General features: G+C 37.1%; 2 protein-coding genes across 4 annotated transcripts; one reads left to right on the top strand and one right to left on the bottom strand.

Annotated features, from left to right (window-relative positions):
* Window positions 1–74,186: 74,186 nt before the first annotated feature.
* HMGCLL1 (3-hydroxy-3-methylglutaryl-CoA lyase like 1) lies at window positions 74,187–210,274 on the top strand. Of its 3 annotated transcripts, none has more exons than XM_081140142.1 (9): window positions 74,187–74,622; window positions 115,349–115,429; window positions 115,663–115,770; window positions 135,691–135,786; window positions 137,742–137,890; window positions 149,996–150,059; window positions 153,622–153,810; window positions 204,073–204,198; window positions 205,824–210,274. In XM_081140142.1, the coding sequence occupies exons 1-9, from the start codon at window positions 74,515–74,517 to the stop codon at window positions 205,923–205,925; spliced, it is 1,023 nt and encodes a 340-aa protein (XP_080996268.1). In that variant the 5' UTR covers window positions 74,187–74,514; the 3' UTR covers window positions 205,926–210,274. The 3 variants fall into 3 exon arrangements, with proteins under 3 accessions (XP_080996268.1, XP_080996269.1, XP_080996270.1); XM_081140143.1 differs by having other exon boundaries at window positions 74,439–74,622; window positions 206,620–210,274; XM_081140144.1 differs by having other exon boundaries at window positions 74,488–75,023.
* A 20,677-nt stretch (window positions 210,275–230,951) lies between these two features.
* GFRAL (GDNF family receptor alpha like) lies at window positions 230,952–278,969 on the bottom strand (the record flags this gene model as incomplete). Its single annotated transcript, XM_081140615.1, has 9 exons — window positions 230,952–231,045; window positions 233,385–233,457; window positions 233,544–233,639; window positions 259,636–259,886; window positions 267,175–267,505; window positions 268,340–268,396; window positions 272,480–272,632; window positions 274,890–275,024; window positions 278,948–278,969. 9 exons carry the CDS (start codon window positions 278,967–278,969, stop codon window positions 230,952–230,954), a joined length of 1,212 nt encoding a protein of 403 aa, XP_080996741.1.
* Between the last annotated feature and the right edge of the window lie 9,389 nt (window positions 278,970–288,358).

Below are 288,358 nucleotides of genomic sequence, written 5' to 3'. Positions count from 1 at the left end.
AGGGGCGCTATCTTGTGCAATGTAGGATATTTGGCTGCATCCCTGGTCTACTGACTCCATGCCGGTAGGACATTGCCAAGTTGCCCAGAAAGGTAGAAGAATTTACTTTCCTATAGAGAGAGTTACACTGATCAAATGTCTTCAATGTTTCCTTTGCTGTGACTGTAAAAATTCTGATTTCACAAATTGGAATTCCTACTAGATTTGATGCCATTCTCTCTGAACCCTGTGATTACTAACAAAAGTCCATTTTTTTGACTCTCAAAACTGAGGGCCAGAACCTAGAAATGGTGAACACATCCCTGTATGATGACCCTTTCAAACCCCGCCTATATGACTGGCCGATCTTTCTGGAAAACTCTCTGTGTCATAGTTCTTGTAACTGCAACAGCAGCCAGGAATATTTTGATACACTCAGTCCTTTCCAGGAATCTATTATCAGGAAAAGAGAAATTAGGACAAAGATTTATGTATGGAGGCTTCATTGTGGTCTAATTCATAATAGTGGTTGTATTAATCTTTTTATAACACTGATTCAAATGATTAAAAACTCAGTTAAATCTACATAAGGAAAAATAAAAGAAAACAAACAAAAAACAAAGTAATAGTAACGTGTGCGAAGGACAATAGGGAGCTGGATTTATGTACTGCTGGATCCAGAAACCCCAATGAAGTCAGAATTCCCTTGTTCTAACTTTGTATCTCACCCTTTCTTCTATGTTAACTTCTCTCAAACTGTAGCTGAGCATTCCCTTATGAGGTGGAACATGAATACTATTAAAATTATTTTGAAGTCATCTAGCATCCAAAGATAAGCACTACTAACAGTTTTCCTTCCATGCCTTATGTATGTAATTATGTAATTGTGCACATAATAACACTTCCTAAGAGTACACACACTCCACAAGAGTACATGATTTGGGGAGCAAACTGGGTATGTATAATTTTGTAGCCTACTTTTTTGTTGTTTAGCACTTTTTTAGTAACAGTTTCCTTGTTCTATATTTCATTTGAAAATGATGTTCAAAGATTGCCCAGGGTTTTATTCTATCTTTAAATAACCATTCTTGCAAGGTGTTTCCAACGTTTAAGATTATTTCAATTTTTCGCTAAATAAATGCCGAAATAGAAATGATCAGACATGCACATTTCTGATTGTGCCCTACTACAAATTCCTAGTTACAGAATAGGGACCCAAAAGATACATATATTTTTGAGGATCTTAAAAATAATTGCCAAAGTGACTTTGAGAATGTTGTTCTGATTTAAACATTCACCAGCATTGTATGAGAATGATTTTATTACTATAAATCTGCTAACATTGGGTGTTATAATTTACAAATACTTTTGCCAGTTTGACAGATGCTTTAATTTGTTTGACTAGCTCTTCATGCATTTATTATTAATTTGCACATCTTATTTTGAGAATTGCCTAAATCTGTGTTTGCCAATTTTATATTGGGATGCTTTTCTCTTCCTCATTTATTTAAAATACATATTCATTTGTAATTTATTAAGACTTTATCATATATAATACAAACATTTTTAGTGTGTCCTTTGCATTATAATTCTGTACTTTTTATGTATAACTTTAGATTCACATGTAGTCAGATTGTCTTTTTTTTCCTTTCCATTTACCAGAGTCACCAACACCCATTGTTACATTTAAGCATTATTTTTGTATCTGCACAAACCTAACTTCAAACATGCTTCCCCTTTCAGCTTTCTAGCCCACTCCCTCTAATACTCCAACTCTGTAAGTCTCCTTCCCTCCAGGGCTTTTGATCCATCAACTCCCATTATCTTTCACTCTCTTTCAAGCCCTGATTTCCCTCTTTACCCAGAAAATAAATCCCATCAAGACAATAGATTTGTAGAATACATCCTAAACTCTGTTAATCCTTTTAGCCTACTTTTTGCATATTCAACAAAAACCCAATCCCGCTTGCAGTTAACTCTAGACTGTTTGCTACGTGACAATGTGGATGGGAAAATATGCAGCCCCGTTAACTACTTTCCCACTAAATCAATGACCAACAACCCCACCTGAGCCCCTTTGCTGCATCCACCCTACAGTTCCTCATTTTCCCTCCAAACTTTCAGCTGATGGTCTTGCTTCCTATGTCACTACGGAAATAGAAGTAATCAACAGAGGAGCCTCATTCCTTAACTACCACACCTGTCAGTCTGTGTGTGTCTGTGTGTGTGTGTGTGTGTAAGGAACACTGCCAGACCTCTGCTCCTCATGGATATCCTGTCCTTGTTCTGTGAAAAGTGTGGCATTTACTCACCAACCATAGCCCCTCTTCTCTGATCATTACTTAATTCTAGAAATGGCTCCCTCTCTGTGCTGCGTTCTCATGTATCTAAGTGGTCCTTGTCCAGGGACTGGATCAGACCCGTGAATCTGCAGCAGAAACCAGCATGGATTCAGAGGTACTGTGTGGCCACAAGGCTGGCTGCTTCATTATATTGAGATGACCTAAGTCCCTCGGTCTTTCTGTAGATTCAGATAAAATACTAGAGAGAAGTCAGGGATGGGAGAGCATACTTGAAAGACTGCCTTTCCCCCCAAATAGTCTGAGTTGTCCATGAAAAGCCATACATGAACCAGAAGATAATACCTTTCTTAAAAGCTGGAGTCAGATTTTCTCTATTCTCTTCTAGTTAGCTTGGTGGACACATTTTTGTTCGCACTTTTGGAGAGTATAATTTTCAACATACAAAATGAAATATGAAGTTCAAAATGTAGTCTAGTGCCAACCCTCTGATTCTGTCTGAGCAGTATTAATATGACCCGGTAAATAAAATGATGTAGGTTCCAACTTTCAGTGAATGGAAGTAAAGAAATCCCACCAGTACTTTCAATTAATTAGAAAATATTTCATAAGAAATATTGGATTCTAAAATAGAAACTTTATTTCTATAATATAAATTTGTGGATATTTATTGCCGTACTTACTCAAAACAGAATCTGTTACACATATTCTTTAATACTCTTAATGAATATCCTCTTCCAGAAGTACATGACCTACCAATCATGGGTAATGTGGAAGTTAAACAGAATCGCTTGTGCTAGTAAGTATGAAAGACAAGCAGAGAGGCATCAAATATTATATGTGTTTAGTATATAATATCCTTGAATATGAATTTCTAAAGCATACGCATTTGAGCATTGGAACACATTTTTCGTGAAACTATAAATTCACAAATGCCCATTCATTCTCCAGCAGTTTTGACTAACTTTCCTAAGTTTTTCTTTGCTATTTGTTAGTAATCACATGAACATATATGAAATTCTTCAAATTCTTAACAGACCAACACGTTCTCATTAAGCCTCTTTGCTTGTAGCCATTTGAATTTAAAGTTTTAAACATGGTCCTAATCTTTGTTAGATATGAGAATAGTCTAGCTTGTTTACAGTGCCTGTGTTTTACTATAATGGATCTTTCATTCTCCTTTTTCTGATTTATTTCCTCCTCACGTCAATCTGTTGCAGTTGGCAAGGTATTATTATGTTTCTAATTAGCAAACAAAGAGACAGAAAAGGAAATTTTGCTTGAGGTAAATTAGATTAACCAGTCATCTGCCTCTCTCTCTCCCTTCTAGGCTGTGTTTGGGAGGGATGGGGGCTGAGAGGGCTGATTCCTGTCTCCCCTGAGTGGTGTAGTGTGAAGCCACTCCTCGCTCTCATAGGCCCGTCCGTGCTGCTTTCAGATGTGTCATGAAAAACTCTTCACTTTATTACTGGTCACTCATTGGGGTTCAGACCCAGTTCCCTAAAAAGGTGCTATCCCAGGAAATCCAGCAAAGACTTTGCTGTGGGGAATGGTGCCTTCAGCTTGCTGTCTTGTCCCTTCACATCACTGCCACTCAACCTATAATTTTATCAGACTTTTCTCAAAATTTGGTGGTAATTAGAGAATCAAAACTTAGGAGAAGAAGAAAGCATAGGAGACTTTAACTTTATTATTAAATTACACTTCCCCATACACCAATGAGCCTACGTTTGGGGGCACCAGCACCCAGTTTTTAAAGGCAGCTTTCTCCGTTGCCAACCCCCTGCCCAACCCTGCCCAGTGTTGCTTTCCTTCTAACCTCTCTCCTGCCAGAATCCACTGCCTTTCAGGGCGCCCCACGGTCTATGCCCAGGATTTATCATCATTTCACCGCCAGACCAATCCATCTAGAGATGAATGGTTCCCAGGTTCCATGTGCTTGGTCAGTAAAAGCCCAAGTCCTCCTGAATGGTGCTGGGCACGCAGTCCTTTGTCCTTCTAGGTCTCCCCAGGAAGCCGGGACATAGTTCGGATGTCACATTCTTACCACCAGTGTGATTTTTAGATACCGCGTATTCCCCTCATAGTCTAGAAAATAATTGTAGACACTTGCCTCTTCTAAAGATAAGTATTAATTCTCCAAGCAGAGTTTAAATTCCAAAATGGAGAAAAAAAAGGATCTCTCTAGCTGTGTCCTAATTTTTTTTGCTGTTGTTAATCATCACCCAAAGATATTCTTTTCCATTGATTTTTCAGAGAGAGTGAAGTGGGAGAGAGAAAGAGCAGAGAGAGGGGAACATCAATGTGAGAGAGACACATTGGTTGCCTCTAGCACGCCCCCAACCGGGGCTGGGGGTTGAACCTGCAACCCAGGCATGTGCCCTTGACCGGGAATCAAACCCATAACCCTTTGGTGTCAGGCCAATGCTCTAACTGCTGAGCCACACAAGCCAGGGCAGATTCCTAATTTTTAAAGTATCTCCCTCACAGTAGTTTATGCACCTGGAGGAATGGGTGATGGTGAACGATGATAAATTTTTAATTTAAGCCTTTGAAAAATTATTCCTTTATAAAAGACACATTTATTAAGCACTAATTATCTACAAACACTGTGATTTAAAGGTGAAGACTTCTTGGTTAGATGCTATACTCCTGTGTACCCATAGCCTCCTGAACTTCTCAGTACGGCACTTAGAATGCCACATTGTAATTGCCAGCTTACTTGCATGAATCATCCTCAGATTGTATGTATCATGAGGGTCGTGATTTACAGGTTGCTTTTTCTCTTATCACCAGCATTTAGCACAGTGTACATTATATGTACAGCATTAGCACATTCAGAATAGTTGCTGAATATGTATTTTTAAATGAATGAGTTATAGATCTCATAACAAGATCATTGATATTCTAGGGAAAAATCGACATTTCTTTAACTGGTTAAAAATCCTGTGGTGGGATAATTTATTGTGAGATCAATTTGTGGTTTATTTTTGTTGCTATGGAAACAAACCATGAGAGGTACATTTTGCCTCCTTGAAACAGCCCAAAAGTGTATATATATAAACCTATGTTCTGAATTCTAGGCTCCTTGTTAGTGGGGTAGGGAATAAAAATCCCGTTGTGTTTCTTGGGACTTCTTGATAATATTCCCATAATGGGTTGTATCTTGGAGGTTGAAGCCCACTGAGAATCTCATTCTGGGAATGGATTAAATGGAAGGTACTTAATCCAGGAGGGCAAGACCTGGGTTCCTCCCTCTCAGGGCTTTGCAGGGATAGCTGTGCACTGTGCCTAGAGGTAGAGAGCTCAAGACTTCACCTGGTGTGGAAGGAGAAGAGCCATTTGCATGGTCCTGAAGGCTGAGATGGTCTCATTGAAGACAGCATGGGCCTTTTTGCCCAGTCTAAATCCCTACAAATCCTTTATAACCTTAGCAGTTCTCTAGTAATGGTTTATAAAGGGATCTCCTGGCACCTGAGGGCTTGGAACCAAATTTAATGTGCTGCAAAGTTTTCTGGAGTAACATAATCTCATTAATTATAAATGAAGTGATTTGGGAGAAGGCAGAGAACAATTAATTTTTTCCAGGACTTTAATGTCGGAGAGAGGGATGTAAAACTTGGAATCTTTAAGTGTTGATTAGAAATAGAGCAACTGAGGGAGAATGAAGAAAGGGCATAAGCAAGTGTGCGGAGTTAAGAAAGTGTATGTTGGAAGAAAAGTATTTAGTTTGATATGACTTAAGCTGTGCTTATCAATATTTACTGGGTGTGAGAATATAATGCAATATTTTCATATATTGTATGTATACCAGGGACCTAACTGGGATAGTCTGAATCAGTAGGTGTGGAATGGGGTTCTCTTCTGAGGATGTTGAAGTTCTACAGGTGTGTAATGCACTCAAAAGGTGAAAAACATAGGGATAGAAGGGTAACTTAACCAGAAAGAACAATGCGACTTTTGTTAAGATCTAGGTAGAACTTGATTTTTTTAAATGTTGAATAACTTGCTCAAAAGTTTGGACTTTGAATAGAGGGAATTTCGTATTTCTTTGTGTATTATAGCTTTACATTTTATTATATGGTTACATGCGATTATTGTATTATATTGTTACTCAGGTTTATCACTTATCAAAAATGTTTTCACACCCTCATTCCTTGTTCTTATTCATTTATTTAACAAGCACATATTGAGCACCTATCGTGTTAGACACAGATATATGGATATAGATATAAAAGATTTAAGCTGATTACAAGTTCTTAGTAATGGTTCTCCTAATACTTTACTAGAGACTCTGTAAAAATTTTACCATTGGTTAACAATTTAGAATTTATATTAACGCGTTACCTGTGTAGAGCAGCTTAACCTGTTTCCAACAACAACTACAAAAAAACCCATATTTTCTCAGAAAGTCATTGAGCATTTTTACCACTGAAAGCAAAATGCTGCTCTTTAAAAAAGATCTAAAGGAAAAAAAATTTGCTAACCTAATTAAATAATATCATCGTAATGAAGTTTGTTTTGTTTTAAATTTATCTCTGTTGTTTAAAGTATTACAGATGTCCCCTCCATCCCACACTTGCACCCCCTCAGGCCTTCACTGCACTATTGTTTGTGTCCATGTGTCATGCATATATGAATGGAAGTTCTTTGGTTAATTGCCCTCCCTCCTCCCCATTCCCTCTGAGATTCTTCATTCTGTTCCATGTTCCCATGTCTCTATGATGATGATTTAAAGGAACCTTCTGAAACCCTTACTATCCTGGTTGGCTTTTGTAATTTAGAGATTTACTATACATGAGAAGTAGCTTTAAGAAATACCACTGCTAATGGGCTTTTAAAGAGTGGTGGCTGAAGTCCTTTTTGACAGTAACTTGTTCTACATAACCTGATGTATTCAGTGTGTGTGGGTGATGTGTGCGCGTGTGTGTATAGACACATTCAGGCAGAATTACAGTTACAAATGGCTTTGGCTTCAGAATCAGACCTCAGAAAATGACTTAATTCCACACCCTGCCACTTTCCACTGTTACAGGTTAGTCTTCTGTAAACTCAGTTTGAAAAGATGTGTTATGGTTATTCTAAAACTCCTTAAAGTAGAAATATTTCAAAAGTATAAGATGTTAATCATAAGAGAACTAAAAGAACACATTTCTTTCCTCATGAAAATTTTGGTCAGTCATGAAAAAGCCAAATAAATAGATTCCATAAAATGCTGCAATAATGTATGGAAAATCTGTGAAACTAAAACCACCACACAATCTAAGTCAAATGCCCATATTTATTTATATAATGAGAGTGACCCTCGGTGTATAGAAGATACCTCTTTTTTTTTTTTTTTTTTACTGTGGTTTTCTTGTCTGAAGGAACACTATGTGGTCTATATTCTACTTAATTAAAAGCAATAGAGGGCCTTCCAAGATGTTCAAGGGGCCTGAGCTGAACAGAGTGTTGACATTAGATGAATGGGCAAGGCCACCTGCTAGCTCCACTCTTGGCTTTGTGGATGATTTGCATTCCTGTGGCCTGTTGCTCGGCATGACCACTCTCAGCACTTCACAGCCCAATGGCCTGTTTAATATCATGGATGCCTTCCAGTCATGAAGTCTCTCTTCTGCATTAACATCAGCACACAATAGCAAGAGGCTTGTCCCATGATTTCTCTATTTAGAGTATGATGTTTTTACTTAATTTAGGCCACATAAAAGAAAAGGAAATGCCTTTCTGCAGGCTGGGTTAAGATTAAATAAATTTATTCTTGCCTAAAATCTTTACCAGATTGTTTTTTTCTTTCATGAAGATAATGTTCTGCATTTTAATTGGAAAATAGTGTAAGTTAGACCAAAAATATAAATCTTGACATTATTAATACCCACAGAGTGTTCCTATTTTGTTTCTTTAATTTTTTTGTCAACAGAGTAAGTCACTTGAGTGTGTTGAGATGAGGCTGCAGAGGCTATGGTGGTATTAGCCTATAAACCTAAGATATTTCATGTTTCGCAGAAGAGAAACCATAGGTGGCAACAGAAGTGAAGGAAATGATTCATAACACTGCAATCAAGAATATATTAAGAAAACAAAGAGAAAGAAAGGATATTATCAAATGAACTTGCCAAGTTGTTGATTTTAAATTATTTTAAGAACAGTAACATTAATGGGAATGTATGTATGTAGGTAGATATGGTACATTGTCCATGAGAAATTGAAATAACAGATTAAACCAAGCACTAGTAGAGATACTGACATTTGGCATAGACTGCTTCTTTGCTGTTTTTCTTAAATAGTTAAGGCTTCATGTTAAAATGGATAATTTATTTTTAACTCTCTACTTAACATGTTAAAATAAAATATGATTGATTAATAAAATACTTGCACCATATATATGCATAACAAATTTTTACTCCCAGCCAAGATGGAGTAACAGAGACCAGTTTTATTCTCCAACCTAAAATAGCCAAAAATTGACGAAACAAATTAGAAAATATTTTTCAATACAGCAAACATCAGTCAAAGAAGCAGTGTGATCCCTGAGATATAAGGCAAACATGAGGTAAACCCTGCATTTCCCTAGGATACTGCCCTGAGAGATATTCCAAATTACAGTGCTATGGGTAGGAACCTAGAAATTTATATCCAGCTAAAATATCTTTTTAAAATATGTGAAATGAAGACTCTTTTGGAATCCAAAAGCTAGAAGAATTCATCACCAGCAGGTTCACATTACAAGAAATGTTAAAGGAAATTCTCCAGATGGGATAAAAATGTCCAAAGGTGAAAATACATATCTACCCGAAGCAATGAAAGTAACCAGACATGGTAACCGTGTGGATAAATAGACAAGGTTGAAACATCTCTTTAAAGATAATTGACTATTTAACAGAAGTAATAGCAGTATGAAATGGAGTTATAACAAATGAATAGGTAAAATGCATGAAACAAAATAAGTACTATAATTTTAAAGCAACCATTGAAATAATAGAATAATAACAAGTCAATAAAGGAGATGCACTGGAATTATAAAAACTGTTCAACTAATCCAAGGAAGGCAGAAAAAAGAGAACAAAGAACAGAACAGAAAGAAAATGGCCAGATGGTAGACTCACACCTGACCGGCTGAGTGACCACATTAACACCGGTTAAAAGATAGACTTCATCGGATTGGAAAAAATGCAAGACCCAACTACATGCTTCTACAAGAAATAATCTATAATCATAAAGAGAGAAACGAGTGAAAAGTAAGAGGTTGGGGAAAAATGTACTGCGTTAATGCTAGTAAAAAATCAAGCTGGAGTAGGCATAATATTAAATAAAGTCGATTTTAGAACAGACAGTATTTCAGAGATAAAGGGAGTCATCTTATAACAATAAAGAGATCGATCCACAAAGAGAATGTAATAATCCTAAAGCTTATACTAACAGAATGGCAACAAGTAAAAGAAGAATTCACAGTCATTGTTGGAGATCTCACTGTTCCTCCTCAATAATCGATAGAATAAATAGAATCAGCAAGGTTATAGGAACCTGAGTAACACCATAACCAACTTGACTTAGTTGGCATTTTGTAGAGCACTTCCCCTAACAACAGAATACACGTTAAAGATAGACCGCATCTGGACAAAAATTCTCAAGTACAAAAATATTAAAGTGATACAAAGTATGTATCACTAAAGTGGAATTAAATTAGAAGTAAGTTAGGATAAATTGAATTAGAAAGACATCTTGAAAATCTCCAGATATGAGGAAATTAACACACTTATAAATAATTGTTATGTCAAAGAAAAAATGGAAAAAAATAGAAATTATTTTAACTAAAAAATGAAAACACAAGATGTCAACATTTGTGGAATTCTGCTACAAAACTGGAAGTGATACAAACAAGGAAATTTATAGAACTAAAGTTTTAAAATTAATGACTTCAGTATCCACCTGAAAATATAAGCAGGCAAGGAGTAAGAAAGGAAATAATAGAGACTATAGCCGGTATCAATGCAATAGGAAAAAAACCCCACAATAGAGTAAGTCAGTGATACCTGGAACTGGTTATATGAGAATATCATTAGAATTAGTGAATTCCTAGCCAGGCAAATTAGGGAAGAGAGAGAGGGAGGAGGGAGGGAGGGAAGGAAGAAAGGGGTGTGTGTGTGTGTGTGTGTGTGTGTGTGTGTGTGTGAGAGAGAGAGGAGAGAGAGAGAGAGACAGAATTATCAGTATCTGGAATGGAGAGGAAGCAAACTAGACAGTCTACACGTAAGAGCAGTAAGGAAATATGAACAGCTTAATGCCAATGGGTTTGTCAAATTAAATGATCTAGACAATATTTGAATGACATAAACAATCAGTGTTTATAAAAAATAGGTAACTTGAATAGTACTGTCTATTAAAACATTAATTTTCACAGAAAAACTTCAAGCCAGGGTGGCTTCAGAGTGAATTCTACCAAACATTTAAGTACAAAATAATACCAATTCCACACAGATGTTTCAAGACTTTTGACTCATTCAGTAAGACTAGCATTACCCTAATAGCAAAACATAGCAAAAGCATTTAAAGAAAGCCAACTTGCAGTGGGATAAACTACTATTTCTCATGAAATAGAATAACAAATTCTAAGCAAAATTATAGCGAAGTTAAACAATATATAACATAGAGAATGGCATACAACCAATGGAGTTTTATCCCAGGAATGGAGAGTTGGTTTAACATTGCAAACTCAGTATAATTTACAGGGTCAACAAACTAACAGAAAGGAAATGTAGGATCATCTCAATAGAATCATCAAAAGTATTTGACAAAACTCATCTCCCATTCCTGAGCATTTTGGGATATTGACATAAAAACAAACAACACGTCATTTGAAAATATGAAATACTTAGGGACAAGTATGGCAAAACACAAGATCTGAAAACTGCAAAGCATTGTTTAGAGAAACTTAAAAATACATATGAAATGCTATACCTTGTTCGGTGGCTTGGAAGACTCAATATTGTTGAAATGCCAGTTCTTCCCACTTTAATATATTGATCCAATACAATCGCTATCAAAATTTTTGAAGTCATTTAGTTAGTAATAGGCAAGTTGACTCCAAAATTCGTATAGAAATATAAAGGTGTAAAATAACAAAAACCACTCTGAAAAAGAACAAAGTTCAGTGGTTCACATTTTCTGATTTTAAGACCTATAAGGCTAGAGTGACTAAGTAGTACTGGAATTGACATAGACAAATGGATCAATGGAACAGAAGAGAGTCCAGAAATAGATCCATACGTATCTAGACAATCGATTTTTGGACTTGCAGGGGAAATTCCGTGAAGAACTGATAGTCTCTTCAACAAATTAACAGTTGTACACACATAGGCCAAAAAAATCTATAAACTTAAATAAAAAACCTAAAATATAAATTTATAAGATGAAAATATTTGTGACCTTGGATTAGGCAAATGTTTCTTAAATATGATACCAACAGTGTGATACCCAAAAGAAAGAAAATTGATAAGTTGTACTTCATTAAAATTTAAAACTTTTACTCTTCCAAAGATACTCTTAGGAGAATAAAAAGACTTGCTGTAAATGGAGAAAGTATCTGACAAAGGACTTATGTCTAGATATATAAGCTCAATAATAAGAAAACATCCCACAGTACAGTCACTCCAGTCCCAGGTATTTCCTAAGCATAAAGTATACAACGACTTGTTCCCAGCAGCATTATTGGTAATAGGCATAAATTGGAAGCAACCTACAGGTTCAGCAGCAGGTGACTGGATAAACAAGTTGTGGTATGTCAGATGATATATGGTATATCATACTACTAAGCAATAAAAGGGGATAAACTCTTGAAGTATTTAAGCAATAATGATGAATCTCAAAGTAACTATACTGAGTGAAAGAATCCAGACAGAAAAGAATACATAGCATATCACTAAATTTGTATAAAATTATACAACGTTCAAACCTAAGATAAAACAAATTAGTGAGTGACTGTTTAGGGGTTGTTGGGACGCACTGGAGGGAGTTATGATAAAGGGGGAAGAAGGTATTTTGTGGGTGATAGATATGTTCATTATTTGATTGTGATGATGTTTTCAGGGGTGTATGCATATGTCAGGACTTACTAAATTGTACACTCTAAATGTGTGCTGCTTATTACATGTCAATCTTACTTTAAGCTATTAAAAAAAAACAACCTAAAAAATAACCATACAGTGAGATACCATTGCACACAAATAGACACACATCTACACATATCAAATTGTATACATGTAGTATGTCATTTATATATCAAAAAGCTTATAGAAATATCCCTAGCTAAATTCACAAGGAAAGAAGGTAAGTGTCTGCATGCCAAAAGTGCAGAGAAATTGAAGCGTGAGTGGCTAGGGAGAACTGCCAGAATGTAGCAGCTCCTCATAGTTTCAGGTCAGCTAAGGCCCCTGGGCCCTGGCCTTCTGTGGCCATGCCAGGATGGGACACTTGCTGTGGACCTTCCTGTGCTGAGGAATTATGGCCACATGCTAGAGAAAAGTGGGAAAGCAAACTCGGGACTTTGGTAGTTGAAGTGTCATCTGTAAGAAATCAACTCATAGATAGGGAGCAGGTTGACAGCTGTCAGGGGTGGGGTTTGAGGGACTGGGAGGGTGGGGGAACTGAGAAAAAAAATAAAAAAGAGAGAGACTTGACTTTGCATGATCAGGGCACGATGCAGTATGTGGATGATTTGTTGAGTTTTACACTTAAAACCTGTATGGTTTTATTAACCAGTGTCATCCCAATAAAATCAATTAAAAAAAAGCTTGCACACCAAAGCAGAAGTAACCAATGGGGAAATAAAAGAAATAGAAATTACCATCTGTGCTATATGAAACTGTACAGTCTGACATTATTCAACTTCATGGACTTAAAACAATACGAATTTACTATAAAATTTCTTTCTGTACTGCAGACATACTTGCAGCTTTTGTTAAATAATTCTTTAGTGAGACTTTTACAGTCCAGAGCACAACATTATTTTGTGATATCTTCAAATTTAAAAGGAAGAAAACCAGGCATTCTAGAAGTCTAAACCTAGTTAAGCTATCATTCAAAAGTGAGTGTGAAGTAAAGGCATTTTCAGATAAAAATGTGCGAAGCTGCCACTCCCAGGTCATCACTGAGAGAATGACCGAAGTAGTGCTTTGAAAGAGAATTGTACCCAGAAGGAAGGACTAGAAAAAAGCAAGAACAAGTTGCAAATATAAAATAAACATTGATTATGTATATTAAAAATAATAATTCTCTGAGGGTAATAAGGTGAAACTAAAGCATCAGGATATTGCAGTTAAATCTTTTTAAGGACCTTGTATTCAGAAGAAGGACAGAGATAGTGCTTAATTTTTGGCTTTCTTAATTTTTTTTTAAAAGGATACATTTTTCGTGCAGTTACTGAAAGAATAGAAATGTAATGCAGAATATATAAAACATGGAAAGACCTGAAAAATTTCACCCAATAAAAGGCAGAGAAGGGGAAAACTAGGGGGAAAAAACAGGCATAAATAGTTCACATATTTATCAATTGGAAAAAAGGAACTAGAACATAGATAATTATTAAAATATGCCTTCTAAAAAAAAAATGGGTTGGGATACAGATGTAAAAAAAATAACCAATTGTTGATATGACTATCAGAAGCTAGGTGATGCATAAATGAGGGCTAATTATATTTTCTCTTTAAATTTGTATGTGTTTGAAATTTCCCCAAATAATAATAAAAAATAAAAAAAATTTCTATTACATATTTTGCCATGAACTTTAAAAAGCAACAAAACAATAAATAGATTGGCTCTTAAAAACTCTTGTTAACTCGGACACAAACACCAGTATGAAGGTTAGCAGTCACACAATGCAATATACAGATGATGTATTATAGAATTATACACTTGAAACTTATACAAGCTCATTAACCAATGTCACTGCAATAAATTTAATAAACAAACCCAAAAACTAATAAGTAAAACAACCTAAAAATAAAATCTCTTGTTCTATTTTTTTAGAAGAACCTCCAGAAAGTGCTTAACAGTTTGTAATTAAGAGAAAGAAAAAAAATACCAACCAAAGATTGTGGAAAAATTATTTGACAAAAATGATTATAAATTTATTTTTCAAGTTTTCAGGTAGTTACTACTTAATGAGTAACAAAAATTTAATAGGAAAATAAATTTCATTTGTGAAATTACCTCACAGCAATGCCTTTACTTAGAAAATAAAATGATTAAAGGCATGAAAAGGGTCTTGGTCTGCATTTTTATGATAAAAACATTCTAACAATAACACTTAATTTTATTATTTCCTCGATCTTCATGGCCACTTGAATATTTACTGAGCCTATGCATGGGAGAAACATAAAACCATACTTAAATATAACTAAGGTGAAATAATGGTTATAGATGATAGGTTTCCTTAGAGTTTAGAGGACACACATTATTTTGGTAGGGGCATGAGAGGGACCGGGGGTTAAAAATGAATGAGGCGGAGTGTCACTGCTGTTGCTTGGCTGTGTTCCTGTGATCCGGAGACTCCACTAGGGTGAGATGCAAACTGACACGCTGGCTAAGAGCTGTGCGGGGAGGCAAACCTGGGCTTATATTCTGAGTGGCCCTGTGACCTTAGACATTTACTTAATCTCACTGACCCATAGTTTTAATTTTCTCCTCTGTAAAATCGGGATAATGTATCTGCTTTACAGTGTTGTTGTGGGCACTAAGTAAGAAGACCAGGTGTTTAGCAGACAAGGTGTAATATTTTGTGGGACAGTGAGAGGCTAAGAAGGTAGAGATACGAGCATTGATCCAAGAACTGGTTTTTTATTTTGTTCTCGTTAATTTTTTATTTAAACTATTTTGGGGACACTTATAGGGGAGCCATAAACTAAACACTTTGGGGGAGCTGTTTGTAGTCATAATTTTTTTTAAATATGAATTCCCAAGAGTAGAGAATTGACTAAATAAATTATGGCATAACAGCACAGTGGGATACTTTGCAGGTTCCTTAAATCCCAGTGGTTTCAGATGAAAAATGGGAATAATATCTACCTCTTGAAGTTGTGAGGATTGTATGAGATTATATAAGTATTTAGCACAGTGGCCGGGACAAAGCAATACTCCGTTTTGTAAATTCGTGTGTATATGCATGGAGATAGTTTGGAGGTATATAAAAGTAGGTGTAGGTTATGGTTCACTGTGTAGAAATAACTTTCTAATTTTTTCATATTATTTGTCAATTTGCTTATACTTTTGACAGAACTGTAATATTTTATATTTTTATAATTTCACAACCATGATAGTAATTGAATGGAATCAATAAACCAATTGATAACAAAAACAAAATTAGAGAAAAAGATATGTGATTTGGAAGAATTATCTTACCCAACCCCTCCCTCTATCTTTCCCAATTTTATTTTCAACCTATTGTACCTGCTCTGCTAATGCATTAATATTTTTTAATTTTAATTTTTAAAATTTCCATTCATATTTTATAACTTTTGCATATGACATACATATTGATTTATAAAATAACTTAATCTGACTAATATAAATAGGGGAAAGCAATAATATTTAATAAAAATGAAATCAAGGAAATAGAAAAATATGAAATCCTCAGAGCCAACAAAAAATTCTGAATAAAAAGTCAAAAGAGCCCTAGCCGGGTTGTCTCAGTGGTTAGAGTGTCGGTCTGCTGGATGAAGGGTCTCGGGTTCGATTCCAGTCAAGGGCATGTACCTTGGTTGAAAGCTCCATCCCCGGCCCCCAGTCAGGGTGCATGTGGTGGGCAAGCAGTTGATTTGTCTTTCTCACATCATTGTTTCTCTCTCTTTCTCTCCCCTCCCCCTCTCTTCCCACTTTCCACTCGCTGAAAAGCAATGGAAAAAAATATCCTCGGGTGATGATTAAAAAAAGTCAAAAGAGATTATAAAACTTCAAAGACTTCTTGAAGTGATGCTTCAAAGTAACTAGTTTGTGAGAAAAAAATGTATTAAGGTTAATTTCTTACCAAATAATTACTTTGACCAAAGCCTTCTCTTATTTAACCAGTTTCTTCTCAATTTCTTTCAACCTCATTGTATGTCCTTATTTTGGAGTTGAATCAAATAAAACAGTAGTCAAGAGTTTGTGTCCCAGAGCAAATTAGAATACATGCTTAATTCCAAATCTTGAATGTTATGTTAATAAAAATGTGCTGTTTCCTAAAACAGTAGAAGGCACTGAAGGTTTTATGGGGCAGGAGAGTGACATCAGAAATGTGACATTTAAACAAAATCACGGTTGTTAATGTGGTCAATGAACTGAAAGGGCCAGAGCTAATTGAGCTGAAAACCAGTATTGAAGAGCAAAGACCCATTTTGTGGTTTGTTTTATATTTGAGGCCGTACTCTCAAGTTTGGTTTAAGGCAACAGGACATTTTTCCTGGAAAAGTTGTTTTCATACCAGAGAATTTTCCCGGAGGTACTTACAGGGTTCCTAGCATCATTATACATGGACAGAGCCTGCGAAAGGGATAATCTTTCCCATTTATCTTTTTCATGTATTTAGATTTTGGCTATAGAGAGGGATAAGGGGTTTCACTTGGAAAACAAGACATCTGCTGCTAAAACCTCATTTGAAAAAATTGTACTTTTGGTAGTGTGCAGGTACATAGCTTTCAGTTCCATAATCTCATCACATTTGTTTAAAGAGTCCGTTATGAAACCGCCTTTTATTCTGTTTAATTTCTAACATCAAGGTACTGCAGGACTGCAGCTCATTATAGTTTCGTTCTGGCATCAGTCACTGAAAAGATCTGCTTAGAGTGGGATCTAATTCTTTGAGGATGTAAGTCCTCATTAGAAGCTTAAGAAAACTATTGAACTTCTTTATTATAATTTACTGTGGGAAAGAAAGGTACTATTGAGGCCTTTAGTGAAGCTGATATAGATTCCCTGAGGCAGTGCTGCTCGGAGTGTGGTCCCCATCAGGACCAGCAGCGCGGGCGTCTCCTGACAGCGCCGCCGTCCTGAATGGTAAGCTGCTCGCTGACACGATGCCCGCGAGCTGCTGTTCCCAGTGACGGTTACATGCGTGCTGCGCGGAGGACACACGGGCGCCTGAGACCAGGGAGTCAGATTCACGGACGTGCACTGAGCGTGCTGGCATTAACAGGACACACTACACTGAACTTATTGCTAGAAAGTCCCAATAAATATTTAATAATGCTTACGTGTGGGAGATCAGTCCGCTTTCTTCATTTTCTCTGACCTCCCGCCCCTTACTTGTTTCTAACTGGTTAATAAAGAGAATTCGCTCAGTTCTCGTGTCTTTTCTCAGGCTATGTCTAATGTCAGTAACAAAGTGGAAAGTTAATGAGATGATCACTTTCCTAAATGTTATAAACCTAGTTTTGGTTTTTTTAAAAATCAGGTGACTAAATAAGATGGCATCTCATAGAAACACCTTCTCTTTATGGCTTCTCTTCTTTACGCTCAGTGTCCTTAGATGGATCAGATTGCATGCACTGTACCTGACAACCTGTGCACCGTTTTTACTCTTATATCACTTCTAGTCATCGCACGTAGGCCGGTCTCCTTAAGACTATATGTCAGATTAATTAGTAATGCATTTTTAATGTGTCCCTCTTATTTTCTTTTATTCTACTTGCTGGTTTTTGTGTAAATAATGATGTGCATTGAGACCCTAAAGCTTGCGCTAGTGAACTTCCCCTGTCCCCAGTAGTTTCAGAAGTCTTCGCAGCTATGTCTCCAATTTTAATTCAGGTGAGAAATAATTACAAGGATTTAGAGAAGAAGGCCAAAGATAGACCTGGAGTGATCTTTCCGGAGTACATATATTTGATGGTGCCAAGTATTGAAATCCCTACTGAATGTTACCTCAGCCATAGCTCTGGTTTCTCAAAATGCCAGCTGACCTAGAGTGGTTAAGAATTTGTCATTTGTGGTAGCTTTCTAGCTATTAACATACCCCATAGGTGTTTTCACATGGTATTATGGAAAGAGCCTGGAGGCTGGAGTCCCACCCATGACTCTAGACTGGGAGTGAGTCACCATCCACATCAGTGTCACCATCACTGGCAGACCCATGACGAGGGAATCACTGAGTCAGCCACGACGCAGAAAATATGATGCCTTCAATAGTTACCTCGCTGGATAAATGTGAAAATGAGATGAAATGAATGTAAATGGCCTTTGAATAGAGATCATGTGCTACTGTGATATTGTCATTTGAAGGTTGGAGTTTACTTCACACTTACTCTCAACGAAGTGTTAAGATTGGGCTGTTGATGTGATTAGGTTATTTGGCAAAATAAATACTTCTCTATGTAACCATTTGATAACGGGTGTAGCCTAACCTAGGAATTCTGTGACACGTTTAAAATGTATTTAACTTGAAGAATTACTGTAGTAGAATTTCCACCAGAGATATTCCAAACATTTTTGGCTCTAAAATAGCAGCCCCTCTGTCTAAAGCAGTTTTTAGTATTATAAGAAAAACAATCTTGGATGTTAGAAGTTTGAATTTTAACAGAGTAAATTTGCCCTTACTTTTTACAGCCTGAAATATGTTGTATTATATACGACATCTTTTGTAGAGTCATATCCTTTAACTTCCCTGTTATCCGGGCTTGATGAAGCCTAGAAAATAACAATTATCTGACATTTGCTAGCACTCAGATTATTTCTACCACAATACCACCTCTCGACCATTATAACTATGTGCTAACTGCCATTGCATCCACGTATATGAAGTAATAAATAGGCCCCCAGTGCCAAGCAAATGCAAAAGCAGACAGAGCCTTTCCCCTGCATATGGGAACCATCTCTTACGAACTTAGCTTCTATCAAGATGGGCAGTTTGAATTGTTTCTATATTTCCTTTGTTAAGAAACTATTTTTATTCTTAAAAACTAGCTTTGGTTTGGGTTCTCCTATGAAAACAATAGACAACTAAATCACGTTGCAAACCGGAGAGTTTTGCTTCAAGCGGTTTTGAAAGATAGTATATGGTGATTATTATGACTTTGTATATTTCGAGTGCTGTACAGATTAGTCTCAACATTAGGTCCCATGCTGTCCCTGCACTGACATTATTAAGTTTAGGCAAATATATAATAGTGAGGGAAATGTTTGGAAAGGGGCCATGGAGAAGGGGTGAAGAAAAGGGAGAAATTTAGGCTACACTGTTGCTATCAACACTTCCTCAGTGCGAGGCTATTTAATGAATTTAGTCTTCACAGATTTTTAGCAGTGTTGAAATTTTGGAAGGCTTATGTTTGAATATTCACACTGTTTTGCTGTGCTGTTTCTCGTAAAGGGGTAGAGAGAGAGAAAATTGAAGGAACATTTGCTACACCTCTCTCTATCACCAGTGTGTTGCAGTAGCTGAGATGGAGCACTTTGTTTTTTCTTTATCTTTGTCTGTTTTTATGTTGTACATTAACTGAGCATAAGAATATCTGTTTCTGTGATGTGCAGAATTATACTCTGATGGCCATTAAAAGTTTGGAAATGAGTGGTGTTTGGTATTAACCAGCTGTGGCCTTGAGTGATGAAATTCTAAAAATATGTAGTGAGCCTTCTCAAAAAGCATATGCCTTAAATATGTAGAAGTAATCAAACACATAAGACCAACCTTTAGGCAAAATTGGCTGTAGGTGGTGTAAGCATCTAGTTCTTGATTCCGAGGATTGCATTTTAGGAGCTGGAGACTTTGATATGTAAATTAGAATTATTGCATTACTAACAATTCTAAAATGAGTAATAAAATCAGAAACATTCTTATTTTATTTTATATTCTGATGTAATAAAAATTAGCACATGCACAGACACAGAGAATGACACAATTAGGTTATATCTATTTAAAAAGTCTTGAGGATTTCAGAAAGGGTAATGTATGACAGGAGAGAGAGACAATGACCATCACTATGCATATTTCCTGCCTAAATTTACTTAACTAGTTATTTCATACTGTTGCTCCTTCAAATGCCTTTGGAGCCTAGAATTCCAAGAATCACAATAAGATATCTAGTCATTACAGCCTTTTAAAAAATCTCTTTGATATTTATGCTCATAATTTATTCAAAGAATGAAAACCTTTTTATTGTTATAGTCAGTGTTAGCACACTCAGGAAGGATAAGAGTAGACCAGATAAAAATGTGCGTGTTTCCCTAGCATTTTTTGCCTGTGTACAAACATAAAATTTATTCTTGAAACTCCCTGTAAATATTTTTCACTACATCCTGTGCTAGTTCCAGGGCTTAAATTCTATCCTATGCCTATGTTTACATGAAACTTTTGATTTAAATACTTGGATCAAAAATATTTATGTAGCATACTATCAGGGATGCAACAAAAATACTTCTTAGGCACAAGTAAATGTTTTTGTTTCATTCTTGCAGAATGTATTGCTGTTACTGGATTTTTGTCTTTTATGAAATTGTTTTAATAATATTTTCAAACATTAACTCATGGATCTCTTCTTTTTGATCCACTTACAAAAAATGTGGGGTCATTATGTCAACTCAGCAGATATCAAATCTAAACCTCTCTTGCTATAATTAAAGCCTATCTCCCCTTCTTGGTTCGCTGCAAAAAGAGAACAGCTGTTAGACATCACCCCCTTACAATAATAAGTCCCTTCTTAACTTTCTCTTTTTCAGTTCATTAAAAAACCCCACGCTCTGAATTTTTTCTTGTAGGTCCTATTACCCTAGTTAAAATTGTTGGATGCAGTCTTGTAGTCACATTACCATTGCCCCATATGTGTGGAGCCCCAAATTGGGAAAAACAGTCTCAGAAAGACCACACTTGATCAAAAAAAAGTTAAGGTTGCCTAGCTTTAGCTCATTTGGGTAACATTCCAGGCAGTTTTGATAGCGGACTGAAGGTAAATGCACAGATCCTTTATCATCCTTTCATTGTCTTTCGTGATTTAGTAATTTGTTTAAATTAGCTACTATTTTCTACGGCCTAAATTTAAGTTAAATATTTTTCAAATCATTCATCCTATTTTAAATTAGGTATCTTCATGTGAAGTAGAGGTCAAAATGAATCATGAAACTATCTTGCTTTTTCTTATATATATATATATAATATAATAAATATCCTGACAATTCACTAAAGACCTTGTAGGAGTCAGGATATATAAAAATAATGGCATATGGGGAATTATTTGATAATGGTGACATGTATCTATACCATTTTCATCTGCAAACATTGCAAAATGCTAGTAACTTTTGAACCAGTCTCTTTCTTTCCTCAATCTCATACTTCTAGATCTCACCCTTATTCTAGTTGCATTCATATATGTTAGCACACACACACACTCTTATGTATAATTTACATGTATCTAAGATATGTAGTACATTTATATATACATAAATACATATATATGTATATGTGTATATATGTACATCTGTGTGTGTGTGTGTGTGTGTTTGTAAAGCAGTAGTTAGGAGCATAGGTTTTGAGTTTTACCTTTGGCATTTATTACCTCTCTGATATATAAGAGTTCTGAATATTTTCAAACCTCAGTCTCTTTATCTATGAAATGGCAAAACCAAAACTGACCACAACTTTATAGGTTTGAAATACTTTGTAAAATATCTAATACACAATGAGCACACAATAAAAATTATTACCAGCACTGCAGTTATATTATTATTATCATCACCCCTAAGTGACATCATCACCAAAATAGAGTTTTCCATTACTCGTTACTCATGCTTAACTTTTAGCATATTATCAACCTTAGGACTATTTGAATATGACTGCTTTCCAATTTTATCTTTTAAAAAAATATTTGCTTGTTTAATTCTGTTAATGGTTGTTTACTGTCTTCCACAAGTGGTTTATTTGCACTTACGCAGGCTTAAAACATTATTTCTGGCTCGATTTAACTTTTTTTCTTTTTGGTCACATTGTATCATTCATTTTTTTTAAGTTTTAATATTCATCAAACACAGGGAAAGAACAATCAGCATATAAAACACATACTACACTCCTGATGAAGCTCACAGGCCAAGGCTGGCAGGCAGGATGTACATGTCTCTCCAGAAGACGTCTACCTTGCTCTAGACAATACACTGAGGCTGAAGGTAGCTGGGCTCCCCGCAGAGAGAGGCACCCAGTTTCCTGCCTCTGATATTTGTCCAGAAGTTGTGAGGAGTCAGATCCTTATCCAACAGAGTTGGAAAACTCTGGGCTTTCAAACTGGCTTTCCAATCTGGTTGGCATGAGAAACACTTTATATTTGAACAATGATTCCCTAGGAAGTTTGCATATTAATATTTGTATCAGTGGAGGGCCTCCAACCCACCCTGTTATGCCACCTTTTTCTAGATGTCTTGAGAAAGAGCTGTTTGGGTCACCCAGTGGCTAAATTGAGTACAGCCAGTAATGCTTGCCACCTGGAAAAATTAAAAATCTTAGGACTGCGGAACTTAAAAAAAATTCCAATATTAGTGTGTGTAAATGTTTTCCATGCTAATGTATAATATGCACTTATAATTAAATAGTTTTTGTGGCTAAATCACTTTACATTTACCATGTTAGAAGTACTAATTATTAATAACACAAAATGGAAAATTCAGGTAGGATATCAGGTCCTATAAAGAGCGGGATCTGTAGACTATTAAGATCTATACAAATTCATATAATAGTAATTTTAGTGAGATATAGACATGTTAGTATAGTGCTTCTTGTGTCCAAGGCTGACGTTTAGTAACAAGACACTTAGGTGAAAGTCTTACAAAGAATCTACATTTCAACTTGCCTTGCTGTTCTTTCCCATTATTATAAACTCTTGATCTTTGAAAGAAACGTGGCTTTTCATGAGGAATAAGGTATCTGAGCTCTTTGGTAAGAAAATGCAAGATGTGTTCAAGGAGGAAAATAGTATAGATTAGGAAGGTAGCTTAGGTGTAAATGATATAGAATCTGGAGTGCCAAAACAAGGAATTAAAGTTTACTATTTAGGTTAAGAATTTGAGCATAATAAATATATTTTTGTTTTATAAAATTAATTTGTTCTAGGAAACATTGAAGACAAAAAAGTATATGGAATAAATTTTAACGAATCCGACATTTTAAAAAGCACTGTATTAGTTTGTTTCTCTTTACTCTCTTCTCTATAAATGGATTTTTAAGCCTGTTTGGGAGAATATGGAATTTTTTAACAATTAGGATTAGTTATTGATATTTGAAAAGGTAACACATTATCGAGGTTTAAAATTCCCTCTTAACTCTGTATCCTGGCACCCTGTTCCGTCCTCCAAAGTAATCAGTATTATCAGTTTATGTACCCTTCCAGGATAACACCCATGGACACAGACAATAGTTTGGTGAAAGCCAGGAGAGGGGGGAGGGTGGAAGGGGTCAGTGGTGGGGGAAAAGAAGAATCTGTAACACTTTAACCAGTAAAGGTAAATTAAAAAAAAAAAAAAAGCAAATGCACACTGGAACACCCACACACACACACAAACACATGGCCTGTATGCTAGCATATATTTCACTTTCTTTTGCACCATGTCTTTTTCAACTAACAATGTATCTTAGAGATCATTCCACATCAGTATATAGAGTGCTTTCTCATTTATCTAATGTTCATATGGAATTTTATTACATTAATATTTTGTAATTATATAAACAAGACCTTGTTGATGGACTGTATAGACCAGAAAAACACTATCTGTGGCTGCACTAGGAACAACAAAAATCATTAAGTCTCAGTTGCTTAAATAACAGAAGTTTTTCACTCATGCTAGTTGTCCATTGTTTGTCATCTTGGTAGCTGACTCCATATATTCCTTTCTCAAAAGACTGAGTTGAAAGCCTTCCCATTTAAATATGAATAAATGAAACCTCTCAAAGTGAAGTTTTTCTATTTCTTTGCTGGTTTTCTGTCCACTAGTTCTATCTCTTACTAAGAGAGGAATGTTGAAGTCTTTCAACTGGAGATTAAAATCTCTAATTCTTCCTTTCAATTCTGTCAGTTTTTGCTTTACGTCAAACTCTCTTGTTATCTGCTTGTATTGTCTTGTACTTAGTTTTCTATTGCTGCAGAACGCATTACCAGACATAGTGGCTTAAATCAACTTTCATTTGTTACCTCACAGTCCTGTAGGTTAGGGGTCCAGGAGAAGAGAAGGGATATAATTGAAAATTCACTACAATTGATGTGATCCTTTCGATTCTGGTGCGTTTCCTCTACCCACCGGTTGCTGTCTACTTTTCAGAGTCCTCAGTGTGTCAGTTTCTATCTTTCCAGGTTTTACAGTTGTGTTCAGTGAGAGAAACAGGATGGTATGTGCTTACTCACAATTTATCCCAAACAAGAGCCCCGAACTTGGGGGTTTTTAAACATAAGCCGTAGAAGCTGACTCTGGCTGATAAAGAATAAAGATTATTTTGTTTTTATAAAAGCTACTGCATAACTCACAGAATTGTTGGTGGTTTTGAAGACTCAGGCTAGAGGCCGTGCCTCCGGAGCCGTGCAGGTAATCCTGTCCCAGGGAACCTGCCTGACCAGGGGACAGCCTCCAGAGCCGCAGGAGCAGGCGCTGAGCAGAGACTCAGGCTCGCCAGGACTGCTGCTGCTGTGGGGAGTCAGTCTGCAAACACAACTCAAACCAGTGCTCACACCTTCTTGTTCAAGTTAGTCACTTCTGAAGCCAAGCCTCTCCTAGGTGAATCTAATTTGTGAACATTGTTACGCGTCTCTGTGCAAATTAAGCCAGATGCCTGCAGTTTTAACACTGAGAGGCTTAGCAGTGAGTTCTACAGATTCTGCCTCATGACAGGAAATCCCCTAGGCATTGCCAAGGAATCAGAAGGCTCTGGGCAACCAGAAAAGGGGACAGATGTCTGTTGCATTTGGCGAACGTTGTATAAGACAAAAGAAACTTGGTCCTGCTTTATTTACTAATAATGTGTAATCCATTATGCTACTAAAAGTACTAGTTTGTTTTCTACACTTTGAAGTTTTCATGAAATTAACTGGTATCTTAAGTGCTTTTATTGTGACATTGAATATAGATCTATAAAGAAAACATTAAAACTAGGTGCTGTTTGCTGTGCACATCAAATTCATAATGACATCTGTTTCATTTTTAGAATTATAAACAAACAACAACCAAACACAAACTGGATTCTTGCCCTCTGAATCATTTATGTCTTAACATGTAGTTAAGAATCCAGACTCTGAAGTGAAAAAGCCTGCATTGTCCCCTCTCCTGTTAATACCTGAGTCACCTGGGGCACCCTGCTTAGCTTCTCTGCAACTGTGCTTTGTGTCTATAAAATGAGGGTGAGAATAGCAGTTCCAAGCTCATAGAATTACCAAGAGGACTGACCAAGGTAAATGTAACGCCTGGTACATAGTAAATGCTCAATGCGTTTTAGTTACGCTTAGTAGTATTAATGATTCTTTTCTTTAATGTGTTAGTAAAATACATTCATTTTACCTTCTGAGATACTCAAAAGTATCTTCAATGTTGAGTAAAATGAATACGGTCTGTTTACAACTAGTGAATATTTTCTGATGCACGATGCATGTTTGGTAGTGATTAGTGAATTAAACAGCTTCTCAGTGTTAAATCTGTTCACCTTCTTGTATGTAGTAGTCTTAGAAGGTAACGAGAATCTGGAATATCTCTCCTGGAAGCCCACTTATGCTTATCTCCAAACACAAGTCACAGTGCTCTTCAAAGTTCAGCAGGCAAGGCAGAGGCCAGTGGAAACTCAGCCCGAGATTTTTATAGCCTAGTCTGTGTGAGCACGTAATGTACACAAGTCCAAACTTTTGAAAAAAACTGTGAATGTTTCTTGGCTTCCATGTGTCATGTTATAAAAGAGACTCGCTCGCAGTGTCTTTCGGTCCTCTCCCTGTCTGCTTCAGGGGTGTTCCATGCAGTTTTGGCAAATGATGTTTCCAAAAATTTTGAAATATTTAACTGGTGCAGCTTTCTAAACTGGCTGCTACTCATGCAGTAGGATTTGTTTCCTTTTGGTATAAATCAAACATTTAAGATGATAGCTCAGAGAAAATAATTTGAGTTTTATTGCTTTGGAAAGAATATCTGTGTGAGTCCTTCATGCTCCATTAGTTAGAAAATATTAAAGTAAAATGAATGAGTGCTGCTATGGATCTATGCTCATTTGTGGCCTGGTCTCCCATAATAAAAAAATAAAAACTCTAATCTTTACAAGGCTTTAACATGTAATATTAGATGTAATAACATATATAGTTATTTTTTTTCTTTCACATGGCTAGGAGTGAAAAAAGAAAATGTAACTGCTTTTGCTTAAGGTCTTAGGAAAAGTACCTACCCTGACGAACTCAGCAACTTCCCAAAGTACAATAACTGATTTCTGATACTTTGAGTGGGTAACAATGTGGTTTTCCATGAAGAGGGTTAACTTATTCCTGAGTACCCTGTGGGTTAATTCTTGAAATGGGATCCTATTTCTGGCATATTGTACAGTTTCAGTTAATGCCGTTTTTAGGCCCTATTTGTAAAAATTATTTGCATGGCTAGGTCATGTTGGTTCCATTATTTTTTAGCATACCGCTGGGACTGCAGTCTCAGCATGATTCAGAACCAAAAAAGAGAGTTTATAAAAGTGCATTCCTGTAGGGGGAAAACTTGGGAGCATAAAAGTTATGAGCATAGGGATTCCTTTCCTCTGCCTCTCTCTGTTTCTTTCTCCATTCTCAGAACCTTGCGTTCTAGTGGAGGGAGCAGTAGTTTCTTGTATGGTTATTATGAAGCCGTATGCAGCCCTTCCTGTAGGTTTCCTGTAGTTGTGTCACTAATAAGTTACCAGTTTGTTTAGCTTTGAAGTAGGTATATTATATTATTTTGTCTTTATAATAAAATAACTTAGAGCTCAAGAAGATAAACACATCGATGCATCATTCCATCTATTTACCTTGAGAAATTTTAGACTAGGCTACAATAATTAATTTATGTAACTCAATCAATTATCATGAAGATTTTTTTTTTTTGTATCACAGGCTAGATTTGAGACAGATGACTTTTCAGTAATGTTTTAATTCCAGTCAAAAGCCCAAGAGGATTTCCAAACAAGAATAAAAGGGAAGGTTTGGAGCTGTCCTTGGATTAGGAAGCAACTTCTACAGCTGCAGCAGAGCCACATGGGGGAAGGAGGCAGATACAGTACTAGTGAAATTATCAAGAGAGGGGGCACCACTTGTTTCAGCACTGGAATTTCCTCCTAAATCTTATATTCCCCAGTGAACTATAATCTGACTTACATTTCCCTGCCTAAAACATAAAGGGATATTCTAATTAAGAAAATGTGTGTCCTTAAAAATTATCTGGTGGCTGCTCTGATGAATAAAAACTTATAAATGCCCTGGCCATTGTGACTCAGATGGTTGAAGCATTGTCCTGTGCACCAAAAGGTGGTGGGTTCAATTCCCTGTCAGGCCAGGGCTTGTACTGGAGGCAACTGGTTGATGTTTCTCTCTCACATCCTTGTTTCTCTCTCTCTCTCCCTCCCTCCCTCTCTCCCTCTCCCTTTTCCTTCCTTCACTCCCTCTAAAATCAATTTAAAAAATGGATAGAAGAGTTAAATCTAAGTTGTGAAACCATAAAAATCTTAGAAGAAACCATAGGCAGCAAAATGTTAGACATCTCTCATAGCAATATGTTTGTCAATACTTCTAGTAGGGCAAGGGAAACAAAGGAGAAAATAAACAAATGGGACTGCATCAAAATAAAAAGCTTCAGCACAGCAAAAGAAACCATCAACAAAACGAAAAGGGAGCCCACTGTATGGGAGAACATATTTGCCAACGACACATCTGATAAGGAGTTAATTTCCAAAATATATAAAGAATTCATACACCTTAACAAAAGGAAGACAGTCCAATTAAAAAATGGTCAGAGGACCTAAATGGACGCTTCTCTAAAGAGGACAAACAGATGGCCAAGAGATATGAAAAAATGGCCAATGTCACTAATCATCAGAGAGATAAAAATGAAATCGACAGTGAGGTAGCACCTCACACCTGCCAGAATGGCACCATCAACAAGTGCTGGGAGGGTGTGGAGAAAGGGGAGCCCTGGCACACTGCTGGTGGGAACGCAGACTGGTGCAGCCACTATGGAAAACAGTGTGGAGTTTCCTCAAAAAATTAAAAATGGAGCTGCCATTTGACCCAGTGCCCACTTCTAGGAATAAGAATTGCAAAACACGAATCACAAAGAACTTATGCACCCCTATGTTCATAGCAACTCAATTTACAATATCTAAGATCTGGAAACAGCCTAAGTGCCCATCGGTAGATGAGTGGATAAAAAAAGCTGTGGGACATTTACACCATGGAGTACTATGCAGCTATAAAAAAGGATCTGTTACTCTTTGAGACAACATGGAGGGACCTGGAGAGTGTTATGCTAAGCAAAATAAGCTAGTCAGAGAAAGACACATATCACATGATCTCACTTTTATGTGGAATCTAATGAACAAAATAAACTGATGAACAAAACAGATCCAGAGACATAGAAGCATGGAGCAGACTGATGAAGCTCAGAGGGGACGGGGGAAGGATGGCAGGAAGAGATTAACCAAATAACTTATATGTGTGTATATATATATATATATATATATATAACCCATGGACACAGACAATAATGAGATCAAGGCCTGGGGTGGGGGTGCAGCTTGGAGGGGGCCAATGGGGGGAAAAAGGGACATCTGTAGTACTTTCAACAATAAAGATAACTTTTTTAAAAAAGACATAAATGATTCAACAGGGGATTGTATTCTTACTTTACACTTACATCCTTACTTGGGACAATTCACACTACCTAAATTAATTATCCACCATACTCTTCAAATTCTATGTAAAAGATGCTTGTCTGCTTCCAAAAAATGAAACTAAAAGCATAAAAAAGATTGTCCATGAAGGCAAAATTAAAAATTTCTTGTGTGATTGAGATACATGTCTATCCTTTTAACAAAAGCACTTAAAAATACTTAGGGGCCACCAATAATTCTCATTTTCTTATATTCACAGTCATATAATCCCCTCTCCTTGATTATGGTCTGAACCTTTAAACTCCTAAATAATTGTATATGATAGAAGTGATAGGATGTCACTTGGAAATTTAGCTTCTAATAAGACCATGGCTTTTTCTTGGTGTCTCTCTCTCCCCTCCGTCTACCCCCTTCGCTCTGTCTCTCACTTTCTCCCTCCCCCTGATTGCTTGCCCTGGGAAAGGACGGCTGCCCTGTTGTGAGGCTTTGCCATGCTCCTGGAGGGGGTCCATGTAGCACAGGACTGAGGGCTGCCAGCAGCTACGTGATAAACTTGGAAGTGGATCCACAGCTCAGCGAACAGTTTGAATTTATCTCACGAGAGACCTTGAACCAGTTATTTAACTAAGCCTCATCCAGGTTCCTGACCCACACAAATTGTTAAATGTTTATTATTTTAAGGCCCCATGTTTTGTGATAATTTGTTACATGGCATTAGATAACTATAAAAATACTCAAGTCGATTGTTTGAAAATATAACATTCTGCTTTATAGACAGTTTAAATAATGTGTTCAGTAATGCATATATACATAATTATATGCAATGTATTAATTTATATAACATATAATTGCATTGTTATAATGTACAATATATATTATTTATTTATCTCTGTGTGTATTTGAAAAATAAGTTTTTCCCTCAACCATTCTCCAGTCCCTTTCCCAGAGGGAACCACTGTTACTGTCTCATGTGTCTTTCTAGAGATAGTCAATACATACATACCATGCTTATACATCTTTAAAAAAATACATAGCAACCATCCACATAACTTATACATGTTCCTTTTTAACTTACTGGCATGTTTTCTCTATTCAAGTTATCAGGTGCCTTAGTGCTTTAAATGGCTACATACCACAATTTATTCACCAGTTTCCCTATCTTGAATATTTTGATTTATGGTATTTTGCCATCAAAATAATGCAAAGAAGGAATATCTGGTATCTATGCCTATCAAAATACTTTTTAAAAATGGAATTATTGTGTCCAAATACTTTTTTGAATTAGGTAGATTTTGCTGGTTTGCTCCTACAAATTTTGTTCCAGTTTACACTCCCCCAAACAAGGTAAGACAGCGCTCACTTCCCCACACTTTTATTAACATGGTTCCCAAACCTTTATATCCTTTTGAACCTCAAACTCTAAATAAATAAATGGCTTTTTTTGGCTTTAATGTTTCATAGGTCTAATGTTAATTAGTGGGGTTGACCATTTCCCCAAATATTTAAAAGCCTTAGTATTTCTTTTCCTAGGAACTGAGGTACACGCCCTTGACCGGAATCGAACTCAAGACTCTTCAGTCCACAGACCAGTGCTCTAACCACTGAGCAAGCTGGCTAGGGCCTCTTCTCCTAGGAACTGTATATTCATACTCCTTGCCCTTTTTGTTGTTGTTGGATTACTGTGAATTTCTTTGTGGTTTAGAAAAGCATTTCACATATAAGGAAATTTGCTTCTGTCCATTATATATGTTCAAAAGTTTTGTCCCAGTTAGTCATCTGTGTTTATATTTTATAGACTTGAGGAAATGGAGTCAGTCATCAGAAATGCTTAATGAAAGTTAAGTTGTGCTTAGATGACTTAGAATTTATGAAGCACCACCTACCAAGTCTCAGCAGAAGGAACATAGGGAGGAGTAAGGGTGGCTGGCTTGCCTCTGGCTTTCCTCTGTGAGGGCTGAGGAAAGGCTGTGGGCAGGTGCTGCGGGCCCTGTTGAATCTTACGGAACAGCCACAGGCCCAGCAGTCACAGGTGGTCGGTGGCTAGAGTGAGGAAAGGGAGGCAGCGGAAAAGATGGGTAAATTAAAAAACAGGAAAAAAACAGAAAGCAAAGTGAAAGTACATTTATATACTAGAGTCCTGAGCTGCCTGGTTAATTATGTAACTAAACCTACATAGCTGCTTGCTAAATGGTAACTCCTTGTCAGTCATGCAGGGGTGTCAGGTGCATTAACAGGAATTTGAGGCACTAACCAGTTGTTCAATTGACTTCTTCTGGACCTGCGGGAGAATCTAGCCTGGGTGAAAACACTAAGGGATGCATTTATTTTGGAAGTAAAATGATGCTTCTGTGACTTTGGGGACCATTGTACCCTTTGAAAATAGTGAATTAAATGAAGTACTAATTTGCAGCTCTCTGGCAAGTGGTCAGAGAGTAGTATTTCCCAAATGTAAAGAAAGTTTAGTAACTATTTGATCTTGCTACATTATAAACTGCCGCTTCTAGGGGGAAATGCTTTGGTAACTTTATGTTTACAGGGTATTTAGGGTAATTGAGCTCTCAGCTATACTGAGGACAGAATTATCTAGAGCCCTATATAGCATCCACGAAGAATGAAAATACATGTCTCTGGAACTTCAGGATGATTCACTGTTACACAAAGAAATCGATATCTCAGAAAAGGTGAAAAATTTTAATGTATGAGTAAACCAGTAAACAAATCATACTTCATGCACACCTTGAACAGAAAGGGAAGACTATGATAGGTATCTGTGTCATCTGGCAAAATCACCTACTTCTAATTACATTTCCTTCTCTCTTCAGTTACTTGACAACTACCAATTAAGCAATTATACTAGTTATTTTCCTTAGCATTCATTTGACACCTAAGACATATGTTTCTGATTCTATCTGTGCAGAGTGTATCGCCCCTGCAGAATGAGAGAGAGAGAGAGAGAGACAGACTTTTTGAGAGTTAGGGGCCCTGTCATATAATTCTATTGTATTAGTCATTTAACAAATAATCATTTGCTCTTCCCTGCCCCTACTTCCTATTTTCTTCCTCTGTTCTCTCTCAAGAAATTACATCAGCCAGAAACCTAGAAGTAACACTTCTTACTGTCTTACTGCCCATTTGTGAAATATTACGTCTCCCAAATATCCTCTGCATTTGTCCACTTCTCTCCATTTCCCCCAGAATCGCTCAAAATCAAGTTACCTTCCCCTTCTGCCCTTCTGCTTAGTCCATTGCATGCACATGCACACGCGCACACACACACACATATGCAATGGAATATTACCTATCACATTTTTTAATCCATTCATCTATTGATGGACACAGGTTGTTTCCCTGCCTTGTTTATTGTAAATAATTTTTCAATGACTATCAAAATGCAAATATCTTCTCAAAATTCTGATTTCCTTTCCTTTGTGTGTATACCCAGAAGTGGGATTTCTGGATTATATAGTTCTATTTTTAATTTTTTGAGGAAAATTATACATTTTTTAAATAGTAGCTATACCAATTTACAGTTCCACTGACAATGTACAAGTGTTTTCTTCTCCAGACCCTCACCAACACTTGTTATCTTTTGGGTAATAGTCATTCTAATAGGTGTGATGTGAAATCTCATTGTTTTTGACTTCCATTTTTCTCACCATTAGTCAGTCATGCTGTGTACCTGTTCATATACCCGTTGGCCATTTTTATGTTTTTTTGTTATTTGCTTTTTTGTTTTCTGAGAAATGTCTATTCAAGTAGTTTGCTCATTTTAACCTGGTTATTTTTTGTTGTTTGTCTTGCTGTTAAGTTGTTTAATTTCCCCGTATATTTTGGATATTAACCTCTTACCAGACATATGATTTGGAGTTATTTTCTCCCATTCCATTGGTTGTCCCTTAACTCTGTTGATTGTTTACTTTGCTGTGCAGAAGCTTTTTAGTTTGATGCAATCCCACTTGTCTATTTTTCCTTTCCTTGCCTGTGGTTCTGGGGCCATATCCAAAAACCATTGTGCAGACCAATGTCAAGGAACATTTTCCCTATATTTTCATATTTTTTTATTAGTTTAGGTCTTACATTTAAGTATTTAATTCACTTTGGGTTGATTTTTATAATTGATATGAGATAATGATCCAATTTTATTCTTCTGCATATGGATGGATATCTAGTTTTACCAACACCATTTATTGAACAGACTGTCCTTTCCCCAGTGTGTGTTCTTGGCACCTTTGTTGAATATATCTTGGCTATAAATGCATGGATTGATTTACTTATGGGCTGTCTGTTCTGTTTAATTGCTCTACATGTCTGTTTTCATGCCAGTACCATACTGTTTTCATCACCAGAGCTTTGTAATATATTTTCAAATCACAAAGTGTGTTGACACCAGCTTTGTTCTTCTTGCTCAAGTAGCTTGCTTTAGCTATTTGGAGTCCTTTGGGTTTCCGTATGAATCTAAGGATTGTTATTCTATTTCTGTAAAAAATACCATTCTAATTTTGACAGTGATTGCATTGAATATATAGGTCACTTTGGGTAATATGGACATTTTAATAATATTAATTCTTCCAGTCCATAAATATGTGATATCTTTGAATTTATTTGTGTCTTCTTAGATTTCTTTAATCAATATGTTATAGTTTTTTAGTGTACAGATCTTTCATAACTGTGGTTAAATTTATTCCTAAGTCAAACTGAAGAGTAAAAAGCTGAAAGCTTTTCCTGTAAGATCAGGAACAAGTCAAGGATGCCTATTCTCCCCCCCCCCCCTTCCCCTTTCATAGGTTTATGAATTGTTTGTATCTGGGAAAGACATTCCTAGTACATGGTTATCAGGACTTTTCTGTTCAGGCTTTTGCTGAAATGTATAACCTGGGTTGGTGGACTTACGTGGGTAGCATTCATCCTTTCTAGCTTTTACTCAAATGACTGACCCCAGTCTTGCTATGCTCACCACTAAGGTACTGACCTCTTTCTCCCAGCCGTCAGGATTCTCCATGCCTGCTGCTCATCTGTCAAACTCAACACAATTATTTTGAGATATGAAAAAGTCTCAAATGTTCCATTACAGTAAGTCCCCAGGGAACTCAGAGGGTTGATACAGCAATCCTTGCCTCAATATGCCACTTTCCATTTCTAATCATGTATTTCGGCGCCATGCTGGAAGTAGGAGTTCACGTCTCCCTAAGGGGCCTTTCGGAATACACACTGGGAAGGGCTGCTCTGCTCTAGGTCCCCTTCAGCCAAATCCTGGGTTCCTACTGGTTGTACCTCAATGGCTCTGCCTGTGACAGAGATGAAGCACAGGGTACCTCCTTAGAAGGGTCTTCAACAAAGTTAATATAATTTTAGTTTCATCTTTTCCAACTTTATTCTTTCCCCAAGCTGGATCAGTTTTTGTCCATTTTAGGTATTCTGCATTTTCACAGCCTCTTTTCATTATCTAAATTGGACCTATAGAGAGATCCTTTCAGATTTTCATTATTAGTTGAAGACATGGTTTTTGGTAATAAGAGAAAACATTTTCTGTTCAAGACCTGACTTTTGAAGGTTCAACTCTTTTGGATTTCCAGAATGTTTCTGCTCTGAACTTAATAAAATTTATTTGAGAATTCAATTAGTTTCTTAAAATTCTGTGAGTTCCTTTGTTTGCTTCTGTCCTAGAGTGATGAAGACATTTAGCTCAGGAGCAGATACAGCAAGAAAGATGCAGGGGAGAAAATGGGAGAAAAATATTTGTTATTAGTTAATAAATGTATTTTGCCATAATAAAAAAATAGCTGAATGTCATGAACTTGAGGAAAGCAAAGCTATGGAATAAACTTTGGAAATCAAATTGGATATGAATGTCATTCTTTTCCCTAGGAACGTGGGTTTTCCTCCACAAGAGACGTGTTCGGAAAATGGATATTTCAGAATAAAGCCATTATTATTTAAAGCAAATAAATAAAGAAATAAGAAATATGCTAGTTGTTTCATTAGATGAACTAAACAGATTTGCATGCAGATAAATTTTTAAAAAAGAACTATTTAAAAAGATATAGGAATGTCACAATATCTACTCTTAATTTTTGTCTCCATAGCCATTTGTTTATGAATATTTTCTTGTTTTTAGGATAGTTATACAATTTTTAGAAAGAAAGACAAAGGTATTAGCTGCCTCCTCAAGTACATAGGATTTGTAGAAAAGACATTTGAGTACAATGCCTGCTGGCCATGAGAGTTGCCTGACCATCAGCTCTGTGAGTTCAGTTTCTGTAAGACAGAAATGATGTCAGACAAACTGCAGAGCATGGACAATACCTAACTGTTTGCAGAAACACCTGCAGGACCATTCAAGGATCCCTTCCCACAAACACTGATACCTGTTTTCCATCTGGTGAAAAGCATTCTGTTCTCTATTCTCACAACAGCTTATTCTCTTAAATTGTTTTTTCTTCAAAAATTTTTTCCTGCATCATGCCTGGCAGGCGTGGCTCAGTGGTTGCGCATGGACCCATGAACCAGGAGGTCATGGTTGGATTCCTGGTCAGGGCACATGCCCAGATTTTAGGCTTGATTCCCAGTGGGGGATGTGCAGGAGACAGCTGATCAATGCCTCTCTTTCATTATTGATGTTTCTGTCTCTCTCCCTCTCCCTTCCTCTCTCAATAATAAAAAAATAAAATAAATAAAAACATGACACACACTGGTATAATTGTTTTTTTCCTGTTTCATGAACTGAAGTGTAAGTTGTGTGTAAATCCCAAATTTTCAGATTCAAAGTCAGCTGTCATTTACCTGCAAATGCCTCCAAATTTCTACTGAGTGTTGATAATTATGTACCAATATTGGTATAACAATTCTGAGGGCCTCTTCTCTAAAGTAAATTTCATAAGAGATGAAAGAAAGTCACGAAAAACGAATGTCCTGTTAGGTAGAAGCATAAGAAACCTGGCAGATAAAAAAAATCATTCAGATCGACCTATAATTTTATATTACTTATTGTCAACCAATTTATTAAGAAAAATTTATCTTTTTCTCATTTTGATTAAGATTGCTTTAGAAAGTGATGGCCGAATGTGAAAGTAATTTATTTTTATTACAATAACAAAGAATTGCTTTAGTCATTATAACAGAAATATAATTCCAAGAGAATCAAATTATTTAAAAAACACACAATGGTTTTCTACTTGGTGGGCTTTTAAGTTACAGAATTATACATATGCATAATTTTATAATATACATATATACATATACACTATAATGGGTGAAATTATTCAAAGATGTACAAAAATGAATTGAACCATCTCTTTTCTTCCTAGTCTCTAATCCATTTTCTTAAGGTAACCAATATTAACTACAGAGTATATCCTGTTACCTCTTTTTTCTTGATTAGAAAAGCATATGCATTATGAGTGTGTGAATATATAGTTGATTTTGAAAATGAAATAACAAGGTCTTTAGCTAGACAGAATGAGTTTATTTGGGAATAGCAGAGGAATTGCAATTCAGAAAAGCAAACTGATGAATTTAAGGCAAGTTGGAGGAAACAAAGGGAAGGTCAGCTTTCATAAGGTTGTAGGAGGAAATTGGGGAGGGCTGTGCTGGCTGCTTATTGGCTGCAAGCAGCGGGCAGGTTGTTGTTGCTGGGCCAGGAGGAAATCCTTTCTTCCTGCTGGGTCTGAAAGCTGCGGTGAGCAGTGCAGTAAGCTCTCCCTTCATGGCTTCCTGACTCCTTTATAAATTATATCTCTTTTGTCCATTTCCACAATACATACATTATATGGAATACATATATATTAGGTCTAACACACATATGAAGTATTTTTATCAGTTGTTATTTATAGATATTATCTTTAATGTACCTATGACTATGCCACTTGCTTTTTACTTAGTATGTCGGTCCTCCCTGTATGTCAACAGATTGATCTAACTTTGTTTGGATGCTCTAATTTATTAATTCATATAAACACAAAAATAATTATTCTTAAGTATAATTATACTAGTTAACTTTAAGAACACATTGTCTTTTTCTTTAGTATTTGCTTCTGCTCTTTTCTTTCTCTTTCACAATGAAATAAAATATATACCACTTATAAATGTATAGATTTTGTCACTGTTAACCAAAAGTTTCTATTTTCTCTTTGTCTTTATCTTGGTGTTTTTTCCCCCCCGCTCAATAACATCTTATAAAAGCTCTCCAAATAAATGGGCATAGCTCTATTTTTGATGGCCTTATGATATTTCATGTAGTTATTCTTTAATTCTTTTAACTACTTTATTAATGAAAATTCATTTATTCTTATGTTTTGCTTTATAAACAATGGTATAACTGTACATCTTTAAACGTATCATCACAACTGCACTTTAACCAAAAAATGCTTTAATTTAATCATGACTTTGGATTAGAATTGCCATTAAACAATCAAAAGGTAGACAGAGTTTGTTTCATGGAACTAAAATTTCGAAATCTGTCATAAAGTACTATATACAATATATAATATGAATTATGTGATAGGATATAACATATAAAACATGTAATATTTACATATCATGTGATGAAGGTTTAAAGGGTAATGTTACATGCGCCTCCCATGGCGATGCAAATCACCAATGCACTTGAAGGCGCCTTTCTATCCGTTTTCAATTGTGGTTCCCTCCTTTCTTTTGTTCACCCCCTTACAGTGACAGGCATAGATATAATCTTCACTGAAAAGGTTTCCTGTTCATTAATTAATTTATATATATATATCTTAAATAGAACAAGATTTATAGCTTTATACCAAGTGGTAATAGTGCATCAAACCTCCTGGGCCTTGCTTTTCTGCTGTACGTTACTTTCACACAATTCACTCATGTTAGTAGGCAAGTCTGTCGTTCATTAAGTTTTATTTTTGGCATAGTGTTCTAGGAATAAAGTACAATGAAATTAATCATTGAAATATGATTAAATCCTATGGATTCATAATTATTTTTTTTTGCTACTTATAGACACCGAAGAGTAAATTGCTAGACTCTATACCCTGCGCACCTTCAGCTTTGCGAGATATTTCACAGTCCTTCCTCCTGTCTCCTTCTCTGCCCCCATTGTCATCGTCATTGTCATTGTCTGTCTTTATCTGGTTCATCCAACTGGGGATGGAAACCTGGAAGAGACAGAGAGCAGAGGAACATTACCCGATATCTCCAGCTTCACTAAATTTGTGCGTCACAGTTTCTTTACTGTATTAACCTTAAAACATTTATACCATTTCTAAAAACGAGCCTGGATTCTGTGGTGTTTCTGTGTGGGGAGCAGCAGATGGAGCTTCTATCAGTCCTTAATATGTGTTTTTGCCTGGCGGTAAATCTCAATTTCTGCATCAGTAAACTAGGAAAATATAATTGTGCCTCCCTTCTCCACTAGAATTTTCACTCCAGAAGGACCAGACGTGTGTGTTTTGGGTCATCATTATAAAGGGCGGGGCAAGTGTAGGTTTACAGTTGTGAGTATGTGAAACAGGGTTTTTTCTTTTTCTTCCTTAAATTTATCGTTATTGTTGAAAGTATTACAGATGTCCCCTTTTTTCACCCATTGACCCTTGCACCCATTCCTGCGCCTTAGGTATAAATATCATTATTTTATGACTAAGAAAACTGAAGTGAAAAAAGTTTAATTATTGCTAATTAGAATTTACAGAGTGATTACATATTAACTAAAATTAGTCTATCTTTCAGATGTTATAAATATTATTTCTCAGTCTTTGCTTGGGCTGCTGGGCAACATATATTTAAAATTGAAGCTTACATTTAACCATATTTATCTTATAAATTTAGTGTTTATTATACTCCTAAGTTTACTTCTCTGTCCCTGTCCCTGTATTTCATTTATGCTAATTCCCTAGCCATTTAATTTATGCACATACTTTTGAGAGCTACCAAGCTACCAAAAGCAAAACAAGGTCAGGGATATAACAAAATAAAATTTTCCTTGCACTATTTCCTAGCACTTGTACAAGAACCCTGCAGAGTGTGTGGACAGACTTATCATCTACATTTTACAAATCAAAAAATTGAATTTTTAAGACATAAGTGTTACTTTTACAAAATAAGAAAAGTTGAAAATGAAATATCAGGACTCAATTTAGATTAAACATTTTTTATTTGCTTGACTTTGTTGTTTTGTTTTTTAGGTTTACTTTTCCAGTATTGAACCTCTGTCATTCAGGTTAATTTGGGAAGCCAGACATTGATAAACTATTTTTTAATGGAGAAAAATCTCTGCTCCTAAATTACTTTTTAGTTCTAATTTCTAATATTACTTTGTCCTACTCTGTTGTTTTTGTCTATACTCCTAACAAAAGTGTAGTAAAATTCTCAATATTGCAATAGTGACATAATTGCATCAGTTTTTTTTGAAAAAAAATTATTGAATTTATTGGAGTGACATGGGCTAATAAAATTATATGTAGGTTTCAGGTGTCCAATTCTGTAATCCATCATCTGTATATTGTGTTGACTGTTCACCACCCGAAGTCAGGTCTCCTTCCATCACCCCCCCCCCTTCCCTCTGGTAATCACCATACTGCTGTGAGGTTTTGGTTTTTCTCTGCTAATTGTATCAGCTTTAAACATCGAGTTCTGGAATCAGAGTTCTTTAGAACATGTATAAAGTAAATCTTGTAGTTTCAGTGTTTGTCACCTGTATGGATAAAATAAGTTACGCTTTGCAACCTGAAGCCAACCTAAGCCACTGGGCGCCCTTCCCTGCCTGCCTGCCCGCTGCCCTGGGCGGGCCTCACGGGGCCATTGTCGTGCACACACAGGCACACACGTCAGATCGTAGGACAGAGACCAGGCCAACACCTGTCCTGCTGACGCTCCTCCTGCACATTCGTTATTCTAGGAGGAGAACAGAGGCCCTGTGGTCAGAGTCGCTCTCTGCCCTGAGGGATGTGTGCTCGTTCTTGGCTGAAACATCTAAATGAGTCTTCACAAGGATGTTCAGAGGAGAGAAGACATGTCTTGAATATGTAGATTTATTAAGAGTGCTCAGATTGTTTTCATTTTTCAATTGACATTTTAAGTCGATTTTCAAATGTGTTTTTGTGGGAGAAGTAATTTTATCACACTTACTTCAACTTTGGAGGAGCAGTTGAATCAGGGTTTTAAAAGTTTGTATCACTGCGAGGAGGCTCCTTTCATTTCGCTCCCCCCAGGTGGATCTGTCAGGGGTGAAGGATGATACCAGGAACCTTCTTTTCCACGCACCTTCTTTTATAGAGCCTGTTTCCCTTTATTAAATTTGTTAAACAGTTCATCACTTTGGTCTCTAAATGTTTTTTCTTTGTTATTGTACAGATTTTAAAATGATACTATTTTGTCTATAACTGTAATGAAAAAAAAATACATGACGGACCGTGTGTGAATACAAGGCACCTCCTTTGTTTGACTCTCTAGAGGCATATTACTCATATGTTAGTTTAACACATCCCCACAGGCAACAACTCATTGCTTAACGTTAAGAAATATGAATCCTCGCACTAAGCCATAAGCTATTCAGCTTACCAGCAATTGAATTGAAAAGATTTAGGTTGTGAGTCCAGCTGTAACACTGGAAACAAAGCATGTACAGGAATAATGACATATGGAAACATGAGGGAGCTACCACTGGCATCGCAAGGAAACTTAGACCCTTTGTTCTTGGTGAGAACATGTTGCTGTAGGTTCCTCATTCGTATTAACCTTCAGAGTTCAATTGATATTCCATCCTGCCCTCCATCTAAAAGTTTATGTGTATCCTATGCATGATATTTATAGAATAGCATTGACACAATTACATTTTTTAAATGCTTAAAATGTTTATTCTTCATTTAAAGTATTTTGGATCCGCCCTCAATTATATCCCACTTTGAGATGGTCTCAGTTTTATTACTGTGTGTGATATCCTGAGTCACATTACTGATCAGTTGTGAAAGTGAGAAAAGTGTCCTAAAGGCCAGTGCTATAGTTGATCCTGAGATTCGCAGTTTTAGTGTCTCAAAGCCCAGTCTCATTCTATCCAGGGGTTCACTGCACTGTTAGAGGACTTCTTGCCTCCTATCAGACTGGTGTCTGCGTCAAATAGTAGCTGATGCTAGCACCCAAGCTGGGTTCCCACAGCGGCCTCTGTGATCAGTTCTCTTAGTTGTTACTAATTCCCAGCATTTTAACTTGTTTTCTCTGGTCATAGTCCTTATTAAATATCACAATGTGTCCAGCAATGGCCAGAGTCAGGAAAGGTGAGACAAAGAATTTTCCCGAGCTCCTTCCCTAGCGCTCAAGCTCTCTTTTCCCTTCCTTCACCCCTTCCCTGTAGTGATGTAGTAAAGAAATCCTGCTGTAGATGCCTGGGAAAGGGTTCAAAGCGATGCACCTTCTCCATCAACCGAAGGAAAAGTGAAAAGTGACCCCTTTTAAGGATGACATCTGAGAACTACCATGAATTTTGGGGGGAAATGTACATAGTTTTAGTAACTTGATATGATAATTATTTCAGCCACAGAACATTAAATGTAATATAATGGAATTTAGCTCCTTGTTTTTGGTTACTGTAATGCAATAAAATTAAGGGAGTTTTTCTCACCCAGGACTCTTGGTCAGGCCTCATACCAGTCAGGTATTCATCATATCTGACTTTTGACAGTCTAGTTCTGTGATGTTTCAGACTAAATTGTAGGTTGGCGCTTCACCTTGTCAGTGTTTCCCTTAGCTGTATAATTATGCATAGTTCAAAGCTAGGTCTCAGCTGTCTGTTTACCCTACTGTTAGACATAGATACACTTTACTTGAAAAAAATTCCACGCATACTATAATTTTTCTATTCTCACGGACATATGATTTTCTTAAAAGTTACATTCCATTAGAACCTATTAGAAGAGGACCATTTTGTCTATTCAGATAATACAGTTTTAAGCGTTTTGTCTAGGTCACTTTATTTCCAGTTTGTGGACATCCCACTGTCCCTAGGGAGGTTTTGAATTTTTATATTCAGAGGTTTGTTTACTTGGAGACTCAGGATATCTGTGACTTAACAGATAATAAACTCAGTTATTTTCAGAATATTTAGAAATCCTCCTCTTCAAACTGCCTGTATGGAATGCAATTTTTTACCTTCAAATTAAGCAGTGTTCGATTTTATTCACAGAAGACCCAATTAAGTGGTCAGCAAGGGAAGTAAAAATATTCGAGGGACTAAAATTCTCCTTTAAGGAAACCTCCTTTTCCAGGATATGAATGATGTGCCACATATGGATGAGTGATTGACTCAGTGTGCCATGAGAGTTGTTATTTCAATCAAGTAAGGTTTTAGAATTTGGGAAAGGTATGGACAGATTGATCTACTTGAGAAAAAGATGTGTTTACTTTCACTATTATAGGCATTCATGTTCAAGAATGCTGGAAGAAGCATTTTAGTCATTTTAGAAATGTCATTTATCACTTCTGGCTACATGGATTAAGATGTTCCAAGTCATTTCTCCAATTCCTCTTTGTCTTAAATTCCTGCTGGGTTCACAGTAGTAATCTTGAACAAAGAGTGCTAAATCAAGTAGCCAGAGTTTACTCAGGGATTCTGAAGTTTCAGACGTATAGTTTCTCTTTTATCTCCCTTCCCTTCTCATTTCTTCTGCTACGCTTGCTGGATGTTGTAGCTGAGCAGATGTTTTAGCAAACATTCCACACACACACACACACACACACACACACACACACACACATATTTTCAGTAAAGCCATAAATCTGTACATTTTATTGTCTCTCATCTGGCTAATGTCCTCACTAACCTCAACTGTAGTTGACGCTTTGAATCAAGAACACCATGTTCTATCACTTCTATTCCTTACACATTAACATTGCTTTCAGTCTCTGATGATGGGGCTTCAGTGTCATTTTCAACAAAAATTTCACCTTCTTTCAGCTAAAAAAAAATGATGATAAAAGTACAGGCAAAAATAAATTATAATAAGTGTAAAAGGCTTAAAATATGTGAATACATAATTGATTTGAGTGGAATATTTGCTGAAAGACAGGCTGAAGTAATTCTCAAAGTGAGATTCTCAAATAAATTTATTGCAAATTTATTCAGAAACTATTTCCAACACCCAAGGAAATTGGCTAAAAAAAAAAACAAAACAAAATTTTGGCACTTTTATCTCTGTCCTGTATTGAGGGGAGCTAGTTTTGCTGTTGTTTGTTTTTGCACAATTTAGTTTCTTTATAATTTTCTGACTTTATTTTTCATTTTTTATATACCTAACTTCTACTTGCATTAAATTGGTTTTATTGTTTTGTGAGCACACCATTCTTATTTCAATCTTTATTCTTAAATTATGCTAATTTATGTACTTGAAATTTTCTCTTTGCCTATTCTAACATGCTCTTCTTGTGAGGCTATTCAAAATATAGCTCCCCCATGAACGATTAATGACTATACCAATCCATATTGGCCTACCCAATTTGATTCCTATAACTCTAGGGCACACTTGACCATATATTAGACCATAGGCATTCTCATTTTATGTTAGTGGTTTTGACCTTTGTAAGATCACAAAACTCCATGAAATTTTCCCCTGTAATTTGGTGAGGCATAAATTTGAATCATAGATGCCTTGAGGCTGGTATGGGCTAGTGAGTCACTTACTAGTAAGCAAACTGGCCAATTAGTTCTCTGCTTTATATTCACATTTACAGGTTTTTTTTTTGGTAACAGAATAAAATTTTTATTTCATATGAAAAATAACATCTACCCCAAATGTGAATTTTTGCCAATATGGAGATTCCAACAGGACTCTAGATGATTCTCTCAGAGACATCAAGAGCCTGTGTGCCTCATGTGGTTTCCTCATTGTTTCATGTATAGCTATGCGGTCTCCCTAGCCAGTCAATAAAACTCACAGGAGAATGTACTCTGCACTGAAATTCTCTACCCCAAAAACCTTCTAACAGAGTCCAAGGAGGGATATGATTATGCCTTTAATAAAACAAAGTATATCGATTACCTACCATGCATGGAACCTGTCACTGTAAGTATTTTACTCACCCCCAGGTATACAGATATGTACAAAATATACCATCTCTTAATTAAGGTGATGAATAGGTCTCTTAGAATGATCATTACTTCCAAAAAACTAATATGAATTTTATTATAAAAATATAAAACAAATCTGTACCAGTAGATTGAATCAAAATACACGGCTTGTTCTTTATTTGATATTTTATATATAAAAATAATAAACTTTATTAATAAATTATATATATTAACTTTAAAATTTAAATATGGTAATTATTACTAATTAATTATAAAACCCCTATATAACACAGACATATTGAAATTGTTCATTTAATTAATAAAGATGCCATGACCATGCTCATATTTTTTAATTTATTGTGATTAGCTATAGTTTTTCCACTATCTTCTCCCAATAAAATAATTCTTAGATATAAGTGATTAGAATCTCATTTAATCTTTTTTGAATTTTGATATAATGTATGTTTTAAGGTGAAATGTGTGGCAAGTAGAAGATCTTCTACCTTTATTTAAAAATTTATTTAAGATGATCCGTCCTATTGTAACCTACATCTTGGCTCAAATGTTGTTAGGATTTCACTTCTTTATCTGGGGTCTTCCTGGAGGTAGTGATATATTTCACTGGTGGCTTCAGTTAAAATTTTTTAAAAACAAACAAAACCTCAGTACTGAGGAAACAGGAGTTCATAGAGCCTAATCTCAGCATACCCTCCAGGAGCAGGAGAACATAAGGCTAGTTGAATACCTTTCCTCAAAGAGTTCCGCCCTTTCCCTTCAGGGCTTCTAAACCACACAGTCCCCATCAGACCTGACTTAGCAGGGTGGAGAGTGTACAAATATATAGATATTAAAGTGTATTCATTTATTTATCATGCTGTGCTTAGAACACGAGTCAGTGCCAGAATGAATGGTGGAGGTGGTGCCTAATAATGGTACAGAGGAAATCAAGACATTGTTACATTTCTAAATTTGTAAGAGAATTTTTTAATAACAGTCCCCTTTAGTTCTAGTTTAGAGTTGGGGACTTAATAGGAAGTGGAACTGCAAGGAATCCTGGGTACCAAAACCGGGTGCAGGCTGTTCTTCGGGCAGCACCATTCTGAAAGGCTGTCCCAGCATCTTGGCTGTTTGCAGGTAACCATGATCTTAGTGTCTTTATAACTTTTTTTTTCCCCCTGGGGAAAAGGCTCCTGGTTATAGTGGTGTGAATAAGTCATTATAAAGTATTTGTTAATACCATGTTTTGTAGAGGAATCAAATGCATGACATTGGCTAAATTTAAATATAGTAGCCTATTAAAACCCCCCACTGTTGTAATTTCGGTTTGAATTTGAAATGTGTGGAAAAGCATTAGAGTCAATAGCCTTATAACTGTTGAAATATAATTTTAGTTTGCTAAAAGCAAAATCACAGGTTTTTGGAGAGTATTTTATAGGAAGTTGCATTTAATGAATTTACAGCAAAATTTATACTAAAACATTTGTCACTAAAAGTACTGCATGTATTCAACCTCCTAATATATGAGTGTCTGAAGTCAAACATGAAAGTACTCTTTCATTCCTCCCCTCCCCCCATGTTCCAAATACATTCAGTATTCTATCAGTTTCACCTTTTTTGGACATTCCTCTTGTAGTCCTCCCTCCTCCCGCCCCAGTTGGGTCAGCTTGCTCTGGAGGCCTGCTGATGGTCTTCATCCTGTGTTAGATCCATTGTTTCCTGCGATCCATGTTTCCCCCCTTCGTGTTTTATCTTCTCTTTGGAGAAAACACCTCCTCTGGTAACTTCCTGAGAAAAGTTGCATGGGCAATAAAAACTTTAAAACCGAGCATGCCTGAGAATGTCATTAGCCCCTTCTCACATTTGATAAATGTTCACTGGGTGTATAATTCTGGTTGAGACTTACTTCCCTTCAGCATTTTTAAGGGGTTTAGCTTTCAGTACATTTTAAGTGATCTTTAGCTTTTTAATTTCCAGTAAAAACTAAAAAAGCTACTTTAATTACTAAAAATACTAAAAAGGCAACTAAACAGTTAATTATTTCACAGTCCTGTTGCATTCTTACTCCAGATAATTTGCATATAAACTTTGTTTCCTTTTCTTCTTCTCTCTGTAAGCTTTTAGGATCTCTGTTTCTGAAGTTGTAAGTTTTCAAAATCATATGCCTATGTCAGTCTTTTTAAAACTATTGTGCTATAATCTGGAATAAGATATTTAACTTCTAAAAACATATTAAATTCACCCTTTGATAAATTTCCTCTACTTTTTCTTTATTAAATGTCTATTATTCACGTCCATATATTCATAGTCTTGAACTGATTCTCAAATTTTGCTATCCTTCCCCTTCTCTTTTCTTTCATCTTGTCTTGTTTTTTATTCTGGCGATTTTCTCAATTATATTGTCCAAAGTTTCTATTCGGTTTTCCATTTCTGTTATCATATTTTAAATTTCAAATAGTACTTTTTTCCCTTAAAGATACATATTTATTAACCAAGAGTGTTAACAGCAGCTTTATTTCTAACAACCAAAAACTGGAAACAAATACAAATGTCCATCGACAGGATTATAGATTTTTAAAAAAGTGTATATTTAAACAAAGGAATATTAATCAATAATAAAATGGAGCCCGGCCAGTGTCGCTCAGTGGTTGACCATTGACACATGCATGCAACGAGGTCACTGGTTTGATTCCTGCTCAGGCACATGCCCAGCTTGCAGGCTCGAACCCCAATAGGGGGTGTGCAGGAGGTAGCTAATCGATGTTTTTATCTCTCTCTCCATTCTTCCTCTCTGTAAAATCAATAAAAACATATTTAAAAATAAAATAAAATGGGATGAACTACAAATACAACAATATGGATGAGTTTCTAAAGCATTACACAGAGTAAACAAATCAGACAGAAAAGAATATTTATTGTGTGATCCTATTTATGTGACTTTGAGAACACCCATGAAGACAGAAATTAGCACACACTCGCCTATCAGGAAGGGAGATTAGCTGAAGGAGGACATGAAAGGACTCTTAGGAGTGATGGAAGTAGTTTTACACTTGTTAAAACTCATTAAATTATACACTTAATAGATATTGCATTTCATTGCATGTACATTTTACCTCTATAAGAAGAAATGTCACCATATAATTATCTTAAGCGGGTTAAGAAAGACATATCATTTATGCATCTTTTTCATTTTCCTTCCCCCTGATACCTAGAAGAGTGTTCAGATCACAATGAGTGCTCAGTACATGTTTGAGAAAAGTTGAACAAATGAACACATTGTTTAGGCAGTTTATAGGCATACAATGAGATACTCAGGTACCTTCTTTTAGACATGTGTTTAATTTCCTACCGATAATTCCTTACACAGAGAGGGACTTCCTTCTGTGCTTTTCTTAGATTCTCAATGACTGCTCTAGCTTTGAGCAAGTTAACTCTCTTTGGCAGGCAGTTGCTCATCTCTTTAAAGACATTAAATAAGTTTTCATGATGTTTTATTCTTTTGTCTTTACTGGTTTTGTCTTCTAGCTCTTAATTTTTTAAAAAGAAATTGTTTTGGTGTCAGTTTTCTAATTCAGTGCTCTCATATATGAGATATGACTGTACTAGACTTATTTTTCCCAGTTAAAAATTAGGTCCTGTACAGCTTGCAGTAAGTTCTATGTTCAAAAATCGGTCTTACTCCCATCCAGCTGACATGGCTCAGTGTTTGATGGTTCTGTGGTTGAATGTCAGCCTTTGAACTAGGAGGTCACAGTTCAGTTCCATGGTCAGGGCACATCCCTGGGTTACGGGCTTAATCCCCATTCGGGGGCGTGCAGGAGGCAGCTGATCAGTGTCTCTCATCATTGATGTTTTTCTTTCTCTCTCCCCTCTCCCTTCCTCTCTGAAATCAATAAAAACATTTTATAAAATGGGTCTTATTCCTTAGTGGTTATTACAATAGGTTTTGTCAGCTAGTGTTTCAGTTAGTTTTTGCTGTGAAACAAATCAATCTCAAAATGAGCACCTTAAAATAATAACTGTGTATTTAGCTCATGATTCTGTGGTTTAGGTGGAGTCTGGACTGGCCCAGCTGATGTCTCTGGGCTGGCTCATGCCTTTTGATCAACTGCTATGTTGGCTGGCAGCTCTCACGTGTGATCCAGATCTGTTGGCCGATGCGTCTGTACTCTCTTCCCCTCATTTTCCAGCAGGTGATAATGGACTTGTTCATATGATGGTCTCAGGATTTCAAATGCAAGAGAACACGCCTCAGTGCACAAGTGATTTTGAAGCATCTGTTTTGTATCATGGTTGCTAATGTTCCTTTAGCCGAAGCAAACCACATACCTGACCCCGATTCAAAGGTGGGGAAATTGTCCCCACCTTTTGATGGGAAGATCTGTAATGCCATAGTGCTAGATGCAGGGAAGAGAATCATAAGCGGCTATTTTTATAGCCTTATCTATCACAGGATGGTTCCCAGCTGTTTGGTTGGGTATTTTCAAATGTCAGATTCTATAGTCTTTCAAGAAAATTTTACCCAGAAAAAAATTTCACAGGAATATAAGTCTCCTTGCTTCTGTTCCAAATGAGAGGATGGGATGAAGGGTCTCACCGGTCACCATGCCAATTTTCTCTTAAACGTCTTGCATTCATTGTGATGCCCCACACTCATCTTTGCCTGTTGACCTTGAATCAAGAGGCCCTCTGGCTTATGCTCTCCAAAGAGTAGGGTTCCACTCTTTTGCTATTGTGGTGGAGAAGTTGTCTGGCTGTGAAGACAATAGACAAAGACACAAATGGAAAGGAAAAATGTACCTACGATGCAGTGGTTGCAGTTAACAATGGAGTGGTGTTGAAGCGTGACTGATGCTCTGGTATTATCAGGAAATAGTCTACGGATCAATCTTTCTCTGATGCACAGATTTCAAAGACTGTACATTTCACTCATCAAACCTTAAAGTCAATACATTAAGTCCAAGACATTCCACAAAAGTCTTAACATTGTAAGTACAGGTAATTGAGTTGGGAACTCTTCATAAAAAGATTTATTGCAAACCTCCTGTTTTCCACTCCACCTGTATGCACACTGTTTAGCAGTACCAGATGCCTGCACTCCTTCATCCTTGCTAGTTTTTGCAGTGCTTCTCCCACTGCTAGTTCGCAATTTACTTTTCTCTGGTGCTAGGGGGATATTCCTCAAATGTGTGCTTTCTGGATTTCAACATTTTATTCCCATTGTCTCCTTTAGAGTTTTCCTTCCTTTTGTGGGTTTTAAATATGTCATTTTTTTTTTTTTTTTTTTACAGGAGAGAGTGGAGAAGGTAGACATGCTTCCTTCTTTTCCCCCTTTTTTGCTTTTGCAAACAATGCTGAAATAATCCATTTACATTCACTTGGTGTTAGAAAACTACTGTCTTGTTTACATGAAGAGCCAAACCAGAATGAAATGTGGCTATGGTAAATGGCAGCAAAACATAGTTCATGATTATTATTTCTGTTCATACATTTATTGATTAGAATATAGAATGGGTTTTTCCATCTAACATTTAATAAAGAAGCAGACCATATTTGGGGATATTTGATGCTGTTGCTTAAATGGAATATATGTATTTATTGTAAATATTCTTGATGTTTTATAATTATAATCTTAAGTTTAAATGCAAGAAGATTACATACAGGGTGGGGCAAAAGTAGTTTTATAGTTGTGAGTGCACAAAACAGTGTTTTCTTGTATTATTATTAATTATTGTACTATTTTCCATATGAACAAATGTAAACCTACTTTTGCCCTACCCTGTACTATGATGTAATCTATAGAATTTGAACATAAACACCTTTTTTTTTTTTTTTTTTAGCCAAAATGGGTTAACAGTAATAACCATAATATAAAATTCACACATCTCCAAATGTTGAATTAATCAGAAGAAATAACTTTAAAGGAAAGATTATGTGTGTGCATGTACAGTGGTACTTTGGTTTTCGAACTCTCCATTCACCAACATTTCGGTTTACTAATAGCGTAAACCCAGGAGGAAATGCTTCGGTTTTCGAACACGCCTGGGAAGTCGAACCTGCCCCACGGCTTCTGCTGAGGGCAAGTCCCGAGGCCCAGCTGTCAGCTGTGGATCCCTCGGTTTCTTAATGTTTCGGAACTCGAACGCTCTTCCGGAACAGATTGCATTTGAAAACCGAGGTACTATTGTAGTTAAAATTAGTTTGTATTATAAAAGTATTTTCTAGTATCCTAATCAGCTCACACTGCTATAACAAAATACCATAGACTGGTGGCTTCAACACAGGCATTTATTTCTCATAGTTCTGGAGGCTGGGAAGTCCAAAGTCAAGGGGCCAGCAGATTTGGTGTCTGGCGATGGTCCTTTTCCTGATTTGTAGATAGCTACCTTCTTGCTATTCTATATATATGATGGGGAGGTGCAGATATACTAAGAGAAAGGGAGAGAGCTTGTGTCTCTTCTTATAAGGGCACTAATATCATCATGAGGAATCCACTCTTGTTACCTAATTACCTTCCATCAGTCCCACATCCAATGGAGGTTATGGATACAACATATGAATTTTGGGTGGACACAATTTAGTCCATAGAAAATGGTCATTTTTAATTCAATTCATATAATACATTTACACATTTTCACATATGAGGTCATATCTAATGATAAATAGAAAAATAGTGCCCGGCTGGCATGACTCAGTGGTTGAGCATTGACCTATTGATCAGGAGATCACGGTTTGATTCCCGGTCAGGGCACATGCCCGGGTTTCGGGCTCGATCCCCAGTAGGGGGCGTGCAGGAGGCAGCCGATCAGTGACTCTTTCATCATTGACATTTCTCTCTCTCTCTCCCCCCCTCCATTCCTCTCTCTGAAATCAGTAAAGATATATATATATATATTTTTTAAAATTGCATGGAAGAAATGTAGATACTTTGAAATAATGTGACTTATTAAAGTCATATCAGTATTTAGCGATAACTGCTATTGACTGGAATATTATGTTTTCTTTACTAAAACAGAAATATTAATATCTTTTTTTAAACCCTCACCGGAGGATATGTTTATTGATTGGCGGGGGGAGGGGAGAGGGAAAGAAACATGGACACGAGAGAGAAACATGGTTCAGTTGCCTCCTGTATGTGCCCAACCAAAGGATTGAACCCACAACCTAGGTATGTGCCCTGACCAGAAATAAAACCCACAAATTTTGATGTATGAGATGAGGCTCCAGCCAACTGAGCCACACTCAGCCAGGGCACAATACTTTTCAATATACTTAAATGAAACTTTAAGAATTGTTGTTCAAGCTTATTTATAATACTCTAGGGTTTTCTGAGTGTGAGTTTAAGAAATTATTTTAGTTGAGACTGGAAAGAAAACAATTGTTTTTTCTTCATCTTCACACATGCATTCTATGAAAAAATAGGAAAAGTAGAGTTAACAGGATGAATTGGGATTTATCCCCTTTTTAAAATCAATTTATCTCTATTGTTGAAAGTATTACATACGTCCAACTTTTTTGCCCCATTGACTCCCTCCTTCCCATTCCCGTCCCCTCCCCAGACGTTCACCATGCTGTCTGTGTCCATGGGTTATTCATATATGCATATAAGTTCTTTGGTTAATCTCCCCCCCACCCCCCTTTTCCCTCTGAGAATCATCAGTCTGTTGCATGCTTCCATGTCTCTGGATCTATTTTGTCTGTCAGTTTATTTCGTTCTACATATAAGTGAGAACATGTGATATTTGTCTTTCTCTGACTGGCTTATTTTACTTAGCATAATATTCTCCATGTTGTCTCAAAGGATAAGAGAGCCTTCCTTTTTTACAGCTGCATAGTATTCCATGGTGTACATGTACCACATCTTTTTTTATCCACGCATCTACTGATGGGCACTTGGGCTGTTTCCAGATCTTAGCTATTGTAAATAACGCTGCTATGAACATAGGGGTGCATATATTCTTTCTGATTGGTGTTTCAGGCTTCTTAGGATGTATTCCTAGATGTGGGATCACTGGATCAAGTGGCAGTTCCATTTTTAATTTTTTGAGGAAACTCCATACTGTTTTCTATAGTGGCTGCACCAGTCTGCATTCCCACCCACAGTGTACTAGGGTGTTAATTTTGTATCCTGCTACCTTGCTGAATTCATTTATTAAATCTAGTGGTTTAGTTTTTTGGTGAAGTCTTTAGGGTTTTTTATGTACAATTTCTTCTCATCTGCAAATAACGACAGTTTTACTTCCTCCTTTCCAATTTGGGTGCCTTTTATTTTTTCTTGTCTGATTGCTGTGGCTAGGACTTCCAGTACTATGTTGAATAGTACTGGTGAAAGCGGACATCCCTGTCTTGTTTCTGTTCTTAGGGCAAATGGTTCTAGTTTTTGTCCATTGAGTATGATGTTGGCTGGATGTTTTTTATAATATGGCCTTTATTATGTTGAGGCGTGATCCCTCTATTCCCATTTTGCTGAGAGTTTTTATCAAAAACAGGTGCTGGATTCTTTGGGATGCTTTTTCTGCATCTACTGATATGATCATGTGATTTTTGTCTTTCAGTTTGTTTATGATATATCACTTTTATTGATTGCAAATACTGTACCAGCTTTGCTTCACTGGAATAAATCCCACTTGGTGATATGGTGTATGATCTTTTTAATATATTGCTGGATCTGAATTACTAATATTTTGTTGAGGATTTTAGCATCTATGTTCATCAGGGATATTGGCTTGTAATTCTCTTTCTTTGTAATGTCTTTATCTGGTTTTAGAATTAGGGTAACCCTGGTCTCATAAAAAGAGCTTGGAAGTGTTCCTGCCTCTTGGATTTTTTGGAATAGTTTGAGGAGGACAGATGTTTGCTCTTCTTTGAATGTTTGCTAGAACTCCCTTGTGAAGCCATCAGGGCCAGGGCTTTAGTTTGCTGGGAGTTTTTTGCTTCAATTTCATCAGTTGTTATTGGCCCATTCAGGTTTTCTGATTTTTCCTGATTCTGTTTTGGAAAATTGTATTTTTGTAGGAATTTGTTTCATCCATGTTTTCCAGCTTGTTGGCATATCGTTATTCATAGTATTTTTTTTTTTACAATCCTTTGTTTTTCTGTAGTGTCAGTTGTTACTTTACCTCCTGTGTTCCTGATTTTGTTATTTGGTTCCTTTTTCTTTGTTTCTTGATGAGTATGCCTAGTGGTTCATCAATCTTGTTTATCTTTTCAAAGAACCAGCTCCTGGTTTTATTGATCTTTTGTATTGTTTTTTAGTCTCTATGTCACTTATTTCTGTTCTGATCTTTATTTCCTTCTATCTATTTTGGGCTTTTGTTGTTCTCATTCTAATTCTTTAAATTTTAGGATTAGTTTACTAGAAAATTTTTTTGTTTTTTTGAGGTTGGCCTGTAGTGCTATGAAATTCCCTCTCAGGACTGCTTTTATTGTGCCCCATAGATTTTGGGTTGTTGTGTGTTCATTTTCATTTGTTTCCAGTAAGTTTTCGATTTCTTCTTTGATCTCATTGGCAGCTCATTTATTGTTTAGTAAGGTGCTACTTAGCCTCCATGTGTTTGAATGTTTCTGAGTGTTTTTGTTGTTGATTTCCAGTTTCATGCTATTGTGATCTGAGAAGATGCTTGATATGATTTCAATCTTCTTGAACTTGTAGAAACTTAGTTTGTATCCTAACATGTGGTCTATCTTTGAGAATGACCCGTGTGCACTTACGAAGAATATATATTCTGTAGCTTTGGGTAGAATGTTCTGCAAATGTCAATTTCCCCTTTGTTTTGATGCAATTGCTCCTACTGGCCTTAGCTGTTCTAAAATACACTTTCTTTGGATTTGAGTTAGTTGGTTTTTCTAAATTCTTTGTCTTTCTCAGTTTATTTATCTAATGAATGTATGATTCTCTAGCAAAAATACATAAATGTTGGCAGGGTTGCCTTTCTGCCTGGAGCAGGGTAAGGCAGAAACAAAACTTCTTTGGAGCCACTGACTTACGAGTAAACTGAGAATTTATCTCCAGCAGAGACAAGTGAAAGGTGTTGACTATCTTTAAAGATGACTTATGTAACTGTATATGATGTTTCATGAAGGATATAATAAAAGACTTTTGAGGGAAGGTCAGAAGTTAAGTAGTAGCAGTAGATTCTAGCTGACCATAGAAATGGTTTCAAGTGGAACAAACTCTGTACAATAATTGAGAAAATTGTGGAGAATGCCAAGATTAATATTCTAGATGCTTACTAATAAGAAGTAAGTTAATGTATACCAGAAAGAGAGGAAATGATTTGGTCTAGTATGAAGAGGGACTAGAGTTAGTTGCATTAAAGAACAAAAGTAATTTATTTATTTATGTATTTCTTCTTTATTTTTATTTTAATTTTATTTTTTTTAAATACTGTTTTTCTCATGACAGTAGAAGCCGGAATTGGAGGGACAGAAGGCTGACTTTGTCTTCAACTTACAGATTATTAATGGCAGAACTAGAACTAGATTTCAAAGTATCTTATAGCTTCCAGGTTGGGCTCTAAAAGAAGCAGATTTTTAAAGTGAAGTTAAACTTGTACTGTTTTAGTTAAAGGGAACTCTTGGCATCAACACCCGAGAAAGAGGGGAAGAAAGCCAAAGTGAGTAGATGGAAAAGTCAGGCCTAGTGTCAGCCACAGCTGACCCCACAGGGAGTTTTGGTGTATTGTCTCCAGTGGGGCTGAGATGCCAGCCTGTGTGCTCACCGTTTTATGTAGAAATACAGGTGATTTTTTAATGATCCTTGCTAAAATTTTTTAGAAAGTTTTCTTAATCATTAGTTTATACTGTACAGAAGATCAAATAAAAACTGTGGTTAAGTAGTCCATGAAACACTGGTGGATGGAAGAACACTGGACCAGAATACAAGATAACTTGGGTTCAGATCTTGACTCTGCCACTAACTAATTGTAAAAGCTCATGGATCTTAGTTCCTTTTTGTAAATGTAGGGTGGTCCATTAGAGAGATAAATATAAAAAAAGATTTCTTTTGTTTGAATGGGTTATTTGTCCCAATTATGGAGATATGTGTATGAAATATACAACATTTTTCTAATTGTAATATCCTCTAAGCAAAGCCTTATTCAGAGAGAGGGGCTTCATTCACTACCTTGAATTCCTGTTCCTTGTTTCTCTTACTTCTCTCTTCACCTCCCATGAAGCAGAGGCTTTACAGGGCAAGGAAACATTAGACAGGCAGCAAAAGAAGTACTCAGAAGTGATTTGGATGACTAGCCCTTCAATGACCTGCAGCTTTTCAATCTGCCCAGTAGGAAAATTATAAAGTGAATACCTTACACTGTTTCATCTGTTTTGAAAAAGTGAACAGTGAGAGTTGTGCCTCATTGTTATTTTGCCGGAGGAAAATTGCAAAGCCCATATGATACTGATGAAAGCATAACCTCAAGGTTTATATAACAGGAATGGTTTATGAAAAAAACAATAGTACAACATTTGGAATAGATTTCTAAGTCAGGGGCTTGGGGAGGTGATTCAGAGGATTGCTTGCAGTGGTAATACCGATCTCTCATTGCGAAAACTGGCACCGTAGAGAATAGATAAGGGAGATCATCAATCTTAAAAGTTTTACTGTGAGAGTTGGTGGGTAGACTTACAATTAGAGAGTTATTGTGACTTTTCTAAACCCATGTAGGATGATAAACATTTAGGCTAAGATATGGAATACTAAACTGAAGCAAAATTAGCCATCAAATAAAAAAGTCATTCATTTGAATATGAATTTTTACTGATACCTACAAAAATATGTACAAGGATGTCTATGGAAACATTATATAGTAATTATAAATGTACATAATACACACTAATGTGTTTCATTCTTATGCAGATACAGTGTTCCAGGTTAACATCTCTGAGAAGCAGATTCTGATAAGGAGTTTAGCGTATAAGGTCTCAATATCTGGAATCAATAGCTGTGGAAGGGAAGGGAGCGCAGCAGGAATGGTCATGGGGCAATGTAAGCCTGACAGTGGCCTCTGGAGCTAATACAGCCACCCAGAGTTGGCCCATCTTGGATGAAATGGCCCAGCCTTTCTTCCCCTGCTCCATCGGTCCTTGGAGCTCGGCAGCCCTGGGGAGGGAGGGTGCAGCTGTCTGGAACTGAGGCAACCCCTGCAAGTGCTGCCAGCTGGAGGCTTTATGCTGACAGCATTTCTCACAGTCGGGGCTACAGATTCTTCATTGAGAGAATCTGAATGCAGATCTCCTTGTCTGTCACCTACATAGCATATTATAGATATAAATATCAACACATTACTATAAACTACAGATCTTTGGCTAATTGACCTCCATATACTTTTAGTCTCCTCATTTTTTAGAAATGGTCACTTCACAGGATTTTAAAAAATTAGAAATGAGTACATGCCAAAATGCTTAGAATACTCACAGTAATGCAGTACCCACCATACGAATGTTAGTGATTATAAAATACTAGGATAAACTCCCTGATTTTAGAAAGGAGGAATTCTTTATAACTGGTATCATCCTAATGGTTATTGCACCATAGCTTTAGGTTTTCTGCCAACTGGAATATTTTCAAGAAAAAGATTTCATTTATTATTAACTTAAAAACTGGAAAAGAACCCAAACCCAAACTTCAAGCTTTATATGTCAGTGGCCCTTGATAGTTCCATTGTTTTTCATTATGTTTTAAATATGTCCCCCTAGTATAAGTATCACTGTTTCTACCCTTATATTTTAAAATGTCTTTGTCCTAATCAAAAGCTTTCGGAAACTAAATGCACAATCTTTGAAAATGTAATTTTAGAATTACAGTATATAAACCTAGAAAACTTGAGAAACACAAAAGTTAATTGAAACTAATCTGGAAATATAAATTCAATTGTAAGGCTTAAAATGTAGCTAGTTATGTGTTTGTCCTGTGCTTTGGCAGAGATAGGTGGTGTTTGTTTTGTTTCAAAATAACTGTGGAAGTTAAAGAATGTGTATGATTTTCTTTTCCTCAAACTAATTTATATGTAATATTTGTTTTCTGATGAACTGACTTAAAGGTTCATATTTCAGGGGTTCTTTGTCAATAGGAAACTTGGCAAGAGTTCTGTAGATAAAACATTCATCGGCGGTGGAGCCTGCAGCAACTGGGCCAGCTCCCCGCTGCACTTGACCTTTCTTCTTTAAAACAAGGAAAGGGAAGGGACATTCTGGATGGGACAGTTTTCTGAATGACCTTTCTCCCCATCTAACTCTGTAGACACCCAACAAAGGACTCCTCTATGGTAATTGAAATTGAATCACTGTAACTTTTGTATGTGCTTACAAAGTAAAATCAAGTTACATTTTTTATTGAATGTTTTCACTGAGAAAATAATCTTTCATAGATGATAGGAGCAGGAAGCTCCTTAATACCCCTACTAAGACAAAGTATCACATTCTTGTTGAAGAAATCACGAACCACAAGAGAAATTACTGTCCTTGAAAGTAAATGTTTAGAGAAACATAAACATGCTGTAAAGATTTTGGTCCTGCAAAGTTCAGCAAGCTCAGTGTCCTAATAACTTTCAGACTGGTGGGCTGTGATAAAAAACTAAGGGTGATGATGGGAATAGGGAGGATGCCGCTGCTTTTCTCCGCAAGAAGTCCTTTCATGGTGATACAAAATCAAGGAAGCTGGTGGCATGGACAGTTTGTTGTCTCCCAACTCATGAAGCAAATTAATCAGATACCAAGACCATGGAGAAAAGTTGAGTGCTTGGAACCTGTATGTTCCTGTGTTGAGTGTACACAAGAGATTTGCTAAGATGGAAGCCTCTCACCCTTCTCCCAAATTGAGCCATGAGAACCCCTGATAGGAGTAGATACATATCCTTGTCGTAAAAGTGTTCACAAACATATCCCCATTTTGTGCTTTAAAATGGAATTTATTAACTAGAGATAGAACCTAAAATATATTATAACCTAAAGGAAATTTAAGTAAGACAATTCCAAGTATCTGTAGCTATCAACCAGGCATGAGGTAGAGACATGATATCAACATTCTATATGAGAAAAGTTTTAAACTTCTTTTAGTTATATAATCCACAATTGCAGCATCTGTTTTCAGATTGGCACAAATAGATAACCATTTTTATTAAGATGCCTAGAAGATAAAGCAGCTTATGCAAAGAAGTGGTTGACTGGACACAAGAATGATGAGTGATACAATTTTTATACTTTCTCCATTCCCTCTTGAATCAGCAATGCTGAAAGTTTGGTCCTTGGACCAGGAGCATCACCAATACCTGGGAACTTGTTAAAAATGCAAATTCTCAAGCACCACCCAGACCTACTAAATCAAAAACTCTAGGGTGAGAGCCATCAACCTGTGTTTAACAGGCCCTCCAGGTGATTCTGGTGCAAGCTAAATATTGATACCCATTGTTTTAGAGATAGAAATGTTATTCTGTTAAATTATATACAGATCTCAACTTTCACATGTTTGAATTTCAGATGACATACACTTTAGACATAGCTGACTAGTTGCCAGTTGATTTCATCATATGGTGATGTCAACAATTCATCTTCCTCAGGATTATTTTCTCATCTGTATGTATGGGCTTATTCAATTGTTGAATATGATTATATTTTATTATGTTTAACTTGCTTTGATATGAAAAGAGTGCAAAATAGAAAAATACCAAAGTACTGATACTACGTATTGAAACAATTCTCATAAACTTCATGAGTGAAATAATACCTAAAATTATTAAGTGTTCCAGAAGTTGCAAAGTTTCCCACTTGCATGCTTATGGGACTTAATCTTATTGATCTGGTGTTTAATTGTGGAAGAAAATACAAACAAGTCGATAAAATGTAAGAAATGTAGGAAACATAATCAAAGATTATGATTTAAAGGAAAATATAATTGTATTTTTGGCTCTCTTGGAATGGAAACACTCTGAAAACATGTAGAAAAATCTTATTTTTTCGTATAGTGTTAGTTATCAATCTGTATATGTGTGCATGTGAACAGCATTCAATTGATCTATAAAAAAAGTATGAACTTTCTTTTGGCATCAGAGAGTCTAATATAGAATGCCAGCTCTGTACTACTCATGCTCTATACACTTAGTTTATGCTGCTTATATTATTTTAACAAGGATATTCTTTTATTGAAATATTTGTGTTTTATTTAGCAATATAAGGGTTCTAGAGCCAAGAGAAAATATTTTAGGGAGAAAACATATATATTATTAGTAAAAGATCATTACTTATACTTGTCCTATTTTAAAATGGAGAAACTTTCATGGAAGCTATAAGGAAAAGCCTGTAAGGAAAAATATTAGGATTGAATAAATCACATTTGTCTAGATCGAAGAAGCCTATGTTGTAAATAATTGCTAAACAAGCAAGAAAACATCCTACACTTAAGTCATAATATTTCTGGTTTAAATATTTATATTGTATAGAGAAATGAATATTATAAAACATACTAATTAAGAAATTGGGTTAAAATCAGTGACTAATAGCTAAGTCTATTTTCTTAAGCATCAATTTATATCCAATTCACTTTTATAATAAGGAATATTTTACAACTGGAAAGTATGCCGATTTGCCAAGAAAAAAATTGTTTTTAGAGATAAACTCTTCAATCCCTGCGTGGTAAATTGGTTGTAAAAATGGCAGTTCTCCAGTCATTCCTGCCCTTTGCAGTGTGACTCAGTAGCTTCAAGGAGTAATCTATGTCCTTACTCCTTGAGTTTGGATCAAAGTTGGAACTTGCTTTGGCTAGTGGAATGTAGTGGAACGACAGTGTGCCAGTTAAGAGACCTTGTGCTCTCCCACTGTTTTCCTTTGAAACCTTCCCAGCCATTATGAGAAAAAGCTAAGTGTATTCCACAAAATGATAAAAGTCATATATCCCATTCACTCCAATAGCCTGAGTCAATAAAAGGCAAACAGTCAGACAAATGAGTGAGAAAATCTGACAGCCAGTCTCTAACCTTCCCACCAACTAAATATAAATGCTGGCGAAAGCCCACCTAGGATTAGTCAAGTTTAGCTCAAACTAGGAGTTCCATCCAACTGACCTGCAGACTCCAATTCAAACACAACCCAGATTCACAAGGTTTTTGCTATTTGTGACAATTAGAGTTGCCATGGGCAAAGGGAATTTTTTTTCTGCATTGTAGTTACTCCCATTCGTGGTTTATGCTGTAATAAAGGGAGACATTTACATGATAATCTGTATAATAGTAAACAGAGTTAGTATTTTTTATGTTTTTGAAGATTTTGCCTTGGCACTTGAAAATATGTTTGCAATTTTGGAATAAGAAAATGCTTCTGATAGTATGTTTAGTCATTTGAACTGAAAGACTGATGAAAATATCTATGTGAAAGGCCATTACAACTTGTTTTCTTTATCTGAATTTCCCTTCTTAAAATTTTTATTTATCACTTTCTTCAGTACTAGTTTAAGATCTTAGCTGGAATATGCTGGTTTGTATCTGATTTTCCATAACTTTTAATATTGAATTAACAAATGCATACTGCCCAAACAGCTTCAAGAGTTATTTTTCCTTGTTTAATAAGTGACCACTGTTCAGAAAATTTATTACAAAATGTACCCTTGCATTTTTGGGTGCAAATATATACAAATAAAAAATAGATAATAGCAACCACTATAAGAATTGAAAAGATTTTATTGGGTATCTCACAGCCACACAAGTGCATCTGTTATCTCATGACTGTAAACTCAAAAATAACTGTAATCAGAAGGTTGACACATTGAAAGAACTGCAAACTAATAATAAATGACTGCTATTTAATGGAAAAAAATTATTAGCTTTTTGTTTGCCTGCAATAGAGAGATATATTTTAAGATACAAATTCCAAGCCAAAGCTAGAGTTGATCTTCTCTAAAGTTTTGGAAATCCCAGCTTCTGGGATTGGTGGATTTTCACAAGTGGGCCTGTTTTTGATGGCGTTTCAGCCGTGGTAGTGTGGGTCATGGGAGTAAGGCTGCTGTTAACTGACTTTCAGTGCCACCAGGTTGAGGCACTGGCTGATTGGCTGTTGTCTGGACTCATCACCGATTGACGGATTTTCAAAAGCTTTGGGGTGTCATTCCTTTGCTAACTTTCAGGGGTAAGACTGTTGTTGACTGGTGGGTTCCAGAGCACGTGTACAAATGTGAAGTTATCTGTTTATTGGTGACTACTTATCAGGACTTAGAACTCTAGCCCCAAACAATCTTAACCATCTTTGAATGTAGAAGATAACCACTTTAAATTCTCAGTTACCCCTGTTCTTCCCTCAGTTAAAATGTAGGAGAAACCATACGGGATTGTCCAGAGCTTTATTTGTGATGTTACGGCTTTCAGCTAATGCTATTTAAGTAGTTTAAGGGCCAATTACTGTAGCAGAGAAATAGGTCTGTAATATTTTTGTAATTTTTGACAAAAGCTGAATAAAAGGCATTTATGGTATCCTATCAAAGTTAGTACAGGACACAGAACAAAATCATTAAGTACAGGACATGTTGTATACATACAGGACAGTTGGGAAGCCTGATGACATTAGATAACTCATAGATACTCCTAAAGCAAAAATAGGGGTTTTTTTTGGTTTTTTTTTTGGGGGGGGATAGTTGAACACATTCAGTGACAAGGACTTTATATGTCGTGAATATGTGCAGATTAGTTGACCATGTTCTTATTGTGGGAAACCTCTTCATTGCACTGAACCTTGATTTTTGCCCATGGATCCAAATTCTAATCTTTGTTTTTTCATAAAACCAATCTAATCCTTCTTCCACAATGGATTTCCCTACACATTTCCTTTTAGTTATCATGCTTCTTTCTGAGATTTCCCTTATTAAAAGGTGAAATATCCAAATACTCAACTCTATTTCTTACCAAATTAATAAGTCTGTAAGAAAAAAAAAAGAATATGAGTTTAGTTTAAAATGACTTATTTTTGTGAAGTGGTGCTAGTCGTAATGAATAACATTTCTATTTTCTGTACTTAAAACTGTTCCATTTCAGCTAGTATCATACTTGCAAATATTGTAAGCACTTAGTTTTGAAAACAGTTTCTTCATCTTATCTTTGGCATTAGTGGTTCCTTTCTACTTTTTCTCAAAGATAACAGAAAAAGTGCAGGGATTTATTTATTTTTATTTTTTTGATTTCCATAGAATCCAGACATGTAATTTTCTGGGCCATGAGCCCTGACTCTTTTACAACTTCTTAATATATTGTGTATTTCAGTTCCCTCTTAACAACTTCTGTATTCTTTTCAATCGCAGCTTTGAAAATCTGGGATTAATTCTTATATAAGAATTGTTTTGTTATGAAAGAAGCTATGTCTCCATAGATAAAGCAGCTGTAAAGCATATTTGACCATTTATTTTAATATGCCTTTGGTACTCTTGTGTTGAAAAGGGCTGTCTCATAGAGGCATCATATTTTCAACTTTATGAAATAAAAGTATATATGATTCCAAGATTTTTTTTCAAGATTTCTTTATTAAAGCATTACTGAGTTTATTTACATGGTGTTTGTAATTAAAGCCAAAAATCACAATATTTTTACTTTCTTATGTTAGGTTCCAAGAAATATCTTACATTATTCATAACATCTAAATGCTGCAACTTGACCTTGAAATAAAACCCAAATGAAACGTGGAAAAGCAAATTATACCCACATTTTGTTGGTGATAAAGAATCATTTCATTTCACACATAACATATTACTTTTTATATATAGCATGTTATTTTAATATATTTTTCATTTAGTTGGTAGTATTTAAACATTTTTCCATGTTGATAAGTTAACAACTGGCTTTAGTTATGGGCTCTCTCTGTATTTTAGTATTTTTCATTGATTTTTCAATATCTACGTAGTAAATATAATTGTCACAGCTGTTTTAAATGTAAAATGCTTAACTTGGCAGATGATAGTTTAGTGCAAAATTAAGCTTCTAGTGATATAAACTTCATGAACTAATTGCTGATGGTAGATATGAAAGAAAACAAATTAAAGTGTGTATATTATTTAAATATATGGGGAAATGTACTTGAAAAGATTTTAAAATGCAAATCTATGAAATTCCCAAACTTTTACTACGTTTTTATAGTTTTTCCAGAGTATTTTGGGTTGTGTCTTAGTTTTTTGATCTTAAGATTTTAAACAAAAATTACACATAAGTCCTTAATATGTGTTCTAGCTACAATTACTATGTAGCAAACTACCTTGAAATTAGAGCTATAAGTAATGACCATTTTATTACTCTCACAGATTCTGTGGATTGGGAATTAAGAAAAGGCATAGAGAAGACAAATGTTCCTTGCTCTACAATGTTTTGAGACTCAGCTGGGAATTCTTAGAGATGGCTGTGGCCTTGAACATCTGGGGCTGGGAGATTTATTTCCACTATGGCTTCTTCACTCACATTCTGGCATCTGGGCTGGGTCTGTTGGCTGAAACCCCTATATGTGACCTCTCCATGTGATGTGGATTCCACAGAGCATGGTGGCTGGGTTCTGAAAGGGTGTGTCCCAAAAGAAGCCTTCAAAGAGCAAGTGATAGAAACATTAGGAAAAGTCTGCATAGCCTCAAAAGTCACAACACGTCACTTCTACTGGGTTGGTTAGAAAAGAGTTAACTAAGGTTGGTCCTGAGTCAAGGAGAGGGGATAGATACCACTTCTCAGGGTAGAAGTATCAAGGAACTTGTGGACATATTTTAAAACCATTGCAACCTATAGCACATTCATTTTTTTATACCAGCACATTCTTTTCTTTTTTTGACATTTTGAAATATCTAATATCATCTTTAACACAGACTAATCCTAAGTTGACACCCAGTGATTTTCACCTCCTGGGGTCCACATCTGTGTAATCCCTTCTCTGTGAATATGGGCAGAATCTGTGACTTGCTTCTAATGAATAGGGTAGGGTGATATGGGATGTTATTTCTGTAGTTACATTGCTTCATACGAGATGCTGTCTTAGGAGATTGGAGCTAGAGACTCTTCTCCCGGCTTAATGAAGTCCACGGCTATGTTTCTAGTTTCTGAGGTGGTCTCTAGGATCTGAGGGCAGTCTCTAGCTTCTAGCCAGCAAAAAGTCAGGACTTGTCACCATGTAGCCACAGAGAAGTGGGTTCTACCAACAACCCGAATTAACTTGAAAGTGGATTCTCCCCCTGCTGAACCTCCAGTTGAGAATACAGCCCATTTATGTTGATCACAGCTTTGTGAGACCCTGAGGAGAAGACCTAGTTAAGCTGTGCCCAGACTCCTGACATACTGAGATGTGAGATAATAAATATATGTTCCTTTGAGCTGCTTAGTTGGTGGTAATTTGTTACACAGTAACAGAACGCTAATATAGTCTTATTGCAGGTTTCCACTTAGTTGTGGTGTTAATCATTTTGGGTGACCATATGATTTTATTTTTCAAACAGACCCTTTTGAATTTGAAATTTGCACTGTTATTAACATTTTGTAAATATTGAATATTTATTTAATGATCAGTATATGAGTGTACCTATAAAATAGCTATTTTCAAAAATATGTTCAATTATCTTAAAAAAATATATATAAACCTATATGTAGTAAAGCAAGTAGATTTCATTGTAGTAATTATCTGAATATTAAAAAACTCTCAGAACTCCATATATTCATGAACTTAATTCATTTTAGTCATTTTTTTTCTAATAGCAGATTACTGATATTTTCTAAAATGTGTGTATATGCTTTTTCAATATGGACTTAATATCAAATTTTTCCATAATAGTTCTAATTTCTTTTCCAAAGTTACATATTTTGTTTAATAAAATTGAAAATTTACCTTTTTATTGGACTCTTTTCTATAGATCACAAGTTTTTAATTGAGAAAATATTTTTATACAGTTGCTGAGGTTTCTGGTAAGCTCAGGAAAAAACCTTCTAAACAGAAGGTATTCTAAATTCTTATATTTTATTCAAAATTTAAAATATTTTAACCCAACTAATTATAAAGTATTCTCATTTTAATTGCATTTAGAATGCTTTTGCTTTGACAAAAGATTTGCAAGGTAAACTCATCAAGCAGCTTGTCTTTATAAATATGTTATTGTATTCAAATTCAATATCTATTTCTTTTTAAAAAATTTATTTTTATTGTTGAAAGAATCACAGATGTCCCCCTTTTTCCCCCATTGGCCCCTCCTTCCTCGCACCTACCCCCGCCCCAGGCCTTCACCACACTATTGTCTATGTTCAACATATAAACCTTTCATTTAAATTTTATTCCCATAGAGCATATTAATTTGGTCAAGAAAACATAAGAATTTTTTCAAAATAATGTTTCCAAAATTCAAGATATCACAAGTATGTACTTTTTTTTAAATCCTTACAGTATTCAGAGTGTTCACTACTCTCTGCTCCATAGCAGGCTGCTCAGCCTCCATGCCCCTGTATAATTCATGTATGCCTAGCCTGTCATTTTCAACATCTCCCTGTGTCCCAGGGGATTGGTATTCTGACGGCTTCCTACATCTTACAGGACTAGGGAGGGACATGGGACAACTAACTAGCTGGTGAGATCAAGAGGGCAGCGAGGGCCGCTGGGTAGCTTTCTTTTCCCACCGTCACCACCTGAGACCAGAGAGAATTAGCTGTCCCCTGCTGCTCCTCAGAAAGCACATTTTATTTTCCCAGCTGGCATCCTGCATGCTGTCCCTGAAAGGGAGATAGTAGTTATACGCTGCATCTGGAAAAGATCAAATAAAGAGGCTTGTTGCAGGTCACTCTGCGGATTTAACCACGTGTGAAAGTGAGAACTCCATTCTCAGACCAAATGTCTCCCCCGCTGCAAAATAAGATTGTGGCAGAAGCTGAAGTACAATGTGGAGATCGATTTAACCCATCTTGGCTTATTTTAATATAATTATTAAATAACACTTTGTTAAAAATGAGAAATTCAAGAAATTTTAAATAGTACAAGACAAGTATATCCCAAGACTGAACCAAGCAAACTTGGTTTCACTGATATAGGTGCTGGGAAAAGCATGGGGGACCCAGACATTTAAGCTGATGAGGGGAAGAAGGAATATCAATTAACTGCCTAAGTAGAAATTTAGAGTCATTATATTCAAAGCCATTTTATTTAATTATTAATTCATTTCATCATAAGATAAAATTCTTACCCTCTGCTGCCAAGAATTTCATAGATGGTACAATTTTTAAGAGACTAAGTACATTTTTCCTTCTGTGGCTTTCTAATTTAATTTATAGATAGGTTTTGTAATTTAATTCATCTATCTAACCAGATGATGAACAATATTATATGTGGTGATAAATCTCCCACTTTAAGTGGGCAGTATACATTAAATGATACCATCGTAGTTTTGGTGCCAAACTGCTTAAATTTATAAACCAGCTAAATATTTCCTAGCTATGCGACTTTGGTCAAGTTCTTTCATCTCTCTGTAGTTCTGACTTTTCTCTTTCAAAATGGGGATATTAAAGGTAACTACCGAAAGAGGTGGTTATGAGGATTAAATGAGTTAATATAGGAAGAACTGTTAAGATAGTTCATGACACACAGAAATCAATCAATAAATGTAAGTTAGGCATAGGTTTTTGTGATTATTTTAATCAACTTTCCTAGAAGCTTGAAAGAAATAACACATACCATGTACTTTTATTGTATAAATTAATTGTGCTTGATTAGATATACAACTTTTGTTGTTATACTCTATATATTCCTTTTAACTATTTATAGTCAGTATGAAACTAATTAAAACATGGTTTAAGGACAAGAGAGAAATTGCATTTTCTGTAGACACAGTACTTAAAAGAGTTAAACCTTTATAAATTATGCTGCATGATAGATTTTATTTTGTATGAAAATATTACCTCTGCCTCACACAGTTAAGATAGAGAGGTAGAAAAAGAAATATAATTTTCACTGGCTATTATTGTAAGAAAATAAAAAAATATATTTGAATGGTAAAGGAGGTAGGATAAATCCTGTGAACTTATTTTCTTCTGAACTAATAATAAAAGATCCTCTTAATTTTAAACTGATTTTAAGTAATAAAACTCTTAATTAAGCAGCCTTATGATATTTATGGGCCTCATACCCACAACTATGGTTTTGTCAGGATCACTATGGTGATCCCAGGACTATAACTCCTTGACTTGAGCTTTAAATCTCTGCCTAGGAAATCTGTTCTTTGATGGAATTTCAGCAGCTCAATGAACAGCAGTGGTGGAATAAGGGACTTATCTGGAGAAGTTTTCAATTAGTAGGAACTCTATTTTCCAAGATTTAAGTGTTTGAAATCATGGAAAGAAATTAAACCTAAAATAATCCATGTTTTTTGATGGACTTCTTTCTTCGTGTGATTTCAGCAAAGCAGCTATATATAGCCTTGCAATTAAAAATGTAGGCTCTGAAGTCAGACTGCTTGGGTTTGAATTCCAGCTCTTACTAACTAGCCAGGTGACGCCAAGTGACTCAGTTAACTTCTCTGCACTAAAATCATCTTATCTGTAAAGTGGGAACCACAGAACCTTTCTTATGAATCAAATAATGTGTAAAGTACTTAGAATAAATAATTCTGGCACATGATAAGGTCATTGTTACCATCATTATCAATGTCATCGTTGTTTAAACCAGTGGTTCCCAACCAGTGGTGATTTTTGCCTCCCAGGGGACATTTGGTAATCTCTGGAGATGATTCTGGTTGTTACTAGTTTGGGGAGGCTAATGGTATCTAGTGGGTAGAAGCCAGAGATTCTGCAGAAACTCCTACCATGCACTGGACAGCCCTCACAACAAAGAATTATCAGGCCCAACATCAATAGTGCCGAGCTCGGAAAACACTGATTTAAGTTATTCTGTTGTTGAAGATAATGTTTAAAGGCCAAGAAACATTCCTAAAATATTGCAAGTAATGCTGGTCAATTCTTTAAGCTTCTGTTAAGCAAACTATTAATTACCAAGAATCAGAAATCTCCATACATATCTAACTATTGGGTAAGGAAAAGTTTCTGAAGGAAACTTTAAAAATAAATAAGGTAACAAGTGTCTTCTTATAGAATAGAGTAAGAAAGTAAAATAGAAGACCTTGAAGGAAAACTAATGAGCTGGAATGGAATGGGAAGAGGGAAATCTCAAGAAAATGATTTTTAGGGCTCCTGTTCTACCCACTCCTCCCCCAGGCCTCTGGTGTGAGACTTTTTAGTTAATTTCAAACTTTAAGTGAATGAGTGAAAAGTTATCCAAATATCACATGAGTTTTTGAAAGTTATAAAAATTAATATTGCATTATACAATAACTATATATAATTGCATTAAAAATTCATATGATTCCATATTGATTCATTTCCATTTGTGAATTTCGTGGAGATTTGAGGCTAGAAAAATGTGAGGTGTTGAATAATGTTAGATATTAAAGTACTCTTATGACTTTGTGCCCATATGTGTATATATATACACGTATATATGTATACGTGTATATATATACACACACATATATATATGTATTTTAATATATCTTTATTGATTTCAGAGAGAGGGAGGGAGAGTGAGAGAGAGAGATAGAAGCATCAATGATGAGAGAGTCGTCATTGATCGGCTGCCTTCTGCATGGACCTGACTGGGGATCAAGCTGCAACCCGGGCATGTGCCCTGACCGGGAATCGAACCGCAATCTCCTGGATGCTAGGTCAAGGCTCAGCTGCTGAGCCACGCCCGGCCAGGCTGTGCCTTTATATTTTTTAACTAAAATGTTCTGAGAGCGATGGTATTCTAGTAAGAAAGGGACTCCGTTATCCAATCAATTGTGAATTCTTTAGAGAACATGGGAAAATGTTGGCAAGGCAACTACTTTTTCCATGATGGGAAAACTTTCTTAAGTGATAGAGTATAACTTCCATTAGTTTAGGAAAAAGAAAAATGTGGGGAAAATGTACTAATGAGTATGTCAGGCCATGGGGGTTGGGGACTGATTAGGAAATGAAAAATCATAATTCCTATCAGATACAGTTATTTTGATAAGCTTATAGCCATAATAAATCCATAGCTTGAATGGCTTATAAAAAGAGATATACCACCAGCACCCTTGATTATCAAGATGAACTACTCCTCTGCAAATTTTCTTTGAAGACTTAGACTGAGGCTTAAACTCTCAAGTAAGATAAAGCATACATAGCTGCTAAAGTTCTTTAACCTTATGCTGTTCCCAGGGACAGTGCTTTTAATGTCATCAAACTTGAAAGGTCCTTGGGTTTCATATTTAGGATAATATTGGTTCCTCCCTATATTGTAGAAATCTCCTGGGATGCAGAGTCAGAAGACTGAGTTCAAGTCCTACCTCTAAAGAGCCTCCCTGGGAAACATTTCAATCTCTGAGCAAGGATTTCCTTTTCTACAAGATGTTAGGGGGAAAAAATGACAGTGTGTGTTAACAATGTCCTTTATTATTTATTCCTGAAAATCATGAGATGAAATAGAAAGAGCAAAGGATGTGGCAGACACAAGTTTGAGTCTACCTCTTACACTTCCCTTTTACTTTAGTGTAGTTCAAGGTTTCTGAGTTTCTTCACCTGTTAAGTGGGGATGATGATTCATGGAAATAGTTAAAACACCCAGCAAAATGCTCTATCTCTCCAGTCACTTCATAAAGACAATCTTTCCCCTGCTGCCCACGGAGAACAGGTATGACACACTTTTAAAAACCTGAAGTTCTCTATAAAAGTCTGACTTGCAAAATAAACACTTTAATCTCTTTAGCACCTTTGGTAGCTTGATGTGTTTATGTTCATCTGTGACAAAACTGAAAATGATTAGTTTACCTATAATATCCATAGTGAAATAACCAGGGAGATGAAAGTATCATTAAATCAGGTAATTTTTTGATTTTTATTTGGAAGTTGTTTCTATATCTTGATAGTTGCTGGTAGTAATGCATCCTGTTATCAGTCCATCTTTCTCTCCTCCACCAGCTCCTTCTCTTCATCATAATAGGTTAAGTCTTCCCACACTCTCTCAAATGTGGCCCCCTTCCTGACATCTCTTATTTTCTCAACTGAATGTGGAGTCTACTCCCTTTGCTTCTATGGTTCTCAACTTATATTATCACTTGGCACTCGTCAATGTACTGCTCTGATGTCGATAATTGAGCAGCGGCATATTTCATTACTGACCAGTTTTTTGTGTGTGTTAAAGACTGCCTTGTTCACGATTACTCCCTACATAGTAGTATAGTGTACTATCTAATAATAATTATATGCAATTAATTACTCAATATAGCAACTCCTGCTATGTTTTTTCATCCAGATCGTACAACTTTGGAATTAAATTTCTTACATTTCTCTGATTAAAATGTGTCTGCATCACCTAATATTTCTAACTAGTTTTCATCAGATTTTGCCACTAGAATGTGAGATCTTTAAAGTCAAGAAGGCGTATCTTACGTATCTGTTTATATTTATTTTCCCATTAGCTACTGAGTTTCAAATTTAAAAAAACACGAAAATCTCTTAGTGGATTAAGCTAACGTTCTATAGAAGTAATTAAATTTGGGTTTTACAGATTCCCTTTAACTGGGGCAGTGACACATACATTCTTAACAATGAACTGATATGATTCAATAAGAGGAAACAGAAAGCTAAGATTGATTAAGCACCAACCATGTGCAATACAGAACACTAAGTGCTTTGGGTTTGTAATCAACATTGACTTTTCATACAATGGTACTTGATCCAAATTCAAAGAATGATACTGTCCATGGGTAAGAGTTAATACAATTTACCTGTTAAGGTCACGTTTACTGTAATCCATCAAAATATATCAACTGATTGATAAAAACATTTTCCAAATAGAGTCTGAGTTTGTAGGCAATGGAGTTAAAAGCTACTTTTATATGTATTGGCAAACATTTTGTACACTGCAGCCATCTGATACACTTATAACAGTGATGTCTGTATCCTTTATTATATAATATATTTGGCAAAGCTAATGTTTTTGGAGTCTTCTGAATTAGTAAAAGAATAAACTTTTACATCTGGAGAAATGTGGGCTGCAGCTTTGTTCTGATTTCTATGTCTAGTGCCAGGTATCCATAACCTGGGGTGGGGTGTTACTTTGGTAAAATAGATCATTACTTATTCTCAAAAGAATGCTCTATTTCAGGACAATGCTATTGTTAATGGAAGTTTGATTTTAGTGACCAAATGCCAAGAATGTTTTTAAATGCTCTGTTATCCTTCCCATCAATTTAGATCAACCAGACATAACGTATGTGAGAAGTTTTCTAAATTTTTCAGCCATAAAACTGAGATGATGAAAGCTTTACTTCCCCTTAGATATCATCCAGTATTGGTAACCAAGTTGTTTTTGTTCGCTCTTTTTTATTGTTTAAGGCTGGAGCATATTACTCTTGTGATACTTGCCAAAGATCTATGACATCATTGTTTGAGACTCACCATATGTGTCTTTGATCCCTGCCCAGTAGGTACCTTGGCTACGTGCCAGTTTGGCACTTACTCCCATTACAATTTTGATTTTTTTCATTTGCTTCTGATTCTATCCATGTTGCCATCATACAGACTCTTAAATAATCATCTTTGGGAACAAAGGGACTCACAAGATAAGCTGTTTTAACTGGACCCTTCAGACCAAGGACTTGACACTTGGGATTTATACTGTCAGTCTACCTTGTTTGTGGCTGACTGCTCCCTGAAATATAAAACTTCCCCATTCTGTTTCTGAGAGCCTTCGTTTAGGATATAAGCAAAGCAAAACTCTGTAATTTATTGTTGTCTTTTTATGTGGAAAAGAGAGAGGGAGAATGATGGGAGTGGATATAAAGAATATGTGACTTTAGTTTTCTTGTGGATCAGGATATCAGAACTGTATTGTAAGATCCTCAGGCTCTCTGGGATAAATTTAATGTTCTTAGTTCAGTTCATCATGTCTTGGCTCCTACCTTCACCTTCCTAGAAGGGATAGGAACTCCAGAGTGTATTGAAAAAATATGTGCAAATACAATAACCATAGAAAAATTTACCACACGTTAGAACTGTGGTAAATATTACACCTGAAACCAATACAAAATAATATTGAATGTAAACTGTAATTGAAAAATAAAATTGAAAAGGGCCAGGCTCCCATCCCAGATATCTGAAATCAGCACTGCACTGTGGTGGTGCCTTTCAAAGGGGAAAGAAGTGCAACAGAGAGAGGTCAACAGAAGAACAGAAGCAATGGATGGTTCAAGATGCGCAATGTTTCTGGGTGACAGATTGGATTTGGGGTGGGCAGTTAAGATTAAATTTACCATCAAACTGTACTCTCCAGTAAAAGCACATCTATTTTCATTGCCTTTTATTTCTAAGATTAAACATTCTTAAGATACTTGGTCCTTGTTATTGCTAATGGTTTTGGTATTTACAAGAACTATATTTAAAAAATTTTCGTTTATAGCATTTTTCCATATGAAATGCATTACAATAAAACTGTCAACAAATATTTTTATATTTATAAGGTTGTTTTTTTTTAAAAAAAAAAACTGCTATGCTAAATTAATTGGGATATGGTTTTTGGAAATCTTTCCTATTCAGAGATCTACTAAGCAGTCAAGTTTATTGCTAGGTGTTCTTTTTCTCAGTAGCAGAGGATCATACAACAATTTGGCTTATGTCAAAGGTCATATTCTAAAATTTAGTCTTCAACTTTAATTGGAAAAACATTTTCAAGTTTGGAATGACTGATTCCATTATAGTTACCTTGCTAAATTATGGTCGTTCAAATTGGGTCCTTTTAAATTCTTTCAAATACCGTCTTCCCAGTATAGAATTACTATAGGTGAGAAGCATGTCAGCAGGCATCGATGCAACCTGTTGTGCTGCATTTCAGCTGTGGTGGAAAAATAACAGTTGACCTTTGCTGAAAACAACCTATAATAGAGATTTAGCCCTGTGTGTGTGTGTGTGTGTGTGTGTGTGTGTATATATATATATATATATATATATATATATATATACCTATAAAATAGTCATGTTCAAATAAATGATAATTGGAATTTCTGGTGCTCTAGAGAGTTTTAAAGGCATCTAATAATTGCATGACTTCACTTTGGCAGCTCAGAGCTTGTTCTCCAAGGTGACTGTCTGTGGTCAAAGCTGTGAGAGGTCCAAGATCCCCTCAGTGGTCCTTGACCATTTTAGTTCTGTTCCACAGGCTCTCTCCCATTCTTTGCCTATTTTTGTCCTTAACTCCTGATTTCCGTTGCTAGTGGTAGTCACACCAACCTCACAAGCAGCGATGATGGTGTTTGCTCTGGGTGTTAAATTTCGCCTAAGTGTGTTTATACTACGTTTTACAGAGTAATCTTTGTTCCCTTTCATCTGGTTGTGCAACTGTGTGTGCATCAGTCAGACCCTGATCCATATTTGCCGCAGCGACCCATGGGGCGGCCTGGTGTCCCTAAGCCATGCACAGGTGGCTGCACTGGACTGTCCTGGATGAATCCGTCTGTCCAGTTGCAGGCTGCTGAGCCCAGTGTGAGGAGCTTTTAGAGCGGGTCCCTGTGATGTAAGTGTGCTTGTGAGCCGGGGGAGGCAAGGAGGTGGTCTGCCCCGGGGCCATCTTCCCAAAGCCCCTCCCCACCAAGATCGCTCCTATTCTAACGTCCTAAGACTTCTTTTAGAGTTTTCAGTTCGAATGAATTTAGCCTTTAGAATAATTTTGTGCCCTGCATCTCTTAAGCCACTCCGTTCTATTTCAGTGCTTAACCTGTAGCTCCAACTAACTGACAACTTGCTGACTTACCAAGTTCTCCGTGACATCTCCCCTAGTTTTGTACCTTCACCCTTTTCTCCCTCATTAGACCGTTGTCTCTGTGTGTGTGAGCCTTGCCCACTGCCTCAAAATATTTCAAAATCGAGCTTATTGTCATCAAGCGTAAACTCGAGTGAGGCCGATCCGCCCTGAGCGCGAAGGGCTGCAGCTGGGCGGGAGCAGACTCAGCAGCACAGAGCGCGGGCCGCCTCCAGCAGGCCCCTTGCCCTCCGCAGGGGACCCAGTCAGGCGGAGCCGGCTACGCGGGCGGCGCGGGCGCATCACCCCGCGCGCCAGCCCGGCGCCGCGTGGAAAAGGCGCGGCACCTGGACCTCCGCGGACTCAGTTCCTCCTTCCCTCCCTCCCCTGGTTCCGGGGCTGCGGGCAGCAGCCGCAGGTACCTCCGGCGTCGGCGCGCACACTTCCCGCTCTCCTCCCCCTCGGCGCGCGCGGGGCGCAGCGGGGCTGGTGCCGCGGCGCACGCCGAGGGAAGGGCGCGCTCCCGGCTCCCGAGCGCGCGCGCGCGGCTTCCCCGTCCGCGCCCGCCCGCGTCCCTCTCCTCCCGCCCCCGCCTACCGCAGGCGGCAGTGCGGCCCGCCATGGGGAACGTGCCGTCGGCGGTGAAGCACTGCCTCAGCTACCAGCAGCTTCTCCGGGAGCACCTCTGGATCGCGGACTCAGTGGCAGGGGCGCTCGACCCCGCGCAGGTACCAACCACCGCGCGGCCCGGGCGCGCCCACCCTCTCGCACACCGCCAGCGCCCCTCCCCCATTGTGTCGCCTCTGCACCCAGGCCCTTCCAGGAGCAGTCTGTCCTTAGGCCTCACCCCCTGCAAGGTTCCCGTCGCCTCTGGGCAGTAAACTCGGAGACCCGCCCTGCGGAGCAAACCCAGCGGAACCCCTACCTGTGGCCGTTCGCAGGTCCCCCGGAGGAAACCGCTCCTTCGGTTTTCCCCTTGGAAGGGACGCATTATATAATATCATTTGTGGTTTTAGGCCGTCGGCCAAGGACAGTGTCCTTATTTTCAGTTCCCTTCTTGTACTGCGGAACAGAGAGGACGAATTTGCCAGAATGTGAGGTGGAGAAAGGAGAGAAGCCAGCACAGAAGGTTAGGAAAACATGGCAGGATGCACTTGCCCATCGTATCGTTCGTTATTCCTGGTGTAGTTACGCTTCAGCACACTGGAACAAGCTTGGCAAAAATGGTAGAAAACAGCAATTTCACACCAAAATTTAATCCCATGTGGTTCCCGAAAGCCCATTTTTAGACAAAGGCAACCTAGTAGTATCCACATACATGTGATTTAATGCATCCTCAAGCAGAAATGGCAGGTAAATGTAGAAAATATACGTGAAGAAATTTACTTTGCCCTTCAAATTTAAAATTTCACGAAGTCATAACAGTGATAATTGTTACATGAATGTTAAACTGGAGAGGCACTGAAGGCTTAGTTATTTCTTTTGAATTTTGCTGGGTGCAGAAAAAGTTGATTCCTGATTTATCTTGTGAACAAAATAATATTTTAATAGGCAAGCACAATTTTGCTATGTGGCTTTAAATAAACTATTCTAATGTTGTCAAATTTCCTATTGTTTTATGTAATCAATCAGAAATTCTCAACTTTTGTTCCCTAAGTCTGAGACTTTATATGACTTTTGTTGATGGATTAACATTGTATTTTTCTCTCCCTGGCCATGTTCTGATTTTGTGGGTTTGGGGGACAGTAATCAAAGCTAGGGTGCTACATGAGGGTGTCTACTTTGCCCTGCAAAGATGTGGAAGCTAAGCTAATTGGAAATGACTAGGTTGACTGATCAAGGAATGTGAGGGATAGGATTTTGACATCCATCAGCCTAATAAAGACTTTTTGTCCCTTATTGAGAACTAGCAATTCCTTCTCTAAATACTGTCTTTTTTATCCCTCAACTGCTTTGCCTGGGATGCTCCTATTTCCTCAAACACAGCTTAAATATCACTTCTTTTGACCAACTTTTTTCTACTTTGAGAGTTAATGCCCCATTTCTGGGCTTTTACGGCATTTTATACATAATTCTGTTGTAGTCCCAATCTTATTGAATTGTAATTTTTAATGCCTTGTCTGATTTGAACTCATAAAGCATTGACACCTGCCACTTGACTCTTTGAAATTTATCGCCTTCTGCTTAACAACACCCTTAGTGCTTCAAGCCCCACCTCTCTGCTCCCTCAGTTGGAACCAGACTGGCTCAATGGCCTGTATCTGTCTAAATGTTCAGGTTCTTTATGACTCTTATCTACACAGTTTCAGTTACTATTTGTATATCAGTGTCTTCCAGATTTATATTCCCTTCTCTCTCTTAAGTTCCAGTCCAGATGTTTAGCTACTCACTTGACATCGTCACTTGGATATCTGAAAAGCGATTCAAACTCAGCATTTCCGAAGTTGGATTCATGTTCTTGCCCATTAGAGTCCCAGATCTTCTCTAATATTTTCTATCACAGGGAACACCTTCACAATTCATTCAGTCCCACAAGCCTCAAATCGAAAGTTCCTTATTTTCGTTTCCCTACATCCAAAGTGTCACTAAGTGCTGCAATTTTACCTCTTGAATTTCTCTTACATCTATCTGTTTTTCCAGCTTTACTCCTTCTATCAATTTTAAAATGGGATGATCTTTCATGGATTCCTAGACTATTGCAGTCCTTCAGCTCACTGTCTATATAGCTAGTTGGGAAATGTTCTCTATTTCAAATAGAATCATGTTAGACCTTTTTTCCCCTTTTTAAACAACCTTCTATGAGTCGCCATAGCTTTTAGGAATGAACACCTACACTTTAAATGTGTTCTCTGAAACTTCAAATGGTCTTTTCATTGCATCTCTCTGCAACATCATTGTAAGCTCTTTTGTTCTCACCACAGTGGCCTCTGAGTTCTCTAATATACTTTCCGTTGGCAACACGGTCCTTGCTTGTTTCCCCCTCTGCGAGGAAGATTCTTTCCAGCTAACTAACTTCAGATCCCAACTGAAATGTTCTTTTTCATGAAATCTTTCTGATTCTCAGGGCAAGCAGCCTTGTTATCATATATTGCCCAGTGCACTGATCTTTATATATATATATAATATACGTTACATATTTATTTTGTGATTATTTGATGTTTCATTTCCTGCCAGACTCTAGGCATCATAAAAGTAAAGACAGATTTCACCACAGGATTCTCAGCATCTAACAGAATGCCTGGTTAGTTTTTGATAGCCAATAAATACTAGTTGAATAATAAACGAATGAATGAATGTTTACCCTTCTAGGCCTTAAGCATGACATGCTTACAGGGACAGCGAAATTCTTCTTAGCACATTCAGGGTTCAAAGCAGTGATTGGTGTATTATAGTACAATGATAAATATTTGTTAAATGTATGCTAACGTGATGGAATGAATGCGTGATGTCAGTAAAGTTTGGTCTCAGTGATGGGTGATAAATGTGACTGCTGTTTGTGTCCTGCCTTTTCATCTCATAGAAACTGGTCATACTTTGATGGGGAGAAGAGTTGAAAATGGATTCTGGAGGCTGTGAAAAGACTGCACGATGCTTAATCTGTTGTTCAGCGTAAATCTGTAGAGACAATCCCGAACAGAATCCCTGTGATTTGAAATTATTTGGTTGCAGTTGACACAGACAGACTGTTTTTTGAAAGAATCATGGGCTAGACAGAAGATTGGAAACCTATACCCTTTTCTAGAATGAATTTATTCTAGCATTTTGTACAGGCGATAGCCTGGCTAGATCTTAAAATTTCATTTTACACATTAGAGTTAATAATATATCCCTGATAAATTATTGGTATATAATTAAATAAGGTGTGTCTGTATGTGCAAATACACGTACACATTTGAGATTTAACAATTTATTACCAAATAAAAACTGTGTCACTGAGCATGAAAGGCTTATGCTACCACAGCTCCACTAATTAAATTATTTGAGTCTCTGGTTTTTTGCTAATGACATTGGTTTTGTAAAAGATTTCCTTAATAAACCAAGGGGTTAAAATTAATCATTTTGTGGTTTAAGCTGTCTCTAAGGGCTTGTTTTATATTTTATTTTTGTCCATTTAAAATGGGTATGCTGAACCTGGCTTGATTAGTATATTTTAAAGTTTCGATTACACTTAAGTTTCCTAGTAGAACAATCCCTTTTTGATTTCCAATTGCTGCTTAAGCAGTAGCTAAATTTCTTCATATATTAATACCCCATTGCAATCATAAAATTCCCAAGGACCTAAACTCTCTAACACAAACAGTATTTCAAATGTATTAGATTTATAAAAGCAAAATTGTAGATTATGAGATTAAATTTATAGTTATTTTACACCATATCCTGATCCTTTAAGTTACATTTGCTGTCAGCAAAAATTAGGATTCAAAGTAAAGTATTTGGTGTTTAAAGGGTCTCTTGAATTTACCTAAATGTATTATATTTCTGCTTAAATTAATCAGAGGATAATGTAATTATATACCTTTCGGTTTGCAACTACACTGAACTTAGTACATTTACTAAATACCTGAGAATGACTGGGGAGGAATTTTCAGAAAGGAACCAAAGTGCCATTCCACTGTTTTCTGTTTGTCTCAGGTGTTTTTTGTCCCCCCCCGCCCCTTTTTTCTTTTACTGTTTCTTTTGGAATTATGTATTTTTATTATTTATTTTCCCTCTGCAGTATAGTTCATTAGTTATATACTGTTTTTACTGTATTTTTAGTTGTTATGTCAACACACAACCTTGACTTACTATTATATAAATTAGTACTGTTACAGCTATTAAAATGCAAATATAAGTAACTCCCTTTACTGCTTCTGCTTTTCATATTGTTGTATATATTAATTCTCTATATGGTATATTATATATATATGCATATATATGCCCATACAGTCAATGTATATTTATATTGATGCAAAGCTTGTTTTTTCCTTTGCTCTTCATTCCTTTATTCCCATTCTTTTATATAAAATTATTGTCCTTCAAATAGAAGGACATATATATATATATGTATATATATATATACATATATATATAGAAGGCTTTATATATTATTTAGTAAAAAATTTGCTAATGAATTCTTTGTTTTTCTTTGTTTGAATTTACATTTATTTGAACACACACATATATACATATGCATATATAATTTGCATAAATATAAATGAATATTGACTATAAGTATATAGTACATATAAAGAATTAAAATACATGATAGCTGTAAAAAATGCAGATTTCTTAATGGGTACAATGAAAGCCAGAGACAGTGAACTCAGCTATTAGTCTTATTTTTGGTTCTTTGATAATAATGTATCTCTTGTCCTCTTTTCATTGTCTTTGATTTCCAACAGTATGACTATGATGTGTCTAGATTTATTTTTCTTTGTATCTGCTAACGGTTCATAGCACTTCTTGGATCTATGGCTTGATGATGGCTGGCTTTCATATGTTTTGGAAAATTTTCAATCATTCTCTTCAAGTGTTGCTTCTGCTTTTTCTGACTCTTCCCTTGTGCCTATAGTTTGAAGAATATCTCAACTTTCCCTGGGACCAATTTATTTCTTGCACCCATTGTTTGATATTTCATCCTTTTCTCTCCATCTTCAGTCGAATGTATTTTCTTCTCCCCTGTATTCAATTTCACTAATTCCTTCTTCAGCTTTCTCTAATTTGCTGTTAATCTGATTTATTGGGGTTCTTAATTTTAGTTATATTTTTGAGTTAACATATTTCTATGTGATTTTTAAAACTAGTTTTTAGCTCTCTGCCACAATTCTCCATCTTATCATAAATACTTGAATATTTATCAGAGCTATTTGAAGTTCCATGTCTGATAACTGACTCCAATATTCAGATCTCCTGTGGGTCTGTTTTATGAATCGTTCTTCCTGGAATGCTTATTCATTTTTGAGTTTATTATGACACCTGGTATGAAAAAAATTATAGACATAATTTGAGGCAGTGAGTGATACTGTCCTCCAGCAAGGGTTATTAACCACCACCCCACATTTCACTCACTCCTCAACCCCTGCCTCTGGCAGTTATCATCTGTTCCCTATATCCATGACTGATTTTTTTTCAGATTTCACATATAAGTATGATCATAGAGTATTTGTCTTTCTGTGTTTGATTTACTTCATTAGCATAATGCCCTAAAGGTCCATCTGTCTTGTCGCAAATGACAGAAATTTCTTTTTATGGCTGACTAATATTCAATTTTATACACACACACACACACACACACCACACTTTCCTTATCTGTTGATGGACACTTAGGTTGTTTTCGTGCCTTAGCTTGTAAATGATACTGCAGTGAACATGGGATACAGATATATTTTCAAGATAGCGATTTCATTTCCTTCAGATAAATACCTGAAAGTGGAATGCTGGGCCCATTGATAGTGCTGTTTTTAATTTTTTGAGGATCCTCCGTACTGTTTTTCATAGTGGCTGCACTAATTTATATTCCCACAGTATACAAATGTTCCCTTTTCTCCACATCCTCACGAACACTTCCTGTATTTTTTTATAACGGCCATTCTAACAGGTGTGAGGTACAGGAAGATTATCTTTTGCTTCTAGCAGGCAGTAAACGTAAGGATAGCTTACATTAAGCAGATCGGATTGGATGCTTAGCTGGTTTGAGACTTGACCTCCTTAATTTCTGAGGGCTAGTATTTTTCTCTTCACCCTTAACTTTTATGTTGTAGTTCTTAAGGGATTCTAACTAAAAGGCTTAAGGTACTGCCTAGCAGTGGCTTAGCTGGTTGGAGCATCGTCCTGTACACCAAAAGATTGCTGGTTGCATTACACTCAGGGCACATACCTAGGTTTCGGGTTAGATCCCTTGTCCAGTGCTTATGGGAGACAACCGATAGATGGATGTATCTGTCTGTCTCTCTCTCTCCCTCCCTTCCTTCCTCTCCTTCTGTAATCAATAAAAACATATCCTCAGGTGAGGATTTTTAAAAAAAGAAAAAAGCCTAAGACATTTACTAGGCTGCTTCCTCCTTGTTGGGACCTGAACTCAAAATATTTCCCCCATAGCCTCTAAGGCTCCTGGAAGCTCTGATGATCTTCCCAGCTGCTAATATGGAATTGACAAATGCCTCAAGAGGAAAGTCATGCTGAAGGCTGGTATCACCACAACACACCATGTTCTGCATAATATATTGGCCACTGAAGTACTCACTACCTTGGCAACTCTGAGGCTATCAAACAACTGTTTTTCATTCATTTTTTTGTCCAGATTTTATGGTTTTTCTCAGTAAGCAACTTGTTCCAAGCAAGCTAGTTGAAAGATTAACAGTGTAACAGGGGAATGTGAAAAACACCAATTTTGCAATATAATTTGAATTGTAAAATATATATATTTACCATATTACAAAAAGTTTGAAGTGGCTATAGTCCAGGTAGTATGAAAACTGTTTAGAGTAATTATTTATTTATTTTTACAGCTTTGTTGAAATATAACATTGTGTCACTTTAAGGTCTATAGATTTGATACACTTTTATCTTTCAAAATGATTAGCACCATAGCCTTAGCTAATACTTGAATCACTTCACATAATTACCTTTTTTGTATGTGGCAAGAACATATAAGATCTAGTCTCTTAGCAACTTTCAAGTATATGATGCAGTATTATTGACTATAATTATTATGCTATACATTAGAATCCTAGAATGTATTCATCTGTAGCTAGAAGTTGTGTAGAGTGACAATTTAAAGTTCAAAATTAAAAAAATAAAAAGCTTGGCTGCTTCATAAAAAAAGTGACATTTTATGGAAAAACAGACCATTGCAATGCCCTCCACAATACATATAAATTATGAGAGATGGAGAAGATATTTTTTTAAATAATGTGAAAAGTAGTATTATGCCCAACTTCAGTATCAGGCTTTGGAGAAACAGTATACTATTTCCTCCTCCTTTATGTGTGGATGAATGAATTAATGAATGATTGTAGTTCCTTCATAATATTTTATCTCTATTGGTATTAGTTTACCTCATATCTTTCCATTTTATGGACATGAATTTGTTAACATTTTCTTCTTAACCTTTTCTTGCTTAATCTTATGGTTCATTTCATCCTGCTTCATTCATTCATAATGAATCTGATTCACTCACTCAGTAAGCTTTATTAGAAGCCTACGTATTTTATCAACTTATTCAGAAAGTGCTTTGTAGGTTTGTTGATCCTCTTGTCCAGATGCATATGTTTGTATCTGTGTGTGCATGTGTGTTATGTGCTTTTGATTTCTACTTTTTGAAAAAATAATTTTCTATTTATCTGAATTCTGAATTGGTATTTTAATATTCTTTATTTGAATATTTAGCTCATGTAATTTAGCCTGTTAAAAAGTAAGTGCCTTAAGACAATACGTGTCCATTTCTCTATTATTTTACTTTAAATATGTCTCATAAGCTAGCCTCACCACTTTATCTTTTAGGCTTTTTCTACTTTTTAGTATTCTTATATTTAAATCAGTAGTATTGTTTGAGTCAAGATATTTATTTCAGAGAATGAACTCATCTTGAGAAAAGCCTGTTTTATTATTACTATATTTTGGTTTCTCAAATAGCATGCTACCAGGTATATTGCCATTCTCAAGACTCTCTTTGTTGATATAAAATACCTGACAGATGAAGTAGAAGTAGAGCATTACAAAGACCTATAGTACTGATGAAGCCCAAGATCTTAGAAATGGGCACAATAGAATTAGAAAGTTGAAAATATAGGTGTATGTGGTCAGAGGCTTAAGAAGTGAGCAGTCACAAGCAATAATAAGCCCTTCGTATGACCTTGCAAATTAATGGTGGCTGAAATGGAGTAAAATTCCAGTGACTTGTACTGGAAACCAAATATTGGATAGACAGTTCACCAGGACATTGAATATTCTGCAGAATAGTGTCAAAATTTGGGGTGAAGGGAATGATGAACTAATTTCTTTTTTCTTTTTAAAATATATATTGATTTCAGAGAGAGAAACGGAGAGAGAGAGAGAGATAGAAACATCAATGATGAGGGAGTCATTGATCGGCTGCCTCCTGCACGCCCTCCCCCCACTGGGGATCGAGCCTGCAACCCGGGCATGTGCCCTGACTGGGGATGGACCCTTGATTTCCTGGATCAGTGGTTGATGCTCAACCACTGAGCCACACCCAGCTGAGCTGGCGCACTAATTTCTAATGGTCTCAGTATGTAAGAGATACAGGTCCTCTAGTGGGGTAAAGGAAGGTATTGCCAAATCAAATGGATCTCAGAGTAACAGGAGTTTTTATACAAGTCACAAAGGAGTAACCATTTTCAAGATGTAATGAAAACTAAAGATGCCATCTATGCTCTATTCATTTAGCAAGGCGTAGGAGACTAAGCCGTCTTTACATGAAAGGGTTGCAGATCAGGGTGATCAAGACTTCGTTTAAGGCCAGAAGATGCTGATAATTTTCACTAAATAGGTTGAAAATGTGGTGGAGCTTGTTATGATAGAGCTGAGTTTCCAGGTGGAAAAATAGAGAGACTTGAGTCTTAGCGTAACACAAAAGGCAGAAGAAGTAGATGATTGTTGGAGATAATATATTGCTAAATGGCTGAAGAGAACAGAACTGTGAAATAGGGTGGGGTTTACCAGGTGAAGGATCCTCAACACTCGTGATGGATGTGGGTCTTAGCATCAGCCAAATCCTGGATTTATTATTGCATTCCAAGAGCATGCAGACTCTAGATCTTGGAGTCACCTTTAATTTGAATTGACTTAAGTGTACTTTTGAGAAACAAGATTTTTGTTAAGGCTGTTCACATATTGATATCCAAAGGGAAATGATTGGGTCATGAATGCTGAGACCATGGGCAAAAACTCTGAGGGTTGTGGCTTGGTCTCTGTGCCATTGGGAAGTATGCTCCCTAGTATTTTATAAGAGATGCAGCCTTTTTATATCTTACTCATATTTTGTTTTTAACCAATTAAAATATGTTATTTTGTATGTGTTTTCTATTAAAAAAACCTTTTATATAGCTACCACTGTTGAGTATTCAATATGTACTAGGCACTGCCTAACTGCTTAATATGCAATAACTTATTTAATCCTCACAGCAGTCCTTTTTATAGATTTAGTAATTGAGATGCAGAAAGGTTAAATAACTTAGTCATGGTCAACAGCTAATGAAGAACAGAGCTGGAAGTTGAATTCAGGCAGTTCTGGCTTCAGAGTCCCAGATTTTCGCTACTACACTGGTGCTTCCGAAACTTTCCCAGTGATTGGAATCGCCTGAGATGTTTATGAAATGCACCGGGCATTATGATTCAGTAGTTCTGAGTTGGAGCCCAACTATCATTGTTTATACTTCACGTAATTTTAGAAAACACTGTGCTGGGTGATGGTGCCACCTTCGATCCCTGTATCTGCTGTCAGAGGGCCTGCTGTCATATCTTGTTTCCTCTAAACTGTCTTTCCAGAGCTCCTGGCTCCTGACCATGAAAGACTCCTATGAGTTTCAGCTTCCCCTCTCTCCTCTTTGAGGTTGAGACTAGAGTTCTGCCTGGAATAGAATTGCATTGGATACAAAAGGAAAAACAACTTGGTTTCCAATACATTTCCTGTTCCCTCCAATCTCCAATACTTTCTGTCCTTGGATTTCTGTTGGCTCCCGTATTCCTTGCTTTCTCTTACTCCAGCTGGCTTTCCCATCCTTCCCTCCCCGATCCTGTGTTCTTGTTTTTCCATTAGCTCTGAGTTCCTCCAAGTCTTCTGGCTTTCTTTATGCTTATTCACTCTGTGCTGTAACTTTCCCTGACCCTTTCTTCTCTCCTTGTCGATTCCCTTCCAAGTTTAGCTTTTATTTTCCCTAATCAGCTAAGGGACTAGACTGTGCAGACCCATAACTTTACGGGTCGCTCTCATGTGACAGATGGTATTATAAGAGATAAAACAAAATTGTATATTTGGATATTTTAACAAAATTTCTGATTTGGAAGTGATGGCCTAGCTTGCTTGTAGCCCTGATATCCCTGTTTCCTCCTGCAAGTCTCTATTGTTAGTTTAAGTAGGAGATGCAGATTGGCTGCTGTACAGGTGAGCCAGATTTAACCTCTGGAAATAGGTTTGTTCAAGACTATACTTAAAAATGAAATACAAATGAATTCCTCAAGCAGGACTTGCACTCTTCAGTCGTTCATGTAGCTGCCTCAGGCACCCAGGTTCTCTTCCTGAGCCTATGGATTTTTGATTTTGGGATCCTTGATGGACAGTGACATGGGGATACTTCAGTGAGACCATCCAGGACACTTCTGAACACTGGTATATTTTTCAGCAGTGTAGTGCCTGGTCATGATCATTCAGCAGGCAGGACATTGTCTTTAAAGTACCAGAAGTTTGCCGTCTTCCCTGGACAGTCTCCATTTTCTGAGTGATGAGAATTCATTCCTAAATGAGCACTCAGGTATTTTTTAATTTCTTCTCATTGATCTAACCATCTTGAGGAGCCATTTTTGTTGTTGTTTTCTTACAGAAAATAATATGGATTGACAGATCTTGTTCCCAAAACATTCATTCTAAAATCAGACTTTATATAAAGAGAATTTTATATAAACATGATTTAAAACGTTCATTGAAGTTTATATTTTGAAACTTCTTTTTCATGTAATTGGTATCAGAACCAAGTAATAATTGGAATGGGAAAGCTCTCTAAAAAATGTAAAAAACTAAAGCTGTTGTTTGTAGGCAGTGAGACAGGGACTGCAACTGTGGGTTCCAAACACACTTTAGATAGGTAGAGCCGATATTGCCTTCCCTGGTCTAGAGAGAGGAAGAGCTGTGCCCTGGCTGTCCTGGCACTTTTAAGGTGGTGAGGACCATGGTGGGGCAAGAGGGGCACCGAGTTATGGGAGATAGAACTGCTAGAGCTCCCTGTGCCTGGGGCACTGTCCAGGGCACATTTGCATTTTTCATTGCTGTAATTATCTGAACGGTCATTTCTTCATTCCACTTTTTTTTTGCATCACTTTTTTTTGCTGTCCTTTCTTGCAATTCAGTTAAACACACACACTTGTAATATTGTTCCAATTTGGTGCAGAGGGAGTTAGTGATGGCGATGATCATAGTCTTTGTGTTGGAGGTTCATTTGAGGTCAAATGGAATTTGAATAGATAGAAGCAGTCCTGGTCAGAATAAGTTCGTTGGAGATTTATGGGCAGAATTAATATAGTGAAATTGTGGAGAATTATTTAGTTATAAATATAGATGTGTATGAACATGTATGTTGCAATATACCTTTGTATCTACCTCTATATATACATATCCATCTATATATCATATATCCAATCTATTGTCTCTTACAGAAAAAGTAATTTAAAGACCTTTAATCTTAAAAATTGCTTTTTTTACATTTGATTTGAAGATGGATGCTCGCTCTTTGCAGGTGGTGAAGCTTTTCTTATAAGTGTGTCTCATGTTCTCCACCCTTCCCCCCACCAGCCCCAATTTTTGTGTAGTGGTTAGTGGACCCATGCAGAGTTCCCTACCTAATATGTTTGAATAGATTGAAATATTTCTTTTTTAAACATAATATTTGCAGTGCTAGGTTGAGGTCTTCTCCAGGGGTGAAACTATACTTTATTTACCTTTTTGTTATATAGAATACATAAATACTTCGATGCTATTTCAATGTTTATGGAACTAAATAGTTTGTATATGTTAAGTATAGAAAATATCCATAATATAAATTTTTTAAGTGCCTTTGGCCAAATTAACTGATTCTCTAATTGGCAAAAATATGTATTTAACTTATCAAAGATACTTTTGTAAACTGGAATTAGTAGTTTTAGCTCTTATATATTATTTTTTTTCATCCTGGACTATAATGTGTATTTTAAATCCAGGTGCTCATTTGAAAGATTGAAAACCTTTTTTTTTTTTTCTTGGCTATCATTGTAAAGGTCAGAGAAAGTAGAATCTAGCTTTTTATTCACTTTCCATAAATGTGTTTTTATTGAGTTAATTCACACAGGCTACATGATTACATTTTGCAGAAGTAGTAGAAAAATCTAGGGTATAATGACACCCTCAGGGTGAGGCAGCTTCTCTGTTGCAGTGTCTAATCTATGGTCTCTGGTTTTGAGTTCAGTGTTGGGGCTGAATATCCCACTGATAGCAAGTGCATCAAATGTCACCTTCTGCCTGTAACTTTCCAAGTCACGCTTCCTTGGATTTGTGAAGTAGGGAAATGCAGATGGCAGGAAACTTCAACTGCATAAACATACCTTTAATATAAGTTTCACTCTATGAAATCAGCATTTATAAAGTCCTTTTGGTGAACTTTATTAACAAGCGATGGGGTCTAGGAAGCTTGGCAAACAAGGAGACAGGAAACCCCAAAGAGAACATGTCTGTCAGACATCTTTCCTTCTGGGGTTTCCTTCCAAATGTTTTTGGATCTTGAAGGAAGCGGAGTGGCTTTCTGCCACCACGTTCATACATCTGTAACCCACTGGGTGTACAGAGTCTGGCATTCACTTTTTAAATTCTTTCCTCAATCTGTATTTATTTCACTGTGAAATAGAAGCCGATCATTGGTTAATATTGAAATCCAAATATGAATCTTATTTCAGTTAGACACAATTTCTATTTTTTGAGAATTTTGATTTAAGGGCTGAGAATGCTCTGATTTTTTTTAAATGCTGTGGCACAGTTCAAACCTTGCACTTTACAGAAAGCTGTGGACCTGGTTAAACATAAAAGCTGAGGGCAATTTGGAGCTCTGTTTGCCTAAGTTTTAGGGCCGTACTTAAAAGACATTTTGCAAGACCTGTGGAGAAACAGATGTAGTTATTCAGACTTTCACTCCTGAATGTCTGCTATCACTTAGTCCCCTTTCCCTCATGACAGTTTTTAATATTTAATTCTGCTGAATGTATGCTCTAGAAAATATTGAAAGGAAAGCTTGAGCTAAAGGAGGTGAAATACAAGCTTCATAAATACTCATCTCTAGAGAGCTAGATCTTTTAAATCTCTTTGCTCTTTGAAGAATGTATACAGATGTCGACTTTTTGATGGGAAAGACAGTGATAACTTGTTAACTAAAATGTCAATCATTCATCTTAATAAAAAATTATTTATGGGCATTAATATTATTTTAGCATACCTGCTCTAGATTTGCATGGGACGAATGCATGAATATATGAGATACAAAATGCTACATTAATTGTTAATAGAGTTTTATTAACCAGGGTCTGGGAAATTATACAGTAATGATAATGTCAACCACTCTTTATCAGATAGTGAACTTATTCCAGTTGCTTTGTGGAAGACTATACATAACGACTGAACTCATAGTTCTGCAGAGAAGATCCTATTATTGTCATTTTTAATATGAAGAAAGGAATCTCAGAGTTAATAAAACTCCCTCTAGGCCAAATACCTGGTAGAGGCACTGGACTTGAACCTATGTCAGCTTCCAAAGCCTATATTTCTTCTGCTACATCTATTCAGTCTCTTAACCTGTAGAAACTTCAATTATAAGAAAATTATTTTGTACTCATTTAATATAATTTTTAAAACACATGATAAGGTTCTAGATTAATCTGTCACTTTAAGGAAGCAAACTGTAGTTGCTTACAAATGGTTTAGGATGATATAGCTCAGCTTTCTTCATTAGTACATTTGAGTCCTAACATTTGAATGTCCTCCTGCTTCAGAAACTCTTGAAAATGATTCCATAGTTCTTTGTAACCATTCAAAACTTCTCCTTTCACACACTACCTACCAGCAGCCCTAGTTTTTTGAGCTGTTTACTGAAAAACTAAGGCTGTATAGGATATTTCTGAGACATACATCCTTAGATTCCACTAACTAGTTCAAGCTCAGGGCAAGTACAGTTGACTCAAAGTCTAATCAAAAAGGACAGATTTATATTGAAAGTTCCTAGTTAACTTCTGTTGAAAAAATTGATTTACTTTACTTCAACCATTGCTTCTTCATTTTTTCTAAGTGGCCATCAAAACTATGGTCTGTAGAGTAAAACCACACTATAGTACAGTAAAAGGAATTAAAAACCAAACAAAACACAAAAAACAAACCCAGTGACCTAAAGTCACTGCTGAAGCTCTATTGTGAGGTTAATAAAAAACCTTTATTAATATGACATGGGCTATTTGAAGCACAGAAAACAATAAGTTTCTCTCATTTGTCACTAACAGCATGAAAGTAAAGATAATGGAACCATTTATATAGAATTGATCAGAGAATAAAAAATACAATGGGTGAGAAGGAAGACACAATGACAAGGCAGTTGTTCTAACACCCACAATGTGTGCCTAAGAGGAGAACTTCAGGACACTTCTATTTGAGAAACAAGGAGCTCAGGAACCACAGCCAGTTAGGTTGTGGCTGAACGTTTGAGTTGAATTTGCACTATCACAGATGCAGCTTGATGCGGCTTTGCTGTCCTTCTGTTTCTGCTCAGCATTTCTAAAAACTGTGCTGAAAGTGCATTGTTGAGGTGGCCAGGAGTTCTCCATGGCCTGTGCTAGTAGCTTCTCAGTTTTCCTCCCCATGGCAATTGGCATTGTTCAGAGGGAGCACTGGGCTTTGATGCTGCATTGTCTGCCCACCTCTAAGGAAGCCACAAGCCCATGATTTTAGACACCACCTTTCCCTCTTTTTACTAAAAACAAGATCAAGAAAATGCCACTTCTCAAACTGTTGACAAAAATACAATAATTGTCATTAAATTTGTATGGGCCCAACTTACCTAGTTTTGATGAAACCACACGTAAAACTAGGTAGCAGATTATTTACTCAAACTACATGTAAAAACTTTCTTCCATTTTCAGATTCATAGTGTAGTTGGAGACATTTTCTATTAACCAGTAGGGACAGTAGAAAGTGAGTGCCAAGAAAGAACTCTTTCTGAAAGTTTAAACTACTTAACATGAGCTGAGACATGCTATAAAATGATATCATTAAATTTCAGGAAAGAAAAATAAGTATGACAAACTTAAATTTGTTTCTAATCACTGTTAAATATACGATTCTCATATACCATAGAGATCACAGAAATTGAAAACCAGAAAAGCTGAGCATATTCTTATACAGTTTTGCTATTTGTATTACTGTTGAGGCAGAGCATCATTATATTTGGTCTATATGGTGTGTTTTATTTTTTTACATTTTGGCTTTAACATTCCTGCCAGCATAATACTTTCTTAGAACATTTCTGTGTATTTATTAATCACCAACTAAAAATCTGAATCTTTTGTAAGTGTTGATAAATTTTAGTTGCTCTAATTTTCACAGTGACAAGCATTTATAGCTCATAAACTTGTTCTTTTAAATATATGTTTAGTTACCAACATGTTAATGTATAAATACCCACTGAAAATGACAGCATCCATATCCAGACATGTCTGTGATGTGTGAATGTAAGTCTTCATATAGGTAGGTTTATAACTATGAATATATATAAGTACATACTTATTACTGTTGGGTAAATAATGGTATGTCGAAGCATATTTTTTTGGAGTTAGAATGCTCAGGGGAAAATGATGAGATGGCCAAAGAGAAATTAGGACCTGGAGCAATTGAGGACATTATGTATGAGATTGATGCATTAAGATCTGAGAGGAAGCCCTGGAAATAGGCCTTGTGGGAGAAGGCATTGATTAGGATGGTCTCCACAATGCCTACGCTTTCTGTCCTACCTTACCTTCCTTGTAGTTGATTGCTCAGTGTGTTCTGTCATTTTTGAGTATCCTTGACACTTCGATATATTATCTCAAGTAAGCTTTCAAATGATTATTGTTAAGTTATTAGATTTGTTATGTGATTTTGTGGAGTAAAACCTACTCTGTTGCTAGACGAAGCCTGCGTAGGTTTAGGGACTGATGTCCAACCCCTTTCTTCCACAAGGGAGACCTCTAGAGGGAAGGTGGCCTGGCGGTGGGCAGCAGATCCTGAGGCCTCTCTGAAAAATCGTCTCCCATTCTCTCAAACTATTCACTAAATTAGTGACTGTATGTGCACTTGTGTGTGTGCATGTGTTTCTTTTAGTGCACTCTAATATGCGTAGATGTCCCTAGTATTGGTATTTCTACAATACCACTGGAAATTAAAAAGGGATAAAAGAATGTTTAAATGATTTGTGAAATTTGTAAAGAGATTTTGTAGATTTGTTTGAGTTCCTGGTGTTACTGTTTAAAATTTCATCCATTATTTACTGTAGTGTATTCTGAGAAGACCAGTTTGGATGGTCCAAGTGAGGAAATATAAATCACTTACACTTAGACATAAAATAATGGTATTTGAAAAGAAGGAGTTAGAAAGTGCATTCAATTATATTATAATTCCATAGCTATTAATATAGATATTCCAAAGATATTAATATAAAATTGGAATTTTAATTTTATTATTTTTATATATATGGATAGAGGGATTTTATGGATTTTTGTAGTTGATGGTGATGGACTCTTACTTAAGCACAACCATATAGTTATTTTTAAAGTTGATTTAAGCTAGACTTGTTCTCAAATTGCGTCCTTGGATCAGCAGCATTACCATCATCTATGAACTGGATAGAAATGCAAATTTATGGGCCCAACCTAACCTAATGAATCATAATCTCTGGATATAGTCCTAATAAACTGTTTTATCGGGCTCTACTGGAGATTCATATTCCCATTAAAGTTTAAGAAATACTGATCTATAGTACATGACTAAAGGCCATTATGATCTACACAGGAAACAACTTGGAAAAAGGAGCTTGAGTTTTGTCTTGGTTTTATATTGTAGGGACCTTATTTCTTTTATCTAAAAAAGAAGCTCAATAACTATGATTGTAGAACAAATGCGATCAAAGTTTTAAAAATGACTTTTATGAGATAATGCAGTTATTAGGAGTTTCAGTGAATAATTTTTATAACTATTGAATAATATTAGTTTAGAATAAGCAATTTGTTGGGCTATTTTAGTTTATTGAATGAATTAAATAATGCTGCTGAAATGAACTATACACAGAATAAAATTAAACTTTATTGAGCAACCTGATGAATTTTGTTAGAGGTTAAGTTTCCAAATAGAAGCTTTGTTTGCTTAGCTGGAAGGCATAAAGACTAATTAGTCTTTGCATATAACTGGTTCATTAACTATTCCCAAGGGAAAATTGAAAATCAGCCGCTATGATTTATTTTTTAATAGAAATTTAAAAGAAGAACATTGATTTATTGCCTAAAATGGCCGATAAAGGTTGCATCCAACTTTAGCAGAGCTGTGCAAATTTTTTTCTTTGTTTTGATGTTTCAGTCTGCAGATGTTAGCTGTTTTTGTGAGGAAATAATGGTGTTAGCTATGAGTTTTCTTGGAAAGAAAGAGCTTAAAAGCTTTGGAGTGCCGGACTCATAGTCTGCACAGCCAGATGAACATGGATGGAATGTTAGGTGAAGCCCATGGGGAGTCATTCCACAGCAGCATCTGGAAGGAAACAATAAGTGACTGGAGGGTGTACTTTTCAGGCAAATGATTAAGAGGCGATTAAATGAAGGTGTTAGGATGTGAGGGAGGGAAGGAAGTACTGAAGGTGTATATATAATATGGAACGGAGGGATTATGGAAAAGACTTAACAGAGTGAACCGTAGATCACAGCTGAAGTTATACAAAGCTGGAATTGGAATTTGGACAGAATAGCCTATAGGTATCGTGTGAAATAGAACATAATACAGAGCATACTGGGACATAATTTTTTTGAACAGTATAGGACAGTGATGATGTCCAGCTATACAGAACCACTGGAAATCATCTCTTAGAGTTGGACAGACATCCTGCTATTACACCTTTATGGTCTTACTCTGATTATATTGGCCCTACTTTAAAGCCCTAAGAAAGCTCTATGCTTTGGAAATAGAAATCCAAGCCTTTGATCAAGTGTGTAGTTTTAGTTTAGCAGTTTGATGCTAACTCATTTATAAAGACAGTGTTGCTTTAAATTACTTTACATAATCATATATTCCTGCCCATTTCTGTTGTCTACTGACATTTCCCTACTCCCAATTGTGAATGAATGAATTGGTAAATGAATGAATGAATGAAACTCTGTTTGGCTTAGATAATATGGAATGAAAACTAGTTTATATTTTCCCAAAAGGCTCATGTTTACCCTTAAAAAAATCTAATTTTTTTTCTGAATACAGGTTTTCTTCTTGATGCCAGATATTTGAGCATCTGGCAAAGTGAGAAATTAGAGAGAAAGATAAGGCAGCATTATGGAAACTAATGCCCTACTCTAGCCCCAGGATCCTTCCCAGCAGCACTTAAAGGTCTTTTCATCTTAACGAGTTGAGATTCTGTAAACACAAGGCTAAATCTCTACTCAAGGCTCAGAATCTAACAATTGGATTCTTTTAGCCAATATACTTAAATATTATAACACACAAATTCACATTTTCTATCTCCTAAAATAATCACAGATGATTTCTTGCTCAAGTGCAGTGTGGATGATTTGTTCATTCTGGGATCATGTGGTCATTTAGGGACCCAGATTCTTCCTTGTGACCCTGCCCCCCTGTTGGTTCTTTCCATTTAGCTGGAGGATGGGGAAAGAGAACCTAGGAAAGACACATGTCCTTCTTACCCCTTCACTCCAGAAATGGCATACTTTTGCCTGACTCCATTGTCCAGAACTCACCTGAATTGTCTGACTCAGATGTGACAGTGGCAGAGATGTGTGCATTGCAGCAGTCTCTACCATATAGACTTAACTTTCCTGAAACACCTCTAGGCAACTCTTTTTCTGGATTATAAGAAAGTGTAAAACAAGTTGGGCACATTCAAGGACAAACTAACTGGGCAAATTAAATAGAGGGCTGCGTGTGTCGTATTGCTCCACAATACTCTCTCTGGCCTCCCCTCCTGTCTAGCCTTGGTGCATCTTTGGTTCTTGAGACTGACATTCCCTTAGGATGATCATTTCATCAGATGGCTCCGAGAAGTCAAAAACTAGAATTCCAGGTTGCTAAAATGTGTCTTAGGATTGGTTCCATTGGTAGGTGAAAGAAAAGGGAATGCCTACCTGCCCCAAACTTGTTCTGTCTTACCTCTGGGTAGAGATAGCACCTAGATAACCAGGAGCACAGTCTGACAGGTATGGACAAAATTAAGCAAACGTTGATGAGATTTGGGAAGGAGCAGCAGTTTGGACAATTCCTAGGATGGTGGAACAATTTAGAGATGGAAAATTTTTAAAAACAGTCAGGAAGCAGCTTGAGGGAAGCATGGTTAAAAACAAGGCTCCCTTTTCCACGTTGCCTGGAGCTTACTGTCGTTTCCAGAAAAACGTTCTAGAGAAACATAGAGACTGGAAAAGGCTCAGTCTCCAGAGCGGTCTACATGCTGAGATTGAGGGTTTCTGGGAGGGGTTCCTTTGCTTACTTGGGTCCTTTCTTGGTCACCACAATCACTCAGAGAGACAGTGAGAGTTATATGCAGGGCACAGATAGGAACCTTGTTCTGTCACTGTGAAAGCTCTGCATTGTAGGGTTAGAAGACATATATATTGCAATTAAGTATGTATTGCTTCAAAGTACATTTATGCAGGAAATGTGAGATGATCATATAACTTACGTCCAAACATGGGTACTCTAAGAGTAAAAGTTACCCTGGGACAACAGGTATAAACCAGGACCACCTCAAACAAAAAGGGATGTGTGGCCACTGTACTTTTAAGACAGTGATAGTGTATTCATTTAACAATAACTCTTCAAAGTATTCAATAGCCCTCAATTTAAGAAAAATTCATCCTCATACTCAACCTACCATTTCAGTTAATTCCTGTATTAAATAAAAACCTACAGAAACACTCATCTTTATAGGGTAACCCTTTATATAGTAAGTTATAAAATTGCCTATTAGTTTTCTATACTCAAGGCTAAATATTTTCAGTGCTTGTTACTTCTCTCACCCTTGCTATGAACTGCTCCTTTAATCACTTTGCAGACCTCTTCTAAGTTCTTTGTCTCCTCCCAGGGAGTCTGAAGCAGGACTGTGTTCTCTAGTTAGGTTCCAACCAAATCTTGAGTAAGGCAGGAGTAGTAGTTTAGATTGACACCAACAGGTTAAACTTCTATTGAAGTATCCCGTTGCTCACTTGTTCAGCTTAAGAATAGAAGTTTGTGGAATGAATTAGGCACAGTCTTCAAGTATATGAAGCACTTGTAAGTACAGTATGGGTACCAGCTGTACTCTGTTCAGGCACCACAATTTATTGAGTGACCCCGTACTCCCCAGTATATGGAGAACGTTTATATGGCTAGATTTTGGCTTACATGGAATGAACAAATACACACATGATATGATTTAAGAAGGATCAGAAATTCAGAGGCCCCAGACCACCCCTCACCAGCCTGCTCACATTCCCAGCATTAGAGACACCTCTGGGGCTCGAGATATAGCGCCTCTAAAATGAAATTGGCCACCTGGAAAGGAAAGTATAATAAAGCCAGTAGCCACGTTATCAGCAGGGTTCAGAGCCCTAAGGAAACAAAACATAAGTTTTAATTAGAGTTGAGGCTAGGAGAGGTCATTGTGTTAGAAGCAGAGCCCGGTGAGGAGCCAGTGAGAGAGGAGAGCTGGGGTTGCTAACGGCAAGTACTGGGGAGCTGGGAGGTGCTGCCGGGCAACCTGAAATGTAGTGTTTTGCTGTGGGCTGGCCTGAGGTTAGCTGTCACAGGCAGCAAGACAGACGGAGCAACTGGTCCGGCTCAGGAGCTCATAACCTAAAGTGGGAAACAGGTTAAACACAGCCATATACTTTAAAGCTTAGTAACTGGGAAAAAATAAATCTTCATGTAAGCCTATTTAGTATAAATTAGTATCTGCAGGTGAGGTCTTACTTTGGGTGGCTTGGGAGCAAAACAGAACAAAATATTGGTATCATTAGGGTGATTGACTTTAACTTTATGAAGTGTGAGAAAGCTTCTTGTAGGAAAATATTTAGTAGTATTCTGGGGGAAGGTAGGAAGGAGTTTAATAGTGAAGCAGATTTTGAATACATTTAACAGTTTACTTGCCTTTTTCTTAAATTTGGGACTGTTTCTTTCTCACGAGTATTCTGACTCTGCATTTTACATTGTCAAACTTCTAGGGAAAATATGGACCTAAGGTTGTCATCTGTTGTGCCCATCCCAGGAGTCAGAGACTGATTTTGTCCAGGTGAAAAGTTACTGTACCCTCAGGGTCTCCTCTTACCCTCTCTGTCCATACCGTCCTAATCCATGCCTCCATCATCTGTCACCTGGCTTCTAGCTATAACTTGACTTTCAGCTTCCTTTAGTCTATTCTCAGTACAGCAGCCCACATGAGCCAAGTAAAATATATCTCAGACCATCTCATTCTTTTGCTCCAAAACTCTCCAGACTTCCCACCTGCCTGGGAACAAGTGTTTACCTATGCCTTCTCTGTACCTCTGACCCCTTATATTTTTATTCTACTCATTTTTTTTCTCACTGGCTTTCTGGCCCTTTCTAGAACAGTTAAAACACAAGGCAAATTTCCCCCAGTCAGTCAGTGAACATTGCACAGACCGTTAGGAAGCTCTTTCTCAAGATATCCGTTAGCTCTGCACCCATCCCCAACACCCACTTCCTTCCGTTCTTTTCTCAAACCACACTTTCTTACGTAACATTGCAACATGTCTCCCATCCCCAAATTCCTCTTTACTTTTCTTCCTTGTTTTTTTCTCCTTCATAATACTTATCACTATATGTTGTACTTTTTACCCTCTGTTATTTGTAAGCTCCATTGAAGACAGGGCCTTTTGTCTTTTTCATTCACTGTTATATTCCAGGTCCCATCAAATGAATTCATGATAGAAAGATCAGCTTATCAATTGTCACAGAATTCCATGGGGCCCTTGAAAAGTTGATGCTGATAACAATTATTACAACTCTTCCCCTTCCAATTTAGGGAATCACCCACAGTTCCGGCACAGTAGTAGACATTTGGACCCTCAGAGTGTATTCTACCCCACCCTGCCTGGAGAATCTTTATAACAGAAATAAGTATATTCATTTAGACCACAGGACATTCTGTTCTTAAAAGCAGTGGTCCAGGTGCTCGGCCCTCTTTCCTTTTGTTGATACTTCCTCAACATGTACAGCTCTCATTCCACGTATTTTTGAAGGCTTTCCTTGGACAATCTGTGTGCAAATATGATTCTAATTGTCTTTCTCAGAGTTTCAGGGAACATTACATATAGTGACTTTTTGTTAATTTTCAAAACTATAATGTGAGCATGAACATCCTCCATTATTTGACTAACTCCTGTGAACTCTGATCAGATGAATCACATACATTTATTTATTACATAGTATTTAATGAGCATGATCTATATGCTAGGCTCTGGTTTAAGGGCTGGAATACAGAAGCGAACTTAAGAGTCCATACCCTCAAAGGGTTCTTTGTATAATGGGAAGAGACGGACAATAGACAAATAAACAGATACACATATAACATGCGAGGTGGTAATGAGTGCTAGAATCATAATAAAGATTAAGAGAGATAGAGAGTAGAGTCTTGTTCTTGATTTTTAAATATTATATAGGCTTTTTAGAGAGCATAGATCTAAAGGAAGTGAGTCACAGAGATATATGTGGGGAGAGTAGCCCAGTAATGGGAAATGCAAAATGCCCAGGTTTTCAGTGAACAGCAAGGAATTCAGTGTGACTGGAGCAGGAGTGAAGGATGAATGGGAGAGGAGCTCAGAAATGCGAAAAGGTGCAGTATCTTGAAGGACCTCAGATGCCACGGTAAAGACTTTGGATTTTTCTCTGAGGAAAATGGGAAGTCAAGGAGGCTATTGAACCAGAGGAATGATGTGATTGTGTTTAAAAGTATCACTAAGGCTGTTGCCTTGCAGAGTAGGTGTCAAAAGGGCAAGTAGAGAGACCACTTATAATGCTCTTGCAGTAATCAAGGTGAGAAATAATTGATTTGAAAATACACCATGTCTTATTTTCAGTTTTATGTCCCACATATGGGTGGAAATCATATGGTTCTTGACTTTTTATTTCTGATGTATTTCACTTAGCATCATATTCTCAAGATCCATCCATGTTGTCACAATTGATAGTATTTCATTTTTTCTTATGGCTGAGTAGTATTCCATAGTGTATATGTACTACATCTGCTTTATCCAATCCTCTATCTAAAGACACCGGTTGCTTCCACGTCTTCATCACTGTGAGCAATGAATGTAGGGGTGCATATATCTTTGAGGATAAATGTTTTCAAGTTTTTTGGGTAGATATCCAGGGGAGGGATTGCTGAGTCATATGGTAACTCTATTCTTAATTTTTTGAGGACACTCCATACTGTTTTCCATAGTGGCTGTAGCAGTTTACATCCCCACCATCAGTGAATGAGGGTCCCTTTTCCTTTACAACCTCTCCAAGAAAAACAAGCAAAAACTGATAGACACAGACAACACTATGATGGTTACCAAAGAGAAGGGGGTGTTGGGATAGTAAAGGGTAAAGGAGGTCATATATATAGTGATGAAAGAAGATTTGACTTTGGGGGATGGGCATACAATGCAATATACAGATGCTGTATCATAGAACTGTACACTTGAAACCTATACAACTTTATTAACCAATGCCAGCCCAATAAATTTAATTTAAAAAACAGGAAAATAGAACATGATTTGCTGATAGACTTGATATAGGGTGTAAAAAGAAGGAAAGAGTCAAGGATGAGTCCATATGTAGACTTTAGCAGTTATTTTAGTCTCTTGGGGCTGCTGTAATGGAACACCATAGACTGAGTGGCTTATAAGCCACCGAAATGTATTTCTCCCTGTTCTGGGGGCTCGGAAGTCCAAATCAGGATTAGTTTTCAACATATGAATTGGGTTGGGGGGTGGAAACAAACTTTCAGTCTATAGCAGTAGTATAAAGGAAAAATATGCCACTTGTACTGAGATGAGGAATCCTATAGGTTGTAGAGGAATGAACTAAGTCTCACTTTTACACAGAACCACTCTTGGCCCCAGGTAACAGGGGCCCTGCCCTGAACTTCATGCCTCAAGGGCATGAAGTGAATTGGCGTAACTTTTTCAAAATTGTCTAAGCCACATTCTCCTGCTTCAGTTATTCTCAGTATATTTCATTGGTCTTGTGTCCTGAGTGTCCCAAATGATGTGGTTTGTGAAAATTCCAGTAGATTTGAGGTCAAGAAGCGTTTTCATTCTATTACCTAGAACAGCAATTGGAATAATCAGTGAACTCCAAGAAATGATGACAGAATGAGTAGCGGAGTTACTGTAAAGCAATGTGAAGTCTCTTGTATCTTACGCTCAAGGGTGTAGGTCAGCTTAAGTCTTATGGTGTGGTGTGGATGTTTAACCTTTTATCTACCAGCTTGGTATTCCACAAGATCCATTCCGAAAAACTGTTATATGTAGTTACAGAAAGTCCCGGGGTGGAAGAAGAAATTAAAATCTAGCTTGTGAAGAGGTTACATGGCTTTTTGGATACTCTTGCCTCTGTGCATGTGATGCCAATCAGAATTATTAATGTATTCAATTTGCCTTTCAAATTCATATTTTTCCATAAAAGCATTGCCAACAAGTAAATAGCTGTGACTCCTGTGTTCGCTTATGGCATTATTCAGCCAGGTTTTGAATATGAGCTCTTATTTACCCTCATGATGGAGAGCCCCTCAGTTGCGTTTCAAAGGTTCAAACTGAGGTTGACGTTGCCAAGTGGAACAGGATGGGTGGAGTGGATGGTGTCAGCACTGGAGGTGGGTAAAATTGTTGGCAGTCTCCAGAATGGGATAATGTCTCCAAAGTGTTTTGAGCTCCTTACTGAAAGACCTTGAATAATTTCCATGTATTATTTTGATTGTGGCAAGACTGTGTAAGGTAATCTGCTCTGCTATCAACAATGATTCCTTTCATTGCAATTTTTTAAAAAGTAAGTATATTTTTAAATGATAGATGGAATAATTTTAAGCTGCCCTTCTTTCAAAGTATTATAAAAAAACTTTGCATGTTCAAGTTAGCCTTAAGAAAGGCAAACAGTAAACATTAAGTATTAACTCTTCACCAAGCAGTGTGCTAAATGCTTTATATTCAGTTCCATTAATCTTTACAACAAACTATGGGCCGATGACATTTGGCTTAGAGGAGAATGAAGAAGGGTAATTAAATGTTCTCAGGTTTATTCATCAATACATGGTAGAGACTGGTTTTCCTCCAGTGATTTTCACTACTACGATGGATGGCTTACTATACCATTCTTTTAAAAGAAAATAGTCTTTTATTTTTAATTTATCTTCATTTTTGAAAGTATTACAGATGTCCTCTTTGTTTTCTCCCCATTGACCCTCTCCACCTCGCTCCCGCCCCCTCCCCAGGCCTTCCCAGCACTGTTGTCTGCGTCCATGAGTTATGCATATATGCATATACATTCGTTGGTTCATCTCTTCCCAACCCCACACCCCTCCCTCTGAGATTCATCCATCTGTGGCATGCTTCATTGTCTCTGGACCTTTTTTTGTTCCTCAGTTTATTTTGTTCATTAGATTTCACATATGAGTGAGATCATGTGATACTTGTCTTTCTCTGACTGGCTTATTTCGCTCAGCATAACACTCTCCAGGTCCCTCCATGCTATCCCAAAGGGAAAATAGTCTCTTTTTAAGAGTCTCTAAGAGACTGCTGTTTGCTTCAGTAGTGGTATTAGAAACAAAGCTGCTAGAATAACGAATGCTTTATTTTAGGAATGTTTTGACTGAAGTTACTCTTTTAAAATTGAATCTATACCAAAATAGGCTTTCTTTGACCATCTTCTAGCATAGGTGTCCAGTTAGAATTAAGTAAATGAATGAATGAAAAAAAAATGATTGCCTGTACCTCTTATTTGTCTAATGGCTGTTATATACAGCACTATTCCTGGCTTTGCCACAGCTCTAGCTTTTATGATCTTTATTTTATAGAGGAGTAAATGAGGTACATAGTGGTAAGAACACGTCACTGTACCAGGGATGGCAAATAGATTTTTTTTCTTGGGTGCCATGTTCCATCATTGGTAATAGGGGATCCCTGGAGCTAGACAGTAGTATCTACCTGGTAGTATTTACCTGGATAGTATATCCTGGGGTAGATGGCTGTCCTGCGAAAGGTAGGAGAAACCATACCTGGACTTACTGTGAAGACTGCCATTGTTAATTACTGTTGTCCACCTTGAATCTGAGGAGTGGTTGCATTCATGTTTGACATTTTGGCCAATACAGTGTCCTATAGAGATAGGTTTTCTATTGTATTTATCAGAATATTTGATACTTTGAATTCTGTTCTGGTGTTCATCAATCATTTCTATTTTGTTTTGGTTTTGGATGCCTGCTTTACAAAAAAAAGTCCTCTGCATTAATTCTATAATTTCTTAATGTACTTTAATTGAGTATCCTTTCATACTGTTAGAATTTTAACTATCCATTGATGTAGTGGATCAATGTGATGTTCTGCTGACTGTCCACATGGTTCAGATTCCTTAAAGATGAGAGATGATGGGAGAATTAATATAGCCCTGTGAAAATTCTATAAACATCTAATGTTGTCTGTCCCAAACAGATGAGAATTGTTTATGTTCTCTTTTTCACCAGGTATAGAAAATAATGTGTTCTCCTCATTAGTGGCCACACACACACACACACACACACACACACACACACACACACGAGACAGTGTTAATTATTTTTTGCAAAGTTACCACAACTAGCACAGAAGCACAAATGCTACAGTTAATTGTACAGTTGGGATTGAGGTTGTGGTAGTACATTGTCAACCTTCAAAATTTTAACATCTTCCTGGTTTTTCTGATTGAAGTAGTTTTATCAGAGAGTAGAAAAGTGGTTGCCAGGGGCTATAGAGTGGGATAAATAGGAAGAGGGTCCATACTTTCAGTTATAAGATAAATAAGGCCTGAGGATCTAGTATATAATGTATAAGGTGATTCTAGTTGATAACACTGTAAGAGGGTAGGACTTAATTAGATATTCTTATCAAAAAGAGGGTAAATATGTGAGGTGATGGATGTTAACTGAATGGGAGAATCCTTTCACAGTGTTTATGTGTGTCAAATCATTGCACTGTATGCTTTAAATATTGGACAGTTTTACTTGTTAGTGAAACCTCAGTCCTAAGCTGAAAAATAAAGTGGGTTTATGATGGGCCATCACCCGTATGTCCTTGACTCTAGATACTCAAGGATAGCAGTCATCTCTGCCATTTCTCCCACTTCTCCCAGGATACTTTTTTCTTTTCTCTTGTCCTTTATTTCCTTCCCTCCCTGTCTCTTTTTGCCTCCCTCCCTCCCTTTTTCCCTTGACCCCTTGGCTGAACCAGGAGGAATAAACAGTTCCAGAAGCTTCCACTTGCCCTTCCCTACTCTAATAGCTCTTAAATCATAGGTCAAGGAAAAAATGTGCTATAGAGGCTGTTCCAGCTACCAAATCTGTCTATTCCAATTGTACATTCATAGACTGGGAAATGACCATGGGGAAATAGAGGCACATGACTCCAGTTGTGTGGCCCCCATGCTCCCCATTCTAACAAGGGGGGTATAATGACACTTTGGGTCGCCAAGTATCAATGTCAACTTGGACCTTGTGGCCAAGAGTCTGAAATGTTTGATGTTTTCCTTTGCCCAGTGAACATTTACTCAAATAAATGGCTGCAGGTTCCTTTGGGGAAACATTAGATAAATTACTATTTATAGTTGCCAGAGTATTAGAGGATCTTCCCTATGGCATTCTGGCTTTTTATTCAGGGGGTTGGTTTTTATTTATTCTGTAAACCAGGTAAGGGAATTTTTATTAAGTCAACGAACCTCACCTAACTGATTAACTACATCTTGCATTTATTTCAGTAGATCGGGGTGCCTGAACCTGCACACTGTTGACAGTTTGGGTTGGTAGTTCTTTGTTTGTGACTGCCTGTCTTGTGATTGTAATGTTCAGCAGTATTACTGACCTCTCCCCACGAGGTGCCAGTAGTGCTCATTGTGACAACCAAAAATATCTCTAGACATGGCCAGATGTCCCCTGCAGGGAAGAATACTCTGATAGAGAACTAGTGAATCTTTCAGTAATGACATTACTACATGTTTCCAATGAGTATTAATACCCCACATTTTTCTAAGGATGAAAAATAACCAGGAAGTAATCTTGAAAACGTATTTTAGAGACTTCTTCCTCCACTCACTTCTGGTACCAATTTTCTTAGGCCTGGTTCCCAGGAAACAGATTCTCTTTGTGTGCAGGGAGTTTTTGCTGTTGATTCCATGCCTGTGGGGAAGTGAGGGAAGTAGGACTACGTAGAGGGAGCACAGGAACCGGGATATAGTCACACCAAGAGCCTCCGTCAATCCCACAGGGCTCCCCGGAGCAGGTATGGCTTTCAGGGTTATACTACCTGAGGCAGAGGGGTCGGGCATTTATGTTCCTGCATCAACCACTCATTGGATGGTCACAGGGAGGGGACTTGACTTTGGGTATGGTGGTTTTCTTTTCCTCAAAAGGGCTCAGTGAAATGCCATCAGCTGCCAAAACTCCGGTGTCTGGAAATGTCTCTATCTGAAAGGGATAACAGTGCAGCACACCAAAACATCCACTGTAGTCCATTAATAATAGACATCAAGGTTTCCAGAGATTTCACCTAACTTCACTAGCATAGGGCAGAATTTCTACCCACCTCTGATTCTGCCACCTTTATTATAGCACATTTCATCCCTAAAAAACATCAAAAACTGTTTATATGTCATGCAGTATAAGATATGATAAATTATTAGATTGTCTGTTTTGTTATTTTCGAAGAATCTTTGGTGTATGTCTGTAACCCTGTAAATGCTCAAGCATTTCGACTTATTTTTGCCAATCAGAAAATATATACTACGTAAGGAAGTGTTTTGATGGAAGGACTTTATTAAGATCTGAATAATCTTATTCAAATTTCGAATGGATTCTGTGGATGGCTGAGTGGCCCTACGGTACTTAAAGAGTATTATAAAACAGAAAACTCATGGCCCATCTCTGATATGATTTCCCAGTTTGCCATTGCTATACAACCAACATGGCGTAACTAAGAGTCATGTAAAGCAATGCAAGTACTTTTTGTCCATAATAATAACAACTCAAGTTGAAATAACTATTTAGAACATTGAATAGTTGGCCAAAATAGTAAGCCAAGCTTCCCCAGCGAAAGCACTGCTAGAGCACCTTGGGAGTGTGCACTCTAAAACTCTTACAAAACCATACATGCCAATAGTTTTCTTAAACTTTGCAGCTCTAAGGTCATGCTGCTTGTACAAAAAGCTTAATATACTTAGTTACATTTTCTATTTTAAATCACTGTTTTCAGAAATTTATCATTCTAAAAATATTTTCCTGATGAAATTTGGTATATTAAGTGGTGTATCACATTTTGTCCTGGGAGGTTCAGCTTTTCCAAATATATGTATATTTTCCATCAATTTGACTGCTTCTGTATTTGCAGAAGGCAAAACAATCTTAGTGGTTTCAAAAAATATTATTAGCGAAGACACTAAGGAAAAGGAAACCTTCCATACTTAAAATATTTCAAGTCACACATTTTCTTTTGATTTCTTAATTAATGCTTTTGTTACTATCCAAAACTTTAATTCAGTAGTAATGATAATAATAGTAATGAAAAATCTGTAGATAGTTTTGGCTAATTTCTCATAAGGCTTATTTCATTTTCTTTTTTAAAATTTATTTTTATTTTTTAATTATTTATGATACAACTAAGATTTTTTAGTAATAATAGATAGAAAACAGTTTAATGATTTCTGCTTGCTTTTTCTTCAGTAAAAGCTTCTAATGTTTCTTTTTTTTAACTCTTTATTGTTGATAATATTACAGATGTCCCCTTTTCCCCTCATTGATCCCCCTCCACCCCACCCCCATCCCACCCCCAGGCTTTCTCCAGACCAATGTCTGTGTCCATGGGTTATGCTCATAAACATATAAGTTCTTTGATTAATCTCTCCCCACCCACTCCCCCTCCCTACCTTTCCTCTGAGATCCCTCAGTCTGTTCCATGCTTCTATGTCTCTGGATCCATTTTGTTCATCATCTTATTTTGTTCATTAGATTCCACATGTGAGTGAGATCATGTGGTACTTGTCTTTCTCTGACTGGTTTATTTCACGTAGCATAATACTTTCTAGGTCCCTCCATGCTGTGTCTAAGGGTAAGAGACCCTTCTTTTTTACACCTGCGTAGTACTCCATGGTATAAATGTACCATAGCTTTTTAAAAATTTTTCTTAAGGCTTACTTCATTTTCTTAAATTGCCATGAATGCAAGAATAAATAATTTTGTTTCTTGAAACTAACTAATGGAAATAACAGCCACCATTCAAAGAAGCATAACTGGTATGCAGGGTTTCATGCCCTATGAAGGCATATACATGTTTCTTTTCTGAACTCTTTTAAATTTATTTTAATGTTTTTATTGGATCATTTATTGGATTCTTGCATTAAAAATTATTATTATTGATTTCTTCAATATGTTTCTTCTTACTTGTGCTTCATCTCACTTTTGTTTTGTTTCTATTATTTATTACCATGTTTCATAAACTGTTCACATAATCTGTTTTAACATTTCTATTTTTTTGTCCTCATATACTATTTTATTTATAATACAGTAATGCTTTTGTATTAAAATATTAATTACTGGATGACTGTATGACTATTAAGTACATATGTATGCATTTATTGCTCAAGACACTTTTTGAAACGGAATTTAGCCTGGCCGGGCATGGCTCAGTGGTTGAGCATCGACCTAGGATCCAGGAGATTGGGGTTCGATTCCCGGTCGGGGCACATGCCCGGGTTGCGGGCTAGGCAGCCGATCAATGACTCTCTCATCATTGATGTTTCTATCTCTCTCTCTCCCCCTCCTTTCCTCTCTCTGAAATCAATAAAGATATGTTAAAAAAAAGAAAAGAAAAAAAAAGAAATGGAATTTATATAAGTGGGAAGTAAATTTATGTGGTGCAGATGTTAAGAACCTCATTCTTTTATTCTAATAAATTTAGACTAACTTATATTGTTCATCATTCTGTTAGGTTTCACTTATTATGACAGATGTCCTAATATAATATTCTTATGCCTTTTTTGTACTTCCTCTTCATTTAAGTATTCATAAAATTTACATTTCCAGAAGGAGTTAATTTCATCATGCTGTATATCTACACTGACATCTAGCACTAATTTTCCATCAAATGCCAAGAGCAAGCATTAGTATACATAGTAATGCTCACATTTTTAGAGCTTGTTTTTAATCTCTGTTAAAACTTTGCCCCAAAGCAGTTGGGAACAAAGCACTGCACGTATTTCTCCTTTCCTTCTGTCTGGCCAAAAATTGTTGAGAAGTTAAAAAGTGCCTTCCTTTGCCCTTTGATTTAGTAAATGAAGATGTATTGTTCATGGAGTTTAGGATGACTTAATAGTACATTAAATTTTTTTTTAATTTGGTTATAAATAAATTCTTAAACTGCCAGAGATTGCCCTTGAGTCAATCTTGGGACATGGATCTTCTGAAAGAAAGGTTTCAAATATCAGCATTATTGACTCAGCTCTTCATCCCACAAAGGCGCCCAGGGAGGGAAGTGTCTTTAGGTTGCTCTAGAGGATGCAGGTTCCCGTGGATATCTACTTCATTAGTGATAATGCTTTGTGTGTTTCTGCCTGTGTTTGGTTAAAAGAGAAATTAATATCTAAGAAATAACATATCAGAATGTGGAGGGTTTAACATTACCACAAAATGTACCATGTGCATATTTCAGAGGGGAGGACAAAATTAGATTCTTTTGGAAAAGTGGACACCAAATGCCCCCTTAAAAAGTCCAATTTAATTTCAAAAGAAAAGCATACCATTTCCTAATTCAGACTTCATCTGTATACTGGGAGCATTTGATTTGGCCTTTGATAACAGTTCTCCATGGGGATACTGGCTATATAACAGTGTATTTCAATATCCATACAGACTGTTTATACATAAAATTATTCCTCAAGAAATGGAGTGGAACATGTAACAATCTGTCCAGAAATTTCTAATGTGGATGGTGTTATTTCATAAGGAAAAAAGCAGTAATAGTCTATTGAATAATAAGGAATCCTATCTGTCACCATCAGGAAGGGTTGATTTGTATGTATAGAAGCCAACCATTATGACTGCTGCAAAATTTATATATATATGTGTGTGTGTGTGTGTTATATATAACACACGGTATAATAACATATGTTATATATAAACACACAGAGATACAATTTTAGAGAAATCTCCATCAAAATATGCCTTCCGTTTAATTTTATGTAAGATGGAAAAATATGAGTAAAGCAGCCCATTTATGTTGTACATAAAAGAATGGCTCATTACTATTTTTTCAACCCAAGCTCAATAGTTGGTGATGTATTTAATCTCATCCTAAAGAAAACTAGAATAGGAGCCAGGGAACTTAGTTGGGTAACCTTAGAAAGTCATATAATCTCTCTCTCAGTTCTGCCTACCTCACAGGGTAGCTTCCCAGATGAAATGTGGGTAGAAAAGTCCTTTGGAATAATAAAGCAACATATAAATGCAAGATAGTATTGCTTTTGTCATTACTCTATGAACGTGAACCATTAGAAATCTGATTCCGATGCGGGCATACACTCAGCCATATAACATGGCTTTTTGAAACCCTCATTCTGGATAATACATCTTTTGTTTTTCACTAGTATCGTGCACTATCCCACATTAAACAGGATATACCGAATTCAGTAACATAGGGCTTTTAATGTCGTAAAAATAAATTCAGACCGTAGGCCTGTTTAAGGATGATGTTGCTAACTTCTGCAGATGACGTTTTTAAACTCAATTCCTTGAAACTTATAAGTCATTTATAAACTCTCATATCCTCAGAGTATAAGAAAAGTAACCGTGTATGGGCAGGGGCTTTTGTTTGTTCAGTGCTCTTTCATATATTTAATAGCTGTAATAATGCTGGCGAATGCGTGGTGGCTAAATGAAAGGTCAGCATTGACTTCTAAATTTTAGATGTAAATTCACCCATTCTTTCATTTATTCCTGTAACAAAAAGTTAGCAAATGGTTGGCATGTGTCCATTCTGGTGATTCTGAAGGTTCATAATGAAAAATAGGGAACAGGCAGGCAAAGAAGTAATTACAGATGCATTCTAAAATAGTTCTCCACAAAGTGTTATGGCGTCATATTAACTGAAGTTCTTAATTCCATCTGGGGAGGTCAGAGAAGTTTTTCTTGAGTAGATAATAAATTGAATCTTAGGTAGTGAATATGAGTTTTGGTTGAGGACAATAATTGAGTATTAATTGAGGTAATAATAGTGTTTAGAAACAAATCTTCATGGATCTCTCCTATTTCTGCATGTCTTACCGGCAAGGCACTGATCACCTATCTTTGGAAATACCTTTTCAGGGTGTTTTTCTAGCACACAGCCTTGGGGGATAGAGATAGTGCTCCCTTCTGGAGGAAAGGGCAGTTATGCTTACTGGCCATGATGCAGTAAGTATTCAGGCTCCCCAAGCACAGCTCCTGTGATGCTCTGGGAAGGGGTGCAAGAAAATGGTGCTCAGGCTACTGCTATTAAGGTGAGTAATAGAGCCTTCATCTCTGATTCGGGAGTCATGTTTCTTCTGCCAGCATCCGTAAAACTGTGGCAGGGTTACTTTGCATGTAGAATAAAATCTCAGCCCCTCACAGATTATGACAGTTTTATTGATGAAGATGATGCTAAGGGACACATGACTTTTTGAAAGAGGAAAAATGAGGGATTTTCAGGTGGATTAAAGGGATTTGAGGAAAGTCCTTGGGAATCGCTAACAAACATGTTGACCAGATATCTAATCAATTGAGCAATAAATGTTCCTCTACTGCCTGTTATTGATGAGGAATTGGGACAGTGGTTGCAGTTTGGTTTTTGGGAAGTAGGTTCAAGGGCCAAGTGGTGCCCTGGTCATACTAACTCTCCTTGGGGCAGGGGAACTTCCTTGGCAATCTGGTACCCAGCTGCAGGTCCACCATTGTAACAACTAGCACTAAGATGAGTCCTATGTGGGTTGAAGGTTTCTTCCTCTTTCCATTAACAGTTATTGGGAGCATAGAAGGAAGAAACTTGGCCAACATTAGGGAAAGAAACCAGTTGAATGAATCGTAAGAACTTTGTTTGGGTTGGGTGGTGAGGGGGTGAGGTATGTAATGCTTGCTCAGGAGGAATAGCAACAAGTGGACTTTCTGACAACCTAGCGTGTCCGGCAGTCTGTCGTGCCAAACTTAGGTACAATTGGAGATGGCAACAAGGGTCTCTGAGATGTTTTATTTGTTTATTTGTTTGTTTGCTGTGAGTCCTGGCAGCTGTACAGGAACTTGGGCCCTCTTGGGGAGACTTCATTGGGGTAGACAAACTCCTTTGAGGAACCATAGAGGAATCATTGACTAATATGTGGGTCCTACTGCCCCAGGTTGTGTTTGTAATCCTGAAAGGCAACTCACTGGCAAATGAGAAAGGACCCTAAGAATTGTAGGTAAAATTTATAATCAGCCTTGAAATCTTGCAAAGCTCCCTTAGCCATTATATTGTAACTGGATGGAGATCCAAGAGATGTTCTCTTGGTAATGAGTTATGTGCAAGTTAAACCCCTGTAAGCCAGATGGCACAAACCCCACTATCCTGTTGGAAAACAATGCAACTATAGCTGCTAAGTCCAGGGGTTCCCAAGGTTAAAATAGATGGTGTCATTAATGATGATTATGATGTTCAATAGAGGACTTTGTGTGGAACCGAAACATGCAAGTTCACTTGATTAAACTGGTGAGCAGCTGCTGTGCTGCCTGAAATTGAAACTAAATGTGCATTGCTTTCTAATTTGGAGCTGATGTCTCCCTCTGTCCCCTGATTCCTAACCTTCCTCATTCAGCTGCTTTAAGGAAAATGATTATTGGTTCATCATGATCACTCATCCGAGTATACGGGAGAACTTTAGGGAGAGCAAGGACTCAAACTTTCGTGGCTTTGTTGGATAAAAGCATCCAAGTCATTACCCTACTCAGACCTGTGGGGGGTGGGAGTCCTGATTCAATTGATGGGATTTGGGCAGTGTTCACAGTGGGAAAGGAGAAGCCAAAGTAACCTCCTGGGTGAGGCCTTTGGGGTCAATTCAGTGCACTGTTGTTGCTTCCGCAGCTGAATGTGTAGTAAAAATTGGTATGTGATGTGATTGTAATTTTCTGTCTCATGAGTGCCAGGGGGAGTCATCTCAGTTAGGAAGAGCATACTGTGAAGTGAATCTACCTTTGTGGGTCCCCAAATCCTTCTGACCTCTGACCTACAAGTCTGTGTGACTGGAGATTTTGCAAATTGGATCTTCTGACAAAGTCAGGCAGCTTCCTCCTGGAAGTGCTGCTTGGGGATGTTAATCCCTACTGCCCTGATACAGCTACCAGGTATCTTTTGAAAATCATCTGCTGGCTGGCCATTGAGCTCTTACTCAAACTGGACACTTGACTCATGGAGACCATGTGACTCTCTGGCCTTTATTTCCATTGGGGGAGGGAGGGTCAATTTGAACTCAATGATTAACAACGTAGGACAGTTTCAACAGACCTCACTAATCGAAAGGAAGTTTATATTCAAGAAAGTGGTCAGCCTGTCCCTAATACAATCTCAGCTTTACACAAAAAAAGTAGCAGTTGCCCTGTCCTGCCCACTCCACTACTAGAAACAAAGGAACTGGCTCAGTGGGGTCCTTCTGTTCATGGTGCTTTCCCTAATGCTTGGGCCTGGCTGGCTGATGTTTTGGCTAAGCTGAAACCTGATGATGTCCACTGGGTGGCTGTAGTTGTACCACCTCTGTGGCAGCTGTGCAGAACTGAAACTGTGATCGCTGCGGTCGCTCAGCAGAACTCCAGGCCTTTCCCATATTGTTAATGACTCTTGGGTTGCAGTCAATGGCATAGTTTATGTAGCTGCCGTTTGGAAAACTATAGAGTGACAGTGTAAAGACACTTTTGGTGGGGAGGGCTATGAATTGTGGCAACAATACATGACTGCTGATTCAGTCACCTGAGGCCCATATTCTGATGAGGCCCTACTAGACTCAAACTGCCGATTAAGTCTCCATCATGTGGATGACCGCCATTGCTGCTCAGTAAACTATAGTACTGCTTATGGCAACATATCCACTGTCATAAAATAGGCACAAAGTAATCTTAAGTTTCTGAAGCAGCAGCCACTGCTGCTTATAGGATTTACTCAGCTGCTTGGGTCCAGGACCCTTGGGAGGAGGGGTCGTGGCTAAAGTCAGTACTGAAGGTTGGCCTTATTTTGCTAGTTGGAGTTCTAGTAGCCTTAATTAAATATTTTATGAGATAAGTTGAACAGATTTGTTCCCAGCCTTTGTTCATTAGAGTAGTCAGAAGGGCCAACAGAGTGATTTACTATCAGGAAAATTGGCCATATGCAAAGATGATGTAAAAAGAAGTAGATATTAATGGAAAATATTACTCCTTAGGTGTCTTGAATTTCCGTATGCCTTGCAAGTAGAGGTACGATTGCCTTTCTTCCAGAATACCTTTTCAAGAATTTTTGTATGAGAAACAGCTCTGAATGCTAGAAATATCCCTCTGGAGCAAGGGGTGCCTGTGCTTAAAGCCTTGGATCAAAGAGATAGTGTCTTCCTTTGAATCAAAAGGCAGGTATGCTCATGATTGGGCATAATAAACATAATGTCTACTTCTGTTGCCAAGGGAAGACATTCTTACTGTATATTACTAAAGGTTCAGGTTCTCTGTGCTTGGGGTTCCTTTCCTGTAATGCAACCTATTGCCTGTGCTAGCGTCATATGGTCCACTTTGCTTTTCTCTGTGAGAGTTGGGGCTTGGGGAATCAGCACAAATACTGATCTTCTAGCTGCTGCTGTTTGTTGTGAATAATAAGCTTTTTTTTCTTCTCTGACCCAGGAGTCTATGCCTTCTGTCAGCATCCAGAGCAGGCTCACTGTATGCATGTAGGGCAAAGTTTCAGACTCTTCACTCTTCAGTTAGCTATAAAAGATACACATCTAGCCTGGCCAGCGTGGCTCATCAGTTGAGCACCAACCTATGACCCAGGAGATCTCAGTTTGATTCCGGGTCAGGGCACATGCCCGGGTTTCGGGCTTGATCCCCAGGAGGGGCCCTGCAGGAGGCAGCCGATCAATGACTCATCATTGATGTTTCTGTCTCTTCCTCTCCTTTCCTCTTCCTGAAATCAGTAAAGACATATTAAAAAAATAAGTAAATAAATAAATACACCTATAATCTCTGTGGTCTGAAATAGTTGACATTTATTTTTGTTCATACAAACTACAAAATAATTTTTTTTCTTCTTGGCATGGAATTCTTACTTAAACAGTGATTCAGGATTGTAGGCTCCTTCAGATTTTTTATTTTTGGTCTTCATTAGCTTCCAGTTTTGCCATACTCATCTGCATCAAACTGGCTAAAGGGAAAGGAGCTTGGGGGAATGTGCATAGGATAATTTCATGGGCTAAGCTTAAAAATAGTATGTATCATTCGCCTTTATTTTCATTGACTGGAACTTGTTCAAACATTATTCTTAGATAGGGGAGAAATGTGGTCCTGTCCATTCTCCATGAAAAAGAGAAATGAGTTTGGTGGAAAGTCTTTTTCACAGAAGGTCTTTCCAACCAGCAGACATGAAAGTGAGAAAGACATGTCTTTAGCGTGGCTAAAATCATAGGCTGCGTGAAGTAGAGTGTGGTAGATGATGAGAGGCTAGTCATGAATCATCTTTTACCTTAGCTTGATCTCTCTGAAGATGACTGGCAAATGCTGAAGGATTTTAATCTTGGAATAACAGGATTAAGGGAGAATTCTTATGAAGGTTTAGCAACAGACTGGGTGAGAAAAAATGACAATTTTAATGAAGCCAGTGACGGAAGAGATTCACTAATAACAATAACAACTCATTGTTGAGCACACACTAAATCTCATGCATGGTGATGGGTGCTAGATATTTGCCAAAATAAACCCAGTAGCAAATGGGCCAGCGGTAAGAGAAGGTAAAGAATAGCATGTGGTGGGAGAATGTCTGAGGAGACACACAAGGTGGGAAAATACTGGGGTCAGTTTTGAATCATTGAATTCTATGTGCTTGTACAACATTTGGGTGGATATGCCCCGCAGGCATCGTTTATGTATAGCTGAAGCCACTTAGAAAAGAGTTGGTAATGCCCAGGAAAAGATTACAGGTCATCAAGAGGGAGCTCTCACATCACACATATTCAGCAAGTATTTGTTAATTGACTTATGTGTTATTTATTTATTAATTAGCTGTTAAAAAGGGAACTTGTTATTCTTTGAATTACTGAACACATTCTAACTTGCTTCTGATTTCTTAGGTATTCAGGTAGGGTTAGTATGTACCCATGCCTGAAAGATAGAATAGTAGCATTAGATTCAAGAAGAAATCTAAAATAATATTAAGTGAACACGTATTCTGCTTTGAAACTGCTATCATTGGTGGTGGTTTATAATTTCGTTAGATGCTTATTCTAGCTACAACAGTGATGCATAGGAAAGTCTCAAGCTCTTTAATTGTACTCAGCATATTGTTATCTGCTTAAACATATTTTCCTTTTCTTTTTGGTTAAACTTTGCTATTTTGTAAAGGAATATTCTTCATCCCTGTATGCTCTAAGCAAATTGCTGTTGCAAATGCAATTTGAGGATACAGTCAGCAATAATGAGACCACATGGCTTAAGATTGCCTAGTTTTCTTTTTGTTTTTTTCATTTTTTGTAGTCCTAGGACTGGAGGTTATAAGAAAGAGGAGTGAGCTTTTTACTAACTCCACTTTTCTATGCCATGCCTGTCCTTTATTGCCTGGTTGAAATTATGGCCACTCTGTAAATGAGGCATGATTCATGACTGCCATCCAAAACTGAGCCTAAAGCTCAGGAAGGCCATGCTTCCCCTTTCCACCCTCCACCTTCCCAAGTTAAGTGTGCGCATCACAACCTGCTCAGAAGATGCAGAAACAGAAACGAGAATTTTCTTTTCTTCTGGGTTAATTTTAGCTTATTGAATTGCCCAATTTTATGGAAATGGAGGAGGGTGGTATTTGAACATTGTAACAGGAACCATCTGGGTTCTTCCACTGAGTTAGTTAGTACAGTTAGTACAGTTAGTTAGTACAGTTTATTAGTTAGCTAATAAAACCAAATAACAGCTTTGGACTCTAGAAGAGTCAGTGAGCATTTTTCTATGTCATAGAAACAGGCGGGGTCTTGCATCTAAAACTGCCACTTTACAAGGGTTTGTCTTTGTTACAAGGACAAGGTGAAACGATATAAATTGATTGACCTACATTTATTACTCCTGATGAAAGGCAAGACACAAAACCGTGAAGTACACGTCCTGATGAGCTGTGTTGATTCCATCAGCTATCCATTTGAAGAACTTGAGAATGAGTTACCCAGACTTATCTTGGCTCAGAGATACCAGGAGGTTGTGTTTGTACAGTCTGAAAAGATGTAGCCTACTTCTGATTTTAACTGCAATGTGAAGTTTAGAAAGGCTGTTCCTATTTTTCCTGTTTTAAACTAGTGTCCTAAGTGTGATGTGTCCATACTATTTAGTTTAGGGATACAGGTCCCAGAGTCCAGACCTTCTTTCCATTTCAGATTTGGCAGAAAGGTAGGACAGGGTGTTATGTTGGACTGGAGCTAGGCAGGCTGTTTCCAGTGGGATATTGAAGGTTAGGTCCTACTGGGCTAGGGTTCTGTCCTTCTAGAAGCTCTGCTTAGGTGCTGGTTGTGCTGTGTGATACAGAGAAGAAATAAAAAGGACACCTTCATTTCAAGCCTCAGCTTTTTGAGCATAAGCCAGAAAACCAAATCTACATTCCTCAAATACAGGGTGTAGAGAGAAGCATCTTGTATGGCTGTGCTTGGTAGAAGTCTATTAATACAAACACTAATTTTTAATGAACTCTAACAATGGTTAGTTTGTCATCACATGTAGAATTACTCAACAGACTTACTCTTTAGATCCTGAGCAAATCACCACTTCCAATTATATCTTAGAAATTAAACTGTGAATTTTATCATAATTAGATTGAATATCAGTAAGTTATAAGAAAAAATAATCTCGTGTTGCCAATAATGTAAACTTGGTATTTGGATTATCGTATTATTGCATTGATTTCTTGTAATTGTAACTTTCTGGGGTGAGAATTTCTTTTACAAATTGTAATTGTTTTACTTTCCAATCAACACATTTGATGATCTAATGGTTACCTATTTTCCTTGCCTTGTACTTTCCATTACAGGAAGCATCCCAGTTATCTGGACTCCCCGAGTATGTTAAAATAGTAGAAGTTGGACCTCGGGATGGATTGCAGAATGAAAAGGTATCTTGATATTAGTTTTGCACAGTTTATTTTAAATGCTAAATTAAATGTTAATATTTGTTTACACTCTGAAGACTTAATGGATTTCATATGCTAAACTATTTGTTCTCAATTGCTACTTGAATTTATAAATCTTCACTAGGATTTGCTTTCAGTTAGGAAGTCATTTTCTGTTTATGTTTCAATAGACCCTACACAAATTAGTTATAAAATATCTTTTAATATTTTCCTAGGTTATAGTTCCTACAGATACAAAAATTGAATTTATCAATCAACTTTCCCAAACTGGCTTGTCTGTAATAGAAGTGACCAGCTTTGTGTCGTCCAGATGGGTGCCACAGGTATGTAAATCCTTCATTCCTTATCTGGAGCCTTAATTCAGCTTTGCCAAGATTTAGAACACAATGCGATATGCATTGTGATATAATTACTAATTTGCTATGTTCTTACAAAATTTTAGCCCATGTACTGAGGTAAGATTTTTTTGAAAAATCCCTTTGATGAAATATCTTGTCAGTTAAGTCCTAAAAGGTTATTTAGAATTCCTTCTTCATCCTGCCGGAGTTTATGGTCCAATATAATAAGCAGAGGAGGCGGCTCATCCCCAACATTTTCACAGCCACTAAGTTTAAGGTTCCTCTGAGATCCTGCCTTCAGTCATTTTCTCTGCCTGTGTTCTTTTTGCCTGTTCTTCCAATGTTAATAGTCACTTCTAAGAGGATGACAAATCTGTGTTTCTAGTCATCCCCTCTCTGATAAGCTTCAGGTAGATGTGCCACCAGCACCTCCAATCAGTGGGTTCAAAATCAAACTCATTCTTGTCTATCCTACTTTATGCTAATAGCTCAACTGTTCCCTTGAAATCTTGGACTTGAATGACCAATGGGTTCTCTCCTCTATCTAGTCAGCTACTGACTCATACAGATTCTTTATTCCTCAATACACCATCCATCTCTCTTCTTTTCAGTCTCATTGCTACATTAGTAATGCCCGCCCTTATTGACTAATTATTGTGATAGTGCCTTAAATGATATCCAGAAGCACTGTTTCTCTTTTCCTTATATATTTTCCCACTGCTTCCAAAACCATCTCCCAGAACTACCAGCCTTCTCAGGCTTCTTTAGAGGTTCCCTTCTCTCCATTGAAAAAGTCTGGAAACTTTGGCCTGGCATTCAAGGCTTTCTACACCTGGTCCCTTTTGTTCTTGCCACTCTTACCTCTATTTTCCCGCTTCATTTTGCTGAAACCCGGCTGAGCCAAATTGCTTTTTGTTTTCTATTTGCATGTCCTGCCTCTTTGGCTCTATAGCACTTTATTAATACTTGCTTATGGACATCTCAGTTTCTGCATTGCTCTGATGTTATAATAGGGTGATGTGAAAAGACTTAAAACAATAGAGTCTTTTTAATGGAAAAGCACTGGAAGCAACAGATGATTAATAATATTAGTAATATGTCACTTTTCACAGTATTCAAATATCAGTTACTTTTATTCATTCTCAAAATACACTGTAATTTTTCTTCATTGCAGTTGTCACTGTTTATAATCATATTTTGTAAATATTTTTCAATAATCTGCTTTCTGGACTATAAGCTTTATGGAGGTAGTGACTGTGTCTCTCTTGCCCACTGTATCCCCAGTGCGTGGTGCCTAGTGAGTAGGTGCTCAGTAAATAATTGTGAAACGAATAATGAATCAGCCTGAAAAAATAACACATTACTTTCCATTGTTTGGTTTGGGCAAGTGACCTTTACTTTTGGTCACATGTTTGGTCCTGTCTAATGAAGGTCACAAATGTTTTCCTCAGGAAGACACAAATAGCTTGATGAGACCGTACATACTTCCTTTATATTTTTATTTTGTAAAGTGCTAGCTATTATTATTTCACTTACTGTCATTAATTTTAAGAGAATATGAGACTCCTTTATCACTCTAAGTCTTCATGAAATTGCTTCTGAGTTTGATTGTCAGTGCTCATTTCACAGACTTGGTTATTATTGGAGAGACACTGGAGTCTGGTGTAACTTTAGAGGAAGAGTTAAGAGAGAGACAGTTCATGGTAATATTACCTGATGTCCAATCAAGGTTGTATTTCAGACATTACATTTTACTAGTCATCTTCAAGATACTTTTATTTCAGTTTTATAAACTGCCTACCAAGTAGTCTTTTTTCCTACTATGGTGCTCATGGTCACATTTTTTATTACACAGTACTGGAAATTGATTGATAGGTTACTTTTCAGATTGATCTAGGACACACCCAATGCCATTTAGAAAGAAAAAGATAGAACGCTTTCTAGAGGGCCACCCTTCTTGCAAAACTAGTTAAGAGAAAAGATGGACAAAACAAAAGGGAAGGCAGTCCCTCTGTGAGCAGTAACAGGAAAATGCCTTCTGGCCTCACATTAAGTAGATACATGTGATGGGACCATAAAATAATATGATTTATCCTGGGCTTGGTCCTGCGGTGAATTTGGGACTTAACCTATTGAGATTTAATGAACTCTTCCTAGGCTCAAAGTATTATGGAATAAATGACGTAATTCCCCACATAGCTCTTGAGGACAGCTGCGGGAAGGTACAAGTACCTCTGGTACTATGTTCTTGTCTAAATTCTGCCTTGAGCTTGAGCAAGTGACTTAACCTCTTTGATCCTCAGAAATCCCAGCAGTGATGCCTGCAGTATGGGAGGTTCAGGGCAGAAAGACGTGTGACTGGGTCCCTTTGTGTGACTGCCCAGAGCACCTGACTCCTGAACAGTGTTAGTAGTGAATGCCTGATTGACCTGATTGACGGATGGCCTGACTGACGGATGGACTGACGGACTTGTCCTGGGCTCCGCAGAAGTTAACTTCCTTCTCTTCAATAAACAGCTTTTTTCTTAAAACTTAAAATATGTGTTTAGTTTATATTTGATTGGGTCCAATTTGAATAACTAAAGGTACTTGTCTTTCAAATGCTAAAGAATATGTTATATATTTCACTTTTAATACTCATCTGGTTACATAAACTGTAAACCAAAAAAAGTGTTTTAAATAAGTCATGTATCTATAAAAGACATTATGAGATTCATATTCCAAAATGATACTGGTCACTTACTAACATATCAAGTGTTTGGCAAAGGGCAGCATTGAGAATATTCCATTTTTGCAATTTTATTTTCCATAGTTGTGTCTGTGTTTCATAATTCATTGAGCTTGCCTAAGCAGAGCACTTTTTATTGTTGTAGCTGCAGGTTCTCTCATCATGTAATTCCACTGGTTTCATTGGTTTTGTGCTAACAAAAAAAGGCCTTAAGTCAGCAGAACTAATTCATTTTGTTAATTTCTCTTTTGAAATTTTATATCTCCCATTTTTGAAGAAACTATTATGACATTAGAATCATCTATCTTAAAATTGTGTCTGAGATTTATGATTGAACAACCATAGTAAACAGCTTGTAACTTCTCTTTCTTCTAAGAAGTAAGCGAGGCCCCAGGCCCGTATTCTGTTAACTCTCTGCATCTTCTGTTTCTTCCCGTCGAAGCCAGGTCATGGGAATAGTCCTTTAGTTTGTGTTTAGGTTGCTGCTTGTTCACTTATTTCTTTTTTTAGTATTTTAAAGTTTTTTTACAGTTTCCCTCCTACTATTTTGTTTGGCAGTGACTTTCTAACTAAATCAGCTAAAGAAAAGTTCCATGTAGCAGGGTGCCATATAAAACAGGATCCCACACCTATACTCTAAATGGCCAGAGATGATAAAATACCTGCCATGAAAAAAAATGTTCTTTACAACTTATCTAGAAAAAGGTTTCTTTAGAGTGACTTACAAGAACATTTAAAGTGAGTTCAAATAGCTCCCCACTTCTGTGGGACAAACAATGACAGCAGAAAGAAAACATGTTTATAAAAATAGGTTTACTGCAACTTAGAAATTTAGCTCTTAGTAGTAAACTATTAAAATCATTATAAATTCAATAATTTTTAAAAGTGAACTAGAGCTTTACATTCATCCTTAATTTAGCCATTTGTCTTTAAGCATTTTCATTCACACGAGTGATTAAAGTGAACATCATTTATTTAAAAATAAGACTACATTAAATGTATGCAACACTGTGTTTATGTATGTCATATGCAAAGTTTTATTTCTAAGCATTTGCTCCCTGTTTAATTAATTTTTAACTATTGGAGTGGGTGGGTCACAAATCTTGACGTGTCAGCAAGGGCTGGAAATAGGTTTTCACTGTAAAAGTAAAAGGAAATATACATAAAAGACTTAACAATTATTTACAAATCAGTCTAACACTTAAATATATGGCCCAAGTACAATGTAAACAAGAAGGAATGTGTAAACTTTTCCCTACCCTCCTTTTACTGTGTGTTACAATTAATTCTTTATTGGTAATGAAAACACGTTTACTAGATTGAAGTTTAACATTCAGATTTACATTGATGAGATGCAGGAGGCTGTAGCTTCTGTTACTGAGTTTCCTCCTGGCTTTATTCCTGGCTCTGCTCTTTTTCAGGGGGATGGGTGTGTGGAGAGGAGGCAAGGAAGGGGGTAATTTAGTGGAGATGTTGATTGTGTATGTGGGGGGGAGGGGGAATGAACGAGGGAATGGTCCTGTGCATACAGACACACAGAGCCCCCAAATTCTTTTGCTTATGAGACACAGTTAACTGGCAGAGTAATTTTATCATCTGGGAAGTGTTCCAGTGTGAGCCTCATTCATTATATCCCAGATGAGTTGGCCTCTGCCATCTCCCCAAAGAGGATCCTGGTGAAGTTTACCAAGACCGCAGTTCCCATTTTATAGAGTTACGGGGTTCCTTTCACTGGGCTAGGTCGGGGGGTGGGGTGGAGAATGGGCTGAAAGGGGACCGAGATTTAACCCAAACTCCTTCAGAGGAGGCTGGTTTGGAATGCTCAGTGCTTGTTTTTTTACACTTTTCTACTATACACTAAGATTGACCCTTACTTAATTCCTGTCCTACCTGGTACCCTTATGCCTTCCCCATGTTATTTCTATAATTCCGTTGAATTTGTTTAATTATGACAGTTAGCGTTAGGAACCAGCCAGTTCAAATCATCCAGTCTAGTCATTGGTGAAGTAAGTCTCCATTTCTTTTTCTGTTCTCCTGAATTGGTACCCCAGGAGCACACACACACTAGTGCCGTGTAAAAAAAACAACTTATATTAAAGAGGTTTAGGGGTATGTTTTTGTTAGCTGTAGTTTCTAAATGTTCTAGGCTTGTTTCATATTTCATCTTATTTGAGCATGTTGAATTTCTTACATGTCAAGTAATAATTCCTGTGTGTTCAATATTTGGTCTCAGAGAAGAAATGAAGACATTAAGCTCTTTAGTCAATGACCTTGATGGCTATTGAAAGTTAAATGGGGATAAAATTGTTTTATGAGAACTATATCCTCATAGAAAAAATATATTAGCTCCCCAAAAAATAAAAAAATAAGCATAGTTTCCACCTAATGTTGTTCCCAGCATTTGATGGAATGAACCAAACTCTACAGGGCTTCTGTAAGTCTAATGTTCTTTTTATTGACTATGTAGCTGGTGGAGAATATTGTAGCTGTATTTTTGTGCAAATGCATGTGTGCATGTATATTCAAATAGTGCAATTGTCACATTCTAGAAAGCTAGTAAAATTAATGCTAATTCTTTTGATTATCTGCATAACAAATAACTCCAAATATTAGTGGCTTAATAACGTGTTTGTACTTATGGTTTTTGTGGATCAAGAATTCAGGAATGGCAAAATTGGGTACCTCTGGCTAGACATTTCTCAAAGGTGGTGGTCAGAGCTGGAACAGTAGGCCTAGGAGGCCTGGGAAGCTGAGGGCTGCTGGCTACCTCCTGTGTTCCTCTTTCCTCCTGTGTTCTCAGAGCCTCTCCATGTGGTCTCTCTGTATGGGCGAGTGTGGACTTCCTTACCGCGTGGCAGCTTTAGACAAAAAATAGGACTCAAAACTTCAGAGGTGAGTGTTGCAAGAGGCAGGGAAAAGTAGTATGCCTTTTATAACCAAGCCTTGTAAATTTTATAGCATTACTGTTTTATAATCTATTAGTCAAACTAGTTACAAAAGCACTCAGTTTCAAAGGGAGGGGACAGACACCACCTCTTGACTGGCATTTTAAAAGAGCACATGTGAGGGGAAATATTGGAGCCATTTTTATAATATGACACGTTTTTTAAAATAGTCTAATTCCAAAATTAGACCTCCAGAAATGAAAAGTAGCAATTCAATTTTTGTTGCTTTTCGTTAGCACACAACACCCCGCATTATTTTAAGTTGCTGTATTAACATATTCCTGTAAATTTGCAGTCAGATTTTTCTCCTTTTAAATGAAAATAGCCACATTTAATTAATCTAGTTATATGCTTTTTCTTACTAATCATGAAAGAATAAGTAAGTTGAGAAGCAGCTTCTGCATTCTGAAAACCCCAAGTTCAAAAAAGAAAGAAAGAAATAGATATTTTAGCACTGTCAGGGCTGCTAATCTGATCTCACTCCTACTCCCTCTATAAAATTATTTTGCCTCATGTGGGATTCAGGTTGGTATTTGAGGGAGAGGTGTGTTGCCTGGACAATTTGAGAGGTAAGAGGGCAAAAGCTTCATCCGCAGCCCCCTTCAGACCCTTCTCCCCTCTGGTACCAGCAGAAGCTGGGTAGAAGCAGGTGAAACAATCATAGGCATTTGCTTTCAGAACCATTTCTACTCTTGAGTAAAGCCTGAATACCAACTTGTAGACATGTAGCCCAGATTAGAGAAGATGTCACAGGAGGGGAGAATCACCTCCTGCCAGAAGAAAAAGCCAGAAAGCAAAAAGTCAAAGAGCTTGCAGTCGACCCTCCACCCCCGATTGCCTGCCATCTGCTCTGGAAAGGGTGAGCACGCGGAGCGGGAGTCACGGCCTTCACTGCAGAATGTTATTTCTGTAGCCCCCTGAAGCCGCGCCTCCCAGTTTAGACCTCAGCACAGTCCCCACTTCTGGACTGACACCTTTGCAGAGAGTCTGTTGTAACCTACTTGGCAGGCCTGGCATGTACACATGACTCAGTTCAGTGTGTTAAATTATTTAGGTAATGCCTACCTACTTGGAAAGAAGAAAGAGCAGGAAGGCCTTTTTTGTCAGAGCCAATATCAATGTACTCCAGAAATGAAAAGTAGCAATTGGATTTTGGCTGCTTTTTGTTAGCGCCAAATGCCCTGCATCGTTTTAAGTTGCTATATTAACACATTCCTCTAAATCTGCAGTCAGATTTTCCTCCTTTTAAATGAAAATAATCACATGCATTCTGAATACTATACTAGGCACTGTTTACAATGTGGTGCGATGTATTTGATTGTTATATAATCTTGAATATCACTTGCTATAGCTTTACAAATGCTGATAACTTCCTTCAATGTGCTAATCAATGGGTGAGGGATTGCTTAACCATTTGATTTTAAACAGTGATTAAGCTGAATGTGTTATTTTTAAGTTGTTTCATTGTACCATTACATCATTGTTACTATAATCTCTTAGAGCAAGCAAATTGCCTAAGGCAGTGATTTTCAACCTTCTTCATTTCATGGCACACAAAAACTAATTACTAAAATTGTACGGCACATCAAAATATATTTTTTGCCAATCTGACAGAAAAAAAAAAAGGTAAAATTTTTATTCATTCACATGGAATGGCTATTGCTGTATTGGCTGTTGTCATTTTTTTATTTGACAATCTAAGGCAGGGATGGGGAACGTCTGGTCCGCGGGCCGTGTATGGCAGAGAAATCATTTGGTCTGGCCCTGCCAAGGCAACTGCCAGCAGGACTCGAAATTCAATAAATTCAATTAAATGTTTGACCAAATATAGCAGGCTAATTTTTAAGTTGATAATTTTGTATGTAGATTATAAATATCCAAATGGCCCTTGGCAGAAAAAAGGTTCCCCACCCCTGATCTAAGGGAAAAGAGGTCAGTGCCCCTGACTAGTCAGATATTGCATGTTTTAAAAATTCTTGGGGAACACTGGCTGAAAATCCCTAGACTAAGGCATATTCACAAATTTTTAAAACGCCTTTATCTTTCACAGAAAAGAACATGGAAGTATGATAAAGTTTTTGTTAGAATACTGGGCACTACTCTTTATTCTTTTTGAGCTTTTTAAGGTTATGCTTTGCAATAAAATTGTAAAAAAAATGAATTGCTAACATTGTACATATTACTCAGCATTCAACAGCCATTTATTCTGTAGCTAAGAGGTAGTTTCATTACATTCTGCAGGGCAAAGCAAAGAAAAACTTATAATTAAGAGCAATAAGCCAGCAATTTTACTGGTTAGATTTTTAAATTTTTCACGCTGAAAGTGTAATTCAATATTTTTTTGACTTTTATTCCCATGAGGCCAAAATTCATGATTATACTCAAAGATTTATCATGCTCAGCATGCACTGCTTTTCTAATTACTTAATGTGATCAGCATTTTGATTAACAAATTGGGTTTTTTTGGTTTTTAGATTTATAAGTGGAACCATAACAAAATGTTAAAGTAAAACACTTTACCTCACTTTTTATTTAATTATATTGTTTATCGTTTACCATTTTTTCCTGAGTTTTCCCATGAAAGAAAGAAACTTTTAAAGCCATTTTGATCATGTTAAAATTCCATTTTTGTGTCTGATTTAAATTATCTTAAAATTTGGTCTTGTAGAACTCTCTGTATGCCTTGATAGCTGAAAGGTCTGTACATTATATAATTACATAAAAGCTGAATAGAAGTACAGTTTGGCACAGAGAGACTTGAATCTAACTTTTTAATGGTCTTTTCTGCATGACTCTGATTAGTTTGTTGATAAACATTGTCAGTCTTATTTTAGTGTAAACTCATTCCATTGATATGACTCCTGACAGCCTCTTAAGTGCAATTCACTTTAAGAGAAGCAGAGTGTGCCCTATGGACGAGACTCCAAGGAACTGAAGTCCTTCTCGTATCCTATAGCGATGACTCTCTCACATGGAGAATCAGACATTAGTGAAAACTGGGTTTAAAGTTAAAAGTGTTAAGATATTAAATGTGAACTGGTTTGCTCACCAGTTTTAAGCATACATTCAAGTAGCACTTGTTTTAAAAAATTTTATAATCCTTGTACACTGAGCATTGAAAATGAAAATATTATACCAAATATGTTTAAATAGTTAGATTATGATTTTAAAATATATTTTAATATGTTTATAAATCCTTATGTTTTCTAGTTAATTTTTTAAAATAAACATAAATTATTTTTTCTAATTTTTAGACAAACACACACTGATCTAAAATTGCCTGGTTAAATTGTTGGAAAGTTCTCTAGGAATACTATATAGTAAACATAGAGAATTAGGTAAATCTGAATGCCAAAATCACATTATATTTCAAAAATCATTTTAAACAATAGTTAAGATTTATATTTCAAAAGTTAGACATGAATGAGACATATGTACATTAACATTTCACTTATTCCACATTTGATAAAGTAAGACCTTAAATTTATGTTTTTTCACTTAGAGTATACCTGTAAATAGGAAGCATACTTTAAAAAGCATTTTATTTTATTATACTTTAAAATTTTTATCCACATTTATTTAGCTTAACTATTCAGTTTATGGAATTAAAGAGTGATTGGAATGACAAATTTTAGAATAATAGAATATTTTGTAACATCTATGAATTTTAGATATTTGTTCACTGTTAAAATATAGAAAAATGCTGTTCATTTTATAAATGTCTTGGGCAGCTTCAAATTTGTAAAAGGTTGTGTAGGCTATAGTGTCAATTGTTCTTTATACTCACGTTCATTTTTCCTTTTAAAATACATAATTACTTTTTGAAATAACATGTGGAAGCAAATTTATGCTGATAACTTTAGCACATAATACTACTGACTGCAGACCCCCTTGTACTGCTCTTATGTATCAAATAAACTGAAACACTATTCTTAATCAAGGCTGATGCATTTTACCTTGAATTCAGCTTATAGTCTATTATAAGAAATGTATTTATTTCTAAGTAACCCAAAATAGTTATTTCCCCCAAGTACTCCAGGTTGCAGGTTTCCTGAACTTTTGGTGACATTATTATATCTGTTGTTTAGATATAACAACACACCTGTTTTCTGACGGAGCAATAGAAAATCTGAAACCTGACTCTTACTCATCATATGATTTGGCAGTTTTTTCATCACTCTATACCTTGGATTTTTTCCATTTTTTTATTCACCCATCCCTTGCTTTTACTGGGTCTCTACTATAGAACGCATTGAGTTCTTTGTTGGACTCCAAAATTGAATAGCATATAGTTGCTGACAATAACCATAATATCGACATAATATAATAAGGCAAATGTAAAGTTAAAATAGATAATGGAAATTAAGTCTCTAAAAATATTAAAACTCATACAAAAGGTTTTTTAAGTGAAGTGAATATCTGTAAATGAGTTATAATAAAATCAAACCTAGTCACCGGAATACATTAAGCAGTTTGTGACTCTGGCCAACCTTTCAGAGTTCTGCCTTTATCTCTTGTTGGCCTTTCAGCACAGATCAACTGTAAAGTTCTTTCTTTTTTACTATTTGCCAAAATAGACATCTCCAGATCCATATAATGTCCAAGTCATTGTAGATTGATCGTACAAGCTGTTGTAGTGGTGGCATTGCTTGTCATGGTAATAAGACCTTTTTTGCGGTAGCCCTTTCTTACTCCAGTGTTTATTGGCAGTGAGATAGTCTCCCTCAAACAACCCGGGCTCACCCTCTCCTCTCCTCAGTGCAGCTATTCACTGTGGGCAGAGGTGGCTAACAGCAGGAAGTGTAAATTTTGAAGGGAAACTCCATTTATATAAGTCAGCCTAGAATGGGTACAATTAGATACAGTGTTTTAACAATCACTTCTTCCATGCATGGGAAATAACAATGTCAACAGTGTTATTATCAAACACAAAGGCATGATATATGAGAGGCAACACAGTTGAACGGAAAGAAAATTATACTGGGAGCTTTGAGACTTCTTGCCCCTACTTCAGATTGATGTTGGGAACATGATTGTTTTGACACGGGAAGACCAGGAGGGTGGTCACAAAAGGCACTGACCTGAACAAAGAATAACTAACACATATTTGTTATGTTTATCTTAGGAAACTGGGCAATGTTATTTAATAAAATGACCTTGGTTTCTCTGTCTGAAACATTGGCCTCCTAGTTTATAACCCACAGATCCATTGGGTAGATTGGGTTGATTTTATAATTTTAAAATGAATATTTGTGGACATTAATAGATTATAATTAAAATGTCACAGTAAAAGAGTAGAGATCATGTGCTACTTGGCTTTGGTCACTCTTGAGAATCACTTGTGTTCCATCGATAGAGGGCAGTACAGAAGTCCTTGGAACACAAAGGTAATGTTGAATAAGGAAGTTCTACAGGAAATTATACCGCAGACTAAATTAGTTTTAAGGCTTCTGGACTTAAGTTTTCTGAGTATGGTGTCAGACCATTTTAGCAGTGGCAGCCAAGACAGGGTATTGGGTAGGAAAAAAACTGATGTTCAATTTTCCAGAGATTTCCTGTGTTTATTATTGTAAGACTGTGATTTATTAAAACTGTCTTACTTCTTCAAGCAGACCAAGATTTCCTCTGTGCTACTGAGGCTAAGATATATGGGGTTTGTGCAGAGAGCCTGTGAATGAGACAGGGTTATAGTACCCAGGCTACAATGGTATTCAGAGCTGGGTAGAGCATTTTCACCTGGGTTGTCAGGAAGAGCTCTAGTCTCATTTTTTCTCATTACTGCATTTACGAAGGTATTACCTCTAAAAAAGAGTTACTGCTCAAATTGAGTTTTGAGTTATAGGGTCTGAAACCACATTATTTACATTTGTATGGTAATCGATGGCATGTGTTGAAGAAATTGCATGTTCTGTATCCGTCTTTCTGCTGCGCCCCTGCATACAGGAGGTAATACCATCAGTTATGTCTCATCTGGCCAGTGGAGATTGTAGGCAAATGCCTTCTGACATTTCCTGCTTATTTTGAAATTCTAAGGACATTGTCCTGGGTAATAGTAGGGGTGGCGGTGCTCAAACAAAAACAAAGAACATTTAAATAAAAATATTTTTAAAAAATTACTTAGCAAACTATGTTAGCGAGCAGGTAAAAATGAGGGTATCTGTCTACAAACTTAAGTCCGTTTCCTGGGGGGTAAAAATTAAAATGGTTTATTAAGCCAAGAATTCATAGAAATATACATACAGTTGATTCTTGAAGAATGCAAGGGTTAGGGGTGCTGAACACCTAGGCATTTGAAAATTCATGTGTAACTTCTGACTCCCCCAAAACTTCACAACTAATAAATAGCCTATTGTTGAGCAGGAAGCCTTATAGATAACATAGATAGTTGATTGACACATATTTATGTATGTTATATGTATTGTGCACTGTATTCTTATAATAGAGTAAGCCAGAGAAAAGAAAATGTTATCAAGAAAATCATATGGAAGAGAAAATACATTTATAGTATTTATTTTAAAAATCTGCTCATAAGTAGACCTGTGCAGTTCAAACCCATGTTGTTCAAGGAGCAGCGGTGCTCAGAAACATTATGGATGTACCAAGAATAAGACATGCCAAACTGGCCTCACTTCTTTCTTCACAGTATTTCTGGAATGATCAGGAAAAGACATCATGAATCAATATTTTAGAAAGATCCTTAATGATCTTGAGATTTTGCTAAGAGCAAGGTAGGACATTTCACCAAGGCTGGTATTTTTCAAACTTTTATTTATGTTTTTATCCATGGATCCTTTTTTACCCTGGCTAAAACATTTAAAAGGTGGTTTCCACATCTTGGATATGTGAATAATACTGCAGTGAACATGGGAGTGCAGAACTCTTTGAGATTCTGATTTCAGTTCTTTTGGATAAATACCCAGAAGTGGTATTGTTGGAATATGCAGTAGTTGTATTTTTAATGTTTTGAGGAAACTCCATCCTGTTTTCTCTAATGGCTGCACCATTTTACATTCCTACCAACAGTGTAAAAGAGTTTCATTTTCTCTGTATCCTTGCTAATACTTATCTTTTGTTTTCATAATTGGCCCCCTAACAGGTGTGAGGTGATACCTCGTTGTGGTTTTTGTTTGCATTTCCCTGATGATTAGTGGCGTTGACCGTCCTTTCATATAGTCTGTTGGCCATTTGAATGTCTACTTTGATGAATGACTATTCAGGGTATTTGTCCATTTTTTAATTGTGTTATTATTATTTTGCTATTGCATTTTAGGTATTCCTTACATATTTTGGATATTAACCCCTTAATATATAATTTGCAAGTATTTTCTCCCAATACTTAGGAGGTTGCCTTTTCTCTCTGCTAATTGGTTCCTTTTCTGTGCAGAAGCTTTTTAGTTTGGTGTAATCCCACTTGTCTGTCCTTTCTTTTGTTGACTATCTTTTTAGTGCATATCGAAGAAATCATTTCCAATATCAGTGTTATGAAGCTTTTTCCTTGTGTTATCTTCTAGCAGCTTTACAGTTCTAGGTCTTATGTTTCAGCCTTTAACCCATTTTGAGCTGATTTTTATGTATGGTATAATGTCAGGATCTAATCTGATTCTTTGCATGGGATATAATCTAGCACTTTGTGATGTGTAACCTTATACACAGATACGTTGTTTTAGAAGAATTACTATAGTTGCGTGCCCCTTACAGTGAACATTTTAGAAATATATTCTATTTCTGTGACTTAGAAAAGACAAAAATATGAGTGGTGGGTTTATAATTGAATATAATATATGTTGAATGTATTTCAGATGAAAAAAAAGGACTTCCATTTATTCTGACATTGATGAAAACAGATTCACTCACTTATAATTTTACATATATAATATTTGGAAGAATCTCCTATTGACTAGCTTCTGGCTCTTTATATTTTGAAACCTGTTTCTCCTCAAATATTTATACATTTCTGGCACCAGACATAGTGGTTCAGGATGAATATGGACTCTTGGCTTGACTCTAGAGTGACAGTTTTGTTAGGAGGTACCTGGCATGGAGGGACCTAGAGAGTATTATGCTAAGTGAAATAAGCCAGTCAGAGAAAGACAAGTATCATATGATCTCACTTATATGTGGAATCTAATGAACAAAATAAACTGAGGAACAAAATACATCCAGAGACATGGAGGCATGGGACAGACTGACGACTCTCAGAGGGAAGGCAGGGGTGGGGGTGGGAAGAGATTAACCAAAGAAGATATATGCATTTATTCATAACCCATGGACGCAGGCAATAGTGTGGGAAAGGCCTGAGGAGGGGGCAGGGGTGGGGTAGAGGGGCCAGTGGGGGAAAAAGGGGAACACCTGTAATACTTTCAACAATAAAGAAAGAAAAAAGGAGAAAAATATAATACAGCGACCTAAATGATTTAAATGGTATTCCAATCTTTGTGTGTGTTACTTGAAGATCATTACAGGAGACCCACTCTAGTTAAAGCAATGCTCTCTGTATAATTTACTGTTGTCTTCTTTTGCACAGGGCTTCACTGCTCCAGAGCAGTCAAATCATCTCACCACCAAAGTATTCCTCTTGCACCCATCCTGTCTCTCAGACTCATTACTGTTTAGATTATTTAGATTTTTCTGGCCATCCGATCCTGTTTTTCCTAGCACTTCACAGCTTCCTCCTCTTACTCAATATACCGTGACTAACTCGGATGCAGGACTCTTGTTAGAGGGCAGGGGAGGGAAACAATTTGAGGTGAGTGGAGTGAAGGAAGAGTACCAATGATGAAGCTTGACTTGGTCATATTGAATGGACTGGGACAGAGAAATGAAGAGAAAAAGTAGAGTTCTAAATATAGGTTTCAAGTCCAGTTGTAAGAGAGCAGTCCAGTTAGGTAATTTTATAGATACCACTTTACACGTATCACTGTAAAAATTCAGTATCTTAACGTTTTTTCTCTCTCATGAATTTTAGACCCTACTTGAAACACTTTTGCCATTTAAAAAACACAGTGCCAATGCAAACTCTTCAGTCCAATTGCCTCAGCTTCAACAGAGCCACAAAGATGCATTGAGTAATTTCTATGGTAATGGGAAGCAGCTCCTCTCACATACTTTGGCATCTTGGTAGTTACTAACCTCTTGTTGAGTTAAAATAATAAACATAGCTGTTTTATGTGTGTAAGAGACTTTCTTATAAAAATTTATAATAAATGCAGCTCTGGAGCTTAGCGACCTGCACAATGTGGTGTCTTTATAATTGCATTTGTTCTGGGAAAAAGAAAAATACGTTAATCAGTGATTAATTTTCAAATGAATAGAAGTGAATTCTCCTAAAAAGTGGAATAGAACCTCTTGAGTTTCCTGTGCACTTTCACCTAAAATATATCATAAATGTTTATTTCCCTTTATTGAGCATGACGCACAACATATATTCAGTTGGAACTGAACACAATTTAACCAGTGAATATTCTGTTTTCTGTATCAACTGATTTTTGAAAGAGAAGTAAAGGGTCATAAGTATTTTTATTTTTCCATTTCAAAGGCCTTGAAAATGAAAGAATTATATTACTCTAAAATTAAATTCATTTCTGTAAGATGTCGCTCCATAATTATTTGAAGACACTTAATTTTTTTTAAGTTCAGGCTTATTAAACCCTTTCCTTTTACAGTACACTAGAAAGTTCAATTTATCATAGAAAAAAATGTATGTATGAGTAGTTTTGCTCTATGAATATTTTTGAGTAGTTTTAAACTCTATGGATAGTTTTACTTTATGAAACTCTGAATTTTTGCTTCAAAGAAAAACAGGCCCCTGAGTTATTTACATTTGGTGTAGATAAATATGTCAGTATATCATCCCCCACTCGCCTGTGTATTGACTGGTAACTTTTGTATGGCCCAATGGTAAATTTTATAGTATATTTCAAAATATAATTTAAACGTCAGATACTTTCCTAAGTTTATGGGAAACCCTTTGTCCTTGTTTGTGACTACACACTCACATGCATTATCTTGAAATTCCATCATTTTAGGGAATTTGGGTGAGATGCCCACACTTAATATTCACACTATATTTTAGCCATTGCTGTTGTCTGGAGAACACATTGAAGTCCTCAATATTTAAGAGAGACTATAGCATTCAGATAAGGACAAGATAATAGAAGATGCCTACATACATATAATGCGGAGTGCCCAAATTTAATCACCCCAGGATACAGTTAGTAGCAAATATAATAGACTCTCTTAACTAATACATTCTAATCCTTATGATCCTTTGCATATTTTTCAGACTCTTGCAGTATTGCACAAATACTGTGATTATTTGGATCCATACAAAATAAGGATGCCTGTGAATGGATTAACTGTTAGAGCCTGTTTTGTTGGCTAGATAGACATGTAGGTACTGCCTTTCCCAGACTGTGGCCAGATGATGGCAAAACACGTTACCAACCAAATTGTGGGGATTTTTATGATTTTAAATGAAAGATCAGAACAAAATATTTAAAATATGGGAAATAAAACCACATGTAGAAAAGTCTCATTAAAATGTCAAAATAATACTGTAAAGAAATTGTTTTATTATTGTTTGAATAATAAACTCTAGACAAGAAATCAAGATTGAAGTATACATATACCCCTAAGAGTTAAATAAATAAACAAATAAATAATGCTGGGATTTTATACCTTAAATTGAAACCTGCTCTGTTTTATTTATTGTAATAAAGTTATAGTCTATCAGGATTTCCTAAAGCTCTTTACATAATTTTCTTCATTGACCAAATTTAGACAGAAGACTTACTGTTAAAAATACCTCATTATATTTTGGCTATTTTTAAAATGGAAAAAGTACTTATTTGTTGGATTCCAATTAATATATTTATCATAATTTCATTAAGGTATCTTTAATGATTATCAAAGTTTAGTTTGCATGACCTAGGAATTTAGTTACTGTCATCTCTGTTTATTTTCTAGTTCTACTGATGAAACATCTGTTCAATCATTGCTTCGTTATATCATTTTCTTCATTACCATTCTACATTTTTGTTAAAATACATGTAAAGTGAAATAGTCACTTACAGGATAAGGTGACCTATTATTTCTTAAAGATTAAATTTTGTTTTTTGCCCTTTAATGATGTACTGCCATACTTTACCCCAGCCTGTGTATTGGTTAGATCAATGCCCTTTATTCCTGTCTGTTATGTTAATTTAAATATCTAATAAATATTTAAGCACATTATGTTTACACATAAGTGTTAATAGTGTGAATTAACATTCTCTGATAAGAAAGTGTTGTTTTTGATGTCATTGCAATATCCTAAAACTAGCATAACTTTGCTTTTCTTTCTGCTTAAAATTAGGAATAAGTGCTCTAAATTTTTTATTATAATTTGTGTGTGCATGTTTGCATGTACATGTCTGCAAGAGCGTGCACCCATGAGAGAGGGAGGGAGAGAGAGAAACGGGGGGGTGGGGGGCAAGGAGAAAGAGTTCACACTCTGGCACAAAGGTTAAATTCATGAATATGAAATGAATTGTTGAAATATGCACAGACACCAAATATTCTTAAGAGAAGGTTATAAAATACTGAGGATCCCATTTTTTGAGTAAAGTTATGCCCCTTATATTAGAGGCCACTGTGTTGTATTGGTTTTTCTTTGGGAGTTTGGTTGCCTGTGCCATTTCTCTACAACAGAACTTGGTTCAGTTGCCTGAGAATTTCCTCTCTTCTCTCTAGACTCCCCTTTGCATCTCTCCCAGGTTTCTCTCCCTAAAATATTGCATCTGTTCCAGTCTTCTCCCGTTAACTCAACACCCACTCCTCATGGCTTCTATTCCTTTTACAACATCCTGAAGTTTTATAGTAGTGTGAACCTAACTCAGAGACATCACAGTGGCTGGCTCTTCTCTAGCCAAGCTATGTGTTCTTACCTCTGCACCTGTCCCTTCCTCTTTTCCAGCCCTTTTAATTGTTTTTACTGTTTTTGGCTGTGTAATGAATTGCCTGGAACTTAGTGGTGTAAATAAACGTTTGCTATGCTCACAAAATCTGAGGATTGACATTAGAACAGGGTAGTACAGGGGGACAGGTTGTCTCTGGTCCGCACTGTGTGGGGCCTCATCTGGTGACTCGCATGCTGGAGGCTAGAGTCATCTAAATCTTCCTTGGATCACAAATTAAGGGGTGATGCTGGCTCTTGGCTGGGGGCCTCAGTTTCTCTTCACATGTGTCTCTCTGTGTGGGCCTGTTCACGTGGCCTCTGCATAAACTAGTTTTTCTCCCCGCATATCATCTCATTTCCCCACAGTGGCTTCCCCCAAAGAGAAAGGCACATGGAAGCTATATCCTTTTGTATAACGTAGCCTCAGAAGTCACATAGTATTATTTCTACTTATACTCTCTCTGTTGGCGAAATCACAAGTCTGCCAGATTCAAGTAGAAGGTAAATAGAGTCCACCTTTTGATGGGGATCGTTGAGGTTCTGGGAGATCATGTGAGATTGGAAATATTGTTGTGGCCATCTTTTGGGAAATTTTAATATTAATAAGGATCACAGGAACCTACCATCCTTTCCCTATACTGACCTCTTATAATCTTTGCTCTCATTTATAACCAGTACATTCCTTTGGACGGTTAACTTTCCATATGTATCTGTTTTATCTCCACGACAATATTGCAAATTATTCAGTTCAAGGACCTTACTTTTCTGTATTTATATTTCCCACAGGGCCAAGCATAGGGCTTTGGGCATAGTAGGTATTCAATAAACCTGGATTAAAGTCAAATCAACTTAGAATGAAATGAGAGAAAGCTTTTATTCAGTGTAGGTAACCACAGTGGATAATCTGTAAAGGATGCAGCTGTGGGGTAGGGGATATGATTCCTATGTGTGCATGTGATCCCTAAGATATAAGTGAGCAGAAATCACATTTTAGACAGAAATAAATGTGTATGGAAAGAATGAAAAGCTTAAATGTCAGCAGGGCCTGATGGTAGTCAACAAGAGGTACTTTTTTTTGCCTCTAAATACTCAATTTTAAATTTAAAATGTATTTAAAAATTTATTTGCTTAATTCAAATTACACTCACTGAAAGTATTAAATTTAATTCTACTGCCATTTACCTGAGTCAGTAAGGCCAATTGACCAGTAAGAGTAAATATTGTAATATTTCATATTTTTTGAAAGTGTGGTTATAGTAAGAAAAGCATTTATACTTTGAATAATTTACATTTATTTCACTTTTAAATTAAAAACAATACATGTTTATAGATATAAATTTTGGTTTGGTGTATGTTTTTACAGCTTTATTCATCCTCATTTTGTATATTATTCATTATTTATATAGTATTCCTCATATTTATTGTTCATGCCATTTATTATTATTAAGTGCAAAGCTTATGGTTATGTCAATGCTAATTTCTCTATGTGATGGTTATGGGATTCGATCATCAATTATTGCTCTAGGAGGCTAAAGTATAGACTTTGTGACAAGATGGTAAATTTGAAATTTTAATTCAAAGTTGATTTCTTTATAGATTCATAGGAAATATAGAAAAAATGAAGTCCTGGCAGGATAAGATAAATTTGCCTGTTGTGTACTCCATTGTATTTTTTGTTTGCATTATGAGAATAGTAGCCCAATGATAGTACTTCATAAAGCATTTTTACTATTGCTAACTAAAACATCTATGCACCATACTAGGATTGCAGCCTTGTCAAATTATTCTCACAGAGGTGTGTAATTTTTATTTTACTAACCATTGTAAAATTTCATCCACTGAAAATTATTTGGACATAACATTTTCATGTGGAAGGTAAATGCATAGCGTATTGTCTTTCAAGCTCTCCCCAGTCTCAGGTGTTTGAGGCTTGGCCTGTGAAATAAAAGAGAGAGAATAAAGGGGTGGAAGGAGTCATTGGGGAGAAAAAGGGACATCTGTAATATTTTAAACAAAAATAAAATAAATAAAAGTGAAAAGATTAGAGTTCAGGAGTCATGACTATTCGTAATCACTTATTTAACCAGCTCCTTTATCGGAATAAGTTAAACCTAGATCTGTGTCTTACGCATTTATGACATTGAAAACGACTTATTTTTAGCTATATTGTATAGTTTTGTTATTTCAAACATTAATTTATAGAACATAAATTAACTGCATGCAATTATAATCTTTCTGAAAACATGCTGGATAGAATATCGAGTGACATATTTACATGTAACTGTTATGTGTTTCAGATGGCTGATCACACTGAAGTGCTGAAAGGCATCCGTCAGTATCCAGGGGTCAGATATCCTGTCCTTACTCCTAACCTTCAGGGTTTCCACCGTGCTGTAAGTGTGCTACTGATTTTTCCAAAGTCAGCGTGCTGCTTGTTTTAAAGGTCTTTACAAACTTAGAACAGTGTCACGTGTAACTTACTTATTTTGTATAAATGCTATGCTAGTATGTTTACGCGAACACATGGAGATCAGTGACCTCATGGCATAAAGATTAAAGTGCCCTGTGTAATGGTTCTTCCAATTGAACCATTCAAAGAAATCAACACACAAATATACAGTTATCCATTTTGATGTAATGTTTTCAAAGTATATTTTGTGCATTCCTCCTAAATAAGGACTATAGACTGTAATCACTTCTCAGTGCAATAGTATAGTTATTAATATTGTAGTGGATGATTACTTAGGTCAACTTTTGGGGGTCAGCTACCTGTTGCTGTTATTCCCTCCCTCCAGGTGAAGCTAGTCACCGTCATTAGAACTGACTCTGACAACTTTCCCTGTTCCCCTTCTGGCTGTTTCTTCCAGTCCTTTGAGACTTAGGGATTTCTATGCAGAAGTTTTAATAATTACAAGAAGAACCAGTGCAATTTTAAGTAAAGGCTTGAGTTGTTACGCATACGTGGCTGTATTGTAAACATTCTGCAGCAGCTATGTCTGATGTTGGATATTTTTGCTTTTGTATTTCAGACTGTATTGCATAAAATTTAGGTTGTGGGTGTTAGTGTATCTTGTTAAAACCACTTTTGTTTGATTTGATATAATGGTTTATCACACTGTAAAGAAAAAAAAAGGCATTTTAAGAAATTGTAAATAGTGCTGTGTTTTGGGTCTAAACAAAGTAGGGAATGCATCTACCTTGAAAAGATACTGGGAGGACACCCCATGATAGCTTAGAAAGGCAAGTAAGGGAGGAAACAAATCTTGGCTTGGGCGTCAAGCAAGCCTGTGCTCCAAGTACGGCCCCAGAATGTGGACTAGCTTTGTGACCTTGTGCTGGTGATTCAGCCTATTTGTCTCCAGTTTTCTCATCTGTAAAATGGGAGAATAATACTTAGTATACAAGATTGTCAATTAGAAATAGGGCATGCAAAGTACTAACAGCAATACCGGAACACATAGTAGGTGTTCAGTAAATGTAATTTTAATTTTGGAAGTTAAAAATTTATTTAGATGAAAGGGCAAAAACCAATGTATATATTTTTAACTTTCAGGAAAGATGACAGAATTTTTTGTTCTTAATGTATTAAAAGGGTATCAGAAAGAGAGGGAAATTTAGGCATAATGCTAAAGATACGTTCACAGAAAGTCTTGAATTTCAGCTAGAAAACCAGGAGGCTTGACATTTGAAAATAAGTCACTGGAGAAGCGGGGTGGGGGGTGGGGGTGGGGGTGGGTGGGTGGGGGTGGTGGTGAAGATGGCAAAAGGGACAGAAAAACAATTGATTAGATTACCTGTTTGGATTTAAGACTGGCAAGAAGATTAGGCGTTAGACACCCAACAGTATGTTTGTAGTAGTCAGGGTATGAATCAGTCGAAGCTAGGTTAAGACATGGGAAGAAATTTGAACGGAAAAATGTTTTTCTGTTGGATTGTAGGAAGAGAAGAAAACCAAAGCATTTACTTTATGTTAATAATTGGTCTAAAAATAATGTTTTCCATAGATATTAAGAGGTTTTATTGGAGTGCTAGTATTTTCCATAATTAGGGTTAAATATTTCTGAGGATAACGTAATTTAGGAAAGGCAGTATTACGTTGGAACATCATTACTGTGTTTTCTGTGCTTCGTATATTTATGAGTGTTGTGGTTTGTGGAATTATTCTTTTATTATAAAATATTTTTACATTTCAAAGAGACTATGTGGCAATATGAGAGGAATGTAATTTGAAATTCTGAGGCAGATGTTAAGGAATACAAGTGTGCCTTTATAGAGTAGTTAATATTTCTTTTGCTGTCATTTACATTTTTGAAATTATTAGCTTTTGCCTTTAAATTATGTTTTTCAGGTTGCTGCCGGGGCCACTGAGATATCAGTTTTTGGTGCTGCATCTGAATCCTTTAGCAAGAAGAATATTAACTGTTCTATTGAAGAAAGTATGGAGAAGTTTGAGGAGGTCGTTAAGTCTGCAAGGCACCTGAATATTCCAGCACGAGGGTATGTATGAAATCCCGCAAATTCTGTTCAGTTAACATCCGTTGTTAAAGACCATTTACGAACCATCTAGACGTTATTTTACTGTTCATGATGATCTACACAGGGTATCTTAATTGTACCTTATTTGATCAGGGCCTTCACTATAGAGAGGTACATCTCATTAATAGCAGTTAATAATTATTAGTGTATCTTTTGTGCAGTGTTTAATGCAGTTGAGATCAGCAGGGCAAACATGCCAACCTGATACTGTTACTCATTTTATTAATACTAAATTATCCACATGCAGCCATCCTTTGATCTCAGCTCAGTGTGAGTTAGTAAATTGGTGTAAACCCATAATAGCATTTGGAAAGGAATCATCTAATGGGATTTCCAAATACTTAAAAAAAAAATCAAGAACCTTAACCGTTTTCTTTAAAATAATATTTTATGTAGAACTTCAGTAGAGTATGTAAAACAGAATTGAGTCTTTGAGCTGCATTGGGAAGTTGGGCCCAGTATTTCACCCATTCAGCCCCACCCCTGAAGCCGACTTAACCTGCTTTCTCTGGGTGACCCTAAAGCAAAGGTAAAGAGGGAAGAAGAGAGAGAAAACCTGCTGTGTTTCTTGTCTGCTCTCAGGACAAGTAGTTGCAGCATCTGTTGCAAACAGGCTCTGCACCCAGGCCTGTGTTCTATGAAATGTATAATAAGCTCTTTGTTTCTTAAGAAAGAAGTTGTTTCTAAGACATACTAATTTTCCCTTGAGTTTTATCATTATGGGCATATTCTAAGCAGACCACATCATCTTACTAAATTAAAATGCATAGCATTTGTAAGAGAAGGTTGAGTTCTAGAATTGAATTTAGATGCAGGTTGAACTTCCTTTGGTTGAGGTGACCAAAGTTCCTGGTGGCAGGAAAGATTCAGCAATTAATGAGAAATTTTGAGTGATGGTATTAAAAAAGGATTAGAATTCAACCAAGGTCATTGGGAGAGCAAGTGGAATTAGACTACACCATAATGAACTATCTTGTTGGTTCTCTTACTTTTGTTTTAACTTTTTTTTAATATATATATATACTAAGTTTCCAACATGAGTTTCTAAAGATACAAAATTATTTTTGTAAATAAGTAATACATAATATGCAAAGCACATAAAGAGAAAAATTGTACAATAACATAATGTATTTCCATAGACAAAATAAAGGATGTCTGTTACTAAGGCAAAGTTACAAACCCACAATCAAAAAGAGGAGATGTACCGTAAGTTTCTAAATTCAAACAGACATAAGTTGTTTTGTCTCTCTTTTCTTTAAATAAAAGGGAAAAATAAAGGAGCTGTTGTATTTCTATGTGCGTTTAAGTGTGGAGTGTGGGTTCAGAATAAAGTAATTCTCACTGGAAAGTTGAAAAACCACATAAACATGAGAAGTAAAGTTCATGTGCAGCTTCCGCATCAACTAGGAAGTTTTTTTTAATGCTGAAAGATGGATGTAAACATAAATGGTATGATATCAGATTTTATCATCTTAGTTTTCCGCTTATAAAACAGAGTAGGTAATGTAATAAAGCTAATAGAAATCCTAGGTCCTTTTTATACTGATTATTGAACAATTAATATTGTCCCATTTAGAAGTAAAGAAACTTCTAACCGTGTTAAAATATAAAAAGTTTTCCAGGCTTTGACAGGAAGTGTACAGAAGTACAAGATGGAGAATTAATACATAGTCAAATGAATTAGTAAAGTACATTGGAGGCTTCCTGTAGGGTTCTGAGAAGTACATGTGTACTTCTCAAGGCAGGTTTGGATCATTTAAAACAGAACTCTTGGATTTTCTGAAACACTGGTCACTTTTAGAAATAAGGCTTTCAGTATGTGAGTTCACTATTTATTTGTGCAGTTGAAAATTATCTTCTCCCTTTCCCACACTTTTAGAGTTTATATTTTATTTTAATTGGGGATCTGGGTTTTAGCAAACTCATGGACATGGACAATAGTGTAGTGATCGCCAGGGAGAGGAGGGGGTGGGGGCACGTGGAGGAAGGTAGTGGGAGATAAGTGGTGCTGGAAGGAGACTTGATTTGGGGTGGTGAACACACACACAATACAGTGTACAGATGATGATGTTATAGAATTGTGCACCTGAAATTTGTATAATTTTGTCAACCAGTGTCATCCCAATAAATCCAATAAAAATGGGGGAAAAATAAATCCCTTCTCAGAAAAAGCACAGGCACTCATTATTAAAACTCATAGGCCTTTGGTACTCATTTAAAGAAAAGAGCCAGACTCGGTCAGCTAGTTGAAACCGAAGTCGATGCTTCAGCATGTCTTTCTATGGCAACAGCTGCATCGACGTGTACTTTATCAACATCCAGAAAATTTAGGTCGTCGGCTGTTAGATTTAAAGGTCATAAGACACTATGCATTTTACAGATGCTCACCATATAAATTTTTATAAAAACAGTAAACTTTCACTTGGTCAAAACAGCATCTTTTATTAAAGGTATGAAGGCCAGTGTTTGATTTCCTCCCTCCTGAAACACACACGTGCACATCCATGTGTACACATTTTTAATACTCAGAACTTGATATAACATCTGGGACACATTGGGAAAAGATAGCATGCCAGATCATTGACATAAAATGCCAAGTCAGCTAACTACTGCCGCATATGCACTATATGTGAATGAGCAATGAAATGTTTGCATTTTGAACTTCATTTTTTAATGTGTAATTCACATCACATATTTAAAAAAAAATCTGGGTTATTTTTCATTTTGTCTAAATTTTTAAAAAGTGAAAAAGACAAAAATAGAAGCGTCTGATAAATATAATCATTTTCTTTTTATCAATGGCATTTATTAAAAAAATCATCTTGGTTGGTCAAGATCCTTTTAAAATTGAAATGCCTCGAAATATCAATGTAATAACTGTACTATATCATATAAGACATTCAGGTTTTATTTCTTTTTGTTTAACGTAAGTAACAACTTCTCTTTAATGAATCACGTGCCCTAAGTGTTTGTGATAATAATCACACGCTCACTCTGTTTGTGAGAATATGAATTTAAAAAGGAAACTATCATTGAGGTGCCCTTATTAATGTTGCTATTAAAATGCTTATAAATGTATATGAAAATTCACAATTCACAAGGTCAGTAGTTGTGCATATCAAAGCAAACAAACATTTTTTACATAATTATGTGTTAGGCCTCTCCTATAAAATGACATGATGTGATTTGATTCATGATTAACCTCCTGAGCCTACTGAAAAACAAAAAACAAAAAACAAAACAAAGCTGTACTCTAAACAATTTTTAGGAGCCAAATAAAATTATTCACCCACAATTTTTGACTGTGAACTATAACTGCAGAATTTCTCCTCAAATTCCCAGAAAACAAATGAAGGTACAGAATGAGAACAGGGGTAAAGGCGAATTAGTAATTAAACTAGTAGTGACAATCACAGGTGACTTTTACATAAAGAAAAACAAAGACAGCTATAGGGTGTGGTCATGTTTTACTTTCGTCTCGTATTTTTTAGTGAGGTAACATTGGTTTGTAACATACAAGTTTCAGTTGTATATTATAACTCAAATTCCGTATGCAATGTAGCATACTTATCACTAAAAGTCAGCTTTTCATTCTTCCTCATATATCCGGCCTCCTGTATCCATTTTGCCCCCTCCTTGCTCTCTGGTGTCTGCCAATCCATTGTCCGAATCTGTGAGTTTTTTTTTGTTTTGTTAGTTCAGTTTTTTTTTAATATTCCACATATGAGTGAATTCATGTAATTTTTGTTCTTTTAATTCTGATTTATTTTACTTAGCATAATACCCTTAAGGTCCATCCATTTTGTCACAAATGGCAATATTTCATCATCTTTATGGCCAAGTCGTATTCCAGTACATATACACCACCTCTTCTTTGTCCATTCATTGGTTGATGAACACTTAGGGTGCTTCCATGTCTTAGCTATTGTAAATAATGCTGCAGTGAACATGAGATATATATACATTTTTTTAATTAGTGTTTTCATATTTTTTAGATAAATACCCAGAAGTGGAGTAGCTGGATAATATGGTAGTTCTATTTTTAATTTTTTGAAGAACCTACGTACTGTTTTCCACAGTAACTACTAATTTACAATCCCACCAACTGTTGATGAGGGTTCCCTTTTCTCCACTTCCTGTCCAACACTTGTTATTTCTTTTTGATAATAACCATACTAAAAGGTGTGAGGTGATATTTCATTGTGGTTTTGATTTGTATTACCTTAATAATTAGTGATGTTGAAGAACTTTTTATGTGCCTATTGGTCAACTGTATATCTTCCTTGGAAGAAAGTCTACAAGCCCTCTGCCCATGTTTTAATCAGGTTGCCTGTGTTTGTTTATTATTGTTGAGTTGTATAAGTTCTTTATATATTTTGAATATTAACCCCTTATTGAAAATTCATTCCAAATATCTTCTCCCATTCACTTGGTTGCCTTTTTATTTTGTTGATGGTTTCTTTTACTGTGCAGAGATTTTAATTTGAAGTAGTCCTATTTGTTTATTTTTGTTTTTGTTTCCCTTGCTGTTGGAGTCAAACCCACAAGAACATTGATAAGATCCAGGAGCTTAGCGCCTATGTTTTCTTCTAAATAATTTATGATTTTAGGTCTTACATTTAAGTCTTTAATCCATGTTACTGGTTTTCCCTTTGAGAGATTATTTATAACTCAACACATTTATTAAAGAATTTGCAACCAGCTTATTTGTTAGTCAAACCTTTAGGCCATGATGTAGATGTTGTATTTCCTACCCTTCTCTTGTTTAATGCAAAAGGTCGTTTTGGATTCTGATCCTGACCCTGAAAGTAATAGCAGTCTTATTGAGTGAGATAATGAGCTTCTTATTTAGGGCTCAGTTTTTTAAATATCCAGTGACTACCAGGCAGTATTTCTCATGATTGATACAGCAAATACCTTCCATTGGATAATCTACCCCAGTGAAATTCATGTGCTTTCACGTGCACATTTGACACTATCTTCTTGTAAATGAACAGCTTATTGGTCAAGTTCCTTTGTAATTTCTACTGTTAGACTGAGGCATTTGTGTTGGCCTGGAAGAACAAATTCAAATCATAACTTACCAAAATATGGTACGTAAAATTCTAAAATGGAGACATCTGTTAAAGTTATTTTCTTTCATACATGTGGTCTGTAGGAGGGTTTGTACTTCTTTTAGCCTTAGATATTACCCCATCTCTGCTGTGTGCTAGAATTGCACATACCAGCAATAGTTAATAGGTAGAATCTGTGTTTGTGCAGTCATGCTTAAATAGCTATTATATAGAGCTGTTGAGGAAAGAATGTGTTTTGTCATTTCTCACAAAATTAGCATTTTAGAGCAAATGGAGAAGAATCTTAGCAGCATTGCTTCTTGAGACCAAGAGACAGTCTTCATTTATTTCTACAGGGATAAGTGCATCATAGTCTCTCAAAAATTATTTTTGGAGGGTTTACTAGTAATGGGATGCTAATGAAATAGGTTGATATATTCTGCATTAGTATGTCAGAGCAGCTCATATATTTAAATGCCTTGATTACCTTTAGACATTACATGTCATCTCATCATTCTTGGCATTGTTTTTCTCTTCTGAGGTTAGCAATAGTTGACTCTTTTCACTCTAATTGATTGTGACATTTATTCAGGCTTTTATTGATACTTTTTTTGTTTTGTTTTGCCAAGATGATTGGAGGAATATGAGATGATTGTGGGGAGGTAGGCTTGGGTAAGGCCTAAGTGTAGGCGCTTTTTCATGATTCAGTTGTAGGTGAAGTTGTTTAACGACTTGAATGCCTCAGTTTTACCATTTATCATGATTTTTCATAATACAGATGCTCCTTAATTTACAATGGGGTTGTCCTGATAAACTCATAAATTGGAAATATAATAAGTTGAAAATGCATTAAATACACCTAACCTTCCCAACATCATAGCCTCACCTACTTTAAAGATGCTCAGGACAATTGCACTAACCTACAGTTTGGCAAAATCCTCTAATGCAGTGGATACACAGTAGAGTGCCATTTGTTTACCCTAATGATTATGTGGCTGACTGAGAGTGTCAGCTCACTGGTTCTGCCCAGCATCACGAGAGAGTGTTGTGTTGTTCATATGGTTAGCCAGGGAAAAAGATCAAAATTCGATATTTCAAGTATGGTTTCTACTGAATGCACATGGTTTTCTCACCATCCTAAAGTCAAAAATTGTAAGTCAAACCATTGTAAATCAGGGACTGTCTGTACTGATAAGTGGCTTCAACAGGCTCACATAAAACACATTTCAATCTGCAGAGTTTATTGTAACACTACTACTTTTTAATTTTAGCACAATTTTATTACTTTGTCATCCTAAATAATGTTTAAAACGTGGTTCCAAGTCTCAACTTCCAAATAGTGCTATCAAGCTATGGGACCTAGAACATTAATAGCCTGGATCTAGCTATGCATTTATTGTATAGATGAGCAATTTTATAGAAAATTATTCAGAAGGTGAAAATGACATTTTAACTAATATATTAGTACATTAATTCATTCAAGAAATATTGAGTGTTTTATATAATATACTGTCTTGTGATACTATGTGGAATATGAAAAATGAAATATTAGCCTAATTTCAAAGAGTTAGCAGCAGACTGGTAATTATTATTATATTGTCCAAAAAAAAGGCAAGTGCATTAAGAGAGATACAGAAAAATCCTATTAAGTTTAAAGTAATACTGTATTAAAATGTTCTGGAGTTATTTGGAGAAAGTTCATGAAGGAGGTGTTAATTAAATAAAGTCATTAAAGATAGGTAAATACATGGAACATGCTCAGAAATAACGGCCTTTTCAGTCAGGGCAGGAAATCTACAAAGAGCAAAGGCATAGTGAAGACAAATCTCAAGAAATGTTTGGGGAACAGGAAGAAGGTTACTTTTGCTGGAATAGGAATTTGGGAGGCCCTGTAATGGAAGAGAGGTAGAAAGTTAGATTGAGGTTTCAAAAATTGCTGAACCTGAATACTAAGCTTATTTGGTAGATAATGCCAAGCCATTAAAAGATTTTCAAAGTGGAAAAATACGTAGTGATACCTGTTCTCTAGGAATATTATTGGCAATAGACGGAGTAAAAATGAGTGGCAGGAACTAGAGGCAAGGAGAACATGTAGGAGACATCTGTGGCTGTCCTGGAGAGGGCACTTAGGGACTATTGTGTGTGCTTGGCTGTCACTGGCAGAGGTCACCTGCTGTAGAGGCTGAAGGGGAAGAATTAGCCAACCTTTGAGTGTGTTCTCAAACATAACCTTCAGGTGATTTAGCAAGACAGACTCTGGAAATGACTTTCATTTTTTTTAAGTGGCAAATGCAGGGGAAACAGGGAAGAGCATAATTTTGGACGGACTGAGTTTAATATGCCATCTGAATGTGTCAACAATCAATTCATAATATTCAGGAGGAGATTGGGAGTTGTTCCTGGAGTTATCTGCATAGTGGTGAGAGAGAGACTATGAGGAACTGAGCTGATGCAGAGACTCCTTTTTCTATCCCCATTGCAAACATATAAATATAACAACTTTTAAAACATATAGCCAAGCTCAGAAAAGAAAGTCCCCAGATTCTGTCAAAGAAAATGTGATTAGCATGCAGGTTGATGCCACTAGCACATGGGGGTATCTATCCTAGATACAATCCCTAGTGGCTTAGAAATAGGATTTTAATGTCTATATGGGACATTAAAATGTCTAAAACATGGATTTGTAATGGAGTATTCTTGGAGCCTGAAAACACCTCCTTGCCTTGCCAATGCAGTCACTGGAACCTATGCCATGTATAGTTTTGATTGTGGATTTATAACACACGAGTATTGTAGAAACCCAGCTGAGAAATTAAGGTAGAAATTTGTCCAGGGACTGGTAAAGTCCTCAGGGCAAGTGCAAGGAAGTCAGGCTTCCTTCTTAGGGATGTTTAACTAATACAGGACTTGTAGAACTCCTACAATAACTAAAATCACTATGAAAACATACCAAGTAAAAATTATAAATTTAACCACCTAGCTAAATGATACGGCGGGAATAAATATGCAGGGTGGAGGGAATCAATGGGGGAATGAAGGGGGCGCTGAATACTTTCAGCAACAAAGATAATTTTAAAAAAATGCTGTGGCATAGTAGTGGGGAGATTACTGAGATTAGATACTATCAAGTCTGTATCACTTTTAATACAAGGGAATCAGTCACTCCCGGTGAGGCAGTATTGCTAATAGCTGAGTGGTTCTCAGTTGACAGACTAATGGAACTTTAAAAATTATTTTAAAATATTAAAGGTTGGATTCCATCATCTAAGTTTCTGATTCAACTAGTTTGGGGAGTATCCTAACCATCAGGGTTTCGTTGTTGTTTTTTTGTTTGTTTGTTTGTTTGTTTGAAGTTTCCCAGGTGATTCTGTGCAGCTGAGTCTGAGAACCCCTGTAGGAGATTATTGGAAAAGAGCAGAAGTCTAGAAACTGATGTTAGCCACTAGTCAAAGCAGACAACGTAGCACATTTTCATCATGATGGAGGCCTTTCACGCTCATGAAGATGCCTTACTTTTTGCCAATGGTTGGCAAGCTTTTTCTGTAAAGGCCAGAGTAATATTTTAGGTTTTGTGATTCAGATGGTCTCTGATTCAACTACTCAGCTCTGTAGTTCTAGTACAAAAGTAGCCATGGGTAATAGCTCAACAGATGGGCATGGCTTTGTTCCAATAAAATTTTATTTGCAAAAGAAGAATGGGGAGGATTTGCGCTTTGTGCCTTAGTTGGCTGACCTGTGTGTTAGTGTGTTTAAGTACAGTTAGAGAACACACTTGAGAACCATCACATTGCATCCCCTTTGGAGAAAGTAGCCCCATGTGTGAAAAGTGACTACTCAGCTTACAAGGATGGAGAACATGGGAAGATGAAATACAATGGAGAGTGAAGAGCAAGCAAGCCACAGGCCTGGAGAGGACTAGCAGGGAAGCCCGAGTAAATGCAAATGTGCTCGGAGAGACAGGGTTGTGGCATAAAGTGGTAGCTGTGGCCGGGTGATAATGCAGGAAAGGTTAGTTTCATATTGTTTTGCATTTGTTATCTTTTGCTTGTTTTTCATATTTAGAGGAACAGCATATAAGTAGATGTCTTGGATTTTCTACTTAATCACATCTAGATATTTTGGGTTCAAAATCAATGTACTTAAATTTCCAGCACATTATTTATAATCGTTATATCTGAATTGAAAAAACTGCCTTTTGACCCAGTGATCTCACTTCTGGGAACATATCCTAAGAATCCTGAAATACTAATTTGAATGACTATTTTGCTCATTGCAGCATTATTTACAATAGCTAAGATCTGGAAACAGCCCAAGTGCCCATCAGTAGATGAGTGGATAAAAAAGCTGGGGTACATTTACACCGTGGAATACTACGTGGCTGTAAAAAAGGAACTCTTACTTTGGGGGATAGCATGGATGTGTTGCCGGAAGAATGAATGGGCCAGATTTCCCAAACAGGAGTGGGAATGAGGTGGAGGTTCTTGGGGTACCCCTGAAATATGCATTTCAGAAGCCCCCATGGGAGGATGGGATGTGGAAGAAGGCTTTATTTGTGGGAAGTTAACATTTCTCAGGTTCCAAAGTCTGCTGCCCTTTAAGCGAGTCCTGGAAAAGGTACAGCAGAGCCAGAAACCAGGCCAGTGCCCAGAGTTTTCATTCCATGCTGCAGCTGAGTGTGGTTCAGTACTCAGGCCAGATTAAAGTCCATTAGTCCATGTGTGGAGCCCAACACGGCCTTGTGCCATGTGGGCACAAGGGAACATATCCCCGTGTCACAGGAGAGTCAGGAACCTGGTGTGTGAGAGAAAAGAGGGAACTTCCTTTGTTTGGGCATTTTAAACATTCAGGTTTCTTTCACTTGCAGTCGCCATGCCCATCCTGGCCACTAATTTGCTCCCAGGTACAACTGGCAGACACCTTTCCACATCACTCAGACCTTACTGGCATGGGTCTAAATGGCCTTTATTCAGTCCCTTCCTCCATCTATCAGCCAGCAGGGAACAGACTAGGAGAAGGTTAAATGCAGCTTTTTGGCAGAACTGTATGAATGGCATGCCTGTATCTAGTCTTCCCTTTTCTCCTTTCCTGTTAAATAATAACCAGGATATTACAACGGCATCAGATGGACCTGGAGATTGTTATTATGCTAGGTGAAATAAGCTGGCCAGAGAAAGACAAATACCATATGATCTCACTTATATGTGGGATCTAATGAACAAAATAAACCGATGAACAAAATACAGACAGAGGCATGGATACATGGAACGGACTGACAGCTGTCAGAGTGAGAGGGTGGAGGGACTGGATGAAAGAAAGCGAAGGGATTAGCCAAAAAAAAAAATACACACAACACAAACTTTAGACACAGACAACAGTGTGGTGATAACCAGAGGGAAACGGGGTTGGGGACTAGGTGGAGGTGGGCAGGGGACATGGGGACAGAAAGAGACTTTGCTTGGGGCGATGGGCCCATGATGCAGTGTGCAGGTGATGATTTATGGGGCTGTGCACTTGAAACCTGTGTGGTTTTGTTAACCAATATCACTCCAATAAATTCAATAAAAAATAATTGCTCTTTTTCATTCTTAGCCACCTTCTCCAATGTTATGTTTGCATAAAAACGTTTTGCATAATCACATATCTTGATTAAATTCAAACAATAAACTTCGTTTATAATAATTGGAAAAGCAGTAAGGTGGGTTTCCTGCCCAGCATGCCTTTCAAATTTTATTTGGATTTATTATCGTCCCCCTTCCCTGTCCTCATAACTGCTTGGTTGGCTTCTTAAACTGCTCGTTTAATGTCAAAACACAACTGTATTCACATTTTAATACTTTTGAAATTAGATTACATCTTTAGAATAAATAGATATGTATTGAATTATTTAATATTTTTTGTATTTTCTTACTCTAAGACCTATAGTGAAATTTATAGTATATCTTCCAGTCAACAGAAAGGAATCTAGGAAATATGGTATCGTCTTCTCTCCTGGTTTTGCCTCCACCTTCCTCTGGTAATCACCTCCAGGGTTCCCAAGGAGTTACATTTATGGACAACAAACCCGATCTTGTCAATACCTTACCTAATAATTCTGAGTGCCTCAAAGTAAGTTGAGTGATCGCAGAGTTCAGCCTCCTTGGTGTGGCATTCAAAGGCCTTTCATATTCTGGCCCAAAGAACCAGATCTCCGGCCTCATTGACAATCCCCCCTTTCTGCCTTCTGTGAATTGCTTCATTCCTGACACTCAGATGCATGATGCATTATTTTAATACAAGTGTTGTAAAGTGTCTGAGGAAAGTTTAATAAAATGGGATTGCTAAAACAGACTTTTTCTAGAGTTTAATACTTTAAGATGGAAACATATCATTGTCCTTGCAGGAAAAGCTTGACTTTTTAAATTGTTGAAGAAGCTTATGGAATATCTTTATTTGGAGCCTTTTAAAAGCAGACCAGACCCTCTTCTGTTTGGAATGATTTAGGTACACCCACAAGAGATAAATAAGATGAACCTTGAGGTTGTGGCCAGTTCTAAGAGTTTGGGGGTGATTAATGACTCTCTAAATGAGGCCAAGACATCCAGATGGGAGTGAAGAGAGAAGTAGAGAAGTTCAGTTAGTTATCTACATGCTCTTTCTATATGGTTCCAAAAACCTGGACAGTTGACAGTAGAATATGTACTTATTTAAATAAAACTATATATTTCACTGGTATTTTCCATTTTGAATGTTCACCTGCTGCTGTAGTGTAAACAACCCCCTAAGATAAACACCTATGTCTTATTCCCCTCAGCCATTAAATAACATATCAAATTATTAGAGAGATAAGATGTGAGTTTAATTGAAAATGTTCCAAAATTGTTTTTGTTTGGTCTGAGTGTGAAACAGTACTGAAGAATGTAAAATAAATTTTCTTGATGACTTTTTGGCTATTTCTTTATTTTAATAAAATGGAAATTAGAAAGTGGCTAATCTACTGTCCTCATATTTACATGGTTCTGTATTTTAAATCTAGGTATGTGTCCTGTGCCCTGGGTTGTCCATATGAAGGAAGCATCACACCGCAAAAAGTGACAGAAGTAAGATATGCCCTTGGCTTTCTGGTTCATGGTAAAATGATGTATATTATTTTAAAAAGTGGTCTATTTCCCTTACTACTTAGTACATCTGCACAACAAAGGCTAAAGGGAACCATGGAGTGGGAGACAAGTGTGATCGCTTAACTAATGGTTTCATTTTAACACTGAAGACCTACATATTGCCTGTAACTCTTCAAAGTTAAATAACATTTGAGTTTTATCTTTTGGTGGTCAAAGGTGGAGGGACTAAAAGCATCTACATTGTTTTGATGTGGGTAAACTGCAGTGAGTCACCTTTCCATCAGAATGTCCGAACAGTTTATGCACACTTGAGTTTTGCTTTGGTTGCTCAGGTAGCATTCCTTTGTTTTTCCCCTACCTGGTTTTGGCACATGTATGGAGTATACACTGCTTCAGGGTTGTGTTCTTTTGAGACCCTATAGCTCTTACTGCTGAGATCCAAGTTCAATTTTTACTTACTATTCCTATTAATTGATACCAATGAATGCAAAATACTCAGTCCTTGAGATTACATTAGCCTATCTCAAAAACTCTTGTATATGAAGTCTATTAATGTGTACCTGTTGTTAGGGTTGTTAATGTTCATAAACTTACTAATGTGGTGAAGCAGGGAAGATGGCTTAGTTAGAAATCAAAATTTAGGCTGGATAAACTTTCAGTTTGGCTAAAGCCAATCCTGTTTTTGTGTATTCATTTGAAATTTTGAAATTCACTGCAGATTTTTCAAATGACAGATAGCCCGTGGTCCATTATTTAAGCAAGGCCTTTGCACAAAGAGGCAGATATACTAAAATTAGATCCTTCCAAGACTCTGTTAATAATTTGTATTGGCAATTATGTATTTTTTCCCCCTTAAAGAACACTTCCAAAAGGGTATGAATTCAAACTCCACAAAACCCAGATCCAATTCTGCCGATACACCAAACCCCTTGCTCTTCTGCCTCTGCCTGGAGCCATTTCTGGACGGACCACACGCACCCTCAGGCTCTCCATGCACCAGAATGCCAAGAGCAGTTGCTGAAAAGAATTATGTAACAGGCAGATGAGAAACATTAGGGATTCATCACTAGCGACTTTTAATGGGCCTTCTGTGCTATTCTAATATATCTTGTAGCCAGCTCACTCTCCTACGTTCTGAATGACTAATGCGAATTGTGTTCACACTCTAGTCCTTCAAGTCTGCAGCCCCCCCCCCCCCCCCCCGGTGCCCTGCATCTTCAGCTGTTCACACTCCTCATTCACCCGATTATGTTCGAGCAGCCTCTGGCCTTCACTGGGCATCCTCACCTGGTTACCAACTATCTCCTTCCTTCTGCATCTAAACCCCTTCAAAAGGCTCTCTGCAGCAGCGGTGTCCATTTCCTCGTGTGCCACCAACTCTTCATCTTACCCAAGGTGACTCCTAGGCCATCCATCACTCCACTGAAATCCCTCTTTATAAGATCACTTCTTACCACTCGGGCCAAGAAACACAAGATGATATTTAATTCTCACCTTGACTTCTCAGCAGAATGTGGGATTAGTGATCATTCCCTCCTTCCTACCACCCTGTATCCCTGGTCTTCCCTCAACTTCACACTTAGGACTTTCATCTAACTGGTTAGGTCTCTCCTTTGAAGACTTTTCTCCTTTCCCAGGACAATAAGAAATCCAGCATTTAATAGGTGATAGAAGAGAATGAATGAGCATTATAATTTTTTTAAAAATAGGTTTTTATTGATTTTTTTTTTTTTTTTTTGAGAGGAAGAGAGAGAGAAACATAAATGTGAGAGAGAACCATTGATCAGTTGCCTCCGGTACCCACCCTGACCAGGGACCAAACCCGAAACCTGGGCATGTACCCAAACTGGGAATTGAACCAGCGACCTTTTGGTGCACAGGACGGTGCTCAACCAACTGAGCCACACCGGCCAGGGCAGCATTATTTTTTAATCCAATTTTCCATCCAGTAATAGTCTTCTGTCTGGACTAGATAGACCTTCTGAGACCATCCATCCTATTTTTGATATTGTTATTTCTATTGCCTTTCCAAAAAAGAAACCTGATTATATCACTACTATCCCAAATTCTGCCATGAGAATTTTTATTGCTCTTTATGATAGAATCCTCAACCAAAATCCTAAACTTGGTTGATTTGCAAGGCTCTGTGTGGTCTGCCCCATGCCTACCTCTCCAGCTTCATGTAGCTTAATTCCCCTTTGGTTTTCACTTTCTCACCACATTGTCCTTTACATTTGACTTTTTCCCCTCTCTGGAATGCTCTTTGCATTTTCTATTTCAGCTTCCCAGAACACACTTGCCTCTGCATTTGATATTCTACCTGGAATATTCTTCTCAGACTCTTCTTTCTCAGCCTTGTCAACAAGTTAATGCTTACTTTATCTTAAACTGTCACTTGGGCCCTTGCTGCTTGACAGATCTAGGTCAGTTTCCTCTGCCACATGCTCTCAGAATCCTGTTTCTTTGTTTAAAAATTCTTATTTTAGTTGTAATTACACATTCCTGAATGGAACTGATTAAGGTCTGTCCTCATTTGACTCCAGGCTCCATAACAGCATGAGCCATGTCAACATTTGTTTCCCCGTCTATCCCAGCACCTAGCACAGTGCCTGGCATGAAATGGCACTGAAGAAATACATAATAAATGAGTTACTGAGTGAATGTGTGCCAGATTTTGTGTAAAGTGATTTATACATATTCTCATTTCATTTTCACAGCCAAATATGTCGTCATCATTGTCATTGTAATTCTTAAAAAAAAAAAATCAGGATTAGAAAATATGTGAAATAAAGACATTTTGTTGTATTTTACAGACTAGGGACTGAAGTTTTAAAGGGTTAATTTTCTGCCCAGTGTCCCATGACTAACATGAGTGACAGCTGAGGTTTAGATCCAGGCCTGCTCCATTCCAGAACCCATGTCTTTGTCAACATACCATGCTGCCTTCATGCGAATTCTTACTGCTCTTTGAAGTAACATTAGTTATTCAGCTCGAAGGGACCTTGCAGTATATCTCTTTACAATATCACTTCTTAGCACTTGACTCAAGAAATGCAAGATCATATTCATATGTGCCTCTGTTTATGAGCCGGAAAAAGTAAGCCAGAAATATCGAGTTGCTCTGTCGATCAATTATAAAGCTACCGAGCGACAGAGTTGAAACTGGTATTGATATTTCTTGACCCGTAATCTAAAGCCTTGAGAAAAGCTACTTCCAAAGTAAATTTTTAATGCTTCCATTTGATTAAAGGGTTGAGAAAAGTGAGCCTGCCATAGTTGAAATTGTAGTTTATGATTCCTAAGTGAACATGTAAATGGATGATAGTTATGACTCGAAGACAAACTTGAATATTATAAAAAAGATAAAGTAATGTCATTCAGGACTTTATATAATGCTTAGGATTTAATTATCAAGGAAATGGACCAAGAACTAAAATGTTTTCCATGGATATGTCAAGATCTCAGTTGTGATTTTTACCTCTAGATGGTGTTTGCTGAGGAACAACAGGGTTGAGTCTGTTCGTTTCCATTGTCCCAATAGGTATCTAAGAGGTTGTACGGCATGGGCTGTTACGAGATCTCTCTGGGAGACACAGTTGGAGTGGGAACTCCGGGAAGCATGAAGAGAATGTTGGAAAGCGTCATAAAGGAAATCCCGCCCAGTGCTCTCGCTGTTCACTGTCATGACACATACGGACAAGCCTTAGCCAACATTCTCACGGCCCTTCAGGTATTTTTTGTTATTTGTGTGCATGTAAGGTGTGTATCCTTATGTGTAATAGAAACATGTTAAGAGCTTCAGTGAGAACATTTTCAAATTTCTACGGATATATATTTAAACAGTGTCTGCTACATGACAAGCACTCGGGAGATACTTGGCTGTTGCACTTTTTTTTTTAGGGCAGTGATATCTCTTATAACTGTTAAGTTGACTTGGTAAAATTCCTGAATTTATTCTTCTTAAGGTATTAATCCTCTTAAAGCTGTATCTGCTTTTTTCAGTTCCCATGCGCTTCCAGCCATAAAATTTAATAGGTTGAAATACGATAGCATTTTGAGGTGTGCAAAGCACGAAGATAGTGGAGTGTACTGTCGTAATCATGTAACTAATGTTCTTTTTGATAATTTGGTGCTCTATGATGAGAAGATGTGGTGCTGAAATACAGAATACTTTGCTTAAGATGTTTTTTCTGATATTGGCAAGCATACTTCTGAAAGGACCCCTGGTTTTTATCAAGTATATTCTGTTAGATGATCAAAATGAAGATATCTAGAAAGGTGGAGATTAAAAGGTATTTATTAAATTCTAATGATAATTATTTTGACTATATTTAAAAGAGTAGGTATAAATAGCATTTTAAGGATATTGTTTTAAAACGGTGTTTCTTAAACTCAGCTAAAAATAGATTCATTTGATGACCTTAGAACACAAGATTTTGACGACTAAAGATATGACTCTATGATAAAGTGTTTTGTTGAAGCTGAAAATCAGTAAGTAAAGCTTAATGTCACAGTCCTAAAGTGCGCGGTCTCTTGGCAGAATTTGAAAAGCATTGTGAAGATCAAGCCCCACAAGGGCTTATTTTGACTTTGTAACATATGTGCTCAAATCCGTATTTATCCTCTGGAAGCAGGCAAGGAACATTGTATTGAATTAGAAGAGAAAATCATATCCCGTGGACTTTGGGGCGTGGGAATTTTTACAGTTTTCCTTTCCTAGGTATTTTAGTTTCTAAAACAGAGAACTAGGCATCACTTCAGGATTTTGTGTTCAGCTGCAACTGTAACTTATTAGATGTTCCTGACCAGCAAGTTCCTAAGTTCCTGAAGAGGTATGTCTCAGCCTGTCTCTGTCTTTCTGTCTCTCTTTCTCTCTCACTCATTTCTCAATATGAATATATCCTCAGTATGGCAACACACTGAGTGGTATTTTATCCTTGTATTATTATATAATGAATGATAGTTTAGTTCTTTGGGATACAGGGCTACAGAGCAAAATCTGGGAACCCAAACTCCTGCTTCTGGACACTCTGCCTCTTGAAAATGCCCCGGTGCCAAGTATTGCCGATACTCCATTGTGATGTTAACAGTTCGGGAAGGTCCATCTGAGGGAGTAATGTTTAAAATCAGATCAAAAGAGTGAGAAGGAACTAACCCCAATAAGGGGTGCGTGCGGGTGTGCGGATGCACCTGCACCAGTCTGTGAAAAGAATACTTGAAGCAGATGAAACACCATTTGGGCAAAAGGCCCTGGGAGAGGGGAGGATCTTGTCCTAGGGATGGAAAGAACACAGTATATTCACAGGAGAAGCTAGGCTTTCATAACATTTGCTGAATTAGCTGAACTGCATGGTTTCTATTTACAGACAGATGACTGAAATCCTAGGGCGTTTGCCCATCCCGTAACAGCCACACGGGGGGGCATGAAACCACCTAGGGCCCAGGCAGGATGGAGAACGTGGGTGAGAGCCCATGTAAGGCTGAGATCCCCCACGAGAGCACCCCTGAGTCGAAGGGTGAACCAGCAAGGACTCCATCTCAAAGGGAGAAGGCAGGCACATTCCTTCTCATGGCCTTGGCTCTGAGTGCAAGAGAAATATAAAGTCTCCCTTTGTTCTTCATAACCTTTTGTCCACTCTCATGTGGGTTTGGGGTTCAGATTCCCATTGCCTGCAGAATTTGACTCAAGGAGATAAATTACTTTGAAAAGGCTGGGGGTTAGTAGCACCATCAGGTATGAAGGACCTTTTCGGAAGAAATGCGTCTTCACCTGGGGTGTGGATGTTCTGTTCTTCAGCAGTGCCTGTGGTTGGCAGGAAGCGTGCCCATAAGCATCCACAACTGTTTTTCTATTCTTTTGCTGTGTGCCCAAGCTCTCTGAATACATGAAGGGCAGGAGGGAGGCCCGTTTGCTGTTACACTGCCCCAGAGCTTAGGTTATAGTCACAGAGTAAATATGTGAAGAGGGTGACAGTGGCTTTTTTATTGAGCAACATGACGTTAAGCTGGAGAGGCTAGTATAAGTGAATAATTGAGAAAATGGTCAAAATGTAGAGATCTGATGAGGAAATTAAAACTTAAGAGTTGTAGAGGTGGTTTTTTGTGTGTGTTTGTCTTTTCTGCCATCCACTTTGATATAGTTTAAGAAGCCAGTGACAGCGTAAGAAATACACGCTGCTGCTCTCTTTGAAACTGTGTGTAACAGACAGTCTTTACATATTTTGGAACTTTTATATTGATAAAGATAGCCAAGTGTAGTCCTGAAATGTCACTATAAACACACATGTGCACTAGTCCCAAGCAACGCTGAGTAAGGCAGGGTCCTTTCTCCCCTCCCATCCGCTCCCAATAACAGCAACAGCAGCAAAATAACCAGGTTTACTTTCAGTTGGAGAGAAAAGAATGTCGTGGAAAAACTGTCTGTGTTCAAATAGAAGGGAAATCAGAGAAAGTTTCACTTCATTATGAGCAGGGCCAACCTTGGCTTCAGGAAGCTGTGGCCATACTTCATTTTTTAAAATGGAATCTTTGAAGTGGCTTCTAGTAAAATTGGTGTAGGATGTGGAGTGGATATCATTTGCTTTAATTTAGGGGTTGAGAAACAATTTACAGTGCTCCAAACTGGATGTTAATATTAAGGCAAGCAGACATGTAATAAGTGGAAACTTGGCCACACCGGTAGGAAACAAAAGGAGTTATAAATAGAACATCCCCCTCAGTCTGGAAAGCACATACTAATCGTGTAGTAGAGGGTAGTGGAGGAATTTTTCTTGGGTTTCCAGGTTATTGTATTTTTAATGACATACACATACGACATAGGGCTGCACGTAGATGGCTATATGGAAGTCAAGAATTCATAATTATCAGATTTGTTTAATATAAGTAATAATTCTGAGCCTGTAGATTTAAGGGTGGGATATTTATAACTACTCAAAACCAAAAGAGCAAGGAAATGAGGTGAGAAAAGGTACAACATTTTAGTAATAGAAGAAACGGATAGGGCCCAGTGTACTTGTCTTCATTTTTATGTAAAAAACGAGCTCCCCCCCTTCCGTGTGCTCCCAAGTACCTAAGTAAAGCACCAGCGAACAAATTGTTTAATCTACTTACTACCAAACAACTGCACAGTGGCCATTTTTCTCACTCAAATGAGTTGAGTCTTCATCATTGGGTCAAAACAGAATAAAATAAGACCCAGTACCACGCTAATGGGTAGCACCGAGGCAAAGCAAAATGGGGAATATTTAGGGTTCCCCTGAAGAAATGTTATGCGCCTTTTTCTCTTAATAGACTTTCAGCTTAACGTGCCTTTCCCCATAATGGTTTCCATATGTTTATTATTGCCCTTTAGCAAAACAAAATTATTTACCTAATTTTTACATCAAAGCATTCATTTTTTATATTGACTTTTACTAAGTAAATCATGTTTAAATGCTACCAAACAGCACGTATTTTTTCATGTAATTTGTTTCTGAGGTTCTCGAGGAGAATTTTTAAAAATGCCAATCACAAGTTAGAGAAGTCTGCTTCTCAGCTCTGCGTCTGTAGAATGTATACTACTGAGAGGAGGTGAAGTTTCTAGAACAACTGCATTTGTAATAGTGTATCTGGTAAGTACTAGTATTACAGTTGTTGCAGTTAAAAGTAATAATAATACAGTAATACTAACTTTATTACACAATGTATTTGTGAGAAGAGCCAGGAGATATAAAGCATTACATTACAAATGCATTTTGTAAATATAGGGTGGGGCAAAAGTAGGTTTACAGCTGTTTGTATGGAAAATAATACAATAAACTGTCTCTCATATTCACAACTGTAAACTACTTTTGTTCACCCTGTATATGCATTAGACAGTGTTCATTCCTTTAACATCTTCTAAAGCACTAAATAGAAATTGGTGAGCAAGAAAAAAGAAAAAATTGAAAATTAGATGTTCCTAAAAATGTTTTAAAAAATGCAACAATTTATTCAACAGATATATATTTTATCAGACACTTTCATGGATGTCAGATTCAGATGTTAAAGTTCCTAGGCAATACTGCTGTGAGGGAACTTTTAGTTTAACTCAGTGTTTCCAAAAGCTTTTTGATTATGAGGTTGTTATTTTTGCTACACAATACATTTTTTTCATGTGGTTGAATTGCTTAATATCATTGATGAAAAGTGAGTCAACAGTTGAATAATTTTATCTTCAATATCTTTTTATTAATATAAACTTCTCTCTAATTTTGGCAATAGGCAGTCTGTCAATTGTCTTCAGAGATAATGCAATTTTTACATGCTTCTGCATATCCACAGGGATTTAACGGGTGTTTGGAAAAAGCTGCTTTGAGCTAGATGGCATTTTAAACTGGCATTCAGTTAATCAACATTTAAAAATAACACATGGAATTCTATATGTGCTAAAAATGAGTGTTTAATGTTTATGTAACGGATTATGCTTAGATCATAAACTTGAACCTCACCATGAACGAAAACAGGTCCAAACCTGCTCTGCCTCTTCCAAAGCAGTTGGTCCATGCTGATCAAATAGGTACATGTTATAGAAGTAGATCATTAGGGTTTTTTTCTCTACTTAAAATTCTAATAGGCAGAAAAGCAATGAAGAAAGAACATTGAATCCATCAGCAGAGGTTTGGTTCTGTTTCTTTTTAATCATGATTTGCCTCTTAAAAATCATTGCTTCCCCTCCTATATCACCTTTAATTTACAGTTGACTGACACTGAGCTAAGGAGGTAAGCATAGGGAGTAATATTTATGCTTTGTGATATCCATTACCCCAAGTCACAGATCATAAGACAGAAAATCCCTAAGACAGATAGTTAGAATATCTTTCCTGGGACCCAGACATTGAGGAGGTTAGAAGTGGAGCCCTGGAGAGCAGGTGTGCACAGAGAAGTACAGTCAAGGGCCATGGAACTGACTGAGGACAGAAGGTGGAGAGCTGAGCTGCCTGATGACTTTTCACCTCCCACGAGGCTGTTGTGCTTTTTTGATTCATTTTCTTGAAATTTCCCCATTGTCCTTCCAGTGGATACATTTTTCACTTAAGACTTGCAAGCAGCATTATGATGGGACACTTGACTGGTCCATTATCTAGAAAATACAATATTGGGAAAGTCTCATAGTTTTCTAAATGTCCATTTCCTCATATGCAAAATAATTCTGTTACACTAGAAGGTCAAAGTACATGTTCATATCTCTTTCATGACATTTTTTTCAATTCAAAGCCCAAAGTCAGTAGAAGGAAGGAAATAATATATATTAGAGAATAAGTGAAATATAGGACCAAAAGGCGATAAAAAAATTAATGAAACAAAGAGCTGCTGCTTTGAAAAGATAAATAAAATTGGCAAAGCAGATATAGTTCATCAAAATGTCAATCAAAATGTCATTTACTCTTCTTAGAAATTTTGACTGTATTAATGTGACCATATTATTCCAGAAATTATATTAATGGGTGTCTCTTTGTCTTTACCTCTGATTGCACCAAGAAAGATAGTTATCCTGGGCTGAGGCTGTTATTTTTTTTGCACATAATATAGGGCGTCCCAAAAAATGTATACACACACTTCGAATAGTTATAAAAGCAGTGTTTATTAAAATATATTTCATTTTCAAAATTGAGCTAACAGCTGTTAAAGTGTGTATACACTTTTGGGGGATACCCTGTAATGCAAGTTGTGAATTAGGGAGATAGACTCATTCTGGTTAATTTACCTTTAAAAATAACCATCATTAATTTAAAATGAATTGTGTTATCATTCATTTTAAATATATATGAAAAATATATTTTCAGGGGAAAAATAACATTATCTATTCACATAATTATTTTTTTATCAGTCTAGTGTTTTGTTTTTTTCTATTTAGGACTTAACTTTGCATTTTATATTATTGGTGTGGGTTGGGGCCATATTTTATGATTCTTCCCTTGACTTAAGAGATGGAAATTTCAAAAATCAGTAACTTTTCAAGTACCTCTCTTATCCATTCTATAAATATTTCATCTTATTGTTTCTAGTATCTGGTATTCAACCAAGTACTTGTCACATCTGTCTCAATACATGTGGCTTTAATTTGGAAGTTTGTTTTGTCCTGTTGTTTGTAGTAAAACATTACATTTTTCATTTACTAATTTCTTTTCATGTTTTTTTTCTCTTGAAAATTCATATTTACAAGGAAACTTTATGCACGTACACTCTTGCTCTTGAATGTAATATGACACAGACTGTTTATTTTAGAGTATTAGTTTGAACTTGATTAGTGTTCTCATGACTGGGTTTTTGGCTTATTTTAAGATAACTAGTTAATGGTTATATGGCCACCACTAAATACACACACATACTCTCAACAACTTTCACATATATGTACAACACGGGTAACTATACCATCATGTTGTACATTGCATCCCCTATATCCCCAGTTCTTAATTATCTTATAATTGGAAGTCTGTACCTTTTGACCACCTCCCTCCAGTCCCCCCCCCACCCCCATGTCTTTCTCTATGAGATTGGTGGGATTTTTGTTGTTACTGCTTGCTTATTTAGATTCCATACAGAAGTAAGATAATTCAGTGTGTGACGTTTATCTGACCCAGCATAATGCTCTTCAAGCACAAGCACCATACATATAGTCATAAATGGTATGATTGCCTCATATTTTATAGATACATATCATTTTATATATATATATATATATATATATATATATATATATATATATATATCACAACTTCTTTATCATCTATTGATGAACACTTAGGTTTTGACTGTTGTTAATAGTGCTGCTGGGAACAGGGGGGTGCGGATATATTTTCAAGTTAGTGTTTTTGTTTTCATTGAATATATACCCAGAAGTGGAAATGGTCAATTATATGGTAGCTCTATTTTAAAAATTTTTAATGGTCCTGCACACTATTTTCCATAATGGCTGTGCCACTTCACCATCCTGCCAACAGTGCACAGGGTTTTTGACGATGGCTCTCCTAATGGGCACAAGGTGATATCTCATTGTAGTTTTGATTCGTATGTTTCTAATGACTACAGATATTGAGCCTTTTTTCATGTACCTATTGGTTATTTATAAATTGACTGCAAAAAAATGTCTATTCAGGTCTTTTGCCCATTTTTAATTATTTGCGTGGGGTGGTGGTGGCAATTGAGTTGTGTGAGTTCTTTGACCCCTGAGGTTGGTAGTGGGGGATGTGCCACTGGCTGAGAACAACTAGATAGGTCTGCTGGCTTGGTGGTTGCCTGGATTCTCTGGTCAGGCTTACTAGATGTTTGTGACCGTGTACTAAGCTCCCCCTAATAATGAGGAATGAATTAGCTTCCCTGTCCTGGCAGGGCAGCAGGAGGGGACCCAGAGCCCACATGGTTTGTTGTTTGGGGGCCCCGATCAGGCAAGCATGTGCACTGGGTATTCTGAATGGGTGAAGCCACCGGTATAACTCTGCAGACAAGGAAAGCCATGGCGTTGGCTGTCCAAATGCTACTGTAAGCAGGGCTGCTGGATGGGCTACACAGCCTCTAGTGTACTCTGGTAAGGTTTTCTGATCAGGAAGGCAGAAGGCTCTACTAGCAATGTGTGGGCCTACAAATTAGTTTCCCCTACCAGGACTCAGTGGGAGAAGCAACTCCAAGGCTTCTCAGGCTCTGTTTTGTAGTCTTACTGAAGATGACCTGTGCTCCAAGTTTCTTGCCCGGGTGGGGTTGGGAGGGCCTATTTCAGCAACTCCCCAATTTTCCCAAACAAGCTTTCTGGTTGGAAAGGGTCAGGAGCTCCATGTAGCAGAGGGAGATGCTATGAGTTAGCCTTCTGCCTGGATGGAGCTAGAGAACCCTCCATCTGGCTCTTCTCTGTATATGTTGAGCCACCCTTGCATCTCAGGGATAAATCCCCTTGGTCATGGTGTGTAATCCTTTTAATGTATTCTTAATTTTTTGAGAATTTTTGCATTTATATTCTTCATACATTGGTTTAAGGAGAATTAGTTAATTATTCTTTTAAATGTTTGCTAGAAGCCATCTGGTCCTGGAGTTTATTAAATAAGGAGATTTTTGATTACTGATTTAATCTCTTGTTATTGATCTGTTCAGATTTCTATTTCTTCGTGATCTAGTTTTGATATGCTGTTTTTTTAGAAATGTATCCATTTTCTGTTATGTAATTTGTTGGCATATAGTTGTTCATAGTCTCTTATAATTCTATGTATTTTTATAATATCAGTTGCAGTCCTTTAATATTTTAGTCTAGTTAAAGGTTTGTCAATTGTGTTTATCTTTTTGCAGAACCAGCTCTTAGTGACCGGAAAATAATAGAAAGGATCAACAAAATATTTTATTTCTGGATCTTTATTATTCCTTCTGTTAACTTTGGTCTTGAGAACTGGTTTTGCTATTTCCTATAATATTTGATATGCTGTATTTCTATTGTCATACCATTGTGGTCAGAGAAGATACTTGGTATGGCTTCAATATTCTTAAATTTGCTAAGGTTTGTTTTGTGGCCTAACATATAATCTACTCTGGAGAAATGTTCCATGTGCACTTTAGAAGAATGTCTGTTCTGCTGCTGTTGGTGGTAATGTTCTGTTTGTATCAGATTCTTTTGTGCTAAAGTGTGGTTCAATTGCAACATTCCTCTGATGATTTTCTGTCCAGATGTATCCATTGCTGATAGTGGGGTAATGAGGTACCCTACAGTTATTGTATTCTGTACTGGAGGTTCTGCATTCATAGAATCAACCAACTATAGATAAATATTTGGAAAAATGTTATTTTATGTCTGACATATACTATGTAATTAGACTTACATGGTGACTGTACTAAACATGTACAGACATTTTCTTTAACATTTATATAGCATTTGCATTGTATTAAGCATTATAAGTAATCTAGAGATAATATAAAGTTTATAGGAATATGTGCATAATTTATATGTGGGACTTGAGTACCCTCAGATTTGGGTATCTGTGGGGGTGGAGGCAGGTTCTTGGAACCAATTCCCTGTGGATACAGAGGGAGGACTATTTGCTTAGTATATTTAGGTGCTTGACTATTACAAGCATATATATTATGTTTCTGATTGTTTTTTTATGTACTATCCCTTTTATGATGAATGACTTTCTTTGCCCCTTGTTACCCTTTTGAGTTTGACATATATAGGGTATCCCCCCCAAAATGTATATATATACATGGAATAATTATAAAGGCAATGTTTATTAAAATACATTTCATTTTCAAAATTGAGCTATCAGCTGTTAAAGTGTGTATACAGTTTTTGGAACACCCTGTATATTGTCTGTTATACATGTGACCATACCCGTCTTCTGGTTTCCATATGCTTGGAATATTATCTTTAATCCTTACACTGTAAGCCTCTGTGTACCTTTAGAGCTGAGATGAGTCTCCTATAGGCAGCATATATTTGGGTCTTATTTTTTAATCCATCCAGCCACTCTGTGCCTTTCGATTGGGAGTTCAGTCTATTTACATTTAGGGTGATTAGCCATTCATTATGTCTTTTTCCTTCTGTCTTTGTAAGTTGGTGGTTTTCCGTGGTGATTTGCCCAGTCTCCCTCTTTTCTCAATAGTTCTTTTGTCTGCTACAGATATTAGTTCTGTGGTTACCATGAGGTATACATAAAACTTTATATAGATAATACAGCTCTTTTCCTGCTAATAGTAATTCATCTTTGTTGCCTTTATGCTATAATTAAGTGTCTGCTGTTGTGCAGAGACAGTTCTTCACCAGTAAGCTCAGTTTGGGTTTCTGGGCATATCAACTTATTACCTCTTTAGACTGTTGTGACCTCCTGTTAGAGTCTGTTTTGGGGTGAGTCAACTGTTTGAGCTCTGAGGTTGAGAGTGGGGGTGTGCCACTGGCTGAGAACAGCTGGATAGGACTGCTGCTTTGGTTCCCTGCCCAAGTGAGGCTGTAGGATGAGCTCTGTGGTTGCCTGGATTCTGTGGTCAGACTTACTAGATGGTTGTGACTGGGTACTATACAGTACATTAGGGGGAGCTATGAATTAGCTTCCCTGACAGGACAGGACTCAGGGCCTGCACAGTTCCTTTTTGGGGAACCGAATCAGGCAAGAGTATACACTGAATATCCTGGTTAGGGGGAGCTACTGACTGGTTTTTCTCTGCAGACAGGGAAAGCCGTGGAGAAACAGAACTAAAGATTATACAACGCTTTGTTTACCTTAATTCAGGCTGACGTGCACTCCAGGTTCCCTGGCTGACCACCACCACTGGCTTTGCTCTGTAGACTATCTCTGTCTCGCACCTACCCCGCTGAGGTGTTGCTAAGCTGTACAGCTTCCAGGTGCCCTAGCCCATCCCTCTGGTCAGCTTGGGCCCAACACCAAGCTCTGCAGCGTGGATGGGTCTCTTACCTCCACATGGGCAAACCAGGCTCTTTGGTTAGCAAAGCTTCTAATTTGAGGAGCTGTATCAGGCAGACCTGCACCTCATTGATTTCCCTGGTCAAAGTGTATCCCCAGCTTGGTTCTGTAGATGAGCAAAGCCAGTGGATATTACTACCACTGGGACTCGTGCTGGTTGTTGCGAACCCCACGGAGTCCACTGTGATCCCAATGGGCTGAGACCACAGTAGACGTTCCCATGCAGTGATGTGCAATAGTGGAGGAACCATAGGCTAAGGGGAGACCTCTTGACACTGTGCTGTGCTGATCAGGAGGAGCAAAGCAGTCAGAGTGTAACCGTTCCTCTTACCCTCTAATGCCTTCTGTCTTGGGTCTGTGGTGCAGAGGGGTACTTCAGCCTCACCCCTGTGTTCTAGGACTTTCTCAGTGGTATCTTGTCCATGAATTGTTGTTACTTATACTTCTTAGAGAGAAAGAAGTCAGGAACAACTTACCTTTGTTCTTCGTGACATCAGCCCCACTATGGGATGGTTTTCAAATATTTGGAAATTATAGATAAGTGCAAAAGAAAATGAATTACTTAAAACCCCACTACAAAAGGAAAATTACCTTTAGTTATTAAATAGGTCATTCTCACAAGCACATATACATACACAAGATATTTTAGTCCATAATGGACCACATATATAATGGAGCTGAAAAATTGCTATCACCTAGTGACATTGTAGCCATTATGGCCTTATAAACTCAGTGCATTACTCACACATTTGTGGTGATCCTGGGTAAACAAACCTACTGTCCTGCCAGTCATATGAAAGTATAGTATATAGACTTATATATAGTACATAGTACTTGGAATGATAATAAATGACTATTTACTGGTTTATTTACCAGTAATAAATACTATTCACTGGAGTATTTACTGTACTGTAATTTTTAATATTTTAGAGTGTACTCTTTCTACTTATAAACATTTCCTGCAGAACAGCACACTGTGCTGTGCTGGCAACAGCCTCATATACGTCATTTACTACGTCCCTCGATTGCATCATTTTCTCTTGTGCTTGATTTCATCTTGGTTGTTTCGTAGAGTGTCATGGTGTGCACACTAGTGTCCTAGAAACAACCGGCTATGCCATCTCGGTTTGTTTGCATACACTGATACACGACCACAAAGCCACACAGTGATGCATTTCTCAGGACGTATTTCCATTAGTAAGTGGTGCATGATTTTATATCTATGAAAGAATTGTAGATAGTATATTCTGGCAAGTAACCCTATACCTCACGCTTCCCATAACCCTCGCCATCCATACATGTGTGCCTGCGGGCAGGCTGTCGTATTAACTAGGGTGGCTAGGAAGACGAGAGCCACTCAGCAAAGACCTGAGGGAAGGGTTTGCTATCACTATTCACTCCTCCCCCAGGCGAATTAACCCAGACTCCCCAGTTATGTGAGTAGAAGAGGGTTCTTGTAGGCCATTGCAAGGCTTTTGGGTTTTACTCTGAATGGAATGCAGAAAAATTACAGAGTTGAGGGGATCTGGCTCGCACTTTAAAAGAATTACTCTGGCTGCTCTGTTGAGACTAGAATGCAAGGAAGGGCAAAATTAGAAGCAGGGACACAATTAGGGGACTACTGCAATTGTCCAGACAACCAAGGTGGTAACACTGACATGGTAAGAATATTCTTGATATATTTTACAGTTGTAGTTGATTTCATAATGAATTACATGTGGAGTTTAAGGGGGGAGAAAGGATCAGAGATGTGCCAAAGTCTTCACCTGAACTTTGATGAATTAATGTCAACTGAGATGGGGAGGGCTAGGAGTGGATAATATTCAGGGGTGAAGATCAGCATTCCAGTTTGGGGCATGCTATATTTAAGAAATCTTCTAAAGATCCAGATGAGCAATTTTCAACCTTTTTCATATCATGGCACATGAAAAAAATAGGTATACTTTTGATTCATTCACACCAGTCAGATGTCGTAGTGTTGGTTGCTGTCGTTTTTCTATTTGACAATTTAAGGGAAAAGAGGTCAGGGCCCCTGACTAAATGGACAGATACGGCATGCTTGCAAAAGTCTTGCATCACATCAGTTGGACATATAAAGAGTTGGTTTTGAGTGAGAATTCTGTGCTACAGATACAAATTTATTTATGCTTCAGTGCATGAATACCTTGAGCAATTTCTTGGTGAAAATCTTTCCTTGCAGAACATGGAAAATACAGGGTGTTCCCCAAAAAATGTACACACACTTTAACAGCTGATAACTCAATTTTGAAAATAAAAACAGTGCCTTTATAAGTATTCAAAGTGTGTGTATATGTTTTTTGGGAGCACCCTATATGTTTAGTATATCAATTTATCAATTTCCTGAGATTAAATGTTGAGAATTGAAGAGGATGCATTGAGGTTTACAGTTTTTACTAAAATGTTTTCAAACATTTTTAAAGGAAGCATTTGCTTCAGTAAACAAAACCCACTGTTTTCATTGAAGGCCCAAGTTAAAAGAATACTGTTCCCTTCTATAAAAAGAGAAAACCTGTTTTATTTATTTTTCTACCTAGACATTTTAGAGCAGTTCCCCTTGAAAATACACAAGGCTTTATAGATACCAGACCTTAGAATGAAAAGCATTACTAACAAAGAAAAATATTTAAACAGGGGGGAGGACTTCTTTTAATTGCTAAGACATAACTTCAATAAAGAAGTAAAAGCAACTTTCTGAATTTTATCCTACTTTATTTTTAAGCAATGAGGCAGCTAAGCCACAGAACTCCCCAAGAATTAAGAGTTCCCAGGGGGTCTGAGACCATGTTAATTCAAAAAAGTTGTGATTTAGAAATGTGACTGTGCTCATCATTGTGGTTATAATGTTTGTTTGCTTATTTAAAAATCTTGGTATTTTACTGTAGGCTCAGGAACAATAAGTGTGTCCCTCTTTGAAATTCCAGGTGAGTTCATGAGTGGTATTGATGGGAAGATGTTATTTTCACTTCTTCATAATTTAGTCACAACACTGTTCCTTTAAGGAAATTGTATTCGTGCATCAAGCACAAAGCAGTAGGGGTAGGCAGATAAATAGGAGCCTTTCTTGGCCATTTGACTTGAAATATATAATTGGATCAGAAATCCAACACCAAGGACCAGTTGTCTTCTCTAGTGAATTTTATCAAACATTTAAAAATTAATGCAAATCCTCTCAAATACTTCCAAAAAATTAAAGATGAGGTAACATTCCCAAACTCATTTTACATTTTAAGCATCGCCATAATACTAAAGTCAGAATAGGACCCTACTGTACCAGCAAAGAAACCTACCAGATTTTCACAGAAATATTAAACTAGAGAGAAGTGAAGGTAAGAATAAAATGGGAGTATATGTGAATGAGCTTATGAATTTGATCTGTCAGACATGGTAGAAAGAAATCTTACACAATTGCAAAGAAACCCTTAAATAATCTAATTTTAAAATTGCCAAGAGACCTAAACTGACATTTTCCCAAAGAAGATATATGAAAGACTAACAGATACACGAAAAGACGTTTAACCTTAGTAGTCATTTGGTAAATGCAAATCAAAACTGCAGTGAGATTATCACCTCACACCTGTTAGAATGCACAATTCAAAAGACAAGACATAACAAATGCTGATGGGAATAGGAGAAAAGGGAACCCTTGGGCACAGTTCCTGGGAATATAAATTGATGCAGCCACTATAGAAAAAGTATGGTGGTTCCTCAAAAAAAAACCTACCATATGATCTAGCAACCCCACTTCTGGATATACATCCGAGGGAATGAAATCAGGATATCAAAGATATATGTGCACCCCCATGTTCACAGCAGCATTAGTTGCAATAACCAAGACATGGAAGCAACCTGAGTGTCCCCGGATGGATGAATGGATGAAGTTGTGAGGGGTGTGTGTATAGTGGGATATTATTCAGCCATTAAAAAAAAAAAAAAAAAAAATCCTGCCATTTGCAACAACACAGGTAAGACCATTATACTGAGTGAAATAAGTCAGAGAAAGAGAAATACTCAAATACTGTATGATCTCAAATATAGAATCTAAAAAAGAAAACACATTCATAGAAAAAATCAGATGTGTGGTTACCAGATCTGGAGCAGGGTACAGGAAACTGGAGAAGGGGTCAAAGATGACAAACTTCTAATCACAAGATAAGTAAGTACTAGGGGTGTAATGTCGAGAGTGACGATTATAGTTAAAACTGTATGTGACTGATATATATATATATATATATCAATCACAAAGAATAAATCCTGAGTTCTTAGCAAAAGGAATGTTTTTCTTTTTTTGCTTTCTTTTTATTGTATCTATATGAAGTGGTGGATACTAATTGAAGTACTGCAGTCATCATTTTACAATATATGTAAGTCAAACCATATGCTGTATATCTCAGTAAAACTGCAAAAAAAAATGAGCTTACCAAGTAGTTAAATAAGAGGTCTACTTCAAGTGCAAATTTTGACTCCCCATAAGGAGAATAAATTTATTATTTTTAAACACATTTGTTCTTTTAGAATTATTTTACCCAAAGAAGTTGCTCCTCTGCAAATGTGTAAGATTTCTTTCTACCGTGTCTGACAGATCAAACTCACAAGCTCATTCACGTATACTCCCATTTTAATCTTTTCAGTTTAATCTTTATGTGAACATTTGAGTATATATCTTTTCAACTTCTATATAGAATTTTTTTCTGTGAAATTTTGAATTGCTTCATGAGTTTTTCAAATCTTTTTTTATGTCATAAGGAGAGATGAGAAGATGGAAGGAAGGAAAACGGGCACAACATTACAGCCGCAGCACAGATCAGAACAGAAGAAGAGTATTGTGGAAAGGTTATGCCAACGTACTTGAAATCTTGGGTGAAAAAGAAAATGTATAGAATGGTATGAATGATCAGAAATGAAGAAATAGAACCCCATTGAATCATTAGCTTAAAATTTTTTTCACAAGGAAAACATCAGACCCAAAGCTTTTATAGGAGAGTTATATTGAATGTAAAATAAACATCTAGTTTCAGTATTACACAGGCATTTTCAGTGAATATTGAAGTACAGAACCTATCCCATTTCACTTTACCAGATAAGGACATTATATAGAAGGAAGTTTATGGCCATTCTCACTAAGGAATATTGATGCCGAACCTAACAATGTATAGAAAGAACGTATTAGAGAGTTTTATTTTATTCCAAGAATTCAAGCTAGGGTCAAGTATTAGAAAATGTATTAGAGATCATTACTTTGAATGGTGGTAAGGAAAAGACATGATTATCTTCCTGTATGCGATAGGTGTAAGCCATGCCTTATTTATTTACTGATCTATCCTATTTTCGCCTCGTGGGGCATTTAGGTATCTTGTTTTACTCACTATTCAATTTTTGTTGTCTTGCCTATGATTTAAAAACGGGGCTGAAACACTAGGGGAGCAAGTTATTAAGCTGCTTCAGGAGCAGCTGTTGCTACTGAGGCCAAGTAATATTAGATGCTGAATCCCACTGTTTTCCCCTCCCAAATCATGAGTCTAGTATAATCCTGAATCACAAATCCTATAAGGATATTCCAAGAAAGAAAAATCACAGACAAATCTATTTCCTGATGTCCTAAATAAAATATTTCTAAAGAAATCCAGTGACATTTTGAAATACTAACCCATTTCTACCAAGTAGAGTTTATTCCAGAAATTTTAGTGAAACTTTTTAAAGTCAATCAGTGGAATTATCACATTAATAAAATGAAGAAAAATCTCATGATTATTTGGCATGCTGGGCAAAGTAGGCAGTTCTAGCCAGTGCAATAAAGAAGTATAAGGTATACAAGTTGGAATAAATGATAAAATTTTTATTTCAGATGCCATTTTTGTATATTCAAAATCTCAAAAGAATTTTAGGCAAACTATTAAAATTGATAATTTGGCAAGGTTACAGGTTACCAACAGCATACAAAAATAAATATATGCTAGTGAAAAATATTTCATTACAATATGAAATAAATTTCCATTTGCAGTATCATTAGAATATCAAATAATAAGGCATAAATCTAACAGCAAACACGTGATATTGCTTTGTAGAAAGTAGCAGATACTATTTTGGAAAGAAATTTTAAAGATTTAAATGAATGTGGAGGTGAAATTTATTTCTCATTAGTTTTCACCAAATTGATCTATAGATTTACTGCAAGTAGATTTTAAAATTGATGTTGGATTGCAAATGATCTAAAATAGCCAAGGCAATCTAAAAGAAGAATTTCAAATCTTTCTATGGTCACCTAACTCACAGTTAGATAGTATTTTATTTTTTATCCTCACCTGAGGATTTTTTTTTTCCATTGCTTTTCAGAGACAGTGGAAAGGAGAGAGAGAGACATGGACTGGTTGCCTCCAGACACCCCCCCCCCCCCCCGACAGGGGCCGGGGATGGAGCCTGCAACCAAGGTACGTGCCCTTGACTGGAATCGAACTCGAGGCTCTTCAGTCCACGGGCCGATGCTCTAACCACTGAGCAAAACCAGATAGGGCTGAACAGTGTTGACTCTTTATAGTAATTTTGAGCATTTGCAAATTCTATGATCCAGCAATTAATTCCTTGGTATAAACTTAGAAAAGTTCTTGTACCTGGACAGTGAGAGACATGGCAAGAGAATTTGTAGCAAATTTGTTCATAATAAAAGCTGAGTGAGTTTCAATTTCCATCTCAAATTAATGGGATAGAGTATGACATATTCACACAATGAAATATTCCATGATAAGGAATATCTAGAGCTATGTGCAATCACATGATAGATCTCAAAACCATAATATGGGTGGAGAAAAGCAAGTTACTAAAGAATATATAAAGTAATATTCTGGTTATATAAAGTTCAAAACCCAACAAAATTAGCAATCGCGTTATATTGTAAAACTAAAGAAAACCAAAAGAATGATTTGAAGAATTTTCTGCAGGGTTGGGGGACATGTATTCAAGGAGAGCTTATCCCTAGGGGAATTCACAAATATTGGTGATACTGTGGTAACTAGATGTTTATTTTATCATATTTTAAACTGCATGATTACTTAAAAAAGAATGAAATATGACAGTATAACCACATTTGGAATTTTGGCCATGATCCTAAAACAAAGCTATTAATTAAAATAAAATAAAAAACATCATGGTGTTAACTCCTGTTGTTATTTTAGAAAGTGTCCCATCTGATATCTTTGAGCCCATGGTCATTTGAGAACACAGCAGAGGACGTATGGGGTAAATCACCAGGACTTGTTTACACAACAAAAAATGTGGCTGGTAAAATATTCTCTACTGATGTTTCTGAAACCAGAGACCGGAAACTTACAGTGGAAATGAGACCCTTTACTTTTCTTGTGCCAACACAAACAACAATTATAGAGCTATGTGAGAAAAGTTGTAAGAAATATTGCCGGGTTTCTGTGGTTCAACCAAGTCAGCAGAAATCTGTAATTGTGGCAGATTGGCCCCAAAAACTTTATGGTCTTCAGCAAGGAATGGCTCTTAGACATTAAACTGATCCCTGATAAAACAAGCCGGGGTCATGAGAAGGCTACTCTGCCAATTTCATTTCACTGTGGGACCCGCTGACATCTGGCTCAGCTGCGGAAGCTGGAAAACTTCTTTAAAATTCTCTTGACAGTAAAAATGGACATGTGGAAAACATTCTAATCTGTTAATCTTTGGTGCTCCTGAAAAAGGGACATTTGGCTTTATACTTCATGATGATAAATATGAAACCTCCAGATCGAGTTGTACATAACTTAACGGCATTTGAATAAAGAGTAGGATTTCCATTTCCCCGATGATGAATGTGCACCTGCGTCAACCACATGACACAGGAGCCCCCTGGATTCTTTGTTCACACTTGGGTTTTGTAATTTGCCCCCTTTTACATTGCTAATTTTTGCTGGATAAATAGAACCAAACAGTAGCAAGTTAATGTCTCCTCCCCCTCTCCAACCCCTCCTCTTGCATTCAGTATTTCAAATAACCAAAGAAATAAAACAAGAATACGACAATTTTCACTTACATTATTTTCATACCAATAAGTGACCTGCAGGGTCACGGCCTAAATGTCTGGTTTCAGGATCAGGGGGACTGTAGAAGCTGCGCCTACCTTGTAGTGCCCACAAGGCACACAGACCAGTTGTAAAATACAGACGCGATTGCTCAGGTCACCGCGGCGACCCAGCCTGTCCATTGCTCCTGGCTCATGTAGCTCCTTCCCATGCTTCAAACTGCTCTTTGAGGGTGGGGTATTTTCTTTTGATCTTTTTAATAGTATTTTATCTTTCCAGTTTTGTTTTTTTAACTTTCACTGCATTCTTCTTTTTAGCCTCTATATATTTATTCCAGTTTTCAATACTGTCTGGAAAGTCATAAAACTAACTCAAGAATAAAGGAAACATACACAATTAAATAGAGGTCCACATAATTCCCCATTAAATATATGCTACTCAGGAGGTTTGCGTTCCCTACCCTCAAACATCCCGTGTGGTCTCTAGTCAAAATAAATATGTAGATATATAAATAAATGCACAAATTAATTAAAGGAAATAAAAGTATGCGCAGTGCTCCGCTTCAAGATGGCAATGTAGGAGGATCCTGGGCTCACCTCCTCCCAGGGTTACACCAGATCTGCAGCTACATATGGAATAACTTCCGCTGCAATAAACTAAAACTGGTCTTAGTGCTTCTTGTGCATCTGGTGAACTAGAGGCCCCCGTGGAAGCAAGTAGGGGAGGCCGAGGCACAGTCTCACCGTCAACCCCACCTTCAGCGCAGCAGCTTGAAATCAGGAAGGAATTCAGAACCTGGAGTTTCTCCCTGAGGAGCAAAGGGTTTGAACCCCACATGAGGCACCCCAACTTTTAAGACCCGCACCTGAGAGATGAACCCCTGAAACACCTTTGAAAACCACAAGGCTCAAGTTCACAAGACCGACAAGGTTATGACAATCTGAGAGCTTGCACACTTGGGCTCAGCACAGACGCAACTGACAGAGGTGCCCAGAATTTCAGTGAATGACACTCATTCACTAATCTTAGTGTCAGCCTAAGGGACAGGCATCCAATTTATCACACATCCAGGGGGCTGGTGGGCGCCATCTTCATGCTCTCCCTGTGCCTCACTGTAGCCAGTGGCACCGTCTTTCCCCTTTTCTCCTGGGTGGGTGCCCTGTGTATGCCCCCCTTCTGCCTGTCCCAGCTGGCAGGTGTCTCTTTCCTCTCGGGTGCCATACCATATTCATGCTCCCCCTCCGCCGTGCTCCAGAGCACCGTTATATCCCAGAGGGGAGCTCTTACGTATCTGGTGCCCAGTTTTTGTGGCTGCCACCCAGGGAACACCCCTTAATCACCTAGTCCTGGAGGTCGGGGTGGGGGGCTTGAAATCCTGGTTCCTGTGGGAGTATAAATCAGAGGCAGTTCTTGGCAGGCTACCACTCGCAGGACACCACAGACAGCAGGCTGAACCACACCCTCTAAGAAAAAACCTGTTTGTCTAGGAGCGTGGCTGAGGGGCAGGCTTCTGGTTTCCACACTAGTATGGGCCTGGGGACGTGCTCCCAGGGAGCGGGAGCGGGGGCTGGGAGACTCCGTCTCCGCGCATTCCCTCTCCCTGGCCCCGGCCCGCCAGTATCTCCCAGAAAGGAGCTCATACCCGAGTCTGGCACCCAATGTTTGTGGCTGCCACCTGGGGACATCTCTACACTCCTTGGTGGCTAGTGATTTCATGCCTGTGGGTCCCACAGGACTTTAACTAAAGGAGAAAGGCTTTTTAAACCCTGCCACCCCCAGGGCACAGTATGAGGCAGCTCAGCCTTTCTGTGAAAATGGCCTATATTATCATAAGTACAGTCTGGGTGCAGGTTCCTAATTAAAAACACATCTAGGTGCTGACTAATCCTTTCAGGGACCTCCAAGTCCAGACATTTGTGCAATCCCAGGCTGAGCTCCGGTGCCATCATCTCCCAGAGGAGAGCTTTAACAAGCATCTGGTGTCCCTGTTTTTGCCCAGGAGATGCCTGTTGATTTCCAGGCTCCGTGGCCAAGAGAGCTTGTGTCCTTGGGTCCCACGGGATTGTAACAATCAGACAGTTCTTGGCAGGCTACCCCTCCCATGGCACTGAACAGATAGCAGACTGAAACATATTCAGAGTCTTCCTATGAAAAAGACCTATGTGCTTGTCCTGGAGCTTAGGCCTAAGGGGCAGGTTTCAGATTTAGCACCATCCAGAGGCCCATGAACTGGTCTCTGGGAACACAGGCCAGGGAATGCCATCTTTGTGCTCCTCCCTTGGCTTTACTATATAGCTCACTGGTATCTCCCAGAAAAAGTAGGCACTCTCAGAACTCTGAATTTTGCAACTGCCACCCGGGGGACACCTCCAGATCACCTGGCTGTGGTTGCCAGTGGGGCTTACAGGGATAGTCCTACATGACTGTGTATATTTGCGTACTTTTAAAAACTGCTACCTGGGAGTCTGGCTTTAAGTCATCCTGAATCTAGGTACTGAGATCCTCCCAGTTAGGATACTGACTGGTCTTGGAACATCCTCAACTACTAGGAGCCACTACAAATAAAATAGGCTGCTTGGACAATTGCAAAGGTTTGAGAGACAAATTGAATTATGAGGAAATAGAAAATCAAAGAACACATATGCATAAACCATAGACATAAACAACAGTGTGGTGATGGCCAGAGAGAAGGGTGGGGACTGGGTGTAGGTGGGGTTTGGGGATGGGGACAACTGTAATAGCGTCAACAATAAAAATAAAGTTAAAAAGAAAGAAAACCTGAATACACTGATTACTACTAAGGAGAAAGAATCAATAGTCAAAACCCTCCCAGCAACAACAAAAATTGTTCAGGACCAGACAGATTCATTGGTGAGTTCTACCAAACATTCAGCGATGATTTAATACCAATCCTTCTCAAACTCTTCCAAAAATTTGAAAAGAAGGAAATTCTTCTACATTAATTTTGAGGCCAACATTACCCTGATATCAAAACCAGACAAGTACTCTACAAAAAAAAACAAAATTACAGGCCAATATTCCTGATGAACATAGGTGCAAAAATCGTCAATAAAACATTAGCAAACCAAATTCAACAACACATTAAAAAGATTATACACCATGATCAAGTGGGATTTATTCCTGCGATACAAGAATTATTCAACATCCACAAAAGCAATCAGTTTTGTCACACCATACTGACAAAATGAAGGGTAAAGCCATATGATCGTCTCAGATTCAGAAATGACTGGACATCCAAAAACACACTGGTTGTAACTGTATGTTTTTGGATCAGTCTCCTAGGGCAAAAACAACAAAAGCAAAAATAAACAAGAGGGATTACATTAACTAGCGTCTGCACAGAAAAGAATACCATCAGCAAAATGAAATGACAACCTCCCATATGGGAGAAAATACTTGCAAATCGTATATCTGACAAGGGGTTAATATCCAAAATATATAAAGGGCTCATACAACTCAATAGCCAAAACAGAACAAAACAAACCTGAGTAAAAAATGGGCAGAGGACCTGAAGAGACATTTCCCCAAAAACAACATCCAGATCAAATGGCTAACAGCTACATGAAAAGACACTTAACATCACTAATCATCAGGGAAAGTCAAATCAAAACTACAGTGAGATATCACTTCACACCTGCTAGAGCGGCTATTATCACAAAAGACAAGAAATACCAAGTGTTGGCCAGGATGTGGAGAAAAGGGAGCCCTTGTGCACTATTGATGGGAATATAAATTGCTGCAGCCACCATGGAAAACAGTATGGAGGTTTCTCAAAAAATTAAAAATAAAAATACTATATGATCCAGCTATTCTACTTCTGAATATTTATTTAAAGAAAACAAGCACTAATTGGAAAGGATATCTGCACCCCATATTCATTGCAGCATTATTCACCATAGCCAAGGTATTAAAACAACCCTAGTGTCTATCAGCAGAGAAGTGGATAAAGGAGATGTAAAAAAATATATATGTGTATATCTATGTGTGTGTATGTCTAGTATGTATATATGTGGGGGGAATATATGTACCATATAATATATATATCCATCCATCAATGGAACATTTCAGGCATAAGAAGACAATCCTGTCTTTCTGAGACAACTTGACTCTTGAGGGTATTATGCTAAGTGAGATAAGTCAGACCAAAAAAATAATAATAATAATACTGTGTGGAATTAAAAAAAAAAAAAGGAATGCAGAAAAAGGACTTGAGTGATATTTATCAGGGACTGGGGAGGTGGGGGAAATGGGGAAATATTGGTCAAAGGGTACATATATCCAGTGATAATAATAATAGGTTCTGGGATCTAATGTACAGCATGGTGATTACAGCCAATGATACTGTATTATGTACATGAAGGTGGTTCACTGAATAGATCTTCAATGTTCTCACCTTAAAAAATAAATCGTAATTATATGATGAGATAGAGGTGTTAGCTAATGCTGTGGTAGCAATCATTTTACAGTGTATCAATGTTTCAAATCTTACGTTGTATACTTTAAACTTACACAATGTTACGTGTCAATTGTGTTTAAATAAAGCTAAGAAAAGAGAAAGAAAATAGCAGATATAGGAGCAAAAGGGAAAGAGTAAACAAAGCAAGGTAGGAGAACCTGCCTCATCAAGCTCTTATCAGGAAAGAATCCGTCCTGAAGAAAAGCCTCCAGGCCTGGCTGCACCTGGAATGCGAGGCAGGCTCTCAGCGCCTGGCATGAGGGTCCGAGCTGAACTCTGAGCTGCCCGGGGGAGGAGAGGCAGAGGGCGGGCAGAGTTCTCGCTGGAAGAGAAATTTGGTTTTACCTAGGGAGAGAGCCACAGAGAGGAAACTTTGTTTTCTTGTTCATCCTGGCGAGGTTTTTAATCTGAATGAATTTGAGTCACAGTCAGAACTGAATGTCAGGTTCACCTATTGACAGATGATTTGTGTTTGGAGAGCTTTGTTTTACGCTATACTTACTGAAAATATTCTTTAGGCGGTTATCCACGTAGGTACAGAGAGGCCTGGCAGGAGAAATGTTTTCTTCAAGTCCAAAAAGTAATTAAATCACTAAAAGTCACGTTTGTCAGTGTTCTGGCTGCAGAGCAGGACATACGCACCTTGTACTTTGTCCTATTTTGATTTTTACTTGAAACTAGGAGTCTGAATTTTTTTGGGTTTGTTTTGTTATTTGCCAAGTATTTGACAAGGAATTTTTAGGAGTCTAAATTTTTAAAATAATCTTGGGAGACTCTTTTAAAAACCAGTAAATCATCTTTGTGAAAACCTAATGAGATAGATTTAATTATGTGTTCAGTTGATATGACACATGAGAAAATTAAGAGAATTTCTCTTGGAATTTAATGTTAATATTGTTCACAGTCATTTGTCTCTAGAAATGTGTGTTTCGACAAAAAAAAAAATGATGCTAGGAAATTTTACAAAAGTCTCATGACCAACTTAATTTTAACATTTAAAGTATGTAGAAAAGTGAGGGATGCAGCAAACTAAAACCAAAATAAAATAAGACATTTTAGTCTAAAGCCTTGTGTGTCTCCTGATTTGCACCTGTTTTGTGTTCTTATATTTTTTAAATGACCCAGTACATAGAGAGCATTGCCCTGAAGGTGAAACACAAGACATTCAAAAGAGCTTGTAAATATTTTATCCTGAAGGTGTATCCCATGTGTTCGTTCAGGAAAGCAGGAGTAGAGAAACAACAGCTCAATCAGACACAGAACAAAAGACAGAGCTCACTTTCTTTCAGCGATGATTCCATCTGGAGAGGAGCCTAGGGGTTACTACATGTAGGGAAAAAACGTAAATATTTTGTTTGAGACACTTCAAAATCTGCGGTTGCAACAATGTTTCAGACCAAAATTTTTATGTTTTTGTTATATATTGAAACTCTTGCATCAGAGTGTATTTTATTGTCTTACAGAAGTGCTTTGCAAATTCGTATATTCCAGCATGACTTCTCTGAAATTTTCTCTTTATTAGAGAGTTCTAAATCAAGGCAATTTAGGCATAAAAAAAAAAAAAAAAATTATAGCCCTGTCCAGTGTGGCTCAGTTGGTTGGGCATCTTCTCTGCACTGAAGCGTTGCCGGTTTAATTCCCAGTCAGGGCACATGCCCGGGTTGCAGGCTCGGTCCCCAGTGCAGGGTGTGCAGGAGGCAGCCAATCCATGTTTCACTCTCACATCGATGTTTCTGTCTCCCCCTCTCCCTTCCCCTCTAAAAATCAATGAAGTATTCTTTTAAATAAATAAATTAATTAATAATAAATAAATAAGAATTGTAACTTCCCTTTTTCATTTGCTTTCAAACAGCTACACGAATTTTCACATTGCAAAGGCCACGTTTCCCACATTTTCTCTCCTCGGGCAAAGATTGTATAACCTTAAGCATATTTTCTTTGTGAATTTTGACCACACGCATTGCTTCATTGGAAAAAGATTCTTTTGTACCTTCCATGAACTCTTTTTCTTCATAACCTGTGTTTTTAATTGTGAAGGACACATTGTTACGTCTGTATACTCTGCAGTGAACTACTCCCGAGAAGCCTATTGAGATCTAGAAAAGTGATGCCTCTCAGACATACTTACAACATAGGAAGTTTGCATGCTCAGTTTTATCTTAGGTGGTATTCAAAATAGTCCTTAGATCATTTTTCAGCAGCTTATCCAAGTACAGGTAAAGGTGGCTGACATTTTTATCATTTTTGGACTCTAGATCAATTTAAAGAATGCATAGGAGTCTATTAGCATAATACTGTTCATTATGTTTTGAAACATAAATCTCTTAAAATCATGTAATGATTATTTCAGATACAGAGGTTGAAGGCAGATATGTGAAGGAGAGAGAAGAGCTCTGGAAGTCAGTGGGGAGAGGGAAGAAACCTATGATGTGTGTGGCGTAATTGAGAAAAGAAGCCAAACACAGAGATTTAAGAGGTGAGCATTAATGGTCAGCATAGGAAGAGAGGAAATGATTTTGTATGCGGCTGTGACAGATAGAGGTGAGTGTTTTGAGGAAGGCAAGGTCCCAAGAGAGCAGATTGAAGCATTTGATACAAGAAGTAACTCACATTTTAGAAAAGTAAGCAAAAGAGACCCAAAGCAGTCTTTCTTTTCACATTTTTTAAGTTATAAGGTATTTTCATATAGCCTCCCTTATTTGTTCACTTTAACTTGGCAGAAGTTTTTATTAGGGTGTCCCAAGGCTCCGTAATTGCATGTATATATGGCGTATCTGATCAGGTCAAAAGATTGTCTTGATTTGCTCCATTTGTTATTCATATATATCACAATGAATCATACAAACCTTCTGCCATGTAACTTAACAGCCAGCCTGAATCATATTTTTTTATCTTTATTGTTGAAAGTATTACAGATGTCCCTTTACCACCATTGACTCCCCCCACCCCATTCCCGCCCCTTCCCCAGGCCTTCCCCGCACTATTGTTTATCCATGAATCATATTTTTAATTTTTCCACTACTTAACTCCCTTCTCTAAAGCTAGAAACATTATTTCATCATCAATATGCTTTAGGGTTTGGCACGGTTTTGTATTTTGGCACACCCAGAGTGGCCAAATCTGATTGTCTATCTTGAATACTTCTTCAGCTTAAGTCCAAACAGTCCAATCACATGTACCTACATTTGAAATATATGCCATTACTTTATGGATATGTTAATCTAATTGTATGGTGATGTGTTTTATTTAAATTATGATAAAATTATGGTTACCGTCTCTTATTTGAAGTGTGGTTTTCATTTTAAATGAAATACCAAAACAAGTCAGTTTTCAATAAGTGAACTTCCTAGTCAAAGTAACATGAAAGAAAAAAAATAGTTATATTCTTGTTCTTCCCATGTTCCAAGTATTCCTTCGAACCCTTATTGGATTTCAGAATGAGCAAATCTAGACTTCTGGTCAAGACGGCAGAGTAGGAACGTGCTGCGTTCACCTCCTCCCATGACCACGTCAAAACTACAACTAAATTATAGAACTCTCATTGAGAATCACCTGAAGACTAGCTGAGTAGAAGTCCTATAACTAAGGATGTAAAGGAGAAGACAAAGTTGGTGGAAGGGGCGGAAACATGGAATGGGCAGGTCCCACACTCATGGTGTGGCAATTAAGAATCAGGGTGGGGTGGGTCCCCCCCTGAGGAGTGATGGGTCCTAGCCCCACACATGGCACTTCTCTCTGGGAAGGGCTGGTAGGTACCATTTTCCTTTGTCGAATTATTCTACCCGAGGGGAGGTGCAGGTGGGTGTCAATGTGTGCTCTCCATTTACCTGGCTATATCATCAGCCCTACCATGGTGACCCCTGAGACTCCAACCCACTCAACAAGTGCCTGACCCAAGCTACTTTCTGCAGCTTTCCCACAGAGGCGGCCTGGTTCAGCTCACTGATTACTTTTCTAAAACCTCTCAAAGGTCTTCAAACCCCAGAAGAGAGGTGCTGGCCTCGCCATACCCCATGTCTCTTGCCAAGTGTCCCCAGGCCTGGCACTAGTGGTAACTGGTGTCAGCTTTCATTGTAACTCTCATTACGTGGCCAAAAGTCTGGCATACGCTGCAGCCAGTGTTGTCTTGGACATAGCTGCAACTAAGCAGCCACAGACCCAGCACAACTGGCTGCCGGCCTCAGCCCCCATAGTGGTGCCTATGAAAGGGTCCCAAGCCTGGCACTAGTGGCAGCTGGCCTTGGTTCGCAGCATAGAGCTCCCAAGAATTTCTGAGCCCAGCACAGCGGCAACCAATTGCACATAACTTTATAGTTCCCACCAGGCAGCCCCAAGCCAGGCACAAATGGTGGCTGAACTTGGCCTGCACTGGAGCCCCTCCCAAGAGGCTCCAGAATCAACACAGTCTGTGGCTGGCTTCAGACCACACCAGAGAACTCAACCAGCTCTAAAAATGGCAAACCCGAGGGCAGACTCAGCTAGCACCAGAGCCCTGGCAAAGTAACCTCGGCGAAATGGGATCAGTCCCACACAACAGCTTGTCCACTGTAGTCATGGCCAGCCCTCACAACTAGTCAGCCTGAGGGTCAGTCCCACCCCTGACCCGTCTACAGCAATCAAGCCTCATCTACAACAGGTTGGCACACACAAGACATCACTGAAGCACCCAGCTTAGGTGAAGAGAGATTGTGCCACCGGGCCACTTAGGACATCTATAATGTAAGGATGCTCAATAAACCTAGGGGACGAATAGATGATCTTAGTAAGAACTTTAACAAAGAGATAGAGGGAAATTTATAGCAATATACACCTAACCCAAGAAATAAAAATCTCAAATAAGCAATCTAGCATTACACCTAAAGGAACTAGAAAAAGAAAGGAAATAATAAAGATCAAAGCAGGGGGAAAAAACAGTCTATAAAGCAATAGAAATTCTCAATAAAACCAAGAGCTGGTTCTTTGGAAAGATAAACAAAACTGACAAACCTTTAGACAGACTCATCAATAAAAAAATAAAGAGGGCCCAAATAAGTAAAAGCAGAATTGAAAAAAAAAGTGACAGCTGACACTACAGAAATACAAAGGAATGTAAGAAATACCATGGACAATTATATGTCAACAAATTGGACAACCTGGAACATACAAAAAACCTCCTAGAAACACACAACCTTTTAAGACTGAATCAGGAAGAAACAAAATCTCAACAGACCAATAACTACTAAACAAAATCAAATCAGTAATCAAAACTCCCAACAAACAAAAGCCCTGGACCAAATGGCATAGTGGGTAAATTTTACCAAACATTCAAAGGAGAATTAATACCTATTGTTAAACTATTCCAAATATTCGAAGAAGAGGAAAGACTCCCAAAATCATTTTACGAGGCCAGCATTACCCTGATACCAAAACCAATGCCACTATCACTGATGAACATAGATGCAAAAATCCTCAACAAAATATTAGCAAACTTATTTGAGCAATACAATAAAAAGGTCATATACCATGATCACGTGGTTTTCATTCCTTGGAGGCAAGGTTCGCTCAATATCTGAAAACCAATTAATGTGATACATCACAGAAACCAAATGAAGTATAAAAATCATATGGTCATTTTAATAGATGCAGAAATAGCATTTGACAAAATTCATCATCCGTTTATGATGAAAACTTAGCAAAGTGGGGATAGAAGGAACATACTCAACTTCATAAAGGCCATGTGTGACACATCCACAACTAATATCATCCTCGATGGTGAAAATCTGAAAGCTTTCTTTTTAAGACCAGGAATAGGACAAAGATGTTCACTTTCACCACTTTTATTTAACATAGAATTGGGAGCCCTAGCCACAGCAATCAGACAAATGAGAAAGGAAAAAGTAAAACTGACATTACTTGCAAATGACATGATACTACATAGAGAGAACCGTCAAGAGAGCCACCAAAAAATATTGCAACTAATGAATTCAGTAAAGTTGCAGAATACGAAATTACTATTCAGAATTAGTTGCAATTTTGTGGACCAATAGACTATCAGAAAGAGAAATTAAGAAAACAATCACATTTCCAGTTGCATCAAAAAGAATAAATTTAACCAAGGAGGTAAAAGACGCATACTTAGAAAAATATTAGACATTGAAGAAATTGAAGAAGATATAAATAAATGGAGGCATACACTGTGCTCATGATAGGAAGAGTTCACATTGTTAAAATGTCCATACTACCCAAAGCAGTGTACCAAGTCAGTGCAATCAGTATCCAGACACCAATGGCATTTTTCACAGAACTAGAACAAATCATTTTAAAGTTTATATTGAACCACAAAAGACCCAGAATAGCCAATGCAATTGTGAGAAAGAAAAACAAAGTTGGAGGTATTAAGCTACCTGATACCAAACTATACTACAAGGCTTGAATAATCAAAACAATATGGTACTGGCATAAAACAAACACATAGATCATTAGAACAGAATAGGGAGCTCAGAAGTAAACCCACACCTACATGGTCAATTAATCTATGACAAAGCGGGCAAGAATATACAGTGGGGTAAAGACAATATCTTCAATAAATGGTGTCAAAAGCATGAAACTGGATTGCTTTATTATACCATATATAAGAATAAACTCAAAATAGATTGAAGACTTAAATGTAAGACTCAAAACCATAAAATTCCTTGAAGAAAACACAGGCAGTAAACTCTTTGACACTGCTCCTAGTAATATTCTTTTGGATATGTCAAGCAAATGAAACAAAACAAAAAAATAAACAAATGGGACTACAAAGTAAAAACTTTTTGCACAGCGAAGGAAATCATCAACAAAACAAAAAGGCAACATACTAAATGGGAGAAGATGTTTGCCAATGATAATTCCCAAGAGAGCAATATCCAAAATATATAAGAAACTCATACGACTTAACACCAAAAAGATAAACAATCTGATTTTAAAAAGGGCAGAGGACCTGAATAAACATTTTCCCAAAGAGGACATACAGATGGCCAATGGACATTTATTTGAAAATATGCTCAACACCACTAATCATCAGGGAAATGCAAATAAAAACCACAATGAGATATCACCTCACACCTATCAGAATGACTATCATCAATAAATCAATAAACAGCAAGTGTTGGCAAGGATGTGGGGAAAAGGGAACCCTAGTACACTTTTGGTGGGATTGTATATTGGTATAGCCATTATGGAAAACAGATGGAGGTACTTCAAAAAATTAAAATTAAACTGCCTTATGACCCAGCAACTCTACTTCTGGGTATGTATCCAAAGGAATCCAGAACATTAATTCAAAAAGATATATGCATCTTTATGTGCACTGCAGCTTTATTTGCAATAACGAAGATATGGAAGGAACCTAAGTATCAATAGATGAGTGGATAAAGCAACAGCAGTTCGTATATACAATGGAATATTACTTAAGACTTAAAACAGAATGAAGTCCTGCCATTTGCGACAACGTAGATGGGCCTAAAGGGTCCTATGCTAAGTGAAATAAGTCAGACAGGGAAATATAAATACCATATGCTTTCAATTATATGTGAAATGTAAAAAACAAAATAAATGAACAAACAAAACAGACAAAATCATAGATACAGAGAATAAACTGATAGTTCCTAGATGCGAGGGAGGTGGGGGGTTGGGTGAAAAAGGTAACGGATTGAGAAATACAAAATTTTCAAATCTTCCCGTATTTGCTTTTAGCCCCTCCCCAATGATTAGTAGGCATCAAAATATTACCGAACTCTTTTTGATAGCAGTATTTGGTAGATATAGTACCATTTAATTGGAGAATTGCAATGTGATGTGCCTTTCTTGTTTCATTTTTTCAAAGTTTCAAAATACTACACGTGTATCGCTCACAGTTGGAGATTTCAGAAAGCTGAGGAATGTGTTCCACATGTTTCTTTCTTTGACTGTCTAAAAAACCATTTGCTCAAAAAGAAAACAACAAAAAAACTTTACTGCCTTAAAGAATGTCTAGATGACTAAAAAATATAGTGGGTCATTATTCTTTAGGGTGTTTACACTGCGGGCCAAAAAAGCACCACAGAATAGATTGCATACATTAGGTTGTATTTTTTTTCTTTTTTTCCATATTCATAGTACGGAGTTAAATGACTTTGGTTTCAAATCCTGTAGCAGCACTATAAGGGCAAAAGTCTTAATAAAACACATTAAGTTGTTTCTCATGAGAAGATATTACATCTTATGTTTTATATGTCCCATAGAGATTTCCTACTTTACTTGGTCAGATAAATGTTACCAGTGTTGTAACAATAAATAAGGAATGTTGACATTAAAACTTATCTTTATACTAAATTTCAGAAGTTGCTGGGTTAAAAAACACTAACTGACACAAAAATGTTTAGAAACATGGGCTACAGAGCTCACAAGTAACAGTAGAGTGTTTTTTCTCCCTTGCATAAGGGTGACAAGTGAATTCAATATATTTCTTTCAGATAAGTGTTCTGCCATGGGACAGATTTATATACGATTTCAAGGGTGTCTTTTTAGGCAGTTTTTTTCTAGCAAATGGATGTAATGTTTTCTTCAGGTTCCTAAAGAAATCTATGACTTATAAAGTATTTAGAACTGTGACTTAGAAGAGGCCTTTTTTTCATGTAACGAGAAGCATGTAAGCATGCTATTCTCTTTATGTTAAACATGCATTTTTAACTGTCAGGAAAATAATATCAGGAGAGTAAATATATCAGAAGCACAGAATATGTTCATTTAATCAGCAAACCTTTATAAACTGCCTGCCCACCCTATGTGACAGGTGTATATATTAGCACCCTGAATGCCACTTTATTAAAACTATTTTATATGGATCTCCTAAGCATCTCTCATTTCCTTTGTAATTAGGGGAGTAGCCATGAATTCCATTCGACCTCTTTAAGGGTATTTTTATAGATTCTAAAAGTAAGACTTTGAAGGGAACTACTTCAACATCTCTTTTCAAATGTGGGAAGTGGGGCCCAAAGAAGGAAAGTGACTTTTCTCAAGTCAAATACCGAGTTCCTAAAGAACTAAAAGCAAAACCGAAGGCTGGGTGGAGAGGATCAATGGGGCAGAAAAGTGGGGGACATCTCTAATACTTTCAACAATAAAGATACATTTTTTAAAAAATTAAAACCAACAAAAGCCTTTCTATCATGTTTCCCCAAACCTTTAAATAATGTTTATAAATACAGCAGATCCTTAAATAACATCATTTTGTTCAGTGTTGTTTATCATACTGATGAGATGCCCTCAGGAACTTATTTAATTCAATTAGCTTATGATAAAAGTGGTTTTGTTATATGTCATTTCTCTTAAAGTCACCGAACCTACTGGTGACATTGAGGACTTACTGTGTTTGGTGAAAGGTACAAAAACTTGGGTAAAATTAAGCTTAAGTGCTTTCTGTGAATTTCAGTGGCCTGTCATTTGTCTCTGGTGAAGGGGAAATGAGTTACTTGTGTACCAAAATGATTCAGTTTAGAGCTAAATATCCGCTTGAAAATAATACTTTTGGGTTTCTGTATGTTGAAATAGATAACTAGTACTCTGCATAGATAACTATACTGTGTTGCCCTTCATTTTGTCTAAAGATTTGGATTTCTCTTGTCCTAAGTGAGATACGATGCCTGGGAGAGTTCCAGCTCTGTCCACTTTCTAATACAGCTGTGTATTCATGTGCTAGCTCCCAAACTTTGAGGGAATTCTTCCTGGATGCGTGAGATGACGTGAGTAACTGATACAAGGTTAGGAAATGGCCTGAAATACTGAGCAAGAACAAACATAGTTCTGCTCAGAAATGCAGTAGTACTTGTGGATGTTCCATAGACATTAGCTCTAGTGAAAGTGACAATTTTAAGTTAAAGTTATTCTGTGATATAGCTGAAATATACGCACACACATACACAGGTAGCTATAGCTATGCACTTCTCTATATATTTATGTATAGCCGCCTTAAACACATTCATTAATGTAGCATGTGACTGAAATTTGCAAAGTATTTTATATATGTGTGTGTATATATGAGGACACATAATAATGCTGTATTAAAAATTCATCCTAGTAAGCATCCAGTTACTTATAATATTGTATCTTACTATTATATATGCCCCCCAACCCCATGAGCTGTCCATAGAAACCACTTAATAAATGTTTTAATAAATAGAGAATTAATTCTATTTGGGATATGTCTACCAAATTGTACTACACAGCAGGGGGGATTCAGCATTATTTCAGGGCTAATGTTAAATGTCAGTAAACAGGAAATTATTATTAACAAGTTCAGTCATTGGCCCTCTTTTCACTTCTCTTAAGGACTGCTCCCCTAGTCCCCACACTCTGTAGAATCTGCCTTCTCTTCAAGGCCAAATTCAGATGTCATTTCATCCATGAAACCTGCTCTGATTACCCCAGCCTGAAATAATTTCCTTCCCCCTTGAATTCACATTATTTTCCTAATTTACCTGAATTAGTACTTCTCCGTTTCCCTTTATCAGATCTTTTCTACCACACTGTAACTTTTTTTCAGTCAAGGGCTGTATTTTAAATATAGTGGTATGTTAAGCCTTCTGTAAGTGAATTAGTAAATCCTGGCTGATTACCTGAATTATTCTTTAACTTACATAAAACTGAAGGTGCTACTAAGAGCTATTATTCTGTAGTAATTTTGATGAAAGAGGAGGTCTCCCTGTGAAATCAGAATATATTCAACTAATAGACATTTGTGAAATTCACATTGCATTGTCTGGTAAGAAACAAAATATCTCCTATAATAAATTACAGGAGATTTTTGTTCAAGTAAACATTTTATTTGACAGGAAAGCGTAAACATGATCCCAGTTAATTTGTTCATACTTCATATAAGCTTTGGCTCATAGCATGCTTCCTAGCTCACTGTGGCTTACTAATAATCCAAGACTTTGTGGCCTGTCAAACAGCAAAACGCTCTGAGATGTGGAAGGAAGTGCAATGCCCAAAGATATTTTGAGTTCTATTCTGATTTATTGCAAAATTCTGATTGAGACACCAATCTGCTAGACCAGCGATTTTTAACCGGGGTGCTGCAAGAATTTTTAAAACATGCAACACCTGACCTATTTAGGGGAACTTACCTCTTTTCCCTTAGATTGTCAAATTAAAAAAATGACAACAGCCAGCACAACAATACCTATCCGATGGGAATGAATCAAAATCAAAATTATATATTTTTTGGCCAGATTGGCAAAAATATATTTTTTGGCGTACCACAGAATTTTAGTAGTTTATGTGTGACATGAGATGAAAAGGTTGAAAACTGCTGCGCTACCCTAATGATGACATGATCAGAATATACTTGTCCAAAGATATGGCCCCACTATGTGTCTGATGTGATTTTCTAACACTGTCTCCATGGCATGGTGGTCCCTCTACTGCTCTCTAACTACAACAAGCATTCTTCCTTTTCAAAGGTTTGTTCTGACCTTTTGCCCTTTTTCCTTAAACACTGTTATTTCAGACAAGTTCATAGTTCCCTTTCCAATTTCGTTCAGGTCTCCGCTCAAATACTCCTTTGTCAGAGGAATGTTCCTTGAAGGATTGGTGTAAATTGGCATCTCTCTCTCGTCACTTGTTTCCTGCATTATTCCTATCTTGTTATTTAACCTCTGCTTTCCTCTACCACCAGAAAGTTGGGTCCCTGATAGCACAATGTTTTATGCATTATTTTCTGCAGTTGTAAACCTAGTACCCAGAGGTTTCCATGTAGGAAATCATCAAATATCTATTCAGTGATGAGATGGGCACATGCCACTACTAGAGCATTAAATATTTTAAGTTTCCTAAAACAAAGACATAGTGACATTAGTGCTCAACACTAGTCAATCTTTTTATGATATTGAATTTTAAATGGAATATATTGAGTAGCATGTACAATAGGAATTCAGTGAATATTTATTGTTTGGTCTGCTCAAAAGAACACCTCCTCCTCTTCTAAGAAACTGTTCCCCTATTACTCCAACCATGTGGTTTTTGTGAGGGCCTAGAAATTATAGCATCCCCCCCTACACACACACACATACACACACACACACACACACACACACACACACACACACACTCCTCCTAGATATGTAAGTGGACCTGTGGCTGCAGTGCCAGCAATCTTTGTACTCTAGTGCACTTGGCTTCAATAATTGGTCCAGAGATGAACATGTGACTCAAGATAGGTAAATAGAATGTGACCAATTTTCTGGTTGGAGCTCATGAAAAAGTGTTTGCGTTTCTTATATAAAACTATGACCTTTGTCATAGCAGACATCAAAGGATAAAACCAACAACAGAAAACAAAGGGGGGAGGAGAGAAATGAAGAAAACTGAGAAAAGAAAGAGAAAAGAAGTGGAGGGAGGGAGGGAGGGAAAGAGCCAGCAGGGGACCATCGTCCTTAAATCAGCTCCACTAAATTCTTCCACATCTTACTTAAGCAAACCAATACAATTCTGTTGTTTTTTTCTTAAATAATTCAACCTAATCATCCTGATTAATACAGGATGATTTATAATATAGTAAAATTAATGGACAATATCTGCAGGAGTTTTTAGGATACATGTGGGGGAACAAATATCCCATTACAAGACACTTCTTTTATAATATTTTATAATGACTACCAATAAATGCAAGAGCATAACCTTAAAATGGCATTCAGGGAAGTTATCTTTGCAAGAGCCTGAGCTAAATGGGATGCAGTTACATGTCCTTCTGGTGAAATAAGTTGGTATAAGAATAGAACTCAGTTTTTTTAAGAGGACAGACAGTATATTCTTTAAAGTGTCTTCCTTTATTTTTTCTGAATCTACCTTTGACAAGAGCTAGGCAGAAGCAAATTCAAGCTTAAACTCCATAAAAAGGATGCTTGGAATTGTCAGGGTCCAGCCAGAAAGCAGGAGACATTAAGCAAGTGAATGTAGGGAACTGCTGACACAGGTTATGGGAGCTTCTGTGAAACCAAACGCTGGGGCAGCCCAGAGATGAGCAAGCTGCGGACGAGGCCATGGAAAACCAGGTGTCTAGGCGGCTCTTACTCTCAGGTGCTTACTCCGGATTGGCCGATCCGAAGAGTGGATGCCCCCCTTTGAAGGAGGCACCCCTGAGATTAGCAACAACGGGAAACCACCACTACAGTATCAGCGAGGCCCCTAAACTGCATGAACAAAGGAAGGGGACAGGCTTACTGGAGCCCAGGGCCCAGGCACGAGGAGGAGGCCGGAACCATGGTGGGCTTGTCCATGGTCGAGGGAGGGCACACGGAGCCACAGAGGAAAGAGGCTCTGCTAGAGATACAGAGAGGGAAATATTCTGGCTTCTCCCTCCCTCAGAACCGTCTAGTGGCCGAACCTGCAGGAGTCCAGTTAATCTGGGAGTTTGGGGAATGCAAGCCTGCAGGGATCAGTCCCGTGATAACAGAAGGGATGGACATGCGAGACCTCTCAGGACAGTCACTTGACCGTCACAGGGCTATGTTCTTTGGAAGTCAGAGGTACAGATGGAACCTGACTAGTTCTGTTGTGAGAGTTGTGGAGACTAACTTGCATTCTTGCCCAGATTGGATATTTGGCCGTATCAATCTGTGTTTTTTCCCCCTAATTAACATTGTGTATTTTTCTATGTATCTTATATATAATTTTTCTCCTTTGAATGTGAGGGAAATAACAATTTTTAGAACTAGTCCAATTCAAGGGCTATCTGCTTATCTATTTTTATTCTTAACTAAGGGTGACATTGAATTTGGGGTCATTGGAAATATTTAAGTAAAAAAAAAAAAATCCTAAGTATGTTATATGTTATGTGGAAGCTTTGGTAAGTCTAGTGGCATTGGGCAGCCTTGCTACAAACACCAAATATGTGTGGATTTGGCAACCTGCAGGAGAATCTTCAACAGTGTTTGCTTTTTTAAAAACTATGTTTTATGTTACTTTTTCTTGGCTATTAGCACTGGACATCACAGCTACATAACATCTGGAGGCTTATTCTCATGAAATCACTGTCTTTGCTTAGAATTTCTGTGTCATAGTTCAGATGCCAAAGAATGGACTGACTTCAGTAATGTGTTGCTTCAAACTACAATAGTAGAAGCTCTTAATATGTTAATTTTATCTGTCTGTGTTTATAACTATGACAGAATTACATGTTATTGAGCAAACTAAATTCAACATGCATTTATAGAAAGCCATAGGATTTGATAAAACCCTAGAGGCCATCAGTAGGACAATAGCTTCACTCACTAGAGAAGGGATTTTTCCTACAATTGTAGATTTAGGTTGCCTTACAATGCTTTCGGTGGCAAGGCGATTGTTATTTTGAGAGTTAACCCATTTAAATTTGGGCAGCATTAAATGACTAGAGAGTTATCCCTCATAATCAAGCACAATCTACCTCTCTCTGTTTCCTTCTGGAACCATGCAGAATATGTCTACTTTCTGGACCACATAATCATCTTGAGCTATGTAACTACAACTGCCCACCACTGCCTCAAACGTTGATTATATCATGTTTTCCAGATCTGTTGGTTTGCTCTAAACCTGCTTCATCTCTTATATATTCAATTGTAATTATACTCACTCTTGTTTTCCTACCTTCTTTGAATAGTTGGCTTCAACTGGAGAAAAACCCATTCCAATTTCATGTATTACTAAGCTTTCTTCTTTAAAGTTGTACTCACTGCTTAGAAAAATTAATATCATTGTTACCATAAATATCTTGTGAGATATTCTGATCAATGGTGGCTCTTGAGTAAGCAAGTTCCTTGCTAAGTTATTTAGAAATCAAGTTGAATTTGAGTTACTGGAAATGAATAATCAGAATGTGAGTGGTAATACTCATACAGTGATGTAACATTGTAAGATACTTTAAACTCCATATCTCTGTAAATATATGACAATGTCCACTTTAATGAATCCTCCAGTTTAAATGCCCCCAGATAAATATACACTAGTAAATGGCTAAATATATGTTAATCAGCTTAGTCATTTCTCATTTAAAAAACAGTGTCTCCTACTCCTCTTTTCCTCCTGTTCTTAAGAGTGAGCTAGTTTGACGGGAGTTTAATTACCATCCTGCCATCAGGGGTTACCTGGTCCATTGGCATTCGTAGTCCTCCTTGGTCACCCCTGAGATGGAGCCTTCCAGGACGGTCAGCCTCTGTCCTTGTGATGGTACCCCTAACCGTGATCTGTGCTTGTCCTGTACTCTCTGCACTTTCCACTGCCCCCTCGGCTTTACTGGGGCAAACTGGAAACTGTTGTATGCTTTCCATGACAGGTTTGAGTGCCCTATTGTCTTTGAGGTTGCCTTGACTCCCCCTTGCCGGGCACCTCACTTTGCCTTTGCTGCCCAGGAATCTCAGCCAGCAGGATGAGAGTTTCTGAGTCTTGTGTACAACTCCAGTATACAACTTTGGAAGCAGAACCAGTCTTCTCTGTTCTAGGGCTCCCCTAAACCTATCTAGAATTTCTATCACCCATTACCACCAACCACACCCCTATGACTCAGCAGAGAGGAGGCGCCTTGGACTCTTCTCAGGGACGCAGGAAACATGTTGTCATATCTTTTAAAATTATTTTACTGCCCAGTGGAGACAAATTCTTTGGGTTATAAGAATGCTTAACTATGAATTAGAGCAGGACTGAAGCATGAAATCACCCCAGATGCAGATGAGCAAGCAGAAATGGGTATGTAATGAGACATCAAAAAGAATTAATGTTCATTTCGAATTATCAGGGATGTTTCAAGAAACATGTGTTACCTATCCAGTCTTCTATAAGAAAGCAACTTCTACCTTTCACTAGTTGATGCTGCATTCCATTCCAGTTAATGGATCATCCTTCAGCTAGCTGTTAAACTAGAAGGTCACAATGCTTTTTGTTAATCATATCTTTTACTTCCATTATTCCTCATTGATTTAGATAATACTTTACTTCATAAACTTCTCAAATTTATTTCTTAAACATATTTATCCCTTTCACTTCATTTTAAATACTCATCACCATTAACTTGGTACATTGCCCTAATTTTCTAACTAGTATTTCTATCCACATGTTTCTCAACCTTCTATCCATCTCAATTATTGCTCCCTTGTTAACGAAACCTGAGTAAAACAAAATGCTGATGGTATGATTACTCATAAACTTTAAGTAGGTCTGTATTTCCCAGAGAATAAAGTTCATACCCTATAGAAAAGCATTCAGGGCCCACCATGATCAGGATCATCCACACCCCAGCACCCCTTACAATAAAAGTCTCATTAAAATCTCAGCATGTCCTTGGCCTGTTCATATGTGTCTTTCTCAATGTTTCTTCTCTGTAGAATATTCATTCTGCACTTTTCCACATCCTTCATCGCCCATTTCAGAGGCAAACTATTCGTCGAACTTGTTCCCCTACCTCTCCTTCCTTGCTCCACTACAAAATATAGAAACCCTATCACTAGTGTTTCTGTATGGCTTTGTTTTTAATTCTTATAGAAGCTATCACATTCTACCTTGTATTATAGCCCATTGTATTTATGGACATCATCTCTGCCAGGTCATTAACTTAATGATGTGTTAGTTACTACCCTTTGTTTCCAAGTGACAGTAGCCAACTTGAGCTACCTTCAGCAAAAAGGAGACTTTATTATGTGGATACCAGGATGTCTCATGGAAACCTGAGAGGAAGTACACAGACAAGTCAAAAGCAGAGATTTGGAAGCCTTTACACCTCATTCTGAATCTCAGCTTTCACCACTTACCAAATATGTGACATTCTGTGTGATCATGTTAAACATTCTGTGGCTCAGTTTTCTTATTTGTGAAATGAGGATAATAATAATAGTACTTACTTCCTAGGATTATTGTGTGGTTAAATGCATTTGGCACAGCTCTCATTAAATGTTATTTTAAAAACAAAGGTAGGGAGGAAATTAAAGCTGGTCCTCAGGAAGGCCTGAAAAGCTGTCTGGAATTCAGATGGCATTTCTCTGATTCAACTGTGCTTCACTTTACCTTTTACTACAGATTGAATTTCTTTGCTCCCTGTTGCTCCTGAAAAAAAAAAAAAAAAATTGCTTGTCCATAGCCTTATGCTGTATATCTCACCTCCAAAAATGATGGATTCTGTCTTTGTCTCTGCTCCAAATTGTGGGGGAGGACACTGACTGACCCGAAGGTCTAATGAACTGCAGCCAGGATTAATAAAAACCTCAGGGAGCAAACAAAAAACAGGTTCCAGAAAACCATCTTTATGATGAGGCACTTCTAAAAGAAGGTTTAGGGAGCAAACAAAATAGTGATCCACTGATGTGTTTTATTTCTTTTGGTATCCTTATTATGTAGTTCTGTGTCTCTAATTGAACTGTATCAAGTTAATTTATTACCGATAGACACACTTGCACCCAGGTCTTGATATTGCATGCATTATTTTTTTTTTATGCATATCATTTGTTCCATTATTTTAAAAAAATATTTGAATAGTAACTTGTTATGTTCTAGGTACTATATCATGTGCTGAAGGTATCTGAATCAGGTAGAATGAAGTTCATAACCTCATGAGGCTACTATATATTGCTTGCTACTTTAACTTTTGAAAAAAATATATGGTCTTGCTGTTATCACAATTGGTCCAAATAGTTTGTGCCAATAGATTAGAGAGAATGGATGGCGACAAAAGTAGTGCAGGGGCAATATCCACCCAAGAACAGGCAAAAGGAGATGATTCTGAGAGGAATCATCTGTAGAATTTGAATTGAATCCAAGAACAGAAAAAATAGAGCAAGGCCAGTCTACTTTGGGGAGTATTTTAGTTGTAGAGAAAAGGAATGATTGTGAAAGAAGAATATACAATTTTAAATAAGGCTCACTTGTCCTAATTACATGACTGTGTGTGTGCATGTATATGTGTGTATGTGTGTGTGTGTATATATGTGTAATAGATTTATATACATATATAATAGATTTTTAAAAATAGAAACACAAATCAACCCTGCCAAACATAGTATCCTGCCCTCTAATTTTCAATTTCCTAATAATCGCTTTTATACCATTAAATATTCTTTGAAAACATTTGTTTCTTAAGAGTTTATCTTACATAATTTGTTAACTGTTTCCCTCTTCTTGGGCATTTAACTTACGGACTTTCCCACTGCTGTAAGTCATTCTACAAAAACCAGCCATCCTTGAACATAAACCTCTATTAACATTTCTGGCTATTTTCTCATGTTAGCTTCCTAGAAATACTATCCCTGGGACAACAATCGCTTACTTTCTCAAGTCTCTTGATAATGTTGCTAAGTTGTTATACAAACTTTTCAGAAAGTTTAGGAAAGACATAATGAAGCCTTTTGATCCGTCGATGCCCTCTTCCTAATTCACAATCAAATGAAATAGTCCGTGGTTAGGGATGCGTCCGGCATGTGGCCCGTGCTAATTAAATGTGAACTATTGATACCGGGCAGTGGCCCACAGTCGTTGACCGTGTCCTACCACCCGTGTGAAGCAGGAATAGCACTTGCCTTCTCTGAGGCTCAGTTTCCTCATCAGTCAAGTAGGCAGGAACATATAACAACTCCCCGTTGACTTGGTGAGGTTTTATCCCATGGGAAGCATGTGGTGCGATATGACAAAGTAAGCATTTGGTCAATGTTCACTAATAGTATTATCTTCTCAGTGTCGCTAAAAATTGAGAATCCCTGTCTTTTTCTTCTTTTTTTAAATATATCTTTATTGATTTCAGAGACAGGAAAGGAGAGGGAGGGAGAGAGAGAGAAACATCAATGATGAGCGAGTCATTGATCGAGCCCGCAACCCAGGCATGCGCCCTGACCGGGAATCGAACCCCGATCGCCTGGATCCCAGGTCGACGCTCAAGCGCTGAGCCACGCCCGGCCGGGCGAGAGTCCCTGTCTTATCTGCTTTTCCTTCTACTTTCTCACCATGCCCTCTACGTGCACACTCCCATCTCTGTCTCAATTTTAATACGCTAAATGCAGGTAAGAGTAGCTCACTGGATGTGGTAAGGAAATGAAGAGGCAAGACGCACATAGGAAAACCTTTCTAAGGCGAGAGATGTTACATGAAAGCGTTAGTAACCAGTCACCATTAGCTCAGTCACCCCGCAACAGCAGTCTGGACGTCTGTCATTAGTTACATACCAATTTAGGTACGTACTTCAGTTTATTAAAACACTGGGTTTTGTTCATGTATGTTAACTGTTCATTATCTGTGGCTTATATAGCATGATATTATGTTCATAATACATATGAATAGCAAATAGGGTTCCACATCAGCTGGTACCCTAACAATACGTAGTAACTATGCAGAGTGCTGGTTGAGAAGCACCCCAAGGCAAGACCTGAGCTTATTGGAAAGATTGCTGGGACCAGTTAGTGGCATCTGGCCTGGCCACTGGACTAGAAAAGGACTTTATGTCTGGATAATTGCAGTCCTCTGTTGGAGGGCATATTGGCTATGAGGAACAAGCTGAGGAGAAAAATTTTAGAAAAATGAACATATTTTAAAATATTTTTTCCTTTGTGAATATTTGCCTTTTCCCCCAGATTAGCTTAAATCCAAAAATGACTTAAATCCAGAGTAACATAAATCCAGGTATTTTCCACTATCAGAAAATGTCTTATTTAAAATTAAATCTAACATTATTACAGATTTTTAAATAAAATTTGATCTTCAAAAGTAAAGAAAGTAGCTGTCATTTCAAAAAATAACATTACCAAAATTTTATGTTCCTTGAGACTTTAATATCCTCAGTACCTAAAATTTAGATTTCATTAAATATTGTGCAAAATAATTTTTTGCTCCTCTTACTGTGTTGCTCAGTTTTCTTTGGGAAAGAGTAAGATCTGACAGCACCCAGAACAAGTCAAGATGGTACTTTTCACTTAGCATGTCATCCTCATCTGGGCATCCAAGCACCATACAAAATTAACATTCCTCAGAATTCACCCAAGGGTGTAGTACAGAGAGATATGTTCGTAATGTAGCTACAGCCAGATTTTCCCTTTTCCAGAAAAAGCAGCCACTCTTTTATCTATTTTCCTCAGCGCTTAAGTGAGCACATATCAGGAGAGCTCGAGCAGGTGGAGCACACTAGATGAGCTCCCCAATTTTACCATATCCTGGGTTACTGGGTTAATAGCTCTAATCCTGAGCTTTGAGAAAAGTGGGAGCCAAGGACAGACACCTCAAGTCTTTGAGTTCTGGGTTTTTTTTGTTTTAGGGAGAATTAATTCCCTTAGCTCTAAAGAGAATTGTTTCTCATTTGACAATAATAAGCTACTTCTCAGTGACAGACAAAATATATAGTCGTTTCAATTTCAAGAGCTTCGTTTCATGAGGTGCTGGACTTTGTATTCTGAGTCCCTGGCGCATAGAACAGGCTTAATAAACATTCGAGTCAAAGGAAGAATAAAATATGTACCGAATGCATTGAATTACAGTTTGTGTGATACACCATTTGTAAATTTTTTTTCTTATTTTAAAGGAAAGTATTTATTTAAATTACATCAAGCTATTTATTTACGTGTTTGCCATTTTCTTGCTCTGGAACACCACGGAGTTGTAAATGTTTGACTCTATCTAGGTGGATTTTAGAGCTACATTGCCCCCCTGTGGTTACTCATCTAAAGCTGCCCTTTCCTTCCAAACAAAAAACAAAGGCTTTGTGTTTGCATTACATGGCGCAACACACTGCTTGTGCTTGCGTGTACACACACACACACACACACACACACACACACACACACAAACACACACACACACACACCCCCCCCGAGGAACCGGAAAGTCTGAAAGTAGTGCTTTATGTTTGGAGAAGTGCTGGAGGGAGTTTCTAAGAATAATTTCTTAATGTAGATAATCTCTTGTATGATGACATCAGCTAAGTAAGTGGCCCAATTATTTTCAAATATATGATATATAGTACACGTAATGGCATTTACTTTAATGCCACAGTTTCGATAATAAAGTACAAATATGTCCCCTTGTTTGTCATACAGAATTGATGAAAAGAAATAATATTTTTCTTCAGACCCTGTTCATAACTTGTTTACATAATATTAGCTGTTGTTTCTAGTGGAATAGGGAAGTAGATACAGAAAAAATATGCATAGGAAAATCAAGTTTTCTTACTAAGTATATGGGTAGTATATGGGTAACATTATCCATTGAGAAGATCCTTATTTCTGGGGAATAGAACTGCACATTTAATAGAGGACAGAATTTAAGGGATATTCCATAAAAAAGAAATACTTTTAAAGTACTGTGTGTTGTGGGGTTTTTTGTTTGTTTTTGAGAGAGGGAGAGCCTTTAAGTGAACTAATATCTTAATATTTTTCCCAGGTAATGTAGACTTTAATAAGCTTTCTGTAAGTTTGCTTCTTTAAACTTTAAATCCACATATTGCTTTTAGAATTGATTCATTTAATTTGTGAAGAGCTTACTGAAGGAGAATCTATGTCTAGAGCTAGTCTGATACCAGGAAAGGGAAAGACCATTTTCCAGGTAACCTTTCACCCAGATCGCACCTGCCTTTACCAGATTTGCAGACTAGCTCTTCAGTCCTAGGCCCTGGAAAGATCGATTGGATGCAAAATCATAAGAAATTCAGTCTTGGATTTCTTTGTGCTCATTCTCATCTATTTACTATCATATTACAGCAGGCAAAAGTTTACAGAAAACTTATTTTCAACTTCTATGTATAGTAATTAACATTCATTTTGGAGACATTGGAAAACAAAGACAAACAGAATTAAAATAAAATAAATTACCTATAGTCATACCACTCAGTTATCACACTGTTAGTATTAGAAATGCCATCCAAATCGTATTTTTTTTGAAAATGTGATCACGATTCTATATACTCTTATAACATTCTCTAACATGTTTCTTTTCCTTAACTACACATTTACATAGCATCAGCACATTTTATAGCTATGCCGTAATTAATTTAAATTATTTTCCATTATAGATATTTGAATTGCTTTCAAATTTTTATTCTTAAAAATGTTCTGTGATGAATCTATATATATATATATATAGGTGCATGTGTGAGTGGTGTGTTTAATGTACAACACATACACATTCAAAAAATATATAAAATACATATTAATCTGATTACAGGGGTGGGCAAAAGTAGGTTTACAGTTGTTCATATGGAAAATACAATAATTAATAATAATACAAGAGTAAACTCTGGACTTCGCATACTCACAGCTGAAATGTACTTTTGCCAACCCCTGTATTTACTTAGGGTTTGTGGACTATTCCTTGGAAGAACTTCTTTGATAAGAATTACTGGGATGATGGATATGGGCAACTAAGACTAACTGCTGATTAATTGCTTGCCAGAAAAAAATAATTACAATTTATTTTCCTACTAGTTTAAGTTTTCTATTTACCTGAAGTTTCAACAACCCTGCTTTTATTGTCATTGAAATTTATCAAAGTCTAATGCACACAGAAAGTTGGCCAATTCATAAGCTCAAACTTATGAGAATTTTCACAAACTGATATTGGTGTAACCAACCCAGTTCAAGAAATGGAGTGTTGTCAGCACCCAGGGGAGCTCTACTTGTGCCCATTTTTATTTACATTTCAAAGATTAACTACTATCCTAACCTCTAACAGCATTGATCATTATTTTAAAACTTATCTAAATGCAATCATAATGTATGCTCTCTTTTCTTCTTTCATACAACCTATTGTTTGTGAGATTTGTCCATATTGTTGAAGTTGTAGGGTTTTGTTGTTTTTTTTTTTTCACATTCTATTGCTCTGCACTACTTCATTGCTAATAATCTTCAAGCTGAAAGTGTAAAATATCAGTGTTTTAGTTTGTTCTCAGTCTTTGACTCAATGTGAAATTGATTTCCTACCTTCACTTGCTATTTATGTTTGCTCTGTTTTGACACTGGTTATTTATTGTTCCTCTCTCGTGACTCTGGTTCCTTTTATCATGAATAATCCTTTCATGTTAGCCACCCAGTAGGGCACATTAGTTGCACTCAGTAGGGCCTTTAGTTACAAGAGAAGAATGACTTGTTTTTCACCGTCTCCCAAAAGGCCAATTAAGACTGTGTCCTTTTGTCAAGGCAACAAGTGTCCTTTCTGCAGCCTTGTGACTGCAGGGCCTTCAACCTCAGTAGTGGGGAAATGAACATGATATGTGGATTCCAACCCTCATGGTGGACTGAAGCCACCTTTCACCCATCATGCTGGTACTGCTAACTTTGGCTACCTCATACCTTTTTTTGGATCTTCTTTCAAAAACTGCTGTCTTTCAAAAGTTGACCAGTCATGCTTATATTTTTGTTGCCCCAGGGTACAGAGCTTCTCTAAAATTAAAGCTGACTCAAACCCAGGACTGATAAAGAACAAGATGGATGGAACCTCTGCCTCAGGGGTTCCCGCACCTAGTTACAGAGGAATCACCAGATACCAATGCCTGACCTATTCCCAGACAGGAACTGTGATTTCATTGGTTTGGGGAGAAGTTTGAGTGTTAGTTTTGAAAGGTCCTTCGGTGATTATAATGGGTAACCAGGATTGGGAGCCACTAAAACTTCTGTCTTTGTGAGGGATAGATTAAATTCTACTGAATTGATCAATTGTAGCCTGTAAGTAAAGAATTCCTCTGCTTGTTTGATGTCATGGCAGACTCCCAGAGAAGAGCCAGTATCTTAACATTTGTCTTTCCCAACTACTGGACAATACCACAAATTTCATTCCTAGAACATAATTTCTTATACTTATTATTTTGACCCACAGCAAATTAGATGTTCCATGGATGAGTGCTTCAGCTGGTCACTTGTTAACACCTGAATGTGCTCGAGCTTGTCAGGTCACTCTGTGAGAGAGGCTGTGGTAATGGAAGAAAAGCTATCGAGACCTTCGTATGTTGAGGAGTATAATCAAGAGAACTGAAGGTGCAGAAGCAAACATTATATTTGTAAACTTGTTTTAGGTCCCAAAGACATCCAGGGCTTCTGGACTATGGTTCAGTTCAGTCCTTGTGAGCCTTAGAAAACATCAAGTCTCATGAGGGAGAAACTAGAAGAGGGGTTTAAAAAGCACAGCCCCCTTGCCTTGTCAAAGCAACACAGGAGCCAACAGAGAGAGCTCCCAATGACCAAATCTCAAACAACTTGAGCAGCCCAACATGTAAAGTAATATCGGATTATAACCCAAAGTGAAAAATAAATACCTATGAGTCCCTACTGATATAAACAAATATTTGAAAATATAATATGGGAGAATAGACCAATCGCCCATATAGGAGAATGTCAAATAATTTATGTAGATATTATCCACTCCTTAAGTGTGTGTTGTACATAGTGACTTTTTTCCAAAGAGTACAGTATGGAAAGTGGGGAGTGGAGCTTCATGTGCAGGAACCTGGAAAACACTACCTCAGCCGGGCGATGAAGGCTAATCCGTCATAAGCTATTTCTACAGTACATGTCTATTTGGGTTTCTGAACTCAGTTCCAGTGGGGGCAGGGTGGAGGTTTCCCCACCCAAACCAACAAATCTATACTCATCACCTGGTGCCCTACCATTCACCTTAATCCTGATGCTGCCCCTCCGCAGGTAGAATCAGATTCCACAGTTTAAGTGTTCAGTCCTGCAAGCCTGCATTTCCTGCCTTCAGATGCCAGTTGCAAGCCCACGTTATCGTCTGTGCTTCTAGAGGTCCCCACTACCCCCTCCTTGACCTTCAGATGCCTGTCACAAGTGCAGGTTGTTCCCTGTACTTCTGACAGACTTTCTATAAATGTGAGGTTCCTACAACTCGCTCCTTGGGTTCAATTAATTTGCTAGAATGACATAGAATTCAGAAAATATTTTATGTACTAGATGACCAGCTTATTATAAAAGGATGTAACTCAGAAACAGCCAGGTGGAAGAGATGCACAGGATGAGATATAAGGAAGAACACAGAGCTCCCACGCCCTCTGCAAGCACGTGACCCTCCCAGCACCTGCACGCGTTCACCGACCTGGAAGCCCTCCAAAGTCAATGACCAACCTGCAGCCTTTCTTCTCCCGAGAGGTCAGAGGTGGGACTGAAAATCCCAACCATGGTGGCTCCACTGACAACAACCAGCCCCCATCCTAGGTTAGATCCCAATATCACCTCATTAACATAACCAAAGACTCCTTTATAACTCTCATCACTTAGGAAATTCCAAGGGTTTTAGGCACGCTAGCCAGGAACCATGGAAGACCAAATATGAGAAATTCTATTTGGTCATCTGAATGACCAAATACATATTTTTTAATGAATCATAAAATATCACAGCACCCTTGGTGTGAGGAATTAAGAATCACCTCTCTTATCTTCCTCATGAAACTCCAGAACTCCAGTCTAACCATGAGGAAAAATCAGACAAACCCATACAGAAGGACATTGTACAAAACACATGACAAGTATTACTCAAAATTGTCAAAGTCAACAAAGCAAGCAAGTCTGAGAAACTACCACAGTCCGAATGAGCCTAAGGAGGCAAGAGCACTAAATGCAATGTGGTCTTCTGAAGGATTTCCTAGAACAGAAGGACGTTAAGTTAAAAACTAAGAAAGTCTGAATAATGCATGGACTTGAGTTAATAATAACATATTGATACTTGTTCATTAGTTGTGACAACTATACTGTAATAATGAAGATGTTAATAGGGAAACTGGGTGCAGAATACATGGGAATGCTCTGTACTATCTTAACAAATCTTCTGAAAATCTAAAACGATTCTAAAATAAAAAGGTTATTAATAAAGAAAAGAAAAAGGAAAGAGTGGTCCCCAGAGCAGCAGTGAGAGCAGCATCTGGGATCTTGTTAAAAATTCAAATTCTCAGGTTTCAGCCAAGACCTCCTGAATCAGAAACTCTGGGGATCCAACATTCTGGGCATGGGGATTCTGGTTCTGTGATTGAGAACTGCTGATCTAGCAGGTTGGCTGAGAGCTCTTGCTTTCAGGTGCTTCTCATTTTATATGAGGTCATGTTACTTTTTCTTTAATGCCCAGGAGTGAATCAGATATGGCCTCCTGGTAGCTTTCGATTACCCAGTTATCATCTTTCACAGAGGAATGATACGCCTGCCACTCTTGTCCTGTTATTCAAATCTCATCTCCAGGGCCCTTTTCAGGCCCTGTTGTGCTCATGTCTTCCAGCACAGGCAGGTCCCCCCTCCGTCTCTGATGTTCCCAGACACATGACGTGTACCAACTTGACTGTTTTCAGAGGCCACAGATCACAGCAGAATGTGAATTCTCTGGAGACAGAGGTGACCTTGAGCAGCATATGTGATCCCTCTGTACTTGAGTTTTTTTGTCTGTGATTTGGGGGTCACAGAAGAGCATCTACCTCATGGATTTTTGCGGATTGAGGGTTAATACTCATAAAGGTGTTAAGAATAAATAACCAGCACTTAGTGAAGACCTGGTAAATGTGAGCTGGTGCTATTATTAGTAGTGGATGTCCTGCCTCTTAACTATTTCTTCACTTCTCCCAAAGCAGCAGGGTTGTGTAAAATGATGACTCAGTAAAGACTGGGTGAATGGAGCCCACGAAAATCGTGTTTCAAACAGTGACGCTCCCACTACCAGAGTTCTAAGGCACCTTGATTTTGAGTTGGTCTGTTAGAAATATTTCATGTTGTTTATATAATGCTTTTAGGATAAAGCTTGAAACTTGGGGTTGATGAATATATAAAACCTAGGTGTGAATGCATCTTACTTCAAGTTTTACCCCCTTACAAACAAAAGTGTGCTGCTACCAATGAAAACACCATCCCATTGTTGATCTACTATTATTCTAGTTCCTGAGATCCTTAGTAGAGTTCGTTAGCCTAAAAAATGAGATTAAGTCAGAAAAGAAAGCAGCACCCCAAGGACTGTTCTAGCAGCCGGTGGGTAAGTGAATGTTTGAATAATGGTCCAGATTTTGCTTATTTGCTCTTTGCAACAGGTTAAATTGAAATATAACAACTCAGATGCCAGAAATATACAAGCCCTGGGTGTTTTGGTTTGTTTTTCAGATGGGGATCAATGTGGTGGACTCTGCAGTCTCGGGATTAGGTGGCTGCCCTTATGCAAAAGGTGCTTCTGGAAATGTAGCCACTGAGGATTTGCTATATATGCTTAATGGCCTGGGGCTCAATACAGTAAGTTAGTTTTACATATTTTAACATTCATGCATTCTTTGCAGATCTAGATTGGAATGCATCTCAGATGAGAAGCAATTTTCAGGTCAAAGTTTTTACTATACTTTTGCTATTTGCTAAAATGCACAGTGGGAAAATGCAATAAAAAATCTTTGGGGAGCTTTATAAAGTAACTTATTGCTATAGTTCAATCACCAATAATGCTACCATTTCACATTTTTATAGTGCTTCATGACCTTCAAGTGCTTTTATTTTAATGTTTTATCTGATTTGGTTTTACACGCTTTGTAAATTAGAGCCTGTGTCTTTCCTGTTATGATTATTGTTTTCACAGTTTGGGGGGTTTTTTATAGATGTTTTCCTTGGAGGAAACGGAGATCTTGATTTTCTCACAGTGACAACTAGGGTTTCTGGCAAAGAGCCCAGGGCACATTTAACATGGTCAGTGGAAGAGCAGAGCTTGCCAATACTTAGCATGTGAGACACTGGACGGCAAGAACCGTCCCTTTACAAGTGGTACCTGAAGTCACATGCTCTACAATAACATCCACCTACATCAGCACCTTGTTTTGCCACATGCTTGTTAACATGACTGACTTAGTCTATAAGGCAGATTTTTTTAAGGGGGAGAATATAAAAGGCAAGAAAAACAGTTCACAGATGATTAGAAGTTCATAATGTTTTCTGAGATGTAAAAGCATCATCTGGATTACAAAATGGGATTTCCTCTCTTTCTCTCAAGTCCTAGAAATGAGGAGTATGCCTTGAACGTGGTCTTTGTACTCCTCTGCCTGTCATACATGGATTTACCTAAGCTTTCAGACACTACGACCTCAGGCAAACAAGTTCCAGATATTTATTAAATACTGTTCATTTTATTTGACCTACAGCTACCTCCTTCAATAGCATATCATTAATGATGTTTCTGAATATGGTTTAAAAATTTTTTAAAAAGACATATAGGAAACTTGAATGTATAAACAAATATATCTTTATTGATTTCAGAGAGAGAAAGGGAGAGAGAGAGAGATAGAAACATCAGTGATGAGAGAGTCATTGATCGGCTGCCTCCTGCATTCCCCCTCCTGGGGGTCAAGCCCGCAACCCGGGCATGTGCCCTGACTGGGAATCGAACCTCCATCGCCTGGATCCTAGGTCGATGCTCAACCGCTGAGCTGCACCCAGCTGGGCCAACTTTCCTGTATTTCTTACAACTTTATCAAGTTTCTTTCTTAGTAAAGAGCTATTTTTTCTCCCCAAGTCTTTATCTATAAGCTCCTCTAAATTATTATTTTAATTGCCTTTCACTGGCATTTTATAGATTGTTTCTAGTTCCATTATTGTCCTACCTAGAATTCAGGTGTCAACCTGAATTATACTGATTTATTCAGGTGTGGCCAGCCTGTGGTTTTTATACAAGGGTCAAATTCAACATAGGTTTTAATAAAAAAGAAAAATCTAAAATGTTGACTACAAAGGTTGCCCCCAAATAAAAAATAAGCAATGTTGGGGGGTTTTTTTGAGTCATTTTAAATGATTAAGTAACTTAAAATTAAAACAAATCTGGTTTTTCCTCTTTCTCCCAAATCCCTCTTCCCCTCTGGTATCCCTTCTTTTCTTAACAGGGTGTGAATCTTTACAAAGTGATGGAAGCTGGTGACTTTATTTGCAAAGCTGTGGATAAAACCACAAACTCTAAAGTAGCACAAGCCTCCTTCCATGCTTGACATGAATGAATTTGCGACTTGAGGTTGAGAAGATCCATTTCAGCTGCAGATATTCATCAAAATACTGTCAGCTTGTTCTGAAATGTGAAGAAATAGACAAGAGTGGGGGGAAGAAAGGTACTTTCAAAAGAGTATAAGTGGACACATTTCGAAGTCAAAATAAGGCCGGTCATCGGGTAAATTGCAAGCTGAAGCTAATAATAAAATTTGTAGACATGCCTTTGAACATGGAGAAAAGTCTACTCTTTTGGTCCTATAGAAAGAACTTTTTAATTTAGTAGACGTGAAAATTGACTTCAGATTTCCCTAAGATTTCCCTAAGTCTCAAATACTGTGTGAAATACTTAATCAAGCTGGCTTAGCACAGTGTACATGCTGTCAGTAGTTTATGGGCCCTGCATAGTGTGCGCAAAGTGTGTGGCCTCAATACGCGTTATGCCTCTGGATCTCAGCTTCCCATTTGCCAAGTCAGTTAAATTATGGACCAAGCGCCAGATCTCCAGCCGACCCTACATAATTTTTAGCAACAGAACTTCTACATTTCAAGTGTGGCTAACATCTGTTAACTATTTCAATGACTTTATCTTGTTCCAAGAGGCTGTGGTCAATGGCAAGACGCCATATCCTGGAAACATATTACGACCTCCCGTGTTTGTTACATGCTTCCAGTTTACCATACTTTTTCTTTCATCAGCTACAGTAAAAACCAGCATGGTGTTACTCAACTGTTGAGAAGCAGAAGGCACAACTTTCATCTTGCTGTCTAAACTGCAGTGATGAGAAGAGATTGATACATGTGCCATAATCCACATTTGTAATTTTCAGATCACTTTCCAATTGTCAGAGGAAATGTCATTGTGTCCATGTGTATTAAGCCAGTTTTTAATTCATGAAATGAATTGTTTTCCATTGATTCGGGGTACTTTGATTAAATCACATCTTTTTTTGTTGTTGACTTTTTAATTGTTATTTTTAAGGTTGAAGTGGCTGAAATTTTATCTTTTGTACTAGAATGAATTGCCAGAAATAGCAGAAATTAATACATCAAGTTGAGAAGAGGAACAGGAGGACTGTGTTAAGAAAAACATTTCTGTAACCTATGCAAATAATATAGAGACAGTATTATTACATGCGGGTCTAAAACATCACTTCTATTATTTATATAGACTTCTCCAATAATATTGGGTGATCTTATCTTTGAATAAATTTGAATATAACTTGAAATATGAATGTGAACATTGTGGGCTTTCTATTAAAATTCATTAAACCATTTAAATGAAAAGGAATTCAATAAAATAAGAGAAGTACTGATTACAACTAAGGTACCTTGAAGGATATATAATAAGAAAAGAATCAGGAGGGAAACATATTGGTAATTGACAAAACAAAACTCTATTCCATGGAAGAGGCCAGCTCATCGGGCTTGCAATGGCTGGTATAGCAATAAAAAAAGGTGTGGTCCTGAGACCAGCAGCGTTAACAAAGTAGCCTGCTTTCTCCAGGAGTTCTAACCAGAGGAGCCTGGATCATCTAAGAGTCAGCTTACAAAATACATATCATTAATGTGTGTATACTCCACAGATGAGGGTAAGCAATGGAATACCAATTCATTAGGACACAGTTAGAATTTACTAGAAATACAAATTCTTGGGCCTCAACTCATATCTCCTGAATTAGAAGCTCTAGGTTGAGGCCCAGCAACCTGTGTTTTTGCAGGCCCTCCAGGTAATTCCCAGGCACCCTAAAGTTTGATAATCCTATTCTAGGGTGAATTGCCTTTCCCAACAGTGACTCCACCCTTGCAATTGAGTAAGGAGAAAATGGGCAAGAGTCTGTTTATTGCATGCTCTTCATTCACACAACAAGGCATCATTTCAAACCAACACTCACAGTAATCCAAACGACCATATCATTTCACATTTCCAACATGAACAGGGCTTACAAGGGAGAATGGAGTATGGAAAACAAATGTCAGCATCCCCTGCCACATTCCTCCTGGGGACTTTGTGTTCCAGCTCCATATGATGGAAGAGCCATGTGACCAGGCTTATCAGAATTTCTGTAGAAGGCTTGGATCTCAGATCAATTCTACCAATTTTCTATATATGACATCTTTCAAGCTCATAGTAAGTATAAAAGAAAATTAAAGTGAATGCTAGAGAACAGTTGGGATAGCCAAAAGGGAAGATTGAAAATAATGAGCCCATTAATAGAAAGAGACATTGTCACCAAACTGCATTCATTGTCCCTGTGAGAGAGGAGGTTTAATGGACTTACTGCATTCCCTTCAATCTCCAGTCTTTTTTGGCACCATCTGATCTATTACTCAATGGCTGTACAACCTTGGTCAATTTACCTAATGCCTTTAAACTTCACTTCGAACCTCGCTTCCTTCACCAATAAAACTTGGATTATAATAGCCCGTATTTATACAGCTGTTAGGATTTCATGAAATAACGCTTCCAAGTGTTTGGCAAAGTGCCTGGCGCTTAGTAAGTGGTCAGTAAATGTAAGCCATCATCATTTTTATTATCCCTTATAGTGGCACTGCCTTGGCCTGGAATCCTTCCTCCATTAGGACTTGTCTAACCTTCAGGGATGCTCTCGTAAAAGATCATCCTTTATACCCTTCTATGTAAAGAGGCATTATCTTAAAGAGCCTGCTTGATTCCAAACGGACAGCTCACCATCAAACCCCAGAACCACGTAACCTTAAACTGACACCAAAGTCCCATACTTTACATGCTGTGCGCATCACTGAGCTATGCATTCTGAACTAATTCTCCATATGTCTTATAACTGTAGTTACAGGTAGGGACTTACAATGAGTCTTTTACTGAATAAACCTATTTGAGGAGCATCCATATTCTGCATCACTTAAAGTCAGGAATTTCACGAACATTAGGCATTTATCCCATTCTTTTGGCAGCTGGGCCAGTCAGCAGGGAGATCCATTGCCACATGAGTTGCCAGTATTTTCTCGGTGGCCTGTCTTGTTAGGCAGGCTCCTCTTTCTGCAGAATAGCATTCCATATGCTTCCATTATGAAGCTGTGTGCTTAGTTGAAAAGGGCTATTCTTGCTTCCATGGGAATCATCTATCCTCTGCCCTGAGTCACAGTATCAAACATATGTTGCTTATGGAAGGGCTTATACCCTTCTAAGAATCTGGAAAAAATACCTCGAAACTTCTGGTAATGTTTTCATCTGAACTTCCTTCAGCTAGTTCTTTAAGGCCCCTTTCACTGGTAGAATAGACAAACACGTCACAGGAAGCCAGACCATTATCCTAAAAAGCTGCCTCTCAGCCACGTTTTCACAGTGGCCTCTATCGGGACACGAATGCCGATGTGTTGGATTGCTGGGCACACATTCTGGAAGCATCCTGAGAGGCTTGTGGCCTTATAAGGAAACTACCTGCTTTTCCTAGCAGTGTCATCCATTTGGAACAGGATTATCTGGGAGTCAGCTGACAAAATTCATATTCTAAATGTGTATATTCTAAGAGGGGAAGCAATGGAATTGGAGTACCAATGTTCGGTTCCTTTTTAAAATTTTTGAAAATAGTTAATTTAGAAATATTTCTGTTGTTAAACTGTTGCTAAAAATATGTATGTTCCTCCATAAAATCTTTCTATCCATTTGGAAACATTGGAAAAGGGCTGTTTTACTTTGTCTGAAAATCTCAGTAGTTTTTTTTCCTAAATGTATTTGTTAAAAATATAAAAACTAATTTCTTCTGATAAGTTTGCAAGAACAGCTGATAGACATTAGGCAAGCAGCAGTATATTTATAAACTTCTTTTCTGTGAAATTGGTAGATGGGATTTGAAATCGCGGTCATGATTTTATAAGTGTAGCCCCAAATGCACTTCTACTTAGATTCACATATCTTGGTATCTTCCTCCCCTCCCCCAGCTTTACTGACATATAATTGACATGTAATATTGTCTAAGTTTAAGGTGTACAACACACTGATTTGATACAATTATATACTGCAAAATGATTACCACCGTAGCAGTTAGTTAACGCCTCCATCACATGACATAATTACTATTACATTTTTGTGGTGAAAACATTTATGAGCTATTCTCTTAGTGACTTTCAAGTATATGATACAGTATTATTAACTATTGTAATCACCATAATAGAATGGTTGTTACCAGGGGCTGGGGAGTAGGGAAATGGGGAAAACGTTGGTCAAAGAGTACAAACTTCCAGTTAGAAGATAAGTCCTGGGGATTGCATATCTGGATCTTTCTCATAGCAGCCTTAACACCAGGATATCTATTACATTTGTATAAAGAAAAATGTATGTATTGACCTATCCTTAAATAAAAAAGAGCATGTCCTTGGTTTTGTTGGCTCTCATGTTCATCGACGTTGAAGATCAGAGGACTTCAGGTTAAAATTATGAGCAATGAGAAAGTAAAGAGAAATATGTGATGGCATGTTAAGAGCATGAGTGGGTATTGAGTGTGTGTTTCTGTAAGGGGTTTGTAGACACACGTAAAGGATGGTGTCCAACACGGACATTGGGAAGCTGTCAGTCCTGCTCTTACTACTCATGTGACTAGAGGCCATTCCCTGGACCCACTGGACTCCTGTAGCAGAACTCCACCATCACTAGGCATTTAATGTGCGCAGGCAAGGTTATCCTCCAAAGTCATCATTTGGGAAGCTGTACCATGCATGTCAATGACGTTATCTTTTAGAATTGGAATTTCACCAAGTCCCTTCCATATAAAAAACTAAGTTTCACTTATACTCACAGTCTGCTTTTATATTATGCTGATATTCTTAATATAGTATTAATATTTTTTTATTTTGTTTATATTGTCATATTAACCACTATAGTTATCTACAATATTTCTAGATTTGTATTCAAATGATATTCAATTATTTCTAAAACTCAAATCCAGACTGATAAGAGAAGTCTCCAACTTTCCAGGTAATTTGAAAGGATGTGTCAAATTTTTCTAAAACAATTTCGGTGAGCTATAAATAAACACATTATTTTTACGGGCAGAATGTTTGAATAAGCGTCCATAGTTGCAAGGCAGTGACTCTGAAGGATTATGCCTTACTTATATCTTTAAGTTGTTTAAAAATCATGTTATTTTATTTTTTATTTCTCATAACTCATACATAGCACCATTTAGTATATCTAGATGAATTAGAGCTGGGCTTTAATGATACATGGTTTCTCAAGATGAGTGGAGGATTCTACCTTATATCAACTATCTAAAGAACAAGCATTTCTATAGGGAGTAGTGCTGTGGTCAGGATTTATTTGCTCCCTAGTTTTAAATATGGGTTTATTCTACCATTCTATTGAAATTTTCTGTTATCTTCTACTACCCTGCCCTCCACAGCTTCTGTTCAAACTCCCTCAAAATGAAATCACAACTCCTGAATGTCCTGCCCTTCCTACGTGCTCATTTCTCGGCCTCTGATGTCCTCCTTCAGGTAGCTGTTCCTCATCCAGCATGTTCTCATAGCAATTTATTATTTATACTTGATCACTGTTCAGTGTGGTTATTTGCCATGTGCTAGTCTTTCTGTGTAGATGGTGAGCTCTTGAAATTCAGAGGCTGCATCATACACATCTGTGCATCCCAGGGCCTCACACAATATATAGCATATTGTAGCATCTCATCGGTACATGTTGAATGAATTGACATAACTAGTTATCTTGACAATTTGGGGAATTTATGATAAACTTCATTTCATAATAGTCTCAGTTGCTATTGGAGTGTGCAGGGCACAACATAAGCCCTCCCCTCAATGGCTTAAGAACATGATGTTTTGGAAAATAATGCCTTCATTTCCCTAATTTGGAGGAACTCTTACGTCACCTCTTGGCATTTTCCATTTCACTTACTATGTTAAGTCCCTGAAGATTTGTATGCCCAGCAGAATGTTAATAAGCAACTAAGATATATTTGATGTTTGAACCACTTTTGCTAGAATTGCTTCATGTACAACTTAATAAGCTGTTAATGAAACTTGTGCTTTTTCAGTTCATTTACAGGAAAACATACAAGTGCAAATTGGGGTTCTTATTTGCCTACAGGTTTCAGAGTAGTCAGTTTTATTTATTCATTTAACATTTTTTGAGCACATATATAAGATAAACACTTTGCTAAGTTCAGAGGTTTCAATACTGAAGGTAGAAGCAGTCCCTGGCTTTATGGATATTACACACTAATTCTGAGAAGGTAGTTAAGTGCAAGCTTGATATTTATACTACAGGATGACAAGCACAGGTGCAACTTAGTAGCTCTAAAGTGTACCTGATGTGCTTTTGGCAGGGTCTCTCAGGTAAGGGTATACATGAAGCCCAATATATAGATCAGCTAATGCTATTGGGAACCAGTGACGAGATAGTGCTTAAGTGTGAAAGTATAATGGAGTTTCTAGATGAATGGTGTTAATCTCATTTTACATCTTTCTGGCACACTATGTAGTTCTGTGTATTTGTCTATTTTAATGCTTTTTCAATCACAGTGGCTGCACACTGCTTACCTTGGATTTGACTATCTGACCTCAAACTCTAACATGTGTGGACAATCATGTACCATTTCAGGAGTATACTTATTAACTCTTGTCAGTTCTTGGTTACAATGCTCAAGTTAAAGGGCATAGTATGCAAAGAAAAATATAAATTTGAGACCTTGAAAAGTCTAAGCCTGTGGATACCTTGTAAATTCTCATAGATATCATTTAATAAGCATTAATGAAATAGAAACTAAAAAGACCATTGAAAATATCAATGAAACTAAGAACTGGCTCTTTGAAAAGATAAATAAAATTGGCAAACCTTTAGCTAGATTCACCATGGAAAATAAAAAGAGGGCTCAAATAAAATCAGAAATTAAAGGGAAATTACAAGTGATACCACAGAAATAGAAAAGATCAAAAGAAAATACTATGAACAATTATTCACCAAAAACAATTGTAAACCTAGAAGAAATGAATGAATCCCTAAAAAAAAACAAAAAAAAAAACCCACAACTTTCCAAGACTAAAAAAGAAATAGAGAATTGGAATAGAACAATTTTTTAGTAAGGAAATTGAATCAAACAAAAACCTCCCAACAAACAAAAGTCCAGGACAAAATGGTTCTAATTGTAAATTCCAACAAAAATTAAAAGAATAATAAGTTGTTCTCAATTTTTTTCAAAAAATGAGAAAACACTTTGAAACTCACTTTCTAAGGACAACACTATCCTGACACTAGAAACATAAGGACACTCCAAGGAAAGAAAACCACAGGCCAGTACCCCTGGATGAACATAGATGAAATAATATTCAACAAAATATTAGGCAACTGAATTCAACAATACATTAAAAGGATTATACATCATGATCAAATGGAATTTATCCCAGGAATGCAAGGATGGTGCAACATTTGCAAACCAATCAATGTACACACCACAATAACAAAATGAAAAATAAAAACCATATGATCATCTCAATAGAATTTGACAAAATTTAACATTCATTTATGATAAAAACTCTCAACTACTGAGTATAGAGGGAACATACTTCAATGTAATTAATAAAGGACATATATGACAAGCCCAAGCTAACATCATACTCAATAGTAAAAAGCTGAAAGCTTTTCCTCTAAGGTCAGGAACAAAGAAGGACACACACTATTGCCATTTTTCTACAACATAGTATTGGAAGTTCTAGTCACAGCAATTAATCAAGATAAAAAAATATATTCAAATAGGAAAGGCAGAAAACCATTTGCAGATGATATGATAGTATATATAGAAAACTCTGAAGACTCCATCAAAAAACTCTTAGAATAAAAAAAGTTGCAGGATACGAAATCAATATACAAATTATTTCTTTTCTATACACTAAAAATAAAAGCTATTAGGAACAAATTAAAAAAAGAAATATTTACAACTGCATCAACAAGAATAAAATAGGAATAAATTTAACCAAGGAGGTGAAAGACCTGTACACTGAAAACCATAAGACATTAATGAGAAAAATTGAAGATGACACAAATAAATGGAAAGATATTCAATGTTCATGGATTGGAACAATATTGTTAAAATGTCTATACTACTCAAAATAATCTAAAGATTTAATCCAATCCCTATCAAAATACCAGTGGCATTTTTCACAAAAAATAGAACAAATAAGTCTAAAATTTGTATGGGACCAAAAACCTTGAGTAGTCAAAGAAATCTTAAGAAAAAGCTGAAGGTGTCATGCTCCCTGATTTCAAACTATATTACAAAGCTGTAGTAATCAAGAGTATGGTCTCAGAATAAAAACAGATATAAAGATAAGTGTATCAGAATGCTGAGCCTGAAAATAAATTCATATCTATATGGTCAATTAATTCACGACAAAGGAACCAAGAATATACAATGGGGAAATGACAATTGCAATAAATGGTGATGGGAAAACTGGACAGACACATTCAAAAGAATGAAATGGGATCACTATTTTATACCGTACACAAAAGTGAACTCAAAATGATTAAAGACTTGACGGTAAGACTTTAAACCATAAAACTCATGTAAGAAAACATAAGTAGTTTGCTCCTTGACATCAATCTTGGAAATGATGTTTTGGATATGACACCAAAAGCAAAGAAAACAAAACCAAAAATAAACAAGTGGGCCTACATCAAACTAAAAAGGTTTTGCACAGCAAAGAACACCATCAACAACATGAAAAGACAGCCTACTGAATGGGAGAAGATATCAAATGATAGCTGATAAGGAGTTATCCAAAATATATAAAGAACTCATACAACCCAATAGCAAAAAACAAGCAAATATAAAACAAAAACAAACACAAACCAACAGTTCAATGACATAATGGGCATAGACTTAAACAGACATTTTTCCAAAAAAGACATATAGTTGGACAACAGACCCATGAAAAGTTCCTCAATATCGCTCATCAGGGAAACGCAAATCAAAACCACAATGAGATATCACCTCACACCTGTTAGAATGGCTACTATAAAGAACACAAAATATACCAAGTGTTGATAAGAACTTTGAGAAAAGGAAACTCTTGCACAGTGTTGATGGGAATGTAAATTGGTACAGCCATTATGGAAAACAGTATGGAGTTTCCTCAAAAAATTAAAAAATAGAACTATCATATGATCCAGCAATTCTACTTCTGGGTATTTATCTGAAGGAAACAAGAACACTAATTCAAAATGACATGTGTACCTGCATGTTTATTGCAGCATTATTTACAATAGCCAAGATACACACACACACACCACACAATGGAATGCCATTCAGCCATAAAAATAATGGAATCTTGCCACTTGCAACAACATGGATGGACCTCGAGTACATTATGCTAAATGAAATCAGAAAAAGACATATCATATGATCTCATTTATATGTGGAACCTAAAAAAAATAAAACAAGTATGGGAGAGGCAAATGGTTGAAGGGGCTCAAACTGTACAAACTTCCAGTTATAAAGTTAAAATCTCATAGTATTTAATGAACTGCATGATGAATATAGTTAAAAATACTGTATTGCATATATGAAAGTTTCTAAGACAGTAGACCTTAAAAGTCCTCATCAAGAGAAAAACAGTGGTAACTATATATGTTAAGAGATATTAACTAGACTTATAGTAATAATCATTTTGTAAAATACGAATATTATGTTGTACACTTGAAACTAATATGTTATGTGTCAATTATATATCAATAAAAAACAAGTATTTCTAAAGTACCTATTGTGTACTTAAAATTGTGTTCGCCTGCAAGTAACGATACAGAAGTACATGGTTGCAGTTATTGTCCCAATGCCCTATGTGGTAAAATGTCTGACTCCATTTTTCATGTGTGACCACTGATAGCATTTAAATCCCCCCACCCTGCCTTACCCTTCTGGGCCACACGTGAGCAAGCTGATAAGAAAGCCCAGGTGCTCCCTCCATTGGTGCTGGTGGGGAGGTTCAAACCATGCCAGGAGCAGCAGCGATATTCAAACCGAGCAGGAGCCCCCACCTTGGCTGTATCCTCTAGCCACAATTACACCCAGGGCCATTTACCCTTTTTTTTTTTTTTTCACAAGCCATTTTCAGATCTGCTTGGATACCTTCCCTGATATTCTCAGATTCGACATGTGAGTAATACATACCCTCATATTCTTTTGGTGTGTGTGGCCTCATCAGTCTCAACATCTGACCTAATTTGGGTCGAGGCTCATCCCATCTATGTGAGTGATCACAACACCCTATAATGCTACCTTTCTGCTTCACCATGATGAAAGCATGTTACCTTTCATCTTTATACCAGTTTCTTCTTGGTCCCAAGATACCTTCTGAGCTACTGTCTTTAAACTCCCATTCAAGGCCAGAAGAAGGGACAATAACAGTCTTGCAGCATCTGTCTCGTTTTAGAAGGAAAGTTATCGTTTTCCCATTGCCATTTACCAGAACTGTGTCATATCACTATACTTAGTTGTTAAAGAATCAGGGAATTCAACCATTTTATTTGAGTATATTGCCACCCCAAACAAAGTCATAACTCGATATATGGAAGTGGGCAAGACTGGATTCTGGGTAAGCAAATACCAGTGTCAGTCAGGCCGTGCTATGTGCCAGAGATGTAACAATGAGTAAAATTGCCAGTGGTCCTTCACATAACTATCCAGTGGGGACACATGGAAATTATCAAGTGTAATAAGTGCTATGAAGGAGCTTATCTTGCTCTAACAGTGTATGGCACAGAGTATGAAGAACTAAGGTGCTAAGTAGTAGAAAAGGAGGGAAAAGACCATTTCATGGGAAGGAAATACCCTGTATAAAGACCTGTTGGAAGGTAAGGGCTTGATGCACTTGGGAAACTCATAAAAAGCTAGTGTGGCTGAAGTATGGTGAAAAAATGGAAGAATATGGATGTGTGGACACAAGTTGATTAATAAGGAGCTTATGAATTATAATATGCAAGGAATTAGGTGGGCAGCTGCTTGGGAGTATGGTTTTAGATCCTCAATCATCTTCTACAACCACATGCACAGTCTTGAGACACAGAATTCACTCTCCCCATCTATATATTCATTCAGTAAAAAAGGTAGAAATAAAAATGATTCAATTACTTAACAGGCATTAATTTTGTAATGTCATGAGATGTCATCATTCCAGTGTTTCTCAAACAACACGCAATCCCTTAAGACTAAACAAATATAAGCAAGAGAGAGGTTTATCTTTTCTCCTATTGGCTGGCTGTTAAGGAGCATTTAGAATGAGAACCACAGCTTCTTAAAAACGTTTTAAATTATCTTGAGGTTCTGGTAATGGGGGAAGGAAATAAATGGTCAGTTTCTTCCCCATTGTTGCCCATAAATTTGACATTCTAGTGTTGGTGAGGGGCTGTAGTAACTATAACAAGAGAAAACTGTCTCTTTGGATCTGGCTACTCAGATGTGAGTCAGAGGGTACAAACTGTAAAACATGTCCCATACAACAAATAGGGTTTGGTAACAAACTAGGGATGTTAATTATTTACAATTTAGCCTTCATTACACATGACTTTTTGCTGTCTCTTTTACACTGGGTAATAAACTGATGTGGAAGAATCTAAAAAACTATGCTTAGAGAAGACTAAGGAGAAAAAAAAATCCTGTAATTAATTTTACTTGACTTTGTGAAATATTTAGTAGGCTTAGCATTATTCAGGGGTCAACCTAGGAGATAGTTTGTGAGTGATTGGATCATTTTCAAAAGAAAGTGAATTCATGTATTTGAGAAGTTATGTAAGGCCTGATCTATAGAGTCTTAAGTTAGGGTTTTATGTCTTGTTTTCTAGAAACATCATTTAGGAAAATAAACTATGTCTTCAAAGTTCTTTGTGAGCCTCAAAGCACCTAAAACATAGCCCACAAACTGATGTACATTTATTTATTTGATGTTAATTTTGTCAGTATATAGGCCTTTTTCAGGAATGCAGGCATTGTTCTGGACAATAACCTATATCAGAGATTTACAAATCTACAGTTCTTTGTAGAATCATGTCAATGTGAACCAATGGCAAGTACTTAGGATGGAATAAATATGAGTTTTATTGACTCAAGGTGCTTTGCCCCAGCTGTCAGACACAGACCAGACTCCTTAGCTATTCTTCACCCTGAATTCATAAAGAATAGCATTCCCACAGGACAATTGTAATTGGAAGCATATTTTACCCCTATAATGCAAACTCAGGGTCACAACAGGTAACCTGAAAGATTGTTCTACCATATGTTATCCCCAGAAAATATATTCCTCAAATATCATGAGACACAAGGGGCGCAGATTACATAAGTCTTGAGATAAACTTCCCATCACGTCAGTTTACTATGACTGAGTGGTTGGGTTTCAAATGAAGGCAACATGCAATTTAGATTCTGGTATGTACAAAGAAAATGAAAATTATGTTATCCACCTGTCTGAGTGCCTGTTACTTTTATGATAAGTTTTATAGTGTGCTTCAAGATATTCAAGGATGGACATAATATATGTTCATATAGTCTGGAAACCAGAGAAAATAAGGCTTTTTATTACAGTATAGTGTATAGTACTATTTATTTTCATAGATAGGCTTTAAAAGAAATCTATTATTAATAACATAATTTCAGTTCTCATAAGAAATATTAACAAAAGCTACTTTCTACATTAAGTATATTTGATATATTTTTGAATGTTGATGTATAATTTATTAAGTATTAAATATAATTTTTAAATTTCACGAGGAAATTAAAAAATTTTAAGCCTTCAAAAATTATAAGCTTTGCCCTGGCCTGTGTGCTCAGTGGTTAGAGCATTGGCCCACACACCCAAGGGGCTCGGGGTTCGATTCCCAGTCAAGGGCACCTATGTGGTTTGCAGGTTCAATCCTCAGCCCTGACTAGGGTGTGTTCAGGAAGCAACCAATCGATGTTTCTTTCTCTCTTTCTCTCCCCGCCACTCCTCCCTCCCTTCCACTCTCTAAAAATCAATGGAAAAAATATCCTCAGGTGAGGATTAAAAATTATAAGATTCAAGATATAAGTTTTCAAATTTTATAAAAATATTCCCAAATCTCCGCTGTATAATTGTCCAAGCATGAATAGTTATCAAGACTAATGATGATGATATAGTGTAAATTAATCATAATGTCTTAATCAGTTTGGGCTGCAATAACAATGCCATAAACTGGATGGCTTATAAACAGAAATTTATTTCTTCCAGTTCTGGAGGCTTAATGTGCCAAATCAGAATGCCAGCATGGTTGGGTTCAGGTGAGACCCATTCCTGGGTTACAGACTTCTGACTTCTGCTGGTATCCTCACCTGGGTAAAAGAAACCTAGAGAGCTCTCTGGGTTCTCTTACAAAGGCACTAATCCCATTCATGGGAGCTCCACCCTCAAGACATAATCTCCCAAAGGCCTCAGCTCACCTCCTAGCATGACATAGGGGGCTAGGATATCAACATACAAATTTTGGGGACACTACAACCATTAAGTCCATAACGCAATATTAAAGTTGAAGTAATAATTGCCTACTGCTTTTCTGTCAAATTCAGGATACCAAGTAAGGAAAGTGCAAATAGGATATGCCACCAAAATGCTTTAATGCTGCCATGATTGATATTAATTTGCAAAGGTATTTGTATAATTCTATATTTAAGTCACTCCCACTTGACTTCCAGCTCCATGAGGGCAGGGCCTTTGCCACATTTCATGGCCACCACAAGAATTGGACATAATAGTGACTCAATACTTCTTGAATTAATAATCTTGCCCTCATTAAAGAAAGCACACTGGAGAACAACCATTGGAAAGCAAGAGCAACTTTGTATGCCAAAATAAATGGCAACCAGAAAACTCTAAAGCTGCCTATCCAATAACCAAGAATGGCTGTAAGGTAAAAACCACTGTGGTGATTCCTTAATTAGGAGGCCCACGACTTAACTGCAATAGTTCTATGTTCATATATAAAAGAATAGCATCTTAAAAAATGTAATAGATTTTACTTTAATTCTTCCTTTGGTTTTTCTTTCTCACACATATATGTTACCTTCATGCATATAATTTTTATACTTCAGAATTCTGGTTTGACTTCTTTCAGCTATCACGGTTGACCCCTCATTTTATTGGTTTTCTGCACACCTACTGAATCCTACCCCCAGGCTTCAGGCTAATTGCTACCAGTGAGAGAAGATCAGTAGGTCATTTGCAGCTACTTTGGCCCACTGGCAGTTGGTTCCTCAAACAAAGTCAGAGGAAAACTCACTATCAAATTGGGTTTTCTTAACACTGGAGTGGTAATGTGGATCTTTCAGATTCAAATTGGCTTCTTTTATTTAAATATTCATCCTCTCTCCTTACCCAAAGCAGTACAATAAACAGGAATAAAGACTAGATTCAAGGCAGAAAAACTCAGTTCCAATCCTAACTCAGTCCCTTATCAACTGTGCAACCTAGTTCAAATTTCTTAATCTTTCTAAACTTATTATTGTTCATCTATGAGATAAAAAACTTAGCACATACCAAAAAGGGCTCTGATGGGTATTAAGATATATGCCTTAGAGGAATGCTGTGCTAAGAGTAATTACTTAAACAAATGCTGTCTATTTTGATAGACTGTACTGTTATCCCCAGACATGCCCTGGCTTCTCTGGAGGAAAAGCACACCTCCCTGCATCATGGATTCAGGCAGCCATTTGACTTGTTTTGGCCAATAAAGTATAATCAGAAATGACTTGTGTTACTCCTAAATGGACGTTTTAAGACCCAACATATACTTTGTCTTAATCTTTAATTTCCCTCTGGTAATATTCCAGAGAAAAGCTGCTTTGTCTGCCTGGGCATTCCAAGGAAGGCAACAGAGCAGTCAGAGCTTACCTGCAATGAACCTACAGTGTGAGCAAGAAAACACTTTAGTTATTATAATCTGCTGACATTTTGCAGATGTTTCTTTCTATAGAATAACTCAGCCTATCCTGTTTGATGCAAGTAGTATTATAAATAAGGTAGATAATGAAGTTTAAACACAGATATTGCGGAATATAATTATTATAGAAGTGTAAAATCAAGGATACTTTATAAAGGTTAGACGCAAATAAAACAGCTTTCTAGCAGCCATATCTTAAAGGTGAACATATTTAGGTGCTAGATTCAGTGTCCATTATATAAAAATAAATCAGTTACCAGGGGGAATAAACCTACTTCTAGTTCAGAAATCTTAGAGAGCTGTGTCTCATGGACCTTAACAAAAGGGATTGTATTTGACCAGCACCTGGAATCCGATGTGGGGAAATTGCTTGATTTGGGGTCTTCCTCTCTGGTTGCCCTGTTGCAATGATAATTATAATGACTTGCAAAACATCAAGGAGACAGAAACAGCAGTGAGTTGCTACAACTACCAAAGACCGAGTTCAACAGGCCTACAAAGGCATTGTCTTAGAGGTGGTTTTATATTTGGGGTACTCCCTGCTGTATTAGGCCCTCTTGTCTTCTAACTGTAGTAGAAGTCAGATAATATAGGAAATGGGAAGACAGGGAAACAGGGCCAGTGTGCGATGCCATTTATAGCACCGTGTTCATTTTTTCCCCTTTCTCACTTTCTCTCATCTCATTTCTTTCCTTCTTATTTCCTTTGTCCTCATGTCCTCTTTCCACTTTATTAACTGGAGCTTTTAGTTGAACCATTGTATGTAACAAGAACATAGTGGAAATCTTAAGCCATCAAAATTTGTTTTGTTTTGTTTTCCTTGAATCATGGTTCTCCACAGCTCCCAAACCAGTGAAGCAACATTATTCATTACTCCTGAGAAAGACTGGGTCCAGTCTTAGAACAAAGAAGTCATTGTTGAATTTAGGCTTAAAATTTAGTGCTTTCAAGCACATCAAGAAACAACAGCACTGAAAGCCAGGCTTTGTGTAGAGACAGTGGTGTTTTCTAAACTCTAAAAAGACTTCCTTGTGCTTATGATCCAACTCTGGTGGACTTGCGTTGTAAAGCTGTACTAAAAGTTACAGTGTAAAAAATCTGGAGGGTATGCTGCAAGGAAAGCCCACGTTGGATAGGAGCTTCCAGCCTTGGAGGGATGGAGGGAAGACAGAGGCAGAGGCAAGGAGTTCAGCTTTGGTATCCTGTCCCAGCACCTTCCCAGTCACCATCTTACATCGTCCGTGGTAGATCTCACTGTGGGTTTGGGACCAGGCCAGAAATGAGGAATAATACAACCATAAGAGTTTGTGAAAAATCCTAGTATAAGAGGCTTTACTTCTTTACTCTCAGCATGTAACTGTGCATTGATTGTTTTGCCAAGTCAGCATGACACTGGAACTCTGGCAGGAAGGAAGCCATGACTGAAGGAGGGATTTGAAATTAGCTTCATCAAAATACTGCATATAGAACAATACAGAGAACGTAGCCGACTCTTTAGCTCCCCACAGAAATGCAGGAGGCCGATACCCTCTCTAGAGGGTCAGAAAAGGCCCAGCCTTAGAATTTAAAAACCCACCACACACTGAAGGCTCAAAATTAGAAACCATGACAAGGAACCAAGGTACCCAAAGTATCAGGGTGAACCAAGCACTGTTCAGCACTCTGCTACAATATAACCAGAGACCAGACAGGTCAGTCCCTCCACAGCAGAGACCAGCAAAGATGCAGAGGGCATCGTGCACACCTAAGCATGCTCTACATTCACCAATATTCTCTCTTAGGGAAGGAGAAGAGCAGAAGAGGTGAGAAGTCCTCCAATTGGAAATTCAAAGTTAAAACAGCTGATTAGTTTTCCTAAAAGACTGAATTCATCTGAATAAGCGTTTGGGTTAGATTTCTTGGCAATTTTATGATATGTTTTGCAGCATCACTGGGGTAATAGAGGCTTTGGCAATCAGACCATGAACAAAGAAACAGGTAAATATTCATTATCTTTGCATATGTACTATATTTTAAGGAAATAATCTAATGTTTTGATCCTTTACTGTTTAAGTTGCTTTGATCCTTACCAACTGGCTGAATATTTATACACAAGTATATAAATTATGTTCTAGTAGTTCTTTTTTCCTCTTGAATTATTCAAAGACTCAAATGCATACTATTTTAGGTTATGACTGGAAAGCAAGATTCTTTTCCCAACACTATTGAGATATAACTAACATGACATTGTGCAAGTTTAAGATGTACAACGAGATGATTTGATATACTTATACATTGAGAAACAATAGCCACAGTAGGTCAGTTAACACCTCCATCACTTCCATCTCTTGACAATATCTCATACCATTGAACATACCCTCTTCCACCTTGAAAATGCCTACCTCTTGCCTCGTCCTTCATCCTTCATTACTTATTAGTTACCCCTTCGCAGTGGCCTTGCTTTCTCACCTTCATCTTTCAGATCACTAAGTATTGCAGAGGCTAATGGGGTTTTTCTCAGTTCTTTTGCCATTTTTTTTGCTAAGTGATTTCTTTCATTTTCATGATTTTAAATAACATTCATACAGTAATGATTCAGACTAGACTTTATTTGGGGACTCTTCCTTCATACAACAATTGCTGATTAAAAATCTTTGAATGTTTATAGCTGCCTCAAAGTAGAATTGAACCAAAAATTAAAAACAAAAAAAACAAAAAACAGACATATATTTTCCTTTGCTCCCAATCACCAAATACATTCTCAATTTACTTCAGGGGGGGAAAAAAATCCTGTGTATCTACATTGACGTCTGAATTGTCCTCATGTCCCATATCTTTTATATCAATGTGCCTCATGGGCTTTACACCCAGTATTTATATTCCAAATCAGATTATGTTTCACATTCCCACTTAAACAATCCTCATCTCATCTATATTCATACCTCCCCCACCCCATATAGAGTCAGTCTCTTAATTGGTTTGCCTGCCTCAATTTTTGCCCACTTTCAATCTCTTTTCCAAACAGCAGGCAGACTCTTCTAGAACTTAAGCGATACCATTTTCATCTTGGAAACCCTCTGAAGGATTCCCGTGGCAATTGCAATGCAATGAAGCTCCTTACACTGTTTCCTCCTGCTTAATTCTCAGGCCACGTCTTCTATCACTCTCACTCTCTTCACTGTTCTGACTCCTGAACTTTCTGGTGTTTGAACATAAAAAGCTCAGTCTCATCTTAGGGACTTTGCACTTGTTATTTTTTCCTTTCTGCTTCAAATGGTTTTCCAATGCATGGCTTCTCTCATCTCAACTTTTAGTTCTCAGCTCAAATATGGTAAATCCTCACTTAATGTCTTTAGATTCTTGGAAACTGACATTAAGGAAAATGATATACAATAAAACAGGTTTACCATAAACTCATTGATACAGAAAAAAATTAAGTTCTTATGGTATATTTCTGGTCACAAATACATAACCAAACTTCTAAATAAAGACCCCCAAACACTTCTATTAAACATTGAAAGAAATGTGAGGTATACATACATTTAAGAACAGGTAAGATAAATTATTTTCCAACCTGCTTATCTCAGTTCAGGGTTGCTGGGGGGAGAGGGTGGTGCCTGTCTCAGCAGCTCAGGGTCCAAGGCTAGATCCACCCTGGACAGGACAACCTTGCATGGCAGGGCCACTCACACATGTCTCACACTCGCTCAGACTATGACAATTTAGACATCAGTTCACCTCACATATGCATCTTTGAGATGGGGGAGGAAACTGGAGTCCCAGAGAAAATCTGGACACGGGAAAACATACGAATTCCACAATTGAGTTTTCTCATTTACATGATAATAAAACATTAAAATGAAACCTCTGTTATTCAAGGACCTGCTGCAGTACCACCTCCTTTTTGTAATCCTCACCAGAGGATTCCCCCTCCCTCCCCGCCGGTGATTTTTTTGAGAGAGAGTGGAGCGGAGGGAGGAGGGAGAGAGAGAGAAACATTGATGCGACAGCACCCTGATCAGGGCCAGGGATCGAACCTGCAACTGAGGTACAGGCCCTTGACCAGAATTGAACCCAGGACTCTGGTCCAAGGGCCAATGCTCTAACCACTGAGCCAAACAGGCCAGGCTTTCATGACCTTCTAATCAAAAAACATTTGTTGACTGGTGAACTTAGAGAAGGCATTACTATAAGTAGAACTAAATTCACCTGTGATGTCTCATTGTCCTTGTGCCGACACCTTAGGAGGTGAGGAATGCACTTATCTTACTTTATGAGGCACTCCCCTCGGAATGCATGGTGAAAGATACTGAGATATGGAGGGCCTAAAGGGGTTGTTCCAAATGTTTCTATGGGTGGTGCCTCTTTACCACTTTCACTGTATTCACCTTTTTGCCTGTTGCTTACTGATTTCCCCTTTCCTGAACTTGTTTCCATGTTGTCCTTCATGAAACCAGAAAAAAAAAAAAATTTTTTTTTTAACTGGGGAAAAAAAAAGATGGGAAGAGATAAAAGATAAAAAAGGATACCTGTGATGAAAGACATTTACAATATTTTAAGACAATCAGATGAATGTATAAGAGATATATATCTTTTATTACCTAGTTGTGTGTTGGAAGTAAGAACTAAAGCAATGGGAAGAATACACCATATGATTTGTACAGTAAACAATCCTTGCACATTTCAAGGTTGGTGCCAGTGCTGCTCGGGGCTGCTGGTTCTGCTCACCGCCCATCATCACTTGCTGCCCCACTCGCCTTCCATCAAGGTTCAGTACAAACCTGCTAATGCTGAATTCACCTTTTTGATCCAACCAACCATTTCACGCTGTGAAACCCCTTGAAACTTAACCCCTTAAAACTTATCTCTAAGCTCTTCCTCTATTATTAGAGACAGTAACAGATTTTGTTTTCCTGTTACATATTGTTAAAATCTAATATTTTAGCCTAATTTCTTATTATTTGCGACTAATTTTGATTAATCCAAAGAGAATAGGGTGTCTCTGAAGCTTGCTCATAACAGATATTTACTACTAATGAATTCCCTGTTTATGGGAATTTTATTTCCCATTGTTGCCTTTTATGTATTGTATCATGCTGTTAGCTTCTAAGCATTACCCTCTGTCATTGGTAGTACATCTATTTGGCATCAGGGACCGATGTTCTTTCATTGCTATCTAAGACACATTTACTCCTTCAACCTTTCTAGAGCTACTAAGGCAGAGGTGCCCAAGCAATAGATGAGCCCCCGAAAGAGCACCTCTAGGTGGATTGCAGTTCCCAGAGAAGAGAAATGCAGTCAGTGACCCCCCTCCACTACCCACTGTATCCCATAACTTGACTGTTACCCAGAAACCTTCCGTCTTTTCTCCTGCCCATGAATGGCTGATCTCCATGTTCCTGGAAAAAGTTTCACTGAAAGGTAAACGTTCTTGCTGACACAAAGCAACCAGTATTGTTTTCTACTAGACAGGTTTTGTTCATTAATAAATAGGTAATAGTGATCTTGAATTGGTAGAGCTCAAGCACCTGGATAGGCTGAGAAACACTTATTAGGTTTGGGCTATTAAGTTTGAAGTAGCCAAATGAAAAGAACTTAAACCCAATTTGATCTGGTTTATTTGTTCAAGGCCAAGCCATCATTTAATTGATAAGGAAGATAATCTAGACTTTTGTAGCAGAAACTCTTGGCTGCCTTACCCAAGAGCCCTCTCCTGTTTTTCTGTGTAATAGAAATCTGATTGTATTTGGGAATGTATTCTTCTCCCAGGTGATTCAGGGTCAAATCTTAATAGAGTAAGTCGTATTTTATGAAAAGTAAGAAAAGCTTTTCAGCAATCATCCTCTTTAACCCCATTTCAATCCTCTTTATTCCCATTTCAAAACATCTATCCACAGAAAACAAAACAGTAACGTTTATGTTAAAAAGTATTAAACTGTGCATCCAAAGCCAACTTTGGGCTAACAAATAGAGATTTTACTTGAAAGATGGCTGTTTTATATTTATAGTTGTGCTTTTACCTAGGCATAAAATATTCAGAAAACTAATCTAATGATGTCCCAATTGCCTCAGGTATAGATTTTGATTATATGGTAATATCAAATAATCCATCACACCCAAAATGGATAGTTTTTCCATAGACAAATTAACATGATTATATGCACCAGATGGAAAAATTCCATTATTTTACGAAGCTTTATGACTTTACTATATTAAATGACACTCTTGCCAAAGAAAACTTTAAACCACCGCGTTTTGAAGGCATGTTTTCCTTGTCTTTGTAAAACCAAGTCAGCAGACACACCTGTGTTACAAGCCCCTGACTGAGAATACGTTTATTGCAACTCGCTTGTCTGTAGAGGTTTTAGAAACACTCCTTGCACCATCCTAAGTCTGAGGCGCCAGAGGGGTGGCCTGAATGGACACTGGCGTCTCAAAGGGGCACTTAGGGACCGCCCCGAGAAACTCAAGTGGAGGAAGTCGCCGCAGCCCAGATGGCACTCACCCGAGTTCCAAGAGAAGCCGAGCGCGACACAGCCGGCCAGGCGGCCAGGGGCCTGCAGAAGTTGTCCTGCACCGAGGGGCAGTGCCAGCCACCCCCCCAAAGCACCAACGCCGTCACTTTGACCATCAACCCCTTAGACTTTATCCTTTGGTTGTAGAGCTCACACTGTTGACTGTTCTCACAAAATAAAAAGAAGAAATATTTCACTTACTTTTTCCGTTGTTTGCATTCGTCTACACCGCAGGCAGCCATGAAAGGGTTGCACACTGCAGAGCTCTCCAGGGGAACGTAAAAGTAGGAACAGACGCCATCTCCCTTCTGCCTTAAAGCCCTCCCAGGAGGCCTCTTTATTGCCCTCCCCGAGCTCCAGCTGGGGCCACTCAGCGCGGCCGGGTGCCTGGGGACCCCTGCGAGGCCAAGCCTCTGACCGGCCCAGCCAGGCTGCTCTGGAAGGCGCTGGCTCAATGGTTGGATTTTTCCGAGGAAAGGTCTATGACCTGGTCACCCTTCATCCAGTGGTTTCCCCCCAGAAATCACTGATGACCCTCTGGTGGTCAACTCACTCTCTCGTCTGGGGAGAGCACGATGGAAGGAAGATGCTGGAAAACTCGAAATGCCGTGGTTGTAGCTCAGGTCTCACTTGGCGGTGCCACAACCACATTTTCCAGCGGACTAATAGCAGCTCTACACGGATATCCCCCTGGTGTGGGTCCAAATCTGAAATAATTACCATTAGACGCAAATGAGGATAAACTCTGAGTTATCCAAAATGCATGACTCTAAGAATGTTTGCCTGAGGGAGTCTTCACACAGGCGTGGGGAGTTGTCGGAAAACCACAAGAGGTAATCCAGTAATCCGGGAACTCAAGACTAGCAACAGCTGAGCCATTAGGACTATCAGTCCTGAAGGAAAAGGAGAGGAAATGTCTACAGGAATCCAGAAGCAGAGCTTCGCTGGAAAAGGCCCCTGACGAAACAGTGACATTCTGTTAAGGGCAACACCCAGCCCAAGGCGGGCCCTCCTGGAGGGACTGAGGCGAATGTATCCCCCCATCTCCTGCCGTTTCTCACCACTGACCGAGTGCACGGGAAGCCAGAGGACCGGGGAGGCTCCTGGGATGTCTAAGAGGCAGATAAAGGTGGGAAGAGATCTGAAGATGAGTGACGCTGCCTTTTTGCATTCCCAGTTCATCTCCCTCCTGTCTGAGCCAGTTTCCTAAGCAGCGCCGTGGTTCACTCATGGCATAAATCAGAAGCCTGTTCTTAATCCCTGCCCCCCCCTAGTCTTTACAACATCAGTTCTCTGCAAATATGTAATCCTAAATTCCCATCTCTTCTATTTATGAAACATTTATGTTCATTCTGTTTTCTCCTATCACTACCACTTCTCTTCAAAAGACTCCACTGTGACTCCTCCTACCATTTCTTAGCAGCATCTATCATTTTTAGAAACTGCTTTCTTTTTTGTTTTTTTGAATCTGCAAGAAGACTTTATTCAGCACTCTATCTCTGGCACCTAGTGCTGGCACATGCAGTGGCTCAATAAATAAGTGTTGAGCAAGTGAATTAATGCAGGCTTTCAATACTTATATGCTAAACATCACAGTACATTTTCAGGCGGTCTCCTTGCCATCAGTTTTCGCCATCTTCAGTCCACCGTTTACATGTCTGCCAGCATGCCTTTTCTCATTCATAAATCTGACGATGTCACTTCCTTGTTTAAAATGTTTTTTGGCACTGCACAGTGGTAGAAGTGAAGCAATCCATTCACTGAACAATTTTTATTGAACATACCCTATGTGTAAAGGAATGGAAATCAGAGATGAGCCAACAGATTCAATCAGAGTGCTTACAATTTGCTGCGAGTAACAATAAAGAAGAATAAATTGTAGGGAAGTGTAGCAATATAAGGTAGCTCTGAGCAAGAGTGCCTGAGCTCTTGGGGGGCAGGGAAGGCTGTTAGAAAGGGGCTTCCAGAGAACAGGAGAGTAAAAGATGAGAGCCGTGTCCTGCAGAGGCTCACAAGCCAGGTCTAGAGGGTCTCCACTCCTCCGCCTCATGTTTAAGGACCTTTACTGACTCAGTCCTGATGACTGTCTTATACGTTTGTTTTACATCCCATATTATTTTAATTTGGGCTCCCTGCTCCAGAGGCAGCTGTTTCAAGTTCTCTAAATGTTTCTCGCTGATTCCTGCTTTGCTGCCCCGCCTAGGAGACGAGGTTGTTTTGAAGGGAGGCCTGCTCCTTCATGCTCTGAACGCCTCTTCTCTTGTTCAATGCAAACATTTTTCTAAAAGCAACTTGGCTTCTTTCCTCAGTTTCCCAGAGAGGAGTTCATGTTTTCCCAGGCGTTAGCAAGTCTCAATTTAATGGCGGTTGTGGAGACGGTGATGCCCACGTTCTCTTCACATTAAGTTTAACTGAGAGAGTTGACAGCCACTGGAATACGGTGAACTCCTTGAGGGAGATTTATGACTCACCAATTATTCCTCCTTGTTTTATAAGATAAAGGATGACTTTTTAAATTACTCTGAGTAAACGTAGTTGAATTTAACTTCAAATTTAATTTAATGTAGATAACTTGATCCGAAGTGTAGTGAACAGCAATAGATGATACCAAACAGATATAAAATGTTTGACCTTTAATTGTAAATATGTTACTAATTATTTGTATGGGTGGGTTATTGAATATTTGTGCCTCTGTGCCAGTATAGATTTAAAAAATCTCATTTATTCTCAGCAATGGGCACAACTATGACTGCAGACAGTTCAAAAGCATATATGTATAAAAAAACTTAATAAACATCTTTTTCACAATTTTCTAATCATAACTACTCTGATGTCAAATCTAGCCAAAAGTCACAGTATGGAGGCAATATAGAAAGTAACAATTATGATATTACCTTGTTATTGCAGAAGTTCATAGTTAGCATAGGAAAAATTACATTCATAAATAGAATATATTATTATTGAAATATACACTAATTTTTCAGCCAGTGTAGTTGCTTTACAGCTTTATGATTAAGAAATAAAGACATAAAGATAAAAAGTAAAGTTCAACAATATTCAAATTTTAAAAATCCAAAGATATCACTTCCAATTTTTAAGACTAATCTTCTAACCAAGTATATTTAGGAATTTAAAGTCAATGCTAATAATTTAGCTAATGATTTGAAAATAGATAAACAAATAATAAATATACTAGATATTTATTAGCATTTTTCTTTTGGCATGTTAATGGGAATTTGTAAAAATTGACCAGAAAAAAACCCCAACAAAACCCTGCTAATGTCATATTATGATGCAACTAATTACCATTTTATGGATTCAAATTTATCATGAAATAAATCATGCAGGCTGTAACTTAGGAAAACACTTTTTGTCTTCAAGGGCAATTCTGTAATTCTGTATTAGTGTCATAAAAGATACCACTGTATATTTATACTTAAATATTTTCTTAAGAAAAAATAAATTGAACACATACCATATTATTATACCTTACATTATTATACTTAATGATACGATATCATTAAATCCTTCTTAACATTTTCTTTATTGATGATGAACAGGATGGTCTGTTGACTGGCTAGAAAGACTTGCTTGAGAGGAAGTGGTTGTTAATGATCCGAGACTCTTAATGGACCATGAGTCCTCCCTCCCGGTATTTGGATTGGTGAAGGATCTCTGGTTTGACTTGATATTCTGAAGGTCCTATATAAAAAAAAAGTAGAACTAAAAGTTAACAATATACCATTTTAAGGATTTTACAAACGTATGTGTGCTTATATTTTTGGATGAATTCTGTGCCTGGATGGGACAATTAATCAACTTCTGAATGTGAAGACCCTACAGTAGAATATTCTATGGTCTTTCTAAGAGATAGCATGCATTTAACTATGATTTCCAAGTAATCATTTTCAAAAGGAAAAGGAGTCCTTTGTTTTCTCAAGTATTTGTGTTTTAAATTATTGGTTTCTCTGCAAATTTCTTTGATGATTTAGGGCTGCTTTAATTCAGCATGAAACAAATGCAAAAGCTTTCATCTTTCCCCGAGAAAGCTGTTCAGGTGGATTAGACCTGACTACCAGGTGAGTGGCATTCAGCCTTCTTTCCTGGAGAAGGGCTTATTTATCTCCAACTGTGGGGCGACACAGGTTTGGCGGTTAGCAATGCTTTTGCTTTGCTTTATTCTTTCTTTCTGTGGTGGCTTCTACTTCTATCATTGACTTAACCCTGGGTGTGGACCTTTCAGATTACAGGTAAGGATCAATTTTAAATTATATGAAAAACAATTTGTAACTAAATGTAACATACTTAACAATATGAATGATTTGCTTTAAAATACATAGTAGAGTAAATTAAGATTTTTGTCTGTAACACTCCCATTGGCATCCAGTAAAGGGATATGCCTCTTTATGCAGGGAAGGAAAGAGGTAAGTTTACAGCTGATACACAGGAGTTTTAAATGGCCATCACCTTATTTACCTGTGGAACAACAGAACAACAGTAATCTGTAAAATCCCACGGGCCTGTGTGGCAGATATGCACTTGATACATTATATGTGAGGCTAAAAAAATAAAGATTGACAACACTGAAAATGAATTTTTTTGCTAGAAAACCATTTGTGCTTCTCTGAAACAATATGTCTTTGACGGGCTATCTAGGCAGGCCCAGGAACTGAACAGTGCTCTTGAATATTTTAAAGTAAATAAAGGAAAGTTGAATAAATTCCAAATGCTATTTTTCCCCTTGAAACTGACTAATTATTTAGCCTTTAAACCTACCTTGGAATTTAAGAAATAGCTTCTCATACAAATATGACTTTTAAGGCCTTGGAGAAAAGCAGTTTGTTTTGGTACTAGTATTGGTAAGCATCGAATTAAGTGTTTAGAGAAGTTGGATTAAACAAGCGGATATGTTTAGCTGGCATTGCTATTAAAAATAAATATTATTGAATGTCCGTAGGAAAAGCATACACTCTTCATGTGCCTGCCCCTTGGTATTGCCACATTCCTCCCCACTTCAGTCTTTCATTTTATCTGCCTGTTTTTTCAAGGATGTGAAGTCGAGGTTTCTGGAGGAGCAGTCTACAGGTGCCTGGCAGTGCTCACTCTGTCTCCCTCTGGGAGACGTCCATTGCCTCTGCTGCTCTCTCGGCCTAACCTTACTGCTACATGTATTTTGTGTTTGTATAACATATACAATGTATATGCACATATATATATATTTCTTCATTAAAATTTATGGTATTCAAATTATATACAAAGATACCCATAGATATAATGAGTTAGCAAATCAACATCACTGATTTTTAAATATGAGGTTATTTTTTTAAATTGAAGTAATCAACTGCATACCACTTTATATCTACTTGTGAATGGTAAATAAGTGGAAGATTTTTAAGCCCTAGACATTGAGAAATCTAGAGATTGCTGTGTCTCTAACCTGCCATCTCACATGCCTGCTGGGGCATTACTGCATTTGAGCCATGAAAGCAGCTTCGAAAAAGGATTTGGAAAGAGAGAATTAATGTCAGGCAGAAGTCATGTCTTTCTAATGATACCCTGTGATGCCTTCAATTACACAAGCCTTAATGATTGTATATTAAACATGAATAAAATTCATTAGCATCTAAAAAATTAGAATGAAGAGGACATCTTTAGGTAAATATAAGCTGTATAAAGTACACAGCAGGTCCATTATGTAAGCTGATTAATCCTGCAAGCGAGTTGAAGAGGGAAGGCAGCAACGTTCAATTTGGATTCTGTAAGAAAACCAAGGAAAAGATTGATAACACTTTAATTGGGGGAACAATACGTATGTGCTTGTAAAATGCAATGTAAAAAATTCCCTTATGATCACATTTCCCCTACGTATGATGACTGAGAGTAACGTTTTCATGGACCCAGCCCACATTAAAAGTTGATTTAGTAGGTCTTAACGGAGAAGCTTTCATTCTCAGGCCCTGTGTGAGCTGTGCCATTGTGAACTGTGCTTTAACAGGGCTGACTCAGCTCCAGCCCTTCCCTTCTGAACTGTATCCAGTTACCTCAGCTTGAACATAACCAAGAGAAGGATTCCACAGGTGACCGTCATGCCCATGACACCATAAATTACTTCTCCTGGAAACAAAAGATTAAAAAAAAATTACTGGATTTCTAGAGAATAAATAATAAAAAATAGTACAGAGGTTTGATTCTTAACTGACCGTTGAAGGGGGAATGAAACCCACTTAGAGTTATTTCCTTTGCATGTTTTCTTTTATGCAGCGCAATGCCTTTGACATTAGACAGAACCGAATAATCTGAAAGAAAATAATGAAAATGCGATTAAAGCCTTTAGAGTTAATGCATTATTTTTATCCCATGGGTTGTAATTTGCTTTATATTATAAGGGAGCAATTTATTTCTCTGATACTATTTTAATAAAATATAATAGATAAGGGGTACATTTTTCTTAAATTGTACCAGCTTTTTTTTCACCTTTTAATCAGATAATTTCCTTATAAAAACTTTTTTTCAAAGCATGATTAGAAAAAAGAGTACATTTCATAAGATAGTTATATATACAGACTAGGGGTGAAAAGACGGTAACTTTAGGCTGCCATTGGGATATTGAAAAAGATTCCTTGTTTACGTGAGAGATTATTTCAATGTGCTTTTAATGGTATCTCATTTCCCTAAGATCCAAGGAGAGTCCTGAAACTAATCACTCTGTTCACCTCTCTAGTCAGAATTTCAATATCCAGCTCTACTTATTCCCCCATTCTGTTTCCCTTTTTTAACCCCTTCACAGTTTCTATTATTACCTATCTTTGACTCACTTAAGGGGTCCTTTTGGCCACTCTGTGACCCTAATCTTCATGACATGTTTTGCAAAACACATTTTCACCTCACTTTGCAAAACACAAGAGGAAAAGATGCAATCCTTAAAATAAATTGATAGAGCTATTTTAGGTGACTTTTATGAATAATTTTGAAGTGAAATGACCCCTAGTTTTGAATCAACTGAACATCAGTATTGCCAAGCACACCAATAACCCAATAACCAAGTTCTTTGATGATGTTGATCCAGGTGAGTTTTGAGGCATTAAAAAACAACAACAACGCAAGATAAAGCCCTCACTTGAGGGAGGCTTTGCTGTCATCTGTTATAATTCTTCATGCATTCTGAGACCTGGAAGTCCAAGTATGAGTAGATGGTTTTTTTGCAGAAATGAGTGTATCAAGTAGCAGGACAATATGTCACATGACACCTAGTGACAGTAGGCTCAGAACAGGAGGGGAGATGAGAAAATATACCAACAGTTCCATTTAGTTCTTTCTCTACCCAGGGCTGTTGCTGTTCAGAGGCCAGCTCCTTGGAAACCAAGGTTGGAGGTCTACCTTAGGGACAATTGGTAGAAAGCCCAGGACACAGCCTATTTTAGATTAGTACCCAAATTCTCAGGATGGATCCAGGAGAAGCAGAACAATATAAGTGACAGAAAAGTAACTGAGGACTTTGTAATTAGAAAACTCATTCTCAAGGAGTATAAACTCTAATACAGTTAAGATATTTTTAGTTCAAGACTTTTTTAATCCCTAATTCACATATTGGGTTATCATGTAATATTTATAGAAGTCTGACCTGCTTAGAAATTAAAAAAATCAACCTTTTTTGAATTTAAAGTAATATAGAGCTTGTAAAAATTTTTTCACTTTTGTGGGTTTAAAATATTGTTATTCACTGTAAAGTTGAAATGGAGAAATTGAGCTATTTCAAATCATATCACTTTTATAATGGTGGTACTTTCTGGAAGAATTAATTTTATTCAAATTTTGTATACAGATTTTTAGTGAAATAAGTGATTATAATAAAATATTATATTGAAACCAATTTTGAATGTGAAGGATAAATTATGTTGCTTCTTTTTAATTCAGTGCCATTTTGTGACATTTCAGACAGATTCATGGCCTAAAGGTTAATGTATATAATGTACATTGATTATTCAAATGATGCTACAGTGTTGTTGTTTTTTTTGAAATTCTCTAAGTACATTTGGTCTAGTTTGGTATCATGATTTACCTTTGCATAAGAAAAAAGGTATTATTTTGACAAATTAGACTATCCTTTAGGTGTATAACTGCCTAAAGTAATTATTAAACATTCACCTAGCAAAGTTTAGAAAGAATCATCTCATTCACTAAATTTCACTCACATGGAACTCATTAACAAGCTTATAATAGATCAATGACAGAAATGCTAGCTAATGATCCCAGTGAAAATTTTAAAGTGTCTAGCAATCACTCCACAATCTTCAATATTGCACCCTAGGAGGGTACCGAATATCAGTTAGGGAGATTAATGTTACAGAGGGTTTCTTGGCTACTGAAGCCCATTGGAGATTCTTCCCTGGCCTTTTATAAACAGTGAGGTTTACAGTGTTTTATAACCATGAAATTAAAGTCGGCAGAGTTAATAACCAACCTCAGTCCCACACCATCTGCTATATTTATAGATAAACACTGTCAGTGACTTGTTTATCTTAACTTACTCCCAAGAGGAATTAAACACTATTCTGAACTATACTGTAAAATCCCTGTACATTTGACGGGAAATCAAGATTAATTTCAGCCGTACATTAAGAACAAATTTAAATAGTATTCTCCCCAAATGAGCTACAGAGATGTGATTATTTCTATTCTTTTCTTCCAAAATCCTTGTGCAGGAGTGGCTGATGGAGACTAAAACTCTACTTTGTACAACTTATATGAAATGGCAAGTGCAATGTAAACAATGTGGTGGATCACATATAAAATAATGACTTAAAAATAAATGTCAGAATACTTGAAGCAGAAATTAGACATATCATAAACTGCAAATTTGTAAACCTTCAATTAAAATTTTAATTAAAACATAACCTAGAAGGGTCTGCTTAGAAATATTTGATAAAATAAAAATTTTCATGGGATAATTTAAAATTATATATTGTAGCTGGTTTTTGAATTATTGTTGCATCAAGTGACATTGTTAATTTTTTTCTTTCTTTTCATGGTTAAATAAAAGAATGAATACCATGGCAATATCTTGGTGAGAATGAAAATTCAAGGATGACCTCCTTGCATATCCAAGGGTTGGTGCTATTTATTAGCCTTAATATATGAAATTTCTAATTTGGTCAATATTATCTTATCTGAAGGTACACACATTCCCAAATAGAAAATGAGTTTTGAATTATTTCATCTAATAATCAGGAGTGAAAATTTATATATCATGGACTCTTGATCATTGCTGTCTGAAAGCCCCCTTCTAAAATGGATCTCAGAAGCATTGGTATTGGAAAGAAAGAAAAATATATAAGCATCTTTAAATTTGAAAAATATGATACATTAGTATTATGATAAACCAAGATATAAGCACAAAGAATGATATAATACCATTGCTTCTAAAACGTATGTTGTAAAACTAAACCCAACTAGATCATACGGTTGCCCTAAACAATCATGATCGGCATCAGTCAGGCATGTTCATTTATTTAGTTCACAAGCTTTGAAGGAGATAAAACCATGTCTTAGGTTTGTTTTCTATACTATGGCTGAAGGCATGGAAGCACAAAGTTTCAGTTGTGCAAGATGAAGTCCTGGGGGTGGACTGGACACTGTAGCGCCTGTTGTTAGCAATACTGAACTAACTGTACCCTTAAAAACTGGCTGAGAGGGCAGATCTCATGTTCAGTGTTCTTATCACACACACACAGTAAATAAAGAGGATGGGAGGAAACTTTCGGAGGTGATAAATATGGTTGCGGTCTAGATTACGGTGACGGTTTCATTGTGCATGCTTATCTTCAAACTCATCAAGCTGCGCACATCAAGTATGTACAGCTTTCTATATGTTAACAAAAACCAAAACCCATGAATGAATAAGTATGCCCTCCCGATCATTTGTCTTGACCTTTTGACCAGAGCCAAAATGCTCAGGGTTAGTAAAGGACTGTCCAGAGGGTCCTGGCTTATGATGGTTTGCCTTAAAATGTTTTGACTTTACGAATGTGCAAAAGTGATACGTGTTTAGTAGAAACTGAACTCTGAATTTTGATCTTTTCCTGGCCCAGCAACACGCAGTATGATATGCTCCTGACCTGGGCAGTGGCAGCGAGGTTGTTTTGCCCAGTGCTCTGAGCACACTTAAGGTAGGCGGGGCTAAGCTATGATGTTTGGTAGGTTAGGTGTATTAAATGCATTTCCAATTTATGATACTTTCACTTTATGGTGGGTTTGTTGGGACATAACCCCGTCCTAAGTCTAGGAGCATCTATTGGCAAGCCTGGCAACTGCTCTTGACTCTTGGCTGAATGACAGTGTTGGTCACATGTCTAGTAGATTTGTTTGGTGATTATATATAAGCATATATATAACTGCACTAACACAATCTCCCAAATGTTCTACCTTCTCCTTAATAGTTGCTGCAAATAAAGAAATAGTCACTGAATAGCAATGGGGATGCAAATTATGCTATTTCTGATAAAACTAACACTAGATTAGATCAATAAAGTATTATGGTTTTAGAAGGAAATCATTTTAAATCTTTGAATTTAAAAAAACAACACCTGTCACCTATAGCTTTAGGCTCATACAAAACAGATCTAAAGATATTGATAGAAAGTAGGAATAGAAGAATTCCGGTTAGAGTATATATCTATAAATACACAAGTGTATCTTCATAGTAGAGTTACAAAATTGGCAGGCATTTCTTAGATTATCTAATTCAAAATTTCATTGTAATGATCCATTCTGCCTCATTCTTGACAAATAGTCATTGCCATTCCAGGAATGAGCCATTCAATAATACCTTCTACCTTTCTACTAGGACTGATGGTCAGTTCTAGTTAAAATAGAAAATATTTTTCTAGATTAGTCTTTTATGGACTGAAAATGATAAATCTCCTTTCTTGTTTGGTATCACTGCCTAGCTCTCTGGTTGCTTCATGTATGTGTGTGTTGTGGAGAGAGAGGGAGATGGAGAAGGGGGGGGGGGGTAGGAATCATACTGTAAGTATACCACATAACACAATGATTTCTAATTATAATATGAATTTTGTTTATTTTAAAATGCCAATTTTGATTCAGTAGGGCTGGGATGAAGTGGGTGATGCTGATGCTGCTGGAAAAATATATATTTGTATATATGTATATTTGTACAATTATACACTTGTACAGATATTTGTATATATGTCCATAAAATGGAAGAGAGAGATGCATGTACATACTCATATAACACACACAGTGCTTTACTTCTATATATATGGTGGTTAATGCTTTACAAGACACCTTGACAAACACTGTTTAATTTTAGAACTAGCCAAATAGGAGGAATTATTAGCTCAAGTTAATAAAGAATCTGAGACTCAGAAGAGTTGTTTTGTCCAAGATCACAGAGTTGATAAGAAGTGGAGATGTGATCCGCAGCACATTCTCCTCCTACCAATGATATATAAAATATCGCCTAGAAACCACACACAAAAAGTAAAATACGTTTAGCTTTTTTCAATGTGGCAGACAACTAGATTAGAAACTGCACTTGAAAAATAATAGGAACAGGTCGTATTTAATAGTGTTGCACAACAAGAAACACTTAATAGTGGTATCTGATTGCAAATGTTCATGATTATATATGTTTCTGTTGCTGAAATTCACAGTAGAAGAGGTGACATAAAAGCTAATTAAGCATCTGAAATGCCTCACATACACTTGCAGGATATTTCAACTTGCACACACCTCTGAAATATGTTCATCATTTTCAATGTAATCAAACAACTAAGCCACTTTAACTTTGAGATTTAACAGAAATATAAGACATGAATGCTGCACTCTTTAAGGTGGGTCATCTTACACTATGATGTCAAAATGAGCATTTTCTCCTCTTACAGATGTAGAGTTAGGACCATATGTAAATCTTTCCAGAGTATTCATCAGGCAAAGGGCAAACAAAGAATAATTCACAAAAGATCAGTGTTACTGTTTAAAAACAGACTTGGCTATATCTTTGGTTACTGTAATCTGTGTCTACATTGGTACAACCTGAGTATTAAATAAAAATAACCCCACTGTTTAAAACTGCCTATGTCTGGAATGAGTTTAATAGAAAAAAAATGTATTCCCAAAACTGAAGTCATTTTTACCTTGAATTATATTTTGCAAGCACTTGGAGAGCTGGGAATAAGATAGATGTAAGATAAAAATTGAAATATTTTACACCATATTTTATCAATTTCATAAGTTTATGTTTTCATATATGAAGGTTTTTTAACATATAGAATTTTTCCGAAAAAGCATATGTGACAATAACATTAATTGTCTAGATAGCTTTCTGATGTCTCCATTTGGAATGGAATGATTTACTATTGTCTACCCTTTTGGAAATGTGTAAGACTTTAACCTGGCTGGCTTACACAGTTTTTTCAAGGGTGATTAAAAACACCAGGGAAAGGAGAGAGAAATAAAATAAAGGGATACATTTTGGAAAGCCTTCATAGTCACTTGGAATGATAAGACACTTCAGAAACTCTCTTTCTTGTACGTAAATTTGCAAATATTCAGGAAAAAAGCTGAACATGAAAGTATGATATATGTAGTTAATTCTCCTTACAAAGCAACCTTCTTGAGAATTGACACCACATCTATCTAATTTACAGCATAATACGGCTACTGCAATGCCTTGCCCATGCAATTATCTAATGGCCGAAAAGTACATATTAACAACTTTCACACTTGAAATAGCACATCTGGAACTGTATAGTGACATACACTGTGTAATATATATTATTTACTGGCCTTTCTCATCTTTGGCATCAATGGTTGTCACATCAATTACATACTTTTCACATATTATCACCATTTCTTAAAATATAAATTCAGTGTCTCGGCAGCAATGCACATAGTTTCCCAATCCACACACACACAAAAAATGTGTTAAGAGACTATTTTTCCTGGTCATTAATTCTAAGAGTCTCGTTTGTTTACTGATGGGCAAAGAGTAAGCATCTTCATCATTGGATTAGGAGATATCTAAATGGACACAGTAAATTCAAAGTTTGTTAAAAGAGGCAAAATTTTCTAAACTGTGTCCCATAAAATACTGGTTCTATAGAATTCTTTTAAGTGTTAGACAAATAAAAGATCCCATAAGTAAATGATTTTTAAAATTCTACATTAAACAAAATAAGTTACATACATTTTCTTGCTGCAAGAGTTTTCTAGTTTCTTGTTTTGTTTAGTTTATATATTTTTTTACTCTGATAGAGGGGCATGCTTTACCTAAATTTATTTTCTCCAGGTAATATATCTGGGAATCCATTAAAAAAATCTTAGGAAACAGGGGTATATGTGGTTGATAGACAAATATTTATATATTTTGGGTGAGCATAAGATATTTATTGAGGATTCTCACCTTAATCAATAGAAAGTCAGAAAATACGATACATGTAGGCATTAATCTGTAACACTTTCCTTTACTAAGCACACATATTCACAAGAACCTGACTACAATTTTTCTTGTTCTCTGTTCCTGGGAGTCAAATTTTTCACCCTGTGGTTTGGGAGATTGCTAACTTCACAAATGCTACTCCTATTGCCCCTTGGGGAGGCTGGCGTGATGCAACATTAATTCTTCGTTTGCTGCCAGTTAATCTTCCATTCTTCAATGTCTTAACTTGTCCTCACGGGATATTGTGAACTTAGAATTTTCCCTCTACTTTGGTGACCTATTCTAGCAGAACTAGAAGGAGTTCATGGATCATTTATACCTAGTCACCTATAAATGTCTCCAGGACCATGCGGCAGAAACCACCCTACTTGGACCCAAATACAGATGTTCCAGTTAAGTAATTACTTCCCACCTCAAAGGTAGCACTATGACAACCAACATGGGGTATATTTGTAGGATAATACATGACCCTGCTCTCATGAAGTTCTCAATTGAGCTTCGGGTAAGGGGCCTAATGTGAGTAAAGTGAGGTGGGAATAAATGAGGGACAACTAGGGAAAAGGGACACATTTGAGGAATGGTGGGAAATAAGGCTGATATTCTGGGTGTCCTTGGAAATCAGGTGAAGGAGCTGAGATGTGAGAAGGAGGAAAGCAGGATCCAAGGGGAGCGAGAGCTATCTTTTGCACACAGAAATAACTTGATGAAGGCGCAGCTCGAGAATTAGCCTAGTCATGGTAGACAGGCTGGTTCAGTGGGGAGCTCGAACTAGAAGCTACAGTAGCAGTTTAGGTGTGAGAAGATGAAAACAAAAATAGGTAGTGGACGCTGGGGCAGAGAACAGAGCAAGTGTAAGGATATATTTAAAACAGAGAGGCTTTTGTTGGACAGCAGAATGGTACAGGCATGTGAATCAAAAATGGATTAAAACTGGCTCTGCCTCACTCCAGCTCTGGCATTTTAGGCCACTCACTGAGACTGTTCCCTTATCTTTAAAATGGGGTAATGCCTACCAGAAAATGTTAAAAATGAAATACAAATGACAATATAAAAAGAGATTTTGGAACGATGTTTGGCACCAAATAAGTGCTCAATAAATTATGTCATTAATAAATATTATATAGAATTTTATTTGATATTGAATATGCAGAGTTAAAGATAAGTCAGGTTCTTGAGGAAACATGATGTTTTAGAATAGCTTTGGCATGAAAGATGAAAGACTAATAGAGGAGAGAACCACAACGTCCTCCCCCCTTCTCAACCTGTCTTTAGAATCAGAAAGAACTCCACCAGGATCTTAGCTTTGTCATTCATTAGCCTTGGACAAGCTAATTCAGCCTCTGGGTCTCATGGTTCTCATATGGAGAAGGGGAATTAAGATTGATTGTATGATTTTGCACAAGGATTCACTCTTCTTTCACTGTAACGATTATATACCCACCGCCTGATGCCATATGACCTAAAGCACCAATTTTTGTGGGAGTAGTATGTTTACTGCCCTACTGACATCAGGCTTGAACTTGCCTTGAGTTATCAAAAATGTGATCAGCAATGATATATGTTATGTTCAAGCAAAAGCTTAAGAACAATTTTATTGCATTTTTAAAACTCTCTCCCATAAAAATGGCATATTCCCAATAGTGGTGATGTCTTTAGCCTGAGTCTAGAAATCGGTTGCAGCCCGGCTGGGCGTGGCTCAGGGGTTGAGCTTTGACCTGGGATCCAGGCGATCGGGGTTCAATTCCTGGTCAGGGCACATGCCCGGGTTGTGGGCTCGATCAATGACTCTCTCATCATTGATGTTTCTATCTCTCTCTCTCCCTCTCCTTTCCTTTCTCTGAAATCAATAAAGATATTTTTTCAAAAAAAAGTAGAAATGGGTTGCAGAACCTTAGCCATGTCTAGAAGTGGGTCACCCCACAGCTGCCTACATGTACCATGACCTAGAAATCAAGCCTGAAGCTTGGAGAGTGTATGGAACTGGGCAACTCAGCAGCAGCAGCCTAATTCAGAGATAATAATGTACCACAAAGGAAAACTGCTGACATATGATAAGTGCTTAATATATATTAGCTCTCTTTACTTTTCTCTCTTATTTATGTCAACTGAATTGTAGGTAGAGGCCAAGAAGAAAAAAGTGAAAGAAAGTTAAAGGTGAGAAAGTCTCTCTCTTTGGGGAAAGGTGATAGCAATGCTCTCTCCCTTTTGAGGAAAATACTGGGCAGTGGGATACACATTCATTGCTGTCTCTCCTTATAACTGTTAACTTTAATTCATTTTATTATCAAAAGTAAGTATGAGATGCAACATCATTTTTTCTACTGGGATTTAATTATACCCAATCAATTAGGGCCACATTACTTTTATTCATAAACACCTTTAGGTTGCTTTACAATACAATATATTAGGCCATTGTAAATATGAATTTTCCATGCGTTTTGTCACTTTAAATAAACCCATAAAGGCATAATGAGGATTAGAAAAAAAACCTTTAACAAAACAAGTCTTCTGTACCCGAGTTTTCCATTATATTAAACGATGATAATAAATTTTATTGGCTCAATGTGAGGATTAAATGAGACAAAACATAAAATATCTTGTAGAAGATAAACATGCAATAGAAGCTATACTTTTTTTAAGCTAGAAAAGTATATTTGATTGTGGTTGCATGTCAGTATTTTACTATGCAGCATTAAAAATGGAACATTCCTAGGACTTACCCCTATAGGTTTTGATTTAATAGGTCAAGGGATAAGTGGGGGTAAAGTACTGGACATTCATAATTTCACAAAGCTGTCTAGACACTTTCAATGCCTGGGTGTGATAGAGAACCATTGGTAGAGTGTGGAAAATTCATGATGTTGGAGGCGAAAGAGAGAGAAACCAGATTTGAAACCACATTAAAGGCTAATGGAATACAAGTTCTTAATGAGAAAGAGAGAAGAAGAGGTCAGGGACTTCTGTTTAATAGATAAAGGCTTTTGAAAAAAAAAATCAGCAACTGGTAGAGAATAACCAGATGTAGGGATAGTGACTCTTGAGCCAGTTTTACCAATTAGAGAAAAATTTATTTGGATCAGTAAGAGATCTTTCCACTTCAAAATTTTCCTTTCAGCTACCTGGCAGTATTAAAAGAACAAAAACAATTAAAAGCAACAATATTTCCATTGTAGAGGAGGGGTGCTGGAATGGAAGTTTGGGCCAAAGAACAGTGAGGGGAATGGACTGGGTCGAAGCAGCCGTGTAGAAGTGTTGGAAGGCACAATTAGGGTTGTAGACATATGCTTAGTGTACATTTTCAATGTAATAACTACCATATGTACTTTAGACAAAATGCCATTGTAGGTTGCAGGCTGTCTGTTACACCAGGAAGAGGGAGTGAATAGAGATGCAGGTAGTGACTCATGGCTGGCATGGAAACTTAAAACATCAACAGCAGCATCTTCCTACACAGACCCCAGTGACACACAGCAGTATATCACTAAGATGAGTTGCCCTTTGAAGAAAGCCCTGAAATCTGATTTCTATGGTTTCCCACCTTTCATATTGCCTTGACTCCCAACTGAAATGGACATACAATCATGAGCTAGTGAGTTCCGGCCTCTTTCTGCAGTTGAGTTGTTTTGAAAGTCCCTGTTTTGTACTGACAGTGGCTGTCTGGCCACCTAATGCAGGGGCTAACATAATAATGTACCATCAGTCCCAGAGTTCTGGCAAATGCAAAGCATACTGGGAATCGGGAATTCTGAGTTTCCAGCCTCAGTGGCAACCAAAGGAAGCCTTTCCACTCTAAGCTGGATGCTGGAGGAAGAGAGAGAATGAGGCATCATCTCTGTCACAGAGACACAGTTTCAAAACATCATCAAGCACTCCCTCTACCCCACAGAGCACCCGCTCTGGGCTCTTTTATCTAATTTGAAAACAAATTTGTTTACTGTAATTGGTACCACGGGGGCCAAGTAAATGCTTTCCATAGAGTAATAGGTGAGAAGAATAAAAATTAGGTTGTGTCCATTCTTACGCTTTACTAGATAGCCATGTGATATTAGATCATTCTTAAAACTTTGAGATTGAGAGACTATTTACTGATGTTTGCAACACTGTAAAGTGTTTCCTTGAACCCATGCAAAGAACTCTAGAAGATGGTTTGAGACAATCTGATACTATTGGGAGATAAACAACTGACATTATCAGTGGGTTCTTAACAAACCTCTAATCCTTGTTCACTATCTCATTTTATTTTCTAAGTACCAAATGTTATTTTTTTTCTAAGGAGTCCCCCCTTTAAAATGATATCCCAGCATGTAGGTGCCAGAGCAATAACTATTAAGTGCCCACATATGGTGTTTTATGGGAATACATCTGATGCTATTATATTGTTGTCACAAGAATACTTGGCTCTTTAAGCCAGGAATACACATGCTCATAATAAATGATTTTTATGACTTCACATACACAATCATGATGCACAGAAAGTATAAAGGGAAGGCTGCTTATTTTATGCAGCTTTGGCACCAACTCCAGCCCCAATTATAGGCAACAAGGGGATTGTATGAAGCCAGTGAAAGCATAAGGGTGGAAAATGGAAAAGATAACACTATGCTTTCACAGACTGAAGCCTATTATTGTTCGAATTGTAACAGTATTGTTTTGTTGTTTTATTTCCTTCCATGATCTTAAATGCTCCTTCCTTCTTTAGTGATTCCAAAATGTGAGTTGTCTCACTCATCAATGGCAAGTCTTTAATCTTTTCTTTTTGGCTCAGAGCGAACAACAAAGGTAGTCATGGATGATTCATACCATCTTTCATGCTCAGTGGCAGACTCTTTCCCCTCCCTTAACAACACCTAAGCCTTTAAGGGTAGAGTTGGGAGAAAGTGAAGGTAGGAGACAGCTGTTCTCCTGTTGTTTCTATTGAGGGTTTGTACATTGCAGTATTTCCAGATTACAGTCGTGTGAAGCATTTTCTGCAAAATAGGAAGCCAAGCCAAATTTGCTGGGTTTCAGGTCTGCAGACAAAATTTAAACCAGCTGGATTTTATTGGGAACTTTTGTGCACAAGTAAACCTAGTGGTGAAACTAAAGCCAGCGTTTGTCTCCATTGGAATGGGCTGTGTCTTTAGGGGATATTCCCCCTCCCCCATGTCTCTTCCCTTGAGGGAGTGTTGAATTTTGAAATGTCCTGGAGAAACCTGCCAGGTTATCCCTTAGAGGGTCTGATTGGAATCTAAGCCAGTGAAGGTGGGTGGTGCAACCAGATCAGGTGCCACTCTTCAGAGAGGTAAGAGGAAGCTGGGTTTCTCCCTGAAATCTGATTTAAAATTAACCCAGTTAAAACAGCTAATGATTCCTTATACACAAGTACTTACAAAAACAAAAGCCAACAGACAAAAATATTCACTGAAACTCTTTCACACACACACAGAATAGTGCCTGCTCAAAGTGGCAAATAATGGCCAACTTATTGGTTTTGTATATAGCAAAAGTTCCACATCATATTTTGAGTATGCCTTAAGTGGAAATTTTCATGTCCCTTACTTAAAAATATGCCATTTTATAGATTTAAACATGTAAGTGGTAGAAGCAAAGACACATGCCCTACTATGATTATTTAGTGAGTCTGGGACATGTTACTTATAAAACTATTTAGAATTTGAAAAACAAAGCAATAAAAGGTAATCCAGCAACAGAGAAAAGCCTCTTACCCTCAATCTCAGTTTAGATTTCTGAAAGAATGAATATTTTTCCAAGGGCAATGAAAGAACTGATACAGGCCTTCTTAAAATTTTGGTATAATCATATGAAGGAAAAGTTCTTGGCAGACTACTGGTCTTTTGGCATTAAAAAAAAAAAAAACCTACTCCAGAGCTGGCCCTATACACAGTCAGTGTGGAGGTTTGTTGAAAATGTACTGGCCTCAAGTATATCTTTAGCCACCTAATCTCGTGCCAAGCATATTAGGGCACAACTAACATCACAGATAGCCTATTTTTGTTAAATTATTACCAAAATTTAACATGCAAAAAACCTGTGTTCTAGGGTCTAGGGTAGGGGTAACTGATTTCCTATGTACCACCTAGTGTATTTAGAGATCAAACTCATTTCCTAGGCTCTTGCATATCACCCCAGGATATGTTCTTATTGATTTTTTGAGAGAGAGGGGGAGAGAGAAAGACAGACATTGACTGGTTGCCTCCCTCACTTGCCCCATCTGAGGATGGAACCTGAAACCTAGGTATGTGCCCTGATCGGGAATTGAACCCACAACCTTTTGATGTACAGGGCGATGCTTCAACCTACTGGGCAACCTGACCAGGGCAGGTTTTTTTTTTTATATTACAACATGTTGTCTTCTGTCAAACACATATTTTCAAGGATTCTTTTATTATACACATACATATTCCCTGGAAGATGTAACATTTAAAATAAATTGGCAATTATAAATTTCAAATCATTAGATGAGAGGAGTACATTATCGTTGTTAAAAATCACAGTTTCTGGTGCCCCAAACTGCCTTGTTTAAATTCTGCATCTATTGCCTTCTGTGTGACCTTGGACAAGTTACTAACTTCTAAGTGTTCCAGTTCCCTCTTTAGGGGGCAGGGGGAGCACCTACTTCATATTCACATATTGCTTGTGAAAATGAAATTAATCAAAACATATAAAATCAATAGAATAGTGTTGAACATATAGCATTCAAGTAAGTCACAGGACTCTGAGTCAACAAAAGACAAGTAAGCTAGCATTCATAGCCAGGGTATAACTCTAAACTGGCAAACAATATCTTTATGTTTTTATTAAACCTTCAGTTGAAGGATATGATATCTTATATAGCTTCAGTTTCTTCCATGTTATTATTTTGCAATGTTGAGATGAGTTTGCAAGCAAATCCATTAAAACCTTCCTTGCAGTTTTTCAAATGGTAGGATTATTTTCAGGAATCTGTCCTACTCTTGATACCATTAATATGAATCTGTGTTTTAAAGATCTGCTTCCGGCTTTTAGTCATTCATTCTTTCTGAAGTGTCTCTGAGACAGGTGCTAATATGCTCAAAGAGTCCCAACACCTGATAGTCACTGCTTTCCAAAAGAAGTAGTTTCGAACAAAAGCTAAATGCCCTGAAGAACATCTACAGGCTGTACCTCTCTCTTCTAAAGACTGGTGACTTCCAGGATAGCCCCAACTATACCACCAGAGAGGTTAGACCATTCCTTGTAGTCTAATCTGGTAAGGGAATCTGACTGCTGTCCTTGGGAGGTTAGGCAAACATGGAGGAGGGGGGGAATTTAGGGGTTCTGAGATTTTCCTATGTGTGAAGTTCTGATGAGATGCCAACTGCCAAGACAAAATGTTCTTTAAAGTTGCAAAAGTTAGCATGAAAAATAAGATTTGCTCCAATACATTCAGGTTTCATTTCAGAGGTTCAAACAAGTAACCTTATCTAGCTGATCCCCCCCCCCCCCCCGCCCTTTGGTTGTCTTTTACCTCTGAGCCTCATTTCAGTTGGTATGGAGCACCCGTTCTGCACTTCTAGCTGAATACTGTGTGTTGCATGATGAAGCTCCAGTGATGACACTGTTTTGTTTTCTGACACCTGACTTTTATCCATCAGATCACTGATTATCCATGTGGACAGTAAAATTGTGGGGACAACTAGAGTTCTCCCAGTGATCCATTTTACTTTTTTCATGTTTATAACATGACAATCTTGGTACTAATGCATCTGGGATATATTAATAATTTATTTATACTTAACAGAAAGCAGACATCACCTCACTATTCTTTAATCAAAACCAGGACCTCTCTTTCTGTTGATTCTGGGGATGTTTTATTGTGTGGGGATAAAGGGGAGGTGATGAGATCTTTTGCTCCACTGACATGGTAAGCAAATTGAAACACATTTAAGAATCATGATTCTGGGGATGGTATCTCTTTTGGTGTTCTGAGACCAATTCCAATGTGTGTGTGGGGGGAGAGGGGGTTCCCCCATAACAAACAATTTTAGAGATACCACCTGGTGTCCTACAATTCAGTTCAATCCTGACGCTACATACCCAGAGGTAACACCATATTCCACAGGTTAAGGGTTCAGTCCTACAAGACTGCTTCCCCCACTCCCCCAAAAACCCCAGTCGCAATGTCAGGTTGTTACTTGTACTTCTGACCAGCTGGCTATAAATCAGTGTTTCCAACAACCCTTCCAACTCAGGATGCCAATTGCATGTCCAAGTTATCTGTACTTCTGACCGACTGGCTATAAATTAGAGGTTTTCATGAACTTCTTCTTGGGTTTGATTAATTTGTTACAATGGCTCACAGAACTCAAAAAAACATTTTACTTACCAGATCACCAGCTTATTATGAAAGGATATAACTCATGAACAGCCAGACTGAAGAGATGTATAGGGCAAGATAAGTGAAAAGGGCAAGGAGCTTCTATGTTTTCTCCACGCAAGCCACTCTCCTAGCACCTCCACCTGTTCACCTACCAGAAAGTTCTCTGAATGTATTCATTTTGGGTTTTTATGGAGGCTTATTACATAGGGATGGTTGATTAAATCATTGCCCATTGATTCAAACTCCAGGCACTCCTCATCCCTGGAGGTTGAGGGCTGGGTACTGAAAATTCCCTCTAATCACTTAGTGGGTCCCCTGGCAACCAACCTCCATTCTTAGGTTACACAAGAGCTTTCCAAAGGTCACCTCACTAGCATAACAAAAGAAACCCTTATTCTGGGAAATATAGAAATAGGGTGGAAAACCAAATATATTTTTCTTTTATAAATCACAATACCACAATATCTCAAAACAACCAACGTTGAAACTTCTTCAATGAGGCACAGAAGTAGGTGCTTGTAAGAGAACTTTACTAAACTCTGGCTGATTTCAGGAAAGAATCAATGAGTTCTCTAAGCTAGTGGTTCTCAAAGTATGGCATCTGGACAAACAGTATTTGCAACACCTGGGAACTTGTTAGAAATGTAAATGCCCAAGTTCCACTTCAGACCTGCTCTAAGCCACTATCTCAAGGAGAGCTTTAGGAAATTACAAGAACAAACTTGAACCCTTTTATGACACCAAGACACCTGGTGCCCATAAAAACAGGTTACTAGATTGACACCATGCATCAGATTGATTAGGTAGTTTGATTTCTCAGTAGCAGACAGATATATAAATTATTTGATACATCTTAAAAGGACTTAAGAGGTTATCTAGGGTCTACGCTATTCAAAGTGTGATTCCTGGACCAACAGCATTAGCATCACCTGGGAACTCATTAGAAATGCAAATCTCAGGCCCCATTCCATAACCACTATGTCAGAATCTGCATTATTACTGGGAACTACTTTATTATGAAACACATTAAAGTCTAAAACCAGTTGTCCAAGTTCATCTACCCTAACATCATTCAAAAATATATTTAAGAAGTCACTCATCCTGAGAAAATATGACACCTTGTGTGTTTCAGAAACGAGTCTGTCTCCGACACTACCTGTATGATATCATAATTATGCAAAAATTATTTATTTGCATGCTTTTCCAAAATCCCTCAAAACCTCTAGTAATAGTTTCTATTTACTGAATATTACTATGTTCTAGCTATTTCTTTACATAAATTAACTGATATAATCTTTGTACCAGCATTCTGGGTTAAGACTGATTATTATATTTTCTCTTTCAAAAACACAAAATTGAGGCAAAGAGAGTGAGTCACTTGTTTAGTTACTTATCTTGTAGAAGAGAAGAAATTATTTGAATCCAGACATGCTGGTGCCATATTTCGTCCCTAGGGCTTTGATCTCTAATAAAATCTATTAACACTTTCAAACATGGCATCTGATTATTAGAGTAATTGTTGCTGATCGTAGTTTTTACCAAGTTCGGGAGTGAAGCTGAAGAAGAAGAGAGGAGGAAGAGGCCCTGTTTATATTTTAGGTTTGAAAGCAAATAAAGGTCAAACACATTAATTTATCCCCAAGGCCCAAACCCAAAGAAATATCCAGATCCCTAAGTCTATAAATTAAATAACATAAAAGCAAAAAGTTACGGAATTTACCATGGATCTGAATTTTTACATTGGGTGGTAACTAAATCATTCTAAAGAAATGCATTTTTATTATTATTATTATTCTCTTTATTGCTAACTTATAACACACATGCCTATTCTTTAAAGAATTCAAAAGAGTTTTCGAATATTGAAAAACAAGATCCTAAAGGAATAATCACTAATTTCTAAAAGGAAAAACATACATTTATAAGTGAGTGTCTATGAATTTGATGAACTACAAATTCACCATGGAGCCACTTTAATTCAGAAAATACAGAATGCTGGACTATTTAGAGGCTATGTTATAAATATGAGTACAGAGCAGAGAAATTCTGTTGACTGTTCCTTGGAAAATCAAGAGACTTTTTTAGCACCTGGACTGAATTTGAAGAATACTGGACTTGAATTAAAGTTTTGTGTAGAAACCAAGAAAAAGTCAGTGGTTTTGGCTAGATGAAGTGATTTATTTAAAGTCAGAATTTAACACAAAGCTCCTGGAATACTAACCTATATGAATTGGCTATAAGGGAAGGTGGCATATGTGTGTATGTGTGTGTGTGTGTGTGTGTGTGTGAGAGAGAGAGAGAGAGAGAGAGAGAGAGAGAGAGATTTTTGCAATGGAAAAGTCTTTTACAATTCACTTAGCTGTTTTATTTATAGTCTATAATCTTCCTTTCTCAGACAGCCAGTGATCAGGTAACAATAAAAATTAAAACAAGAATTTACAAAAGTGAGTTTGAGCCTTTATTAATAAATTTTTGCACAATCTTTAAATTATTTTGCTAAAAATAAGTTAAAAATTTTATGTAGTTTAGAAAAAAAATGTATAAAACTATATACTATGCACCTCCATATATATAGATGTATTTAAAGAACTTTCTCTAAAAATATTCACTAATGGAATGTTATTTTTAAATCAAGACCTTCACTGGGAATAGACATATGAAATGTTGCAAGGGAAGATGAAATGCGGCCAAATAATCTATCCATTGAATGCGGACGAGATAAATAAAACAGTCTTACTAGTAGTCTTGATATCTAAGATGAGGCCTTAATAAAGAGATGGGAGAGAAACATGGCTATAAAAAGAAATTAAGTGATAGAAATAGGTACTAATCACAAGGGCTCTTTTCTTAAGCTTCTTAAAAGACTATATACATCTTTAGGAATTTTTATATTAAAATTTCACAAGAGTAAACTAGTTTTGCAAATCTTTTGGGGACAATCTTCTTTCATCCTTATTATTAACAGATAGAGCTGGCCATATTTTATAGTTTGTTAAGGATATATACACATTTAAGAGCAAATATACATTAGGATCAATTACTTATTTATGTATTGATACCACCCAAGGACCAACTATAAAAGTTTCCTACTACTCAGACTTTTTGAAAGTTGATCTATAAAGAGGAAAATTGTTAGAAAATATAAGGGGCTTGAAATGTTTTTATTAAAGTAGGCAGTAGCAGCTTGGTCTTGTTAATTCCTGATTCCTTTGCTCAAATATTTGAATTGAGAATTCCAGCCTAAGTGGAAACACAAATGAGTGAGGCTCTTAATAGGGAAGTTGTATTATTAGGAAAGTTCTAATAAAGGAAAGAAAAACAATGGTGTTCAGAAGACAGTACTGCTATCAAGATATAATAGACACTGGGGATGCTGGTTCATTCGTTCATTCATTCACTATTTATTGAGTGGCTAATGTGTACCAACTGTTTTTAGGCACTGGGGTGAAGCAGGCCACCTTGAGAGCTGTACAGTATTAACCTTGCCTTTCTCAGCACACACGTTTTTCATTCCCTGAGAGGTGTGAGTGAAAAGAGGCTCTGGGACCTCGGGCCAGTGACTGGGTGTTTCCCACATGTGGATTAGAGCAATGGTTCCCAAACTTGGTTGAAATCAGAACCACCTGGGGTGGTGTGTGTGTGTGTCTGTGTTTTAATATAGAGTTCTGAGCTCCACGTAGGCCCACTGAATTACAATAACTGAGGTAAGGGCCAAATATATATGTTTTAAACAAACTCTCTAGATATTTCTGAGTGTGAACAGGTTTGAGAACCAAAAATTTAATGTCCATCTTCTCAATATTTTGGGGTTGTCTTTGTGCTCATCAGGATCTTAATTAAGAATGAAATGATTTTTCCTAATAGAGTTATGGAACCAGCTGGCTTAGTGAGACATTAGAAAAAGAAACCCAAAGGTCCGGTCCTCACTCCAGAACCCAAAACAACTATTTATAAAGACAGGCAATTAAAATGTATACAACATTTGCTATGTAACAGGCACTTTATATACTTAATCCCATTCACACTCTCTGGATGAATGAGGAGTCTCTGTCATGCCCATAGAGGAGAGTTATATCTCAGGCTCCTCGAATTCTGGAACAGGGCTATGCCATCTGCAGTAGAGGACCATTTGCCATTTGGAATATAACTCCTAACATGCTACTGGATATCATCAAATCCACTAAGTCATTGGTTCCCAGAAAAGTGAAGAGACTGTATCAGTGCTAACTGTAAATGGGCAGCTGCCACAGAACAAATCCATGGGAGGTGGCTTTAGAGGACAATGGTGAAGGGAAATCCTCCCCACAAGCAGAGCATGAGTAGTACTCTGTTTTTTTTTTTAATCCTCAGCTGAGGATATTTTTTTTATTGATAGAGAGAAAAAAAATATCCCAACTGGGTATCGAATCCACAACTAGGTATGTGCCCTGACTGGGAACAAACCTGCAAACTTTTGGTATAAGGGACAGGACAGCAATCCAACCAGCTGAGCTACTTGGCCAGAGCTGAGCAGTAAATTGTTCACTTTGTGGGGAAAGAAGAGGATAGAAGTTAAGACTGATGGACAGTAGTAAAGAGAGATGCAAGGAGTAAACTTAGAGGATTGTAGACAAGGAAATCATGTGAAGACGCATGTGAAAGGAGCCATAGTAATGGCACAAAATAGGCAGATATTTATATTAATGTTAATGCCTAGCTGAGAGTACCCACCAGAGTAGGCCCTTAACAATTAAGTAGATTTGTGATCTACCCAGTGGAGGCCAACCATGCTATGCCATGAGCGTGAAGAGAGTAACTATGGTGAAAGGATGGCTCAATGCATGGGTGCCACAGAATGGACTCCCTCTCCCTACAGCTATCCATCAAAGTTCTGCCAATACGGAATGCCACACCTCCCAGCAATAGCAGAGACCTATACTGAACCCTCAATTTGGCAGGTTATGGCAACTGATGATTTCATAATCCTTCCACCCTGAAGAAGGCGATGATGCATTCCCACTGGAATTTATCCCTACTCTGGATATGAATTTGCCTTTGTTCTGTACCATCAAAATGCGTCCTCAAACGCCTGTTCTATCTTTGTGCAGATGCAAGGTGACAGTGCTTCCCTCTATACCTCCTTCTTCCCTCCCCAGTGCTTCTCTGCCACTGTGGCTGAAATGTAAGTTGGGCTCCACTCAGTATTTATGAATACACTATACACAATTTCTAGAGAATCAAGGCTCATGAGGCCACTCCTGAGAGGTGAGAGACAAGATCCAAAGGATAAATGCTTTCCCCTTTCTTCTGCTATGAAGATGGTTCTATGGTGCATTTCTCAAAGCATCTTGGAAGTTCCCAAAAGAGCAAGACAACCCAAAAAGAGCTAGAGTGATAGTCTGAGTCGATTATTCTTGACTGCATGGTGTAGAGTTTTACAATAAAGATATGAGCTCAGGTAGAAACTGGCTGGTTTTCAAGTAGAGATCAAAGAGGTTAAAATGAGGACTCTATAGCCCGGCAGGGTGTGGCTCAGCAGTTGAGCATCGACCTAGGATCCGGGAGATCAAGGTTCAATTCCTGGTCAGGGCACATGCCCAGGTTGCTGGCCTGGGGGCGTGCGGGAGGCAGCCGATCAATGACTCTCTCATCATTGATGTTTCTGTCTCTCTCTCTCCCCCCCTTCCTCTCTCTGAAATCAATAAAGATATATATTTTTCAAAAAGCAAGGACTCCATAACACTGAAAATTGACTGCTTCTAGATCCCAAATAGTAAGAGACAAGACTGGGTAAGATCTCCAGTTATCAAAGGCCAAGTGTTTCTGAGTTAAACAAATTGACTCAACTATGCAGCAGAAATGAGATTAAGAGTACAACATTTTCACTCAAGTCTATTGTTTAGATTAGTTTAAATCATTAAATTAGAGAGCAGGGTATGGGGGTGAGAAAGCAAGGAAATAAGGCAGACTTGGGAAATAAGGCAGATTTGGGAACTAAGTCAAGAAAACACCTTTTTATATGGGTACTGGCAAGTGCAACTGACTAAAAGCAAATAGATTAGAAACCTAACACATTTAAAAAAGATTATATTGCCAAAGAAGCCACCAGTCTGCTTGCAGAAAATGTGTGGCTGCTAAACTTCAAAACAACTTTCAATCCCTCAAACTATAAGAGCACCATGTTCCCAAGGAGGGCACACTTCCCCAGACCCAATTTAGATACGGCTATAAAGGAAGATGGATAGGGGAGAACTCCCAGAGGGAAAATCAGAGCCACAGAAGATGGTCCTTTCCAGTTAGCCAAGAAAATCCACACTGCTAGAGAGGCTTCACAATGCCTGTCAAGCAGCACCTCATTCCTGTGTGCTCTAACTTTCCCACATTTCCTTATTTTGAATGGGAGTTTTTATTGAGGTTATGCTGTCCCTGTTACAATATATAATGTGTGTGTCGGGGGACTGATGTTTGGGGCAGATGGCAGGGAATAACTAATCTCTATAGTTAGTAGGTTGCCTTTTTGCTGCTACATCATCCAAAATCTAATTACAGTCCAGAGACCAAAATGTTTCCAAAAGCCAAAAGAAAATATCAAATAGGTGGGCAGATAACTGTGTCTGAAGCCTAGAAAAGAGGTCTGCCCTAAAGACTGTAAGTGAAAATAAGGGGTAATGATGTTATAGCCATGGCTGATATCTCCTAGGGGCAGCTTATAGAGTTACACTAGTAGAGAGCCTACAGCAGTACCTTAAGCAACACAAATATTAATTGTCCAAATGGATAAGCCTACAAGATAGGTGTAGAAGAAGAAATACGTATAGTATTATTACAAATATGTGTGTATGTGTGTGTCCAGGTGAGGGAGGCTCTGGGTTGTGTGTATATAAGTTATTCAAGGTATGTATGTATTTTTAAAGGTTCAAAGTTAAAAAAAACTAAAAAAAAGAATGCATATCAACCTTCTGAACATTGACTCTCTAGAGAATGGGATGGGGAAGACTTAATTTATGTTTCTTTCTGTACTCTTTAAAACTTTCAGCTTGTCATAATTGTATTGTCATGTCTTCCATTCCCTGTAGGATTTAATTGAGATAGGTAGTCTCTTTTTATTTCTAAAAACAAGTCCTCAAAAAAAAAAGAACTGAATCTTTGTGGGCAGAATGGGGATATTTCCAAATCTCTTTTAGATGACTAGAGTTGGCATTAAAAAGACAGTTCTAAGCAATGTGACTAGAGCACATTCTGGTCAATAAGCTGTGCATCTACCCCTGTGTGCTGAATCCCTGTGTAACAGAGCAACACAGTGGTCATTCTTCAGTTTTTCCATCTCTGTGGTCCTCTCTGTAGTAACCAATGATTCACTCTTCCATTTCTTTCATCTCTCTATCAGCTCTGCCTGCCACAGGCTGGCTCTCTGCTGTAAGACACTGGAAGAAAGTAAGTCTTTGTGGATCCAGAGATTAGTAGTTAAGGGGAAGTTGGTGACTGAATAAATACACTTTGTTCAGGATGCTCCTTTGACTAAGTCTTGTCCTACAGGGGAGGTGGGCTCTTTGGTGCACTTTCACAGCTTAATTATGCGGCCAGAAGTAAGAGGCAATGCCTGAAAGGGCTTTGGAGCACACTGGGGGGGGGGGGGGGGCAGGCTTGCTGTCTACCGTTTCACAGGCAAGACGACATAGTGGGCTACCAGTCAGCCAGCCAGGGTTTAGGATCCTGAGTCTACTGCACTCTGGGTGTAGAACCCTAAGCAAGACATCTAACCTCTTAGTCTCCTTTATCTCATGTGTAAAACAAAGACAGTAATAGCCTCTAGTTCATGGAATTGTTAAGATTAAGTAAGAAAATGTGACCAGAATTAAGTACTCAAACTTTATAATTATAATTATTAAAAGACTGATTTGGTTACATCCATGTAGATTATTTCCAGATGAATTCAGGCTCCAAGCAAGTGTTCTTCAAACTTCTGAGAGAAACACATTAGTGAGTTATAAAATCCATTTAGTGGGTAGTAGTCAACATTGAAAAGGATTAATGGAATAGAATAACAATAAGTTTTGTTTTTTTAAAAAACGGAAGACATTGCATATAAAAAGCTAATGGAAAATTCATTGCTTACTGTGGTCTGAGGTTAAATGAGTTTGAAAAATAATGCTTTAAGCCAAAGAAATGTGCAAACAGAAACCCTTCCCCAATTGTCTTCTCAATTCTGCTTCTTTCAAGTAAAGTGAGCAAAAGCTAAAGGGCTTTGGAAACAGGCCGTAATGACAGATCTTTTTGATAATGCGGGAGCGTGCTGGGGCGATGTGAGAAGTCGGAGGCACTGGTGAGAGAGCCAGTTCACGCAAACGTGCTGTTGCTACTTCCCAAGCATATGGGGCAGGGGATAAAGATTTTTAGAACTAGCCAGGCCTCAGGATTTGGTTCTTGTTTTTGTTTGAAACTTTTCCTCTTAATTCAAGTATGGAGACTGTGACGGAAGGCCTTTAAGGTTCCTTTAAGTCTATAAAACTGTCACTTAAAATTCCTGCTTTTAGTAGGTAATGTTTGAGGAGCAAATCTCATAAAGTTTAGTGAGTGAAGAAAGTGAAGTAGTTTTGGATTTTTTCATTGTTCATACTACTTCAATGTTTATGAATTTTTAAATTCCATTTCTACTGTTTCTCTACAAATAATTTTTGCTCTGTACAGGTTTTAGTATCTAAACGCAATGGAAGTAAAATATAACAATAATTAAAAATACAAGAAAGAAAACCTGGATTAGAGCTAGAATTAGGCTGCTGGGACTGGCATTTGTAGGGAACTTATGCCCAGGAACAGAGTTATCACTAACCTGTAGGATCTACTTCTTTTTTTTTTCCTGACTACCATTTAATATGGAGAAACCACATGTAAATAACCATGATAATGTAATTGTATGTATTATTGGTTTACATTATTTTATTTGCTCTTTCCTTCTGTAATGTTATGAGCCATTCATTATAAATCCCTTTAGTTCCAACAGAATTAGCCACCTAATATTAATCAGAGAGCATGATTATTTAGAAAATATGACTCCTTATATATCATGCTGCGTTTTTCTTCTTTGTATCATGTTTTGATTGAAATATGTCTATAGTGCTAATTATAAAAATTATAGAAATTCCACAGAGAACTCTGTTGGAATCAAAACAATATATTCTGAATTGTATGTCTATTACCTAATATACAACAAATCACAATTTTAATCACATTAGTATCTGTAAAGAAAAATAGAAAAAAAAATAAAATGTGTGTATCTGTAGTTAACTAGATAAATGTATAGGTACAGATGTAGATACATACTTTGCTGTATCTCTCAAATATGTTTCATAAATATAAAGATTTGGTTTGCGATGAAACATCTATTATTTCCTCCCAGGAATGGTGTTGGCAGGTTTGATGTTTCAACTAGGGGCCTAGGGGCCTGAGGATGTTTTGAAATTTGGATGGATGCATGGACTAACTCTTAAGATGGACAATGGTGAGGTCTTGAGTTAGTATATGATCATTTCCTTCAGTACTTTCTCCAAGACTCATAGACAAATCCCTCTCAACCACTTGCTCACTTTAAGACTCTGGACAAATTATTTAAATTCCTAACTCTCAGCTTTCTTCTTTCTAAAACTGATAATAATAATTTTAGAAAATCTTTTTTCCATCCCATCATTACAGCTAGATTAGCAAACATATTAAAGACCAAGGGGAGAGAAACTAAATGGAAGAGTCAATATGTTATACATAGGCTGGGGCAGCCAGATTATTAAATTAATGATCCCTTGATGAATCCAACTTTGGTATATATATCCTTGTATAGCCTTGTGTAGTGACTCTGACCTTGGCCATGTGACTTGCTTGTCAAATGAGACATGTCTAATGTGACAGAAGCAAACACTTAATAAGTACTTGCCCATTAGGGCTTAGCTTCTGGGAATGCTGCCTTCACCGTGAAAGAGTCACAGGGACTACTGCTGAAGAGGTCATGGGGAGAAGAACCATGAACATTAGCCAACAATGCTTGCTAAACACCATCTTGCACTGTCCAGACTCAGTTGAGCCACCAGATGACTGTAGCTACACGATGACCACAGGTAAGGCCGATCATCGGAAGAGCCACCCAACTGAGCCAAGCCAAGTGTGCAGAACTGTGAGCAAATATATGGTTATTTCAAGTCCCTAAGTTTTTTTGGGAGGGGGTTGTTACTTACAATAAATACATGATACATTCAGTTATCTAATAGGATAAACCTTTTATGCTGTTGATATTGAAATCAATAAATAATATATAGGAATGACCAATCATATAAGTTAAAAACATGTACCATTTGCAGACAAATGAATAAAGTACCAAATGCACAAAACATAGAAAGCAGATTTTAAAATGGAATCACAAACAAAGTTATCTTTGTGAACAAGTTTTCTGTGCTAGATTACTTCTTTGTTCTGTATAGATAAAAGCAAGAAATATATCTTCTATATAATTTACTGAATATGTATAACTTACTGAAACATGATCTTCTATGAAGCATATGCTGGAAAACCTTACACAAAGGTTCTTCACTTTGTGTAATGCTCCTACAGGTGCACTGCACTTGAAGGACCGTCCCAAGGGTACCAATGTAGGCTGCTTTGCAGTCATCGCTGCCTGAGCAGATGAGGTCCTGCTTGCTCAAGGCACTGATGCAAGTCTCATCTTCATGGCACTTTCTAGTCACAGGCTGCCAGCATTTTGACTGAAATGTTCTATAGCGCCTCCTAGAAGGAGTCAAGAAATGGAATTAATCTCTGAATAATATTATTTCTCATTAGCATGAGGTTTTTCCTCATGTAATGAAAGACTGACATAAAACAAAACGCTTCCTAGATGCCAGTAGATACCTGAAAACCAAGTTTGTACGTTTAAACATCCCAACAGAGAATGTGGGAGAAAAAGTAGAGAAACCTTGTGAATTACTTTCCTCTTGTGATGAAAGACAGAGGCTAAGTTTACGATCCCCTGGATGAATTTTCCTTCATTACTAATTTTGTTTCAATGGCTGATGATTTGCAGTCTGAACTACTTGGGAGATTTATTAGCAGTGTTTTTGAAGCAGAATATGGTTTTAGTTGACTAGCAGTTGGCCACTGTTTCACACAAAGTGAGTTTAGATAAGGCTCTTGACCTTTCAAGCCAGTTTTCCCACAGGATAGGAGGCACTATACTATTTCTTAACGTTTCTAAGCGGACCAATTAGAATTTTAAAAATGCTTTGAGCTTCTCAGGCAGCAAGAGCTAATTTAAAGCAAAAATTTATGAGTTTCTTTAATTGCCAAGATAATCCATTAGAACCACATGCATTCATAACTTTTCTGACCATGTATTTGTGCTGTACTAGCTTTGCATAAAAATCTCAATAATGCACAATAATTTTAGTTTTGAAACTTTCACAGTAACATGATATTTCTCTCAGTGGAACCAAGGACATTAATCTTCCTACTTAATATTTATCACCTAAAGTTACTTTTTACCCCTTCTTGACTAGGTCACCATTAAATCTGCATGAAAACTCTGAATACATGACACTGGTCATGAGCTTATTTGTCCACATGGTGCTACTCTGCTTAAATCCATAAACCACATTATTTTCAATAATCTCATATTTTAAGTCATCTTAAAAGAATCAGCTTTTTAATACGTTGGCAAAATTAATTCATACCTAAAGAAATATAACACAGTTTTTGAGCATGTAATTTTGAGGCCAGAAAAGCAAATATGTTCCTTTAATGCATTTATGGGTTATTCGTAAGATGTTAGCTAAATATAAGTATTGACAATATTATCAGTTATGAGTTGAATGAGAATAAATTTGTACCTAGGTGACATTTTTTTTTAAAAAAATGTGTTTTTCTAAGTTTAAGTTTCATGAAGCCCTGGCTGGGTAACTCAGTTGGTTAGACTGTTGTTCCCATATGCCAAGGTTGAGGGTTTGATCCCCGGTCAAGGTACATACAAGAAGCAACCAATGGGTGCACGAATGGGTGGACCAACAAATTGATGTTTCTCTGTCTCCCTTTCTCTCTCTCTAAAATCAATAAAAAAAGATTAAGTTACATGATTTATCTATAAAACTAGTTGTAAAATTTGGCAAAGATGATGAATTAATGGATATTTAATTAAATATTAAAAATCATAAAAATACTTTGGTACATAAGTTACCTAAATCATTTTAAAGAAAATTTTAAATATGGAAAAAATTTATATCATAGAAATTTTGTTTTGGGTTTGAAATGTTTTGATGTATAATGTTTTATTTATCCATATGTTCTTGATATTCCACAATTTTCTATTTTGGTTTATTGTTCAAACAAATGATTAAAAGTAATTTCTTAAATGAAGTCGATTATTTTGTTTTTATTTTTGCTATTGATTTCCAGTTACATTGCAAAATGTAAGAGAATGCGGTCTGTGTAACTTTGTGACCTAATATACAGTCAAATTTTATAAATGTTTTATGGCACTTAAAATAAATGTGTATATTGTGAAGTTTTGATTTTAAAAAGTAGTTAGAACACTGCAGTGACAACGAAAATAAGACATCTAGGAATAAACTTAACCAAGGAGGTAAAAGACCTGTACTCAGAACACTATGGGACATTGGAAAAAGAAATAAAGGAAGATAAAAACAATGGAAGCATGTACAGTGTTCAAGGTTTGGAAGAATAAACATCAATAAAATCTCTATACTTCCCAAAGCAATCTATAGATTCAACACAATCCCTATCAAAGCACCAATGGCATATTTCACAGATCTAGAACAAATATTCCAAAAATTCATATGGAACCAAAAAAGACCCCGAATAGCTGCAGCAATGTTGAGCAAGAAGAACAAAGTTGGAGGGATCAGAATACCAGATATCAAACTATAGTACAAAGCCTCGGTAATCAAAACAACCTGGTACTGGCATAAAAACAGGCATATAGATCAATGGAACAGGGCAGGGAGCCCCAGGAATCCACCCACACCATTACAGTGAATTAATATTGACAAAGGAGCGCTGGCTTGTGTGGCTCAGTTGGTTGGGCATCGTTTTATGCTCTGAAAGGTTGATGGTTCGATTCCTGATTAGGGCACATGCCTGGGTTACAGGCTCAATCCTTGGTAGGGGGCATGCAGGAGGCAGCCGATTGATGATCCTCTCACACATCCATGTTTCTCTCTCTCTCTCTCTCTCTCGCTCTCTCTCACTCTCCCTCTCTCTCTCTAAAAATCAATTTAAAAATCTTTAAAATATATTTGACAAGGGAGGCAAGAGCATACAATGGAGTAAAGACAGTCTCTTCAATAAATGGTATTGGGTAAATTATACAGGTACATGAAAAATAATGAAACTAGAACACCAACTTATACCATAAACAAGAATAAACTCAAAATGGATAAAAGACTTAAATGTAAGTTTCAAAATCATAAAAATCCTAGAAGAAAACATAGGCAGCAAAATCTCGGACATCTCACATAGCAGAATTTTTGTCAATATAGCTCCTATGGTGAGAGAAATGAAGGAAAAAATAAACAAGTGGGACTACATCAAACTAAAAAGCTTCTGCACAGCTTTAGAAACCATCATCAAAATGAAAAGGGAATCCACTGTATGGGAGAACATATTTGCTAATGATACATCTGATAAGGTGTTAATTTCCAAAAATCTATAAAGAACTTATATAACTCAACACCAGAAGGCAAACAATCCAATTTAAAAATAGGCAAAGGACCTGAATAGACGCTTCTCCAAAGAGGACATACAGATGGCCAAGAGACATATGAAAAGATGCTCAACACTAATTATCAGAGAGATGCAAATTAAAACTATAATGAGGCATCACCTCACACCTGCCAGAATGGCTGCCATCAATAAATCAACAAGCAAGTGTTGGCCAGATTGTAGAGAAAAGGGCACCCTAGTGTACTGTTGGGTGGGAATGCAGACTGAAGCAGCCACTATGGAAAACAGTATGGAGTTTGCTCAAAAAATTAAAAATGGAAGTGCCATTTGACCCTGTGATCCCACTTCTAGGAATATATCTTAAGGATCCTGAAACACTAATCAGAAAGAATATATCCACTCCTATGCTTATAGAAGCATTATTCACAATAGCTAAGATCTGGAAACAGCCCAAGTGCCCATCAGTAGGTGAGTGGATAAAAAAGCTGTGGTTCATTTACACCATGAAATACTATGCAGCTGTAAAGAAGAAGGATCTCTTACTCTTTGCGACAGCATGGAGGGACCTGGAGAGTATTATGCTAAGCAAAATAAGCCAGGCAGAGACAGACAAATATAACATGATATCACTTATATGTGGAATCTAATAAACAAAATAAAGTGATGAACAAAATAGGTGCTGAGGCAAGAATGCTTGGAACAGGCTGACAGATCTCAGAGTGGAGGGGGGTTGGGGAAGAGATTAACCAAAGAACTTCTATACATATATGCATAGCCCATGGAAACAGACAATAGTGTGGTAAAGGCCTGGGGTGGGGCAGGGGCTGGGTGGAGGGGAGCAAAGGGGAGGAAAATGGAGGATATCTATAGTACTGTCGACAATAAGAAAAAGTAGTTAGAATTTTTTCTAAGCAAATGATTTTTTTATTACTTTCTTGAGTTCATAAATGCATTATAAGTTTCTGTATGTTCCTAAACATTTATAATTGGAAAAACATAATCTCACCTTCTAGTGAGTATCTGTATTGGACAAAATTAATTAAAATATAGTCTTTATATTAATTTCTTTTTTTTTTCTTCAAATAAATAAAGGAGTTTCAAAACCTATCATGTATTGAAGCATCTGGAACAGGGACAGAAGCTGTATTTTCAACCCCAAGTGCTCTCCTTTGCCCCATGTACAGGCTTTTCAGCTAATAAAGGAAGTGATAAAGGGCTTAATATTCTCACTGAAGAAATGGTTTTTCTTTTGGAGATTTTTTCCATCTGAATTACATTAATGATAATTTACTATAAATGCTGGAAATCTCCCTAAGGCAAAATTTGCTTGAGAAAATGACAAGATTTGTCTTTTCACCTTGACTACTAATATTGTATAATATTTCCATTACTTCTATAAAGTATTCATTCAGGGACTATTTGCACACGGTGAAAATAAATTGAAGACACACAGTCCTTACTCTAAACTAATCTATGAAAGATAGAAATTACATAAGAGAAGACATGTATATGTATGTCAATGAATTATAAAAATTAAGTGAAAATTACTTAAAAATGGAAGAAAACATATAACAATGTTTAAGTGCCTCTTATGTTGCGGACCCTGCACTACTTTAGAGAGGTGGTGAATCCCAGGAGTCCTGGCGGAGTTACCAACAAATGTATCAGTCAACTGGAGAAGGTGTCAATGCCAAGGTGAGTTTATTTTAAGAGTGTATGCTTCAGAATCCATCACAGGACTTCTCAAGGACTGTAACAGTAGATCCAGTGACTTGCCATTAAAATATTTAATAGGTAAGCTTAGATTCATTCTTTGAAGGTTGAATGCAAATATTTTAGGATAATGTGATTGCACATCTAGGGCCCTTGCAGTGGTATCAGGCAAAGCTGGGTGCCCATCTACATAGACATGTAGTATTCTTATAGGGATTGATTTAAACAACAACAGCAACAGGCGTCCCCTGGCTGCTTAAAATGTTGTTCGGTTTCATTGTTAGTATAGGCAGATGATAGATAATTGATAAATGGTAATATTCTATTTGTAATATGAGAAAAATAGTATAATCAAACATTTTTATCATATTTCATTGAATGTAGGAGTTATCATTACTTTATTACAACTGAAATCACTTGTTGGCAATAAGATTATTGTTATAATTTAATAAATGTTTTCTTGTGATTGAGCTTAAGACTCAACCCAAACATGTGAGGGATATTAAAATTGTAAAAAATTTACATCTTCGAATCAATGAAATACAATATTTGACAAAAAAGGAATTTGGGGGATAGAAATGAGTTTGAAAATTCTAAATTGCATTATAAAATATTTTTACCATTAACATTATTTTTAACTCAAGAAAAGTTATTAATAAACCTTAAAATAGCTGATAAATATTTTCATGACAGAATCCTCAAATAAAACTTTAAGAACTTTTGCATTCTATATAAGTTGAAGCAAAAAATATGTCAATGTCCTAGAATTCTCTTCAGATCTTTACCCTTTATCTTATTGAATGTGTGTTATAGGGAGGCATTTGTCTTTTCTGACAAATGTTTACAAGATCTGAAGCAACTTTTTCAAGTTAGAATGACAGAGTAAAGGAGTTAAGATAGTCGACAGTTATCTTTTGACAAGACCAGAGAAGGTAGTTCACCAAGAACCAGCCTCTTCAGAAAGTTATCATTAAATCTTTTAGTTAATTTGCTGTGGTTGAAACAAGGTGACACATTGACAGATCTTACCCTGAGCTATCGCACACTGAGCTACTTCTCCACACAAATGTTTATCTTGACCTTTACGTGAATTTGCAGTATATGGAGTTTTATTCATTTAAATAAAATGAAATAAAACGGCCCCTGATAGAAGGCATCAGGCAAATGAATTAATATAAAGAATTACCCAAAAAAGAAACAAATGAAGAATTTAAAAATTATACAATTTAACACTTGTTAATTCACGCTCCTTCAACATGTGACATCACTATTACAAGTAGTTTGGACTCATCGAATTTATTTAGTATTTTCCTTTTCTCCTCTATCTTCTTACTCTTGTCCAAGGTAGCCCACTTGATTGCGGATTTTCTACCACACAAAAGATAAATTCATCTTCAATATACACAGAAATGTGTTAATGACCACGGTGAGGAAAAGAAATAGCCACAGAGTTGGATTAGAGTTATGGTTCCCAGGGGTAGTTATCTGCAAAAGTACAGTCTAGTCTCAACTAGCAGCTAGAGTTGAAGTTTTAACAAGTGAGCCAGATCCTTCGTACCTCTGCTCAACCCCCCCAGTACTTCTCCACGTGACTTGGAGTAAAGACCGAAGTTATTGGCGCCCCTCAAGGCCCTGGGTGATCTAGGCCCCACCCCCTGCAGTTAGAGCTCTAACTGCTTCTCCATGGCTCTCCCATTGAACTCTCTGCCCTCGTTGCTTTTTTAACAGGCCACACACATTTGTTCCTCAGAACCAGCTGGCCTGTTTAGTATCTCTTCTTTTGGGTATTTACTGAGAGAGGCTCATTACCTCCCTCACTTCTTCAACGCTGGTAAATGCCCTCTACTGGGGCCACCCCATTTACATCACTATGCTTTCTGCCCATACACAACCCCCTCCCTTTTTCTGTTTTTCTGCTGAAGTTGTTAATCTCCAGAGCACTCATTACCTTACAATAGAGTAAAATATAATATGCATTTTTCTTATGTATTGCCTGTCTCTCCCACTAAAATATAAGCTCCACAGGGCAGGCATCTTTGTCTCTTGTACACTGAGGACTAGGTGCCTGATAAAACTTTTTTGCATAAACAAATGACTAACATTATCCCCCTTAGACTCAAAGGTATGACGTTGGGAAGAGTAGTATTGGTGTGCTGGGGGTATCCAAACTGTAGTCAGGCTATTTCTCCTCCCTGATCTTCAGTCTAAGACAGAAAGGATTTATTTTGACGTTTGAAGAATCACCATGTCAAAATTCTATGATATTTAACAGACCTATATGATTATACCAAAAGGCAAATTAAAAGCTGACGTTCAAGACAGGCTTATTACCCTAATTCATTACTCATTACCTAATTTGAATATATAATTTCAATAATGCTATTTTATGGTGACCAAATCCTGACATATTGATTTTTTTTTTTAATTCCAAACATGTTCTGCATTTGAATTTCAAAAAAGGATACTACACATGTACCACAGATTCAAAAAATGAATTGTCTGGCTTTGTTTACATCATGTTGGATAATGGTGGGAACTCCAGCTAATGTAATGAGATCAAGTGTTAGGACTGGACTGTAACAAATAAGGTGCCGAAATAAGAAAGTAAGGTATGCGTGTTTTTACTCACCTGCATAATTCATCATTTCGGCAGCTGTGAATTACATTGAGGCAAGTGGGGGGTGGAACTGTGTTCACTGCACATGGCTTGCTGTGAAGAGCTTCTTTGGACTGCTGACAAGGTATATCAGATGGAGCACAGTCACAAAAAGCCAACATCTGGGCAATATTAAAAGGCATATTTTGATAGAAGAACCGTATGGCTGCTTGGCAGTGTTTCACATCACACAGATTTCCATTTGCTGAGCAAGCTTTAAGGTACAGGGCCAACTGTGTATTACAGACCACATCCCCTACACACGTCTCTGCCACTTCCAAACAGGACCGGATCCCTTTCATTCCTGAAAGCAATGACATGCCCAGGTCATGACAATGTAAACATAAAGCTGTCTTTACAGAATCTGCAAAACACAGTGAGACGTCTACGAGCAAAACACAACTTTGGAGCGATGTTCTATTTTGAGCAAACATTTCCTTTCTTTTTAGAGTGACTATGAATTTACTGAGACCCGAGTAGTGGACTATTGGAATCATCCTTCATCTCTACTGGACACGTATTGTGATCCAGAAGAGATGGGAAGTGTGCAGGGCCAAAGCTGAGCTGAAGAAAAAATCCTCGAGTCCAAGTTTCTCAAATGTAAACAATAAATCTTCAGAAATTTCATTTCAGCTGTACAGCTTATGATAAGTTCATTGGCTCAAATCAAAATGATTCTTATTCTGATGCACTTTTTATTTGGGAGGAAAATCTCAACTAAAGGCTCCATATAGTTATTCTAAGATATAAAGATGCTCATATTCTAGAAAACAGAGGCACATGTGAATACCCCTCGCCCCCAACACACACACACATATACACAGAAACAGTTGGCCTGGAACAATTCAATTTATGTGATCAAAATATCCACAAAATTTAACCAAGATCTAGTCTTTGGTTTTCATTGTAAAGTATTCCTCAGCATTACAGGAAATAGATGACAAAAGGGCAAATCGCTTGCTTTGATACATTAGTGTAAGAAACGCAAAGATATTGTTGCACTTTGTAACATTCAAATATTGAGGAGCATCACACTTTATTTTGTATTGAAACATATTTAAGGCACCTAGTAACTACATTTTAAATTATATTGCCAGTTTGTAGAATGCTGATCAAAATGATAAATTATAAACATTACCATGAGAGGGAAGAGTAGTTAGATTCCACTTGAATTTATTATCCTCTTTTATGTTATCTAAAAAGAAAACAAAGAGTTTCATTAGTGAGCAATTCTCTAAATTTAATAGGAGAATGTGGGTTACGTTTAGAAATGAAGAATTAAACAAAAATACATACAAGCTCATGTAACACTTCTTTAACCCTTGATACTCAAAATTAGTGAGGAACAGATGAAGAAAAATAAACCCCAGAAATATCGTTCGAGTGAGTTCAACAGCCCTGCTGCGAGGATTCAGTTACTGGAAGGTTTAAACAAATGCTAACGACTAGGCCATGTGCACTGAAGTAAACAAAGAATCTGTCTGGGGAGAAAAAACAGAGGGAATATTGTCGGATCCAGAAAAAAACCTCTTCCCAGTAGGGTCTTAATTAGATTGAAATGCAATTTGAAGACTATTTCCACCTCTCATTATTTTAGCTTCTCGGAGTTCTTGGGAATTACAATTATAGAATTGGAGGATCTTATGGATGGAAGTAAACTCCGTGGTCATGTAATTATTCATTCAAGAAGCATTGGTTGAGTTCCTACTATGTATCAGGTACCATACCAAAGACACGAATCGGCAGTCCCTGCCATGGAGCCTCCACAGCCTGGCAGGAAATAGACAGAGGTTTCCAGTATCACTCAGAGTAGAGTCAATAGTTTTGAAATGACCTGCAATGCCCTTCATGATCTTGTCCCATTTTTGTTGTTGTTGTTAATTCTCACCTGAAGATATTTTTTTCCATTGATTTTTTAGAGAGAATGGAGGAGAGGAGGGTGGAGGGGGAAGAGAAACATCAGGGTAAGAGGATTGAACCTGCAACCCAGGTACGTTTGACCAGAATCAAACCCGTGACCCTTTGGTACATGGGCGGGCGCTCTAACCACTGTGCCCCACTGGCCAGGGCTCTCCCCGGTTTTACATCAGATCTCATCTCCTACACCTCTCTTCCTTGCTCTCTCAACTCCAGCTGTGTTCTCTTTGCTTTTCCTCAACCATCCACCTCAATATTCCCAGCTCAGGACCTTCACATAACTGTTTCTTCTGCCTTAAACGCTCTTTACCTAGACACCCACTGGACTCATTCCCTTGCCACGTTCAATCTTTACTAAACATCAACTTTTCAAAACAACTTTCTGGCCATCCTAATAAAATTACAAACCACCCACTCAGACCTCTTTTGCCCCCTACCTATATTGGTTTTCTCCTTAGCATTTATAGTGTTTAAGATATATGTCTTAAAATCACTTATCCTGTTAATTTCCTCTTTGTCCCCATACTGGATGCTGTGGCTCACTACTTAGATCCCCCCTGTGATGATCCAGGTACAAACATCCCCAGCTGCTGGGAGTATTTTGGGTGTTGGGTCACACTGGTCCTTTTCCTGGCATTGCCCTCATCCAAAGAAAGTTGTAACACCCAAGATAACAGACTTACCCAAGGGACAGCTCAGATGTAAGGACTAATCCCTTTGAGGGGTTCAAGGATCAGCTCCCTTGCCTCAATGGGTGTGATATTTCTGAAATGCCACTCCAGGTCCAAGTTTGCTGTGGAATCAACTAAATTCACTACAGCCATTATATTGCATTTTAGCTTCTCCCTCTACCCAAACCTATTTTCCTGTCTTCCTTTTTGATTTTGTTCCTGAGACCTAAGCCCAGTACATTATCTATGTGCAAACCTCTGTCTCAGAGTTTGCTTCCAGGGGTTTTTGTTTACTGCTTTATCCCATCTTAGAATAGGCCTAGGGCACAGAAGGCACTCAAAAGAAATATTTATTAACTAAATAAGTCATTATCACTTAGCGCTTTGATCTATTTTTTAATTTCTAAAATCCTCTAAAAATCAATAAGCTCCTTCTATGGAGGACGGGGAGATTTTGTTTTGTTTTGTTTTCTAATCCTGTTGCACAGGACGTAGCACATTATACATGTCTCATAAGTATTTATTCAATAAATGAATGAATTTAACATTTTGCTAAAACCTTTTAGCATTTGCTTCTTTCTTCATTATCACTTTTAGACATAGTCATAGTATTCTTTTTAACATTTTAATTTCCTGGGAGAAACACAGGCAGAAGTGAAAAAGCTGGAATCAGAAATTAAATATTGTTTAATTAACTCATATTTGTGATTATACTTAATGTTCCTAAATTCTTTTGAATACCAACCGGAAACAATGCCTTGGTTAAATCCATCTTCATAGTCTTCACTGAAGGCTGGAACTTGATTCATTTGAGCAGCCTGTATACAACTGTCTTCAAACAAACTTCTCCAAATTTCCATGCACTCTACTCTTGAAGGGTCGTTGCATTGACAATTCCCCAAGGTCGTTTCCTTCAGACTTTTGCTTAATGCTGCACACAGGTGGCTTCCATCAAGGGTCTTGCATTGTTCCGATTCCCTCCCACAGGTTTTCTTAAAATTCTCATACAACAAAGTGCAATGTTCAGATTCCTGGCAGATTTTTGCTGCTATGACACAGTCCCTTGTTTTTTCAACCATTAGTGATGGATCTTTCTGATGGAGCCATTGTGTGACATTTGACTGTGAAGCCAAATCTGAGGACAGGGCTAATTTTCCTATGAATAAAGTAAAAGAAGTGAAAAAAATTAACCTATGACCTTTGAATATGTTTTCTGAAGAGAAGATAGACACATCTTTTATACATATTCCAACATCTATAACCTTTCAAAAACAATTAAAAAATATTTCCACAGTGCTTTGACAATCTTGAATTGTTAAAAATTGAGATATAAAACACTTTTTTCATAGTTTGTATAATCACATAATGGGAATTTTAAAAATATGTGTCCTTCCTTATCATTTACTTTTGTCTTTTCATTATATTTTGATGATGATTGGTACCTATACTAAAGTGTTTCTCAAACTTTTACATTATTTCCCCGTTAAGCCTTTTTAGAGAGTTTTTTTCATAATTCCCCTACTTTCTTGTGAAAATCTAATTTCACAGGTATTCTGTATATCTATCTAGGAACTACATATATACATATACATATATACATACATATATATATATATATATATATATATTTGTGCTTTATACATAATAAATTTTTAAATGGGCAAAAATTTGAAGAGACACTTTACAAATTATATAGAGAGATGGCATATAGGCCCGTGAAAATATGGTCAGTGTTATTTTTTAAGTACAAATTAAAACCGCAGCATAGGGCCACAAAATATGTAAAAGTATCAGGAAAACTCATGTGCTCTGAGAATGTGGGGCAACTAGTGCTTTTATATACTGATGGTTCTATCAAATTTGAAATATTGTGTGGAATCTTTTTCTAAAAGTTAAACATACACTTTATCATATGGCCCAACAATTCCTTACCCAAGAGAAATTAAAAACTTATATTTATGCAGTTCTTACCTGTGAATATTTATAACAGCTTTATTTATATCTCTGAAAACCTGGAAACAATACAAGTGACTCTTAATGGTTAACCAACCTGTGGTCTCACCAGACACTGGAATTCTACTCCTCAAAAAAGGGAACAAAATTATACATGAACCAATGATGAATCTCAAATAGAAGAAATCAGGCTCCAAAGGCTACATGCTATATACTTCCCTTCACATGAAATTCTGGTAAAGGCAAAATTATGGAACAGAAAATTGTTGAATGAGGTCACCAGGCATGATTGGAGGAGTTGGGCAGTGGGACCACTCAAGATAGATGAGAGGAAAGCTTATCTCTTGTAAGCAGGAGAAGGTTGATTGTGAGAGAAGAGGCGAGAACTCTCGGTATGACAAAGGATACATTCGCAAGCTCACCCCTTTTCAGAGACGGGACATAGGCACATTGAGGATCTGGAAATCGATTGCTGTAGAACTCTTTGATGTCACATATCCCTTGGTAAATCTGTATCTACCCTTATGGACATACGCAGACAAGTTTGATTACCACTACTTCAGTGTAATTACAGAAATATGTTACACACATATGGAAATCTACAACTCACAGAGTCTTAAATTGCATGGAGACAATCAAATTATTAAAAAGGTAATAAAATTACATAGATGTGATTAATTTTGAAATTGTACTTTTCTTTTGCATGACTCTAAATATTCCATATAACAATGTATTACCTGATTCATTGATGCATTTTTTCCCAAGCAATTTGTTAGCAGTGCAGTAGAGGTCATCAGTGCATAGACAATCTTTAAGTTGGAAATTGCTTTCCACTAAGGATTGAACGCTCAGGTTACAGCTTGCTGACTCCTTCATCTTGCAGAGGTTTCCTGTATTTCACAGTCAAACATACAGCACTCCAGATATTAATGTGAATATAACTTTACCCAATAATTTTAACATATTAATCTGAATAATTCATTATATTATTATTATTTTATATAATCCTTGCCCAAGGATATGTTTGTTTGTTTTTATTTTAGAGAGAGAAGCATCAACATAAGAGAGAAACATTGATCGGTTGCCTCCCTTAGCCACCCCAGTGGGGGATCAAACCAGCAACCCAGGTATGTGTGCTGACTGGGAATTGAACCCAAAACCCCTCGGTGCATGGACCAATGCTCCAACCAACTGAGCCATCTGGCCAGGTTTGAATAATGCATTATTATAGTAAGATTTTTCTGGGGTTGCTGCACAATATTCATATAAGTAACTTTTTAACAAAAAAAATATATTTTACTGTTGTTTTTCCCCAATATTTATTTTCTAAAATAAATTACAAATTTTCCATGTTTAAAATAGCTTTGTCAACACTTAGACTGCCAATACTTGGTCTTCACTAATAATCACAGCTGCCCTTATGTGACCTGACCAGATGCTCTGTAACCTTAGTTCTTTTGTCAGTTTAGCTATTTCATTAACTATTTTGTCTTAATCTGCTATTTTATTTTACATGTCATTCTAAGATTATAACAAGAGATGTGTAGGTGGCTCTAAAATTATCACGGGAAATGAAGTGGTCTTGACACTTAGAAAGCACTCAATAAACATTATTAAATAATGAGTCTTTCATAATTACTACTAACTCATTTTCTGTTTTAATTTAAAAAGCCATATTCATCCACCTAACAATTGTCTTTCTTGTTTTTTTTCTTTGCATTTTTCTGAATAAAACTACTTGAGATCATTTTATTTGTGTATTTGAGAATATTTCTATTTCAGCTTCATGCCTGGGATAATTATGCAAACATTGAAATTTGCTGCTATTTGCTTACGGAAATAAATAAACATGCTCTAATTCATGACACACTGAATGTGATATTATAAATTGCCATATAAAATATAACAAGGAGCTTCATCATTAAAACAAATAGATTGTTTTTTGTCATTATCCTCTATTCTCACTTAAAAACACAGGTCACTGTGAGCAAATTATGCCTTTGAAAATCTTTTCCTAAACAGTAATGAGAATGTTTGGATTAGAGAGCTGTGACTTTCTTTGGAGTATGATCAGCCCCTGTACGCTCCCTTCAAGGGCAGGAAAGAGAAGGAAATCTCTCCCCTTCCTCTGCATGCTGTGTAATTCCTGCAGCTCCGCTGGTGAGGACTGTGAGCACTGGCACTGTTAGAATTACAGGTTGCTGCCTCTTAAGCCAACCCACGCCACCTGGCATCTTTTGGGAGGCAGGGGAAGCACACACCAATAGGCAAGGGTTACGAGCTGTATAGAACTTACTCTTGCTGAAATGGATGGAGCTATAAAGTGAGTCATGGGGAATATAGTTGATTAGGTTTTATTGTCTAATAATGTTCATTATACAGGATGATAAAATGATCATGTTAGAATATGATTTTTTGAAAAGTTTTATCATAATATTAGGGCAATGTTCCACTATATAATCAGTTTATCTACTTTTAGTAAATGGAGTCTTCCTATAATGCTCTCACTCAATGTTTATTCAGCTACTTGATATATTTAGAACTTTTTTTTCTTTTAAGTAAATAACAGTGACTCTCTGATCTTCACGTGCTCTACCCTTTGGACCTCCCCTCAAATGTTTGGGATGTAGGACAAGTTAAAAATCATAATAGATTTTAACATGTTCTTGATACAGTTGGATTGCAAAATAGCGTATATGTGTTGCAAGAAGGTAGAATGCATATTATACACTTAAAAATAAATAATAATGCCTTTGATCATCACAAACATTATTTTTCCCTACTTTATCATCGACATTAATACGAACATTTTACTTGAAAATCTGTTGTCATGCTTCTGAGAAGCATATGGATAATTGAAACATTATACATAATGAGATAAGTAAAAAAAAAAAAAAAGATAGGCTGAAATCTTGCATAACGCTGCCCATGGTGTAAATGCATTAGGACCCTTGAGTGATTTAAGAATACCATTTTATAATTACAATTCACTAATAAACAATTGCAGGGGAATCACTCTAATATCACATTTGAGTAAAGTATTTAGAGCAAAACTAAGTTCCTCAGATAGTGAAATAAAATATCCAATCCTCTTCTTATCTCAGTAAAAGGAAATCATTTGAAGGTACCTGAAACAATCTGTTTTACCTGGAACAGTGCAGGCATCTTCCATGCGTCTCCAGGCCTGCTCGCATCGGGTCGCATCCCTTAGGCACTGCTCTCTCAGGTTTGCGCAGTCAGTGTTCTGGGAAGTGGGTTCATTTTCTGAGCACAGCCCCATGGCTTACATAAGGACAGTCACAGAACAAGAGAAGCAAGTTTGCGATATTACAGTACAGCAGTTACTTACTTCAAATCTAAGTTATTAATGATGAAGAGCATAATTATGGAAAATAAAATGTAATGGAATCATTACAAGCTTGGAATGGATCATAATCTCCCCTCTAGCTTCACATTTGTATTTCTCCTATATAAGATTCTTGAATGAATAATCTGTATTTGCTTTCTTTCTTACTGCCTAATTATTTCTTAACTTATAATTTATTTTTGTGACCATGACTCCATTGAAACTACTATTTAAAATGTCCTGATGGTTTTCATAACATCAAATTTAATCGTTTTAAGACTTCATCTTGCCTACTTTTATCATTGGGCATTTTTGTCATTTTGTTCTTGAAACTCCCCCTTCCTTTGGTAACACTCTCTTCCACTGCCCTTCTTACTTATTCACTTGATATTTTTGACCACTCAGAATCCTTCCCAGGATACTCTTACTCTTCTCTTAATGTATATTTTTAGCTTAGGTTCTGCCCTTATACTTTTCCCATTTTCATTTTACACATTCTCTGTGGTTAATTCCATGTACTCTCATGGTTTTAACTAATATCTCTAGACCAATGGTTCTCAAAGGTATAATTCAATCCCATTATTTTCTACTATTCTAGTTATAGATGCTGTTACCCCCACCAAAATGTTCCAAACACACTTCCAGACTATAATATCTCTAATGTTGTCCTCCTAGTTACACTCCCTGGTGGACCACCCTATTTGATCAGCAATTCCACCATTGACATAGGCGCCCAAACTAGAAACCTTGGATTTGTCGTAGATGTCTTTTCTATCCTGAACTTCACTCTCCCATATCCACTCATGCATAATTCATTGACTCTCATTTAGATTATTTGCCCAACTCATTAATCAGTCTGCCTCCAGTTTCATCTATTCAGATAGGTTCTTTACATGACCTAAATTACCTAACACACTATTCTAGTGCTGCCATTTCTCTGCTTCATCCTTTGGATGGTCCCTCATAGCATGACTCTCATACTCTCCAACATGTGCAATCTGGAGGTCCTCAAGCATTTATAGTTTCCCAAATGTTCCATGCTGCCTTGTACCTCTGAGCATTTGCTGTACAGTCACTAGTAGGTGCTCCATTTCTTTTTCCTATGAAATAACCCTTTTTTGTCTTTAAGACTCAATGCAATAATTACCTGTTTTATGGGAATCCCCCCTTAATCCAATAGCCTCTTTTCCTACATCCAAACTGAATTTAACAACCTTCATTTGTTTCACTACAACTTTGGGAGTTCCTCAACTATACTATGATTTAATAAAAGTGTACATTTTTGTGCTTGTCTCCATAACTGGGTTTTAGGGATATGCTGGGCAGGCATTAGACGTAATTCATAATTGTATCCTGTTCATCAAACACAATGATGCATTATAGATATTTAATAAATGAATGTTAACCTACACCAACTTGAATATGTTTATAGATGAGTTATATATAAATAACTGATAATATTCCATTAAAATAACACCTTCCAGGTATTTACAAATTATTTCAGGTAGAGGAGAAAAGTTTTCAACAAGTTTTCTAAAAATATAAAAAAAAGTAGCTGTATCTTAATTAGAGCCAAATTACTTGAATTTTTAAGAAGGTGATGTTAATGACTAATCATCTGTGACAATATAGAACTATAGGCTTCAAGTAAGCCTTAAAGTCTTTTCTTTATCCTACCTCTTTCCAGATCTCTTCTCATAAGGAGAATCCAAGACAACTGATTAGATCATACATACTACTAGCAGGGTCACAGCATTTGAAGATTAGGGCCATGGGTGCGGCTCGGTCACATTTTTCTTATTCAGGGCTGGATTGGAAATTGACATATCAGCTTTCTCTGTTTTTATGTGGTCATGGATGACCTCCTCTGGCCAACTTCCTATCCTAGGTTAGCAAACTTAGAGAAAGATAAAGTGAGCTCCTTGGATTCTGGCCCAAGGCTACTTGTTTGAATCCAGCTTGCCAAACACCCTTAAGTAGGGATTTTATGTCAATTTATAAAAAACTGGGAATTTTATTTGCTATTGAGCACTGTCTTGTAATTAGCTCCCTTAAGCAACACATAGGTGATGGTCTCCTGGATATATCAGCAAAATCTCACCGGTACCTCCAATGTAATAATCATTAATGAATTCTACATAGTATCTGTCCAGAATCATTTTCATTTTCTTTCATATTTAACTTTTTAGGTTGAACAATTCACTTGATTGCTTATTTTACGTGAATTTTTACACCTTCCACTCAGATGAAACATTGAATCAACTAGAAAAACCATCTCAATGATTTGGCCCAAACGACCCCAAATATCTCCAGCTTTCCAAAGTCTTATTCATTCCTGACTGTGATTCCTGACTATGTATTTAATCTAGGAATTTTCAAGGAACCTCTTGAAGTGCTCAGTGAAAAACAGGTTCTATTTTAAAATAAATGAGATGGAGAATGTTATATTATATTCACTCTCTTAAAGATATAAAAGGCTCACTATGATATTACATACTCTGTTTTAATAATTCACTATGTCCCATGTTTCTTTGGACTTTCTCACTTCACAACACCTATTTAGATGTTAAACAAGTATTTTGAAGAATGAACTGAAGTAAATACTGGTTAAAACTATCAACTAGTACAATTTCACCCTATGAGTATTGGAAATGATTTCCCGCCTTCATGCAACCTAGTGTTAAGGTTAATCTAGAAGTAAACATTGAAAACAAGAGGCCTCATTGCCCTTTTTAACTGGGGCCACAATGAGGTTGTAATATATTTTGTGTTTTGTTGTATTGCTACCTGATCTGCAAAAGTTAAACTCTTCTAGATTTTTCTTTATAATAAAAAATAGAAATAAGAAATTACTGTTATTAGAAATAAATACAAGAAGCAAAATTTTGGAACACTCAATAACTATTATTTAAACCAAACAGAAACTAAAAATATATTTTTTAAAATTCCTTTTCTTCTTGCCTTAATTTATTTGACTTGATTTACTTTAACTATACTTTTGTGTTCAACATAATTTGAAATAACCTTCTCGGTTTTTCCCCCACAATTATACCTTTATTCATCAATATTTATTAGTGTAGAATAAGCAAAAAATATACTGGCTTTGGTTTAATTAGTGGATTACTAATATTCAGCTATGATCATAAATATCCCTTTTTTTCTAAATTCAATTTATAGATTCTACTAAATGCTGGAGAAAATATAATAGCTTCTCCAATAACACATATGTCAAATAGAGCTCATGAAGTCTACTTTAAATAGAACTCCTTTCACCAACATCTTACAATACATTTACACTACCCAATGTAAGAACATATCCATATTTTTATCTTTGGGTCCCAGAAACTGATTGAAATGTTAATCATTTGCTTTGGTGGTATTTTATTCTACTAAATGGCTCCAACTTTTAAAATATTAACACTTTATAATTAGGGAGACTGAATGGTCTAAATTAATCTCATTTTTATTTAATTTCAAAGAAAAATAGATAATAATCTGAAGTTTGTCATCTGATAATTTGTAAATAGACTCTGGAAGGTTTCATTTCTAAAAGATTCTAGTATATATGTGAGCTCCATAAATCCTAATAAATAACTCAAAGTAATTGGATTATTCTATACAAAAAAACAACACAGAAGCAACCTGAGTAATTGATGCAATTTTCACATTATGTATGCTCCGTAGTTATAAATGAACAAAAGTGTACATCTCTGCAAAAGTAATAATCCATGTTAAAATGTAAAACTGTCATAAATACTTCATATCATAAACCCCTATTAGCTTGATCGACTGTTAAGTTAGATAGGCAACAATTTGGTGCATGAAGAACTGGTAGTGTGAATTCAGATAAACCACTTACCTAGGAAAATGAAGACTATCATCCTGGATGACTTGGGCTGTTTACCTGGAAGAAAGGCAGATGTATTTTCTCCAACCACCAGTAACGGTGCAGAATAAGCCTTCAGCTTCTGCTCTTGCTTCCTAAAAGCATTACAGATTCAAACAAGTCATCTTCCTATGTCACCATTTCCTCACCAATCTTTATGAGCTGTGAACTTTCCTTATTATGTCCAAATTCAATTATTTTGTTCTGAGTGTACTGATCTCAGATATTATGCTTCCAAGAAAGCCCACAAGCCAGATACTAAGAAATGATACATAACCCTGCACATTCATGAAAAAGTATTTTTCCTACAACTAGAACACGAAACGGTGTAAGACTGCCAACTATAATCCCAAATTTTCCTAGACACTTGAGCATGCTCAGTTTCCACTTGATTAATTAGCCTGATTAAGGAAATTTTATGTCATTAGAGAATATGAAAAAATGAGGAAAGGCATCAAAGCAGCCCAGGAAAATGTCTGGGGAATTCAAGATCCACTAGTATCAAACTAGTGCACTTCATCTTTCATGTAAGAAATGTTCTCTACCTGTGCCCCAAACCCCTGTATGCTTAAAGGTTGTGCTGCTTCAGCCAGTTTCTCAAAGCTTCCAACACAGTAACAGTGTAAGAAATGACTCCTCACCATGATGCAGAAATTGTTTCACTAGAAATGTAATCATCCACCATGTGCTCATCACTTGACAATCTTTGTTCTCCTAGCTTCAATGTGAGGCATTGCAATTGTCTAAATAAATATAGGGTGGCCCCAAAATATGTATACACACTGTGAATAATTATAAAGGCAGTGTTTATTAAAATGCTTTTCATTTTCAAAACTGAGCTCTTTGCTATTAAAGCGTGTATACAGTTTTTGGAACACCCTATATGTGTCCCCCCAAAATTCATATGTTGAAATCCTAAACCCCCAAGGTGATGGTATGAGTAGACAGAGAGTTTGGGAGAATCTTAAGTTGTGAGTGTGAAACCTTCATGAATTGAATTAGTGCCTTAAAATAGAGGCTCCAGAGAGATCCCTTGTTCCTTCCACCTTGTGAAGACATAGCAAGAAGGTGCCAGCGATGAACCAGGAAGAGTGCCCTCATGTGAATGTGACTATGCAGGGGACTTGACATCGAACTCCAGTTTCCAGAACTGTAAGAAATATACTTGTGTTGTTTTATAAGCCTCCTAGTCTATAATATTTTGTTATAGCATAAGTGTAATGCCTGGACTAGAAGGCATTACTTATCTCATCTTACTTTTATTCTGTTCTTCCTCACAAGAACCCAGAACACATCATCTCCCTTGGGGTATCATGAAGCTTCCACCTTTAAACCCCCCTGAGACCTTTTGTGTAATAGATTCTTAGAAATATAAAATGCTGCTTTGACAAGAAATTAGGAAAAGATAGGTGTAGATAATCAACTATTGGGGTGGGGGAGAGCATTTATATGTATACAGTTATACAATGGAAGAGTTGTTGATTGCATTGTTCATGTTTATTTTATACTAGGAGAGAAGTTATATTTCGTTTGGGAATGCATAATAAAAAAACAGTCTCTAGAGTCCAAAAAACCTGAAATTGTAACAGTTTTTCCTCTATAAATGTAGGAAGTTATATATATTTACTCCTCTGTAAAAATGGGCTAATTATATTCATGGTTGCTATAAATATTAAGTATATAGATGGGATTTATATCAGAGAGATCAACAAATGCTAGCTATATTGCACCCACTGAATTAATTATTATTTAACAAAATAATTATAATGTTTAAGAATTAATCGTTTCTTTTAAAGGTACCGAGTCACTAAGCTTGTACTACAGTTTTATCAAGAAAATTGTGGGTTTTTAAAAACCTTCTCTTCATTGTTGAAGGTATTACAAATGTCCCCCTTTTCCCCCATTGATACCCTCCACCCTGTGCCCCTCCCTCCAGGCCTTTACCCCACTATTGTCTGTGTCCATTGGTTATGCATATATGCCTATAAATTCTTATGTTAACCTCTCCCCACACACCCTCTGAGATTCATCAGTCTGTTCCATGCTTCTATGTCTCTGGATCTATTTTGTTCATTGGTTTATTTTGTTCACTAGATTCCACATATGAGTAAGATCATGTGACACTTGTCTTTCTCTGACTGGCTTATTTCAATTAGCCTAATACTCTCCATGATGTCTCAAAGGGTAAGGGATCCTTCATTTTTATAGCTGCATAGTATTCCATTGTGTAAATGTCCAAGAAGATGCTTGATATGATTTCAATCTTCTTGAACTTGTAGAGATTTGCTTTGTGTCATAAAGTGTGGTCTATCTTTGAGAATGTCCCATGTGCACTTGAGGAGAATGCTTATTTTGCAGCTTTGGCATACAGTGTTCTGTAAATGTCGATTAAACCAATATGATCTATTATGTCATTTAGAGACACTATTTCCTTTATTTTTTTGCCTGGAAGATCTATCCAGTAAAGTCAGTGGGGTGTTCAAGTCCCCTACTATGACTATATTGCTATCCTATTGATCTCTCCTTTAAAGTCCTCCAGAAGTTGTTTTTTCCCCCCAGCCTGCGTGTCTTTTGTTCTGAGGTGGGCCTCTTGTGGACAGCATATATTTGGGTCTTATTTTCTTATCCATTCAGTTACCCCATGTCTTTTGATTAGGTCATTTAATCCATATATATTTAGGGTTATTACTGATAGGTACTTATCTATAGGTACTTATCTGCCATTTTATTTTTTATGCCTATGTTTCTCATTCTCTCTATGTCAACTTCTTATTACAGCAGTCCCTTTGACATTTCTTGCAGTGCTGGTTTGGTGATGATAAGTTCTTTTAGCCTTTTTTGTCTGGAAAGTTTTTTATTTCACCATCTATTTTGAATGATAGCCTTGCTGGATAGAGTATTCTTGGTTTCAGATCCTTGTTTTGCATTACCTTGAATACTTCATGCAATTCCTTTCTGGCCTGTATAGTGTCTGGTGAGAAATCATCTGACAACCTTATGGGAGCTCTTTTGTAGGTAACAGCTTGCTTTTCTCTTCCTGCCTTTAAGATTCTTCCTTTGTCTTGAAATTTTGGCATTTTAATGATGATGTGCCTGGGCGTGGCCCTCTTTGGGTTCTTCTTGCTTGGGACTCTGTGCCTCCTGAACTTGTGTGACTTTTTCCTTGACCATGTTAGGGAAGTTTTCTGTCATTGTTTCTTCAAACAGGTTCTCTAACCCTTGCTTACTTTCGACCTCTTCTGGCACTCTTATGATGCAAATATTTTTACATTTCATGTTGTCCCACAGCTCCCTTAAACTGTCCTGTTTTTTAATTGTTTTTTTCTTTTTGGTTCTTTGATTGAGTGATTTTTCCTACCCTGTCTTCTAATTCGCTGATCCGATCCTCAGCTTTTTCTAATCTGCTGTTCATTCCTTCCAATGTTTTTTTTATTTTTATTTTTACTATGTCATTCTTAATTTCCTTCATAGTTTCTATATCTTTTTCCATGATGTTGAGCATCCTTATGATCAGTATTCTGAACTCTATATCTAACAGATTGCTTATCTCCATTTTGTTTAGCTCTTTTTCTGGAGAATTCTTTTGTTTTTTGACTTGGGGCTTGTTTTTTCCTCCCCACTTTGGCTGCCTGTTTGGATTTGTTTCTATTTATTAGGCAGATCTGCTATTCTATGTGTTAGGTAGATCTTCTAGGACTCCCAGTCTCTTGGATGGTCTCTGGGACAGGCCAATGTTAGACGCTGTTTGTGACTGGCCTTGGGTACCCTGTTTGAAGTTTTCCACACTCCACAGCTTCTGGTTTCCTCTGCTGGGGCTGGGTGTGTTTAGACAGTACCAAGATGTGCACCAAGGTCTGCTTTTCCAAGCCCTGGGTCCAGAAGTAAATAAAGCAAAGACTCAAAGTACCCAGGGGCTGTTATTCAGTCTCTTAATGAGCCCCAGTGTGTAGAAACTCCACAGAATGGGGCAGCTGATTGTTGTCAGTCTCATAAGGAGCCTCAAGGTGTAGAAACTCCATAGAGTGGTGCCAGAGGTTTTCCAGCAGGGTGGGGAAATTGCTTTCCCCCCAGGCAAAAGCTGCTTGGAAGTTAAATATCTGCCTGAGAAAGATGTCCTCTGCTGTATGGGGGAATGATCCAGCACCGGGGTCCAGATGGGTGCCCTCTGAGATCTGTTCCCCCAGCTATCCCCCCTAGATTCTGTTCACACTACTCTAGTCGACTCTGCCTTCCCTCTGTCAGAGCCCAAGGTGGGTGGCTACAAATGAAACTTTGTGCATTGGCTCTTTAAGAGGGTGCCTGCAGTTCCAGCTGCCTCTCCCTGGCAGACAGAAACCCTGCTGCTTTTCACAGTCAGATGTTATATGGGCACCTTTCTCAGTTCTGGAGTTCTGGTGTTCTGGGCTGGGGAGCTCAGCTTGGGATTTCGACTCCAGAGTTCTAAATGGAAACTTCCAACAGCTGAGATATCCCTCTGGACCTTCAGCTGCTGCCTGTGGCAACCCAGCCAGCCTTCTTGTGCCTCTGCACTTCCTACCAGCCTCTCTGTGGTCTCCACTTTTTGTCCTTGGTTATGAGGGTGCTCCCCAGCTCATCTTCAGTTGCAGTTGATCACTCAGGGTGGTTTTTCTACACTTTAGCTGTAATTCCAGTTTGGTCCTGGGAGAGGGTCAATGTAGCTTCCACTCAATCTGCTGCCATCTTGAATCTCTTCTGATAATTGTTCTTTTTGATGTAAGCCAACTAAAAATGGCTTAAGCTAGAGAGGGCGTTGGTGGGTCTGTTGCTTCACAGACTGGTTCCTGTACATGGGGGGGGCAAGGAGAGACCTAAAAGAAGCAGGCCACTCCAGACTGGTAGATAAAAGGTGTACTATGCAAGGTAACTTGCCTATGATGAGGCTTGTCTTGGGTGACTAAAAGATTAGTAGATCTCCACACCTATCTGCAAGAATCTTCAAAGTTCATATAGAAGCCTTACTGGGTTCACTCACACATTCAGTCCAGATAGTCTCAACAATACATTGTTCTCTTGTGGTTAAGTCCTTGAAATGGCTTCCACTGTGGGAAATGCGAGCAGAATGTACATTCCAAGAAGAAGAGGAGGGGGTGAGGAGCCTCTAATTGCTGACGCTTGCTTGAGGGCCAACAAGAAGTCACATCCTCTTCTTGACCTCCTCTAACAGGCTCCCATCTTTGAAGAGTCAGGTGTAGAATTGATTTTAGGCATGTTTTATTTATTTTTTAATATATCTTTATTGATTTCAGAGAGAGGACAGGAGAGGGAGAGAGAGAGACAGGAACATCAATGATGAGAGAGTCATTGATCGAGCCCGCAACCCGGGCATGTTCCCTGACCGGGAATCAAACCCCGATCACTTGGATCCTAGGTCGACGCTTAACCTCTGAGCCACGCCTGGCTGGGAATTTTATGCATGTTTTAAACCTTGTCTTTGAGGCCTGAGGGTTTCTCCTATCCTGTTTCTGAGATACTTTTTCTTCTGTGTTGGCTTTCTTCTCAGGCAGCTTCTTTCCTTCTGTGGAAAAACAGTTGTCAGGCCCCGGGTATACATTCTTCTCTCTTAGAAGCCAGAGCCAAAAGTGTGACTCTTAAAATTCCAGAATTGAGTCACCTGAGTTCTATATGTGTCCTGTGCCCATCAGTCTCACCAATTGAAACTTATCTCACTTGGTGCCCAGCATTACAGATGTAGGTGGAGTTGGCCCTGTTCAAACCACAGGTGCTGATGGTGGGAGAGGAAGGCATCCCCAAGGAAAATCATTTGTGTTAGAAGAAGTATGTGAAAGGATCCTGGGAAGGTGAAAAAAAAAATCATACTCAGTAAAGCAAAGCATCTAAAGGGTGAATTTATGTAGGGCTACCACAAACAAAATAAGCTGATGAAACAAAGGAAAAGAATATCAGAACACAATTTCCTGTTCGTGGGAGGAGATATAGTTATGACTTTCTGGAGTACAGTGATATACAGAACCTGAACATATGACACTGGGTGAATGAGGCTAATCTTTGCCAAATAGGTACAGATGTTAAGGTCTATCATTGACAGGTGTAGAAAGCACCTATGGTCATATAGCTGCTTATTCCAAAATAATAATTATCAGCTGTGTCTCTGTCTAAAAATCAGGGATTTTTTAGTATTTCATTGTGCCATCAGCACCCTTTCTCCATATTTTTATAACTACTTTAAAGGTACAATTGTAAAAAGATCTTAAAGGAAATTAACCATATAAAAATATATTTATCAAAATATTTATAAAAACAAATGTGTGAGAAAGTAATATATATGCTACTTTATTACAGGATTAAATATCAAGATCCAGGTGGGTCTAAATAATACTGTAATTTCAGTGTAGTGATGACCATAGATGCTAATTTGGGGTAATTTCCACAAATTCATTGTAATATAAAAATATCTATAATTTCTATTGGTGACAAAGACAGCACATAAATTACTGAATTTTAATTGAAGTTTAGTAAAAATGAACACAGTTTCGCCTCAGGCTAATTTACAGAAACCCCAAATTAATAAACCTTATTCTAATGTCAACAAAAAAAGTACTTTCAACTCAATTACTCAAATGACAATGTGGTGATTATGATGGGGAAGGGGGGGAGTGAGTGGAGGTGGAAGAGGGCATAGAGGGGATAAAAGGTGATGAAAAAAACCAAAAATAAACCAGCTATTGAAACAGAACATTTTAGAGGTGAGAAGAAATGATAAAATCATCAGTTCCAATAGTTCACAATGATTATCAGTGTGAGGTTTCAAAGTATGTCTATATTTTGGATGGAACACTATTAATGAATAAACCAAATAGAAGAGAGTTTATTTGGTTGAAATCCAGGTAGGAGGCCCAACCTTTGTTCTTGGCCTTTGCCATCACTATCCACTGCTGCCACTGAGGCATCCAAAGATTCCAGAATTCCTATTCAAAATCCACTGAGCCCATTTGGTTGTTTTAATTTTTTTGCATAAAGAATCCACTCTTATAACAGAGAAGTGAAATGCACAAGACTTCATACCTTTGAAAGATGCTAGGGTTTTTATTCAACAAATATTTACTAAAAGCCTACTATATCCAAGCCTCTGCAAAAACAAAAATGAGGCATGGCCCCTTGTTTCACAGATCAGATAAAACAGGGTATAGATGAAAATACATATTAAAAAAAGAGAAAGAGCACAGCTGGGTGTGGCTCAGTGGTTGAGCGTTGTCCTAGGATCCAGGAGATCACAGTTCAATTCCTGGTCAGGGCACTTGCCCAGGTTGCAGGCTTGATCCCCAGTTGGGGGCCTGCAGGAGGCAGCTCATCAATGACTCTCTCATCATTGATGTTTCTATCTCTTCCTCTCCCTCTCCCTTCCTCTCTCTGAAATCAATAAAGATATATTTAAAAAAAAAAAAAGAGAGAGAGAAAGAAACAATTGTTGAAAAGCAAAAATGACAGCAAATCAGTGAAACATCTATTCAGTAGAAGACATTTTCTTTTGGAACCAACACAAGAAACTACTTTGAGTTTAATGATATTTGACTTCTCCAACCACCCCTGCATTGACACTATATCTTATATTCGTCTACTTAAAATTCCGTAAGACACTCATCTGGAGGAGAGAAATAAAGTCTAATCAGCCTCAAATCTAGAGTCAACCTAAAATTGACATCTCTGCAAAGAATGTATATATATATATATATAGTTAGTTAGTTAGATGAGTTCCTTGACTATAAGGCCTCTAAACAAGGTTCTAAGACACTCAGTAATAAAAGAAGACATTATATAGCATTTTGGAAGTAAATAAGAGCTTTTCACTGTCTTTTACTGGAGGGCCTCACTAGAAAAGAAAAATGAGGTCAATGTGATGACATATGTAATCACCTCATCAAGAACTGCCTACTGGTCTCCTCCCTAACAAATAAGTGAGGTGGCCTTGAATGAGGGGACAGGGCAGCCAGGATTGGGAGAAACTTAGAAACAGCACAGAGGCACAACCCTGGGTTATGTTCTGGGGACTTCAGAAGGACTGGTATCACTGAAACTCAGAATGGGTGGGAAAAAACAATAAACAACCATATCATGGGCAGCATTTTATGCCTTCCCAAGAAGTTTATTCACAGAGGATAAGAGAGGAAAAGAGAGGATATTAATGAGTTTTGAAAACAACCAGGTTTGGTGTTTTGAGAAACTTCTTGAGCAATGCTAAGGAAGATGGTTTGGAAACAAAGATAAGTACCAGTTATGAGGCTATTTCAGTAGCTTAGGAGAGATGGTAATGGCTACACTAAGAAGTAGTGACCATGGAAAGGAGCTGGTATATCGAAGGTACTTACAGATCTGATGACTATTTGGGATGGAAGTGGTATGGGGAGGAGGAGTCCAGGATCAGCCCTTTCTTGTGGTTTATGTAACTTGGTGTTGATTGTTGTTTTTTATTGAGGCATTTGGCTCACAATTCAAAGCTCTTTATACAGTCTAACACTATCCATTGAAGAACGTAAAACTTAGAATGAAACAGCTGTTTCTCTGGTCCGTGTGTCGCTAGGGAGGTAGGATGGCATATCAAAGAGGACCGAAACAGCTCCACAAGACAGCTCCATTGCGGGACAAGGTCTGGCTCTCAGTCTAATAGGACCGAGAATGGATCTGTCCTTTAGGACTTCATTAACATTAAAATAGATCATAGAAATGGAAATCTTAATCATACTGCCAACTTATTCACAAAAAGAAATCGAATTCCTAGCCAGTATGTTTACTTCATGTAGGCATGCCAACAGGGGAAATAAATGAAAGATTTAGATTAAGAAGGATTAGTCCTATAATTAATTCTACATGACTTGAATACTTTATGGCATCAGGTTAGAATGGTCCCCAGATATCACTCTTTACGATAAAGGGATATATGGCACAGTGTTTTTTTCTGTGGGTAAATTAATATACTCAATAAGAGCAGCCCAAGCTGCTCCTTCAGCTAAAATTGGACATCTCTCTTCGTGATTGTGGTTTATTGATTTTACAGTGTAAAGTTCAGTAATCTTTCTTCCAAGCTTTTGAGAAATATTGTAACTCTAATGTACTAATAATATCCTTTGCTTTGACACAAATAATTTAAATATTTATATACGAGAACATCATTTACAACTGGCTAATCATAAGAGTGAAATGTACGCCTTGGAAAGTTTTCTCAATAAAGCAGCTAATATTCCTATCTGAAAACAGCAGTTCTGTATACTGGCTTTGACTTTCTCTAAAACTTCTATTAGTTGGGTGTAATTTTTAGGAATTTGTGACATCTCTAAAAACAGAATCCAAACCAGCTATTGAAAAATATTTTTAATTCCTTTAAATTTTGTTTTCCTGACTCTGCTTCCC

The sequence above is a fragment of the Miniopterus schreibersii genome (assembly GCF_964146895.1).
Source record: "Miniopterus schreibersii genome assembly, chromosome: 6".
Lineage (NCBI taxonomy): Eukaryota > Metazoa > Chordata > Mammalia > Chiroptera > Miniopteridae > Miniopterus > Miniopterus schreibersii.
Note: the sequence above shows the minus strand (reverse complement) of the source record. Positions and strands in the feature narration are given on the sequence as shown.

Bases quoted from the DNA above. Each gene is read 5' to 3' on its own strand.
- HMGCLL1 (XM_081140142.1), top strand. From the start codon at position 74,515: ATGGGGAACGTGCCGTCGGCGGTGAAGCACTGCCTCAGCTACCAGCAG. The intron at 137,891-149,995 runs GTATGTATGAAA...TTTTAAATCTAG, and splicing joins CTGAATATTCCAGCACGAGG to GTATGTGTCCTGTGCCCTGG. The intron at 204,199-205,823 runs GTAAGTTAGTTT...TTTTCTTAACAG, and splicing joins ATGGCCTGGGGCTCAATACA to GGTGTGAATCTTTACAAAGT.